Here is a 288,358-nt window from a genome sequence, read left to right as displayed (position 1 = left end):
GCAGCTACAGCGTCACTCCTGTGCCCTCTCTTAGGGCTGTCTTTCTGCCTTAGCTTCTTGCATTCGTTCACTTGTCACACACCCCTGACAAACACTGATGCTCTTCTCTGAAATGGGGCTCTGTTTGCAATACCCCCGCRTTTCTCTGAGCTAGTGGGACCAACAAGAGAGGAACCTGTAGGCACTCCTTGTGTAGTATATGCTCTAGAAAGCTCCCAGAAAGGACAGCATCTGATTGCATATGCCTGTCTACCCTGGGTTTAAACATTGGCAGTGAAGCTGTGAGAAAAATCAGAGGAAGTCTGTAGAAGTACAATCTTATATCTTAACATAGGTCAGTATGGGGTGGAGTATCAATTTTCTGTTTAATTGGTGTCAACATCAACTCTGAAATCACACCAGAAGCATCTTATTGCATGGCTATAGACATAGTCTGGGAGTGCTCCTGTCGTTCATGGAGATAGACAGGACAATATGAGCTTGACATTGTTTCTCTTGAATGCTCCTCCCTTTCTGCAGCACAAGGTAGAGGCTATAGTTTCCAGCCCATAGTCTCTAGAAGATTTCCATCTAGTTCCGCATGACTTCTTTAGTATTTTGTGCCATTAAGCCATTCATTTGTTTCTGAGTTTCATTAAACAGTTGTGCAATATGACACAAACTATGAACAGCAAACAGCTTCATTTGCTAACCATTAATTCTTTCAAGCATTGCAATAGCACCTGATTAGCTTCTCCCGCAACGCACAATTAGTGTGCCTTGTTAATATTTCAATGTCAGTTTTATTTTAGAAGTTCTGTAGAGAAATATGCATATATAGAATTCTTCCTCCTACCAGTCGTGTGGGAAACATCTATAAACCATGAAAGGCCTGCAAAAAGTAAACAGGAACCAGTTTCTTCACAGGGTTTTATTAAAGCAAAAACTGGGTGATACCAAGTGGCAGGGTCAAAACACACACAAAGAAAGTAAATATTTCTTCACACAGCATGTATCTAAGCTGAGAAGTGCCTTATTGCACTGTGAACGCTAGAGACAATGTTTGTGATGTGGACAAGGTGGGCTTTGTCCATTCGTGCAAAAGAGCAATCAAAACTTCTTTAAGCAACAGCACGAAACAGTTGTGGCCTTTCTGTAGTTGACATTTTTCTCTACAGCACACTCCACTGCATGTTTGCACTCAGAGAAAAATCTGACGTATTATTGATACTGTGCTCAAATTGAATGCAAGCTCAGTGTGCTTCTTTCTTCTGCCCAGATGAGATGAATTAGAATTCCTCCCCCTTGAGAATTTTCACATTGTCCTCTCTTGATCCAAACCCTGTCTGCTATTCCTATGGTTACAAGCTTTGATTGTGCCTCCTGCAGTACAAGTTTTCCAAAATTCCCATCCAGTAAACTTTTGCCCAACTAATAGAAACCAGAACTGAAGATCTTTTCACCTGCTATCTCAGGAAAATCTCTAAGTATTTCCACCTAATATCTTCCACTTGAACAGATCTATCTCCACTCTCAACATTTTTAGGGCTTTCATGTTTGTATTTTAACAAGAAAATTAGTCTATTTATGGTGTTATGTGGCACATGAAGAGGTTCAGACTTCATCATTATTAGCTGAAGGTCTTTTGCACAGAACAGAGGGGTAATGGAATTTGATTTGGTTTTGTTTATATTATATAAAAACTTGAAGCCATATGAAACCGGGAAAATTTCAAGCAGTGTTATTAGTCCTTGCACTTGAATGCATTTTATAGTAAGTAAAACAAGGCAATTCTTCAGGCACCTGGTACATTGTTGTTTGGCTTTTTACTTAGCCTGATTAGGACTGCCTTGTCCACTTGTTCCTGAATTACCAAGGGCTACAATGTATGGAAGGAACCAACATGGTACCATCCATACCATAAGTATCTTAGAACAGGAAACAGTTGGATCCTGGTGGGAAGGAACCTGGCTTGGCTTGTCCACTTACTTTTGGTCATGTTATATCACAGTTAACATTGTCTGCAAACAGAGAGGCAAAAAGGACAGGCTCACAGCATCAGGATGAATCAGGTACACAGGTATCCCTTGTCTGCGCTTTAAAGAACAAGGTCTTCCTGGGGTGCAGCAGTTGGGTTTCCCCCAAGCTGTCTCTAAGAGCTTTTCAGCAGTCAACTAACTACGGCTGGTCAGCAAATGTTGTCCTGATTCCACCTGGGGGTTTGCTTTTAAAATATTGGGTGGACACAGTAGGGCTGCCATGCACTGTGGGTCATTAATTTTTAGGATACTTTGGGAAAGTTTGCAATTCTATTGCCACCACAGCTGTGTGATTAGACACGTATGTAGTGCCCCATCCAGAAACAGGCAAAAAGGAACCTTTAGAAGTCCTTTTTGCTTCCCTGATCCCTCTCTGCTTTGAGATGGTAGGATTTCCGAGTCCTTTCTCAGTGCAGAGGTAGTGGTTATCCTCATTCCCCTCAAAATTCAGCTGGTCACAATCTTTGCTGTGGGCTTCTACTGGGGTTTATTCATTGACCTCACTATTCATTTGACTGAGAGAGTTTGTGGTTCTACATGAGGCATGGACCCAGGGCCAGATGCACCAGTGTGTTTGAAGGCAGGTTGAGCAGCTGCCGAGCTACCATTGCATGTTGTGACCTGGACTGCAGCACAAAGGATCATGAAAACAATGAGGAGGGCAAAGAAAGCAGGTATTATAACCTAATATTCTCCACCTGAATCCATGCCTGCCTTAATGACCTTTAAAGTGAGTTAAATTATTTCACATCATACCTTTGCCTAACTCTTTTGAAACTTCCTGAGTACCCCGTTGAGACATTATGTGACCACCATAATTCTAGCACCTTGGCAGAAATGCAGATGTCTCAGTTGTCTTCCTAGCCACAGGTGGGTATGTCTGTGGGGAAGAGGCAGTGCGTAAATCCTCGCCGCAGGAGACTGTGGTCTGCCAGGCTCCCTGACCCCAAGGAGAGCGCTCTGCAACCTGTAGGAGATTGAAAATGTCTGTTGATTCACTAGATGGAGAAAGTGGTGCTGGGACACATTATGCAGTGGAAATGTCTAACAGAGAGGGCRTAACATTTGCTCGAAAGATTCATACAAAACAACTGGCTCTGCACCAGCTGAGTTAAAAATATCCATGTGCCAATGTCAGCTTCCTTTTATTTTTGTCTTAGAACAGCAGTAATGACCTTGGCACAAAGCACTGCCTAGAGATAAATGACCAGCTGGGATTAATGGTCCTCAACTTCATTTATGCCCATCAGCGCCTCCCAGCTGGTCATTAATCCTGCTGAAATGCTCTGTGCATCGATTATTATTGATTCATTCATTGATTGTGTCCAGGATCTGAAGTTTGAAGCTTAAGTATCGAAGGCACCCTGGAGACTCCTCTGATACGATGAGTTTGCTTAATTCATAGACTATTTGAAGTACTTTAGAAAGAAGCATCATAAAAAGAGATAGAAAAGGTAAAGAGTGCTTATAGGACACAGAACACTCTGAATTCCTCTGGCTATTGAAGTTCATGGCATGTATCAAATGGATTTTAATAGGCTCAGGAATGGTCTCTAAAACAGGAACATAGAGGAGTTTGACATGTATTATCTGTGTCACCTCCCAAGGGACAGAAAGATACCAAATAAGAAAGCCCATCAGATATCGTGTGCTGGAAGGAGAGAAGGCAGGCAGAGCGTATATGTTCCACTCTCTTATTAGAAACCCTACTGTTCATTTTCTTTGCCTTCAGAAACAGGGCAATCCTCTTTATCTGCAGATATGTTTATCCTGGACATGCTTAGCTCCTTTTCCCCTTGCACTTGTTGCTGCCTGACCTCATCTGTCCTGCAGGGAGCTGCATCTGAATAATGAATGTAGCACCCTTCAGGAAATCAGACTGATTGTTTTTAATAAGAGCTTTATAGCAGCATTTTCAAATTGCAAATGAGAGCAATAATGATTTAAAAAATGGTATGATTTAATAACCTGCCACCTCCATATTTTCTCTTCACCTTGCCCTCCCAGGATTCAACCTAAAGGATAAAGTAAAGTGAACAGCAGCAGCTTTGGGTGAGTTCTTTCACCTCTTTTGATGTTCCCGTGTGCATCAAAAGGCAGGAATGTACATAAAAGGGAAAACTTGTGTTTTCCACAAAAAAGTGTTTCCAAATGCACATCACCAAAGTGCTTCTAAAGTGCTGAGGGCTGCCAAGCACCCCATGGTGATGCAAACACTATTGGACAAGTCGTCTTGCTTTTGAAGAATCCGGGGAGATTTTTCCTAACACTCACACATGTCAGGAACAGGAATTAGGGTAGTGTTAGCTGAGGAACTGCTTGTGCATTCCCAGTTTTCAAAAGATTTTAAAAAATCCAGTTATTATAAATAAGCCCCCATTTTACGCACTGCTTGAACAGCAAGAGGAAGAAGGATTGAGGGCATAAAGGGCAGCGAGCCTATCTCTGCCACTGATTTACTACTGATTTTGTGACCCTGTTCAAATCTTATAATCCCAATCTGTTTCACATACCTTACCTGTAAAACATGATTACTGCTCTCTTCTTCCACAGGAGACTTGCATACTTTAACAGTGTAGAGTACACTGAGGTCTCTTAATAGAAAAGGGCTCCTAACGTTATTGTGAATCAGTAGTAAAGGAGGTTAGTGTGATTAATTGCCCCCAAGCTATAAAATTCTAAACATATCTTTTCCTCAGAAACAATCAAATTCATATAACCACTTTCTATGTCATAAAAATACCCTACTTGTGCAGGAGAACAAAAAAGGGACCTAAGAAACTTGTGATTTCCTTGAGTCCCAGGCCAATTCTCTATAACTACATTTTTCTTTTGAAACTATGTGTCTGTAATAAAAAAGAGTGATGTCTTAGCAATATCCTGGGTACCAATATAGATATGTTCATCACAGCTTGTTATCAACATTCTCAGTCAATGGGGAGAAATAAGCACTTGCAGGGCATGATTTAGCTAATCTGTTTTATGCCTCCACCTCAGGATGGGATAAATAGCACCTAAGATCCACTGCTTAGTTCTCTATTAACTTTAAAGGAAGCTTGTGGCATCTAGGTCCCTAGCCTTGCTGTAAACATCCACACTTAGTCAGATGAATCTGATATCTAATGCGTGCCAGAAGGTCACCAAGGTATCCACAGTCTAATGATCAGGAGATTCATCAGACCAGGAGTGCAAAAAAGATGCTGGCTCCAGATGAGTGTCTAACCAGCCTGTTGGTCTTGAACCATGTTTTTCAGTCTCCTGGATGAGTTTTCTAATCAGTGGGCTATTGAGTAAAGGATGAACAACTCCATCTTCTCCAAAATTTTAGGAAAGAGGTGCCTAGTGGCTGCAGAGGTTTCCTGGGAACCTTGGTCTCTGAAACCCCAAGTTAACCACCTTTGTTTGAATGCCTGTGACACATATGATCATGTTCTCATGGCTAACTCAAAGCTAGCTTAACTCCAGCTAGCTTTTGTGGATCCCACTCTAAGATTTTTTTACTTTTTCTGAACTGCAATGACAGCCTAGATGTCTTATGGAATCGTGTGAATTCCATGAGGAGGAAGTCATCTAAAGACTGAGTGTCATCATGGCAAGCTAAGCAAAGCCTATCACTTCTGTGCGTTTAGCTTTACATGCTTCTTTCTTGATATAGAGCCAAAGCATGCCTAACTTCTTGTTGTGAACGCTTTTTCTCTGTGTGTTCAGTTAGCCTCATTTCCCCAGTGGCATGAGGGAATCCTTCAGAGCAAATACCAAAAGGGCAGAAGTTGGCTGTATTGCCACATAGTCCATCTTTTAAAATACAGAGACATCTGTGTGCAAACATTAATGAATGTGAGTCATGTTTTGTGCCCATCTACCTTCTTCCTTTCAACTGAATCTACTGAACTTTGTGTGTCTGTTTTCCTTGCTTCTGGGATACTGTCTCTGATTAATAATAACATAACTTGGCCATGCTCCGGACTCTCCACAAGAGCCTCTCTCTTCTCAGATATTCATATAGTTTGCTTTTCTCAGTACTGCTTTCCTCTTATTTCTTAGAACTGTTTGAACCATCTCTTGGAAGGATTTTATAGTCTGCACAGTCCTATACAAAGATTATCGGTGACAAAGACAAGCAAATGCTACAGCTAGTGTCATTCTGAGCAGTGAGATGCTGCATGTTACATTCATTTCCAGTGTCTGTAAATCCATAAAACTGTGAGGTTCCCAAAGTAAACAAGTGAAATTTGTTTTGGATGACAGAGTACATTGGCAGGTAAATCTTAATGATAATTGCCTCTAATTAGCACTCCCACCAAATGACAAATCTTTTAGTCACAGCAGAGTGTCACTTGAAAATGTTCAGATCTTGTTTTACTTTTGAAAACATCCAGCAAAGATCATATATATTGTTTTCATTGCACTCCCATAATTGTGCGTTAGAGGCGGGGGAAGAAATGAGAGGTGAAAAGCAGAAATGACTATGATGGAACGAGAAGTGGCTTTGGCAAAATGAGGTCTACTTTGACTGGAGGATTGTACTCGATTCTGCAGCCAGGTTCCTACTACTAAGTGGTACTGTCTCAGCCTCTTCCACTCACATCCAAAGCCTCTTATAGCCTCCCCATATTATGGACAGGTTTAATCGTGAATAGCTACTGGGAGTCATTGGGTTCATTGCACTAAGCTTTTCCTGACTGGGTATTGAACATGTCCAGTCAGGACTCTCTGTGACTAACAACTCCTTGAATAAAGTGTAAAGTGGGAGGCAACACAGGGGACATTTCATTTGGTACCCCAAAATGGGATACCATCGCTAAAATACATAGGTGGTATGTGTTCCTCCTTTTTTTTTTTCCTGCATGGAGATTAGGATGGCTTTAAAACTAGTCATTTCTATGACAATCAGTAGCCATCTGAGGCAATTTTTCACTGGGATGAATGGAGCTGGGCAGAGCTGCTGTTCTAGAATCCCATACATGCCCATATCACGGTCAGTTGACTCAACATATATTTCCATGGTTTTCTAGAAAATACAGTAGCTGGAAACATTTTTTTTTTTAAATGAGCACTAAAATTCAGAATAATAAAATAGTATCATCTGAGAGAGGCCTGTGCTGTCTGTTCCTATGTACTTGCTTCCCTGCTGCCTCTCCTTCCACAAGCACATTAAGAGATGTGGCTAACACATCTGTTCCCAAAATGAAACGTAGCCTATCTCTTCCTTGTCCTTACAGGAGAAACATGAGTTCAATACACTGTTTTTTCCACAGGTACCTGACTAATTATTGGCAAAGGTACGTGGTAGGTACTGACAAGTAAGTTTGAAGAAATCACCTTTGAATGTAGAGTAAGGATTGATGGGATTTGCCGTGATTTTTAGTTCTAGCAAGAGCTCTTTCCGGTTAGGCTAAGGACTGTTGTGCCCAAAGAGCACAGTTGCTCATCCCAGCATTTGCGGGAGTGCTCATGTGATATCTCTGCCTAACTATCTGGTATCTTGTGGAAAGATTAGGGCTATAAATATGAGACTTTGCTCTTGCCTTTACAGAGCTGTGTTCTATTTTTTTAAAGATTATTCTATCCATTTTCTGAGATCTTTTTGAATCTTTATCTTAGTCTCCAAAATGTCTGCAAACATTTTCTAGTTTGTATTATCCACTAATTCAATAAAGTCATTCTACATTTCTTCATCTAAGTCATTAACGAAAATATTTAACAGGACCAGATGGATTCTTGCAGACTGCATTCAATACCTTCTTTCAGTTTGACAGCAAACCATTGATGATTAGTTTTTGAATACAGTTCCGCACCCTTCACTTGGTCTATGTTGTACCTCAATTCTTAAACTGTAAAACAGGGATGACAGCATTCCCGTAACTCACAGGACTGTTGGGAGGGTAAATCCATCTGTGATTGTCAGAGCTAACATATTACAGTGGGTTGAAAAACAAAGATTTGGTCCATCTTCCTACGATCCAGGATGCTGAAGTGATTTCTCTCATCATGTGCAATCAAAAGCAACATGCACACATGTTTCTGCAGGTACCTCATCTACATCTTCAAAATATTAACTGGAATTCCTACATTAATTGGAATTTCTTGGTGTATGCCCAGCTGGAAGTGGTTTCCTCTGTCAGTGGACACAATTTCCCTTCTGAGAGCCTAAGAAGGGGAGCTGATTAACTATATTCTCCTATGCCAAATCATGAGGAATGACAAACAAAACAATCAAAAACCAGAAAGGTATGACCAAGGGGAGCAGCAAATAGATCAGCTTTCCCTCCTTTCCCCTGACCCAGATTCCAAAATGTTGAGTACCCATCTCCTGCTGGCTTACATGGGAGCTGAGGAATTCAGATCTGAGAATGTGTCCAGATCTGTCTAAGTCTTTTCATCCTGACCACAATCTATCCTTTGTTTCGGACTGTACAATGAAATAATTGACTATAGTGGATTATGCATTCCATCTTACATCATGGCCAAATTCGGACATAGTAAAACCCTCAACAGTAAGATCTGTTGTTTAATTACAGAAAACAAGAACTGTGAGGGTCTCAGAGAAGACAAACAGAGACCTTCTTTCGAGACAAAAGAGGAATATGTTCAACCCAATTATAAATTGCCCTCAGGTCAATTTATAGCCTCTCAGGGCTCTCTGCCCACAAATATGTCATTATTTATCTTGAGTACTCCTACTGTTACATGTCTGGTAAAAAGTTATCCACACAAAGGTTGATTGCCAACTCTTTCTAGATACATCAGGCTTTCCATCTGACATGATCCAGCATTCGGGGACCACACAGTACTTTACAGTAGTCATAGCAGCCTCCTCCTGCTCAAAGCCCAGATATGGCACACCTTTTCTGGTCCTTTTACTGTTCCAGGCTACCTCACTGATCAATGGAAATGGACAGGTATTTCCAGAAGGCAACTGAGAGTACTGGAATGTCTTTAGGAAGTACCTGCCCTTTCCATTGTCTAGAGAGGGACCTCCTGGTAACTTCAAGCTTAATTTAGATTCCTCCGTTAAATGCATTTTTTAGGCTGAGTGAATATGAGGATATCCACAGGTGCCATTATAAGATAACCAACAAACTTCAAAGCAGCCAGAAGCCTCGGCATACTCTGCGTATCTTAAAGCTGTGACAGGCCATTCTGTCCATCAAAATAGTGTTTTACATTAATTTCTATTCTTTCTGCCTGTTTTAAATCCAACTGCTGGGAGAAGGAGAACCCATTACAGCATTTAAATTAAATTCTAAACACACCGATCTAATAGTTAAAATACTCACCAATGTTATTACATTTGTACATACTTGTATATGTAGCTCATTAGAATGATACATTTTAATTGTTTTGAGGATGTCCATAAAATGGCTACATAATTTAAGAATACTGTTTTTTGAGAAATTATAAGGGTATTTGTAGGAAATTACCTTTACCACCAGTGTCTCCTGACTGCGTATTAAGGGCTTGCCAGAGTAAGTAAATTACTTACTCTGTAAGTAATTAAACTTACAGAGTTTTTCCCAAGCTCCTCTTTAATTATTCAAATTTAAATTTGCCGTTGTTACAAGTTTTGTTTGCCTTTTGCATTTCACTCATTGAAATTATCTAAACTGTAGTTACAACCCCTTTCCCACTGTAAATACCATAATCCCACAAACTGGAGCTATTAAACCTTTTCAGGGAAGGTCGAGGAGATGTAAGGGACTGTGAGTCTTTTTTTTCTTTTCTCTCCTGGCTCCCCCTATCTAGTCCAATTGCAGAGTCTGGGATTTATACCTTGGGGACTTCACCATGTGGTCAAGTCTGCAGCCCATGTGTTGATGCTAGAGATACTGGGACCACATCTCCTCTTCCCCTCACTCTACCCTGAGACATGGGACCCACTTCCTTTCCAGTGCAACCTCCTCCTCCTACTTCTCCTCCTCGGACCTATAGATCCTCCACCCCACTGATTTTTACGTTCAACAATTCCTTTCTTGCACATTGCTAGGGAGAGGCAGGACCACTCACTGATCTGGACACTGAAGGTAACCAAGTGGTTCTGCATCCTTTTCCACCTCAGTTTCATTTTCTCATGCTACTGATTATTGCTAGCACAATTGTCTAGTTCTCCATGTGCCAGCAGTTACTTTTCTATGAAACAATTTTCTTCTGTTTAAACATTTGAAAGAGGATTCATTCTGTATTTTTATATCAGGTTTTTAAATCAAAAATCAACTGACAGATCTCTCCGCATCCATAATTTCCTTGTGTCTTTTCCTAATGACAGCAAAACARCAGCTTAGGGTACCTGTTCCTTTTGCATAATGATAGGTCCCATTTTTTGCTTCTAGATTAATTATATTTTGTTAATTGGTGTTCTGTTTCTTCTAATCTTCAGAATATCTTCTCTCTTCTCCCTCTATGCTCCCCTCCTTTTTTTTTTTTTTGCCTATTTTATTCTTTCAATATCTTTGCTTTTAAATTCTTTTCAACTATTGTGGCCTTGTTCACTTCCTTTTTCTCATTATTGCTCTTTTTCACTCATGTTGCTAGAGCTGACTCAAATAGTATTTTGTCTTAATTTTGAAATATTTCATTTGCTTCTGGAAAATATATGTGTTAAAGTCAGTGGAACTTACCGAAAAAGAAAATTATATAAAGTTTTACTGCCATGTGAACCAAAGAGATTCAACATTCAACTCCAGGCAAGTCTTATTAGCTTCAGACAGCTTATTCCAAAGTTCAGTTTGATTTTATGAACTCTTCCTTGCATACCTAACGTTCTCTGGAAGTAGGCAGGGTTTTTTGTTTCTTGGGAAAATGCAACCATCAGCAGTTGCCAATATTTCAAAATACCTTTAAGAGTGACGGGATTAGGAGACCTTTAATCCTCTTGGTTTGGAATGAGCCTTTATTTATGCTTATGTGCTATACACGAGTTGTGCTTTCCCCAGTGCTTCACTCCGAATAGATAACTTCAGACTTCTGATACATACTGCTGTCTTTGAAACCTCTAGGTATTCACTCATTCTCACTTGTTTTTTAGATGGCTTTGTCTTAGATTACCTGTGAAATCCTGGCACAACTGTATTGTCTGATCCAGCTGCAATTCAGCTGAGTTTTCCTGTGGGTTGACAGAGAATCAGCTTGCTGTTCATGAACAGATGTGTCAAGCTGTTCAAAGACAGCATCTCTGGCAATGTATATTCATGTTTAGGCACTTTCTGTAGTGCTCGTTACCATAGTACCTGAGCCTCCGAAACATTAATAAAGTAGACACTGCTCCGAGATGGAGCTACATTAAGCTGGAATCAGTGGGAGCCTGAAAATAGTAGCCTGAGGTTTTATCCAGATTAAAGACTGAGGGAAGTCACCAGCGCAGCTCTGTTAAGTTCCTGCTCTGAAATTTGCCCTGGAGAAAACTTCTGCTATTTACTGGTTATACAGGGAGCCTAAATGGGCAGCATAAATATACCACCATCGTGTTGTTCACCTAAATACAGGAGAAATCAGCAGACAGGTCTATTATTTCAGAAGTCAAAGTCTGCCTTTCCAGTGAACTTGATGCCCCGAAGGAGCTCAGTCTCTCAGCTGGATCTCCCCTGCCCCATCTGCAGTCCTTCGTACATTATGTTAGCTTTGTAATGGTCCTTTCCTCCTTGTCCCACATGCTCAGACAGCCCAAAACAAGAGATGCTGAGGTTGGTCCCCCAGGGTCCCTGCAGCACCTCACCTTGGCTATCTGGTGGGCTGATGCTCTCAATCTTCCTACACAAACAGGGACTGAAATTACTCTTTCAATTTAGCCTGAACAAAAGGTGTCAGCTACATTGATTGACTTTAACCAGGCCTGCAGCTGATCTGCATTGAAAATGTGTTTGATGGCAGTCATTAAAATCTTCCAGCACAACACTATGGACAAGACTGTACTCACATGAATGTTAACAAGGTGGGAATGTCTTCAATGCAAGACCTCATTTAGAAATTGCTAAAAGTTCAGAATGGCCCAGATCCTCAAAAGCAAATTCCTTGAAACCAATAGCACCTAAGTGGAGAAATTCTTTTGGGACAGAGATAGTCTGTGTCATTGTAGGGTGCCTGGAGTAATGGAGGCTTATGTCGCTATTGACCCGCATGTTTTCCAGTTTTCCCAAGCATTATCTTTCAGTCAGTTGCTCATGATCACAAGTCCAAGCAGTCCCAGTGAGTTTTCAGTCCTCACACAGAAAGAGTTGATAGTGTTTTGTTCAGCAGCACATTGCATTGGGAGGATTTGGCTCCTCAGGATTATATTGTTCTGCAGGGAGATCTCTTAGCTTTTGCTGGCAGACTGACACACATATGTAGACTCTGGACTTTGAAGATCAGGTTGATTAAGTCAGGGAAGGAATTATTTTAAAATAAAGTACCCCAAAAATAAATAAAACAAAATGTGCCTGAAAGTTCCCTGACCAGTAAACCCCATCATTTGCAAGCCCAGTGATAGGTGAAAGAAAAGATCTGTGCTCTTCTAACTGTAATCTGATAAGTATTCTTAGAAGGCAGCTTTCTTTTGTTTTCCTCTTGCAATTTGACTGCAGCACTTTCCAAGGGCTAACTCTCTCTCCCTAGGCAAARTCAAAATCAGTGGATGAATTGTCATTTCAGGGCATGATCCCAACACCTAATCTATATGCAGACTTTCTTTGGTTGTTTGAATCATGCCTAATGTTTTTAAAGTAAACTGAGGAAAGAAACAAAAATAAATCTTGAAGACAATGTCAGACTATTTGAAATATGGGCTACTGTTCTACATGAAAGGGCAAACCACTTTCCCATCTCATCAGTATTGCTGTCTTTAGCAAAATAGGACTCACTCTTAAAACTTCTTTCGCTTTCTTTGCATTTCTCCTTCTTTCGGGGATTTTGTCATCTGGGATGTCTAACTATTGCACTCCTTTCTTTTCTAGTAGAAGATATGAATACTTGCTCACATTGACCTTGATCTTCTTTACAGCGTAATATTCTTGAAGCATTGCACTCCGCAAGCACTTTACACCCCGAATCCAAATAGTTGTATGCTTTGTTTTCTTGCCTTGGAGTCCCATATTTTATGACTAGTCATGTCCTTAGGCTTCACTGTCTAGGAGAACAAAAATAAATTATGTTCATGCCACCAAACTACAGTTCTGATGTTTTGTAGGCTGTTCTGCAACTCCCTTATGCCTTGTATTTCAGTGTCAAGTGTAATATGAAATGAAAAATAGGTATATGGGAGCTTTCTTATTTAAATTACGTACTAGGGGTGATATTCTTGTCGTGCTTCTTGGCAGCTTTTCCAAGATGCAGCATCAGGGTAAGCAGCCGCACTAAGCAAAATCTGTTTATTTATAATTTATTTTTTATAGTATCAGTATGAAATGCTTGGCACTCCATAAAGTTTAAAGCAACATCAAGCACAGTGATGCTAAGCACACCTATAAATTAAATAACTATATAAATCTTCAGGTCATATTCCACATTCAGTTCATTGTCACATCAGCCCACAAACCRTGGTGTGACCTTGGGCTAACAGCTTCAACTCTTCATGTCTTTGTTTATCCTTCCATTCTTTGTCTGTCTAATGTAAGTCAGATCTATAGGCTTTGAAGCAAGGACGTCCCCTCTTCATTTGTACCATGCCCAAGAGAACTCAGTCCTCATCTCTGATGCAACTTCCACCGCTGAAGGCAACACAAATCATGAATGGGAATTCACTAATCCATAATGACACAGCTGGCATTTATCTCACCTGGCTTAAGACATCTACAGTGTAGATACGTCCATCTGAGCTGGTCACCTTTAGCTGGAGAAACAGACACTTTTAGGGCATTCTTCCTCTTCCATGTTTAGACAACCAACTTTAATATAAGAGGAATTGTAACTTAGATGGTCTAGACGATAAAAGCTAGATCTCCACTGGACAGCCTCAAATAACTAGCTCAGACAGAAACGGCTCAAGAGAAATCATGTCACATGTTGCTTGGAGGTCATCCTCTACCTGAAAGATATCCATCCATTTGGGTAAGCCAGCTTTCTACCTGCTTTGCACCCCTGGAGCAGCACAGAGCAAACTCAGCCAGAAGGTTGCCCAATGACTCCAAGTATTGCAGGAAATCTCACAGACAGGTATGAAATCAATTCACATGGAGCTTGTCAATTTTAAAGGGGAGTGGGAAAGAAGAAATTGAAGAAGACATCATCTGCTTTTGGGTTCTGTTTACATTGACACTATATGTAGAAGGAGGAAGAGCAGTTACAAAAGAAACTCTCATGTGAAAGGAAAGACTAGTTACCCTCAATTCATGGTGAGGGCATTCCCATCACAGCAAACCCCTGAGCAGCCATGATCCTTGCATGGCCACTGAAATCATGAAGGAAGGCAGTAAGTTGCCTCGCAGTGTGTGAGTCAGTCTGGTTCCTGTCTGGGCCTTGATCAAAGTTAGAGAAACTGCTTGTTTTCTTCTGAGACTTCTTTGTGTTTTGAATGTGAGAGAGCTTAGAGATGTGCAAGCCTTGCATCAAACAGAGCCCATACAAGGATGGCTTTTCAGCTGGTGTTAACTAATGCCACTCTTTTGAAATCATGAAAATATTATGCACGAGGATTTAGCTTAGTGCCTTTTTTTCCCCTGAGTGAAGCATTTGCAAGCTGGAGGAAAGGGCAGAGGATGCCAGCAGAAGATAAATAAATAAATAAATAAATAGATAACAAAATACTGTCACTTTTCATAGCATCACCTCTATAGTTCCACAAAGACAACCAGCAGTATGTTGGAGTGTAACATTTGGATTAGAAATGTATTTTGGCAACTCCTGAATGTGTCACAGGCTCACAATATTTGAATGAGGGTTTTTTTTTCCTTTTTTTTTTTTTTCTTCAAAGCCCTATTTGCTGGAGCTATGAGCTTAAAGTCTTAACTCCTGCTGGTGGAAGAGGAAGAGCTGAAAATGTGCATGCTATCGATAAAAACCCCAGTACATGAAACTTCATGATTTTAGAGATAGCATTATGATTTTAAGAGTGTGACTCAGGATTTTTTGTAGTTTGAAAAAGATGATATCATAGAATGAAAGAAAGAATCTGAAGTGCAGAGATGCTGTTCTGTGTTATTTTGCAACTGCTTATTTGTGCAAAACTACCAACGGAGAAACCACGTGCTGATGGTCAGTGTAGTGTATTCACTGCAATGCAGACTGTGCCTTCTAATACCCTTCTAATTGCATTTTAGCTAGTTTAAATTCAACTTCAATGTTTATTTGTAAACATCAAGATGATACAGACCATATCTTTTACATGATACTGTTCCTGAAACAATAGCTATCTGTGATTACAAGATTGAATTRACAGCATCATCATCTAACTGTGTTGAAATGTATGATGATATCTCCCTTAATAACAGCTTGTATCAGTCATTTCCAGGCATTGTATCTTTATTTCTGAGATAGGAAAAAATAGTTTCCTAAAACCTTCTTTTTCCACCCCCCCCTTTTTTTTTTCACTTAAAGGATGAACAGGAAGAAAAAAAAAAAAAAACTCACTAAACAGCAGTTCTATTCAATCGGTATCTCTTAGTTCACAGGAACAGGGTAAGATTTCTCTCTGGTTCCTCTGAGAAGAAATGTCTGTTGTTATAAACTGACAGTTTGCATCCAGTCTATTTGTACATTAATACTGTTGCAACACTGTATCGATAATGTAGCAAATACCCATACCAGACCTCACAGGAGGGAAAGGTGATTTTTCTTAAAATAAAACCTGAGTCAAAACACGTCTCACTCACTTGTACATTCAGTCTCATGCTCACTAGTGGCAGACTGTGTGTGGTGTCCACCAGCTGGGCACCATGACACTTGTGTCCAGGATCCATTGCAATGAGATGGAGGACAAGTGACGCCAACTGTCAAGCCCTCCTCATGTCTCCTGAGCTCCTCCTAGCTTGGTGACCACGTGCAGGTTTCTGATATGCCTTTTTGTACCATTTTGGAGCTGACAGTGATCAGTGTCCCCATCCTGCCCCACCTGGGTGAGTCATCAGGCGTCACCACCGCTCTTTGTCTCCAGATCTGGGTGTCTCCGGAAACTGCAGGCAGATGCCCTGCAGTCTGGATGACCTGCTAATCTGGGTGCTATTAACAGGGCCCTTCTGAGCGCCCTGTCCCTGGGCGGGTGGGTGCTGCTGCTGGTGCCTCCGCACCTGGCCATTCCCATTCATTCTCCATTCACATCACTCAGCCTTTCTGTTGCAATCCTGTGCATCTGGACAAGCATAGATGTGTATGCTTGAGCTGTAATGTCATTGATACTATTAAAGCCTATTATCGGGCTTTGCTGCCTGATAATTTTTTTATCTCTCCTGGCACACTGAATTTCAGTCTAATGCAACATGCAGCCCAGGACAAAATTCTCTTTTTTGTGCATTTTTCATCTTTTTTAAAAACCATTTAGAGTTTATTTTGAATTTCTAGGCATGATATTAACTAAGGTTCATTTTAATCATCTTCAGATATCTAGAACTAAGTCTGTACCTAGCCTATGCTAACTGGTTATGGTCACTATAATAAATCATCTGTTGGATTAGCTACTGCATCCTAAAACAAATGCCTAAAACAGGTAGGCGAAATAATCCTGTGAGGGAAAGTACATTTTCCTTGTCACTGACAAGTTAGACTTTGCTTACACTAGTTAGTTGGCTTTCAGCTGATTCAAGTTGCATGAGAGGAATCTCGCCTTTCCCAGAAACACACCTGGAAATGTTTCCTGATGCTCAGCTGACCATAAAGCCCCACGGCACGCTCTAATTACCAGTACTTGTCAGACAGCCACTATTGGTTTGAGAAAGTACAGGAAATAAATGGAATGCAGACGGGCTAGGTTATAAATGAGCTGTTTAATAAGTTTGACTAGTTTGAGATTTAGAATGCTTAAAATGGCTGATCTACTAAAATGAGCTCCTTCCTGCTCGGTTGCTGTTAATCCAGAGCCAGAGTAGAGAGCCAGCTCACTTCACCCAAACACCATGGACCTCTAAGGCATGGGACAGCTCAACCACGATCTACATTGTCTACTGCCTTTGGAGTGAAAAACAAACAAACAAACAAAAAACCCAGCAACCCCAAAACCTACCCTCTCTCCTGAAATTTTAAGAAGATCAAGGTCTGAGTCTGTATCTTATACTCCTAGATAAGCTCAAGAACAATGCACCACCTCTCAGTTTCTTTGCTGGAGAACAGAAGTTGAGTAGACTATGAAGAAAACCCGGCTTTTGTTTGAGAAAAGTGAGCACAAATCAATTTTTTTTTTCAGATGCCCAAGACCCCCCCCCCAAAAAAAAAAAAAAAAACTGTGGAGATGTTACATTGTTGTGTATTGTTATTCCTTACAGTATGTTCAGCATTGGCCAAGCACAGAAGTGGGCATCAGGAATCCCAATGCTGGAAGGATCTCACTCTGTCGTTTCCTTTAAAATAAGAACACCACCAACCCAAAACAAGAATGAGTGGGATGTTCGATAAATGATGCTGATGTTGCACAGTGTATGAACTGCTATTGCCAGGAGGTGTCTGGGGACAACTGCCCTGTGCAAAGAGAGGCAGAGTTGAGATGGTCCCTTCCATAAGCACTGCACTGTTACATTTTCCTCAGTGTGATTGAAAGGAACCCCTTGGAAAGCCATTTCTGCGTTGTCTGGATGAATGGCTACATTTCATGTACAATATTTAGGGGAAACGGGTACAGCCTCTCATTTGAAACTGTGAGGTAACACAGACACCATAAAAGAGTGGTCTCCAAAACAGAAGCAAGCAGCTTTTGCAGTGATCACCACTGACTGGAGAGCATCATGGAAGAAACTGCTTCTGAATATCCCTTTAAGTCCATTGAACTTTGATCCAGCTGTTAAAAATAACAATGTTTTTCATCCTCCATAATAATCGGATATAACAGGGCAGTGCTGGAGGAGCCAGTTGCATAAAAAAAAGCTTTGGTTATATAACAGTAATGCACCATAGCTTCTCAGTCTGAACCATCCCAGGCAGGTCCGTGCAGCAGCTTCTGATCACTGCTTTACAATCCACCGTGCTGGCAATGGCAGCTGCTGAGAGACTCCGACATGCTTGCAAACAGCTGTGGAGATTTGTGACGCGCCCGGATTTGGTGTCCTCTCTGCCCTTCTGCCTTAGGGGGATCAGCGAAGGAGAATGTGCGCCTGTACCTCATCAGCTGCAGCTCACAGCTTGGCATATCGCCTTAATCCACCGGTGACACTGGCTTTGTATTAATATTCTGGAGTTTGAGCTGGGGCAGCTGAGTCACAGCGCTGCTCTGTTCTCCAGTGGGAGCAGGGAATAGAGCGAGGGCAGCCGCGTSTCCAGGGCTGCCTTCACCAGCACCCACTTGCAGAGCCCTGAGCTGCTCCGTTGCTGCCTAGACAACTGCACTCGAGTGCCAGGAACCACCTGGAGATGAGGCACTTATTTCTCCTGCGTCCCTAGGAGCCAAACTGGCAACCACCTGAGATACACTCTTGAGGTCACGCTTTCGGATCCAGGGATCAGGAGCTCCCCTGCGGCAAGGCGTGTAAGCACGAGTGCAAGCTGAAACGTTCAAGTAGTCTCTCTGGAAGTCAGTAGGATGTTTCACGCTGTTAAGTGCTTTACTGGATTGGTCTCAGAGTGAGCTTGAACTTTACCATTTTACTTACTATAAGATTAATTAAGGAGGAAGAGAAGAGTAAACAGCTGAAACTTTCTTTTTAAAGGAGCTCAAAATGAAGAAAAATATTTCCCCAAAGACTTACAAGGAGTAAAGTTGAAAAAACTGATGTGAAAAAAAAAAAAAAAGTCCTACTTCCACAGAGGTTTCCTACCTATTTTTAGCAGAGAACTTCAGCTGATATTTCTTTGTATGCTCAGAACTGCACTACGTGTTGCAGTAGGTGTTTTCAGGGTGTAAAAATCCAGAGGCAACTGGCAAAGTAATAACTGGTTTAATTAAATGAAATTAATTCAGCTGATCTTAACTGAACATGCATAGGCAGGATGGAATTTGTTCTACTATTATCTGGTGCCAAAAAACTCCAAAGAGTTGAGAAAGAAGAGACTTATCCAGTAAGACAAACTGATATGTGCATTACACCTCAGGACAGTTTTCAAACTTTGAAGTCATATTGGCTCTGTTTTGTGCAAAGTGCTGAAAAGCCTGGCATTGGTCTCAGCGGATGAGTTTCCCTCCTCTGCATACCTCCCCCTTCCCACTGCTGACCGTGACAGATGCCAGGAGAGGGGAAATGGTTTACATGAAGGGCCCAGTCCCTTTTGGCAGACACGGCATATAGAGAGCATCCAGGCATTTTGGATGCATATCCATACACCACGGGAATGTGGAAGAGTTCCCAGTTTGTAACTTACACATCAGGTCCACACCCTCTGAGCACTTCATACTATGCCAAGCAGAAGCCCTGAGATTAGTGTTAGACTGTTTATCTGTTTCCCTCAAAAAGTGGCCTGATTCTCTCTGAAATTAAGTGGTATCCACACATGGGCAGAGCCTGGAGAAGGATTTTCAAGACCTGCATTGCTGAATATGTAGTAGACAGAAAGAGCCTGCTTGAAGGAATGGGTCAATCTAGCAGGGGGCCTTCAGATGGATGAATGATTCTGGTGTCTGTCATCTGAAGAATTTGGAAGAAAGAGTCATTGGAAGCCACTCAGCTCTAGGAAATATCCAGCTGCAAATAGGAGGGGCATCTTAGGACTTGGTAAAAACACATGTGAGTTTCACTGGTTCATATATGCAGCTGGCAAGTCCACCAGGCATTCTCATTCAGATGTACATGGGGTGCTGGGCTTTGCCTGAAGCTGTGGCTTCAGCCAGACCTCTGAGAACACAACCCCACCTCAGATAAAACCTCATGGTTTTTGATCCATCAAAATCATGAGAACTTWAATTGTCGTATTTCACACAGCCCTGATATTTCCCTTCCTCCTGCCTTCACTTTTCTATCATCTAGGGTACCATTTGCTCAATTATTACAATGTGCTCTTGATCTCAGTCCCCCACTTTGCAACCTTAGTGCATTTTCTTCTCACAAAGGATCACCATATAAATCACTAGGTTGGAGAATAATGAGTCTAGAGTTTTTAAAAAGCCTCCCACACGCAGGCAGGATGTCGACTGATGATTCAGCAGGCGATAGACTGTAATAAGTGGACATTTGTCCTTTAATTGCTGTTGAAAGGGGGAAAAGGAGTAAAAGAAATATTTAGTTCACTGAGACAAGGATCCTAGGTTCATTGGGCTCTGTTGTCACTGGCATTGTCTAATAGGCCTGAGCCTAAACAGCTGGACAAAGCTAAAAAGATAAATAAACTGGTGAAAGACTCCAGTGTGACTTGCTGTTTTCAATTTGAAAACCAGATTATATATGGTTTTACCATGATATAAATTAAAAAAAAAAAAAACAGTGAGAAAGAGCTGACCTGGTGGTCTGTGAACTGAATGAGACGCAGGAATTCCTGGTTTCTAATTCTGTCTCTACCAAACCTGTTGGCCTGTGACCACAGGAGCAAATGTTCAGCGAATCACAAACACAAAGGCCAGAAGGGAGCATCGGAGTCACCTCACTGAACTCTTGCTAAGCAGAAATCAGGCAATGTTGCCCAGTAATGTCTGCACTGAGCTAGTAAATTCTTTGAGCAAGGTGAGGGTCTCTGCAGAAGAACTTGGGGCAAGCATGGCTGTAAAGGCAGTTGATTGTATTGTTTTCTTTCTCAGATTAGAAGTTAAAGATGCTAAGGTAACTTCAGTGGAAGACAGTGGAGGTTTTGCCAGGAACAAGATGCAGACAATCATCTTATCAGCAATACCCTGTGTCCGTAGGAGAGAGGGAACTCCTGATGAACTTGGTGGGAGTCGTCTCTTAACAAGATCATTCCTGAATGTGGCAGCTTGCAGGCCCAGCCCTGGCCCAGCCCTACGATGTCACCCATGCCTTGCAGGCATGCCATCTCCGGTTGTTGACCCTGGAGGAACCCAGTGGGATGTTAAGAGTCAAAGTGGCAAAGAATCTGCAGTTCTTGCAGGCAGGTTCTCTAATAATTAATTTTTTCACTGTACAAGGAAGGAGAAAGAAAGAAACAACCTTCCTTATTTCTTATCATTGATCTTATTGTCTCAGTTTTCCTGTTAAAAAAAAAAAAAAGTTAATTAATACCAAGCTGCCAAAAGGGCAGAGAAAATTCACTGAGTAGGAGGTAGGTGGATCTCAGAATTGAGTGTTCCAGAAATGAAAATGTTTTGACTGACAAACAGTAATGTGATTTACACTTTAAAGCATCCTATGCATGGATGTAAAGATGTCTGAAAGAGCAGAGTTGCCATTTTTCCAAGTGAAATTATGCTGAATCATTATAATCTGCAGTAGCTTTACTTAACATGTTATTTATTCTATATAAACCCAAGGAATTCCCCCTTGCCTTCAAATAAGCACCAGCTATACTTCAAAAAAACAAACAAAAAAAACCCCCCAAAACCCCAAACTGTTCACTTGGCACTTTACAGAAGTTGCTTTACTCCTTGAAAAAAAAAAAAATCCAAACCTAAAACACACACAACCCCCTTCATAGAAAAGTTCAACAAAACAATCAGAAATATAAGCTCCAAAAAACCAAAAAAGGTATTTTTACTGTTTGTTTCTACCCTGGCCTGCTGTTTTCCCTTCATAATTTACATTCCCTTCTACCTGCAGCTTTCTTATCTCAAGCTCATTCTCTCTTCTTTCTGACCTGAGGTCAAATGTATCATTTATTTTCTTGATATCCTTCAGCATTTTGCATTTCTCTGTGAAGTCTTGAGCCAGCTTTCTCTTCACTAAAGATTGAAGAAGGTTGTTTTTCATGCCGTTTTGAGTAACAGCAGCGTGAAAATCTGCAAATCCCTCTTGTACATTCTAACGTCAGTCACATTGTCTGTGCTCTCCTCTCTTCATTTCCAGGTGGATAAACTGTCTCCAGAACTTCTGAGTTGTTGGCCCCTTGCACACGAATGGAGACAAGTGCTTTTGCAGAATTTTCAGGCTACGTTGACATCCCAGTGACCCTGAGAAAGTTACTGATATACTTGGAGACAATAGAACAAGATGACAGATAACTTTCTTGAAATACCTGAATCACAGCCCAACACTTCTTGATCTGCAGAGAAGCTCATTTTCAGAAATTGACTCAGAATAGGCCAAATTACAATTTCCCTCCAAAGCTGAGTAAAAGAGGAAATCTGATATGAATCTTGTATCAACTGCCATGTTTCAGGACAACATCTTTCTGCATTTACAGTGTATACAGAATGATGAAGAACTCATGGATTATATTGTCATAAACACACTATATGGCTTTTAAAATAGAAGGCAAATGTTATCCCCTTAGGATACTGCATTATATACCAATTATTATATGCTAGTTACTACAGAAATAAAAGTAAATAACAAATTTAACCAGCCATGGTGGCAATACTGAGACCTCAAGTGGCATGAGGAAAACATTGTAGAGATTTCTGATGTGTGCAAAGGGATGGATTTGAAAGAGAAAATAATACTGTCTGAACTGAGGGGCAGAATTAAAAAGCACAGTTAGAAAGGAAGATGGAARGAACTGGGATTTCCAGAGATTAATTATGTTGCATTAAAAAGTACCTTGCTTTGATTTGGTTTGGTTTGAATCTGTCAACTGGTTTATTTGAAAACCCCTATTTGTCCTACTGACAGAGACAGAGAACAATTTTCCCCTCTTCACCAGCTCCTCCTCCACTCATGATTTTATAGACCTCTCTCGTATTTCCTCCTTAACTGTTTCTTCTACACTTACAACATGAAAAGTTCTAATCTCCTAAGTTGTTCCCCATACAGAAGCTGTCCATTTCCCCATATCACTTTTTTTCCTTCTCCTTGAACCTTTCCCACTTCCACTGTAGCAGCTAAGGTGAGAAGTGTGGGCAGGGGGAGAGGGCAGCTGAACCACACGCTGTTTCTAGTCATATATGTACGGTGGATTTGTGTTTTACCATAATAATGTTTGGTTTTTTTTCCTCTATTCCTTTTCCAATAATTCAGCTTTAGCTTTTTTTCTTCTTCTTTTCTTTCTTTTTTTCTTTCCTTTTTTCTTTTCTTCTTTCTTTCTTTCTTTTTGGCAACTCCTTAACATTGACCTACTGTTCCCATAGAGTTATTTACGACCAGGAGCTTGAGTAAGGCCATTAGGGAGAAAGAAGTGGAGGAAGGCGATTGTCCATGGTGAGACACTTGGATCAGACATGTTAAATGCTAAGGAGCCAGAGAAGGGACTAATGGAGAAGCAGGACATTCAGGTGACTCCAGGAGCAGCTGCCAGAGTGGAGCACAGACGGTGACCAACCCAGGTGGGAAAGAGCTGGTCAAGGCATTGGCCACTAGAACAGGAAAAGCAGGAGACAGCGTACGGCACTCGGGTCACCAAGCTTGGGTGTTGGGGACAAGGTGCTCTGCTCTCCATCTCTGTCTTTCCTTCCAGCAACTCCTTTTCTCCRCTCCTTTTCTCCAAGCAAGCTAAAGCAGCATGACAGACCATTGGCGATGGAGGGCTTATGGGAAGGGCTAATTGCTTTCTTTGCTTTGTTCAGATGTACAAACAGACCATTACTCATAATCATTACCCAGTCATCATACATCATACAGACCAGTTCTATTCTCCACGCACTAAATATGTCACAGGCACTAGTATTTGTCACTAATTGAACAATAGGCTATGCAGGCCTGCTTTAGGAGCTAGTAATTTGTTAATATAAGACATGGGACTCTGGCTTTATCTCGAATTTCCAAATGTTACAGAGGCACTTAAATTTCTTCTTTGTTTAAGAGGCACCAGAACTTCACTTTCTGTCATTTTTATGAAATCCTATATGAATAACAACAGTGCCCATGTTATGGCATTACATTCTGTTTTAATAATGATAGAATTACTGAGTGCAATTCTGAAAAAAGATAGCCGTTTCTTCCAGGCACATTAAGGTTTTCTGGCTTTACTTCTGCTCATCTTTTTGGCACCTGACCAATTTAAATTGAGTTTCAGAGTTGCTTATTTTGTCTCTTATCAGTTTATTGTGGTTTGTGTCAGCAGATGCTTAAAAAAAAAAAGAAAGAAAAATCCCTCCCCCCCAAAAAAAAAAAAAAGTTTGGAGGTCTTACTGCCACCATCAATTAAATTTAGTCAATGACAGAAAATGCAAAAGAGTTGCAGGGACACTCTGAGAACAGGAACCAGCCCTCGGTTCCTAGTGTAGACAAGGATGTACTGGAGACACTGGAGTATATCGACCAGGGGTTGTGCTGAATGTCTGTAGCGAGGATACCCTTAGCTGTTTAATTCCTTTGCTCCCAGCCTGGAGCAAATGCATGGAGGTGTGATTCAGCCCCTGCCCAGCTTTAGGCACTGTACAGACTGGGGAGATGTTCCAGCTGGGAAAATGCCTTAAAAGGCACGATTCATATTAGTTGTCTTTGTGTTCCCATGTGGAAGGTATTAGCCACACAGGCAGTTCCACTGGCCACGGTGAACATGGGACAGTATCTCTTATTTGTCTTTTTGCTTCAGGGCTATCTTAAACACTGTCCTGTAGGTTTTGGAAGGCACAGCTGTGTTGCTGTAGCATTTTAATCTGCTCATGGACTAAAACAAATTTGATAATTACCTGTGAGTAGTCAAATTAGTAGTAGAAGATTTGGACACACATGCCAATAACCAATCTGAATTCATGCACAAAAGAAAACTGACCTTATGTCAGCATCAGAAAAGTGTAGTTATCCTTGAAGCGTGAGCTTCTGCCTAGCCCAGTCTGGGTGTGAGCAGCCACTGTGCAAAGCCCTGCCTGGATCACCAGTCCCTGCATGCCTTTATAGTTCCTTGCATGTCATTAGGAGCCCCGGGGGTTGTATCCTATGGTTTGCATTAAGCGGAATTGGACATGTCCACAGTGCACAGAAAAGCCCGGTGAGAAGAGCCCTGAGACATCCCAGGAGGGCTGGGCACCCAGCGTGGTGCAGCACCATGCAGGGAGCCCAGCCATGGTGTGCAAAGTGGTGCAACCACTGAGCTGTAGTTGGGGTAATAGTTGCTGCRTCTTGGCAAGGTTAATTTGCTTGGGTGAAACTCCATGCTAAAGTGATTATAAAGCGTCTGCTTCCAAAAATAACCTGGGTGCAGTGAGCTTGGGTATTTCTGCAAGTAGCTCTCCAATGTAAACATGGAGACGTGTACATCGTGTGAGAACTTTTCCAGACATACAAAGGGAGGATACAAAGATCCTCTAGCCTAGGAGCTGGTGACTGATTTATCTTCCACTCTCATTGAGAAATATGTGAGTTGCCAGTGAGCAGAATTTAAGCATTAACTTGCAACCAAGCCAGACAGCTAGGTGGAGAGTACAGTACCTCCCTCCAATCATCATGATCTCCTTGTAAATCAAAGTGATTGCCACTCCCAGAAGTCTTTTTGTGACTAAATGGAGTAATATAGCTGCTGTTCCCTGTAGGCCATCTGGAGAGGGGTTACCCATCAGTTAACGAATTTTGATGTAAATTAAAGATTGGCTTTTCAGCCTGAAGCTATACACCCACCCTGTAAGGCTAGTAGTGATTTCAAGTCAATTGAAGTTAAAACTGTTGTCCAACTGGCCAGCCTAGATTTGCCAGAACAGATATCAGAGCCTGACCTAATTTGCTAGGCTTCTCAAACAGGATTTTCTGCCTGTGCCAAATCCAAGCTGCCACAGCCAGACTGCTATTAGTACCTAAGCTAACGTATTTAAAACTATATTATGCTGTGGTCATTGACTTGAAGGTACACAGTCAAGTCATGGCAGAGAGGAAAGGTTTAAAAATTAAAAAACAATAATAAAAAAAAGCTTTAGTAGGAGGACTAAGAAAGGTGTCTTTCCTTTTTGCTCATGATATTCTTGGAAGACCTGAAATTTTGTGGGGAGGTGCTGACTAGTGTTTTTCAGTCCTTTAGAGTTGGAAATGCTGAAAGTGCTGCTTAGGTATAGATGGAAGGAAGAAAACCCCTCAAATTGGAGCCAGGAGAGAGGATGGTATCTGCCAAATGGCACGGCTCCTGCTTTGTCACACAAGCACCCCTCCACACACACAAACACACACACTGCATGAACTAAAACATCCCTTGTCCCAGTTAAATACACTGTGAACCCACCAAGATATGACATACAAGGCAAGACCTTTAGTGCTGAGTACAGCCCCTGCTTTCCAAGTCGGTCGCTGTAGCGCAGGCAACAGTATTGGGCACCCATAGTCTAAGGAGGGAGTAATTCACGTCCCCRCCCTGGCCCATGCTTCCTAGATTACGCTGATTTTTTTCAGCCTGTTTGCTTGTGTCTGTGTATCTGTCAATCACACCGTGCTGCCAGGTACCTTTCAGAGCTGCGTGCTAGGTGGCAGGCGATCACTAGCTGAGCAAGTGCTGCCAGAGGCGTGGACTGTATTAACCCTCCTCTCCTGGCCTTCGGCAGTGTGCTGCCATGACAAATGGGAGAGATCCTCTTCTTTTGCTTTACAGATGTGATCTTTTCCATTTAACAAACTCTTTGGATAATGCTCACATTTTGCTCAATGGGGATTGTTTTCTACTGTGCCCTTCAAGGTAGGGGCAAAAAAAATACCCAAACAAACCCCACAAAAATTATAGAGGTCAGATCTTCAACAGCGTCAACAATGAAACAGAAACTGGAGACCTCAAAAGGTTATTTATTGGTGTTCTTCCTCCTTCAGAAACTTGAGAATCTCTCCCGCCTTCACCATCACCTCCCACACACAATCTCTCCAAGTTTTGCAAACCCAGTGATGCTGCTCCTCAAGAGCACTTCTGCTTTGTACCATGGGCTCTCAGGAATATTTTCGCTTGCTTCCTGATCTAAAGTGTACTTGCTGTGGAGAGAAAACCATTTTCTTCCAAATGCCAATATCGTCCTTTCTTCTCATTCCTAAGAAGACAATCACCAGGCAGTTATGGCATGGCACTGTCTCCATCAGAGCTCAGCTCCRCTCTGTATTTTCCTTATAACTCCATGTCTGGCAACTTTCAGAGAATGTGTGCTGGGGGAAAATGTGGTGGGAAAGGTCTTCACTGAACCAGTCTCCGTGTGTTGTTGCAAGACCAGCACATGGCTAACGGGATCTGCAGCCCTTCCTCATGTCACTCTGCTCCCTGGGGTCTTGTAAGGGCAAAGAAGTCAGTGCCTTGTCAGGGCTCAGACTGCACTTCAGGCACTGGATATGCCACTGCAGACAGCAGGGGCTTGATTCAGATACCCAAACACAGGCATCTAGTTTAATTTTGCCCACTTGCCTTCCAGCTGCCACTCCAGGAGGGCACAGCTTTTCCATAGGTCCTATGCCACATCTGCCAGTCCTGTGTGGATGTTTTGGATAGCCGAATAGGTCTAAAATGGCAGGTGTCTTGCAAGCGCTGATGTGGATGCACAGGTCTGGGAGTGCAGGTGGTATCTGGTCACTTAACGCAGCCCCATGGACGCAGTCACTTTGTGCGACATTCCATGGCATTTTTGTACTAACTCCTGTGTCATTCTGCATGGGAAGCAGAATAGCTCTGCTCTTTATTTTCCCAGTGCACTGTTGTCTGCCATTCCCTAGCTTTCTTTTCCATTGGACAGAAAATGCACTTGCATAGATTTGTGCTTTAAGGGAAGTTGGGATGATTAGAGCCATATTTTCTAATTGACATTTGCATTGTCCCTGTTAGTTGTCATTTGTAATATGTTATCGTCTTTAAGCGATCATAATTATAAAAAAAATAATTGGTTATGAACTTTCTGGAGTTTGCCAGCTCATTACCACTAATTAAGAAAATTGTGTGAGCCTGACAGCTGGCATACACCTAAAGGAGCATTCATTTCCCAGTGGATTGGTGGTGTTGCTGCTTAAAGTTGTGCATGGGAGACACCCACATTTTTAATTCCTTTCTTGAAGAAAGTTGTTTTCAGGCTGAAAACTCTTTCATTGTCACTGGTTCAACAAATCAGTCAAGGGGAACAGCAGGCAGACAGGAATCAGAAAAGCAAGATGATGTGGCAGGTAACTCAGCATCTGTGTAACCTTTGCTTCTCCTCCTTTTTCAGCTATGTTTTGTTCACAGACTTCTACAGCTGCTGTTTAAGCAATTCAGGCTCTCTTGCCTTAAACTGACCTGTATAAACTCAGGTTAATTAATCTTTCATTTCCTCATCTTCTTTTCCTTTTGCATGGGGAGGAGCTTTCCAAAAGCAGGTGTAGCAAGTATGCTTTATTCCTAAGCAAAGAGCTCATTTCCTTCGGAAGGACAGTGTGGTTTGCACTCCTAGCTTCTGCAGCCTTTTGAAATTTTTTTCTGAATTTACTATCTTCTGCAAACCATGTGTGTGAAGAAGATTTAATTAGCTGAAGTTTGTGAAGTACAGAGAGCTCATCAGATAAAGAACGCTATTTAATTGCAAAGCCATTATATATTATCATTTGTTGTTGTATTGTTGTTAATACTGCAATTATTCTAACAATAGTTTGTGGTTCACTCCCTCTCTCCTGGCTGTTGGTGTGTTAAAGAAACTACATTTGCTTTCCATTTGCTATTTTGCCTTGATTTCTACCTGTTGCTCATCTTCTCCCTGACTAGTAATTTCATTTAGAAATGCAGACAGATTTAGAGTGGAGGAATCTACCCAAAGCAAATGTTTCAAAGTGCAAAACAGACAAAAGAAGGAAAAGAGGCAGAGCAGTGAAATGCAGATATTGTCCTGTTGGGCTGAAAGCAGAAACTTTGCACAATTTGCTTCGCCTGTGCCACTGCAGTTCAAGGGCTTGGATCAATAGAAAGCCATTCACTGGCTTCAGTGGGCTTTTGGTCAGGTCCTATGTGAAATTCAATGCCTAACGAGCTCTCAGGAAAGACCGTGAGCTGTGCAGGCAGGACACGGAGACAGGCTCGCGCTGTCGCTCTCTCAGATAAATACAGCAAACAAAACCTTTGCAGGTTTGAATGGCCACAGGGTTCATGTGAGGACATGTTCCACACATCTGAAGCATAGGCAGCATGTGGTCTAAAAGGACTTGTACTTTTGATTTGGGCTCGAGTTTTTAAGGAAACCTAATCTCACAGTTACATACCGCTAGGGTGGCTCAAGCCCTGTTTGGAGGGTGTGCCCTGTTTAAGTGCTTGTGTCTTGTCACCCCCCAGTACACAGCACAGGAAGAGCTGAGGTGTGACACCTGTGCTCACACCAGGATTTGCAGACTTTTCCACTCTGTGAGTTGAAAGAAATGAGGAAAAGTATCCTCTGGAAACCTCTCCACTGGTTCATGCTCCTGCCCTGCCTCTGGAGAATAAATTGCATGGAAATGCCATGGAGGAGATGAATTAATACAATGACATTTAGCATCTGGAAGAGAAAAGAAGCATTAGCAGCATGGCAAGCTTTATCGCCAGCCTATCTCTAAGTCCTATTGAGGCTCAGATGCATAGTTGCGTCTGTGCTATAAGAGACAGGGCAGGCTAGAGACTCCAAGTCAGGTTGCAAGCATGCCTCTAAGCTGACTCATGTGGCTACAAGCCCCAAGCAAGTGCTTCACAAAGCTGTGGATGGACCACAAGCCACATTTTGGGGCCATCTCGATTATGGAAAAGTGCTGAATCATCTGTCAGAGGAGCAATATCAGCAGATGTGCTCCAGGCTTTACTGAGCTAGTGCAAGGCTGGATACAGCTGTGACACAAAGGGAAGGTGGAAGGACCCCCCTAATGACATGTGGTCATGAGCAGGTGGCAGCTGGGGTGGTCTTCATGGAAGAAACTTTTCCACTGATTTTTCTCTTATGTGGTAAATTGCTCTCACCTTAAACAACACAATTCTGTTAATGTTTTTATCATATTACCAGCCTACTCTGGAAGCTTGCTGGTGAGTTTATGATTCACTCTGGATTTATACTGGTGTAATGAGAGTCAGAATCTGGCTCTCAGTTGACCTCCTCTTTCACTGCTATACTCATAAAATGATGGGGTCTTTGCTAACAAGGAAGGCAGCAGGGACTTAAGTTCCCAGAGTAGCTGGTAACAAATAGTCAAGGGAGGGTTGACCTCACCTCAGGCTAAATATGGTATCATGTCTGCTCATTTATAATCTGCACTGCTTATTTATAATCTTCGGAGCGTGAATGACCTGGCAAAGCTGAACGTCTCTCCTTCGCCTCAGGCGGTGGCCTATTTTTGATGCCCAGTTCTTGTACGTGAGTGTGTCACCTCTGGGAGTTGAGCTCAGGAGAGTGCCAACGCTTGTCAGAAACTCAGAGCTCGTTAGTCAGTACTGCTGCCAATTACTGGATGACGAAATTGCACAGATCATCACTGGCAGTTGTGTATTCAAGGGTTCGTGGTGCGTGCAGTCAGATATGATTGAACACAGCTGCTCAAATCCCTGAAATATGAAATAGGCAACAGGCTTTGCACACAAAGCTAGACTGCATGTGTTCACTTCAAGAGCAAGTCAGTCTTGGAAATAGTGCAGGGCTGTAGATCTGTGCTCTGCCACCTAACAAGTTTACATAGTTTTCTGACTGTCAGGACCCATGTAGACCTGAATCAAGCCTCTTGACTAAGGCTGTGTGAGCCACAGTGGGAAGTGTAAGACAGGCAGCTGATACCCTGGTCAGAGCTGGGAATAAAGCAGTGCTCTCTCTGTCCTTCCTGGTGGTAAAAAAGAGCTGTCTACCCTCTGGCAGGAATTTGCTACTTATGAGCAACAGCTCTCCTGGCTAACTGCACCCATACCTCAATGCCAGCTGCGCTTGGGGACTGCATGTGCAATATGTGTATATGGATGTACTGAAATATAAAAGGTAGATTTTCACAGTTCTCTTGCCCYGTGTTGCTTCACAGGATAGTGTCAACCTGCAGTCATGAAGAGATATAGATGTGGTTTCGGTGGAGCTCGGAGGGTCTTACAAGGTGAATTTCCTTCCTGACCCCCTGTCACTTCTCCATCATCTTCTTTTTYCTYATTGCACTTCGGAAAGAGCCTCTGAGATTCTCATTTGCCTGACACAGCAGCGTCACTCAGGCTGTGATTACAGAGCTGCCTTCATGGAAGGGGATGAAAAGACTTTGCATGTGACCAGGTCTTCACATTGACTACGGAAAAGCTGAGCTTTCAGAAGATTGTTCATYAGTTTCTAATACAACCAGGGCAGATGGGCTACTAGGTGTTTTATCCAGACGCTAGTAAAGATCAAAGACACCGGCAATAGTTTTGAGCATGATATAGGAGGTCATTCGTCCTTACTAATCCTAACAAATGTCTTCAACCCTGGATACCACCTCTGAGATATATGGAGCATAAAAGACAGCTATATGGTGTTGATGTACCATAAGAGAACCCACCATGTCAGAGACTTCCTGCTTTCTCTTCCTCCATGCCATCTGCAGCAGCACAGGAAGGAGATGTCAGTATGTCTTCAGTAAACCAAACATCTACATGTGCCTGTGAGCTCTGGTCCTGCCCATGGAACCCAAACCTGTGATCCCACCAGCCTCTGAGCAGCTCAAATACCAGTTTTCACTGAGCCTTTGCACTGTTCTTGCTGCTCCTTTCTATTGCTGTGGTCTGAGAGGGGCAACATCTGTGAGCCACTGTGGTTAGGGATGCATCTGGTTCAAAGAAAATTGAAAATTACATCCAGAAACTACTTTCTGGGAAACCATTATGGATTACAAAGTAAATAACCCATTTTCATTATGATGATAGTTTTAATAAGACAGCATTATGGTGTCCTTATGTTCTGATGGTGCACATTTCGTACACTTATATGAGAGATTATCTTTCCTTTTTCCCCTCTCCTTGCTTCAAAATGCAAATGCTGACAAAATGTGACTGACCAAAAGTCAAGTATGATGTTCTGTGCTTTAATACCCGCAGAGCTTAAACTGGCACTATAAAACCTTTTGCACAGCTTCCAGCTGACGTGCCTTGGAGCTGATCTGGAAGGGACTTCTTTTTGATGGAAAAGAAGCCCAAATCCAAAGTGCTTTGAAATCAAAGAGGGTCTTTGATGGCTTTAATGGACTTTGAATCAGGCCTTTCCCAGGCTGAGACTGCCAGAGGGAGACTGCCACCACTGTCAAGCTGTGCTGCAGATGTTGCAAAGGTGGTCACATACTGCTAGAAATGGGACTGGGAGAGGGGCCTCATTTCATACATTTTCTAGTCCAGATGAGGCTCAGTGGGAGAGGGGGAAGATGTGACAGTGGTTCAGCCTAGGCTGGGACCTGGGATCTGGGCTTTAGTCCTCTGCTGGGCTGCAGACCTCCCCTGAGACACGAGGCCTGTTGCAGATGGTGGGTTCCACCTCACCTCCACCATCTAAAATCGCAGTGCGTAGTTTAGGTTCCTCTAGTTCAGCACTTGTCTCATCAAAAGTGGATAGACCGTCTCTCCCTTAAACAGAGAGGATGCCGAGATGAGTACTTTGGCTGATGGGAATCTTGTCTGTGGAACGAAATCCTGAAGTCTCTGGCATTTTTATCGGGGGATCCTGCGTTTCACGTTCAGGGTGAAATGGGGAGAGTACCCTTCCCTAGCTCAGAGGAGGATTGTGAGGAGAAATGAATCCAAGAGGGTGAGGAGTTCAGCAGCATGGCCCTGGGTCCTCATGAGCTCCCTTGGGACTCCATGCTGGGGACAACTAGCAAAGTCAACATCAAGCACTGAAAGGAGAATATAAAGACACATATGTTAGAACAAGCCCAAAGCCTATACACATGCCCAAATTCAGGTATCATCTAACTTTAGAGGAGCATCCACCTGAAAAAAATGATAGTGGAGTGAGCAAATGAGTGGATATATTTTAGCTATACTTTAGTAAAAGCTTGTAAGCCTGCACTTACCCTAATGCATGATTTTTTTCAGAGATGCTTGGAATGTTTTGTCCCTTTCTTTAGCCTGATGCAAAAAGTTTTTTTTTCCTGCCTCTCTTATTTCTGCTTTCTCCTTTCTTTCTCTGGCAGCAGAGGTGAAATAGGCACATTTCACTTTAACAGGCAGCCTCAGAGAGCATGGCCCATAAGGGGCATAGCCGAGAAGCCACATCGAGGGCTGGGAGAACTGCTCCCATCACCAGACACATTCCGCCAAGTTTCTCTTCCAAACGAAAAACTGAAGTGGCTTTTCTGTGCAAGGAGGATTGAAACCAGATCCCATTATTAAATTTGCTAAATGGGAATGTAACGATTTATGGGGGAGGTTGTGAACCCTCAGAAAGAATTCTGTAATAATAATACTGGGTGAACGGCAGACTGGAGCAGTTTTCAAAAGTAAATGATMTGTTAAAAAAAAAAGTCCTAACAAAGCTACTAAATACGAACCAGACAAAAATTTTAATTATTTCTAATGAGATCATCAGAGTAAACAAATGACTGAAGTGGGACTCATCTGATATAAGCAATAAGAATCACATACAATATTGTTTGAAGAGTCACGCTTGAGAGGTTCAAAGCTGTGCAACGTACTTAACCACACACCAGTACTGCTGGCAGATGTGTAACTAAACCCTAGACATTGCTTTGAAAAAAACCTCAGCCATCTCCATAACTTTTTTTATTTTTTTGGAACAAGTTTGGCTGAATTCAAAGGGTGCTGGAAGTTTTTGGTGACTACACTGAGCACTGGAGGGTCTTAGCATCTTTAAAAAGTAGGCACGTTAATACAAGTTTTAGACAGTTTGGGAAAGAAACACCCTGAATATAGTTCATCTCATAATAAAAAGGGTGAGGGCATCTGTGTGTGGATTTGTGCATGTCTAAAGCTTACTCAAGAGGAATGTATTTTTGCATATATATATATATATATATATATAAGGAATTTAAAGAAAATGCAAGGAGACATCCTGGCTTTCCACATTATCCTACAGTGTGTCCATGGCATGGTGGGATCACAGCAGTGAATGCTGCAGACCAAAGCAGAGCTGAATGAAATCAAAGACCCAGAGCTGTAAGTGAGCTGCTTGGGAGAACCCTTCCAGTCCTGGCTAATCCCTATGATTTCCCTGGAACAACAGGTAGTTCATGGGGTGACTATGGGCAGAGTTCCAGCCAGGAAAAGAAAGCCAGATGCAGAGAAAAGGGGAAATTAAAGAAAGTGATAGCTTTCCTTTGGTAACCGTGTATAATATGCACGTATATAAGCTATAATAATACATAGCAACACGTATAAAAAGCCAGATCCAGACTCTCCCTGACTCAGGGAGGTTTGCTGAGGGTGATTAGCCAGACTCACTCCAGGAGAGTGGTGGTGTCCCACCACGAATGGAAGGAAACATTTCTATGGTTATTATTTCTGCAAGGATGGCAGGATCTTTCGCCCTGCATTCCTTCGCTTCTGTGGCTTTTTCTTCACTAGACTTCTAATAATGCAGCAGGCTCACTTTTTTTTTTTTTTTTCCTTTTCCAGTTAGCTGGTTTGATTTCTCCAGCCGCTCCTCGCTACCTAATAATGTGTGTAAAAGGCAATATTTACTTTTGCAACGCTACCTGCCCCGAGAGCAGGAAGGCATCCCGTGTAACAGCTGCGGCCACTAATTCACTGCAACTGCAGCCTGTCTTCTCAGCACCGGCTACATTTCTTTTCCATATGCTAACTCCCTTTTAGCTTAATTTTCCCATTACCCGGCAGTAACATTGAGTAACTGTGTTGGGCTGTATTCAAATGCAAATTAATATCCCCTTCTGCCCATTAGCTCGGCTGTTTCTTGTCTAGCCAAAGCGACTGGAAGCAAGTGAGGAGCCTGGTTCGGCCGTCAGACAGAGGGGCCCTGTCGGGGCTGGAGCTGCTCTTCGTCCCCCAGAGGAGACACAAAGCAGCAGGCTGCGGAAAGGAGAGGTCCTCCACCGAGACGTTTCCTGTCAAACAACCCCTGAACTCCAACCATTCAGCATATGCTGCGGCTCTCCCGAACGCCAGTGTTTGACGTATATAATTCACACAATGCCTATACTGTGCTCCGGGTCGGAGACATCCGGTGCACTGACATCGAGGAACCTTTAAGGAAGACAAGGGGGAGGGGGAGCTGAGCGGAAGAGAGATATCACTGAATAAACCATATGATCTTAAAAGCTGCTAATAAGCCAGGCGGCTAAACGAAATAAGCCTTTAAGCAAAATATCCTGGCATGAAGCAAGTTCCCCAAAAGAGGAAGAAGAGGGAATATAGACTTGAATGCTGACAGATGACATGAGGGATGGGGAGGGGAAAGGAGAAGGGGAAGACAAGGAAATAAATACAAGAAGAGCATATGGTTTGTCTCACGTGTTGGAAAAGGTGGGGTCTCTTCATCCCCCACTGACACAGACGTATTCTGTCCCACGGGACCGCTCGGCACTAGAAATACTAGCATCATCTTGGGGAAAGAGTGGTGTAATTCCTCCACACCCCCACCCAGAAAAATAAGCTCCACCCATGTGAGTCACCATACCCGAAAGGGCTTATGCGTCTCTTCATGCCTATACAGCTCTCCGTGCTTCAGCTGAATTTGTTTTCCACTCTGAGGCTTAACCTGCGGTCTCCTGCTGGACTCACCTTTCCCTTTCCAGCACAGGCATGGGTGGTGTGTGCAAACAGCACCATTCCTCGCTGAGCAGATCGCCTGTTCTGCAAAAGCATCTCAGACCAATATTTTCTAATTTTGTATTTTTTTCTGCCTGCTATTAAAAAAATAGTTTAAGTTGACTGTTTCTCTTTTGAAAACCCTAAAAAAGAAGGGGATGTGGGAACCGGAATATCACTACAAGGGCTTCACTGCATGATAAGAGACAAAGTCTGGGGGGAATCTGTGATGCTTGATCCTATGCTGAGACCAGCTCGAGCTCAGCTGCCAGAAGGCATGTTGGTGTGGACAGGGTGCACTGGCTAAAAACGGTTAAGCACCACATCTCCGACTCCGCAGTTCTGACTGGCGGTGTTAGTTATAACACTCATTCAGCCAAGAAGCATCAAAGAGAGCATCCTGCCTCCCATTAGGTAATGGGTAATTTCTGCAGTACCTATCAGAAATCTCAGATTGTAAACACTTGCAATAAGTTATATGCAAAGTGGATTTTAAGCCAAAATTAAATAGGTAGAGTTATGTACCTAACAAATAAATAAGAGATATGTGTAATCTGTTTGCAAAGAGGAAGGGGGGGGGGGAGGAAGTTCTTAAATAAATTACTCACCATGAATAACTCACTCCTCCCTAGAAAACCCACACCTTAGAGTTCCTGGTAGACAAAAAGACAGTTGTTGAAGTTTTTGGCTTCTGTGTTCAGAACATTGTTTATTTTCTTATATAAGATTATCTTACACATAAGAACTCTGTTCTTCTGGTACAGAATAATAACATGTCAGCCCAGATAGCTGCTGAAATTCAGCCACCTGCAAGGTGTTGCCATGGAAAGACCCTATTGCACAGGGGTTTTTGGCCATGGAGTTGTTCTGGAGATCATACTTTTTTGGGCAGGACCTCAGTTTTTAAGGTTCCCTTTGGACTGAGTAAACTCCATGCAGATCAGTGTTGTTGTTTCTTTAACCTTACAAACACAAAGAGCAAAGACAACTCCTTCAATGAGCACGTCCGATAGCAGGGAAGGAGAGGTTTTGTTACAAGGTGATGAAAATATGTGTTCTGGACAAAGATGTGAGCAGCTAATCCGACATGGGCTGAAAGAAATCAGACAAAAGTTACATGAAACAGATCAACTTTCATCTCTGACCTACCCGCAAAGGACAAGCACAAACTAAAGGCAGGCAAAACAGCCCTTGTCCAGCTGGCCTTTCTTATCTTTTAAGAGAGGCAGCAACGGGGCTGCAAGCTTTGAAGTCAATCAGACGATGAGCCTGCTAAAACCGATTAGCGCATGCCTGCATGCTGGGACATCTACGAACAGACAGCTGGAAATGAAGCACTTGGAAATGGAAATGGTCGGAAAACTCTGAGGCTGTTGGGATTGCGGAGAGACCTGCAGATCCCCTCTGTCAGCTGCATAAAAGAGGGCGAGCAAAGCGTGGGGATGGTATTTCACGCTGCTGAATGTGCATACTGTATCTCTTGYTGCTCGCGTTTGCAGCGTTGCCCGTTCTGCAGCTCTCGAGGCCCTTGGCCCACCCCTGAGGTCCCATGGGTCCAGGGCCTGTTCTCTGGCATAGGCCGGCACCGAATGTGTCAGATGAAGTCCAGAAAAACTCACAATGAACCATAACAGAACAACAGGCCAGAAGGAAAGTTTCTCTCTAACGACCAGTGATTGGTTCAATAAAAGCGAAGCGCAGAACAACAGAAGCGGAGAGGAGACTGGCAGCAGGATTAGCCCTGCTATTACTGCAGAGCTCCAGCCACCGTGAGACCAGCAGAGAGCAGAGACTGATACCAGGGTGCTGTGCTCCCACTGCTCCTCTAAAGGTGCAAGTGGGCACACAGCAAGGGAAAAGCACATCCGGTATAAAGAGGCAGGTTAACATCCCTGGGTTTGTCAATGAAGGGAACGGAGCTTCAGACCTGTTCTTGCTTTAAACTGCCTGTATTCATTCATTCACGGACTTCCCCAATATCTGCTGTGCTAGGCCCATCCCGCAGACGCTCTCAGTTAAGGTCTCTGAGAAATGATGGCAGAAAAATGGATTTAAAATCAGACTATATCACACATATACAGGGATATTCTATTATGGAAATACAACAGGGAAAACAATGGCTCAGGTAGCTCTGGGGAGAGGCAGCTGTCAGGTGTTGAGCGTTTAGCAAGGCTCAGCTAAGATCAGATCAAGATTTGACAAAAATTTCAAAATATGGAGGATAAAATCTGTTATGAGAAAAAAGTCTTTTTTTTTTTTTTTCACTGTAGTAGAAGAAAGAAAAAAAGAAAGAAATGCTAAATGCTTCTGCTTATTTTTTGTTCTAATTAGAGAAGCAAACTTTTTCCTGGAGATATAGTTATACCAGTTATTAGTTATTTTGTCAATATCAGAGAGGATTAGGCTGAACATGATCAAGACACTCATTCCGGAAGAGCTATATCCATACATGGCTGTAGTTATTGTGGTTGCAGTAAATATTTAAAAGAAGAGAGCTGTCACAGCATAACCAGCCTCACTCCTTAACAGATCTGCTGCAAGACACAAGCAGTAGATTTTCCCTTCTCTTACTGTACCAGAAAGGCTGTTCCTTTTTTTCCTCCTCTCTGAAATCCTCATTAATTCAACAGATAAAAGCTATGTAAGAACTGCTACATTCCAAGGGAATTAGATAACAGGGAGGGAGGAAGGGAATGAGCTGCTGAAGGGTCCTGACAAAATTCAAGAGCTTTCTCTCCACGCCTTCTCCCCAGTCTCCCTGGTACAGAATTGCATCAAAATAACAAAAGTCTTGAACTCAAACAGACACAGTTACTTTGCTGCAGATCTCTGTATGGCCACCTCTGCTGCAGCTTTCATAGGAGTGGCTTGAAACCATTTAGTTAATGTCAGCTGGAGACTTTCAGGGTTTTGCATATAAAGCAAATCCCTGTGTAGAGACTCTTAAATTACTATAGCTTCACTGCACTGAAAAAATAATAAAAAAGCTCTGAAAAAAATTAAATTAAGTTAAATTAAAATTTTCCTAATCTAGAAAAAGATAAACTGCATGAAAATAATTTCTGCTCAGTCAAGAGAGTTTCTCCTGAGGTGGTTCCTTGTGAATCCTTTCCCTTAAGGTTTTGCCCTTTATCTTGGGGCAACTGTGTTCCTGTAGCCCTGAATTTATAATCAGTTTATTGCAATTTATCTTGAAAGGAAAGAATAGTGTCCCCATGGCAGACTGCATGGTTTTATTTGAGCTGGTTCCCCTGTGCATCTGGGTACCACACTGGGATATATCGGCATTAAAATGGAAGATCTGCCTGTAGTGATGTGAGCGCACCAGATGGGAGTGGATACCTCTCTGACCTAAAAGGAGATCAGTGTACCTATAACTTTGTCACCAAACTGCATGCATAACCAGCTAGTCTTAACATCCTCATCCTCTGCTGAATCTTCACCCATTCAAAGAGTAGCGTTAAAGACTTACAGCTGGGCAGCTGGAGGCTCCTTGAATGTTAGCAGGATGATTGCACCCTGATCTAGCCAGATGTGTGCACATTTGGCAAGGCATCCCTGCTGCAGTGATGTCTTCTCCTGATAGGTAAAGATGCTCCTTGCCTTTGACTTGGGACTCATTAAGTTATGTGCATAGACAAAATGTAGTTAAATGACTATAATGTGGACATTTTTGAAAAAAATTTGGAAGTATAAATGAGAATAAGGACCAGGTTTCTATCTGGGACGAATTCCATCAGGTCCGCTCAATTTCACTAAATAACACATGACTCTAAAGGCATCTACTCTCTCATCATCATCTCTCTACTTTGTAATCCAGGGGTGTGCCTCAGTCGGAAATCTGGCAGATGCAGAAACCTTGGTACTTTCAGAATCTGTAAWAATAATAGTCACAGTTTGATAAATGAGATACTTTTTCCAAACATCTAGCCACCCCACAAACGGGAAGAAATTCTTCCTTTGTTTCTTGCAGAGTACTGCAAAGTTACCGGATAATATTTGATAGTTTAGTTTAAGGGTTTTTTTTTTTTTTTTGGCTTTCTTCTTAAAAATACATATACAGTTATTTCCAGAAGACAGAAGAGAATGTTTGATGAACCCAAGGTGTATCCAGGGTATAAYGTATAAGATTGAATGTATAAGATATACCAGTGTATATATCTTACAAGTCTCTCCTTACATTCATGTGTAAGCAATTCATCATCAAGCTGAAGGGAAAGACAACTGGTCAGCTGATAGCTGTAAATCTGTCCATTCGCGGAACTGATTCTGTCCAGATGCATTTGCAGAAAGCCCAGGAGCAAACTCTGTCCTGCTTTAAATAGTACCTAAGTGTTGTTCATGTGCGCCTTATCAATCACAGAGCCTTAAAGAAAAGTCATCGATGCTGCAGATGATAGAAATAAAGAGAAGGCCAAGTACTGCTGGGACCATTGACTGTGCAGACAAGCAATTGAAGTGTTGCACTTTTTTATTCTAAAGTGCATAGTGTACAACTGCAGAGACAAACTCACTTTACTGCTACCTTCAAAGGTCAGTGTCCAATTGCTCCCGTGCAATTTTGCTCTCTGATGATGAATGCTCAGGACCTGAATAAGACCTTTGTGTTTATCTCACCTATCTTTGGCCATCTGCAAAATAGTATTTTATGCAGACCAATCCCCGCACTTTCTTCGGTAGTCACGACAGAGGCAATTGGGCTAAGTTGTGCTCTGGAGTGCCCTATCTCTGTGTATTGTTTGCGGAGGGACCACAGATTATGAATTTAAACAAAGTGCTTAAATTTTAGGGTGTTCGATGTTGTCCGATGCCTTCTTTTCTGGGTTTCAGCTACATCAGACCCACTTTTCTGACTTTCAGGGAGCCTTTGCATAACCAGCACCTGTCCTACTGCAGCTGGATGGCAGCTGGAAAGAGAGCCTGTAATTAGATCGCTGTCACTAACTGAACATGTACAGAGCAAGGAGAGGATGAAGTGGTTTAGCATATTAGTGTCTTAGTTAAGTCTGAAACATCGGATCTTCCCTGCCTTCCTTTCCACTGAAAACCAACCAGTTTGCAAAACGACCTTCCTCCTGAACTGTCCACCTCACAGTGAGATTCCAGGCCAAGATGTCACTGAGCATCCTTTCTAGGAAACATGTGTTATGTGTACCACTCATTCCCTTTTGATCTGCAAGATATATCCATCTCTTTMTGATCCTACCAGGCTGTAGGATACTCACAGGACTGAAGAAATTCTTAAAGTTACCTCTGGCAACTTGTCCCTGTATCTCCAGTTATGAGCTTGGGTAATTCCCAGGATATCCATGACACTGTTCAAGCATTTACTATTTACATTCTTCTTCTTMGACCTATCGAAATATGTCCCTTCTACCAGATCTTGCAAGAAGGAGGTGTCATCATGAAACTGCCTTTTCTAAGTTCTCTGGGATCTGCACTAGGGGAGTRAAGAAGGATAAAGGTTTCTGACTCTGTTCTCTTCACACAGCAGAAAGGAGTCAGGAGGGGTGAAGAGGAGAGAAATACCACACAATGTCATTTCAGAGTGCATTGCTGGTATTCCCTTGTTTGCTGTACGGGTCTTTCTTCTGCACCCTTGCCTTTGCAGCCCTGCAAAATTTACTCTGTGATACAACTGGATGCAAGATCCATCCTGTATTCCATCATCACTCACTTCACTCAGCACAAAATGCCAGTTTCCACCAGGTTTACTTGCTTTTCACATTCCTACCCCTGAACCTTCCCTCATGCTATCAATCCTGCATGGACTCTCTTCCTAGTCCTGGCATCCATCTTTCATAGCCCTTATTTAAACATCCCTGCTCACTTACTCCTTCTGCCTGGACCACAGCCACATTCCTGGCCAGTCAATTCACCCCTCGCCCTGCACCTTTCAAAGAAACATGAAGCCCCAAGCCTCTCTCTCTCCACCTGCATTTTGTACATTGAAACACACAATTTGGTTTTCAAATTGCTGACAACCAGTGACTGCGTTTACTCCATTTTGCGTGTCAGAATTTAGCAAATATCATGGACAAAAACCTTGCATGCCCTATTTGCATAAGTAGGAAATTCAACTGCAGTTGCCCTGTGTCTTTATGAACTCTGTGAAGTGCCAGGCGACCAGTCACTCTAATTGCTACATGAGTTTGGGAGCGTTTGATTTCTGAGGAGCAATTATGCCTGAAACAGATTGTGCCCAAAGAAAAATATCTGCATGAAAAGTGCACTTAATTATAAACTGCCACGGCCGAAATGGAATCTGACAACCCAGCTGCCCCATAGGACTGCTCCATACATCACCGAGCAGAAAAAATTGTGCGAAGAGCCAAGCTCATAAAATCCACCAGCAAGCACCAAAATAAACTCTCTGAATTTCAGAAACATTTGGTGCCCAAGAAGCTGTTGTAGACACCGGGGAAGTACTGGGCCTTACAGAGTATTTGAAAGGAGAGTTCAATAGAGTCAACATTTGCTACCATGCAGAATACGGAGTTCAATGTATGTAGAGGTATGCACACGTGTCACAAATTCAGCTGATAGAGAATGAGACTCTATGAAACAGAGCCATACCTCTTTTATCATGTGTTAAGGGATTAGATCTTTCTTTGTTCATTCCTTTATCCTGTCATGGCAGCTACTAGATGTTGAGTTCCTTGTCTTTTCCCCAAGAAATAATATTCCAGGTGCCACGAAGACCTGGTACCACCAAATCTTCCACAGCTGGGGACAGATTAAATGAGACATTTTTTTCTAAATGAGACCTGAGATACAAAAGGTAGTTCTGTATCATGAGGTAATTACGTTTAACAAGCTAGCACAACAGCATCTAAAAGCAGCAAAACAGATACCATGAAAGTATCTATATCATAAGGAATGATGGATTTCCAGACCAAAACTCCTCACAAGCATGGTAACAAGGAATGTCTACAAGGATGACCATAGAGAATAAAGGGAAGAAAATAGAGCTAAAGGTTTATTATCTCTATTGAAGGAAAAAAGGCAAGAAATAAGACAGGAGTAATGTCCAAGCCACTGGCATAGCAGATAAAGGCATCTGACAAATGCTGTGGATGCAGATGGAACAAAGTTATTGGGAGATGYTGTTTCATTGGAAGGAAGCCAACTAGCAAAAGGAATAGAGGCTAGAGTTAYAGAGCAAAGATATTAAGACATGGGGCCATTTGTGGAATTCATGATTCTAGCAGAGCAGAGCAGATCTAACCTTAGAAATATACAAGCAAATAGTACGCAAAAAAGACAATAGGCATCTGTGAGGAAGGCATCAAAATGAGGACAGCCATTGTGTAGAAGAAGAATGCAAGTACCAGAATAAAACAATGTGGCGCACATGGCAAGCAGATTAACCAAGGATGGTCCAGTGTGTACTTTACTGATAGCCCCATGAATGGCAGAAAGGAGATTCCAGGCTCATGGAGGCTGTGGGAACCTTGGGTGCAGTATTATCTTCAGCAAAACTAATTAGCCTGGGTAAGGTATTGCACTAATATAATTTAACTGTTTCTAGCACCCAATCTGATCTGTTCAGAGCTGAATGAAACATCTCCATATAGCACAATGTGGCATCATGTAAATGTCCTTTATGTCCCATCATCCAAGTACTCCAGAAAGGAAACAGGAGGATCACACAGAGTGATTGTAAAGACAGGGAGATTTCTAGAGAAGAGCAAAAGATCAGTGATGTGATTATAGCACATACTAATGGTCTCAATGCGCAGAGACTGCAGAAGGATGCCAGTCCTTCTATTGGTATACAAACATACAGACCTGCCTTATCCCATCAGACTATGGATCAGTCTTAATAAGGAACAAAATTCTACTGGAGAAATGTGGCCAAGGCATGAAGATCATAGTTAAAAGCCAAAGGGAATATACAGGCTGTCAGAAAGAAGCCCAAGAAATGAGACAAGTTATATCTTATCATTTATATTAGTTGGCATGAAGAATTATCACATACTGTTGGACACCAGGGAGCATGACACCAGAATATTCGCAGTGTGAGAAAGAAGAAGTAATAGTCTCTGCCCATAAACACATTTTTCAAAGGAATGGACATCTAAGGGTCAAACTGGAGTGATAAATAGGGCAGTGTGAGACTGCTAGAATGGCTGTACCCATTTGACCTGCTGGTGTCAATGGAAGAGGAGCTATCAGGACCACAAAGGTGAGGGAGCACCACAACCTAAGAGATGAGGGGATGAGCAAATCTGCATTGGCCTAAAGCCACTGTAGACATCAATGTTAATACAATTAATAACTATTATTGGGAAATAAGAACACCCCCAAATTAGTCAGCGTTCTCTGTTAGATGTCATCATTGCTGGTATATGCCCAAAGGGGCAAGTACTACTGGATATGTATGACAAGAAGGGTCAACCCTGTGTTGCTATGTGTTAAAACCAACAGTCAGCTTTACTGGATCTCTCAAACACCAACATTATAAATGACAACATTTATATTATAGGAGGAGGTAAAGTCACAGAGAAGAATATTGGCCCATGAAGTCACCGTGCAAGAGATCCTGAAAAGACTCCAGAAACTGTTTAAGGCTGGAAAATTTGAAAGCTCCTGCTGGACCTTTCAGGATCTATTATTAAATTCAGCAGTACCAGGGAATGTTCTTGAGCACTGGGACACATTTGTCTATGCTGTTAAATTGACAAACTGGTCTCTGGCATGGTTTTGGCCCAAGAGAATAAGTACTCTCCTGAACAACTCCCAGGCACAGTTTGATAGTTAGCACAGGCCAGGGACTATCTGTAGCAGGCAGTGTGGATGTGGCCACCCTAATTCAAGGCTAAGAGAGTTCAATGGTATGGGCATAAGATGTTCTGTGCCTGCTGGTCTCCATCCTAAGAATATTTCTAGTCATGTTACACGAGCACAGATGTAACTCTTCAGAGTCTCCAGGCTATCCAACAGAGAAGAGACCTGGATAGAGTTTTACAGACAGTGAAAATGCTCCGTAGTTGCCCATTTCTCAGCAACAAGAACCATAGGAGGCTGTGTCACTCTGCCGAGGGAGGGATAAGTAGCATGTACAAGATGGTAATGTGTTTAAATGGGACTATAAAGTCATTCCATCAGCCTTCAGAGTCAGCATAAGATGGAGMCATCCCTAGGAGTAAAGGCATTTCTCTGATTTACCAGGCACTTTTTATAATGGTAAAGGCTGAATTCTCAGTTAAGATAGGCCACATAAAACAAATGGGTGAAAGGGCCTGAGGTCATGCTGCAAAGCTGAGCGGGTCTAGCCATCCCACAACACACTGCAGGGGGCTAGACCCCACGACCCAATGGCAGAATGCAACAGTCAGGATAGTTAAATGTGGGAACTACAAACTCAAGGCAGTGGATGAGGCAAAACTGAAAAATGTTGGTGAACAGAGAGCATGTCCTGAAATGCAAGGCAAAGTCTAGATGCTAAGAATACCCAGAAGCAACATGAATGTCCCTGACACAAGTGAGAGGAACAGGGGAAACAGGTATTTGGAAAAAAACAAAACAAAACAAAATAGAGCCAACAGGTTGCCATGCAACGGAAAGAGGATAGCAACAGGGTTAAATCAAGTTCATAATCAAGATAATGCAACCAAGAAGTGGGGAAACTGGTTTGAAAACCAACTCATTTGAAAACAATATGACTTCTAAGATGTTAAAAAAAAAAAAGTAGTGGTTAAAGCCACATCTGTAGGTTCAGGAACGTGCTAATATCTACTTACATTAGCAGCAAATGATCCTGTAAAGCACACCCAACCCAAAATTACTCCAAGTAATGGTTTAACAACTCTTGGGCAACTCGAAAGGAGGAGCACAGCTTTCAGGAAAGAGTACTTTGGAGGAGTACCAACAAGTTACTCTCTCTGTACATGGTTCAATGCAGTTACAGGATCTCTGTAGAAAAATAAAACGTCCGTTCTGTGGTGCAAAAGTCTCATGCCATTATTGAGCACTGAGGACATGAAATGCCTCTTGTGTTCTTTGACTCATGCACTCCCTTCCACTTTGTGCTGTCCCACACTTCTACTGTAAACAGTCTTGATCCAGGCAAATAAGGAAAGATAAGAACTTATCAGTTGAAAGACTGTGACCATTCTGGTCCCCAAACTACTTCAGACTACTTAAACCTTTTCTATCTATTTCGGAATACAGAAAGAGCTGAAAAAGTAAGGAAGAGAGATGGATCATGTTATAGAACTCTTATGCCTTTATAAAGTCAGTTTACAACAACAGATGCAGGAGATTTCATTGTGTAGAAGCAAGGTTGGGAATTCCCCCTCTGATAAAATGTATAATTAAAAATGAAAAAAAATAGTGCTAAGGGAATACAAATGAAAAGGCAAAAAGATATTTGCTTTCTGTTCTGGGATGTTTGAATTGTGTCAGGCTTCAGCTAAGATCCTGAATGGAGAAGACAAAACCATGTCCTAACCTCTTAATCCTGTGACCTGTGCATGCCAGACGAAACTGTTTCCTGCTCTGTGGCACCACCTCCTGGCATAGGCTAACAACATAAATCCAAAAAGAAGATGAAAAGCAAATTTTTTTGTACAATTGTTTTGTTTGATCTAAGTTATTTTTAGAATTGCTTGTATGAGGGAAGCCGGGGATGACACCGTATTTTGATATCTGAATTCATATAATTGCGGGTAATTGCATTCATTAGCATTAAAGAATAAAATCACAAGTAAAACTAATAGCATATTAACACACCTCTATGTCCTGCTGCATAAGTAGTCAAGTGATCTTAGACAGCAATAAGCACATCCCATGTGCATCCATCCACCCAAGGCTTCTTTCATCTTTCAAATTCACTCTATAAACATAAAGAAAGCAAGGAACCGTTCAAGGGAAGAAATCACAAAATTCTCTTCTGTGCTATAGTAACAGGAGGCCTTGAAATAAGATCTCTGTTGCATTGGCTGTTGTGCCACTTCTGAAGCCAACAGAAAGCCATGCTGTTGAACTGTAAGAAAGATATCAGTTTTACAACGCCTGAATCACCACTGGACATTCAAGGTGAACTGCACTAATAAAAGTGGCTCACTACAAGCCATTAGGCAGGAGAAGGCTGTTTAGAATGAGAGCCTGGAGGCATTTTTCACAGGTGGTCTTTCGTCTTTGCACATCATTCTCCCTTCTCCCCAGAGAGGAACTTTGACTTCCTTTCATATTTATTTGGGTGATGATGTACGAAGGTACAATCAGGAGCATGGTCATATGGATACAGATAAAAAACTGCTTTTACCTTCTGCTGCTTTTTAATATCTGTTTATCTTTAGTCTGCACGTTAATGAAAAATCAGTGCTCATGCTTCCAGCAAGCTGCAAYGTCTATTTTCTATGCACAAGCCAATCAGCTCCAGTCTTACTCTCACGTACATATTCAAAAATCTGCCACAGCAGTCAAGCTAATTGTTTTGGGTGGAAAAGCCCAATGAATACACTGGGTACACCCTTCTCAAAGATTTAGAAGTGTGTTGGCAAAAGCTTCTTCTCAGAAAAAGTAGAAAGAATGAATTCAGGAAGAACTAAGAACAGAAAGCTCAGTAAATGAGTGGAAGGCAGAATTATATTCTATTTAACATTCCTGCATTTAGGAGAACTAATCAAGCAAGTAAGTGTACACAAAACTTGCCATTGATTTTTYGAGCTGGTATGTAAGAAAATGTTTTATGTGAGCACTGGAGAGGAGTGAAGAAGTTGCCAATCCTGTCACTTTCCAAGGACGGAGTTATGGATCTGGAACAACAGAACAGAGAGTTACAAAGCTGTAACTTGAAATCTTTATTCCGTGCAGCTGAGAAAAAAAACATATTCACCAACACAGTGAAAAAGGGAAGCTGTAGGGAAGAGGGTATTATTTAGATAAATCTTCATTTTGACCTTGTTACCAGACCTAAAAATCTTAGACGATTGCCTTTCTCGATACTGTGCTAACCTCAACCTTGGAAAGTTAGGTTCATCTCTTCGTTCTGTCCCTCTTTTAACAGTGCTTTTGTGCAAATCTCTAAACACCTCTCCACCTGGCCTGTAAGAGGAAGATAATAGTGCTTCCTATTGATGAGACTGCAGTAAATACTGGGGCTTACTGCCAGTACTTTCCGTGCATAAAAGCTCTCAGGGGTGTTTGCTAGATCTGTATCTGAATGTCATGACTGACTGAACTTTATTAGTTGGTTTTTCAGTGATTTTGTGGCCTAACAGCAATACTATTTTGTAATCAAGTGTTTCTTGTTTAATAAAACCACAGTTAAGAACATTGCAGGGGCAGCATATGGAATATTCTTGTTGCAGTTATCAGAATTTAATTATCTGGGGAGAAGGATATGAAGCTGAATTAATCTTATGATTTCAGAACCTCCCAGACATCAACATACTAAGGATCCTGAAATCCAGACACTAACTTGGGTCAATGTCTTTTTTATTGCTAATAGGACTGATTTTGTGATGACCTGCTTCTTCCAGAGCATCAGATAAATTTGGCAACAAACAAAGCAGATTTTGGAGCACTCAGATGTCAGGCAGCTTATTCAGCAATATTTATATCTTCTGTCCTAGTAACAGGAAAGGTCCCATTGTCTTTGAGAGGATAAAATTAGGTGCTAGCTCTATACATCCACTGAGCAGTCCTGCAACAGCACGTGCCAATATTCTTTAAGGTAGAGTAGCACAAGAAAGACAGCAGAAAAAGACAGAACATGATCAAGACATGGTTTTGGCAAAAGCACTCAGTAAGACATACTGGCAATGCCAAGAATGTGGAGCTCTAGGAGTTTGGGTCTTTTTCAAGTTATGGCAAAAAGGAACTGAATCAAAGTAGGTTTCAGGGCAAAGGAACGATGCTGTGTGTGTTGTCAGTCAACACTGTTTGGATCTCAATAGTATCTGAGAATTTATTAACCTTTTTTCTTTCCCTTCTGTAATACAAACCCACCTTTTTTCCCATAGGTGACTCAATTTATAAACATACTTCCTGTTCTTTCAGGCTAAAGAAATTTCTYATGCACTGTTTGCTATTTCCCTACTACTATCTTCTTCACCCCTATGCACCTCCTTGCCTTTCTTTATTCCTGGTAAAGAAAAAATGTTACACAGGTGTAAGAGGATTTCTGGGCTTATTTTGGCCAATGTTTTCACTTTGCATTCCCTGACACAATGCTTTGATGTTTAAGCACTACTCAAGACATTCACATAGATACCAAGAAAGCTTAATTCTTCCTTAGTTTGGTTTAAAAGCCAGGTACTCAGTAACATAAATAAGACATCGAAGGCAGAGGTCACCCCAGTTAATAGATACTTTCCTGAAATAGTAGTAGTAGTAGCAATAATAATAATAATAATAATAATAATAATAATAACCTATATATCACAGGGATCTGAGTCTCATCTCAAGAAGATGGAAAAATATCATGTTCTCTACAATTCTTCCTTTTTTTAACAGCAGCACTGACAGCAAAATCAAGTTGCATGTGTTAGAAATTCAGTCTTCTCTCCAGGTTATCAATGCACTCTAAGACTACATTTTAGTTRATAAATAGCGCAGCAGAGAATGAAGCCAAGAGATATAGTAAATCTCCTGTCCAAAAAGGTGTAGTCTTTTATCTCCCCAAAGAGGATGACTGCATCCAACCTGCTTGTTGGGAACAACCCCAGACTCCTGCTATCCTAAGCTGTACCCAGGCCTTGTCTGGGAGAGCATCATGAACTGTACCAGGGAGCGGGCTAGCATTAAACCATCCGAATTGGACTGTTCACCTCTGTCATGTTTGTTTTAAAAGTGCAAGTATAGCTGAAGATTCCAGAAATGTCTAAACCAGGTCAAGATGCTACCTTCAAACCCACCAAAAAATGGAATTACATTATGCATTTTATCATTTCAACAACTTGAAAATACAATTTTTTTTTTATCCTACATATCAGTGGAGACACTACCCTCTTTGCCAGTAGTACCACTGTACTGAGGCAGTGACTGTGAATATTTGGTGTGTGAATGCAAAGGAGACTATASTTAGTGCATGGTGACCAGTTAGGGCTCTGACTTGGCACAGCAGACAGGTGCTTTTCAGCTCCTAACTGCACATTGGAATTACTATAAAGTTAAAGATCTTGTGGACTTTGTTTGATCTCTTCCTAACTCTGCCTTTGCTCATATGCAGAGCGCCCGAAACAACAGAGATTCACAGTTATCCAGATCTGAGACACTCCCATGCCTGTGATGACCACTTAACTTTAAAATGGGGCAATAATATCTCTAGAATTTAACAAGAGTTCTTTGAGGCACTTGAATAACATGGTGGCAATTGCWGTAGAAATGTCTATAAATCACTGTTGCTTGCTTCTGCTGACAGTGCTCACACAAAGTGACACTTCCTACACACTAGTTTTGAGCACCACGTATCCAGTGTTTGTACATGGATCATGAAACACCTTTGGCAAATGCTTCTTAGTTAGCAATTGTTTAGTCCTTAGCCTTTTGAACCTATACCAACCAGTTTCAATAACTTATCTTAGAAATTAAGAAGTTGTTTATCTCTCTCCAACTCTGAGCTAATATTTTTCTAGCCAAAAATCTTCCTAAAAATCTCTTTTCTCTCTGGATTTCTGTTCAGTTGCTGTACTACTTGAGAATCAGTGGATGCTGTGACATCCCATTACACCATTTGTAAGTGAAGTCAGTACTTGTGGACACTTTGACACAGTCACTACCTCCTATCTGTCTATAAAGTATAGTTTCCTTYAGTCAGACTGCAAAGCTGTCCCTTAAAGGAATTTTAATGTAGTTCTCATGTGTTCCTCTTCTTTGAGACATGACACTGTCTCTATCATTCTTTTAGCCAAGGAGGACCAGACATGATTCAAAACTTGACAGTAAGGTACACTCCAGGGTATGATGGTTCTGTTGATTCTTATTATGTAGGTGTTCTGCCCATTAAGATGAATGGCATGAAGAGCCATTGCTCTTCAGAAATTAGAAAGTTCTACGAGAAGCTTGATCCCTTCTCACACATGGATTAACCACAGGTAAAAAGTCAGTGCCTAAAGGTAACTATCTGGCAGTGCCTTTCAGGGTGCTTCACATAGCAGAATATAGAAACTGTCAGTAATTGCTGTACCATTTTCCATTCCCATTCCCAAAACCTTTTTGTAGCAATGACATTACTTGATTTTCTAAAATATTGCAGAGGGGAATGATCATGGAATGGGATGGGTGAGGTTGACTCTGCTCTGTCACCACAGAAACTTGGCAGTAATTTTTCCTTGTGCACATTTTCTACCCTTCAATTCTGATGTTTGCATCTATAAATTTGATCATGACTGAAACCAAACCAAAAAAAAMCAACAACACTCAGACACATTAACTGATTTTATGTCCTTTGGAGCAATCCAGACAGGCATAAGAATAAAAAGAAACACCATCAGGAAGTTCTGTAGGAAGATGGATATAGGTGTCACTGAAAGCTTCTAAGGTAGCCAAAACCACTTTTCCCTCCTCTTGGGCTGACTGCAGAAGAAATTAGGTAGCACCTGAAAATGTTGTGCAGTTCTACAGTGTCTGACCCTGGGAAGCATTTTATGAGGAAGATTCTCCAATCTAAGATAAAAGAAGTAGTCTACACACTGGGCAGTTGATATCTTATGTGCTCTGGGAATAGTTAGGTGAAACCAGTTCCATTATATGGAGAGAGCTATCAATTAGACAAGTCATGAGGCAGACTTTGGGAACTGCAGACTCCAAGTGACTTAAGAGAAATACCACATGATAAGTACAAGGAGGAAAATATCTAGAGTGGAAAGAATGGTGCAATTAAATGCTTCTCTTAAGATGAAACTCTGGAAATGTTGAGTGCAGCTGGCGAAAGTTTGAGTAGATCTTCACTCTGTGTAAGTAATATGGTCCTGTGAAAAGGGAAATGATCTGAGGGTGATCCATCTGTCAGGTGCTCTTCATCACAAAACTGTTGGGTTCCTTCAGAGGAACAAAGAAGAAAATTATCACTGACACAAACATCAATTTAGGACCTGGGGGGAGAAATAGGGAATCCAGATGCTTGAAATAACAAGAACTTTGCTTTAGAGGAAAGAACAAGATAAGCTTGGAAAAGGCAGCATTTATTATTAAGACTTTCCTTCCAGGATGTCTTGGCAAGGGACTGACCCCAGTCCTTTTCTCAGATTGAGAGTGGCTCAGAAGGAAGCAAATCCAAAATATTTAAATATTTTTTCTTCCATTATTCATCACTCCCTTGTTTGTCCAGAGTCTTATGAGTTCAACATGTGGAGTAGGTCCACTTGTTGTCCTTAAGAGTACACTGATTGCAGCATTCCTTGGATACCCTTTGGCTACCCCAGATGAAATGATGTTGCTATAATGTTGGATCATGATGCTTTCATAGGAGTCCTTCAGTAAAACTACTGCTTTCTGCATCTTAACTTCAAGCAGTTTCAGCTCTGCTCTACACCCCAAACTTTCCTATTTGCTTTCTCACTTCTACTTTGCCATTTCAAAGCCATCAACATGTTGTTTCATCTCTGCTTGCCACTTCAGAGCTGACTCAACACCTCAGTGCTGCATGTTGCCTCAAAGCTGTGACATCGCAACTTTTCTCATCACTTTGATGCTACCTTTGCTCCATCTTAGCTCTGCTTGTTACCTGTTTGCCACCCCAAAGATGCTTCTGCATATTATTGTTCAGAGGAGGACTAATGCTATACAGACCATCAACAAAGTCTTTGTACAGTGTCAGAGTCATGGTAGCCTCTTTTGTTTCTGTTGTTATATCCAGTTTTCTTACCCTCTTAGTACTACTGTTACTGTGATCAGGTTCATCCCTCCCTAGCTACTTTTGTTATGGCCCCATCATCTATAAGATATGAGATCAAAAGATGACATATAACAGGCATGAACATAACCTTTTTAGTTAGTTTTTCTTGCTTTGATAGAGATGCTGGGAAAGAGGCCAGAAATCCACTGGGATTGTCCTTCTCTGTCCTGACCAGCAGGAATCTGCTGTGAATTCCCTTATCTGTAGAGTTTACAAAGTTGATGCTATTTCTAGCAGTCAATGATTCTAGTAGGTTGATGCTTTTGATAGTTTTCATTTAACTGGGGCATAGTAAACCTTGAGACTAAAGAGAAGGAATGTGAGGAGTGAGGCATTTCATGTTAAAAAAGTAAATGTCTACAAAATCCAAAGGAAAACACTGACAAAGAGAATCAAAACAGAGTCTGCTTTCTGAAGACATTCCTAATAGGAAGCACAGCCAGCAATGTTGAAGACAGTAGAGAATTGGCCTGCAAGCAGTGGGACAGCTATTAGTTCTAATTTGAATACACAAGCTAAGGTGGGGTCAAGAAACAGTAATGATAGCACAAACAGGACAAACAAAAGCTCTAGCAAGTAAATGGGTTAAGCTTGGGATATACAGTAGTAAACTGATTTTCTACTAAGGGAATTTGTCTAATAATCACATAGACACGTTTCTTGTCTATATGTGCTTTGTTTCATTCTCTGGAAGAACAAGGAACCACAGCATTGAAGAAGCATTCCAGGGTTAAGAAAGTTCTTGACTGAGTACAGTACTGAGCTGAAAGACCGGGTTGTCCCATCATTTAAACTCATTAGCACAGTTTTTGTCCTAAGACAGAGGCTAGCAGAGGAGTTTAACAGGTTTGTTGCCACGGGATTCATGACAATCGAAAAATAAAATCAACAACACCAGAAAACTTATTGGTCATTTGAAAACCTCTCCAAACAAACAAGTGAAAAACATCACACCTGTGGGGACACCAAAGAATTAAATAAATTTATGGGAAGGAATCAGTTTTGGCTCCCTGCCTGGGGAGAAATTCTGGGAGGGATGGCTGAAGTCAAACATTTTTCCATGCATTAGCAGAGTTCTGGCAGGTTCCCTAAGCAAAACAGAGAATACCTTTGTGCACACTATGCACTCCCTTTGGGAGACATTGATTTGGGCTGTGCTAGGTACCTGAGGTGTTTTGCAGGAAAATATATTACATTCTTAACACTATAAAAGCTTCTGAGTTTTCCTGGATGAAATTTTGAGCTGTAGAAAAATAGTAGAGAGCATATGCGAAGTCTCTGAGCAGACTGGGAAAGTGCCAGAACAGTGATGTCTATTACAAGTTCTGCATGGCCAATGTGACTTACCAGGGACTGTAATTAATACAGCAAGACTACAGGTAAATCACAATAGAGTTGAAATCCTGAGCAGCGTATCCACCCTACAGGGAGAGGATGGGCACAGAGATTAAAAGGAAGTGTTAGAGAGTTAAAATGTAGGGAAGTTAGCTGTTGAATCACTAGTATGAAAGTGCTACTGTGCAAAGTTGTCCAAAAGATATTCAGTGTAAATCCTGCTGGAGCTTGGGAACATGATGGAGTTAATTGAAGGCTTCCAGTTGGAGATCTCCTCACAGCAGACAGAAAACAAAACTTATTCAGGAATATCTCTCAGGAGATTTTTGGCAGGGTCTCCTTATAGCAGTTTGGTCAAAGCTGTAGACTGGTGGTGTATGTGCTGGGAGTGCCAACAAAAAYGACGCCAATACAGTTCAGACAGAGAAGGAGGCTTTGGCTTAAGACCATGGATGTAAAAAGTTTCATTTCTTTATTTCCCGGATAGCAGTGTTAGCTGGAACCAACCATAAACCACATTTTTTTCCTTTGCCAAAAAGGGGCTGGCAAACATCTCCTTGCAAATGTAGACATAGTTTTTGAGGTGGTTTATTCTTTCTTTCTTTCTTTCTTTCTCTTTCTTTCTTTCTTTCTTTCTTTCTTTTTTTCTTTCTTTCTTTTTTTCCCAGCTACAGACCTGTCATTTGAAAACTGGAACCTGGGAGAGCTTTGTGTTACAGACATTCTCCAGTGCACAGATCCTTATCCTTTCCTGGCCCATGATCTCTCCACGACAGGTCACACACTGCATGTACTATCTTTGCTTTCTCTCTCTGTTGCTTTCAGTTTAACCTTTACTTTTCAGCAAATGGATGAGTGGACAACAATGCTTGAGTTTGTGCCATGGCACTTTTTAATTAGTTCACTGGTGTAGGTATAGACTCAGAAACATTAGCTCACATTAGCTACATACAAAAAGTCTCCATACTACATCCAAAGAAAGGCCCATCTATCCCAGCAGTCTGTCGGGGCCRTGACCAGTAGTGGATGCTAAGTGCAGAGTAGATGAATAGGGCAAGTATACAGGGATATTCTCTCATCTTCTAATGATCGGCAGGGCAGGGTATTCCTGCACCAGAATCATTCTCTTTGTGTTTGATAGCCTTTGTCTAATCACTTTTTTAACCRAGGTTAGTTTCAGGCATCCACAGTATCCTCTGGCAATGACTTCCACAGTCTAACCATAAGCTTGTGTAGTTAGTAGGCTACTAATTTTGTGCAAGTTTGACATTTCTTGGTATGTTACTGTTGATTGCTAAGTTATTATTGTTATGTTTTGTTGGGAAAGAAGGTCTGTTTGTCCTGAACCCCTGACAATTGGTTGGATTCTATTTTATTATATCAAGACTTCCTTTCTATACTGTATAGCAGATAGCAGTCAGGTACTGAGTGAGGCAAACCTCTGGCAGGCCCCTGGGGTCTGTGTGAATGCTGAACAAGACAACCATTAACAATTTCTATGAAATTATTAATTGCAGTCAAACCTTCAAGGTGTTCCTTGGTAGAGGAATAATATCATTGAACCACTTGGAGTTAGGCCAACCATTCACAAAAGCTGTATTTTAAGTGCTAAGAGGCATAGCAAGTTAATTACTTTCTGATGCATGTGTGCACCTTAAGACTATGTTAGGAAAACAGAAGACAAGAAAGAGTAATGCTATAAATTGGATATAACCAGTGCTCTTTTTTCAAGGATTTTTTGATTTCAGAAGGCTTCTTTGCAGAGCTAGTTAACGGCAATGACAGCCWTCTTACTTCAAGCACAGATGCAAATCAGTGGCGCAAGCAAAGGCACTTGTACACCATGCATGAACAATAGGGATCAATTCTCTGTTGTTTTTGAAAGTTTGGGGGTCTCTGAGAATCCCAAAGATGATACAACTGAGACTTGTATCAAACTCAGGAAGAATAAACAGTGGGAGTACGACCCAGGGAAGAATCCCAAGAGACACAGTTCTGGGGGGACTTGTGCTGGGGAGGATTTGGGGAAAGAAATGATCATTTGTTTATTACTGTGATCTAGGAAAAGGGAAACTGTACCGTGTTTCTGTAAGTAAAGGGGGTTCCATCAAAGAGATATCTGTCTCCATCATCAGTTTTTCCTAACTGAAGAAATACAGAAGATCACACTGTTTTAGCTAACTGTTTGGGTCAAAAGGTGTGGCAAGAAATGTTCTAGCATTGCAGGATATCTATACTGAAAATCCTTGGTTATAAAACATGGATGGGTAAGAAAACCAGAAACAAATTAGATTGAYGGACTTATATGGAGAAAACTAGCTTCTTCATGTTTATTCTTCAGCAGTTATACCTCTAAATACTTTATTTCCCAGCCTTTAATTGGAGCCTTCTTTACAAATCACTGGTCTGGCCCATCTCCCAGTTATCTGTTGACTTAAAACACTTCTCTGTAAATCTTTTCTAAACTCTTCCTGTCACAGTTTCAATACATTCCCAGTCTGGTCATTTTATCTTCACTTTGTATTTGTGTGCTGCTTGTTGAAGACCAAATCTAGGGGGACTCATATTGCAGTCAATCAAATGTAACTGCTGACGTCAGAGGCATAATGGTGACTTTCCTAACCTGTGTAACTGAGAGAAAAGCAAACCCCTCAAATGGGGGAGTCTTTTTGTAGTACTAATATGATGTTTTATAGACTTTGGAAAGGTTGTTAAAGGCCATGGACCGTGTGCAAATGCAGCCACGAAAGATTGTTTCTCAGGCCTTCCTTTGGTTCTGGGTTGGACTTTGTTTAGCTTGACAGTGTGAAGAGGATATTTCTGAGCATGTCTACACCAGGCAGGCCTTTGTGCCAGCCTTGAGATGAGCTGGAAAATGTAATTTCTCCAAGGATCAGGCCATGCTGTGATGGAAACTGAAGTCTGCCAGGGGGGATGAGATGCTGTCACACAGCTTGGAGAACCTGTCTTTCATGTGCTCCCCATGCCATTTTATCTCCTTTAGCAGGTTGTGTTTTCAGAAGCTGTCAGTTTTGGAGATGCACCTCTCAGACCTGTTTAAGTCACTCACGGGGATTGACAGGCACATAACAGCAGCTCTTGGTGTCAGTCTCCCAGCTGAAATGCTGCTCATGAAGAAGAGGGGAGGCAGAAAGGCATGTTTCTTCTTCAGATCTCCCTCCCAGTGACTAGGGGCATTTCAGAGCAGGTAAAGAAGGTTTCTTTACATTTCCCTTCCTGCTGGTCCCTTTCCCTGTGGTTTTCTCATGCTCAGTCAGAGCAGGGCAGAGCTCAGCRCAGAGGAAGACGAGGCAGTCAGCACCGCTGTCTTTACAGCTCCCCTTGGCCCGTGCCCTTGTGTGAATGSTGTGGTGGGAGGCAATCAAAGGCATCAGAAGGCTTTGACAAAGTGAATGAGTAGCTTCTTGTTTTTCCTGTTGTAAAACACAAGAGCAAGGGGACGTTCAACAAAGCAAAAATACATCAAACGCAATAAAACAGTATAGTTTTTTATTCAGAATGTCTGCAGACTGTGGGAGGTTCCCAGGCCACCAACTCAGCAAGAAGTAAAAAGGAAATAGACTTATTTATAGATATTAAAGACAGAGTAGTCCAAACTAATAAAGTTTTTCAAAAGGATATTACACTGCATGTGACAAGGATGGAGACACTCTCTAACAAACTTAAATTAAATGAAAACTAATATGTGGAAGGGGAGAGTAGATAATCTCATATCAGCCTATTAGTTTCCCCCAGGAATGTAGTACTCTCAGTAAGCTGGACCAGAGGTACCTCCAGTCTGGTCCAGCTGGACAGCCCTGTGTCTGGAARCATTATAGCTTGTCTGTTGAGATATTACATTTTTAGGGAAAAGCTTTTCATGTTTGCTTTGATTTGCTGCTYGTTATTGTGTGGGAGGAGGCAGTTTAACCACAACCCAGACTGCTTGGGTGCCATTTTCATGGTAAGAAACTACCTCTTTCAGACTGCTCCTACTGACTAAAGTAGGCTGATCATAAACATAACAGGAAAAAAGAGGGGAGAATTCTCCCTGTCTTCTATAAATGTTCCTCAGTTTAGTACATGATCCCAGTCACAGGAGGATACAATTCCCCTCCTTCTCCTTCTGCTCTAAAGTAACATGCAAAAAAAATCAGCACTGTGGAGGAAACACCTCCAAACATAGACTGAGAGAGCATCAGATCAGGAAGCAGTCACATTACTCTCCCAGTAAGTAGTTTCTGCATATGGTGGCAATYGGGAGTCTGATGGAAATCCCTGCAGTTGACAAGGAGAGCGTTCATATATGTATCTGTTAGAAGAACTAAGGGCCATCAAAAGGCATTGGGAGATGGTTCAAGCAAGCAGGCAGTTTTTCTTATGAAGGGTGGTAGACCTGTGGAGCTCATGGCCAAAGGATGGTGTGGATGCAAAGAGTTTTCGTGGGTTTAAGGGGCAACAGGACAAGGACATGGAAGAGATTCTTTGGGAATTACGAACAGGCAAGCCACATCAGCCTCAACCCTCCAACTGAAATAGTCAAAGGCAGGGAGAGTATTTGGGGGAACTGTTATATGTGCTTGCTCTGTTTTCACTTTTCCTTGGGCATCTGCTTTTACACTGTTGGCCACTGCTGGCAATAGGTATGGGTTTAGGYAGACCTTTAGGGGGAATGACTGTGTATATGCTCTTATGGGGATGCCTGCTACTCCATGGCGCTCTGACTATCATTGCAAACTAATTTTATTGGAAACATTTAGGTAAGACCAACTTCTGACAATCTATATTTTTAGAGACCAAAGGGAAAGCTAAGGTCTTCCAGTCTGGTTTCCTGCCTAGTCCTTCACCCAGAAGTTCCCACTGGAAGGGGAGGGAGCACTCAAAGACAGAAACATCTTCTCATTTTGAGGTGATTCTAATATGTTGCCATAGCAGTTTTGTGGTTTTACTGGAAGTTCTCACTTCTGTTACTACAAAAAAAGTTGTTTGGCTCTGCTCAGTGCTTTCTGTGAGTGAAGTTTCTCCTTGCAACCTTTCAAAAGTGTAAAGAACATTCCTGCCCACATTTCACCACTGCAAAGAAGTTCTGAGTCAGGCTGACTCCACTTTGTGTCACCCTGCCTGTACGCTGGCTAGTTCTCCAGCTGCACACTCCACGTCTCCCCAAAGACAAACAGTGTGAGAGCTAGCAAAGACAATTATGAGCCATAGGAAGATCTCTATTCGTCATACGCTTCAGCAGCAGGTGCCTTCACATCTCCTCAGATCTCATATTTAATTTCCATTTGAAAAGATAGTGCTAGAAGGAGACTTAAAATGTTTTTTTCTAATAGCTGCAGGCTTTGACTTTGGGGTATGTTAGAAGGCCTGGGCAAGGCACGGGGGAACTTTTGCTGTTTCACTCATCTCCACAAGCTAATGCCTATTAGTACAAGTGCTTCAGGGGAAGGCGGGAGGTTGAAAGGTGATATCCCCAAAGAGTAAATGTGTTGTGTTTCTTCCACAGCAGCTTGGCAAGTTAATAACAGCTCCTGGTCAGCTTTTTTACCTGTATCATCTTCACGCCTACATTCCTGTGGTTTTGCTTGAAAGTAATACATGACATAAATCTATAGAAATGGCAAACATGCTTCCAACTGCTGAGGGGGGTATTTCTGACTCAGAGCAGCACAGAATAGCTGCACAAAACAGATCTGGAATAGACTTAGAAGAGAAGGAAAAAAAAAGCCAAACTTTCCGACATTTCCATCAAAAAAAACAGTAGATACAAGGGTGACAGTGATTCAGAGCAGACTTGYCTTTGAAAATGTAATTAAATAATATTTGCTAGATATTAATGAGTGGGACAGTTTTTCTCGGAGGATCTGCCAAGCCAGGCCTAATTCTAGAAGTGTCCAAACACCTTCAGCAATGGATCTTGAGGTTTATGAGCATCTTGCAGGAGCATGTCTGCTTCATGCCTTTACCTTGGAAAGTTAGTGCATTTGCAAATCTCTCCTGTTGGAAATAAATCACTCGTCATTTTTATTATGATATACATCTCATTAGCAAGACTGAAGCTATATTGTTTAAGGTACTGTACAAATAGTGAATTAATTTTGCATGTTATAGCACCATCTGAGATAAGGGCCTGGGTCTTTTCCATCTAAACTGTTTTAATTCATGTTGTAACAGCTTTTGCTTTCTGGAGGTCCCCAGTGTAATCCCAGCACATTGTTCACAACACATACACGTAGCTCAGTGCCCACTAACACTATGATGTGGATATAACTGACTTGTCAACATTTCATAAAGTGAAATGTTATATTAGTAATATATTTCCTATATAACTCTTCTTACGTAATTTCCTGTGACTCACATCTTCTGTTAAGATTATTCAGGAAAAGAGACTGACAAACTAGATATGAAGCTACACTTAGTACCATTGGTTTAATATTCAGGAGATTTTACATACAAAAATGGACACTAAATGAACATTAAGACTACCAAGTAAAGCACTCAGGATTTTGGTACTGTTCAAGTTAAATTTTCCTGTTTGCTTTTCATTCATCATCCTCATTTGTGTACACATGGACTCTATCATCAATGACAAATTACATGCTGTTTTTAATTTGGAGCAAATCTCTGTGGTGGCTTTATAAAGCATTGAATAAATTAACAACATCTCTTGTTTTTTTTTTTTTCCATGCTAGCCGGTTTGTGATTACATGTCCAATTTACCTTGTGCTGTTCTACGGCATTCATCACTACAATTACTGACTATTAAAAAAAAAAAAAACACCTCTTCTCAACAGCTTCATTTGAAGGTAGAGGACTGAGATTAAAATCTAAAGTATACATTCATTCTGGACACCCTTTATGAAACACTAACTAACACTTACTTTTCTGAATATACCAGTAATACAGCTTCCTATGCTTGAAGCACAGCTTGCTGTTGACTTAAGATATGACTGGAGATACTGAGCATTCCTGCAAAGTAGCTCCTAAGTGCCTGAGTTAGGTATGTAGAGAATGAAGAAAACACAGTAGTGAGAAACTTCCATTGAAATTAAATTTTGAAATGTAATGTTTCCAGCAAACTGGAAACCTTTAATTTTGGCCTGCTCTTTTACAGAAATACTTCCTTTTCCATTGGTGAGGCACGCAGGGAATGGAAAGACTAATGAGTAGAAAAGCATATGAATTAAACCAAACTTAAAAAGATGGTGGGTCCTTAGGTTCCTTCGGTGATTATATGAAAATATTTCTCTTYTGATTAATGGAAGTTCTTTCATTGACTTTAATGACAGATAGATGAAATCTCACAGGACACAGTGCCTAATTTCTATGCAAAGTTCATCCTCATTTAATTTGATAGAGACCTATATTAGAAAGCAAAATCTCTTAGAAAACTCCCCTCCCCTCATCCCTGCCATTTTTTTTTAATGAAGCTTTTCAAATCTTGCTCTTTAAAATTGCTCAGACTGAAGTGTCACTCAGCTTCACAGTGATAAATCACATTTCGCTACGATGGTTGCAGGGAGAGACATCCAAAGTGCAAGGGCAATAAATTCACAGACACAATAAGCCACCCACCATAGTGCTCTTTTACCCTCCCACTTCCCCCAGACCTGCTACTTATTAGACACCTTGACCAAAAGTTTGAGGCCTTGTAAATATCATCTCTAATGCACAGTGAATTATTTTTTCAAATCACATCTTTTAAGCAAACCACTCTCTTTTTGGAGTGTTTCATGTCTCCTTTCAAAGCCAGGATGTGTTCATTCCCTAAAGCCCTGGGGCTGCATAACTTCTGTAGTCTTAACTTGAGCAGAGTCTTGCAGTGGGTTGCAGTCTGAAATGGGCATCAGCCTTTCACYGACTTTTTTTTTAATCACAGCATCCTCCCATTCTTATATTCTCAATGTTAGCCCCCAACTGTATTTCTGATAATTCAGCTCTTTTCTCTTTTTCATTTTTGGACAAATATAATGCATATAGCCCCAAAAGTAAATGGATTTTAAACAACCAGATCTTGGAAAAGAACCTGGTATGAAAAGACCAAAGGGAGGGACAGGCTTTCCTTCTTCTTGATCCATTATCAGAGGACAAAGGAGGAAAGATCAATTGCAGAAACTGCTTTCAGCAACTTCACTGGCCCTATCTTGTGCCTAACCTTTGCAACCGCACTTTCAGCTCTTCCATCAGTTTCCAGGATCTAAATAATAGGAAACTTTTCTGCCACCCTTATTAGCGCTTTCCAGTTCTCCGCCTCAGGAACATTAGCCTGAAGAAAGCCACAGTGAGCGAGTGAGCAGGGAAATAGTTGCGTGCACATGCGCATGTGTGCGTGTGGGCTTTTGGAGACATATGCATGAGTATGTGTGAGACCAGGGATTGCTGCTGAAGTCAGCCGCAGAGCGAGGAGGAGAAGGACCACAGCAATTTGGCTAGGATGGAGACGTGAGTCAGTGTCCTCGTCTTTAATTCTTCACAGAGAAACCTATTCATCGTGTGCCTTGGATGAATCACTGAGGCCAGTCTTTACTCCAAAATTTTTCCAGTTGGCAGCAGGGAGGGAGAGCAGTAAAAGTAGACACTTGAGGTCAAAGCCAAGAGGGAATAACTTAAAAGGAAAGAATGATCAGCARCTCCCTGGAAGGGTGCAGACTCTTGTGGCATCATCTGCTTTGTACCTGGGAAAATACTCCACGCTCTCACTCCTCTATCCTGTTATTGCTGTAAGAAAAGAATACGCACTTCTGAGACAGCCTTTATCCTAGACATATTGAAGCCAAGGTTAAGTTTTTTTAAATATAATTTACACTGATCTGGGTGAATGTGCCACACAGGGTACGTATGAAACCATTCCCCCTCCAAAATTTTAGTAATTTATTAAAATATTAAATAAATATTAAAATCAGGGTTGAGTAAAAAATCTTGTCGCAGAGACCAAAGGACCAAAGTCTGAGAGGGTAGAATATATGTATTACTTATCTTGCAGTTGCAGGAGGAAGCCTGGGTTCAGGGTACCACTGTGTGAGGTAGCGTGTAGAAAAGGAACCGAGAGAAACCTCCAAGCAGGGAGCATCAAAGCTGTRTTTCAGAGAGGAAGGAAGAGGACACCTGGGAACGAGGCAGATGAAGTATCCCATGAAATTTCTGAAGCTGAATAAAAAAGCAGTAGTCACCAACTTCTGTACATAGGAATGGACAGCTCTTCTAGCAAGGATGCTCACTGGTCTGTCAGCACCAACCACTGACCCCACACCAGGCAAATCCTGGATCTAAAACAGAAGCCAGCCATAATAAAGCAAACTCAAACATATGGAAGCAATGTTTTAATGATCTGGAGACACCCAGTTTATTTTGGTTTTAACAAACACACATGTGAAAGCCATTGTGTTGGCTGGCAGGACGGGCGCGTGAACCGGAAACCTTGGGAATGAGATGAACGAGGCTGTGCTGTGAGCTCAGGCTCTGTAGCTGGGAGCTATCCCAACCCTTATGCTCTGTGGGCTGGCACAGATGGGGTGGTGTGTAACTCACCAGTGAATTATACATGCCACTAAATGAGCCGTTGAAAATCCCTGTTTTTCTGGAGTGGAATTGAAATGAACAGGAAACATGCACCCAAAATAATTAAATCCTTTGCATATGTGATTGAAGTATTTTAATCTGAATACTAAGTGTGCCCACATTCTTTCCTCAAGATTACCTGGCTGACTTTATTCCTTACAATGGCTAGAGCGTGATTCCTGTGAGGTAAGACGTATTACACTGAAAAAAAAACAACATGGAAAGGGAAGAAACAGGCCATGAACAGTGCTGCTCTGGTTTGTACAATAACCCTGCATCACACTTACAACAAGGGCTTTGTTGTCAGCACCTTCCCCAGGCAAGGGAGCTCTTTCCATACTAGCAAATGACACCRGGCCAGGTACATCCTCAGATTCTGCAGTTGAACACTTCTTCCGTTAAGTTCTTATGGTGGTCCCTGGAATGGTTTTGGACCATATTGTGTGTCACCAACCCAAACCCTGGGCACACGTCAGCAGTTAGTAGAGGCCAGGAACCATTTCCAGGACACACTTTGGATGTAGTCACCTTGCTCTAAAGGCCACAGGGACCTGATAGATGGGTTTTATGCCATTCCATGCTAGTTGGCCTCAGTGCCAGAGACTGGTCCTGGAAGTATTTAATTTATGGCTATAGATGTAGCTTAGACAACACTATTACTGAGGATTCAGTTTATTCTGTCATTGTGGTTGTAGGACCAGCCAAAGTAGGTGATCAGAGCCAAGAACGACTAATCATAGAAAAATCTATACTAACTACAGATAGAAAATAACCTTGCGCCTATCCAGTCTTTCTTTAAAGTTGAGGGATATTCAGATTCATGCATTTAGGTTAAGCCTGCCTTTGTATTTCCTTCTCTGTGTCTATATTATCCCTTACTCTCTTCTGCTTCTACGGAGGAAAAAATTAACAAAAAAATTGCTAAGACTGGAACTGAACAAAAGGTCCCTTGTTTCTGTAGGTATGGATTAGTCCTTGCAGAAAGCAGAGAGATGAAAGCTGTTGTAAGTGTTAAGAGGATTTTTTTTTGGTAATTCTTTAGAGATGTATGTACGTATGCCTTGTGAAATGGAATTTAGTGTTAAAAATAAGAACCCCCAAAAACTGAATTCTTCTATTTATCCATGGACATGGTATTGTATGGGTTTCCCATACTGCTTCACCAATGTGTCACAATCCTGAAGGGGGTTAAAAGTCCACCCACACTTTTCATTCCATTATTTTTAAAAGAAATAGATAAAACAAACATATTTCACAGCTTTATTTCTAAAGGATGTTTGCAGAACATTTTTCTTTCTCTCTAAATATTTCAGTTATTTAATAGAAAGACATTTTCTGAAACTAAAAACACTCCCAAACCTATTTTTCAGCTATTTAATGAAAGCCAGCCGTGTATAAAAACAAAAAGTAAAATGTTTTTTTGGGGAAAAATGTTTTTGTTCTTGCTTTTGCAATTTTCACAAGGAGAGATTGTCATTTGCCACTGGAATCCCAGGTGGGCCAGTTCCAGCGCTGAGAAGATTATTTGGCATTTGGTCTCTCTGCTGAACCTCTCCTCCTATTCTGCAGGGTATTGAAGACCTCCAGTTCCTATTTGGTGCTTCCTGGAGTTTCTCAGAGAGGCTGAAGGCCTTGACACCTCCCTGGAAATAGCCGGTAACTTCCATCTTCAGACCTCAATACCTGGCCTTAGCCTTGCTTTACAGTAGAGAAATCACCAGTGCTGCTCACGGTGCAGAAAGACCTGAACTGGAGCCTTTCCACATAGCATTTCTAGGGGCTTGGGAAGGGTTCAAGACCCAGACTGAGTCCTACCAGGATCCTGGCTCCTGCCAGGCCTTGTAAATACAACCTCAGACAGAATGATTTAGTGTAGACTTTCTGGGCTTATCCCAGAGCCACATTTTGCAAGTCCTTTGCATCATGTATGAGGTTTCCTCCTGAATGTAGATTTTCCATCATTTCCCCAGGAACTCTGGGATCTGGCAGGAACAGCTTACAGTTACCGAGAGCTAGGAGCCCTATACTCAAGGAAGAAGGACAGTCCTACGGGAAGGGTGCTGATACCTGAATCAGAAGACTTGTCTGCCAGTCCTTGCGTCCCCCAGACCTCCTCTCTGGGCAGGTCAGTCAGGCCCAGATCCTCAGGCAATCAGTGCCTGGGCTCCCATGAATTGCAATGAGTGTTAAGCACTTGTTACTGGTTCAGACCGTGCTYTCTGTCTGCTGCCTGCCCTTGAACCCAGCTTAGTCACTCCAGGACACTCCCTAGCAGCCCAGTTGCTCCATCTCGGGGTGCAACCCGGATTTGTTTAAACTCATGCCCTGGTTGTACTGAGAAAGAGACAAGGAGGACAGGAGCCATGGTGCCCTCCAGCCACGTCCTGCCTCGACAGTAGGGACTCAGCACACCTTGACATGGGCGTCACAGGATGACTCAGTGGGCTGGAGGCAGCACTGCGGAAGGGCAAGCTGATTCACTCCCTGCATCTCCGTACCCTATCCATAACAGTGTTTTTCCTTCTTCGCAGAGCTGTGATTCAAATTCCTGCATGAGGAACTGAGGTTAATGGGAGCCCTAGAAATACCATAGCTAGACCACTTGCTTGTTAAGTCTCGTACTGTAACACACTTGTGTGGTGTCCCTGAGAGAGATGGAAAGAGAAGTTGCTATAGCACAGAAACTACCAGCTCCACCAATGCCACCTGATAACTGCACTATCCTTTATTCAGCTGGCAGCAACCCATCTCATCTCAGCAAAAATGCTGGGATCCTAATCTGCGGGAGAGAAACGTATATAAGGACTGTGCTGACTGCCAGTCTACACAGGAAAAGAGATTTTACAAAGAGATCCCTTGGTGGCAGGAGATGCCTGATAGGCCTTTCTTATCTGCCCTTGGCGGGATACCTGATCAGGACAAAGCGATGCTGTAAATGACTTTTGCCCCTTTTCTGAATGCCTCCTGCCACCCACACTCAGCAATCCACATGGTTTGTCTTCAGTAATGGAAAAGCAATTTTCTCCAGTTGCTTATGGCAACATTTAAAGTAATTGAAAAAGGTGAAAAGACATTTTATTGTTTTATTTCTGGCAGGTCAGGCCCCTAATGTAAATTAGGCTAACTCGCAAACCTCCAGCTATTTTGATTTATGTGGAAAATCTTCTCCCAGCTTTCTGCACCATACATCATAATAACACATGACTTTGATAACTGCATTCAKACAGCAGGTGACTACAACAGCACAGGAAGGATGTGGTATTTGCAACAGTGATGAATAAAGTGTGGGTTTTTAGTCAACACGGTGGTTTGAAACTCAGCTTTACTTAAAGATTTTTAGACTTTTAGGCCAAATTCATCCCGAATGTAAACTCAATGAAATGACTAAAGTTATCCCAGGCAATACTGCCCTGAAATCATGTTCACCAAACCATGTTCACCAAAGTCATCTGAATTATCTTCCAATTGTTTAAAATATTTCTTTATCAAAATGAGTGTGCAAGAGGCATTAGATGTTCCTGCTACATGTAGTGCGGCTTTGTGTTGCAAATATAAGACATGGTTCTGCAAATGCTTATTCACAGTGAAAATCCCAGTGCAATTCCTTAAGCATTCACATGTTTGAATTAACAGTATGATCCTGTTTTATCATCTTAGTTTAAAATTTTCCATTAAACTTTCCTTTTTCAATGGATTTTCAAGATAATGAAATTTTTGATAGAGAAATGGAAAAAGATTTTTGCACAGGAAGAAAAGTTTCCATTGTCTTTAGGAGCTAAGAAGGAGGAATGGATATCACCTGACCAGTCCAGCAATTTGGTCACATTTTATCTGGATCTGGTAAGAAAAAAAAAAAAAAAATTGCTACTCTCCCTCAGTTAACAAATGTACTTTCTATTCCTAACACAATACAAGACCTCTGAAATCTGTCCAAGTACCATTAAAACTTTTTTTGTTTCCTTTTTACATGAAATCCTTTTACATTAAATTGCATGAAAAAAAAAATACAGCATTTTCTGTGTACAAGAAGTAACAGAATCCTTTTCAGCAAGAAAAGCAAAAGGAACGGTCTTTGAATAGACCCTTCATTCCTTTCCAATGGTTCATACATTCCTTCTATCTTTGTAATTTTATACTGTCTGTTCTTAAAATCATTCAGTTTGCAAGAATAAAGGTAGGAGCATCAATTTTCTGGATGAGCTTTTGAAATTCTATTAGTTTAGCTTCTTTCTGTATATCTAGAGCTAGTTTTAGTTTCCTCATGCAAGCTTTAATTTGCAATTTCAGATATGCCACTGTGTTTATTTGTACAGATCTGAATATTCCATTTATAATTTGGAAGTTCAAATAAATTATACTAAACTTGCTAATGAAACGAAGTTTATTCCAGAAGTTATAAAGCAATTAGTTATGAATTCTGCAAGGTACTTAAGCATCTTTTAGTTCCTTTAGAGTCAATTAGACTATTCCCAAGTTTACAGTTATGCCTGTGTTTAAAGCTTCTCACGGAACAAAGCCTTATTGATTTAATTGTTAAAGTTGGAACAAGAAATTAAATGTAACAAACTTACCAGAGGTTCCTAGAGATCAAAAAAATGATAAAATCACTGTGTGAGTTGACATAAACTGTAGAAAACTCAGCTATACGATAAGTGAAAGTTGAGCGTGCACACAAATCTTTTCCAAATCACTGCTGGTTATTGTCTGTAGGCCAGATGTTGTATCACTGATGGTTTGCTGGACTGTTTAAATGCTTACTGTTGCTGTTTTATCCTTTTCTCTGCCATTTGTGGGACATGTTTTGTGAGTTATTTGACAGAATCCTTACAGGAAATAAAATTATAGTCCAGGTAGCCTGAAACATATAGATGAACAAACTCATCTTGCTGTAAATACCATAAAAGCTAAGGTGTAACTGCTGTAACTGTAGACTTTGGAGTCTTCTTGCAAAACTCCACAAAGACAGAAAAGGCAGCAGACGCTGTAGTAATATCCTATAGCAGAAGGGTGATCATCAAAGTAGCAAATCAAAGGTTTCAGCCCAAGCTGAGCAAAACACATGAACCATGTGTGTGCATGTGTACGCGTGTGCACACAATTTAATTTCCAAGAAAAAAAAAGTCCACAATATTTATCCAGGAGAGATGCAAATTAATCTCTTGTAATTGGAGGTAGAAAAGTCTCCAAGGCAAAATTTAAGAATGTGAATATTGGTATATATCAAAAATCAGAGGGGATCAGACTGCTCAGCATGTTCATGACTGATCTCTTCATGTCTGTGTCAGGACTTCCCTCTGTTTTGTGTACGTACTCAGCTCAAGAGTAGGGAAAAGCCTTACATGGAACTGGGAATAAGAGAAACCAAAAAGGAAATTCAGTACAAAACCACACCCATCATAACTGGGAATCAATGGGGTGAGTCATTAGTCTTAATTCTCCACTGAACTCTGCGCAAAGCAGACTCTCATTGGGATTTACTACCATCACGTCCAATCCCTGTTATTATCCCAACAACTGACAGTTATGCACATGGTTGACCTTACTACAGTGAATCTACGGTACAACTTCTTGTAATGTGCCGTAAGCATCTGGAGGGACCTCTGTAGAGGTAGGTTTGTAGAATTCAAGCCTGCCTCTCAGTTCTGATCAGAGGCCCTGACCATTAGTCAAAGTAAAGGTGCTATCCAGAGAAATAAAATCCATATAACCCAGTGTGGCCTATAGTTGCTGGCTCTGTATCACATGAATTTTAGATATAATGGCTTGTTAGGTTGATCCACAGTGCTGGCGTCTCATGGCCTGCTGGTTCTGGGGCTACCTAGGATATACAGAAGTAAAACAAGAAATGTTAAATCCAATACCATTTCAGATATCAAAGTTCAGACGTATTGGCAATGTGCCCTCACAGCAGACCTTCATGGAGGGGAAGCAGTGGCATGCAGTGAACCAAGCAGTACAAAGTTAGCAGCAGGAAGGAGGAGCATCCTTCAGAGTGCTGGTGGGTGTGAGGCAGGTGGCTGACTAAGGCTTTCACGGGAGAATGGTATGTGAAACCAAGGCAGAGAATTTTCTGTATCTGAGCAGATTAGCATGGAAGAGAAGATGATAGGCATCCTGCAGTGATGGATAGATAGATGGATACTAGACTAGCAGGCAGGATTTCTCTGCACTATCAAAAGAACAGAACTCCTGTGGTAACATAGGGATGAGACTAGGAAATATTTCAATACAGTATTTCAAGTTACATAACATCAGCCAACACRTGTTCCCGATAACAATCCAAATTTGCAGCCTTGCTCAGTGTATCAGCAAAATAATTCATCAGCTTGAAAGCTCATGACAGGCACACTGTAGAAGGTGGTATCAACAGAAGCCTGCATGATACACAGTATAAGGGACTAGCTGAATGCAGGTAATGAGGATCTGTGGATCGTAACCTTTTGGTTACGTAACTGTTTGGTTACAGCTGGGCACCCACTGTCTGCCACGACTGGCATAAAACCAGTGGCCAGTCCCTTGTGAAGGGGAGCTGTGCGGCAGGACAAGGTGGAGAGAGGCTGATTGCTGTAGAAGGTGGCACCCTCCTGTAGCTGCTCTGTGAGCACTGCACCTTGAGGTTTCCTCCTTACCTCTCAGGAGAGGGGAGTCAGAAGAGCCTCAGGATCTCTGAAATGCCTGGAAAGCCAGCAGTCCTTGGGATGCTGGTAGTGACCAACAGGACAGCACAGTCCAGTGGAAGAGAAAGACCTGGGAAGGAAGACAGCCTAATTCCCCAATCCGCATAGTCCTCTGTCACCTAGCAACTTTGCAACCCCACCAGAGTGACATCAGCCTCACCTTTGATGCAGAAGAATGTCTCTGCTGGTGTGGCTTTCATGACAGTTATGAACCTACTTTAAGGACAGCTCTGCTCAAAAAGCCTTTGGGTTGGTGGCATAACAGCCTAATAACGATATGGTGGAGGAGTTCCCATTCACTCAGGGCATCAATGCTGTACAGGCTGAGGGAGGTCAAGAGGTGATAGCCTTGCGTGCTGCATCCTGCAATATTTGGTATCCTGGGGTCTGAAGCCAGAACATTGTAAATATTGCTCTACTTGATCCAGGCAGTGTTGATTTTACATCACTGCTGAGGGTGACAAACAGAAGGCATCCTCTTGAGAAAGCCATGGATCACCCCAGCCCATATGTTGCCTGGCTATTCACAGCAGTAATGCCAACAGAGTTAATCCCAGAGTGACATGGGAAGGTTCATCAGAATGGAAGGGAAGTGCAAGGCAGAAACAAGTATTGTCTTCATAGAAATATCTGAGAAGGCATCCAAAAGTGTATTCTAGATGAGGCTAACCAGCCCCTCCCAGAGGAGAAAGGGATGTTTGTCTACAGAGCAAAGAAAGCTTGTGGCAGGCCAGATGGACATGTCCCTGAGGCTTCACGGGCCAAAGCAAAGCAACCTCTCTCCTTCCTTCCTCTGGCCTCCTCCTCTTTCACCCTATAGAACTGGCTCTTTCCCATTGTTCTCACTCAATTCCTATTGTTCCCACCCCAGACATATCTCCGCTCTGAATGTGATGGTAAAGGGGTTTGCTTCATATGACGCAGGAGTTTATACCATTCTATCTGATACTAAGGGGAAAGGGGATATGAAAAAGCCCTCGCTTCCAGATGATGAACCTCTGCCAAATAGAGCACAAAGCTGTGAGCCTTGACAGCCATATGGGAGGGCAGGATTGAAAAACAAACCTCTGCCACCTGCACTTTGCCATGTGTTCGTTACACTACTGTCTTCCACGTCTTCACTGCAAAATCAGTCAGTCAGTAGGTTGCTCACAAAGAGTATTTTACATTTCCGGCACCCTTTCTATTCGTTATTAAGTATCCACTTCCACATATTCCTGTTTATACTAGCAGTTAACTCATTTTTTAGGATGTTAGCATTCTGAGAGCCAACGATCTAGCCTGCTGCCAAAAGAAGACGACTTCTAGATTAATTTCTTCAAGTGTTTTGTTTATGACCAGGAAATAATTTTGAAACAAAATGTCTTCTTGGAAGGTTGTAGGAAACTTCTTGAAAGGTATTTTTTTCAGTTCTTTAATCATATACAAACAGTTGCCATTTGAACAAGGAGAGGAAGGTGAATATAAAGGTTTTAAACCTCATAAAGAAAAATGTCAAGTATTAGTATATGCATCTAATCTTCTTCTTGCTGAACCCTGTTTCTTCATTGTCTTGCTCTCCATCTGGTTATTCTAAATATTGAAGAGATCCAACTCCATAGACAGCTTACATGCAGCTTCATGTATCTCTCCTCAGGGATCATAAGTGACTATAACTGAGTTTCATAGTCTCTCCTATGCTACATCCTTTGCTCCAAAGCCAAGTGGTGCAGAATAGTCCACAATGGTCAGGGCTGGTCTCCTTCTCATTACATCGCCATTCGCCCTGAGTCTCCTCTGGGTCGCATATGGTGCTCCTCTGACTCTATGAAGGCTTGATTTGAAGTTTTCTGCAGTTTAAATTTCTGTTCTGCAGCCCATCAGAGTACTATTTTTATGATAAGAAAGTCAGGATAGGTTTTGCGGGTGTAGTATGAGAACACATGGGGTTGCTTGAAAATGCAAAACCTGTTTGAAATAATATTGGAGAATGATGTAAAGCAGAAATAAACTTGGTCTTGTGCCCACTAGGAATCTAGGGTGAATTAGTTCCAGAACTACATTAAAGTTGGTTTCAGAGGGAACTGGTCAGAGAATGAATTTATGCTGCTTGTCCAGAGAGAATTTTCAGTGGATTTCTTACATGTTTCCATCTTTCTCTATTCAGAAAGGGGCATGGAAGAAGAACAAGGAATTAAAAAAACCAACCAAACAAACCTCAGTGTCAGGTTTAAAGGGCAGTGGGCAGCCAGGAAGGAGAGGCTGGCTTCCAGTCGTGTGATRTCTGTACAGGAGACACCCATATAATTGTGTCTGGACTGGTCCTAGTCACGGAAACAGGAACACTGTGGAGGGGTGCAAGTTTTACCATGTATATCATTACACGTGCACATTTGCATACAGCCCATAAGCTATTCACAAAGGACTTCCATGTCCACAGGGGCAGTTTTATTTTGACAACAGAAAGTCTTGATTTTGCTGGTGGAAATCAGACCTGAATGAGGAAATCTGTGCCAACAAAACAGCAATTTTTGCAGCTAAACTGTCTAGTGCAGCTCAGGGCCTTCATGTCCTCCCTCTCACACACACTCTCTGTCTATTTAGTCAGTAAGCTCTTGCGTGTTTGCCTAGTGCTCAGTACAAAGGGGGGGCCATGTGCTCACATTAGGCACCACACTAATAAGCATGATTAATATTCATAATTACCCCAATTTGCTTTACCTTAATGGAGTTCCTGAAAGTCCTCAGAGAGCATTGTTAGTCTCAGAAGAGCTGGTGAGGACCTTTCCTCCCATCCCTCCATGCCAGCTGGATCCCAGCCAGCTCTGATTCAAAGCAGCTGTACCCATGGTGAGACAAGCCCTACTGCGAGCAGAGAAATGCCTAATGGAGTTACACAGCCCTTGGATCGATGCTTCCTCATGTCCTGGCAGCTTCGAACGTGATGGGGGAGAGGATTGGTCTGTTTGCAACAGGCTGGGTGGACACACTGCACCCCATAAGAGAGATTACCAGCCCTTGACATGCTCAGAAAATGGTCATATTGGTAAGTGGAGGGCGAAACCGTGGGAGAAAAAGTACATCTTTCCATTAAACAAATGTAATATGTCCTCACAGTAGAACTGAGGGAAAATCCAGCCAACCATTTGTTCATCCTGTAGTTAATACTGTCTGTCACCAGGAATTGGGCAGGTCTCTSCAGAAGGCTGCTCAGGCTGTGTATGTGGCAGTGTGAGCACTGGTTGAAGTAGACCAAAATAGGCGACAAAGCCCTGCCTGTACTCAACAAAAAAGGGTTTATGACGTAAAGGGTTTATGAACATCATGTAAAGGAAAAGGCTCCTCTCCCTTCCCCTTGTGTTTTCTCAGGCTTCCTGGACCATATACACATCTTCTTCCTTCTCCAGGACCTCAGCTGCCAGAAAAGCAGCTGCCATAGTACCTCATTTTCAAAGGTATCTCATTGTCAAAGCCAGAGGACACATTCTCCACAGATGGCCATGACAGCCTTCATCAGGATCCAAGTCAGACACACCCCTCTAATGAGGCCAGACATGCCTGGTGTGTTGCATGCTCTCACATGAACCGATGGCTGCCCATGCATCCAGAAAGCATATACTTGAGAAGTTTGTCTAACCCTGGCAAAAGCATGATTTTTTTTTTTTTTTTTGAGGTTTAAGGACTTGATAGAAAACCCTTCCCACCTCCTGCAGGGCCCTTAGGATCCTCAAAGACTGAACTCCATTTTGCTGGATAAGACCAGTACTATCCTTTTTCTTAGCTCATCCTACTTCCTTGAATGTGCTGAATCTGGACTGTCTTTTCTGCCATTTCTGGGGAACTTCAAAATCATTGCAATGAAATAAAAAAGTAAAGCTGTGGGCCGCACACATAAAAGATGCCCATTGACAAGATACTCCAGGATCAGTGAGTTACTTGGTAACTACTTTCTTTATATCTCSTTGGCACTCAGAGAGCTTTTAACTCTACCCAAGCAGAGGAAGATCATTCACTGTAGTCTAAAATTGAAGCCACCAGGAAATCATCATTAACACTAGAAGCATAGGTCAAACAGCTCCTGGGTGGAAGAGATTTCCCAGCCCACATGTCTGGACTATCTGCCTTCCTAACAGGTGGGAATTTCACCCTTACGGTTTTCAGTTCATCTCTCACATTTCCAAGCTGCCCACCTATGCTTCAACTACAAACCCAAGGCATTTTTCTAAGAAAAACTGCATCATACACAGAAGCGAATGGAAACTGGTCAACTCCTGGAGTTGGCACTCCTCACCATGTACCCGGTCTCTGGCAGTTCTCACTTTCCCAGTGAGAACAGTTCATCGCAGCTTGATGTATGGCATTTTAAAGTAATTTGGAGAGAATTTAATTGCTTTTCTTCCAACAAATTCACACTACTTTTATTTAAGAGTAAAGACATGTCTTAATGCTAGCTCTTCTCTTGTGTGTTGTCTTCTCTCTGCTTAAATATTATACACTTGAAAGTTAAAAGACCAATACAGTAGAAGTTAAGCTGCTATGGCTTATGCAGTCATTATATATAAGTGTTGCCATTATGTAAAACTACAGTCATTATGTGTAATTACCAAGGAAGTTGTGTAACAAAGGAAGAGGTCTCTCTTATAAAAATAAAAATGTTATCCTGGAGATGGCTATTGACGCACAGCCTGCTGAGACCTGCGACTAGACCATGGTTCTTTCCTTTCATTTCTCTAACTAGCTCTTTCTCAGAAATCCAAGATGTAAATTAGAAACACACTTCTTCAATTAAAGGCATTCAGCATCCTCAGGGGGAAAAAAGTGGCATTTCAGTACAAAATCAAAATCAGCTTATGGGTTTCCTTCCTCCCACTGTCCCAATTCTCCAGGTGCAATGAAGATGCCATTTTCTGGCCTCCATATTCCCATTCACAATACAAGTGAAATGATAGTTATTTTCCACTGTTTTGTTAAAATGTCAAACTGTGTTGCAAGCAAACTGATTTCAGGCCAGTTCAGTYCAGTTCAGTTCAGCAGCCTGTGATGCCATCTTCTTACCTGCTGCTCCCTCTTTGAAAAGTCACAGCAAGACTATTGGGGAATTACAGACCCACTCCAATTAAAAAATAATACAGCCGTGGGCAGCAATTATAAAATGAGCCGTGGATAATACAGTGTGAGGTGAAGGGACTTGCACCCAAAACACAATCATGGCTTCAGCAAGCTCAAGACAAACCGAAGCCAGTAGGAATTTCTTCATCAAACCTGAACCTTATATGGTGCCAGTAGATCCTAACTCCCACCCTAGGTTCTGCTGGTGAAGCCTTGGATTGCCAGTCCCACAGAGAAGAAAGTTTGTTGTGTTTGTGAGCACAGCAAAACAAGACAGCCATCTCTCTTCTCCAGATGGAGCTGCCTAAATAGGACAGAAGATGACAATAAAGCTGGCATTTCAGTTCTCTCCTGAGCAGCCACTGCTAGCTCTGTTCCTACAGAGCTCCGAATAGAATCCAGAGCTGGCTCAGAAACAGATGGCATTTATCCACCTGTCTGGCACGGACACAATTAACAGGCTGTAAGGATGCTGAAACACAGACCAGCACAAGGCTCTGGGTATAAATTACCTAAGGTTGTGCTCTCCTTGTGCTTCACGATGTAGTGTGAGCCAAACATGAGAATCGTGCTGCACGTGAAGAACCCTTAATCTCTTTTAATTAGTATTTGAAGTAATGTATGTTAACACCCAATAACAACTTCAACCCTGGCTCGTTGATAAAGATATGTGCCATATGTAATAGCCCAGTGTTAAAAAAAAAAAAAAAAAAAAAAAGACTGACCCCAAACTAACACACTTTACTGCTGAAGTGTGATTCCTCCTCAGACTGCCTGAGGCTTGGCTGAAGTGCTCGGTGTCTGCCTGGGTGACACATGACTGTCATCATTTGCTCTGGACTTGGTTTCAGTGCTGTGACTCCAGGAGGCATGTGCTATCTGTTGTGGACAAAAATGAAGGTTTCTGACTTCTCTTAAAACATTGAAATGGCTCATCAGACAGAAACTAGAAAAAGCTCTCTGCTGTGAACTTCTAACTTATTAGAAATGCTTTCAGTTTAGGAATTTTGGGGAAGGAAGGACAGGCTCATAAATTTATAATGAGAGCTTTAAATCTAACTAGTATTATAGAGGGCTGTGATCTCTGTTAGGTAGGGTCCTCAAAGGTGCATGGGACACATAGGGTCCCAGTCCCACCAATAGCATGAAGCAAGTCACTTCATCTTTCTGTACCCTTTATTCTCTTTCTAACTCCTCTCTCTTGCGACACCCCTGTGACTGATGGTTTCTTACTTTGTTTTTGTCATGTGTGTAGCAGCACAGAGCACCCATTTCTGCTGGATCTTTTAGATACTACTCTGATACAGAGCGTACCATATTGGGGCATGCAACATCTTCACCACCTTTCTGGTAGCCAGTATTGTAAGATTCACACCTTATTAACTGTGCGTTTATTTTTGGTGGACAATACATTAACAAGTATAAGTCATCATTTTATGGAGAGAAACAGTCTATGTTTTTTTCACATGGCACAAATTTGTGAACCTTGTTATTTCTTTTCTCTCTCAGGCTACTGTTGCCAGGACACTTACACCTTGACATTAAAATCAACTGATGCATTTAACTGATGTTTACTTCTGTTCCTGCAACTTTGAGCAATTTTCATCTGAGTATTTAAAAGAGCTAGTTAAGACCTTGCTTAAGACTCCTGTAAAACAAACCATAGGCTCTTCCACGTCCACAATAGGAGACTCTCCAAGGTAGGAGAGAACAGGAGAAAACTTTTTTGTGGCCACCTTCTCAGCCAGGGTGGAATTGGTGTTGCAAAAATAGAACTGGATTATGAAAATGGACAGGTCTGGACAGCATCATTCCAACTCAGAGCTTGGCCACTTGAGCCCGATATCAGCAATTACCACAGCCACGTAACCGATTACATGGCTGGGAGTTGTTTGGGTTTCTTTAGGAAATTCAGTTTGTCCCAGCTGGCTTTGTTTATCATTTTGTACAGGCACCCACAAAGCAGCAAAGGCAAGTAATGCTTTTCAAATGCTGTCTGTGTATTCCCTGTGTTTAGTATGGAGCTGTGATAGATTCCTTATGAACAATTTCCTCTTCTGCCTCAGGTCTGCTGAGATGGCTCTTCAAAGTCTAGGCAAGAGGGTCTACTGACAGTGGAGACAGCGAAAGTCCCTCCAGTTATCAGCTAAGATAAAAGGTTTGCTTCTTAAAAGTAAGAAGAGAGGGATTTATATATACTTATGAGGGAAAAAGAACATGCGGAACCAACTTGGAAATAAGTGACTTGCTATCACCGAGCAAGATTAGGTTAGTTGTAGAAGTAGGCTTGTCCTACACATCTGCGTGTGTTCACTTTGGCAGCAAATGTCTACTTTCTACTAGCAAAGTTACTGCAGTTGTGACAAAAGTGAAAGAGGGGAAATTCATTTCCTAGATGATGGAGAAATACAAGGCTAGTCAGAGCAGTAATTTCTTCTCTCTCTTGCTCACCAAAGGAAATAGTTATAYGGTCCCTTTAGAGAAAAGTTTAATGAGAGGGCCTTACAGGGCTTACAAGAGATTCAGCCCAAAACAAACCAGATCAGCTTCAGTTTTTCCACCAGGTAAAGGTAAGCCAGGGATTAGTGTGCGCAGGGCAAAGAGAAAGAAAGGCACTGAAGCTATCTGAGATCTAAGAGAGAGCAAATTTCTACCTCTCAAACTGAGCTCAGACAAGTGGTTAACGAATAAAAGAAGCAATGAAAGGAATTGTACAATGGACACAATGGAAAAGAAAATCAAGCTAGGCCTCAGTTTTTTGACAGGACAGAAAAGGGCCCTGTGAGAAGAAAATACTGGTTTGGCGTGAATGCAGAAATATCATAAATGTTTTCTCCTGACTCAGTACTCACCTGATCTGAATTAGTTTACAGAGCTGGTGAGCACAATTATTCTTTTCAAGATAGGAAATTAGTCCTCTCAATTAGCAAAGTTYTCTCTCACTTTTTTTTTTTCTTAGGGTGACCTACAAGGACTTCTCTAAGAGCAGCTTCACTGTGCTTCTCAGTAACCTTGGTAGAGTTGTTCCCTCTGTCATACAGACATACACAGATATATAACATATCAAACAAAAATCAGTACCTCATTTCTTTTCTGCTTTTGGGTCCAAGTGAAACTCCTCCTTCTGTGCAGTGTGGATACCAAAAAGGTCTTAAATGCAGCCATCTGCAATCAGCCAGGTGCAGGACAAGGCCCTATTTCCGTGGTCCTTCAAGTGATGCTTCTCACTCCATTGTATCACTTGATACCATTCACGACGAGCTCCAGACATGACTAGATGGCAGCATTAAACTACAACATTTCTTTTTTTTTTTATTTTTTGTTTGCACTATATCARTTATTCTATCTACACTAATTTCTCTTGGTTTTAGATGATTAAGTTAATGGGAAATCTTGATTCAATAACTGTATGAACATAATGATTATTGACACTGTAGATGCTTGGAGGCTTCATGACAGGGAAAACTGTCATGCTTTCAGCTTTTGTTTTTACTCTGCCTCCCCAAACCTCTCCAGTTTCACTATTTAGACATTTCTTTCAACAGTGTTGGCTTTGGGGCAAAAATTTGCCAGAGGTGGTTTTCATCCAAAAGGCAACATTTTGGCAGGATAGAACTAACCCCACCCCCATGACTAAATGGAAAAAAAAGTACAGATGGGCATCTGATTTTAAAATTATCCATTAATTTTGCAAACAATCCAATAGGGTTATAGGATTACCAGAAATGCTCAATGTTCATTTAAGTCTGCTCCCATTATGTGGAGGAATGGTTAATTGAGAGCGGGCATGCTCTGATTGGGATGAGCAATCCCGTCTTCGGGGTAGAGGAAGGCATCTAGGCCAAGGCCAGCGAGCCTGCTGAAAGCGGCCTTATCTAGGCCAAGGCAAGCGAACCTGCTGAGGCCTGCTGAACGTGGCCGTATAGCGGCCTTGAGCACTACAAAAGAAGGTATTCATGAAACTGGTAAACAAGTCTGGACGGAACTAGGGTCCATGAATGTCGATGGAGCACAATCAGCAACTTTGCACCAATCATGTATCCGCTTTATACGTATGGACAGAAACTGTAACCAATCATGTAACTATTGCTAGCGCATGCGTATTGCTTGTCGATACATATACTTTGTGTAAGCTCTAATAAAGAGAGAACGACCATACTCATATTGAGACTCATCGTTACTCCGGGGTCCCCTCCCTCACTCCAACACCATTGTAATCAGGCACTTTATCAAAAATGAATATAACACTGACTTTGATGGTATTGAAGCAAGACAAAAACTGAAAATTGCACCCCCCATGGTTTTAGAGTCTACAAGGCTAGTCCTCCCTGATGCAAAGTGACTGTGATAAACTATGAATAATTACATTTTACGTATATGGCTATAAATCATGGATAATGCAGAGTTCTTGTATGGGATCATAGAGATCTAGCAGAGGATGACCCCAGCTCTTGCCTAATCCAGTCCCTATTTTATTTTCGCTCTTCCTAGAGCATCAGGCTCAGTCTCCTGCCAACAGTGCCTTTGGTATGAGGTACTCACTAAGTTGTAGTCTCACTTGCTAAGTGAGGATGGGTTTGCCTCACCTCACTTTAGAGCTCTACAGTGCAGACACCCATATCTGATATATCATCTGTTAAGGCTCCCTTGACAGGCAATGGAGACTGATTTACGCCCCCAGAAGGTGGTATATTTTACTTTCCTGTTTTTGTTGATAAATAACCCTCCCTTTCRGATGCCTGTAAGGGGAACACAATTAGTGTAAACTAAATGCCTAGTCTGATGATTAAAATTAAATGAAATGAATTTCTGCCAGGAATAWGGGAAATGCTGACTTCTACAGCTCTCCTTATAGCTAATGGAGAGACCAGACAGTACTTGAGCCTGCTTTATCTCACTGTAGGATGATCTTCTCTCCATGCTTTTTTCACTTTCTGCAGATCTTACAGAATAACAGAATGGCTGAGGTTGGAAGGGACCTCTGGAAATCATCTAGTCCAACCCCCCAATACCCCGTTGTTTACCTAAGCTGGACACTTATACMTAGTACTTCCCCAAGACAGATCTTTCTATTTCACCTGTTTCCCATGAAGCGTTCTTCAGATTAAGTTCTTTGGGTTTGTCTGTGTTTTTTTTTGTTTGTTTCCTTTTGTGTAAGAAGCTGTCAGGGATTTTTTCAGGCAAAATTTGATGTTGCTTACCTATGAACATTCCTTCTAGAGAAAGTACGCTAGAGTCAGTGCATGAGGTTGATCTTTATAGGCTCAGAAGCAAACTGAGAGTCCAATATATTTCAGGCAATGAAGCTGAACTGGTATTTCTCTCTTTCCTAGAGGAAATGTTTTGTTYTGTTCTGTTTTGTTTTGTTTTTTTCAAGGTTAAATGTGTACCCAGATGAACTATGGAGKGAATATTGACTCCATTAACTCTCACTTAGCCTACTTCCGTCARGCAGATGGTGAAGACAGCCAGTCCTGAAGAAGGTCATGAGCTCCTCATGGCTAAGAATAGCCAAGAATTCCTCCACTTGGGACTTCAGGGAATTAATATTATAGCCATGTAAGCAAGTACCCTTGGTACTAASTACTAGAAGAATCACAACATAGATAATGCAATTCCAAGGATAAGTCGCTTTCTTAGGATAAAGTCACTTTCTTCTATTTGTCTGCAGTACATTGCTTTCCCTATTAGCACTCAGTGCATGGTGTAAAYAGCTATGAGGTTTAACTTGGGATTTATCATCCACTTCCTTTCAAGGCCTGAACCTGTAATGAAAACTGGATCATGCTACAACATCTCATTTAAATATAAATGCATATTAAAAATAAGTCCATAAAGTAGAAGCAGTCTGCTGGCAATGAACTACAATCATGAAACTGTTTGTAAGTACCTTAATTGAATAGCTTACACTCTAAGAATAGCAGGTCGATTCCCATCACAGCATGTGTTGCACCAGCTGTGCAGGAAGAGATGGTGGGGTCATCTGCAAGTTAATTTACAAAGAAAAACAGTTATACATCAACATTTCCCCAACAAATAGCTTTTTCCCAAAAGTTCATCCTCTTTGAATATGCTCATGCAACACCATCYTGAAAGGTCAGCTTGGTCTCTCTCCACTGCCAAAAGGTACCAGGCAGGCAAAGCTTATGTTGTAGCAACACACCCCAATGCCCTGCCAGAGCTAAGGCCATTTATCTCGTGAGAAGCCTGACKCCGTATTCCTCACTCATGCAAAGTGCCCTGGGAGTGGTGGCATCAGATATTTTCAAAAAAGACATCCTGACCTGGCAGGACATGTTAGTGAGGGATGGACCTGTGAAGGAGAATTGGGCAGTGATTCTGTAAACATTTCCTTGCTATGGGTTTCTGTATTTCTCATAATTAACTGACTCACGAGTTGAGTCTTGCATATGCAAATCTGGCATTGACACTTCACCGTACGCCTGGACCATGGGCCCTCTCAYGGGCTTATTGCTGTGTATGAAAGTGCTTGTAAAGCCTCAGGTACATTGACCCCGGCAAAGGAAGTTCCCCATGCAGGAGTGGCGGTCAGAGGTGTGCTCTTGGGGATAATTCCCATTGCCTGCTTTGCWGAAGATTTGATATGTGACTTTTGACAAGTCGTGCTGCTGATCTTCATGCACTGAAGTCCTGCCAGTTACACAATTAACAATCACTTACCAAACTTAAAGGTTTGCCAAGGCCTAATTCAGCCATTCTTTAGATGTTTGGGTGCTAARTGTTAGAGAATTGTAAAGTCTTGATGTGTCATCTACCACAGTGTTCCCATGACTGGGGCACTTACTCCCTCTTGAGTGTTTGGGGAGCAAGTACCCCAGCATAGGGACAGTGCTATTCTCAACCACCATCTTCTAGATGTCAAGTTGTGACTGCTTGTGGCGGTTCAAGATGGTATGACAAATGTTTAACAAGATTTTTAATGGCTGTTAAGTCCAGAGTCCTGGATATATTCCAGATCAGGTAATTACGTTCAACCTGCTTACASATACTCTAACTGGATAGATCATTCTCCACAGAGATTCTCGTGTAGAGAGAATGAGAAACACACAGCCCTGCTGGCACRAAGGGGAGGGAGTTTCTGAAACATGAAAGAAGAGGTGATACTCATGGGTTTTCTGTCTTTGCGTGYGGTGGTTTAGAACAAGGTTTATTGCCTTTGACAAGGGCAATGAACTTACCCTAGATGAGCAAGGAGACTGTGCTGATTTTGTAACGAATCAAATGCCAGACCAAAAGTCAGGGAGTTGTGCTAAACTCAGCAGACAGTTCGTTTATTGCTATATTATAAACATGTATTTTAAAGGATGCCATTTCAAACACCAGACTCCAACCTAGAAAGACACAAGATGTTTTCCAAGAAAACAAGAAATCAGGCTTTACAAATGCTGTCTTCTGTTTTTAAACTCCATAGTCATTGCTGGATTGTGCTTTCATGAAAGGAGGTTTCTTCTCATGCTTTTGTGAGTGCCAGCCTTTTAAATTTGGCAAATGTGATGGCYCTGAAGGGGCCCTTATGCAGTGATCTGCTAATTCCTCTTTTCTTACAGCTGGTATGTCTTCCTCACATGATTTCATTTTCTTTTCTTACTGAGGAAATTGAGATGCACTCACAGATCTACAGCTCAAATTAATTTGCACATGCAAGAAGAGTTTGATTGATTTCACGTATTTGTTTGAAATGACCAGATATTTCTGGCCATTTAGGAAATGCCGTAGATAACATCTGTTTTGATGGAATTTTGAGATGACTGAGGATATGGAAACTTTGTGATGTTTTGCGATGTTGCTGATTTTCTATCGCTTGTAAAAATGGTTAATTTTTAATAATTGTTTCCTTGCGAGTGCTAGGCAGAGCAATYGGAGACAAAGTGCATAAAGCCAATCAATCATCCCTCTCTATTTCAGTGATCCAAGTAATTCTGTTTCTATCCGCTGTGATTACTGCTGCTGATTGGCTTTGCGCAGTGCCTATACCTGGCATGCGCACTTTCTTATGCCCTTGTGCTTGCTCTCTGCCTTATTTTCCATTGCCCATTTACTTTGCCCACCTTTTAGAGCCTGTGCTATTTTATGTAATTAGCTATTTCTTRTAGACTAAACCCTGAAACCTTCGTTTGCCTGGGCATAGTAGCTGTAATTGTATCAGAAGTGATAAATAAATTAAAGTAACAAGGAAGTTCAACTCTTTTATTAATTTTTTCAGGTTATTTTTACCTCATGCACACCGTAGACACCTTTCTTGTTCAGGGAAAGATGTTTCTAGTGTCTGAGAGAAGTTAAGAATCCCCTAGTGATACTCTTCCCACCTCTGAGAAGAGTGTCTCGGTTGAACAGGTATTGGATTTGTTGAAATCTTATAACAGCTTTATTCCCAAATCGTCATTCCATCTGGTGATAATCTTGGAGGGCTTCACACATCACAACAGATTATGATTTAGATAAAGAGGTGGCCTAGACGTGTTATATTACCCTCCACGGAAGGTGCCATCTTATTTAATCAGATGGAAGACAGGTCAGGGAGGCTATCAGTCCTGTGACCTGCTGAACACAAATTATTGCCAGATAAATAAGGAAGTCTCCTCATGGGCTTTTCTTCCAGAGGTTTCATAAATGGATTTAATCCTATTACTTACTATCTGCAGAACACTGCTCTCCCTGGGGACAGAGATGTAAATATTGTTTAAAAATGAACATATTTTACTTTGATTTTTAAAGTGGGAACCAATTCAGAATCTTCCAGAATAAAGCCATGACTTTATTCTGTGTTAACCCCTGGGGCACAATGTTCCAGTGCTGTACTGGAATTTATTTTCATATTGTTCTACTGAAGAGAAGCATCTAAAGATATATATCAGTATTGCCAAATCTCTTAGCTTCTCGGTTTTGTTTTTGTTTTTCCCACAGGCTTTGGTCCCCTGACTATTATAGTATGTTAGTTGGCTTCTAGACTCTCTTTTTCAGAGAACCAAATAACTCCTGCTGAGTGGAAAATTATGTATAGGGCTAGGGACAGYGCTCTCTAAGGATAACTACTCTTAAGCAGAGTGGAGGAGAGCTCACTACATTTACCTCCCTCTGCCCCTGGCTTTCACTAGACCCTCCATACACTCACACCATGCTCCAGGGAAATACAGYGCTCTTGGTCTCACGCTGCCAAAACCCCATTCGACTGGGCTGCCGCACAACCGTTACATTACTTTGGGTCCTTTGAACTGAAAAGCCACCACCAAAAAAAACGCTATGGCTTGACCCCRCAGTATAAGGCTCAGTGAACGCTTGCCAAAGTGCTCCCTGGCGTGGAGGTGACCAACCTAATTTCTAAAGGGCGTCAAAACCCAAACAGTGAGGGTACAGAGCTTGGCTGGGGGCAAGGGACCAGCTTTGCGGTGGTTGTTTTTTGGAAAGGACGCCCTGAAAGATAAATATTYCAGGGAGGCAGGAATGGTGTCTTGTGTATGATTTCACAGATGGTGCGTTGTGTCTCCCATGGGGATCATGAAAGACAGTGGGAAAGAAATGACAGCAGGGCATCGAAAATCCTGTTAAAGTCTCGAGCAGAGAAAATGCTACTCCCCCGCACCTCCAGCTCTCTGTTCCTTGAGTATTGCCCATCAGAGCACACACAAATGATGCATCCTACCTCTGTTATCACTGACATATAACACTGTTATTAAAAGAAGCGAAATGGGATGTTGGGAGAGCTGTAGGTTTCTTTGGTAATCTTTTTAAGTTTGAATGAAGAGTCTGAGGTTAAGAAAATAATGCTTGAGAGAGTAAGGACCTGTTCCAGGACCCAAGGAAATAAGAGTTCATTTCCTACTGCTGCTTAATCTGTATCTAAATGCTGTACCTCAGTGTCTCATCCTGTACCCCCTCCCCCTTTAAAATACAATATAACACTTCAGAGCCTTCTGAGAAGGAGGATAAGTGTGGACAGTAATCACAAGGTGTTCTGATACTATGATGGTAAATACCTAGATATATTTTTACCAGCATGACTCATAGTCACATAGGTCACAGTAAAGTTCTTTGGGGATTAGAATTAACATTTCTTAGCAATTAACATAAAAAATGATCGAATGCTATGGCTAACAACCTTAAGAATAAGAGATGGCTTAGAGGTATCTTAGAGAGACCTCATATTGAGTTTTTGAAACACTTTATCAAATAAGAGAAAGGAGAGAATCAGTTCTTGGCAAGTGGGATTTGCTCATTTCTAGGCAGTAGAGGAAGACAGGAGCATGTAACAGCTCAGCAAGTACATTCAGGACTGAAAAGATAGATCTGTCTGATTTTCACCCGTGAGATGATGATGTTTCTTCTGCTTCATGAGTCAAATAACATTACTTGGGAGAAACAGTGACTGATCCACTGYCTGGTGCTCTGCCAGCACAAGTGTGAGCTTAATTATTTCCACTACTAAGGGAAAACAAGAACTTCAGACCCTTGGCTCTGTGGCACTCCTTGAAACTTCCTTTTCCTTTCTGTCCTGGGGATTTGGCCTTCTCCTTATGACAACTTCTCCTACATGCTGCCATGGTGAGGCAATGCCATTAACTATGCACAGCAGCTCTCCATTTTCTGCCTCCCAGCTCGGAAAACACCTGAGGCAAGCAGTAATAACTCTCATTATTGCATGGTCTGAGCATGAGCAATAATAAGCTGGCTGCTCAATTAAAAYCCTATGTTCTGTAATATAAATGCAGCACATGGCTTAAAGAATTTAAGAATCTCGGGGCTTAATTAGAATCGTACGTAATTCTAGGAGCAGTGACTAATATGGAACAGCACATTGCAGCTTGGTATTAATATAAGTTAATATCTGGACCTGGAATATGATTAGAGACTTGTATGGCTGGTAGCTTTAAGAACAGGAATATATTCTCTTCTGCAAATAACGTCATGTTATTGCTRTATTCCCCTTTGTCTGTCTGCATCCATTGGGTATCTCTTGTTTTATACTGGGTTAGCTGATGCAGGAAGTGTTGTTTGGTTCTATTTTTGTATAGCRTGTTACATGTAGGGCTTTTGCGTGTGACTAGGAACCACATGCACATTCAGAGAGAGTACAGAAATTAAACTGATTTGGRGAAATTAGTTCAAATGGTACCTACACATTTAGGATCTCTAAGGTCAAGGGTAGCAAGTGCACAGGCTAAGGTCCAAATTCCCAGTGAGACTTTCATACATCACAATATTCATAAATTCAGTCTTATTTCACAGAAATAAAATACAGGAACATACGAGCATATATATTTTCTTACAGAGTTCCTTAAAAATAGTTGCTGGTAATACAGGATTTCTACTATGAACAAAGAATCATATCTTTAGTCAGTCCTTTTTTTAAAATTTAGCAAGTTTCAAATTTAATGAAATAGAGGCTATACACCCAGGGTTTCCTATAACAAAGGGGTCTCCCAGAATCCGGAAGATTATCTAATTACAATGTAAAGACACTTGCAGCTAGGATGACTGGCTGAAGAGAGAATTCTCTGAGAGAATTAGGAAAARAGTAAAAAAGAGTGTGAGACAGTGTGTGTGAGAGGGAGAGCTTCACTTTCTCCTGTGAGTAAAGTGAGGAGAATTATACTTGTCCTTAAGTTTTGAGGTGAGTGAAGTCATGGTCCCTGGTGTTGGGTCTAGACCTGCTTGCTTYCCTTCCTTTCTTTTCTTCTATTTCTCTCTCTTTCTCTGTTGCTATATGCAGATCCCATATTTRTATGAAAAAAGAGTTAGTGGATTGCCTGGGTGCACACTGGGAGCTCTGTTACAAGCATTTAATACATGGTTTGACCTCCCAAGCACTGATCAAGTTAAGCAATAAATAATCAGAATGAGATAATCCTTGAAAAACAGCAAAGTTATGAGAGGTCTAAAGGACCTAGAATAACAGGGAGACTGTTAATGTTGTCATAGGAGCCCTTTTCCCAAATTAAAAGRTCATAGGGTGGTTGGAGATAGCTGGGTAGTAAAGGTGGGCTTAGAGAAAGATTCAGTTACTCAAAGGCCGCAAGAAAGATGGAGGTATTTATTGCAGTGATCGGTCACGAGAAGGATCCTTTATAGGGTTAAACTGTCCTTGGAGAGGGAGGTGAAAGGACCAGACCGAACCAAGGGGGCTGAATTGTTTCCAGAGCAGAGACCAAAGCAGGGAGCATGGGTTTGTCTGTTACGTGGCATATTAATATCCAGGGGGTGAAAAAGAAAGCAGCTTTGCCGTAGGATCAGCACCACCCTGAGGAAGGCCCAGCCGTTACCGGAGGTTGGAGTTGGGGTAACCAAAGGTTGGGGCTAAACTGTTACCACCTCCTACTGTTCCTTTTTGCTCCCACCACAGAACTTGCAGTCCCCTCACGGTTTTGAAAACTCATGAGGATGGAAGCAGATTTAACATACATACTTTTCAAAATAATCTCTCTCTCTATCTCTTTTTCTTTTTTTGTTAAAACTCCAATGGTTTTGGGCAAGGGAGTGGCTACAGGTGTAGTCATGCCCCAAGAGAGGACACTCACCTCCAGTGCAAGAATGGTGATGAGTATCTGGAATTGGTGACTTCTGCTCCAAATCAGCTGCTGCCAGACCATTATGTCTGGCTATGTCTGAGTTCCTGCAAGCAAATGACTGGCATTTCTGCTCAACAGCTTTGTTTCATGCACTTCTACAAATTCAGTCAAGTGCATTTGATCAGACAGCTTTCAAGCCACCTCCCAGTTCTCTGAGGTAGAAGAGCTCAAGACCTTCTACCTTCATTGGTACGCCTTCATGGCAGAAATCCCTCATCAATGCAATTCACAAAATGTTGGCTCTTCCAGGTCTTTTCATTGACAGCAGGGCTGTTTTGCTTTACTTTTATGAGACATTAATGGCGTTTTCTGTTTCCCTTTTTTTCCCCCTATTTTTCTCTTTATTTTGGCACTCATCTTTCCCTTGAAAAAAAAAGTAGAAAATATTGAACAAGAAATTTTAAAATCTCATTCACCAAATTCTGTAAGAATGGAGGTTTTGGGGGAAGGTAGCTTCTTCTACTTTACTGGCAGCAGTCAAAACAGGTTCCTCTGCTCTTCCCCTCTCTAAGAAATGTGTTCCTCTTCTGAGAAAGTCAGTTGGGGAAAACAGGTTCCAAATCCCATCTCTATCACAGCTTCAGAAATGGAAGACGGGAACGAGTGAGTTCCTTCACGTGGCAAATTTGAATTACTTTTCATCAGGTCTCCCAGGGACTTGCACACTTTGTCTCTCTGTCTCTCTCTCTTTCTGGGATTGTAGTTACAGCCACAAAGCCGATTAAAGAGCTTTCCACCATGCTGGCTCCAGCTAAACATATTGCAGTGTCTGCACCTTCCACTGAGCCAATACAGTTGCTTCTGCAGCCGGGAAGTAAATCCTATCACCAGCGTGGCCAACAGAGCCCCTGTATTACGAAGCTATTGCCTGGATGTTTTGCATCAAAACCAAAGCAAGGTCTGCTCTCCTGTCAGTTAACTAACTGAAACATCATGACTGGTTCTTCACCTTCAGATCACTCACAAAGYCTTTTCTGTTCCTTCCCTTTTCTTCCACTCTGCAGAAAACATGTTACTCGTAAATTTTATTTTTATAGGGAGTGTTGCACTCCTCAGAAATGTAATGCACGTTCATATTTCTCCACCTTTAGCTGAGGTAGCTGGAAACTATTAAATCCTCAAGGCAGCTACATAAAGCTGCGACTAAGTGTTTTTCTTACCTTTTCCTGGCACCTATTGCTTGCAGATACAGAATGAATTGTTCAAATTTTCTCTGTTTGTGTCCTTTACATTCCTCAGTCTCTGGCATGGATTTTTAACTGCCCCATTATTCTAGATAATGCCTTTTATTGTGTCTTTGACAGCCTGTGTTGTTCAATAAGAGCCAAGAAATAAGGCCCCCTATCTCCAGAGAGCCTTCTTGAAGGCTCTTTAAGAACGGACTCCTTGTTTGTCCCAGCCACGGCCAGAGACCGTTTTCTGAAACACCTTCTAGATGGATCTCTGAAGTGAGGATGAGYCTAGACCTAGCTGCAAGGAACTGCTGAACAGCACAGGCTGCTACACASTAGATAGCCTTCTCTGAAAGAGAGTTATCTTAGTAGAGATAGCTGTAATGGTCCAAAATAGGCTAGGGAGTGAGCTACCAGCTAAGTGTGTGTGGTCAGGGCCCTGTGCTTGAAATGTCTCCTTGCCCCCCCGTTTTATTCAGCATTTACAGGCACCCTGGTCTGACCAGTGCTGCAGAATACGAGCCCTGAACAGCAAAGCAACAGGTTGTGGCTGTGTCTTCCCAGATCCTTTCAAAAGTACAGCCCTCCACATTGAAAATCCCTGTTGTTAATGAGGCTGGAAGGCTCCACAGGTATTTAACTACTGATACCTTTGCTGCTGTTCACAACTGTACCTTCTTGCAGCTACTCTCTTGCTATGATGCATCTGTCCCTTTTGTTGTTTCTGTGTCAGCTGATGGTGGCAATATCTTTTTGTATATTATTAAGGTTTCTTCTCAACCTAAAGTTCTGCTTCTTTCCTTTCAGAAAGAAGGGAACTGGCCTGCATGTGATCAGATGCACCCAATTTTGTCTGTTGTTAAGAAAAGTGCCGTTATAAATGGATGGTGCATGATGAAAATTGTTATGATGGATAGCTGCAGTTCACACTTCTCATCCAGTAATCCATTTTGGCTGTTCAGTGTCAGGAACTGAAATATATCCTTTTTAATGAGTTCAGATTTATTTAATAGAGATTCCGCAAAATTCAGATGGCTTTCAAATATATTTACATGATTCACAAGGTATGGGAACCACTTATGCTCCATGGAAATAAATAGGGCATGAGAAGAGAGGGCAATTGCTCTATTGCTCTGACTTCAGTAGTGGAGTTTCTGAACACAAGCGGTCCAATTTTGAGTCAGCTGCAGCTTGGCACAATTTGAGATCTGCAGAGTGTGATTCTGAATGGAGTATGGGTCATGTTTTCTTGATGAAAGGAGGATGAGAAGGCAAAAGGCATTGCAACGAGCTAATTAAAATCGATGCCAGGAGAGATCTCTGATGCCTGGATGGTGAGCAACCAGCAGGTGTCTTCATTACTTAGACTGCTGGTGACATGCTACATATAAAATTACAGGGTAGCTAGTTTAATTTCAGCTGCAAAGAAAGTCTTAGCAAGTCTCCAGAGAGAAGGAGTGGGAGGAAAGCCCAGAGAGGCTCAGTCTGACAGCTTGATATTTGGACAAGTGAGAGTGTTCCAGAAAGGAAGAGAGGGGCTCTTGTGAGCTTAAAAACTCTTTCTTTAAGAGCAAAGGGAATGGACAAAACAGGGTGAACTCAGGTTTAAGAGAAAAACAATTGACCTGGCTGGCTACTGCTGTTGCAAAGACCTAACATGCATCCCAGTGTTGAATGCTGTTGATTTCACAGTCAGTCCTATTTTCCACCCAGAGACATGGGATCCTTCCCATAGCAAGCCCAGGGGCCGAGGGATAGGAAGAGAGCAATGCTACCAGCGCTAATGGCTGCTCTGCAGTTTTCTTTTCCTTTTAAAAAAAATTGCTTGCATGGTGGAAAAATGTTTCGGCATTAGCTGTGTGCTGTTATCAGACTTGTGCAGGTTGCAGCTTTTATAGTTACAGATGCAAAGTAGGGTTCATTCAAGCGCTGTCCTCATATCAGAGCTGGGCAAAATTTGTGGACACTTTTCAATGCAAAAATCGTAGGACATTTTCACTGCTTTTTCATGTTGGTTCATACAGGTAACTTCTGTCAATGAGATTTTGATAATCTCTGCTTTGGAAGGAAAAAAGCAAGTATAGCATTAGAGTGCAAGTCCCCGTTCCAGGGGGAAGAGAAAGAAGAGGGCTGTATATTAGCAGAGTATTTTTCCATCACATAYTCCAGAGACAAGGCCTACAGCTCTTTTCTCCCTTCCTGGTGCCCTTGTAAATGTTCACTCAGCTGTGATACTGCAGGAACTGTGGGAAAAACTGTGGCGGTAACAAAACCTGCATGTTTGTGGGGTAGCAAAAAGGCAAGGAGCTGAGGAAGTATTCTTTCAGCTCTGCAATGATGACCTTTTACAAAAGTCRAACTAGTAATTGTTGTCTAGATAGTTTATTGTAAAATGGAAACAGTTTTCCATACCAARAAAACTGTTCTTGCATTACAAATAAGTCATCCAGCGAAGTGCAGTTKAAAACCATGAAGAAATGTAATTTGAAAATACCATGATATCCCCTTTTATTGACTTGCCACGGCTGGAATTCCGAATTTGGTTTACTTTAATGTTCTTGTCCCAGTTACTAGGAGTTTGAGAGATGGCTCTAATGTACTGTGATGTGTTGTGCCACAAGGAAGTGCAAAGCCTTTGATTTATTTTAAAATTATTTTGCTGACTCAGAGTAACAGTAGGATGAGACAGGAGATATAAAGCCCTGTTCTGGGTTTGCAATTACTTTTCTGTTGGTATTTTAATGGATAGCAAAAATATGTGTAGCATGGGATGGATCCTTAGCAATGAATTGAACTAATTTTGAAGGAAAAATAAATAAATGGAATTTAGCTTAGCTAAATTTTGACTAGCTGGAAACAAAGCTTGTGTTAACACCTTTAAAATATGCTTATTTGCTGTGTCATAAGTCAATGTTAAAAATTTACATTCCAGTCCTTATTTTTTTTAGAGATATATTAAAACTAAGCTCATTTTCTGAGTAATGTGATGACAGAACTGTAAAGCAAGTTGTAATAGACARTAAAAAAGAACCAATTAAGTCCTCTTGCTTTTACTATGAATAATAAGGCAGGTCTAAGATGAATGGATAATTGGATTATTATTGATTGAAGGGATGGAAAAGGGTCTGGAAACTGGAACCACAGAGGTAGTTTTCCATCCTGTTTTGACTTCTGTGAATTGCAGTGGGAGATGATAGCTTTGCAAACCTGAGACTGCTGTCAAGGCTGTATGCATGTCAACCGGGGAACAGTTACAGTCCAACAGAAGCTGGCGTTTGCCACATTGTGAGGAAGTCTGACTATTTATATTTTCACCTAGCTCACGCAGATAGTAAGAAACAGCCAACCGTCCCTGTATGCATTTTTCTCTCCACTTAAGCAAAGACGTTTTATGGTGCTTAATGGAAAACAACCAACCAACCAACCAGCCAAACAAAAAACCACAGTAACTTTGCAGATATTTTAAGGAATGCAAAGATACCAGGGAATGGAGGTGTCCTGAAAACACTGTCATAGTTGCAAGGCTGCTATCTCTCACAGACTTTCTTCCCAGGTCTCTTCCAGCTGAAACTGATAGGCCTCCCTTTTGGGAGGATAAATTGGGCAAATTATGTCATGCATTGGCAGAGAGAAAGCTGCTTATTCAATTTGCTAAGCATAAACCTGTCTCTGTTTATTAAAGCAACACCTTTTAAACAAGCAACACATCATATCATTACAAGTAAAGAGCCCTGAATAAAAAGTGAGACATCTTCAGAAGAGAGATGTGTGCCAAGCTTTGCTGTTTGAGTTATAATACCAGTGAGTTATTAACACCTCAGAAATGCAGATTAATATGTGAAAATTAAAACTGGGCAGGTGTTTCCAAAAATAAACTTCCTCAGATACCTTGATAAAGACCTGACACGGAAGCCAAGCTGTCTCTGTCCATTTGTCACATTGGCAAACTCAGGGCAATATTCATCCACCAAAAAAGTAGAAGTATAGTCAATGGAGGGAGGGGGCAATACACAGGTATGTGTAATCTGGGCACTCAAGACAGGTGAGCTGAATTGTCCCATAAAGGTGCTTGTATCTCTTCACTGAGTACAGAGGGAGCCTTGGTAGCAAACCCGGGCTGGGCTGGAGGTGGTCTGSCCGGTTATGGCTACATGGCGGCATCTGACCATGTCATCCTTGGCTTCTCTTGAGCAATGGAGAAGACTTGGTCAATGGAGTTGATGGAATTCAGCTTATCCTTAAACAGCTCATTACATTTAGTTTTATGGATAGCACCCTGAGCTCCACCAAGGTGACTCCACCAACCCGACGAGTTCCCCTTGACAGCAGTGGGGTTCTAGACTGCTAGTTCAGGTGTCAGCAATGTAGATATCTATCAATGAAGTTAGGTATGACTTACCTTTTACCAGGTAAAGTTAGGTGTGGATGAAACCAACTCAGGGAGACTGGTTGGCATGCTGGACAGTAGGGCTGCCACTCAGATGGGTCTTGAAAAGCTGAAGGAATGGGCTGACAGGACCTTTATGAAGTTCAGCAGAAACAAATGCCAAATCCTGCACCTGGGATGGAAGAACCCCATGCACCAGTACAGGCTGGGGGCTGACTGGCTAAGCAGCACTTTGCAGAAAAGGACCTGGAGGTAGTGGTGGACAAGTTGAGCATGAGCCAGAAATGTGTTTTGCGGCAGTGAGGGCCAACAACATACTGGGCATTAGCAAGACTGTAGGTCTTGGGGGGGGGGAGTAACCTTTGGCCCCTATTCAGTGCTGGTGAGGCCACCCCTGGAAAACTGTGTCCAGTCTGGASCACCCAGTCAAGATACATATTAATAAACTAGAGAGAGTCCAGATGAGGGCTAAGATAGTTAGGTGGCTGGAGCATACGATATACAAGAAGGAGGAGACTAATTTGTTTAGGCTGGAGGTGGGAAGACTAAGGGTGTATGGGGGAACTTATTTCTGTCTTCTATTATCTGATAGGGGGTTATAAAAAAGAGAAATTCAGACTCTTCTTGGAGGTGCACTGCAATAGGTCAAGAGGCAACAGACACAAATTAGCTAATTAGATATAAGGAAAATATTTTTTCATGTGAAGATGGTCAGATATTGAGACAAGGGTCCAGAGAGGTTGTAGGATCTCCATCCTTGGAGATAAGCAAAGCTTGATTGGACAAGTCCCAGAGTATCCTCAGCTAACTGGGCCTGTTTTGAGCAGGAGGTTAGAATGGGTGACTTCTAGGGGTCCCTACCATCCTGAATTTTTCTATGATGACACTGATTAAAAACAAAGTCTCTTTCCTTATGTTCTCTAAATACACCAAAGAAATGTAGCTTATTTTTTTTCAAATATATGTGTCAAAAGGACACTGAAGGAGGCTAGCAGGACTCCCACTTCAAATATCAGGTCCCTTAGAGGGTGCAGCTATACCAGTCAGAGCACGTACAAACTTGTTCTCAGCTCCAGGCAAGCTTAAGCTCTGCCTCTTCATTCGTGTCTTCTGGATGAGAAAGAGACAGAGTACCCAAAATTTAAAGGGTAGTCAGCATCCCAGGGACAGGCCAAGCTCTCATGTATGGTTTTCCTGGGTGAAGCTAAGCTCAGTCCACCAGATAAGGATGTTTCCTAAGACCAGTATTGGCACTCTGATTTCAGGACTCACTTTGTAGCATAGATGGAGAAAAAATTTCCTCTTATGTCCTGAGCATGTTTTCTGAAGGCACAGTCACAGATATTGTCTCATACCCACATTTAGCTATAGTACATCAGTTCATGACTTAACATGGCAATCAAGAATTTGTGTAATTTGAACAGGTTTATTAAATTTAATGCTTAAGAATAAGAATGCTCTTGAGTACTCTGCTAAGTTAGATCCTTAAAAGCTCATGGTTAAGCAGCAGTTATCTGAGCTCACAGGATTCAGGAGTGTCTAATACAACGTGCTGCTATTAGAATACCACCACTACAGCTATCTGTTAAGTCCCGGGGTGTCCAGGTGGCTGGTTATTACTGCATGGTTTTGCTCAGAAGCTATTAAAATTGCTAAAGGGCAGTTTTCTTCCTGCCACTGGCTCAAATATTATATCTCTATTTTTATAGTCTTCATAAAAAGAGATGGATGAAAATGCACAAACATAGTTGTCAAGTTTAATGGTGGAAAAAACAGACACCAGAATATATATCCCTTGAAGAAATTTGGTGCATACTTGATTTAATTTATTTTCCTCTAAAACTGTCTCAAAGTAATAGCTATTAATTAGTAATAGCTATTAATTAGCACTGTGATGCAGTATACAAGCAAGGTCATGTGTGGTTCATTATCTTAGTTGGTTTTTGAAAATGAAGTTTGTTGCTACATCATAAAAGAATCGCCATTTCAGCTTAAAACTTCATCTGGCAAATAGTAATAGTTGGTGCATATAAAATGTTACTGCTCTTGCAGATTGTTGAGCTGAGTTTTCAGTTACCTGATGACACTTCCATGTTACTGAAATTGTCAGTTTGCAAGATTCTTTGATAAGGCTATATATTTTGTTGGCATAAGGGAGTCATTCATTTATAGAGGAGCAAGAAGAGCTTTTTTGTTGTTGTTCCCAGAAAAACATGCTGATGACAGGTCCTGTTCATGAAAATGATTTCTGTACCATGCAACGCTGTTCATTTTCATTTTGTCTTGATTCTACTTTGCACAAGCATGGAAGTAGGAGTTACGTGGCTGCAGTTGTGAAGCTCTAAGGATGTGAGTGAGAAAAGGGTGGTAGGGTAGGGAGTAGCTTTTATTAGACCAACGTACATGCCCAAAAGCTTATTGTCTTTCTCTTTTCTTTTCTTTTCTTTTCTTTTCTTTTCTTTTCTTTTCTTTTCTTTTTTTCATCTGTATTAGACTGGCTTAATGAAAGACATTAGTTCTCCTACGTATCTTGCCTTGCTTGAGAATGGGAAGGAAAAATTACAAAACTGCAGAGTAGAGCTTCTGTAACAGCTCAGTTTCTGGAGAAGTGGAAGATATTGCTCCCCTCCCTTCCTTCCACTCCTAAATCCTTGGCATTGGCCTTCAGGGTACCCCGGGGTGCTGGGCAGGTCACCACTGATGTGGCTGGTGAGATGGGCAGTGGTTTTGGCAGGAAAGTGGGCAGCTTTCCCATGCAGAGTCAATGCAATGCCAGGGAATACAGCGGGGCTTTCAAATCCAACTGTTCACAGTACAAAACAGAAATTTCTGCAATTATCCTGAGCTCTACAAGTATCTGCTGATTAAGTCTCCCCAGACCTCTGAAGGACTTTCAGAGAAGAGACAGGAGGAATATGTGCTGGTAAAGGACATATGTGAAGCCTGTGGCAGAAGCAAAACAATCATATCTGGACAGCCAGGTATATTATTTCAACACTGTTCTTCTTTCAGTGCATCCCATGATATACTGCTTCTCAGTAACAACTTAAAAGATGAAATGTTTGCCCACTATCCCTGAAACCTGGCATTTTACAAATGAAGCCAATTTTAAAATTCTTATCTGGGCACCAAAGGCCAAGTATTTATTGTTAATGACAGATTTAAAATCTTGAACATGCACATAAAGACACTGTCCAAAAATTAGCAGGAAAGGGGATTATTTGTCTACCTCCACTGCTTTCTGAGGAAGATGCTTGAACAGAAGCGTCTAAGAGCTGGATGAGCCTGCAGACTGGTCCCATCACTGTAAAATGTTGGTTTCAGGTCTGAGCTTAGCAACAAAATTARGGATCTCCAGGAAGAAGGTTGGATTTCCTTGTTTCTTCTACCCATTTTACAGCCCAAATAGGTAATGAATTTACTTGTTATATATAACATAACAACTACAGCAGTAATGTGGGGTTTTTTGGTCGATCTTGTTTCGAAACAAAAAGTGTAAGGACTTCTGACTAGTAATGAAAAAGTTCAGCTTCTTATTTTGATATCTTGTAACTCATTATTAACTAGAGCACTGAACTCATGAAGAAATAGTATGATTGGCATGCTTTTTTTTTTTCTTTGCTACATGGGAAATTTGTTTTTTATTTGTTTTTATTTTCATTCCAGTTTGAATTAGACCTGCTTTAAAACACTGCATTTGCATTTGAAAGAATGCTAGATTTCCTTTGTCTTAAGGAGCTATCCTTAAAATATATCTTACCAGCTGTACAGGAATGTTAAAGCCAAACATAAGTATGGACAGTGCATAGAACTGATGCATCAATATGAATTTAAGTAGCAGAGAGACTTATATAGAATTTTTCCTTGGTACAAGAATCAATAATTTGTCTGTTGACAAATTTAAAATGACTATAAGTGGCAAAGAATCTAATTTTCAGTGGTCTGAAAGATGACACTTTCATTAACCTGCCAACTTATGACTCTAGGTAGTGTTAGTCATGAGTGTGTGCATGTTACAGACACCTTCAATCCCTGCTCTGAGGGACACTGACTACTGTACTTGGGGCATTTTCACAGTGTAACTCCATTTGTAAAGCATTTAGTGCGTGCTATAATGCTGGCAGTCTGTCATTCAATTCTGTATAAGGAGCCATCCTCACCAAAACCTGCTGCAGCTGCATACAAATTCACCTGATCCTTCAAATCCTGAGCTGGGATCTAATGAGACCCAAGATTATGGTAGTAGCTGTGCTAGAGTTGGCATGACATTTCTCATAAATAATGTGCTGTGTCAAGACAGGTGAGACTGAAAAGATCAACAAAGTTTTTTTTTTCATTAGAACATATTAAGGAAAAGAGTATAGTATGTTATTTTCCACTGTTCCTGGGATTATCTTGATGTCAGCCTTTACTTTACCAAATACAAAACCTTTGGAGAGTCATTTTAATTCTGAGATTGTCCTCAACCTGCTAAGTACACTGTCATAGACAAGTGGTTACTGTCTTTCTTCCAAGTAGCCTGGGTAAGATATAGAGCACAGTACCAACGTATTATATATTGCTGGAATGGAATCCAAACTATTCGAGCGTATAAATTGAAAACTCATTCTGAAGAATTGCTGTGCTTTCCTAAACCAAGTAAATGGTAAAAACAACCAAGCCATTCAAGAGACTTATCACTGGAAATGAATGCAATAATGTAATTCATGCTGTGTAAGGCAGGCTTTAGTCTTGATGGATGGTGTTTGGTTGGTATTAAACTCTGATTTGCAGAACGGGAAATTCCTTGAGGAAGGCAAAATTTCTTGCCAAAGCTGGCAATGCGAGTGCACAATGATTAACAGTGTGCCAAATCATTCACTAATAAATCAGATAGTCAGCAAACACGACCACCAGCTGGTTTAAAAACACCGTGAAAGCAATTTATGAACCCCTTCTAAATTTAAAGTGGGACTCTATATAATTGCCAGTATAATAACCACATCTTTAACTCAAGCTGTCTCTTTAAAAGGAAAAGTTGAAAACTTTCACCTAAACTCAGAAGTGCTATTCTTGTTTCTTTGCCCACCCAGGAAGAAGAATTGTCTCAGTTTTCTCTTCGCGCAGAGCAACATTATGCAAGGACTAATTACACAATCTTAACTACCTTTTCATACAGTCCCTCCTTAAGCAAATCTCCTGTTAAAATTCATTGGGAGCTTTGCTTGGATGATGAGATTTTGCTGGCAAGGAAGAAAATTTACTGCATGTTCTATTTAAGAGACATCCTGTGTCTCTGCCAACTCATCTGAGTCTTCCAGTATGAGTTAGGGGCAGACACATTTTAGGCCCATTTATCATTCCTTCGGTAGCAATGCTTTCCGTAGGAGCAAGACGTGTGACAGAGGCTTGTGCAGCCCCTGGAGTTATCTGACATTGGTTATGTCATGGGCACTTCTCTGTCCCACCTGAAAAACTGTGATGAACAGATGGTTCCTGGTCACTCTCCATCTTTGGACTTCAGGGATGTAGGCAGCTGCAATTTGGATAAAGTTTATGAAGTCCTATCCCATGCTTGATCACATGCAGCAGACAGGGTCAACACTGGCACATAAGAGAACTGTAGCTCCTCTAGATCTATCACTAGGTTAAGGTACCAACCCCCAAGAAAAGCATCTGCTTTCATGCGTTGCTTGCTCAAAACCCTTTTGGGAGAGTGTGTGGTGAAAAGGGAATGAGGTTAAGGCAGAGATGAGTGGTCAAACAGGGTAAGTAGTGGCCTCTAAAACATCTTGTCCTCTCTGCTGGTTTCTGAATGCTCTTTGGACAGCATTTCTCCTACGGCTCTTCAGGCTCACGGGGTGTGTTTTTGAAGGTGCACTGGTTATTCGACCACTACTGGTGCATAATCCTTCCTAATTCACTTTCTGCCTTCTCTAGTCCCAGAGGACCTAGCACATGCAGGCACTGTGAGCAAGTCCAGGTGGCTCAAGTGGGTTGGTAACGGGGAGTAGAGGTGACAAGGGCAAGCAAGGTGTGAATATTCATATCCAGCTTCTGCTACTACAAAGGCAAAGCCATTGCCTGAGTTGGAAGAGCAATAATGTTGCTTTCAGGATTGTTAAATAATGGGAAAGTACCTGCATCTGTGAAAATCAGTGTGGCATTTTCTGATAGTAACAAACACAAGGCAGGTTGGAACAGACAAATATATTGAAAGGATGATCCTCAGACTTGGCCCCTTTGTTATTTCAGTTTATATAAACTCCTGGAATTTATATAAGGAAACCTCACTAAGACCTGTGAGCCTGTCCTGTAGTAAATTAAGAGCTGGGCAGGAGCTGGGATCCCCCATGAATCCTAGGTTTTAAATATGAAATGGAAAGAAACCAAATAAGTTGATTTTTACCTGAAACACAAATTCAGGCATTGCCCCCCCCCCCCCCCAATTAGGGAATACTCATTGCAGTTACTCAAATGAAATATTTCTTTCTGATCTTAAAACAAAGACATTTAGCAACATTTAACATGAGTTTCATTTCCGAAACCTTGAAACATCAGAATTAAAATACTGCTATCAAAATTATTAAAATGTTAAAGGGATCTAAAGTGTTGCCATGCTAACTTAGGTTTAAACATCACAACAGTTTTAGCCACTGTGAAGGGACTAACTGGGGAAAGAAACTGCTTATGTTGTCCTCTCTGTCCCTGCAAGAGACGATCATTCCCCCGAAACACCTACCAGAGCCTCACCCAGCTGAGAGAGAAAGACTCGACAAATACCACTTTATTTTGAAGCTCAGTAATGGGCTAATAGGTCTGACTGTCAGGATATTTCCCCTGAAATCAGCACAGACTTTTCTAATTGATTCCCGTTGTTCCCATACTTGTCTCTTTTGTGTTGTGTACAATTCCTCTTTCTTCATGGACTTCACATGCTTATTGCTAGCCATGTTCCTCATTACTCATTCCCTCCAGGACTATACACAAAATGTAACCCTTAAGATTGTTCCTTCTAAATTGGCTTCCCCATCCATTTTTGGTTCTCACACCACAAAAATTAAAAGTTTAATAATATTTAAATTTGCAACTATTAATGATTTTTTTGTGTAGAAAATGTATGGGTTTTGTAGATCATTTACTTTTGGACAAGCAACCAAAATCTGAAGTTTTATTGGCATAAAAAAATCATTTGTAATTGAAGAGTTTAATTATTTTGAGGGGAGGAAATAGAAGAGAGGGGGATATAATATTCTCCAGTCACACCTAAACCTCATTTTTCCCTCTGTTCCTAATTTCTGTGAATTATGCCTCCATTACCTTTGATGTTTATGCCCATGAAAGATTTCAAGTTTTGTGATTATTTCCCCAGAAATGTGATTTCTTTGATAATTAATGATAGCATCATTGTCTTAAAATATTTAGCAAACCGTGTGAATACACACTCAACTCGTTGGCTTCTGTTGGATGTCCTTAACATCTGGATATTCAGGCTTTACCGTCATGAAGTCTCATACCTACCCCTAGTCTATAAGAGCTTCTCTTTGCAAACAAATGAGTGTCTCATGTCCTGCAGGACAGGTGGATTTGATGTACTCTCAGACTCTCCTGTTTCTCTTATTTACTTCTTTTGGCTTTCCATATTCTGCTTGTCACTGTAGGTACTCTCTGTTCTCTGTTTGTAGACAGATCTCAAGTTAATTAATGCTGCTACCTGCAAAGGATCCCACAATAAAGGGAGGTGATTTGAGTCACTGACAACTCACAGGTAGTAAAATAACCTTCTGTGGTCTTATGTGTCAGTCTGTAGAACAAATATTTAATGTTTCTTCTGTCCCCAGGGAAAGTCGTTTCTCAGGTCACCAGGAAAGCCTTCCAACTCCCTGTCTAAACTTACCCTGCTGTGATGTGATGTCTCATTACAAACACAGTGTTTGACATCCTCTTTGCAAAGGGATTATCTGGACTCATTGTACTGACCTCAGCTAGCTTGGTGAGCATGCTTCTGTGACAGCCTGCAAACAAGAGCTGTTATACCTGGAACAAAACAGGCCAACTCCTCTGAGACACAATGGAGGAAAGAAGATGCTCCTGTTCTCCAAAGAAGACACTGTTTCTTCTCTGGTGGCAAGCAGAAAAAGGTCCTTCCAGTGATCATCAGATGGAGCATAAGAAAGCACTAGTTTTCGATTGATTTCACTTGAATTCATGTAGTTCTTATTTTTCTTACTATTATTTCTAGGCAGAAGTTATAATGAGGAACGTTGATCTAGATGCAACCTGCCAAGGTAATGGAATTGATTTAAGGCCCAAATCCAACTTATGTAATTCAGGTGGGTAAAGAGCAGGGCTCTCCTCAGTTGGATAGAGAAAGCAAACTCTAGTTGCCAGAACTTTTGCCAGAAGTTGATTTACTCAGTGTGTGGAAGTTCAGACACTTAGGGTTGCATCAGCTCTCCTAGAAGCCTTGAAATCTTAGTATCAGTTAAAGTATATTGAAACTGTAAGATTTGTAGTACTGCTGCTGTGTTGCCTCAGTGTAAATAAAATCTCATTAGTTTTCAAATACAAGTAAATTCTTCCCATGTCGATGTAGTTGATCAAAATCCTGGCTAGCTATAGGCAGTAGAGGAAAGAAAAATAAGTTATTAGTGTTTAATATGAATGTTGAGGAGCTAATGGACTAAGTCGATGCTGATGTCACTATAGCATCAGGTAGTGTGACTTGCATTGGGTTTGACAGAACAGGCTTGGATTACGCCCAGGCTGATGTTGAACCTGGAAGTTGGAATTTTAGATAAATTTTTGTCAAAAGTGATGGTGTGGCCATGGACTGTTCTCTGTATTTCATTTCATGATAGTTTGACATACATATCACACATTGATACTATGATGGCAAGTACAAACCAGATTAGGCAAAAAGAGTAGATTATTGACTTTTCGGCAGAGTGAATAGAGAAATGCTAAATATCCAATATCTCAGGGATGGCTTTTCTTGTATTTCGAATTTTAGTGTTTTTCCTCTCTCCTGTTATAATACAATGCTAATACCATTCAGAAATTTGTGCTTTTACATATCTCATTTTTACAAAGGGTGCTGGTAGTCTTTCTAGGTTATCATAGCAATTAGTGTATCAATTACTGTTCCTGCCTGTCAGTGTTATTTGCCTGCTGTGTATGGACACACTCCCCTTCTAAATCATAGCTAAGTCCTGTGCAATCTTCCAGATCTTTAATTAATGTCATTGGGCAATGGTAACCCTTAATAAGGCTTCTCTCTCTGATGGTTGTAGCCCTGGTACTATTCAGCTGTGCAGTGTGTTGGAGGGCATGGTAGACTGAATGTCGAAAGTCTTGGGTTTCACTCTCCCATGGTTTGCTTGGGACCTGAGGGAGCCACACCACCATCTTGAGCTCCATTTTCCCTATTTGTTAGGGAAGCTAGAAATTAGACATAATGATGTGAACCTCCTTAACACAGCATTTTGGACAAAAGTAATCTCAGTGTTAGGTGTTCAGAAAACATTTGTCTACATCTAAGCTCCCATGATAGTCAGTAGCATTCTAGTCATTGCAGTCAATAAAGTTTAGGATATCATTCACCTGACAAAAATTAGGTTTCCACTGTAGAATGAGAAGAATCCTTCCTCTGCCCCCACCTCTAAAGGCTGCAGAAACTAGTTCTGCCAATACTATAAGTCTAAGGTGACTTGTTCAGATATAGACTTCTGCACAGTAGATCCCCACATTTAAGTAGAAAATCACGGTGTAAGTATTATATATTAATTAGTTATCATAAAATGACTAAAAACTTATGAGCTGTTTGGAGCAAAGACTATTCTTTTTATATATCTACACACCTAGCACATTGGTGCTACGAGTAGAGAACTCGTGAACTGCTGTGATATCTAATGCTGTCCTTTGTGAAGAATTACTGGATTAACTTTTTATATAGTTTGTTCTAATCACAGCTTGAAATGAACATAATTTTTCATATTTGGACAGTATAAAATCACAGAAAAAGGCTTCATTGGAAGGAACCTCTGGAGTTCATCTGATCCAATCCCCTGCTCAGACTAGTGCCAACTCCAAAATTGCATTAGGTTTCCCAGGGTCTTGTTCAGCCAAGTTTTGAATATCTCCAAGGATAGACATTGCACAATCACAGCCTCCCAGGACAACCTTTTCCAATGTTTGGCCATGCTCATTGTTATTATTATTACTATTATTTGTGTGTGTGTGTGTGTGTGTGTCCAGTCAGAATTTCCCTTGGGGCAGCTTGTGGCTATTACCTCTTCTTTCTCTGAGCACCTCTGAGAAGAGTCCGGGTCCATCTTCTCAACATCTTAACATTACGTAGTCAGTCATGCTATTATATTTACCTTCAGTCCCAGGATTAAGACAGACTGCATTTTCATTTGAGGAGCAGAGATGTTCTTAGTTAATAATATTCACATTTGCAGGGTAATGAAATAATATTGTCGTAGATTGGGAATTAACAAACAGACATTCTCCACTGACAAATATCTCTGAATAATTATCAGTGAGTGTCAGTTTTCTATTGAAAAGGTTTCTTCTATCAAGAGATTTTAAAAACTACTTGTGTCAGCTTTTACAGAAGAGCTGCTTATGGTAATCATCAGCTACGTTATTTTTCATCACGGATGCTTTTTGAAATTACTGAGCATGCCAACATTTTTGTGCTTGCTGATATTTATGAAAACTAGTGAACCACAAAATGAAGAAAGAAGTGGTAAAAAGGGTCATAGTGTCTTTTCCTGTGATCTTCAGAGCCAGGCTCAAATGAATCTAATAACAAAGGAATTGAACTCATGTAATTCTTTTTCATTATGAATTCTTAGCTGTTGCAAATGAATGAAGTAATCTAAATTACTGAGGCAAACTCTCCTGAAACCATCATTTTTATGAAATAGGGGACAGATAAAATAATATGACAAAAATCACACTTTCCTAACCACATGCAGGCATGTTATTGCATTGAAATATTTGCAAGAAAAACTTGATTATTTACCCAATCTTTTTAATTTAGGGAGGAGTTAGAGTCACTTATACTACTAAATAAAAAAAACAAGAATCTTTTTTTATGGCTAACCTTCCCCACAAAAAGCAGGTGACTGTAACCAGTCTGCCTACTGGGAATGTTCTTTGACATGTGCTGTCTTTCAAACCATGTCCAGGCATCGTCTGGGACAACGTCAGTTGACCCAGGGCAGATATGGGCCAGAGAGAGTGCTAGCAATTAAACAGTGCAATTAATCATGGGCCAATTCTTGAACCTGTATCTTAGTCCTGCGTATTTACTACTGCAGATATGCCTTTCAGTATTCAATGAGCTACCCTTGTCTTCAAACATTTTAGGAGATGTTCTTTTCATTTTGAAGGCTTTCAGTGCCTTTCATTTTGATAGACAATCCTGCTGCAATGAATCATTGGCTTTTTGTGGCTTTCACTGTCGTCACATAAATTACAGAGTTGTGGTTTAATACACATTCCCCAGTTTCGCTGATGCAGCAGACAGCAGGACTTTGAACATGCCAGACCTTCATCACTGCTTTACCATCAGATGGCTCTTTCTGTCAAGCCACCTAAGTAACGTCTGACCTAAAAGCTTTCTCTTTTCTTCCCAGAGAGTGCCCCAAGTGTTGCCTTATATGGATGAAGTTAGTCTGCTGGTTTTACGAGCCCACTTCTATGCACATTCTGGTCTTCAAACAAATCTGTCACAGTGTTGATAATATTACAGGAGCAGATGATAATCAGGTCCTCAGTTACATTAAAATGTGCATTCACACAGTGAACCTTAAACTGAGCATTGCCAGTAGCACTGCACACTTGTACAATCAGAGAAAAAAAAATGCAGTTATTGAAAATGTGTGTGTTGTGGATTGGGGCAAGAAGTACAGATCTGTTGTTGGGATCTATTATGTGGTTTTTCGCTCCCTTGAAAAAAGTTGGCAACTTATACTTCATTTCTTCTTTACCGTTTGAAAGTTTGCATTCCTCTGAGCCTTAAATGCTTCATGTAAGTGTTTCAGTAATGATTTCAGTGTGTTAGGAGTTTTCACAAGGAAAGAGTAAAATGAAGGCAGTTCCTATGAGAGGCTGGATTTTTGGCTTGGATTTATTTTTAGATTGTGAAGCCATCTCCTGAGATATTTAGTGCAAAGTTGACCTGTGTGTGACTGCCATTTATTTAAAATACCACTCTAAATGCAACCTTCTCTGCACAGTCACAGCATTGCCTTAAATTTTAAGTGTTTGCCAATAGCTTGATTATCTGTTCCAATATCTTTTCTAGAAATTCAAACTAGTCTGACTGGTATTAAATGCTCTGGCTCATTGTTTATTCTTTTTAAGTGACTGTTTGCCTGAACTAGGGAACTATGTTCCAAGTCACAGACACCAAGACATGATCACATCTGTGCTGGCTGCTCTCCTGGAGGGGTGGGAAGTGCAGTTGCAGATGGCAATAGGCATCTGTAAGAAGTGGAACAAACTCTAGAAGAACTTGGATTACAGTCCAAGCTGAGCGGACCCCTATCTCTGCAAATGATCCTGGTGTTATCTGGAGTGGTGACCTGCGCTGGGACTTGGCGCTGGCATCTTCCTGCAAAGGAACTTTTTCCAGAGAAACTAGCTCAGGATCATCTTCCTCTGACTTAACCTATGTGAATATAAAGATGTGTGACAAGACCTTCTAGCCACTGTAGAGACTCCAGTGTCAGTAGTAGCACTAAAGACCCTGTTTTGAGGCTTGGCCCACTCACCCTCAGAAAAGGTGAGCCAGCCATAAAAACAAGATTTTTAACCTTGATAATTACATGGGCTGTGGGTAAAAGAGTAAGAAGGAACGTGGAAATGCCCAAATCCTTCACTAGAGAGAAGAGCAGGCCTTTAATCCACAAGTGATCAAACACAATCTTTACTGACTTTAAGACTGCCCGAGCCAGTTCTCAAGATGACTAATGGGGATTTTGTGAGATCCTACTGATTTGAAAAAGTCTCTGCTATGTAGGCAGCCTCAAAGCTGCATTTGCATATAACCTGGATGCTTCCTCTTTGCTGGTGATATTAATGTAGTAATCATCTTTTTACAGACTTCAGGCTGGATTTATGGGTCCTTGCTGAAAACTGCCTGTCCAGAGCAGAGGTCCTCCGTCATGCAGTTGGAATCCTCAAATAATAATGATCAAGATGCAAGGAAATATCACCACCATACAGTCAATTTTTTTTTTAGAACTGTGAGTATTTATTTTGCAACTGTAAAACTTTGGAATATAAGAAATTATACTGGAACACACAACATCTTTTCTTCTAGGCCAATTTTCCACTTCCTTGTTACTTCAGTTTCTATACCTAAAGAATTGGGAGGTGGATGCTCTGTTGCCTGTGAGCTGGTGCCCAAACACAGGCAGAGTTCAAAGCACCCCAGTGTCCTAAGGTAAGAGAGTGCATTCAGATTGCAAACCACAACCTAGATATCTCACGTGTATCTATGTCTGTTATGGGCTGAATGGAAACATGGGATCAAAAGCAGGCCCAAAGCTCCACTATTATCGTTAAGATTTTGTTCAACAAAGTGCTTAATACAGCCCTGTTGTCAAATTCCTGATTAGGCGTACAAGACCAAAGGCAGCAGAAAAAGTATCACTACTTCATTTTACTCAGGTGATAAAAGCAAATGGATAATTAAGCAACTTCCCCAAAATCTGGATAACTTCAACCCACTGTTTAAAGGCAGATTTCCATGGTTCCAGCCCCTGGCTGCCCCTAGGCACTTCCAGCAGCACTGCTGTTTGGGTGGAAGGAAGGCAGGCAAGTGCAGCCAACAAGGTTGAGACAGCAATTCCCAGGAGCAAATGTGGTGCACCCAGCTTGGACGGAGGCAAAGAGGAGAGTGAGGAAGGGTTAAAGCCTCTTAGTATCCTCATTTCCCTACAATGTTAGCATCTGCTCCGCATCATCCGGGTTAAGGCATCTCTGTGGAGTCTGTGTTCCAGTCCTCTGTCACCTCCTGCAAAGGGGAAGGTTGCAGTTCGTAACAATACAACATGGGTCTGAGGCACAGGAGCCAAATTCATTCCAATTTAGCAGGCAGCGTAAGGCTCAGAAGCATGGTGAGCACTTGGAAATTCTTGCATTTTCTTTTCTCTGTACGATTCCTCATCTTTAAAACTGGGATAATGCTGACCTTCCCCACACGTGGGTTAGGAGGAGAAATCCATTAACGTTTGTGCGATGAAATGAAAGCTAGAAGGTTAAGTGGTTGTTGTCCGTGCCAATAATTCATCACATTGGGCATAAAATTAGAGCTGACAGTGACCTTTCCTTTCCTGAAGTTGTCTTTTGGGCCAGACTCAGGTCTCTGTGCTGCTGGCTTAAATCTAGAATATATACATTAACAGCAGATGAACTGTTGTAGGTTTGCAGAGGCAGAAACTAATCAGAACATTTTGCTCACTTTTTGTATAAACAGCTTTTATTATTCATTCAGACCTCAAAGTTTATGCAAATCATTTCAATGAAATAAATATTTTTTATTGCTGGCATAAAGCTGATGATAAATTCTTTGTCCCTCATTTACATTAATGTATCCAACCAGTAGCAGGTCTTTCTTAGGTAATACAACTGCCTATTAATTATTTCCCTGTCTTGCAGAAAGTGAGCACAAGAGAGAGTAGAGAATTTTACATCTACCTGAGAAATTAGTGGAGGACTTCTGTTGTACTACCTTCTCATAGGCTTCACTCAGGATTTCTGTATCAGCTAGAAATTTTCAGGATCTTAAGAATAATTCTGACTATTGGCTACAAATCTTGCAATAAATGAAACTTTATTTTATGTGCACTTTTGCAGAGCAAAGTATCACTAATCTTAAGGTCAGTGAATAGCTGAGTTAGTGAAAAGTTGGTATATACATATGTATGCACAGCTTTGCAAAATTCTCTATCCTGCAAAAGGGCTATGATATCTGATTGTGTTCTTTACATGGTAACAGGAGATATAATCCACCTACAAGGTACTGGAAAATCTGAATCTTTGGGTTTATTCATATCCAGGACCAATCATTCTTTCAGCCACTTCCAGTCTTAAAAACACCACCTTGTATCTTCATTGCAAGAAGAGGTGTGTTTCTGCCCAGAGATTCCTACCTATTTGCAAGATGTGAGTGAAGACAAGAGACTTGCAGTATTAGTTCAATATAGGTCCCCACACTTGAGGTTTATTGCAGTTAACTAAATCAATTTTAAGTTAACAATGTTTTGCCACTCATTAACTCAAATATAATGATCTTGATCAATAAGTACCTCTTTTTGCATTGAAGACAAGCCCTGAGACTCTGCAGTATAAGATGGTGATGTTGGAAGCATAGATTTTTATTTATTTATTTATTTATTTAATAATGGAAGACAATCATGGGGAAAAGGCAAGATCCTAGATCATATTTTGCCCATGGTCATAATCCCACCTCCATAAATTGCCTCCATTCACATACTTCCATTAACAACATACACTACAAGTAATTAGCAAATGTTGCCTTTCAGCTACTCTCTTCAATTTATTATTTTTAAACATTCCATTCATGAAAGGTATGACAGAAGGAAAAAAAAATAGCCTGTGTCACCTGTATAGAAGATGTCTATTTCAAAAGTGCATGTCCTGGTGACTGATTCACTTCATGTATGGATGAGCTGAAAATACCATGAGAAAACTGTCTCCATTTAGCTTGAATTGCTCTATCCCTTTCCTTTATGTCAAGTTCTGAAATTTCTTGAGTCTCTCAGCTAGCTTTAAAGTAAGATTAGACTGTAAAAATCAGCAGTTTCAACACCCTGATGTCACTTTGACCAGTATCTTTCCGCTGATGTCAGAAGAGTTATTAAGGAGTTATTCACAGGCATCAGATAATAGGAGCAACCCCTCTGGCATCAAAAAGGAGTCGTAGTCAGCATTCACCTCCCATTATAAAAGGAGGGAGGCAATTGCCTGTAGCTGGGAAGACCATTCAAGTGGACTGAGCTCTTCTGGCCCCACTAAAAAACATCAGGAGACAGCMAAAGCTCAGGATAACAGTAAAAACAGGGTGCAGCATGCTGATAGAGTCAGAACGGGGAGGAAGTCAAATAGTGACAGTTCCCCTCTCTTTTTTTCAGTAAAACCAGCTTTAGCGAACAGAGTGCTTAGAATAAGTGAAGTGTCTTCTCTTACCACCTTCCACCCACAGTGAGTTTTACTGTGCAGACACACTTTGATGCAGCCCCATTTGGGAAGGTGCCAAAACACAGAAGTTTACCCCAGCTCAGAGGTCCCAGATGGAGAAAAGGTCCCATCTACACATGTGGCTCTGCAGGGCTCAGAGGTCCCAAGAAGGAGTCTCCATGCCTGGCAGCTTTACCAGGATTATGGGCTATGCCTGTGAGCAGCTCTGGCAATTCATCTGCAGCGATGGAAAGGTGGCCATACACACCAACATGGGTACCACTGTGGGATCATTTGTATTTCTGTCTTTGGTTGTGCAACTGAGTTTTTCCGCATCACCAAAAACTATGTTTCAGTCTACCCTGAGCCCCACACACTTCTCACTGGTACTCATCAAAATCTTCCTAGACTTCATAATCCATCTGAAATCTCTGTGTGTTCCTTCTTGGGTGAGAGCATATAAATGAAATGATAAGTGGATTCCACATCTGACTATACCAGGACCAGGGCCATAGGTGGTTAACAGCATCAAAAATGGCATGCTGTCTATACAGCTTCTGTCAATGGAGAACATTTATAACCACTGGAAATTCTGACCTCTTTTCTTCTTGCCTTTGAAGCCTAAGGCTGTATATCTACTACCAAATTCAGTAGTGCCCAGGAGCATTATGAGCACTGGAAGTTATTATCTCTACTCCTAAATTGTTAGAATGGATCCCGATGTTCTTGAGATAAGGGTCACACTACACTCGCGGGGGTAATTCCCAGACACAGCCCAGGAGATAGCTAAGGCCCATTCCCAACAGGCACTTTGGATGTGGCTATCCTGTTTTAAAGGTCAAGAGAGTTCCATACTATGAATGCAGGTTCTTCCATGCTCCAGTGCCAAAGAACAAACCAGACACACATAATTTCTTAGCACAGATGTAGTTTAAATTTCCAAGGGATGAAATGGTAACAACAAAAGAGATCAAGAATTCATTTTACATATTATGTTATGTATGGTCCTAAAAGACAGTGTGTGCTTCAGTACTAGAGACTATATCTCTCAGTGTAGAAATCTCACTTTGTAACTAATGTTGCTCCCTTCTCTGTTGGGGAATATAATTTGTGGATGGAAGGGAGAAACCCTAATGAATCAATGTCACAGCTTGCAAATGCCTGAAAAACATTCTCCTTTTGCATGTCAATGACAGAAACTAGAAAGCCATAAATGATACAAGCAAGTAATCCTATCACAACCTAACAAGTCCCCGTTTATCACCAAGGTTGAGGTAACTGATGTTCAGCCCATTCTAAATGAAATAAGCCACATTTGTTTATATTCCCTTCATAGATACTGATTCACTGAAGCTTATCCCACTGCCTAGAGATTATTGTCCTGATAGAAAACCAGCATCAGTGTTAAAATAAATCATAAACATTCAAGGCAGTTTAGACTAAAATGTTTACTCTCATGACTGGTGTGATAAAAGACCCTAATTATGGTTAGTATTCTGCTAAGAAGTGGGAGATCATTAGCTATTCTGACTCTTGACAGCCATTTGTCCATCAAGAAGGAGTGATCATTCTTTGCTTCACTGCATACTTGTATTCAACCATTTAAAAGGTAAGGAGTCATGGCAAAAATTTATCACTGGCAAAGGGTATGGGCACGTAAAGAAGCTACCTCAAGGCAGTCCAATATCCTGCAGTGTGCAAACTACCCCTTTGTGACTAGTTGGGGTACTCTTTCTTGTGATAGGTGTGAGGTTGCTTAGCTGCTTCTGGGAGGTGAGAAGAGCATGCAGCACAGGAGAGGTAAGATCTTGGAGGAAGGGTGAAGGAGAGGATAAATTCTAAGCTGGTAAAATCAGCTTATTCTGATTCACTAGTTGTTTCAAGACTCGTGTAAGATGACTTCACCTGAGTTGCACACATCCACCATGGCAAAGAAGAACTGCCGAAAAGAAATGAGAGTAGTCAGGAAACTTAACAGAGCAAGTCGCCTGGCAGGTAGCCTGCTGGTTGCATTACATAACCAGGTCACTGAAGGCACCTGTCTGTTTAGTTTTGGGTAAAGGAAAAAATGTGGTTTTAGCTCAGTCCCCACTCCTGGTCAAGGTGCTGGTCCCCCCACAGAGACAGGCAAGGATGCAGGTAACATGGAGGAGAACTCTAGCATTGGCTGTAACTGTTGAACTGCAACCCTTACAAGGAAGCAATAACACTACTCTAGTCCACTTTTGTTCCAGCTCAGCTATAAAAATCTCTTGAACTGAAGCCATGCATTTTTGCACTGCTTGGAAACACACACAAAATGCTGTTTGAGAGCTTTAATTAAGGTTTGAATGCTGATTTTTTTTGAAGTTATTAACCCCCCCATCAAAACTCCTGTTCTCAAATACTCTAAAATTAAACACAGTAAAAGAGCTTGAGCTGAGCTGACCTGCTGCTTTGAAGGAATCTTTTGTTAGGAAATTAACGTACAGCAAGACTGGGCTGAAAGTTACCCAAGAGGATCAGCTTTCATTTTGAGTTAAATGTCATTGTTATAGAAAAGCAAACATAAATCTGACTGATAACATTAGCCACACTGATCTTATGGGAATTTAGGTATATAAGAAACCTGTTACTGCTAATTTGGGGGCGGAGGTTTAGGGGTTAAAGCACATACATCCAGTAGAGCTATTCTGCTGGAAAAGAAAATGAACCAACAGTCACATTTTTAGCTTGAGCCCAAATGAGGAGCCTGGGGTGTACCTGCCACTTACTAAATGTTTAGTTATCATCAGCTTGTGTTGTCTGCTAAGTAAACTGTCAGGAGCTTTGTGGATTGAGAAATGCTTTGTCATTTTAAACATGTTAAAGAAAAAGCAGTTCATTCCTTACTTGCTTTTTTCCCTTCTTTAATGTAGCACAACATGCTGAAAGCTGCTGATTTGCTGTGATGTGCACTGGCTGTTGACAAGCCCTCACATGGACATGAAGAACCTGATCTTCTACCAAGTTAAAGGCAAAACCTTCCACTATTTCCATGGGACTGACCCTCAGTTGTCACCTGCAGGTGAGAGTCCCTCAAAACTGCCAGCCCGACATAAAATGAGAATGGAAACATTGAATTCCTCTATTTCTGCTGTGAAAGCCACTGCCAGCATATAAGGCTAACAACTGGATTTTATCTGTCATTGAGAGAGAGACATTAGCATTGTTGCAGATCCAGACCCTGAAGGACTGCTCGTTAATAAAATGCCATTATGTATGGAAAATTTTGAAATGATTAAAAATCTCCTGATTTTCCTACTTTTTCTTTGAAGAAACAACCCTTTTTGTTTTCTGAAACACAACAAGAAAAAGGGTTTAATTTCTTTTCATCCAGAATTAGAAAGTTTGAAGGACAAGGTGATTTTTCAAAAAATGCTGGACTTAATGCCTTTTATCCCCATCAAATGTTCCATTAAAATGACCACACTTTAGTTTGCTGTACAATTATGTCTCTCACAGGGGAAATCTTACTTTGCTTTAATCTCATGATGCATTAAATTTATGTCCTAGAAGAACCAGCAGTGCTTTCTTGTGAGGATGAGGTTTGCTTTGGTCCAGAAGGAAGAGGTTAAGGTGTATTAGCACAGGTCATAAAGGCAGCTTCTTCCAGGAGTACGTACTAATGAGGCAGCTGCTCCAGCTTGATTAGAATTATCACCGTTACCTCACTCATTTGCCCTTGCAGAAGTGTTATTTTTAATTGGAAGCAGCACTTGTGAATCGCCTCATCCAGTTCATTATAAAAAGTCCATTGTCACAAACTAGCAGGCAGCATAATGTATTCGCGGGGCATTGTGTGCACTCCCGCTTCCTGCCAACTCAGTGCTTTCTCTCGCTGTGGAGCAGAATAGCATATTGAGCACCCTATCTGCTCAGATGAGAAGATAGGTATGTAAGCAATGAGCGCAACGACCCTTACGTGTCACGTCAAGGCTGACCCCTTGGTAGGAAAACTGATTATCCCTCTTGAAATGCTCTTGAGGAAGGTACCTGCCTCTGGCTGCTGATTCTCTATGGAAGAGGAAAGACAAAAACTAATGGGAAAGTTTAGAGTAGAGGTGATGAATATCTAGTCAAATAGGACCCAACTAGCACTCCTTCTCCTGTTGCAGATACAGAAACTGGTTGTGTTTGTACTCTCACAAAAGCGATTTCCGTCCTGTTTGAGATCCCCTCAATCCTATTTAAGTCAGTCTCGTGGTGATGACAGGTAGTGCTTTTTGTTGTGTGACTAATGCATCAGGCTGTCTTTGTGGTGTAATTTCTGTGGCTGAACAAGCAGAACCTCCACGTAAAATCACCACAGATGGTGCCCCAAAGACAGGACCTTTGTTTTGGTAACTCAGTCTGGAAAGAGATGCCTTGAACCCTGCAGAAATGTTTGTGTGCCAGTCAGTGTCCCAGAATCTGGGAGTCCAGGTCATTCATTTGCATGCTTCACACCAGAAAGAAAACACCCAACCCAGTACTGAATATACTCCAAGTACACCCGAGACTCCAGCATGCACTTGTAAGATGCCTTTTCTAGGTCTGTTTTGCACTACCCCACACTGCCTGTCTTCCTGGGTGATCCATTAAATATGTAGAGATGTCTCTCACTTTACTGATTTCAAATCTGATCTTGTTCAATCCCTGAAAAAGAGAAACGGCAGCCTCAAAGACTTTCCCAGCAAAGGCTGGTTTGCAAAGGACTGCAGCGCACACTCATACTAAAGACCAGCTCATTTGGTTACCTTATTCCTCCAGCATGCCTCCTTCTAAAAGCAGAGTATCTCAAAGAACATGTACCTCCTTCTCTGGCTGGAGGATCTACTTCAGATATTAATATAACCAAACACTTAATCATTAATACAGAAACTAAGGTCACTACTTAATACTGTTGTTTTGTAACAAAGACATTTTCTAGCACCTCCACGCCTTTAAACATTGCTTGTCTGGTTCCAAATTCATTTTCACACCTCTATTTTTGTCGTGCCCTTGGAATGACAATGCCCTTGGTCCTTACTCTTCCTTCTGGGGTTTGATCCAGAACCCACTAAGTCATTGGAAAGACCCTTGTTTAAGTTCTGGGGAATTTGAATCAAGACCTTAAAATGTTCTTGGAAGCTCATCTCTCTAGGGAGATTCCCAGCAAAAAAAAAGAAAAAAAGAAAAAAAGACCTTCGTATCTTGTATTACTTCTACCTCTTTTATAAAATCTACAGGCAGACACAATTAAACTACAAAAAATTGCATTCATCAACACTCCTGCTTTTTCCTGTTCCTCAGTTTCATATAAATGGCAAATTCAGAGCGTAAATTCAGTGGGGACATACATTATTTATTTTAAGGTTCTACAAACTGCCTATTACATTGAATGTAAACAATTAAGAAACAACCTTAGAAAAAATGGTACCTCCAGGGAACAGCTTCTTTCTCAGAAATTAGGACCTATTGAGATAGGATGAATCTCCTTGTTGGAGATTTTGGTCTTTCAGACTAAGCATGAAGAGACTATGTCTCTTTCCATAGACTTTGGTTAGACTGTGATAAATGCCTCTCTGAGATCAGGGCCTCTAAATATAGCTGCTTACATAAAAACATCTACTTGTGAGGTAGGTTTCTAAGCTCCTATTACAGACAATGGAGATCTGGGGCTAGATTCAATTGCTTGAACAAAAGCATCTCATTCCATGATAGATGTCCAATGGTGTCCTATCTGGCCTCCACCATTTAGGTAGACCCATGTACTGTCAACCCCATGAAGATGTTTTAGAGGCCTTAGGGCATTTGAAAAGGCCAACTGGAGGTGAAATGAAATACCATAAAGATCCTATAATGATACCAGGTCCTTATGCTTAGGAAAATGAATCCTGTCCTTTGACTGCAAGAGTGGCTGAGATACCTGGATCACAAGTGATAGGATTCAGCTAGTCAGTCTTTGGTTTCTAGTGCCATCTTAGGTGACTGGGATGGCTTATTTGTCCATCTGTCTCTCTAGAAATGTATAGGTCTCCCAAAGGTCCTGTGTCCCATCTGCCTGCCTCATGAGGTTATTTTGGAGACCCTCAGTCATCTAAAATAACTAGCTCAGGGCTGAATGGATTACTCAGAAGTACCTAAGCTGGTACTGAAAGGCTACATTTAAGCAAATGATCTCTCCTTGAAATTTAAGTACCCTAATTCAGAGCTGAGTCCCATCACTTGGTGGTCTCAAGCTTTTAGAAGGCTAAAGTAAAAGGAAATTAATTTCTACCGTTGTGATAGACTCCTGCTCTGAAAATATTACAGAATAGGGATCAAAATAGGAAATAATTACCTTCAGGCTGGCTTCAAGGTGACTGCAGCTTGAATCTGTGCTTGCATGCTAATTTCTGTCAGATCAGTCCTAAAAGAGGAGCCTGGACCACGACTGAGACTGTTCGTGTACCAAAATTACATGAGATGAACCCAGTCTCACAGGTCTATTAAAAAGTCATGCCTACTTAAGGAGTATCCTAATTACCACTTGGAAATATTGTGCATACACTGTGTCTAATAAAGATGCACCAGAAGAACAGAACACAAGTACTCCTTGCAGTGTAGTATTGCTGAACTATTTTAATTGCATTTGCAAGCAAATATATTGGGAAATGAATGCCTGGCAAATAATGGTGCAATTATGAGCCTAAGGTTTTGATGATATTTATAGCGTCCCAAATCAGTATTCTTTACCTAACACTTTTGCCTGATGACCTAGAATTACTTAGCAGCTTTTGAGACTCCTGGTCTTGTTAAGTGCAGTTTAAACCAGCTATTCTTTACCCAAGAGTTATTTTCTTCTAAACACTTCGTCATTTTGTGATGGCAATAAGGAAAGAGTTGTCTATTGCCAATATAGTTCTGATATGGAAGTCTCTGCCTACTGTGTGAGTCAGTTCTCACTTGTTAGTTGAAAGTAAATGCTAGAAGGGGCTCAAGGAATGAACTGAACCTTTCCATCATGGAAATACAGATGGCCAGAGACAGAGGAGGAGTACTGGAGGCATGTGTCTTCCTGAAAGTTTTCACCATTTTGATGCATTATCCTTGGATACTATCATCCTTTTTCAGAAAAGGAGCAGTAATTTGTGATCAAGAGCAAACAAGAGAAATCTAAGATCAATCAGTGCTGTTTCCCATAGCATCCTCATAGACAAGCTGACAAAGTACAGGCTAGATAAATGGACAGTGAGGTGGACTGGAAACTGGCTGAATGGCCAGGTTGAAAGGGTTGTGATCAGCAGCACAAAGTCYAGCTGCAGATCAGTCACTGGTACTCCACGGGTCGATATTGGGGCCAATACTGTTCAACTTCTTTGTTAATGACCTGGACAATGGCATTGGCAGCAAGCTTGCAGGTGATTGAAGACTGTGAGGAGTGGCTGTGCTGCCATTCAGAGGGACCTCAACAGGCTGGAGAAGTGAGCAGAGAGGAACCTTATGAAATTCAAAGGGAAATGCAGAGTCCTGCACCCAGAGCAGGGGAATACACCTATGCACCAGTACATTCTGGGGGCTGATCAGTTGGAAAGCATCTTTGCAAAGAAGGACCTGTGGGTCCTGGGGAACAAGTTGAACATGGGTCAGCAATGCACCCTCATGGCTGTCAGAGTCCAATACTCTCTGACCAGGTTCTTTTAGATATTCCGTGCATGGAGGGTGCAATGTTTAATATCAAATTTACTTATTTGAAGATATTTGACATTACACAGGATTTTGATTTAGCAGAGTGGTAGAGCAATATAGTAAAATCACAGTACAAGTATAAGTTATACTTAGCAGTGTACAGCTGAGTCGCAATACAAATGTGATTCACACTTCCAGTCTCTATAATATCTTTTCCATCACAACACTGGGCCTTCCCAGTCACTCATAAGTAATATATGGGTCAAAAACACAGCTCAAGCCTGTTGCTCTCTTCAGAATTCTTTTGTTAGCTGTTCAGTTTTTATACTGTATGTTGGGCTAAGTCACATATACACTCCCTGCCCCATGCTGCTCTGGCTAACTTGAGTAGGTCAATGCTCCATGTAACAGATGCTCCATGTAACAGTGTTCCCAGCTCCTTGTCAACTACAAGGGGAGAAAATTTACTCATCTGTTTCAAAGTTGCAGGTCTTCAGGTGGAGCAGGAACCCTCCACCTGGGTCCAGAAGTCACCAGCTTTCACCATTGTGGAAGTTTCTACTTTCTGACCCTATAGGCACTGACTCCCCCAGCCCATCTGCCACACTTAGGGGTTCATRCTCCTGAAGCTGGAAATCCTCAGAGAAGATCTTGTTGATCTCTTTCTCACTCCCTCTGGTGCTGTGCTGTCTACTGACCCCTTTCCACAGCTCCTGGACTTGGCAGCCCAGCTCCTCTGCAACTACACAGCTCCTGCAGGCAGAGACCACCAGCCCCAGCCTCTGCAAGAGGGCTCAGGCTGTCCCTGCAGACCAAGGCTTGCAGGGCCACATACTCCTCCTGAAGCTCCCTCTGCAGCTCCCTGCTCTGATGTTGCAGGGACAATTGCTCCCATGGCTGTTGGGGACTGTGCCCTGTAGCACACCACCACCACAGCTGAGGATGTGTGTGCTGGTCTGAGCAGTGTTACCAGGCCCTTCTTTGCACACTGCTGTACCTGCTGGCCATGCTCTAGGAGCTGGGCTCTGGACCTGGCTTTTGTATAGCCTCAGGCTGAAAGGGTGCTCGACTCGCCCTAACCAGTGCTCAGCTGGAACAGAATCCCCAGTCATCTGTTGATCAAGGGCAGCTGACAGAGCTTGTTAGCAGCTGCTAGAGCTTGCTAGACCTTCTCGGAAGAAGTAAAGGCCTCCTGTGGCTGTCCTTGTCTGACTCTCTTCACTTGGCAGCAGGAAGCACCCTTGAGTAACTCAGGGGATTCTCAGGAATTCCCCAACAATCTCAAAGTCCCCAAAGATGCAGAAGATCTAGAACAAAGCCTAGAAACTGCTGCACAAATGGCTGTTTCTGCTAGTTGTGCTCCAGGCGATACCTGGCTGTTTCAGTCCGGACCATCCCCAAAGGCCCGCAAGTAAGGGAGGGTGTTGTTACAATTCCAAACCTTGAACCTAAGTTCCCTTATGGAGCCCAGAATTTTTAACTGCAATGGAAATAGTAAAAGCCGGGAAGATATTTGGATTGACTGTTAGCGAGAACAAAGAAAGTAGGTCCAACTGTTTAAGGAAACTCCAAAAAAGGGGTCAAAACTGATTCTTTTAGCCAAGTACAATAGTACAATTCTTTGCCATGCTTGTTACTCTGTTCTGATATACTTCATAGGTACTGAGGTTCTTCATCAGGAAAATGGGGAATCCGACTGAATATCACATATACTATTTGCCAACCCTGAAGAATATGTTTAAACTTATATTTAAAATATAAATATATATTTTTAAAAGAAAATAAAAATTCAGCTACATAAAGTCTGGTTCTAGAAAATCAAGTAATCAAACACCAACCATGGCAATAATTTCAAAGTACTTGTATATTTGTTCCTGTTCAAACATCTTGTAATAATAGCGTCTTTTCCTTTTCTTATGCACATCTACAAGTCTGTTCTTTGGAGTTTATTACCAGGTTGCCAAGGACTTCATCAAGCTGGCAGTGCTGAGGATAAGAATTTTATGCCATCATATTTGGAAGGATTACATTGGTTGAACTACACACATAGATACAGAAAATTAAAATATATATCGGTTTTATTTTCTGGAATAATAAAAATGTACTACTTTTCAAACTACTTCTGCCCATGAAACAAATAAGAACTTTGATGCACATTTCTATCAATTGTTTTTCCACAAAAGGATGAAATGTTTTCCCTTAAACTTAAATGATGCATTTGAATTTTGTAATTGGGAAATAAACCAAAATATAACTTAAATATGAATTAGACTGTCTTTAAAAAAAAACAACAAAACTATGTACAAAAAAAAATTCAAGATAGAACTTTTTGTTTTCTTTTCCACAAGGATTACCCATAAAATAGTGTTGTGTTTTTTACTATTATTATAAACACATTCTAAGTATTAAAAATAAGTTTTATTCTAATTGTAAGCAAAGTTTCAGAAATATTAAAAAGTTTATGGAAAGATAGATGATAGTTTTCAAGGAATTTTGTTGCCAGTGGATAAAACCATGAACAGTAACTCTAGAAGTTTTTATATCCTATACTGGCGAAGCCCACACTGCAGGACTGAGCCACTCAACCTGAAAAGATGAGATGCTGCTGATTAAAACTATATGAGATGGTCATTTTCACTCAACTTTTATGGGGTTTCTTGGGGAAAGTCTTATTGTTATCATTGCTTCCAAGAAGTACATTCCTAAGACTCCTTTTCCTTTTCTTTAATTTGGTTTTATTCAAAATGATGCAAAACCCATTTGAAAATGTTGAAATACACTGTAAATCAAGAATTCAGAGCTTCTTCCAACTGTCCCCCAGATTCAACTCATCTCATTTTAGAAGTGTAAAAGTCCAATCTCTCTCAGAGGTTTGACTCACAATGTGAAGTTGCCTGTTGCTACACGTTGGCTAAAAAGGTAATTTAGAGGACTAATTTTGACTGGACACCTAACCTTAGTGGTTGAAAGCACTTAATCTATGGATTTAAAAATAATGACTAAGAAGTTTTCCAACTTTTCCACCCAACGCCATTTACATATTATCTAAATGTTAATAAACAAGTACAATATTCTGTGGAGCAATTTCTTAGTTAATTTTTGCAGAAGCAAAATATACTATCTTCACACCAGACATCTCTTTCTATATATATATATGTTTATACAGTTTCTATAAAAGAATTATCTGTTTTAAAATATCAGCAAAACCATGCATAGTTGTGAAGACTTTTTTACTTTGTTCCAGTGAATTACGGCTTCAAATTTTACCTGTTTCTTCACATAAGAAGACCACCTTGCARTAAAGACAAGTACTGTCTTTCAGTTACAGCTCTATGTAAAAATGGCAAAATATGTATTGACCAAACACACTTCTCAAGTACAAGTACACATTTCTTGAGTGCAAGTCTGGATGAGGTCAGCAGCATCTATTTTATCTCCATTGTATTGTTCAGGGAGTCAACAGACTTCCATAATCCCCCTGAACCACTCATTTCTTTCAATCGATAGGACCTTTTTTATACCATATACCCTCAACTGTGTTAGGTGCTACTTTCTTGGTAGGTGCTACTTTTTTATGCACCTTCCTCATATACCTCAGGATTGGATTTACTGGGGTAAGCCAAGTTCCTAACTGGCTTTAGCATCACTCAGTGCAACCAACTCACAACATCAAAGAGGAGTAGCCATGAAGCTGCTGAGATCTTTCCTCTGTCAGGGATGACTAATCTCTGGGGCTTGTGTTGTATTGGAACATCTGAGGACAGACTAGCCATAGTTAGGTAGCACTGCAGTAAGACAACTCAAACATAGACCCTTCTCCCTCCTTAAAATTGTCCTCTAATCATTAGTTTAACAACCTATTCTTAATACATTATGATATTCACAAGCACGGACTCTAACTCCCTGCTGACACTGTTTCTCATCACCACTACAACCAGTCCTGAGTCATTTATGGGATTTCATGGTAGAAAGTCAATGCATGAGTGCTATATATATGAGTGTGTGTGTGTGTGTGTATTTTATATATATATATTTATATGCATATGCATATATATAAATGCATGAATGTGTGTGTATATATATATATATAAATATGTATATATACATATACATATTTCAAATTTGTAAAATTTTAAATTTCAGAAAACACTGCTTTTTTAATGTTTAGATACATAATGTCATTTCTGACCAATATTACCACTTCTTAGTGGTTCTCTTAACTAATATTAAATATAACTCAAGACATGTGAACATACAAAGACCATTATCACTGTATCTGAACATCTGTTGTTTCACCAGCTTTGGGGTACAATTAATTTAACACTCTCAGACTACCAAAACATTATGTTACCTTTAGTGGCTTATCAAAATTAATAGCAATTGTTATAACTGTATCTGCACACCCAGGAGGCTAAGCACATCATGGTTTCTACAGTCATCAAGGCACGAGAGTAGTACAAATTTTTGAAGGAGAACGAGGTAGATCTGTGAATACTTGAAGAGTTCCTTTTATGTAGGAAGGAAAGCATGGAGGAAAGATGTTTTAGGTCTTTCTCCTTTGACCAGCTTGTTTAATTCATCTCCCTCTTAGGCTCTTGTATAATTTAGTTGTATTTAACAACGACAAAATAGCCTGCAATAATCTCATTTTCTTGGGTTAAACTCAGCCCCTGGGTTGTTAATGACATCTTTAAAATGTTCCATATGTAATTTGGCACAAAGCCTCACAAAGTGAAGTCCCCCTTATACGCTCATAATGGCATTGGTCTGGTGAATCTAGGTCACAATTTTTACAGCCTCCAGTGCAAAATGAAGCCTTGAACAAAGCATCCTGAGCCTGTCCCTGTAACGGTCACAGCTACCACATCCATATATATATCCATGCCACACACACGCTGCTCCAGCTCCAGACTCCTCACTGGAGCGCTCCATCTGGCTCCATTTCACCAGGCACAGCACACAGGACAGTTTTCTCAGGAGGATGCTCCAAGCAGTACAAGTATCGATTGCATTAAAGTTGCTGACAACATATGGCCTCAGTGTCATGCGATGAAATCGTGCGACATGTTAACTCTATTTCAGGAACTCTGAACTGGAAAAAAGCACAAAGAAGAATCATAATTAGGTCTCAAGACCAAAGGGGTCTCACAGGAGGTCTAGAGAAGACATGGACTGAGTGCTCTGCAGTGTGGACATGAGCCAGTCTGCACCATTCAGGACTGGGAGTCTCTCCCACGTGCCACCCACAAAATCAAAATAGACATAACCTCTGGGAAGGCATCTGATCCATGCAGGAAAAATGACAGTATTTTTCCCAGTGATCTTTAGTGGCACACTCCCCATCTGGCTTGCTAGTCTGTGTATCCACAGGATTTCTGAGAGAGGAAATTGTTTGGTGTCTATTTCTACCCTGTTCAGAGAAACAACACTCTGAGGACAGTTTTTGAAAACAAACAGATTACACTAACAAACAGATCTGACTTCTTTACTTTATTTGTCTTCTCAAAAGGAAAGAATATTTAAGGGTCCTGAAGATGGCAAACTGCTCAGGTGAAGCAGGACAACCTAAATCCTGCTTTACTATTGTCTACAGGAAATGTGCAGGGTACTTTGCTCTGAGGGGAGTCTTGTGGGATAAGACAACTTGAACACTAAATACATGGAAAGAAAATGGGCAAATGGTTTTGTTGCCTAATTTGATTTGCAGGTTTCTGACAATTCCCCCTCTTTCTCTCTGGAGGGTCTAAAAGAGAATTACCATCATTACTATTTTTCTGAATACTAGTGCCCCTAACAGCTACTATGGGAGAGAGATCTGTGAAGAAATCCTTCTCTGTGCCTATCGAGTGCTGTGCTGACTGTCAGAAAATTAGCATGTGTTGGAACTGGGCCGAGGTTTACCACTGCTAAGCCTCGATACTTCAAAGAGGACCTTGCTGCTTCTCACAACAGGAGTTTGRATTAAGTGAAAATTGGCCCCTCTTATTTTGGCAGCTGACTTTCTAGCAGTGCAAATAGTTCAAGAACTGGTGCCTTCTTGGGAGCATGGCAAGGTTTGTTAGATGCTGGGTTATCTAAGCTGTTAGGGCTCAATGGAGAAAGTTAATGAAACCCAGGGGCTGCTTTAGAAATTCTCAACAGAATTTCTTACCACTCACTTGCATTGCTCTTACCAGCCAAGCAGCACAGAAGTTTATATCAACTTAATCTTCCTCATTCCCTTCCTCCTCCCGTTCTTTCTTCTCTGAGATTTATTCACCTTGTCCCTGGAGGTGCAGTCAGCAGTAAACGTGGGAGAACAGAATTTGGCTATTTCTAATGTATGCCTGGAACATCAAACTTATGCATTTGGTTTTGTATATTTTTTTCTTTAATTCCTCAAACAGGATCATCTTTCTGTTTATCTTGTATTCAGTTGCTTATGGCTGCCTATGGGGTGGGGCTGAATGGGTTTGCCTAGAGGAAGAAAAGACTTCAAAGTTGAATGGAAATTTGTCTTTAAAGACAAATTACCATCATTTGTTTGGGTATTGTGTTCACTTAGATAGACATAAAATTCTGTGAGAGGCTTTTCCCCTTCCTCTGACATATGTGCTACAATCGTGCACACACACGTGCATGCTGCTGCCCTCAGCACTTTTTCCCCCCGGGATCACTTCCTCTTATTTGTTGGTGAAGCAACCAGGGTAATTATTTATCAAAGGTGCTTAGGCAGAATCTGAGCACCTTGCAATCCAGAATGGATTTATCTGCACAAACCTCTGTGAAACCACAGAGTGCTCTCATGTCCCCTCCTTTCTCAGTCCAGGGAAAGAAAAAGACCATCCCCCTAAAATTGGTGGCAACAACTGTCTTTGGAGCTCTTTGTCTCTCTTCTGACCAGTGAGGGAACTTAAAAAATAGTTCAAACTAGCTACCTAACTTTTAGAGAGCTAAAATAACATAAGATGAATCCCACCTGCTGTTCCTTTATAAGTGTATATAGGAAGAATATAATAACAGAACAGGTTAAACTCTGGTTTCCCACATCTCAGATTAACAGTTTAGTCACTAAATTACCTTCTTTCTGTGTTTATTCTCTGAGCATGGCTAGCATCTCTGGGTATTAGCCCATTAAGAATCAGCAAAACCTTCTTGTACATCGAAAAATCCTAAAGGGTTTTCAAAAGGTGGTTGACAAGTATTAAAATTAGGCTAACAGAAACCTACTTTACTAAGAGCAACACAGAAAGGCAAACGTCTGCCTTCAGAAGATCATAGGATCTCAGCATAACCCAGGCAGGAAAGGACCTCAGGAGGTCTCTACCCCAACCTCCTGATCAAAGCAGGGTGAGCTATGGGGTTAGACCAAGTTGCTCAGGGCTTTATCCAGCCTGGTCTTGAAAGGACAGAGACCGCACAATTCAATTCATATATTCTAACCAGTAATCTTCACCTGCTGTTTACAAGCAAAATAGGCATCTCAAAAAAGACAAAGAAGTTGTTGTTTCAGGGACAGTACAACTAACAAACTCCACTTGCATAAAGACCTGTGTTCTCTGTCCCCTAAGTCCACCCTGGTCCAACCACCTCATCTCCCCTCCCCTTTCCAAGGCCGATTAGAGATGGTCTGGTCTGAGCTGTGGCTAATGAAGTTGTAGGTATGCAGACTGGCTGTATGCATTGATTGGTCAGCCAGCTGCTTCCAAGCACTATATATCATGCCCAAGTCATTCGCCCCTCTCTCAGCGATGGCACTAATCTAAATCTTTCTATTCTACTCAGCTTCCAATTTCCGCACAGTCTTAGGAACATAATATCTTTTAGATCTCCAATGTTCTCCAAAATTTGGTTGAAATTGGCTAGTAGATTCAAAAGTTAAGGAGAAGGTGAGAAACTACCAGACAGACTCCAGGAATACATAAAGCTTCATTTCTTTAGACACAAGTCTGAAAAGCCTGTCATTGGGTGATTTCTGTACGAGGCTCCAGAACCTTGAAGCTGAGAAAAATGTAGAAAGTAGAATGCTCCCTCAAACCAAGCAGACATTCAAACTTTTTGACATTAAATTGGCATTATCTCCATTGCTGATTTGTTTCTCAGTGGTGTGGACATTACATCAGTTTCGTGTAGTATATGCTGTTATGCAAAGACATTAATCCTACTTTATATGTCTGTAGGCTTTTTAATCCAGCATCCCCTGTGTGCTTACAATAATTAAGTATGCCGTGTAATGCTCCAACGAGCAAAGAATGATTTGTGAAGAGAGGTAATATCTTTTATGAGACTAACTGATACAATTGAGGGATACATCAGACAAGCTTTCAGACACACAAGCCCTTTTTCAGGTTATTCACATTGTTTGATAATAGCTGTGTGCCTCAGACCTTTCTACAATAACTGCCTTAGCCTGAGACTGCCACATTACTGCTACAATGAAATCAGGGAGGTAATGTATATGGATCAAGAATCAGCCATTCCATCCAGGGCTCCATTAAATAACACATGGCATTGCAGAATACCTTTTGCAGACTACCTAAAGTGAAGTCTTTGAAGACTTCAGTCCACTTCATAATTAAGGATGCCAAATGATACCCATGTCGTTCCTGATTGCTCAGGACCTCTATACTTAACGTTAGGAAAAGCAGACTGAAAGGAACACAACATTAAATGTCAGAAATCCTAGAAAGAAAAGGATAAGGTAGATGCAACCCCTTCTTCTTCAGGCTTCCCACCTCTCTAAAGATGCAAAGATCTTTACTGTGTACAATATGAAATTGCTGAAAATATGTAAGATGAGTTGGAAATTACAGGCCTGTTAAAGTAATTTAATCTGTTTAAAAATAAGCCACAGGTCTTCCAGTTGAGTTGGTCAGACAAACTGTTTTTCCCAAACTGAAGATAAAAAAGGAGGGGAAGAATAATGTTAAAAATCATCTACCATAATTTAAAGAGAAAAATAGAAAATTTTGAAAATTGTGAAGATCAAAAATATCTGGACCAATACTTCATTTCAATTTTGATTGTTGTATTTTTTATCTTTATGAAGAACTTCTTTATCAAGAACTGTTTTGATTAGCTTAAATTTTAAATAACATTCTTGAACATGCTAATGAAAGGGTCCTGCCTTTCCCTTACTCCTGGCCACACAGTCCTGTCCCCATATTTCCTTTCTTTTTTGCCTGATCTGACCACCAATCCATCTCACTGAGCTTATGAATTCAGGCCACTTCATGAATGCTTATGGTGGTCTGAGGAAAGAAGGGAGACGGCATGAAGGAGAGAGGAGGCAAACACGAAGGAGGAAGAGACAAAAGGGATCTCCTCTCTTGGTGGCCCTGTCAGCTCAAGAAGATCATGGAAAGATGATGTTAGTTCTCAGCAACTTTCTTTCCCAGTGCCGTACTATCTTCATCCCCAAGCAATCAACATAAAGTAAAGAAATCTAATCTGGGCTCTCAGGTCTGGATACACTGCAATATAACCCAACCTGCAAATCCAAACTACCTCCAGACCCAGCAGTGAGAGGCCTGTGCCAGCATGGAGCTCTCTTTACTAATGAGCCTCTGAGAACATACTAAATACAGTAGCTAAATGCAGCACTGTATCTTCATACATCAACTTCCTTATAGTTGGTATGAGGATTTTGAACTTGGATAAGGCCCCTAAATCCCTTTCTCACTTATGAAATATTTATCCGACTAATTCACTGTGGTCTCTTCCAGCCTCGTTCTATAAAAATAATTGTTTTTTTGTTCTACAAAAGCAATTATTGGAAGGGCCAGCTCCAGGCAGAGCTGAGGAGCATAGGCAGAGTGTTAGCAGCTGGCAGGAGAGGTGCCTGGCTGTCTCCCTTGTGAACAGTTTGTGACATGATAGTATATGAATAGTCTCACTTTACATGCTTCACAGAATGGTTTGGATCTTACCGTGAGAAAGAAGTTAGTCTGTGTCCCATAGGAATTGCCCGGTCAGGTTTCTCATTACACAAATAAGAGGTCCTTTCTGAAAGATCCCATCATCTACACTTTTGTATGAATTAGAGCTGAATGAATAGAAAGAAAGAGCTATACGTGTTACGGTGACACAGAAAATTAACAGGTAGGTGGAGCACAAAACACCAGAAAGAAAAAGAGGACACTCTTTTTTTACTATTTCAGAGTGATTTCCTATCTCATTCAAAGATACAAGTTGTGTATAGAAATGTTTCTTTGTGCTGACAGCTTGAGAGAGCTATAACTCTCCTTTTATAAGTTTGAATGTCTTGTCACAGCAACTTGAAAATTTATTAGAGAAAATTCCACGATTGCAGCACATCTCCCAGCTTGTTTTCTGCTACAGTAAACTCCAGGCCGCAAAACTCCTGTATATCATAATGAGTCTCAGCCTTTCAGATTTTGTTTGGTTGGGCTTTTTTATTGTTTGGTTACAGAGCAGCCACATATTTCAGATGAGATTGTAATCTGAAAGGAGATATTTTAAAACGACATAATGAATTCCATGTGACTTAATGATGCTAAATTGTATTTGCTGCATTTAAAAATGAAACATGATTTTATACTTAGAAGGATACAAACTCAGCCTCATATCTGAAAGTCACCTACTCTTTGTTCTCCTTACACAAAGAGGATTTGAACAAGCTGTTCCCCGTGTCCATGGCTCATACAGGAAGAAGTGATGGGTTTGGAGACTGTGGTTGGTCATTGGCAAACACTTTCTAATAAGAGCAGGCAAGCACTCACACCGACTAACTTGAACATCTGGCAGGAATGAAGGAGGTATGGTCACCATGTAGTATGTCAGGGAAATGAGCTAAATGACCTCTTGCAGGGAGTCCCTTCTGGCCCCATTCTTTATGAGTTGTATTATTAATAATAAAGACCCTCGAGTCATAATAAAGAACTTCCTATAGTAAAGACACATAATAAAGACTCTCCAGCCAAAAGCACACCCTTTGTTGCAGCTGTCTTCAGACCGCATCCTCAGTTTCACTATTTTCTCTTTGATGGTCTGAGGGTTGAGTAACCACCTCATTTCTTGAATGAGCGATACATTTGCTGGTATCTTTACACCTCACTCTACATAACTTTCCTTCTAGAAAATATTTGTTCTCCACTTTTTCTCTGATTTTTGTTACACAGTTTGGAATATAAAGCAGCCCTCTACTCTAGGTTCCTCCCCTATTATAAACTGTCTGGCTTCCTTACATTTCAAACAGAAGGGTATTGTTCAAAAACATGGAACAATAAAGGTTTTATGGGGATCTTCCTAGAAACACAGTACCCATCCAGAGGTGCACATCAAACCCTGTGAGTTAAACACGCATTGAACTGCATGCTATGGGATTGACAGATATCCTATAGAGCAAAGCAGCGATGCTGGGGAGGGCATTTGCAGCTTCTTCAACCACTGACCTCCAGAATCCACCCCAAACGTGCTGGGTGTTAGGAATGGATGCCCTTCAGCTGCATCTTTGTGCTCCAGAGGGTCTACTTATCCCTACCTGAGATCTACTGAAACCTCTAGTCTTAAACCCATGCTCCTGTCCCTACACTCCTTAAATTTTGCTTTTTCTCCCTTTCATAATTTTTCCCACAGAGTATGGGATTTCCCACAAGGGTTTCAGTATCATGTGACTACTCACGATCAAAACACAATGGTGTATAATTTCAGGGTCTGAGTTTGTATCCAGCTCCCATGGGAAGTCATTAGAAACAGGAATACAACTATACTTTTGACCTTGGAGATTTTTTTCTTCTGTCCTGGGCCTCATAACTATATCGAAACTCACCAAGTGAATAAAGTGCAAAGGAAAAAATGTGTCTTTCTTGGAACCTGTAGGCCATCAGCATGGTATCTTATTGTCATTGCACAGCAATATGAATTAATAGGAAATGTCCCAGACTCTTTAAACATCCACTCATAATATTTGACATGACGACTCTCTGTGCAATGGATTTAACAGGCTACACTAAACTATATGAAGAGAGAGGTTTTCACATCTTTTGCATTTACCATTCTATTCATTTAATTGACTAACCCTGCGTTCATGTCATGGGACACACTACAAACCTGTCTCCCAGGAGAACCTGCAGCTCTAGCTGATATTCCAGTCACAGGCTGTTAGACTTCACCAAGAATATGGAAATACTGATGTAGCCTCTTCACACGGAATCTGACAACTGCTTTTCTTGAGACTTGCAACATATTAAACAGATTACTTTTAATTTAATTTTCTAGACCACATCCTCTCCCACTGAAATCAGTGTGAAATTTGTTGTCATCATCAATTGATAGTGCAATTAGACACCAATAATAGGAAGCAATGCATCTAAAGATTTTGTACAGACGGCAAATTGCTAGCTTTTTTATGGCCTATGCAGAAATTTAACTGACACTCCCCACTGCTGGCACTAAAATGTTGGTCATGAGTCATGATTTTCCAGTGCATTGGCCCAAAATATACTAATAGAGGGATAATAATTAAACTCCAAAACAGTTTACTGCCTACTGCTGTGGCACTAAAGTGTTGATCATGAGTCATGATTTTCCAGTACATTGGCCCAAAATTTACTGATAGAGGGATAATAATTAAACTCCAAAACAGTTTATTGCCTACTGTTGTGCAGTATGACTCTAATATGGCAAGCAAGATCCTGGCTATAAAAAAGTGTGGATTTCATATTAAAAAAAAAAATTGAGCGAATATGATATTAATATGGTATCACTTTAGCCTGAGATTTGTGTGTGGCATTTCTAAGTCATATTGGATGCTTTCAGTGATGTAGCCATTACCTTTCTATTGCAAGGGATTTACAACCCCAGATAACTTCTCGGCACCTTTCATGTTGTGCAAAATATTTGGACAGTGGCAATTAATCCACTCCAAGAAATGTTGTCAGGAAATAAGTGATGTTTAATCAGAAGGATGGCATTTTCGAGCAGAGTTTTTTTATAACTCCATTGCCAGGAATGGGTTCTTTTGGTTCCTTCCCTCTGCCCTACTTTGAAGGATTTATACTATTTATTTTCTTAAACTAAAAGTTCAAGACCATTAAGGAAGTGCAGTTCATCTTTAAGATGAATTGCAAACCAACTGTGCAGTATTTCACATTAATGATCCAGTGCATACTGAACGACATGCAGAGAAGAGTACCAGTTCTCTCTTTGCTAAACACAGCAAAATAATGCAATCGAGAATGCAATTAGCATTGAAAGCACAGTACAAAGGTTACAGCTGGCTAAACTATTAGTTATGAATAACTTTGGTCGAGAAACAAACCTTTCCAGGTTGCAAATGAATTGTACACAAATCACATCTTGAAAGCAATCATTTATTGCCTACCAGTCAGGGTTCAAAGTTACTGGTCATCTATAAACAGTTTTCGATGAACTAGTGAACATTTGAAACTTCTGTTATTTGAATTTTACAGCAGACCACATACATCACTAGGTAGTTTCCTTCTACTGGAAACGATAGCTGCTATGCTAAGAATTATTTTCACCTGTAATGAATTTCCTTTTTTTTTTTTTAATGTGTATCCAATGTGAGTCACAACATCATGTATAACAGTTGAAATCTGACTTTTAAATGATCAGTGATTATCAAATAGCTTTTAGGGTAATTAATGAAAGCTAAAGAAAGTTTCTTGTTCAATTGTTTCTTGTCCTGTATCTGGTCGTCCTGGCGGGAGGTTGCATGAAACAGGCTAGAGAGCGTACCTTCACACCAGGGACAGAACTTTGGCTGCTAAGGTCAGATGATACTGGCCAGGGATTCAAGAAACAACTTTCATAGTGTCATTCTATTGATGTTAAAATCATATTTATGTTTTTCTTCTGTTCTGTTTCCAATAAAAAAAAAAACGCAAAACAACCTATACAAAACATTAAGATAAAGCATTAGGAGAAACATCGTACAGATTAAAAAAAAATGTAAACAAGGGAAATGCATGATTTCCCCATATTTTTCTTTGAATTGAACTATTATTTCAAACAGGAAAGGCATCTGTAAAGCTTTGAATAATCCTTTGTTGTGCACATTTAGTTAGAAGGTCATATAACAATGCTGAGTTGGTAGATTGCTAAAAAGAATATGAGGAGGTAACTTCTACGAATCTGTCAGTAAGGCAATGAAAAGAGGGGAAAGCAGGATTCCTGTTAGTTGTACCATATCCTTGCATTTCTGTTTCTTGAGAGCTAAGGTGCAATGGTTTGCCAAGAATAACAGCATGATTCTCATACAAGAATATATTTTTTTAAGGCAGTAAAATGCAAGGGAGTTATTTTTGACTTTGCAGCATGATGGCTTGTTAGTACTTTTAGCGTATAGGAGACCAGGCAGATAACTAGACATTTAAGCATTCTTCCCTAGTATTAAAATTAATTTTTACCTGTTTCGAATTCTTCTTGACCATTCAGTAGGAATTATCTCCCAGAATACAGTGAGAAAAACATTGACTGTTTCAAACATGCAAGGTCATTTCTTAAGTAGAAGCTCTAACTGGGACTCGGTCAGAAACCAATCGGCTCTCACAAGGGAGAGTTTACATAGTGGCTGATATGCACTTGAGTTCCCACTACTGTCTAACCAGATCATGTATTCATAACACAGGACCGAACTCCTACAGCAAAGAGATGGTTTGGGAGAGGATGAAGGGAGCAGTGGGCACAAATTTAGACACCAAACCAGACAAAGTGGTATGTGCATCTGAAGCAAAGAGCAGTTTCCATGTGTCTAAGCACTTTGCCAGGCTAGAACAAAATTGTGCTGCTGATGGATTGTACCTTCCTCAAGCCTTTCCTGGTGGCCTCTCAGTTAAGTGGTTTTGCTCTTCAAGAAGCCTAATTGTGGTCTGTGTGAGACTTGACCCAGGTGCCCACATGCCCCACTCACAATGTAGGATGCTCTGCATGTAAGACCTGTCCCCTATACAAATCAGCCCTTGGCAGCTGAAAGTGCTAGTCCCTGTACAGAGACTGTTTTAAGGGAAAAGTAGAGCCTTTAAGTATCTTTACAGAATAATAAAAAACAAACAAACAAACAAACAAAAAAACACTTTCTTCAGAGAAGACTGCAGAGGAATATAAAATAGTTCGTGATGGCTAGATCCTGTGGAAAACATGTCTGAAACCAAATAATTGTTTCTTTACAAGTTATGTAAATCCTCTGGTGACTACATTGATTGCTGCTTTCATCACACTGCTTTAGCCTTAATAGGTTTTGCTTTTGTGTGATTAAATCTCTTAGCCCTTTCATCTGACTCCACTGAGGTGCTGTGAAGCTCATAGGTTGCTCTCCAGCAGCTCCCGTGCCTTCATTAGTGGTGGCCCCCGCCCCTCCTCCTGCAGGCCCTCTCCTCCAGCCTTTCCCTATGGATTCCTGTCCCATTGCTCTGGCTCTGACTGGGACCCCCATTTTTAAGGCCAATCCTCTTAAAACCACTCTTACCTGAAACACATGGCCTCCGTTATGCAAGAAGCTTCTGCTGACCTAGAGGCTGGGATTTACAGCCCCTTCTGGATGCAGCTCTCCTTCAGCAGAAAACACCTCAGCATTGCTGGGTCGACTGACGTACCCTGAATTCTTCCCTGAGGCAGAGAGGTCTAAGTGAAGTCCTCCAAAGAGGCATTTCAGAGCACATGCAGCAATGCAAGTGCTCCAGGAGAGCACTCCCAAATGTGCCTGCTGATATGAATATATTTATTATGCAAAATAATAAATTAATCTTTAACTCTTTCTCTTCTGACACGCACTTGGGCAGCTCCCATCCCCTCACAGCAGGATGTATGAAGGGCAGGCGTAGAACCAGAGGACACCTGAGCCTGCCCCAAAGCAGCAACAGGAGGCCTGCTCAGAGCAAGAGTCAAGTGATGATCTCCCGGATATCATCTGGGGAGCTGTCACACTCCACAAACCAAGATGATTGTAAACTACTCCTGACAGTTTTAATTCCTCCAGGTCATGTCTTTATTGGACTACCTCTCCATATCTCCTGTTGACTTTTATGAAGGACATCACACTGCTGTCTTTTTGTCATGGGGTAGGAAGCTCAGTAAGTATAATAAGGGACGAAACCAGTGAGACAAAGAAGACATGAAGATCCTTTGGTGGATGATTATGTTCTTCAATCAAAAATAAATAAAGGAAGGAAGAGGAAGGGAAAGGGGAGAGGAAAGGGGAAGGGGAAGCTCCACCAAAACCAGCCTTGAAGCAAGTGAGCAGTAAGTCACAATAGTCCCCATTTACATTTCACTATCTTTTTTGGAGTCTCTGGTCATACATTGGGGATGAAGCTGACACTCAAAATGCAAATGCTGAGACAGGGAAGATGGCAAAGGAGTTGCCCTGCAGAGCAAAGGAAGAGGAAGGTGCCAGCTCCATGAAGGTTTTGGTAATTCAGAAGGGATTGAACAGTTTAGAGCAGTTTTCAGTAATCAGTAATAAATTTTAGAGGGTTTGAAGAACATCTCCCTTCCCCAAGAAAACAAACAAACAAAAACCTGCCAAAGGAGTGTAATATATTAAAAGTTGACAGGGACGACAAGCTGAATTCTTGATATGTTTTAATTAGCTACTTAAAAAATGACAATAATTATACTCCCTCTCTCCCAGCTTTTCGTGTGCTTAATCTCTGAGGTCAGGTATTGTCTTCTTTATTGTGTTGTACTGATACATCCAGCCCTTATTTTTTCTGGGGTGTACAGGTAAGGCTGTTTTATGTGGGAAAGGTGTTAACTGAAAAAAAATATGATCATGAATCTCTGGTTTGGAAGGGAAGATTCTTCTTTCTGGAGGCAAAGGATCACCGACATATCCAGCATGCATTTACAGACCAGGGAGAGAGTAACATGAGTAGTGGAGCTCGTTTTGTATTAGTGTACTCTGTGGCTGTGCTCCTGCTAACAGCAGACTTCAGTAGGAGAGGCTGTATTTCATGAGATCCTCTTTCCAGATCATGAGCAAGTTCCTTTGTGATTTCACAGATGTTTACTCTAGAAAAGAAATATTCCAGCGAAGTAAAGTCCCAAGAAAATATTACAGATCAAATTGGGACAAGCAAATAGGACTCAGTTAAGTTTCAGTTTGACTTGACTTCCAGGAGAAGAACCACTAGAGGGAATGGAGGAAAAAATCAAAATGCAGAGACACTTTCTTCATTCTGTGAACAAAGGAGTAAACCAGAATAATCCCTAGTCGTACATTTTCTGATGAGGAAATGTGTCGGGTAGCATAAACTAGCATAAGTAATGACATAGTTAACTATATATGGAGTTATAACCTCTGAGAGTTTTTAGATGCTCCAACAGAAGAAGGGCGGGAAGGGATTAAGGATGAAACAAGCAGCAACACAGGACTGGTTGGGACACAAGTCATTACACACTGGGTATGGACTTCTCTCTCAGATTTAATCTGTTACACAGCAGAGGTGACCACTATCCTGTCATACCATATTTTCTTAACTGAATAAAACCCTTGCCATCAAGAGTCGCTGTCTGAAAATACTTACTATTCCATTTCTGGGATCATCTGCAGAACAGCAGGAGAATGCATGCTGCTGTTACTTCAAAGATGTTCCTCATGACACACACTAGAATGTGTATGTCACGAAAGTCCAGGAATCAGTCTGGAATCTGTGATCTCTGCGTAGATTGGGAATCTGCAAAAACAAGTTCACCCATTCACAGATTGTCTAGGTCTCTTTTTACAACAAACCTCTCCCTTCCCAAAGAAGTGGGAGTCCATAAAAAGTTCAGTAAAATTTCAGTAAATTCTGTAGGTAGTACATGGTGTAAGCACCATTCGCTTTGTGGCCTTGAGAATATAGTTGACTAAATGAGCCTTTAAATCTCTTACCTAAAGCTGCTGCAGTCCCTTGGAGATAGTCCATGAATTTTAGTGGATGTTGGATTGGCTCCTAAGGGACTAATTTCCAAAGGGGTAAAAGATGCAGTCTTGATCTGTGTGGGAAATGGGCTGCCCAAGTGAATGACTGCTATTACATTATATGACCAAAAGCCTCTTTACTACACCAATCCACAGTAACTAGACAGTTGTAGGAGGCAAGAAGAGGGGGCTACAACCCCTCTCACCCTACCAACATAATTATGCTCTTATAATCACAGATGAAGCTTCCCAATCTGATTTTTCTCCCTCTTTCATGATCTCTTGAGCCAAATCTTGCAATCCTTGCCGCATTAGCCTCCAGCCAGACCCCTCACTGAACTCGGAGGAAGTCCTAGCTAAGCAAAGGCAGAGTCAGGCTGGAGAGCCACTTGCCTTTTAACAATATTTTCTTACTGAAATCAACCCCGCACGTTGCTTATGTGACAGATGGCGTTTGGCACTAGTGTCAGCACACAGCAGGAAAGACAGCTGGAAGTTTGGCAAGGCGCCTTCCTGTCTTCCTCCGTCCTTCGCGCGCGGGGGCCAGATGCATTTGCAATGCAACTCCGACAGAGCCCTGTACCTAAAGCACAAGACGTGGCCCTGAGTGCAGGTTGCAGGATTTGGCCTGTCAGCTTCTTTGACTGCTTCAAAGTTTTCTGAACACATCACACGTTAGAGCTGGACAGATGGTAAATTTTACTATTTCAATTTGTCTTATATTTCATTATCCCCTTAACTTTTTAATTAGACTGCTCTAATAAAATGATCAAATTTTATGAAGCTTGTTTTTCTGTTGGGTAGGCAAACATTACAGATATCAAATGTAAAACAAAGACAAATACTCAGGATCATCAAGGCACCCTGTATCCATAGTGATTCATTTACAGTGCATTGAAGTTCTAGTGCTTTAGGCTAGTTTAGCTGTTCAAACACATTAGGTGGAGTGCTTGAGATAACTCTGTCTTGGGAACAGAGAGACGTTTCAGAAAGTGATGTGTTCTGGGAGTCTAAAAAATAAAATATATTGTCATGAACAGTTCTAAGATGTAATCTGAGATTTAGGCATCTTGGAGGCAAAGCTAATTTAGTCTTCCAACTATTTTGTCATATTTACTGCTCGAATTTCTTGGAAAAAATATAAAGAATAACTTTTTTGGGACACATTTGCTAAAGCCAGTGTTTTGCATTTTCTTACATGCAAACTAAATATCTGATGTGGGCAATGAATTAATCTTTGCCTTTATGTTCTTTGAAAATGACAGAATAAAGAAAATTGTGTTGTAATTGTTGCCTCCTTCTTTTAGTGGCAATGTTTATTAACAAGCTAGGAACTGTGATGGACCAAGCAGAGCTTAATGCTGTCTGACAAGCCATTCACAATAAAACTGTTTAATGTCACCTTTGCTTAGCTCAGGCGTTCTAACTTTGCTTGCCCCTTGGTCCACTATGTCAAAGAGATAAAAATAAATGCTCAGGAAAGAAAAAATTAGTCTTATTTCAGTGCTAAAATGGTAGGAATGAGATACCAGAAACAAACCCAGTCAGACTTCTGTATGCTACACAAAGCAGAAAGTCTTCTGTTCCCAGCAGAACTTCAAACTGGATAGATGACCTAATCTCATGGCATTTACTCCAGGAAAAACTGCCCATAGGGCTGCAGGTCCCTAATGTATAGGAAGATTCACATACAATTCACGTACAAGCCTTTTCCAGATATGAGACCCACTATGTCTGCCGCAAAGGATTCCCTGCTAGATGTGTAGGGAAACTGCAATTATAGACAGCCAAAAATATCCTGAATTAACGGTCTTAATCATGTTGTCTTTAAAAAGTAAAGGGACAAAAAGAAAAAAAAAAAGCCAGTGAATGAAGAATAAGCAATATTAACTTTGGTTTCAAATTTTTCTGGATGTCCTTGTGAGGAGAGCTTTCAAAGGATATTGCCCTACTAAAAAATAATCCATATTGTAAGAAACTGGAATATATTATAAGGTGGCAAAATTATTGTATTTAATAGCATATTAAGCCTTCCAAGTTTACCATGGATAATTTCAATATTAACATACATTAAAATTATTATTACCATCATCTGGCAAATTGAACTATTATTTAAGTCAGTTATAGCCAAAAGAAGCTATCTGATATGCTGTCTCTCACCTAAACTTAAGACTACTGTTTTTCTTTGATCAATGTTACTTATTTCCCTTTCCAGGAAAAAATAACCTAAATACATATTCTGTGATGCTTGATCAGAAATATCACTGTCTTCAATCGAAACATTTTTTTAAATTAATTATAGTAAAAACATAAATAAAATTCTTGGGCATTTTTACAATGTCTTTACAACAATACTTTTTTTTTTTTTTTTTTTTTATTTTAACTGGGAAACTTATTTCCTCTAGATTTTGGTGTGTGGTTATTTTCTTACCTATCTTACACCTGGAGTTAGACTGAGCAGGGATCTGAATCTGCAATAACGAGGTAAAATTGAGGAGGAAGAAAAGGGCACTGGCTTGGTCCATTTAGAAGTTTTTATAATCCTTTTTCCATATAGGAGGAGAGAAACTTATCTTTTGGGACTTTGCCACATTTGATATTAGTTGTTGTGACCTTCTCATTGGTAGAACACTTTCCTGACTCATCTTATTAACTGTTTTAGGTGAATTAATAGCATGTATGCATTAGAGTTGGAATCTATCTTTTGCCCCTATGACAGGAATTTCTCAGGCTATCTTTTTTAACGTAACCCACTTTTCTGAGGTATCCCTTCAGTTTTGTCAGGAATTTATGGAAGCTGAAACTCTGTTTCAAATAGGTCAAATACCTTTATTCTCTCTATAGCTATTTTTAAAGTTGCTTCTTAACGATTTTACATAAGTAGCCCTTGAAGACGATATGACCTCTTCTTTCTCTGTCGGGGGCTTTCTGTTCTGAAGCTGTGCTTATAAGCAAGGGAAGATACTCAATTAATGTCCMTGTTTACTCCTAAAGCAGTTACATGAGCAGCCCTTTATAGCATCACATGACTGTGCCATATTGCACATAAAACTTAATGACTATTCACTTAGCTAACGGGAAATGAAAATACATAACACTCTCAAGGGCGCAGCTCAGAAAAGGAGTTTCTGTCTAATTCTTAAAGTCATCAAATTTTCCATCTTTACCAGAATATATAAAGTGATGAAGGAAACCAACATCTCCCTGAAAGAACCTATCCTCATCACTTTTTCAGTGTAAAGGCTTGAACTCTTCAAAAACAGACTATTTTTAATGAGAGTGTTAAAGTGTTTACAGTGCTCCAAGAAATGAGCCTGGAAGATCACAGCTTCCACTTGGCTGCTTCCAGTACCCAAACKCACTCGGTCTGAGCCAGCTCACACAGCTGCACACTGCAGTGTAGCCTGCCCTGCAGACACTAAGAACAGAGGAGGGGAAAGGAGCAGTTTTTTGACTTGTTTTTGTAGCTACTGAAATTATCCATTATGTAGAAGTCCCCTCTGAAGCCTCCTCAGCAAAGCATGCCTGCATATTTTAATTTTCTTAGCTACGTATTTTCAAAAACACTTTTCTTTCCCCCCCCAGAAGGTAAGATAGTATCTTCTGTCTGTCTACACATGAAATTTGTTTTGTTCTTTGATAAAAAAACAGACAACAACAACAACTCCAGGTTTGCTTGCCTCGACCAAAATATATCAGGATTTATGACCTGACATTTACTGTATATTTGCAACCTTGAAACTAACAATTCCTATTAAATATTTCATATAAACCACAAATCACAAAAAATGGCTATGTGTATTTTTCAAAACATGCAGTGAAAAAATAGTAAAGAAAGTCAGCACAGTAGGATGCTCTAAAAAAATGCATTTTAGAGTCTTTCTCAACACACTTTGCTGTAATAAATATGATTTTATGACCAAACAAATGTTATCCTTCAAGTTATTCTGTTTGTTCCTGTGAGACAGTTCGCTGAAAACTTCCAGAATCTCTCAAAATTTAATGAAATAATCAACAAAACCCTATAAGCATGTAAGCTAATAAATTTTCCAAACATCATATATAAAAATATTTCTTTTTTCACAATGACTAAAGGTTCTAGTAAGACTGTAATGATCCAACAAATACTATTAGATTAGAATAATATAGATAAATATTTTTGTAGTGATAACAAGTTTGGTCCCTGAGAGATCGATCTGAAGAAACGTTTTCACTGAAATATTTCAACACAGAGTGAAACAACAGAAGGCTCAAAGGATTTTGTATCTTTGTCTTATTCTTAATGACACAAGCAGTAAGACAGGGACAATTTCATGAGGGCCATGGAAAAAAGAGGGCAACTGAGGAGCTGGACCAGGTGAGAGAATAAGATAGAACATTCTTCCAAGATTCACCAAAAAGACCCTCCATAGATGTCTACATCAGCAAGGCTCCTGCCTCAGACCCTTGTACACAAGCTCTGTGGAAGTGTTAGTGATTTAGTGGATTTACAGACTACATTCTCACCTCTTTCTGGGTCATTGCTGAGGTATCTTGAAAAGTCCAAATATCAAAGATGTTGTATTTCTGTGAGTAAAAAATAGCATCTTGTCCAGGGCTGTCAGTCTGCTGCTTTCCTTGAACATGGCATGTGATTGCTTTGGAATAAAAAAAAAAAAAAAGATAATTTGAGCCAAGTATTTTCATATTCCTCATATCACATCTTTAAACACAAAAAAACTTTTGGCTCTGTCCTTCTTCCCAGCCTTACCTCTTCTGGAGGTGTAGTCACGTGTAGTTATGCGAAAGAGTGCTATTGGGAAAACAGGATGGAGGCAGCTACCTTCTCAGAGCAGTCATGTTCAGGGTGTTTTCATGGACTTGACTTTAACAGAAGAAGCTGGATGAACTATATGTCAGTCACAGAGCAAGTAAATAAGCAGAGACAGATTAATTTATTCTACCAGCCTATTGTGTCCAATACTTCATCCTATACAGGGTGATTACACAAAAGAAAGAAAAAGGGAAATCAGGCTGACATGATCTCCCAGTGCTTGATGAGTCCAAAAAACAGATGCTATAACATAAAGAGGTCTTATTCTGTTTAGAAAAAGTTAGTTTTAGGAAGGCAAGAATTCAGCAGACCCAAATAAAAAGCAGCACCATTGTGATTTGAAGAAGCAGAGCCCAGTCTGGTGGCAGGGGGAAAGAAACATTTTAGAAGTGCCTGTAGGTGTGAATTCAAACAACTTGGCAAGATCTGCAATATTTAGGAGGTAAAAATAAACTTTGAAGGAAAGTCCAGCTGCTCTAGTTTTCATGAGATGAAGGCTGGATCCCCTAGCTAGAAGGGAAATGAAGACAGGATTTATATATTTGCTGTTGCTGATGGTAAATGTTTTGGTCGCTTGTTTTGGTCGCTGTGGTGGAAACTTAGTTTGCTGCTGCTGAACACTCTTAAGCATCAGTGCAGAACCTCTAACTCTTCTCAGGCCTGTTATGCAAAGGGGAATGTTACAGCAGTGATGAGGGACTGTCCTGCGGTGTAATAAAAATTCAGAAAGCGTAGCTGGATTTATGGCTTCAGGGCTCGATTTTTTTTAAGATGTAGCCGTCTTGCTTGGTCCCAGGCCAGACTCATCCCTGTATTGCTCCACTGACTTAAACCCGGACACGCGTTTGATTCACTGTTTTTAATGAAGTTGGCTTTCCTCTGGAAGATTTATTGTTGCAGTCCTCATCTGATTCTGAGGAGTGTGCCCAGTTTTGGGAACAGAACAGAACAGAACATGTCGGGTTCAGCCTGGATGACTCTATGTTGGCTGCTCGCTGCGTGGTCTCATGTGTTCTTGTTATTGCATTCAGAGACTTAGCCCCTTGGAAGCTGTGGCCTAAGTGGGAGTTTTAAGTGACATTGCCAGTCCCTTATGAGGTGTGAATGATCACAGCTGTCATTGCCAAAGCGGGAAGGGAARCAAGTCTAATGTTTGAGAAGTGTGATCTCATGCTTTGATTCCTTAGCTGGTAGCCTGTAGGAGCTGGGAAAGGCAAAAGATGAAGGACATGGGTTCACTAACAAATTAGCCATTGTCTACGATGCCCAGCTGGATGCTCCAGGCTCTGTTCACCAGATGTTGGATCAGGAAAAATTTTACTGTCCTGACTGGCTGGRATTCAAAATGTTTTCTCCTTCTTCTGCAGATACAGGTCCAGTTTGTTTGCTGGGATGGTGTGGGAATATCCCAGCTGCAACAACCTGCAGCAACCGCTAGTGCTGCTTGTGGTTCTGACTACTTTAATACTTTACATGCCCATGTTTCAGTAACTTAAGGCTGAAATGCTCCGGTGTAACTAGTTTGAGGCTATTCACCAAGGTTAAAGAGTTGGGGTTTAATTATTTGGACTGGACAGTCTAATGGTTGCTCCTAGTCACAAACTCCTTGAAGCAAGATGTTTGGGGTAACTCACAATCTACTGTGAAACAAAAACAGTCCAACTGGCCACCATATACATTTTTAAGAAAATTAGTCTGGTTGATTTATTTGTGAGTAGTAAAAGCTCTTTTCTTGTCTGTGATGGAGAACAGTAGGTTAAAGAAATGTGGCTAACCTACTGTTCTTGTCTTAGTGCAAATCTTGTCTATGCCATCATAAATTAATCTTATAGGTAGAAATCAATGTGAAATTATGCAAGTGGATTCTGCTCAGCTGCATCAAAGTTCATATAGAACAATGGATTTTCTTTTTGAACAATGAACCCATATTAATAAAAGTCTGTGCTATGTACTAGAGACAGCTGAAAATATTATCYTTCGTATAAAAAGTTTCCTTTCAAAATTTTATTAGCGAAAATTCAAAAAACAAGGAAAAAATAATTTGCTCTCCTCATACCCTTCCCTCTCTATTTTCCTGCTTGTCTTATAGAAAAAAAAAGAAAAGAAAAAAAAGAATATATAAAATCTTTGAAAGTACTTGTACGTAGACTGTTTAAACAGGAAACATTACTCAATTTGTTTATATGCTGAAAATAAATTTGAAACTGGGGACTCAAACATTTTTGAAAACTCAAATTTGTCTTACCTAAATTTTATAAAAAGTCCAAATGAAAGTCATGGAAAAATAATGTTTGGCAAAATACTCTTTTCTGACAAAATGTGTTTTCTTGGGAAAATGGTGAATCATCTCTAATGTTTCATAAGACATTGACCTCATCGTTGATGCTACACATACAATCAACTTTCTTTTCATTCATTTAGGAAGCCATCATTATTATTATTACTGTGATTATTGTTGATATATTGGTATTTTTTAAAGTCCAATTTCTGAAACTTTTTAGTCCTCATACTTTCAGAGCAAGTCACAAATGGCAAGGGCTCCCGAACTCGAAGGCAGGTGTTAAAAAAAAGGAAATGTTGGACAAGAGACAAGAGTAGTTTAAAGGACGTAGTTTACTGCAGGGGCTAAATGAGTTTCAGTTGCCTTCCAGTTTTGGTCCCCACAGTCAGCTTTATAACCCTCACGAATCACCAGTGAAGAGATGGAGAGCATCTGTACTGGTGTGTGCAACCTGGGTCCCTGTCCCTAGTGGAGATACTGGCTTGTCCTGACCTCTCAAGCAAACCRTGGGGGCTCAAATCACCCCTGACGTACAGAGAACAGCTTCCCTGTGGCTGATACAGCTGCTTCTGCCCTTGATTCACTTTGATGAAATATCACATTGTGCAGGACAGAGGGACTGTAGAGTCATAGCTAATTCTTGAGCATGAGTACCAAACTTCGATAGGAGACAGTAGTGATGATGGACCCCGATGCTAATGAAGGCAATGCTTAAGAGCTAGCACATCTTCTTGAATTTACAAAAACACTTAGGCACCTGAAGCTTTTATTTGACATAAGAACTCTCTTCTGTCATGAGGAAAATTCAGAAATTCCTATTTGGCTAATCAGGAGAGCTGCTGATTAATTCATCCTCTTTCCTGTACAGGAAGCCCAGAAAACATCAGTGAGTAGTGCAGAAGCTGAAAAGCCAATGGCTGATTTCAAAAAAGCATGATCTGAATAAAATACACCATCTAACTGCTAACTTCTAAAGCACTGCTAACTTTTGTTCTCCAAGGTTAGGATCACAACTTTTTAGGTTAAGCTTTTTTTCTACCTGAAGAGCTTTAACTTCTCCTCTTGCTTGAATCTCTAATTTGCATAAGGACTTTGTTTGTGAATAATATTGGGAAATCCAGGGATAAAGGCTGAGTTTAACTGAGGCACAGGCCAGTGCAATAGTCACAGGTAGACATTAGAAATGAGGGAGCTTTGCAGTTTACCACTCACAGAAACACAAGCAGGCCCTCAGTTTGAACCTGTTCCTACTGCCATCACTGGTGAAACTGGTGAAACTAGCAGGTTCTTGTGCAAGGACTGTCTCACAGGAAAACATCCTGTGATCTGCACACACTCTGAAGTTTGGGCAGACATGAAACATTTCTGCTCGATTCTGTTTGTCATTTTTATTCAGATGATGAATAGGAAGTCAACACGACGTGCTGTGCTGCAGGCTTTCTTCCTCCTAAGACTTATTTGTACTCAGAAGTGCAGATAAACTAGACCTCAATTAACCAGATCTGGTTACAATCCCTCCCAATGGGCACTTGACCTATTTAAAAAGATCTAACACTGGTAACTTGTTAATTTAGCTAAAAAATACAATAAAGCTGTCTGCTTAAGAAGACAAAGCATGGCTAATGATCTAAATGTGCTGGATTTCTGAAATTTTCTGTAGTCCCATGAGTCTTTATTGCATCAGCCCCATTCATTTTATGTTCCAGGGTTGGTATTTAGACCGAGATATTCCATATAGCCTGCAGAGGTCACAGCCAAACATCCATTTTTCTTCTAATTAGAATGATTTTACCCACTCTTGATATTTCTTGCCTTTGTGCAAGTGGATGGAAATGACTATTTCAAGTAAATACTACCTGCTTCCCAGCCTGCACTGACTTGTGTGTGTGTTGCACTCTCTATTCCCTAAGAATGTATCTATTTCTGTGGCTTATATTTTCGTTATAAAGCACAGTGGTCAGAAAAGACCTGTGTATTTCACCATGCCTTAAAAATGCACTGTAGCCTTTATAACAGCAGTGAAACAGGATAGAAATAGGATTCTGCAGGTTACACAGTGATATTTTTTATTCCCAGCATCTCTAAAGTCCCGTTTTGACCCCTGGTAATGTCCTTGCTTCCTCTGTCACTTAAAACTATCACTTCTATTAGTGTCGCAGTGGTATTACAGCCCATGGACTCACAGTACTTTAAAGTATRAGGAGAATTGTCCCCCAGTCCTAGCACAAAGCTAATGGAAAGCAACTGTGCTGTTAGTCTGTTACTCGACTGTTTCCTAGCAAGGCTTTCTAAATCTAAATTGTTTTGGAAGTAATATAAAACAGCATTATGTGTGCCAATACTTGTTAGAAGGTTGTTCAGTTTATGGCTGAAATATATGGTGTTGATAGATTTAGAAAGAATCCAAATTCTCAGTTACACAATGTTGTTCAACATAATGAATGAAGAATCTGGTCAAGTACATTACCTCCCTCTGCCAACTGTTTTCTCTAATTTTACTGTTAATTCCACCACTGTCACATATATGTATCTAAACTCTATAATAAATATCTTCTGCTTCAAATAAAAAAAATGTTTCCCAAAGTTCTCATTAAAAATCACACACCTGATGAAGTAATGCATTTCAAGTACCTGTTTGTTGTCTCAAATCAGATTTTCACTGTGAATTATAAAGCCCCAAAGAGATTTAACACTAACATCATCCCCATCAATTTGAAGTTTATTTGCCTGGAGGTTTATGATGCTTACAGCTATATCTCACTGGATACTGAGGTTTTATGGGTGATTTCTGAATTAAAAAAAAATAATCTATTTTAAGCACCAGYTGGGTTTTATTCAGACTGTCTTTTTTTTATGAGAAAATGGTGATTCTTGATTTTAAAATAGCTATCAAGGTAACTTGTGCAGCTTGGCATTTTAGAGTTACACTGCAGTAACTGTTCTTGGATGCTTCTGTGCTGTAGTTCTGGATGTTGAAGTTATTTATGAGATGATGGTAACACTATGGAGAAATAGAAAAGTTCCCAGTCTGACCCTGTTCCAACATAAATCAAAAGCAACTCCTGCTAAAGCTCATTATGAAACTGGTGAAATGGAGAGCAGATTCCGGCCCAGGAGGACTCCTCTTAAACAATATAATGTGCTAAAGTGTGGAAGCACTTTTAACAGCTTGCATAACAATTCATCTGAGCAATGTGATTCATGGCTCTGTCAGATGTRGTGTCATCCCATCCTTCCCCAAATTTATTTCTATTTTGTTATTTTTTTRTAAAGACCAATATAGCATTTTAATGGGAATTGGCTCATGAGTAACAAAGGAAAGATGTCTTCTGCAAGGATGTTTATGGGAAAGTTAGGACAAGTTCTTGTCTGAGTCAGCTTGTTCAGCCCACACGGGATACCAATGAGCATGAGAGCAGTTCTTGAGTGAAAATGAATTTACTTAAGAGCTCACATGGTCCGGAGCCTACACTCAGTTGCACCTGCCTATCTGTGGCATAATGTGCAGCACTGAGCAATAAAAAGCTTTACAGTCCAGACTTGCAATCTTTAGAATTCTCTGAAAAAAGGAGGGGTCTTCAGGAATGGCCAGAAAACAGGTCATTCAGCTAACACAGAAATGATTGGGTTGAAGTCTGTTCTGCCTTTTTCAGACTAGGAAAAGGAATTTCTCCTGATGTGAATATTGTGGAAGAATTCTGTAAGCATGAAAATCACATCTGTTCCCTGATTAATTTCTAACATGACCACAAGTCGTGTCCTGGACCAAAGGAACTTTTTTTCCAAATAGTTTCACTGCAACTGTTGCAGTCCCTGAAAGATATAGTTTTGACGTAGACACATTTTGTCTGAAAACTGCTGAGCGTGTGCACTTTGGGGTACCAGGTCAGAAACCACTAGGTGAGGGATAGTTAGATCGAGGCAAAGTTGCYGTACTGTCCTGCGCCAGGTGACAAGGGGACTTTGCACACTGTGTGCAGTCTCTGACAGCTCTACCGAGATAAAACCCCCAGAGACAGGTGTAATCTGTTATTTCCTTGCAGTAGAGCTGGGTTTGATAAGATAAACCACTCTCTCACCCTGTTCAGGTCATCAAAGCTATTGCTAAAGCTATTGCTACAGCATTGCTGACACGGTGGTGGTTTCAGCGGCGCGTGGAGGTGCACTGCACGGAATAGTCCTGACTGCTGCACGAAGGAGCACTTTTTCCCACTGCTGTACAGCCACATAGGCATTTCGCTCTGCAGCACGAGGAAGAAAAGGGAGACCTGGCAGAGTCAGGGTGAAGAGACAGGATGCATGGACACTAGCTGTTGCACTTAGAAAACTGTAGTAGCTCTTGGTTTGAAAACAGGTCCTCCAGGCAGGTACGTGGGAAGTAGACCAAATGGTGATGACCTCACATACTCCTAGTCCTAAACAGAATGACATTTGTTATTCATAAATGTATAAAGTCCACTTTCCACGTTGCTTGGCTTTTACATCTGCATTTCACTTGACAGCCTATCCACAAGTGCTCAGCCAAGTATTGATTTAATGTACTCCATGCCTAGGGTTGAGATTACGTCTATTCACTGTCCTGTTTTCCCAGTCTCCAGTTCTGCTTCCTCACTTGGCTAGAATGGCAGGATTTTGTCCTCTTTTGTATCTGCTGCAGGGACAGAATCAGCTGAAATAGGCACATGCTTTGGATTCATCTGAAAGCCTAAGTATAAATCAGATCAATAGCCTATTTTGACCTGTTTTCATCAGTGGGCAGTGATAGAAGTTTTCATCACAGCTGCTGATTCCTACAGATTCCTTTATAAGGGCAGTTCTGCATGGTCCCAGACAACAGGCTAATATGCCATTCGGTCAGGAGTAGTTGCTGCTACAAGTTACAGGATAGCTTTTCAGCAGAAGATACACAGTCAATTAAATTTACAGAAACTGAAATGAAGTTAGACAAGCTCCCCTTTCATGCAAGAACTTGCTGTTTCATCAATTTTAAATTCCATGTTAAAGAACTATCTCAAAAGAATGGGTGGATTAGAGTCTAATCCTTGCAAATATTTCTATAAACACATTATGGGTTACATCCATGGATGCTTGGGTTTGGAACTAAATAGAAAATTTCTACAGAAAGTGTCCGATTTTCTCAAAAACCTATTTTCAGCAGGAAACTAGTAATTTACTACAAGCTGTTTTGAAACTAGTAATTTATTATAAGCAATTTTTTGTTGTTGTTGTTTTGGCTTTTTTTTTTTTTTTTTTTTGTTGAGTAGATAAGTCTCCTGTTGAGGCCCTAACAAGCACCAAGTGGTCTTTTTTCTTTTTCTTTTTTCTTTTTTTTTTTGTCATTTGAATAAACAAACTGCTTAAAGTGTTGATGAAAATCATCCAAAGGAAAATACCTCTATTTTCATATCAGCTTTCTATAAAGAGCACAAATCATCTCCTGCAAATTTCAGTCATCTGGGCTAGTCGGTGACACTCTCTTGGTAGGCAGTAGAAAGAGATGATTTCCTCTACAGTTCTTCCCATTTAGAGACACCTTTAAGGATAATGGTTTGGGTCACACTCTGGACATGCCTATTTCTCCACTGATGATAGAGGGAAGTCAGGTGATTGCCGTAAACTAAAATTTTTAGATGTCTAAAAGTAGGTGAAGTAAATCCTGCTCTTAAATATGGTAGATTTAGAGTCTGGATGACATTAGTAATGCTTTAGAGACCTTTTAATGTCTTATTAACATTTATTTTCGAAGGAAAGCTAAACTGGCACAGATTATTGTAGGAAGCTGTTGTCAGTGGAACAACATCCTCCACCTTCCCTCTTTTATCTCTCTGCAAAGGAACAACAGTAAAATTTCAGCTGCAGTCATAATAGAAGCTGAAGACGTATAAATTTGGTATGACTGTGTGAACAWAAAGACTTGCAGCATTATAATGAGCGACAAGAATATACTGTTTGGTTCATGAGCTATGCAAGGTAATAATCAGTTTGCAGGTCTTCTGGTATCCTCATACAATGTAATGTCTCCATGCTTCTTGTCACTATCTGTGGAAGAGTTGGAAAATGGTTTACCCACCAGTAACAGCATGCTTTCTAGTACATTTCTGTCCTTACGTTAATGTAATACTTTTTGCCTTCTAGAGTATTATCATCTCACATCCATTGTAACTTTCAGTTCTCACCCAAAGCACACTGTTTAGTCCAGCATTATCTTCCAGGAGAGGCTCAAACAGCCCCAGGGGGGTCTTCAGTTGAAACAGCCACCAAACCTGACCTGTTCCCCTGAGAACAACTCAACCACCTGATGAGGATGAAGATGGCAAAAAAGAAGTCAGAGAGTTTAAAAGCTATATGAATATCCACTTTAAAAAAAGAAGGGCAATTTTGCATCTTTACATGATGTGAGGCAAAAAAGGTGGAAATTGCTACATCTTAAATTTTGGGCTTAGAAGAACCCCACCATCAGACTTCAAAATGAAAGGAGCCCCACACAAGGGTGCAGAGGCTTCTCCATTACATGTCCAGGGACACCAGTCTCGCTGTATATGCGGTGCAAACACATTCTCTGTGCCCTTGTCCTCCCAGATTTTTACAAGGTCTTGGGAGGGAGGGGGAGGARAAGAGAACCTGCTTGCTAATGACTGTGAAAGCAACCCGGCACACCGTGTGGATTCCTCTGTTCCCCATCTCCCTCTCTTGTCTTTTAACACCAAAGGAAGTCTGACTGTGTTAACTCAGTTATGCATATGAAATTGTCCATCATGTTCTCACATGCATTTTTGTGCAGAAAGGAACCTGTAAATAGGATGGCTCTAAGCTACCCCTGTAAACAGCCTTGTAAAATAGAGGTTGCCTGTAAAGCAGTACAGAGTGGCCTGTGCACATGTGCTCTCCTTGAAGAGTGCGGGGTTGTACTCTTGAAACAAGTGTGATCAAGCAATTCCACGTCTCCTCCACTTTCACTTCTTTATAAACACTCCCTTCTGACATATAGTCCATTTCCATGCTTATGCACTGAATGTAGTTCTGGTTTTCATTTATATATAAGCTACATTATTTCACAGGCTACACAACTTTGGCATCAACAGGTCTGCTCAAGTTGACTGCAAGCAAATAAAACCTGCATTTTTTTTAGAAATCTAGAGCTATGAGGGAAATTTAATAGGAAATAGGTTTAAAAGGGAACTCCAAGCAATCTCCTTCCATGCACTTGGAACATTATTTAATGTGATGGATATTGATGACATGTTAATTCTCTTCTTCTAAGGTTTCTTTTAAAGTACCGTCCAACATCTGGAAGTTCTTGAATTCTTTTTTTAATGCATATATTCTTTAAGCTTTTCCTTTCCTCTATCTTTATCTGACTGTTCATAACAACTCCCTCATAGTTTGTTTGGGCTTTTTATCTTTTAATTTCAGAAAACATTTTGTCAAGCTCAAATTTTGACAAAAAATGAAAATGTTAAAATGTGGGAGAACACTTTCTTTCCTAAAGCAGCTTAATTTTTTCTTTAATTGCTGAAGAAAAGTGTAGAATTCTGTGGTTCAATTTTCCTTTGCATTCAATAGAATGAGATTTTAAAAAATGCTTGTGTCTTTAAAGCAGCTACAACATCTAAAACAAAAGAGCGGTAATCCAAAAGAAATCCTCCAATATGATAAACAGTTTTATCTGGAGAAATAACTGCACAGCCAGCTTAGAAAGAGAATCCCTAATTTCTGTAACCTGTTATTTTTCTATAGAGGATTTTTCCTAGACTTTTTTTGCCTGTTTTCAAGTATTCTATCATTTTCCGTGCATGACCATTCACAGTGGTATGTCTCACTGTTGGACTTCACTGTATGATATTCAGCCGGCAATTTTCTTCATAGTTTCAATCCCAAGATTTCAATTTATAGCCTCCCATATCATGCTGAGAGAGCTTTGTCTTTACACTGTGCATATATCTATAAACTAGTACTTCYCTTGTTTTTCCGTCTTTGCCAAGCGCTATCTGTCTCTTCCAGGGTTTGCCTTTGTGTAGAACTGACACAAACCCATCAGTTAGGAGGTTGCTACGCCCAAGGAAGGCATCCAGATTTCCTTGAGCAGCAAAATCTTTCTCCGAAGTCYGTTTTCCTGCTACTCCTGACCACAGTCCTGTGAGATGGTTTGCCTCCTCTGGCTGTATTGCTACAACCATTTGTGGAGCCAACATTGGACATTTGGATAACAAAATGGAGCTGTGTAAAAAATACTTTTTGTCTGTTAAAAAAGGTGTTTTTTTTTTTTTTAATTCAAGTTTTCGGTGATGTGGTGTCCTTATAAATATCAGCACTGGCAACTGGAGGGAGTGGGAACCTGCTGCATGTGGAAAGAAAATGAGCTATTGAGGAAAGGGAGGACAGCATGAACATCTTCAGCAGCTTTACCATCAAAGAAAACCAAGACAGTGTAAGAACACCCTTAGGAGTGTGTACACATTCTCATAAGTCACTCCTCCCACTCTTTAATCACTGTCAGCACTTTATTCTGAACTCACTGTGATTTAGCARTACATTTTCTAATAACGAGAAAGCCACACTCTATATGCTTTCCCTATAGTTTTACAGAGAAAAGGATTTTTTATCTTCTTTCAACAGAAAATAGACAGATAAACAGACAGACAGACAGATAACAATATCCTTAAGTGGAAAGGTCTCTGTATGGACCAAAAAAAAAAGAAAGGCTTCTTGATTTCTTTATTTAACAGCTATGTCATGTTACAAACTCATGCTGAACTCACTGCTCTCTAAATCTCCCCTAAATCCCTTTGCAAAGGCTTGCATTGTCAGATTTTGCTCTCTGTTTAAATATTTCTTTTCTTTCTTTCTTTCTTTTTTTTTTTTTTTGGATGGACATAAGCATTTTAGAGCTGAATCTCCTCCAATTTTTCCCCCTTTTTTTGTTTTTTTTTGTTTGTTTGAGACCTTGTTCTGACCTTTCGTGGGTGTCTGTATTCTTTTGCTGGCCTCCTGGGTATTTGCAGCACTTCTCAATTCAGCACTGCCTGCAGATTTCATCAGTTTGCAGCTGTTTGCTCATGCTTCCATTTCGCTGCAGTTGTTAAAAGCACTCACACTGCATGTCCTCTCTCCTCCTGTCTCCCCAGCTCGGTGTCTTGCTGATCAATAAGATGTGTTGCTGACCCGCCCTGACATGCCAAAGTATCCAGTTTTTTTACTTAAACAGTGAGATTTCATGGATATGCTAGTTTCCCCAGATTCATCTCATTTTTGCAAATTCTGACTAAAGCCTCATATTTCCAATCTTTGGTTTTTAACTTATTGTAAACTAACAATGTAACCAGATTTTCCAAGATATATGTACATATATGTGTGTGTGTGTGTGTGTATTTATTTATGTTTATTTATTTATCCTGGAATAATATATTATAAGAGAAAAGAAGAAACAGAGGAAGGAGGAAGGAAGGCAAAAAATATGGTCTCCTCAAACACAGTAGGAACTGTTGGCTTATGATCCTTTGCTGTTRTGAAAGAGGTGGACTGAGGATTATGATGGCTTGGAAAATCTAAAAGTGATAAATTATGTTTAAACCTACACTGGAGATTTGATTCATTTGGTAATAAATGTGGTTTAGTTTAGAACTACAGAAAGTTAGAAGGCTGRCTTCCCATGTCTGGGCTCTACTTTTTGGTGCTTTTTAATCCCTTCACCTATTTTTGCATATTTTTCCTTTTTAACCTCTGGATAAAAAGGAAGAAGCTATCAAAAAGAAAAGAATGTGGGAAGGTCTGAAAATTTACAATCAGAAATTGGAAAAACAGATTTTTTTTTATTTGAAAAATATGGAAAATAAAAGATTGGAAGGAACATGTGAAAATTTTTGTGTAGAATTTACATAAGAGAAGTGCAGCTTTTTCCGAATATTCTAGTTAAACTCTCTTACATCGTACCTGGRTGTAATTGAATAACAGGATGCGCCAATAAAAAGGTTATGTATTAAATGTTAYCTTGCAAATGAAGATATAGAAATTATTTACTGCTTTTAGTACAGAGGTAAATTAGTCCAAAGTTGAAAAAACTTCTACCTTGCCTGTCCACAGAACCAAGAGTCATAAGGTCTTCCACTCTAATTATGCTTTCTTTCTTTTTGAAGTTTAAGGAGTAGTTGTCTCTCCATTAGAACTTCATCAAAGCAAAACATCTCAACATGTATTGGAAAAATCAGCATTTTTTTTAATGATCACTGCAATGATCATATATAATTGAACTTTCCGTCTTGGTGTATTTTCTTTAGAAGATGCAGTATCRTATATAGATAAGCACATCAAAGAAGTATGTTGTGCCCAGGGCAAAGCATCCATTAGCCTCCACAGCTCAGGATCCAACCTGACAGTCTGCCCTTTCTCCTGCTATAGGTCCCAGAGATCAACAGTTCAGCCGATGCCTATAGATTGCCAGCTGGTGTGAAAGGCCATGGGCTTCCCTGCAACATCCACCTCCTGAGTTTCAGGGTGTCAGTCACYCTAGAGGAGGGGAGAGAAACCCCAACCCAGCACAAAGTATAAGAGCAGGGATGAGAAAATCATGGCTTGGTCATGTGGGGGCATGTGCCCAGTTGTATGGAAGTGATGGTGAGATGTTTAATGTCCATGTAGAGCAGGAAGARCCTGTGGTGGTGGTGGAGAGGTTTTTTGTYTGATYGTTCGTTCGTTYGTTTGTTTGTTTTAACTCTTGCAAAATTGCAGATATTTCTGTCTTGGACAGGTGAAGTGTTGAGTTAATGCTGCTGGGATTTGGCCATGTGGCTGCATGAAATTTAGGGTTGAGTCTTGCTCTTTTGGCRAATATCTCTTTGTCCATGTCTTATTCATTAGATCCTCCATTTTTTCCTGATTCACAAAGAGAATGATCTCTGTTTTTCCCACGGCTGGCAAGCCAAAGGTATAATATAGCCCAGACATTTGCTGTAGGCATCTTTTAGTTATTTCCTACCTTTAAAAATAGAAAACCAAATGCTATAATGACCATATTCTGACAGAAGGCAATAAGATAAACACTCTACTTTGAAAGGAACCTCCTGGCTGRGGTTCTGATCCCCCAACAGATAGCATTAGATAGTGTGCCGTATTTTGCTAATACATCCATCAAGCTTCTGGATCTTGATGACTCTCATCTGAACATTTCAGAATACGGACAGAGGAAGGTTTGATCTTGTCCACTGGTCCTCTGGATCCATAGTTCATATGTCACCCTCACAGTTAGGGAAGTTTCAGTTGCTTCAGCAGCCCTTGCTTGTTCTTTTTTTGCTTGTTTGTTTGTTTGTTTTGAAAAGTTTCAGTTTATTTCATGCAAGAATGAACTTAGTCTTATGATCAAAACAAGTAATGTACTGTAGTATAACATAAATTGTCATGACTTAAAAAGATTTAGACTTGACAGACTGTATAGTATCCAAGTCATTCAAGTATAAAAGCAATGAATGGCATTATGCCCATCATAACATGTAAGGCTGTCAACTRCAGCCGCTTGTGTAGCATTCTGGAAACAAGGACAATCCAAATCTTCAAATCGCTAAGGATATRCTTCTGTGTTGCTTTTGCTTGTTGAGTGTTTCCCACAGAACTTTTTTATAACTAGCTTTTTTGATGTATTTTGTAACATTTTGGTCAATTGACAATACAATCAGGAATATAATATATATAACTATATAATTAGAATTTCTTTTACATAGTGTTCAGTCTTTGGAAAAAATTCCTCATGATATCACGGCAGAATAAGCTGGTAGAAGGAGAGGCATTAGCAGTCAGCAGGAGTAACAAGAAGGATTAGAAAGCCTTYAAGCATTTCACATTTCTGCCTATAAACCCATGCCAAAATTCCATTCATGGGAGYGGCTTGTGTGATAGTGGGCTTACAGTGCACCTCTTGCTGTATATTCTTAAAATTGCAATAGGTACCCACAATTTTGAGTGAAATGTCRTTTACTGGAAATAGCGTTAGCAGTCACAGATGAGGGACCCAATGAAATGGAGATTAACCTATGGCAGAAGCGAGGATACTAGTGTCCTTTTACAACTGTTGTGAACATAGGAGAAGCCAACATGTAGACCATGAGAAGTTTCTCTGATGTAGGAGTTTCTGACCAGAGAAGACAAGAGAAAAGCCAGAGAACTGGACACTGTTCAAAGTACTGTTGTACACCAGTTGTACACCAGACCTTACTTTAAACAGTGTCCTTTGCTTTAAAACCCAAATAACACCATACAGCTGTGTCCTTGGCCTGCAGGCCAGCTCTTTGCTCAATCTGAGTAGCGCTTGGAGAAGGGATTGGCTTCACTAATGTCTTCTGACTGCACCTAAGCTGCACCTTAAGTAATTTAAATCGTTCTGAATGGACTATACTGAGTCTATTGATAGCTGAGGCTGATTCCTGACAATGAGAGCAGAGGTGGAGCCTCACTCCAGAAGTGTTGTAGGCCGTGGGGAGAATGGCTGTGGCATTGGGTGTGCTCCGAATGCCACAAAGTCCAAAGTCTTCCCCACTTCAGTTTGTTATGTTTAATTTTAGCACAGATTTTATTTCATGTTTGGCAATGAATGCTATTYCTTTGAGCAAGGAATTGCCTGAGAAATAAATTCTGATGGAAGAAGAGGAACTCTTCTAATTGTGCCAGCAACAGCTAACATTTATGCCTAGGCAGCTAATAAGAGACCTGGGGACACTTTGAAATAAAGCCTGATTTGAACCWGAAATAGAACTTAGACTCGGGTGCTGACCTTCTGTATGGCAGCTACGTGAAATTTCACCACCAGCATTAGCTAAGACATAATCCACTGAGAACTGTGAGATGGCTTCTTCTCTCTGTCCTGATGTTAACTTTTCTGGCACAGTATCCAACAATGTCTCTCTCTCTGTGGCCTTGTGCAAAATGCTCGGTGTGTATCAGCTCTAGCTGAAGGCAATGGAAGTCTGTGCTGCRAAGCAATTATGTATGCCATTCCTCAAACTTGGGCATATGTTGCATCTTGGATAACATTGTGTTTTCTTCTTCAACAGGCCATTTACCAGGCAGTAGCCTTCCCCCCCACCCACCCAAGGAACAATCTCTATCCTCTCAATGTGATTACAGTCCATTTCATTCCATAATAGGTTTCTTTTATTATTCCCTCAGGCATGCAAATCAAATTTTACTCAGTACCAAAATCTTTGTTCTACAAAGAATGCTGGCATCGAGCGCAAAGAAAAAAATAGCTTTACTATTGAATATGGTCTATGTTAATAGAACTCCACTATCTTTTTTTCACTTGGAAAGTAAACATCTGTCAAAGTTTATTTGCTCCATCGGAAAGGCAGGAGTGTCTTAAGGGAAAGCACACGATAAAAGCAGATAGATTATTCTGCAATTATACCTTTCTCTGTCTAAACGTTTAATTAGATAAGCTGCCACAGAGACAGAGATTACTTTGGCTTCCATCTGTCCTATTTATTGATGTTACAAATACAATGGAAGTCTTGGCAAATTTGATTAGAACAGCCACAGCGAAAGTGAGGAGCTGGCAATCTCAAACTAGACCAATTTTGAACAACTTTTCAGCCCAGCTGGTAGGCTCTTTTTGGTAGGACAGCTGTCAGTGACTGATCTTGTGTTATCAGAGTCTGAGACAGACTGACCTGAGGGCAAACGTCTATATAGTATTTCCAGCCACAGCATCTCTCGCCCTCCTCCCAGGTTATTTCTCTGCAATGTGGTTTTATGTGCGATTCCAATGGCTGCTATATAGTCATATGTGTCCATCACTATATTACCTTGACTGTAGAGATTTTAAATGTAGTGGTAATAGAGGTTTCTATTTGCAGGCCTTAATGCACACTGGACTCTGAAGAAGCATGGAAGAGAGGACAGTTTCTACCACAGATCCTGCAAGCTCAGGGGCAGTGCATAGCACATGAAGGAAGGGAAAAAGAGAATGAGGCAAAGAAACTTGCCAAAATTATAGATATATGAGGAGTTTCCTCACTTGAGATGCAAGTCCATGTCAAGGCCAAGAAGTAGCAGCAATATCCAGACACTGGACAGGAAAGATTTTGGCTTCTGAATAACACAACTGTCCAGTTCTGTGGCTACCAAGGGGTTTGCTGTGCACAAAGATAAGCAATGTTTTGTACAGATACTGTATTTTCTAGAATTTCAGTGAATAAATATTTAATCTTAAAGGCTCCATTATCTTTATACCTCAACAGATTAAGTGCTTTTGTTTTCATTTTCATTTGGTATTTTCTGCATTTTATGGATGGTATTATGTCCAAGTGCAGCCCAACTAGCATGCTTGAGATATAGTGTTAAAGTCAGTAATGCCAGGTGGGATTGATGTGACAACTGAGATTCAGTTCCAAATCAAGAAGCATAACTTCAGATGTCCATATGAAAGTCTAAGCTTCCAGTAACAGTACAGTCAATGCAGATCAAGTCCATCCAGACCAGGAGAGATTCAGAAGTCTACAACTGATCAACTGAATCATGTCCTAGATATGGGCATCTGAGACCTTACAAGACACACTAATTATTCTTCCTGGCCTCCACCTTCAAAAAAGCTCACTTTTGGCATAGTCCTATCTACCAGCCTAAAATGGATATCTCAGACACTTGGGGCACCGCAAATCAGGAAATAGGAACTTCTGGTTTGTGACTGATTTCCTTTGTTTTTGAAAAGGTCGGTAGGATTCAAGTGGTTAACATTTATCACTCTATGCCTAAATCTCAAAGTTAATGAAAGCAACAGTGTAGGAAGAACAGAAAATCCTAGCTCTTACACGCTTATTTTTCATAGGAGATTTTCCCCCTACACTATTCTGTGGAGTTATTATTATTCATTGTTGTATTATCTGGAGACTTCTCTGAGTTTTGAAAATATATTAAACTGAGTATGTCAATTGTTTTTACAAGAGGTAAGAAATTATGAAAAGTAATAGACACATTTCACCCTCAGCTAAGAGAGAAAAGACTTTGACAGAGTAATGAGCTACATTTTAACAAGGACCTGAAGTCTCATAATCCATTCTTTGCCTGGTTTACCAGTTTTATATTTTTATATAATTGTTTTTAGTAATGCTTTGGAAGTCAGATCCTTTATTTTTGGATGCTATTTTGAAGCCTTTGGTGAAATGTGTTTTGTATGGGAAAAATAAAGTAAAATATATTCACAGTGAAAAAAAAAAAAAAGAAATACAACTGTTTTCAGATTTGGCTGCAGATTTAAATTCAGGCCATGAGCACTGATATATTTGCTGATGAATCTCATCCAGTTTCTGTGGTGTTTCAAAACCACACTCATTTGTGTCTTACAGTAATTTTTCTTTAATTTTACTTTGGGATCCATTTTGAACCAAAAACTAGGATATGCAGCTTGTGTGTTATCTTTATTTGCTTAACCTGTCAAATTGGATGATGTTGTGCTTCTGCCGTCCCATAATCTTTATCTGTATGCCTACAGACACTGAATATGTGTTTTAAAAAAATATAATCCTTTTCTTAAACTAACCATCACAGCTATATTTCTTCATGCCATCACAGGGCAAAACTACTTATTTTTTAAATCAGAGGGATGGAGAGATTAATGTTTCTGTATCATCTGTTTTTGCAGATGTTACTGAAACACTTTAAAAAAGGCAAATGTCATTGTAAATCAATATTTGTAATTGCAGGGCAGAATGATCTGTTTCCAGTGGCTCAGGAGCCGCTGAATTCGAGCACAATTACAAAACCATAATATAGCAGACAAGCAAACCTGCCCTCTGAAATGAGTATATTACTTGCCACAGATTCAATTTCTGTACTGTAAGAAGAACACTGTTGAAGTACAGTATTAGTTTGGGAATTTCTCTTTACATTCTCTCTCTCTCTATAGACACTCTGCCACACTCACCTGCTTAAACCATATCATCCTCTTTTAGACACCCATGTTGAATTCACAAAATATCCCAAATGTGATTTTTGTGTGTGTGTGCTTCTGTTCTTGACCTCGTTTTTCCTCCRCCAATTTTTTCATCACGTTATTTGTGACTTCCTTTCCCCTTGCCACAAAACATGAATGTTGCAATTTCAATTACTGCAATTCTGTTGTATGAATATTCAAGTGGGACAGAAAGAGAGTTCATAAGCCTTAAGACTTGAACGTCACAAGACAAACTATAAAGTCTGTATCTCTAACAGGYCCAAGACATTCTGGTTCCAGTTACTGTACTGGTTGCTATAACAATACTATATACATGTTCACATAGCCAAATTCTACAGAATTTTTTGTTCAAAAATACTAAGTGGTYGTAAGCAGTAACATCCATAAGAGCAGCAAAGCATTTCAGAGTCAACCATCAGGTTCAATGAAATACTTAATACAAGCCAGAAGGACATTAAAAAATAAAAAATTAAAAAATTAATATTCTGTTTTCCTGTATTGGGCAACTGAAGGCAAGGATTTCAAACAAGGCAAAATATTTGCTTTCATCTGGATCCACTTGAAGAATCATTTTTAAGAAGCTGTTTGAAAAAGAATGCTTTTTCAAGAAGAGAAACTTGTTGGCCAAAATGTTACTTTAGTGTCAAAATGTTGTGATTTTTTTCCATGAGCTTATTCAAAATGATCACTGTACTTTAAAATGATTCAAACTGAATTTATGTGTTTTGATATCAATTATGGCCAATTGCTACTGTGTTGTTACTGCTGTTGTGGCCCAGGAATTTCCAAATCCTATAAAAAGTAAAAGAAGGAAAAGCATCTGTTTCAAGCTTACTCAGATCAAATCAAACTGAGAATATTTTATTTTAAATTATTTTTGGGAAAAAACAAAATAATCTTTTAATTTGAAGTGTTTGTCAAATGTCAGGAGAATGGCTTTGCCTCTTTTCTGTGGTAAATGCCAATGGTTTAACAGTGTTTGCTTGTTTGTTTGTTTTCTTTCATGGAAACAATTAGTTACATTCCCTGTAAAATTAAATTAAAAATTCTTTAAGTCAGTGCATTTAGGTTGAATTTTAGCTTTATTTTTTATTTTGACTAGTGTTATATCATTTTTTAAATAAATTGTTGTAAATGTATTATATGATACTAAATCTATTTTAGGCAATAAATATATAAAAGATGTTCATTGTTTCGTCATTGCTACTCAGACTATAATGGGTTATCAGCTTCTGAACCAGTAACTGGCATTGAAATTGCTATATTATTGAAATTACAGTGTAGAATACAAATGAAATGATAAAAAATATATAACTTTTGAAGTGAATTGCATTTAAAACCTAAAAAAGGAGATGATGTACTTATGAGTTTTTAACATACTTTTGTCAAAATCGAGTCCAATGCTGTGACTCAACTGTTAGAGCTGTTATCAAACTTCTGAACTCTCTTAATTCTTACTGAGGTGAGTGGAGGCTGGCACAGTATTCTGGGAAAGAATCACTCTATTTTTGAAATGTTCCTATGACTTTTCCTTATATCTTCTGTGGGTACCTGCTGTTAGCAGCTGCAGGAGGCAGGATGCCGGGGAAAATGGACCTTCAGTTTTACCTGATGTGGTTTCTCTCACATCCTTAAGTTAGCTAGGAGCAGCAGGTACCATGGAGATTTAGCAATTTGACCCATGATAAGAGATCATTAAGAAGGAAAGACCCAATTTCTTATTAGTTCCTCTGTGATATTCGTAGCAGACTCTGAGCAGAGCATCATATTGTATCTATCTCAATGAAGAAATTCTCATTTTCTTTTAGGGTCCATTTGCTTTGCTGACTGGAAATACACTCTTTTACGTGGTCAGCTGCGTGCAGGCTGCTTCAGTCGGGTTTGTGAGTTGTGTGAAGTCTTGGGTCAGCTCGACATGTGACAAGTCTCTGCTGCATGCTCTTAGTGCAGCAGAAGCATATCCATGTACACACACACACACACACACACACACACACACACACCCTGTTTGGAAACATGGGCTGCGTCTACACTAATAAATACAATGAGCCACAGCCTGCTCTTTGGCCCTATAGGTGAGGGCACAACACGGGTCATGCCCAAGGAGTTAAGCCCTGTCCTTCTCCAAACTGAGGCACCTTGTCGCTTGATCTGTGGCACCTCCCATCTCTCCTGAACCAGGGCCTGGGAGACGGTTAGCCTGGAACGAGTCAAAAGTGTCCTCAGAGTGTGCTAACAGTTAAACGATATGGACCATCACAGGGCAGTGGTCGGCAGGGCGTGGACACGGCCCTGAGATCCAAATATTTGTTTCCTGAGTTTTGCATTTGTCTTTATCCGGCAAAAATCTCAGGTGGTAGAGGGTAAAGGAACACAAAGAGAGGAACTAGYCCCTCTCCAGGGTTAGCTGTCCCTCACTTTCCCCCCCAGAGAACTTCTTGCCTAAACTTCAGGACCTCCTCAGAGACACTGCTCTTATATCCCTGAAGAGCAGCCATCTGATCCACCTTTTCTGGCCACCTAGATATGCCAGCGTAGTAGCTCCACACCCCCTCAAAGGACTCAAATCTGACACAGAGGGCTGGTTTAGTGACTTAAACACCTAGTGTCTCTGAAGAAAATTTAGGTTTCTGAGACAGTTTCACGGGGATAACAGATGAGCAACTAGCAGCCTTCCAAGGCAGCAGCTATCAGGTAGGCTATCTCAAACACCCAAGGGCAGAGCAAAACTCAATAGCTGTTCCTGCTGCTTTAATGCTCTCATGCCTTGTGCTCTTCTCATTGGGAACATCTCCTCTGACTTTTTTGCTATGCTCATACCYGGTCTTGCAGAACACTTAAACAAGTGCTTCTGTTTAGTCAGGCATCTGACTAATCCTATAGACTACTCCAAGCCGTAGGAGAGGAAGAGAAGGGTCAGTTTTTCTCTGTGCCACTCCTCCAGAGTGATTCAGGAATCTGGTGTGTGAAGTTAAGCACATTCTGTATTTGCAGAATCAAAGCTTTAGACCAAATTCTCCTGGGAAAGGGAGGAGGACAGGAATTTCAAAAGTGCTGTTAAACTTGTGTTCCAATGTTAAAGGGATACAGTAAGCAGCTGTCAGCCAAGTTTCGCCTTCTCATATTGTAATGCTAYTATGACAAGAGAAAAAGGTGACTTTTGCTGATGTCTCAGATCTCTTTGGGAGAAATTACAATAAAATTTTGTGTGGAACCCCAGCTGGTAGGGCTAAAACTAATTACCTGCATGGAAGGAAAGCAGATGATTTGCAACAAGGTTGCACGAATGTCAGGATACACATATCAAGATGCAGCAGTCCAAAGAAAGTCTTTGCTTCCATAAATGCCTGCGCTTCTAGAGACTCATGGACTAGGCTTAGTCAGTGAAAAATTCTTCACTATTCCTACTGGATTCAGTAATACAGTTCAGTGAAATGGAGTTTCACTTGAAATCTGAACAAAGCAGTGTTTAAGGGAGGGAGGAAATGTTTAGTCTATGTTGGACTGCCTGTTAAATATCTCAAAAAACAGGATTTTCCTTTGTCTATCTCATCATAGTCTTATTATCTGAATAGCTGTCTGAAAGGCTGGACATCACCTTCCAGCTGCCCAGAAGGAAGTAAACTCACACAAGCTGCACCAGATAAAGTGGAAATCTTTGCAAACACACAAAGGTCTCACATTCCTCTACTAAGTTGTAATAGCATTCTTAAATGGGTCAGTGAGCCCAGTAAAGTTCAAGGCTTTCACAACACTTCACACAGCGATCTCRAAGAGTTTTATAGAAATACATTTCCACAGCTCCCACTCCTAAACTGGAAAAAGTTGGTATCAGAGAACTGATGTGATTTCTATGGGGACCTATAAGGACACAGTAAGAAAACAGAAGAAATGGATTCATCATGTAGTTGGCTACCAACTGAACTAATGACTTCTATGGACTGGTTTATACCATTTTTTAGAATACCTGACAGACAGATAGACAGACAGAAAAGGAAGGAAAAGAAATAGAGAAGGAGAGAAAGAAAGAGGGAGCATGAAAGAAAGAAAGAAGGAAGGAGAGAAAGAAGAAACAAAGGAAAAAAATAATCTTCTTAAAGAAATAGTTATTTACATAAAAGGGAAAACTATATGATTCTAGCTTCAAAATCTAATCTTTTAGAAAATGAAAACTAACCTTCCTAAGGAAATTCATTCTCTTTCTGAATGCGTATAACAATAAAAATGTCATGATTATCTCTTTATTCAAACATAGCATGTTTCCTCTGCAGAGGAAAGCCGGTAGCATTTTTGGCAGAGGACACCCTTGCTAAGGACAGAGATGGTCTGACTCCCTGTGAGAGCAGAGGAGCTTGGCATTTTGAATGAGAATCTCTCCATACAAAGGTCTCCAGCAAGAGAAGGTAATTTGTTAGCCACTTCCAGAGAGGAAATGTTCAAATGTAGACAAGAAAGGTCAAAAATTGGCCATTAATCCCCTTAGAAATACATTTCTCAACAACTCCCTGTCTCAATAAGTCTATTCAGCAAAGAAGCCAAGAAAGGGAACTCTCCAGGATGCTGGACAAAGAAATACTACGGTAAAGAGGAAGATGCTGATGAGAAGGGAGGTGGAAGGGTAAATGTGAGGTGGGGAATGGAAGGGAGAGAAGACTCTCTGTGTCTGGTGTTTTGACAAGCTCCCCATCGAGCAGGAGTTAGGGAAATTGACAGGAACTAGTTTTAAGAGTAAAACAGACCTGTATCAGCTTTTCCAGAACACGGTAACAGCCTGAGCATATTTGCAAACCCAGTCTCCAAAGTCAAGCTTAAGCTCACAAAGATGCAAAGGCAGTACTCCATACTTTGAAATTTTGTATATCTTTTGTGACGATGTTTCTTTATGTTTGTGAAAAAGGCAATGTGTCTTTAGATTTCTTCTTCTGGGGTCTCTTTTTATATTGCTCATGTATAAAAGTTTAACTATTAAAAAATAAAATAAACCTCTAAGTTAAAAATGGCATTAAATTGGAATGAAGTTTGGGAGTACACTTTAGCAAGTAAAAACATTCTGGGAGAATTGTAACTAGCCAATAAATAAGCATTGAAAAACAAGGGAATTCAGAGTCTTAACTCTAACTATAAGAAATGCAGTTTAGACATAGAAATATATGGTTTAGATATCTCAATATTAATTCTGCCCTCACATAGTACTTCGAAGAGGCAGTGTAAAAACTTCAGTGATCCTGGGGCCAAGAAAGTCGTCATGTATTGTTATATTCAGGCCACTCTAATAGGCTTAATCATCTTGTTCCGACACCTGCCATGAGATTRGAGAGAAAGATTGTCTGAGACCTGTTATGGATGTCCAAAAGGCCACCACAGCTAAATGTCCCCCCAAGACACTGCTGYTGTGCTCCTTAGGGAACACAGACCTGGTGCAGGTCTTCTCCCTCTGAAGCCATGCTGAGGTGCCTCAGCTATTTTTTTCCTAGAGACACTGCCAGAGCAGAGTGATGCATAAACTGGCTGAAACAAGTCCCTGGTCCAGTTCCAGAAAGAAACTGATATAAAGTCCTTTTATCAAGCGTGTATCCAAAATAAAGGATGGGAATAATCTGTTGCTGTTGCTCACATGGCCAATAATATTACGGCTGTTTCAGTTTTTGCATTCCCCTCCAGAGACAGCTCAAGTTCTTGGCTCTGCAGAAACACCAACACAGCATTCTTGTAAGCATTAGAAGAGGTTTTGTGTAAAATGTGTGTATGTGAATGCATAATTACAGACTATTTGCACAAAGAAGCCAAGGCAAGGCAACCTGAACTGTAGCCTCTCTTAACTTCTGAGTGCTTGGCTTAGCAGCATTCAAAATGCTCTTTTAACATAGCAGTTATTTGCATGTATCCATACAGAACATTGCTGGGGATTAGCATTTTTCTCTTAGTGGAAGCAAGGTACTTAAGTTATTTTATTGTAATTTTTTTGTTGATGAGTATTTCAGCTGGCTTTTAAGCACTCTGCGTGTGTGTTATTATTTCTATAGTTATGTTTAAAGGAACTATATGACACAAGAATTGTGTTTTGCTAGAGTAACAAGACTGTAGGTTTGTCATGAAATTGTGGGAGGGGTACGAGGTGGGAATAAAAGGGAATGAAGTACAGGGTCAAAGGTGGGACTGGTTCAGAAGCCTTACGCTTCTCACCTGATGACAGGCGCCACACAGGCAAGCGTGGGACTCTGGATGGTACGGTCTGTAGAAGAGGGGTTTTCTCTGGGGTGCTCCCCAAGAGTTAAAGAACCCCGGGYGCACCGTAGCCAGAGCCACCACACCGTGGGGTTGCTGTGGCTTGGGGGAGCACCCTCCGAAGACCCCATGATTGACAAGTYCAGACAAAAGAGCTGTGACACCACAGACCCACACCATAGACATCTCTGTGCTGTGGAGCCATTCCCCACAGAACGACCTGCTAATGGGCACCTTGGTACCCACTGAGCAGTGTTTGGGCTGAGCACGAAGTCACCTGCTGATGTTCATGCAGTTATTGACCGGAGCCATGTGGCCTCGGTATGGCTGTGGGCTGGTATTGCTCTGACTGGGTATAAAAGAGAGTAAGCCACATACGCTTGTGTGGATTCGGACCCACGCCAGCTGGCCTGTGGACCTGAGAACCCACCCGGCAGAGGGGACGCCCCTAATGTCAACAGCGTGGTGAGGAGAAACCGGGAAAATTAGAATGGAAGGGTGGCCCAGAAGAGGCAAGAGCAGTCGCTGTATCGTGCACCTGTTGCTTGAGAAACCGGGGAAAACTATACCGGAAAGGTGGCCTTTAAGGAAAGGGTGAGAGTGGTCACTATACCATGCACCCGTTGTTGGAGAAACCGGGTAGAACTATACTGGAGGGGTGGCCCATAAAGGGTGAGAGCAGTTGTTGTATTGTGCACTCGTGATTTAACTGTAGAGCTCTGATATGTATATATATTTTCAGTACTGTTAAATTTCTAGCTTTGCTATACTTTTAGCTTTGTTATAACCTCTTAACTCTAATAAATTCTCATACTTGACAAATGACAATCTCTTGAGTTCAGTGCAGCTGATACTGTAATCAGAAAGAATCCTCGATGCCCCTCTGGTGGCACGTCACACCTGAGACTCTGTTCTTTAAACCATAGTGTCTGAAGGTCAGTTTCACAAAATCACAGAATATGTGGGGTTGGGAGGGGCCTCTGGAGATCCTCTGGTCCAGTTCTCAGAAATGATATTGCAAAAGAAAGGAATAGAAAAGAAAAATGGGGAAAAACAAGAGAAGTTAATTTCTCCAGTGAACAGCTAGAAAAAAATAAAATTTTTCACAAAAAGAAATTTGTTAATATTTCTTTGTGGACTGTACTTACCACTATACTTAGGAATAGTAAGACAGCTTTTATAATTAGCTGAGTGGCAGGTCATTAATATCTTTGCTATTGGTGAATGGCTTCCAGGTAAGATAGCCGTCATCGTTGCYGACACAAAGACGCAGGCAGCTGCGGTTTGAATGGGGGGGGGACAAGGCCCGTGGTCTGACAGAGCTGTCTCCTTGGGGGACTGGACCACCCAGCTGCACTACTGTGCACACTCAGTGAAAGCAGTCATGTAGGGCAGCAGAAATGGAGGGTGGCGGAAGCTGAAGAGATAGCAGCCAAGTAAGACAAGCCTGGTAAGATGAGAAAAGAACTTTTTTTTTTTTTTTTCCCCCTGTGGACAGTGAAAAGTCTTGCCCTTAAACTGTAACACAAAGCCAGGTGGGTTCTTTAGCCGAGATTAAGTGCAGAACCATGGTGGGACTTTGTGGATTTCTAAAGGCAGCTGTTCCCTTGTCTTTGCTGCCACTGCGATGATTTGAGATCATGAACAGAAGGAAGGTAGTGTGCATAATGATAGGGGAGGCATCCACGAAAACGTGCATTTATCAAGATGTATCCGTGGCTGAAAGGAAAAATAAGTTTAAGGGTTGTTGAGCTGTGGCTGYCTAGTTCCTGTCAGAACAGTATAGGCAGAAGGAAAGGCCAATTTATTTTGACAGGAAAAACTAAGGTTAAAATATAAACTGTCTCTTTGGTCTCTTGGTAGCTCTTCTTTACATTTCTGCTTGTTAGACACAAGTAGATTCTCTTCAAGTTCTTGATTCTTCAGTGTTTTCAGAGCCCACAAGACCCTCTGGCTGGAGGCCCTGGATGCAATCTGAGATTCAGAGTGTACCTTGTACAAATGCCTTTGATGAGATCAGATATTTGGCAAGCCACTTGAAAAATATCTTAAGGACTCCAGCGAGCTTAACACTCTGCTTCCCTCTAGAAATTCTGCTAACACAGGGGCCGGAAGGTAATACAGCTGCAGAAGTTATATGAATTATATGAAAACAAGGTTAAATCAGACAGCTTTCACTTTTCTGGGAAGTTTCCCTAAATCTCCCAGCTTCCACAGGGGTTCAGCAGAACCACAATGTACAGTATCAGCCGGCCCAGAACAACCACTCTGTGTATGCTGAATTTAAACTTATTGTGGCTATTGAGCCAGCAAAAAGACTTAAGAGAAGTTCCTCGTGCCCCCATAATGTCAAGGCTGCTGGAGACCACCCTCCTGAGCCTGTGGAGTCCCAGGCTGTCCCCCCTGAGTTTGCAGTGGCGTGGACCCCTCCCAGCCTGTAGTGCCATGCCATCAGCTTTGTCCTCAACACAACTTGTTCCCATAAAGGGCAATTCAACACCAAGTGCTCTGCAGAGGGTGGGAACAAGTTTCCCCTGCTATTAGCACCTCTCACACACATCTCTCGTAAGAGGGAGGACTTTTTTCTACCTGTGGGATACGGAGAATACAGTGCAGCAATGGCTAATGTCAGTGGCTCAGGCTGTGTCCCTGGGAGTTGCCATGATCCTGACACGACTAAGCCAGAGGTCCACATTTAAGTGGTTTGAGCAACCACAAAATATCTTTTGGGGTCCCTGAACCTTTAGCCATGAGCCATCTTGGCTGCCCTGGGGCCTCAGTCTTGGAGCAGTCACTCCATATACTTTGCTGAAATAACCTCCAAATCTCATGCTGACTTCTCTTTGGAGCACATTACCAGCTGTCCCTCTGTCACTAGAGAACATTGCAGCATCTGCGCTTGCATGCTGCAGTGTTACTCATGTGTGAAAGGGAAATATTAACAGTGAAACCTTGAACTCAAGCCCACAAAGTTGATATCACAGTGATTTGGAGGCTAGACCGTCATTGTTGTTACCTCTTTCATAAAAAGTTCTGAGATCAATAGGTGAAAATAAAGGTTGAAAATTGCAATTAAGGGGATGAAAGAGATTGCTGTTCTTTTCTTGAAGAGCATTGACTAGATGCCACCAATAAAACACTATATATATATTGGGGGTGAAAACACAGACAAGAATGGTTATCGTGAAGACTTTTCAATAGCAGGACTCTTTCTAATCTTATACAGTGTGAAACAATAGCTCTTTAAGAGGCAACCTAAAACCTGGACCTAGAACATTTCAGGGAGCGGTGCTTCACCAGCTGAATGTTGTAAAGGAAAGACATAAGTGAGAGGGAGTAAAATTTTAAAAACTTTTAGGAGCCCAAATTCCATTTTCAGCAGGGGCAGAAACTTAGAAGTCAGGTGCCTGGGAAACTCTCCGTTCTGAAAATGGGATCTCAGTTTCCAAGTCAGTTAGGTGATGTGTTGAAAATATTGACTAAAAGTCTTGACTAAGGGTCTGGACTTGAATCAATTCAAGACTCTAGCATATGGAGGGAGAAAAGATACTTTGTTCCCTTTCTTATGCAAACAGAGAAAAGACAAATTTACTCTTGTTACCATGAAGGCAAAGCTTTCTGCATTGGCCCAATTCTGGACCACATGACTAGGCATTGATTTTCTTCTCTGCTTTCCCACGTACACCCCACTGCTATTCTTTAACCTTAACCAAGCTACATTTTATATAGAAGTGAGGGGGAGGAAATAGGTACTCCTCTCCAGAATTACTGATTTCCACAGCAGCGATATCCTGGGAAATCAAATAAAAGCACTTCAGTAATATCAAAGGCAGTAACTAACAAAATAACTCCCTGTATATTCCCTGTGTCTGGAAATTCATTGGGCACAGGGCAAAATGCAGTCACTACTATCAAAGTGTATTGTCTACTCTGGGAACAGAATCTTGGATCTGAACCAAAACTTTTTTGAGGAAGATGTGCTTGTTATTCAGACAGTAAAATATGATGATTAACACCTGATGGGGCATTAAGGCACCATACAAATTCTGTTACCTGGAAAAGATTGCTTAGAGGGAGGCTGCWGCTTGTACTTTGGTAAGCAAGTGTGCAGCAGGTGAGCTTCATGTCTCAGCTTTCAGTGCAGTAGTGGATTTACATAGTCACTCTGTGGGACACAAAAAGCAACTGCCCCATTCAACTGCAGACACAAATACACAGATTCTTCTTCRGCTCACAGTGGAATGAGCCAGTCTAGAGTAACTCTGCGCACACACCCCTGCCCCCCCGGATAGTAAGGACAAAAGAAATTAAGTGGGAATCAAGTATGATTTATGTTCACAGCTTGTCAAGCATAGACTTTTGTAAATTCACCTTTTTCTTTCATCTTGCTAACAGGAATGACTTGTTACCCCTGCTAGCAAGGGCACCGCTCTCCATTTACCCCAGTGTACTGCCGTCTATCTTGCTGTATTATTTTTGAATTCTGGCCAAGGCTGGGGCTCCGTTATGTGAATCGCTGCTGCAAAAGGATTCTCATATGGTGGCCAAACTGTGGGGTTGGGACACACCGTGATGCCTCTCCTCTAGGCCTGACCTTCACAGCCATCCTTACCAGGGAGTGTCCTGGAGCACTGGTTGCAGGAGTCTGGTGCCGCAGGGAGCTGTGTGCTTGGGTTTCCTGAGAATGGACACGAGGACGTGCAAGGCGAAGGTGCACACCCAGATCTCAACCCAACATGCATCAGGAACTCCTGCTGGGAGGCAGCACGAGGGAAAGTAGCTGCAACAAGTCCGTGCATGACCTGGAAGGCCTGTGCTGTTCATCAAGGAGCTGCCAGAGCTGTGCTGGTTCAAGGAACCCTTGTCTTTCTGCCAGTTCACATGTTGCAATGCCACTGGGAGCCTAACAGCAGCAGTGGATTTTAGATCTGATGTTTCCCATTGACATGCCTGAGAAGTATTTCCCTCTTCCATCGCTGAGAGGGGAAGACAGAGAACTGCACAGGATTGCACCAATTTCTCACACTTTATATGTATACAGGATGTGCCTGGAGGTGACCCCAGACTACCTGACTGGAGATGGGTCCTGGTCACCCAGGCTCTCATGCAGGTCCTCTGTGGATATTGTGACCTCTAGCCTGGTGGGACATCTAGATTTGGGCTTTCGGCCTCACAAACACTAATGCTCCTTGAAGTTCTCACTTTAGCCTAAAATGGCAGATGTTCCATTAGGGAATTATTAGGTGAAATAAAAAGGAGTGTTGAGGGATGCTAACCGTAACAGACTATGCTGACCATCAGTTCCTGAGCAATGGGCTTACATTTTTCAAAGTGAATAATAATGCTGAGCAATGCTGAGTTACCATTTCTGGGTGTCTGAAAAATCTTTAAATATTTTTAAGAGGACCAGGTAGACTTTTTCTATTTTTTTCTATTTTTTTCTTTTGAAAACAGGCTTCAGATGAGAATGAAAATTGTTAACCAGCTCTGAAAAATCTAGGACATTGCTCCTGAAGTGAAATTAACATGGAGTTACAATTTTGCTCAGGTGCATACACCCCTGTGTCAAGCTGAACCCAAATTTAGACTCATATTTACAACCTGGACTGATTTGACACAGTCCTCTCCTTAGTACAATGAAATGACACCTTTACAAAGTGAGATCAAGTGCCCACCACTCTGCTCTGAAAAGAAGGGTGATTAAGGTAGTGGATTAAGATGGATGATTGGGTTCAGCATTCTGCCTTTTCCAGAGRATAACTCTGCGTATGTGATAATGGGCAGGAATCATAGACACTTCTCAGGAAATCAAAGCCCTACTGCTCTGTGCCTCTGATCCCTATCTGTCAATAAAATGGATAATACTGCCTTTCACAACCCCTGTTTACATGGTAAACTATTCACAGCAGTGCAGAGCCTGGGTCTTGTTATACATAACTAATGTAATGGTTTCCAGACTCATTTGGGACCTCCAGGCAGAGCGGTAATCCAAATAATGCTAAATTGCTTTGCACGGAGGTGAATGATCAGACAGCATAGGAGGCTGAGACAAATCAGCCTCCATGTAAGAGCTTCAGGGCAAACATTAAGCAATGAGGTCCTGGCACCTCTACATGTTCTTTAACTGTCCGGTGTTGACTTCCATCAAAAGGGCAAGTTTGCCCATGCACTTCACTAATATCTTCTTTAATTTCCATGTTTTCTGGTTGACATTTTGGGCGATTTCATGCTTCTCTAATCTCATTTGGCTAACTTTATGTGGCATGAGTATGTGCACACATAAAAAAGCCATATTTTTGTGGAATGCCAGTTTCATTCTAAATAGCATAGCAGCCTAATGTACATGGGCTGGAGAAAAAATGGGATTTAAAATGAAAGTGAAGTGTGTGACTACATTTAGATATCCAAGCCCTAGGTAACTCTATTATGATGATGAAGGAGAAGAACGGAGAGGAAAGGAACTGAGACATCATATCTACAAGTAAATGGAGACCGCTTTTAGGTTATCAAACTGAACATCCCCTGTTCTGGTGATATGGAAATATCACATGGTGATATGGAAAGCTCACTGCCTTATATAAAATTATTTCCCTTGTTCTATAGTGGAAGTACCTATCTGCCAAATGGGCGAAGAATAGCAACACAAAACGGTGGCAGGTGAATATGTTTGTGTTAGAGGAGAAGCTGTGATAACAATTAGAGATAAAGACTAAAATGGCTCCTGATCCAAATTCTTTCTATTGAATCTCTACTGCTGTTGAATCTGCAGACAGAACTGCATGGTCCAGCTTGTGGAAGCTATCAAAATACTCTTTACTGTATAAAATAGTGAAAAATAAAAGAAAGAAAAAAGGAAAAATAAACAATTCTCTCACTTACAGTGGCAGACACATAGAGGCTACATGGGYTTGACTTGCAAGTCCAATATCAGAGATTAAAGTTAACTGAGTAAGGAGATCCAAAATTGAGAAACTAGAGGATTAGAAACTGGGACAAGCTAAACAAGGATTAGGAGACTTGGCCAAGTAATCAAGATGGGAAAAAAAAGATTAGGCCAGAAACGAGTAGGAAGAGAGAGGACAGAACGGCTCAAGCCTGAAAGGACCAYGCCTATTAGAATATCATCCTTCTCAAAGACAGTACTAGAGCCAAGATTACCGAATATTGCTTCTCTTTTGCTATCAGCAAACTATCTCTGAAATCCCTTAACACCACTGGGCATAGTTTTGTCCTGTGCCAACTACTACTGCCCAGACAATTCTGTGCATAGTCTGGTGGCTAGCCAAAGCCAAGGATGTTTGGGCACCTTGGATAAAATCACCCTGCTGTTTGGAGGTGGAAGAAAGGAAAATATAGCTTTATAGAAATGAACCATAGTGGTCTGTTTGGTTTCAGGGACACTCCACTGTTTCCCACCCATTTTAATTTTTGGTATTGCAGTAACCATTGTGTGTGATTCTCCTCTGAGTCTGAAAGTGCCTATCCAGCTCTTGGAAGGCTTTGAGTGAGTTTGAGATAGTTTGAAACAAAGTAAGGAAGGAGTTGCAGTAAAGTGCACAAGGTTAGAAGAGTGGAACCATCACTGGAACTGTAGGTTCAAGARTTAGGCATGGTGCTTAAAGCTAGAAAATAATGACCAAGTGTGTGCCGGGGAAAGATCCCCAAAGGAGAGCTACTATGATTAAGTAAGGAAAGTAACCTTTGCAATGGTACATCTGTGCATTGAGTTACAAGAAATGACAAGTATCTTGGCAAAGAAAATGCCTGTCCAGTGCAACTTAATATACATTGCTTGGTTTGGGGTTATTTTGTTTTTGATTTTGGTTTTGGTTTTGTCGTTTTTACAACTCAGTGCAGTTCCATGCAATTGACCCACTTCCCTAGCTGATAATATCYCAGGAAGCAACCACCTACATTATTAGTCACTCTGCTTTCAAAGACCTTAAGAACAAAACRTCTTGGTTTAAAATGGGCAATATGTATTCTATATTCTTACCTCCTTTTTGTCTGATTCAGGGATGCACACATCTTGGTTCTGCTGAATGTAAGCAGGGAAAGCTCAGAGATGTATTTCTGCAGCGATGTTACATGATATGTTGTATATGCTAAGTGCCCATAAAAGCCCCCGCACTTCATCCAAAGTAAATCTGCACGTGGCCCAAGGGTGGGTCTGAGAGCCAGAAGCGMTTGCACTGTGATCCTGTCTCTTCAGATGGTTTGGGTGAGTCACAAAATCTGCTTATATACCCATCTGTATAAGGGGAAAATAATCCTTGCCTCACTGATTTTTAGCTAATTTCTGACTATAGAATTAGTAACTGGGTCTTAGGTACTTCACTTGGCCTTGCGTATTAGAATAGAATAGCTATGGGTATGGTAGAGTCATGAACAAAAAAACCTGTTTGCTCTGACAGCTCAATTTGTGTTTTTTTTTTTTAATTATTATTTTTATTACAGTTAATTGTATATCTAGCCAACTGGCATTTCTTAAAGATTAATTTGGACCTGTTTTCCAGGGCCTACAACTCTCAAACTCTCATTTCAGAGACACATTTGAAACAAGAATATACTGACATTTTTTCTTTCAAATCAAATGCATGCTTTTGAGACTGTTCCCTGCTTGTTTTCCAGTCCACGGTGTAATGTTTGAAAAGGAGACACATAAGGCAGAGCCAAGGACTGTACCTTCTGTTAGTCTCAAATTTTCTTGTGAACTCCTTGGACGTTCCAGGGATCTGGATGTGTTTTTAAAGCTAAGCCAGCCTTGCAGGTGTTAACCAAGCAGGGACCTACTGGCTACCTTACAAATCGGGCCCATAAATAGTATTAGAAAAGTATGAGCCAGCACAGGGATATGACTATATGCACATATGGAGGTTTTTTTTTCAGTTTCACATAAATCACTTGTATTACAGCTTGTGTGTCTGTCCTCCTCTGTGCTTATTTGTCATCAGTGCATTGGGGGGCCTGATAGTTGTCAGTCAGATAAATCAAAAGCTGCACTGAAGCTTTTGCAGCGCAGTATTTTCCACCATTGCCTCTGAGGTTAGGTATAATCAGTACTAAATTTCCAAGTATATTTACAGYATCAAAGCAGTGGTGTATTTTTTAAGTTGTCTGATATTTTCCAGCTGTTTTTAATACGTGCATCTTTTGAAGGGCTCYGTATGAGTCACCAGCTCAGTGCTCACTGCTTACTTYTCATTGTTAACCTCTCATAATTCACCTCAGTCAGTGCCTGCTGCACTTCTCAAACCGAGGTGACACTAGCAAGTCCATTATGTTAAGAGATGATGTAATACTTTGCTACTGGAAGATATTGGTTTGGAATTATGTTTATTTTACACTGTTCCACTTATTCTTCCATTTGGAGAGATGGCTATGCTTATTAGAGCAAACACTTGACAGCCACTGCCATAGTGAAGGTCACAGCAGGAGACTGGCAATATTATTCAGAACATATAGACAGCAGCCATGGGTCAAATCCCTTAACTCAGGCATGTCCACTGTATCAGCTTGGAGGCTGGATCCAKACACCTTCCTGCCTTCTCCTTTTCCCCTGACTCTTTCCAGCAGCTGTCTCAAAACAAGCGGTTCTTCCYCCAGGCATGCACCCCACAGCATGGGGCTACTTGCTATCCCCACAGGTAGAAGCAGTCAGAGGGGCTAAATCACAGGAAAGTCGAGATTAGAAGACACCTCTGGAGATCATTTRGACCAACCTTCTATTGAAAGCCAGTCCTTAGATTAGGTTATCCAGGGCCCATCAAACCAGGCCTTGAATATTTCCCCCATTTTTCTAGACAATCTTTTCCAGTGTTAAATTATTCTCACAGTAAAAGATTTTTTTTCTACATCCAGACAGAATTTCCCCTAAGGCAACTTGTGCCTGCTGCCCCTTGTCCTTTCACCATGCATCCTTGTGAAGAGGGTACCTCCACTTCGCTATAACTACCCTTCATGTACTGGAAGACTGTGATTAGATTCCCCCTGGCCTTTTCTTCTGTAGGCTGAACAAAACCAATTCCTTCAGCCCTTCTTCATGTGCCAAATTCTCCAGCCCTYTAATCATTTTGGTGGTCCTCCACTGGACCCTCTCCAATTTTAAAGGTCTCTCTTGAACTGAAGGGACCCAAATTTGACACAAAGCTCCAGGTGTGGCCTGGTGCATGCTGAGTAGAGTGGGATATCACTTCCGAGCTGCCTACGCTCGTGCCGGTGCAGCCCAGGACATGGATTGCCAGGGCATCATGTTGCCTTGTGTTCAGCTTGCTGCCCACMAGGATGCCAGGTCCTTTTCTGCAGGAGATAGAAGGGTCCTGCTGGACAAATTCAGTGCAAGGACTGCCAGATGATCAATGCTGGTGGCCGTGCTGTTGGTGCCAATGATCGGATGCTGCCCCCAGTATGCAACATTTAGGACTTTGTTTGTGAAATGTTTAATACAAATATCACTGCACCACATTGAAACTCTCTGACATTAAACAGCAAGTAGGTTTTGAACTACCCTTACAAGCGTGGTTCTGTCCCTGCATGGGTCCATCTCCTCCCTGCTTGAGACAGGGGTCCTGTGCAAAAATAGGCKGTGGCCATATAATTAAAGACTAAGAATATTAAGTATGTATACCTCATGCTTGGCATACGATTAACATTTGTACTGCCTAGCTAATCCTTGAGCTTCTTTTTACATTCCAGTAAGCTGCTGGAACCTGGTGAAATGTTGTGACAATATGTTTCAGGTTAATTATGCATTATTCAGGTTTTCTTTTGTAAGCTTTGAATCATTGCCTTTTAGGCTAATAAAAAGCCCCCATGTTGTATGACTGACCTTTTTACTATTCATTGTTTTATAAAAGCCTCCCACTGTCTGCCTCCCTTCCACACTAAGTGGGCTCAGCCTTTCAGATCTCCCTCCCTGGAATCTCTATTTTGAAGTTTTTTACAGYGGCGAATGTTAGACTACCTGCCTGAATCTCTCTTTTCTGGATCTTCTGTGTTACTCCCTGCTCTGCTTCTAGTTCAGCTAAACAGCATCTTTGTTTTCCTCTCTGCAGTCAAGTTTTCTGCAATTATCAGCTGTCCACAATGACACTCTTGACTTTCTCTTAAGTATTTAAAATGAATTTGAAYGTTATCATTAAGAATAGCATTTAAAGGCTATCGATGTGGATGGATATTTCAGCATATATCAACTCTCACTATATTTGTCTTTGAGTGAAAATGACTTTCACCTTCATTTCCAAAACTGGCTTTGAATGATTGAGGAAGCTTTGCTTCCCCACTGCAATAGAAGGGACATTTTGATATCAAGRAGGGAACTGAATGGTGGTGAAAAAAAGAGGAATAATGCCACACTGGAAATAAAACTGACACTTGCTGTTTTTCCTTGTCACCAACATCAGCTTCCAATGCAGACTGGAGGTGGAACTAGGATACAGATATTTAGTGTAAGGAGCAACACTACTGCTAACCCCATAATTTTTCACCAGGCTGTTTAAATATTCTTGCCAATACTAAGAGCATCCACAAATCCATGCATCTCCCAAGCTATTTATATTGCCAGGGAGAGACTAGAGACACATACTGTGATCTACCAKAAGTAAAGCTTAAAATGTTAATTTGATCTGGTTATTAGCACATTGCTGATATGAAATTGCAATGCATTTCTGGCTATAAAAAATACAATCTCTAGTCTAATCCCAAATAAAGGTTTTAGGATTAGTTATCTTAGAGTACCATGAATTCATAATAATGAAACATCAGACTGTGCTGAAAGAGGCTGTTGAGAATTCAAGTGCAGTGCTTGTAATTTCATAAGATAATTATTTCTCTGATAAGATCTTCCATGTAAGAGACTTCRTATATTTTGTGTGTTCATTTCTTGTACAGATAAATTGTTTTCATTTTATTTTCTAATTATAGAGTAATGTAACTTGCAATATTGCTGTATTTTAGCATACATTTCATGTACTCCCAAATACTACATGGTTAAATAATTCAGGTGCAGAGTAAATAATAGCAAAAGCAAACTGGTGAAATGAAAAGAAGTTTCTAGATGCTTGCAGATCGATATATTCCCTGGATTCAGCCAGACAAATGGGGTCTGGAGACCTCCTGGAACATAAAGGGCTACCTGCAAAAAGAAAACATTGCCAGCAAATGATTCTGTGAAGTCACAAAAAATTTCATGTGGGAAGGCAACTAGAAGTTGCGGTAGGTTCATTTGTACACAAAGAGACAGCTGAAGCTAAGGAGTCCAGCAGATGGCAAAATATTCCCCATCAGTTGTTACTGTCCTATTTGTACAGCCCCTGGGGTCTGAAACTAAGAAAAGCAGGAACTCTTTGCCACCATCTACTGATGAACTGGAAGAAGAGACATAGTTGATTTCCACAGATGATACTCGTGACAGATTGGTATTTCTGAGGCTTTGTTTACAATTCGTKCAAGGATAGGAGTAGAAGGAACGCGAACTGCCGTTATCTTCTCAGCAGTTCTAAAAGCAAAGAAGTAGCTCTTGTATCACTGGATTATGTAGGATGGGAATTCTGGCATGGGAAACAAACAAATAAAAGGGCTTGTTTTTCAGCCTATTCCTTCTATGTTGCAATGAACTGAACTCCTCAAAGTTAGACTGGAGAATGAAACTGTCCTGGATGTGGAGAGACAATAAAGAGATGTAAAGATACCCTCATTCCGTGCCAAAGGAGCTATAATTACTGCAGGAGAGTTAAAATCCTGGACATCCAGACCTAAATGTGACTGAAGCATGAGCAAGAGCGAGGGGCAGCCACATGCGGAGAGATGAAAGAGAAGGGAGCAATGGTACAGAGAGGGCACTGTCCCAAAAAGAGACAACAGCACAGGGCCAGAGAAAGGGGCAACCCAGCAAGAGACAGCAGGAGGGTGTCCAGAGACCTCTTTTCCTCCATGGCTGGAGTTGACCTAGCTGAAGCACACCCCTCCACTCCGAGACTTTGCCAGGCACAGGGAAGGCAAGTATTCTTCTTGAGGTCATCCAGGGAAATTATTTCATTTCCTTAGGTTTGTGGGGAGTATCTGAAGCATGTGTTTGCTAATTTTAAATTGAATCTTGGTATTCCACTTGGAGTCTGGCTTTTTTTTGATGCCAGCAATTGCTTACAGAAAAGGCCACTTCTTAAAATACATCTTTACCATCTTTATTGAGGTGTCCAAAATATAATACTGGATTGTAAAGAGAGGGGGCAGTCCCTCAGGAAAAAGAAACATGTATTCATCTTGTAACATCCAGGAAAGTATTTCTAGGAAAGGTGCAACTTCTCCTCTGAAGGTACGTCTCACTTCCTCAGGGACAAGGAAGCAGGAGGTGGTTGTTGGGACCAAGGAAATGGTCTCTAAGCAGTCTTTTGTAAGTAAATGTGAAGGTATCATGTATATCCTCCAAGCTGTCCAGAAACATGTGAACATCACTGGGGCTGAGTAAATAAATCCCATCTTTCAATGCAGATCCTTGCCAGCTTGAAATATAAGCTCATGACTGCCTGCCAAAGAAGAGAGAGACAAGGCAACTCAGATGCAAACAACAAGGGAAAATGTGTTTTAGGACCAATTGGGGCTCTTTTGGATTATCCTACTGCTTTTTTGTGCATTCTTCTCGAGAAAAAAAAAAAAMCACAAAAACAGGGAATACTTATTTTTATTCAGGGAATATACCTGGGTTTAATACAGAAGTCTTAAAGGACTGGCTTCTATCAGCCCCTTTCTTTGTCCCTTTATCAAAGACCAGAAGTCATGAGAGAAGTGCCAGAGCCTAAGGTGCTCCAAATGCACCCCAGAAAGCAGCTTTGGTCATTTCTCAATGCAAAGGGAATTCCTCCTACACAGGTGGATCTCAGCTTCCCCAAACACATCCTACCYGAGTCCAGGGAATACTCCGCACTTCATGTTTTCATCTCACTCATCACATCTGCCTTCTGTCTCCAGCACTGAAATGATGCAGAAGTAAAACTAGCCATGACTCATAAATGTTTTCCTAAGGCAAGATGCTCTCTCTTCTGCYCACTTGACAACACAGGCATCTGTAAACAAATCTCACCCTCATTCACACTATATCAAAACATGCTGTCAAGCGTTGTCCTGTTCTCTGCATCCTCAGCTTCTAGTCAGGAGGACAGAATTAAGATGGACAGTCCTTGCTATCTTTCCTTTCTTTGAGATTTCAGCACTTTTTATTGTTCCAGACAGTGGAAATTCCTTAACAATAATGCAAGCAGCTAGAAGTCTGAAAGAGATCCGAAAGTAAAATAATAAAAGAAAACTAATTAACAGAACTTTCTGAATCTCCGTATTATGGTGCTCATGGGTTGAAGTTTTGGAAGAGAACTGGAACAGGCTTGTGGTTTTATTCACATTAACCTTGCCTGTTCCCTTTCAGTTGAAATTTGAAGGCTCTTGAAATTATTTTGCTCATCCAAAGGTCAAGCTTTTATGGAAAATAGAAGCAGAAAATGCAAAGTATGTGAACCAATATTCAGTAGCTGAGTGATATTTCCACCAACCTTCCCTGCACCTACTCCGGCTAGTATTTTCAGACTGTCTCACACCTCCCCTATTCATACAGTTTTCCCATTTCACTTTTCCCTCTGCCAGAAAGTGAGTTAATGCCTGTTGGTGTTCCAGGGCAGGAAGTGAAAAGTAAGTCAGCTCTGCATGCCCAAATTATTTGATGAGCACATTTTATTTTCAGCTGCCCTCTTCTACATTGCCTGTCCCCACGAAGAAAATACAGAACAGAGATGCCATTCAGCTCAACCAAGGGGCCTCCTAGCAATCCTGAACTGTACAGACTAATACTTAAGCATAAAGATAAATCCTCTTAGCTGAAGTCTCCTGTCTGAAACCTCCAACAGGGAGATCCATAGGTTGTGTTAGGGCTGGTGTAGCCCCATACCACATGCAGGAGTATATTGAACAAAATCCTGGTCCTATGGAAAGCAGGGAATAATTTGCCCTTTCTGCAGGTAAGTTTTATGTCATATACCTTCCCCAGTTATTTGGACTGCTCAGATATGGTTAGCTTGGACCATCACTGCTGATTAGATGTTCATTAGAACTTGCTGTCAGCCAAAACTAAGCAGCTGAAAATTTTCACATGATGAATTAATCAATTTAATTTAGTATGCTCTATTTGTATGCCATAATGACTTCCTAAAAGACTTGCCTGGTGGCATAAGAAATCTCAGAGGGAGTAAAACTGTACAGAAGCAAGGAGAGCATTTCTAATTAACAAAAGAACTTTCTAAATACYATTTTCCTAACTCAGCACTCTCGTAACTGATACATGGGAACAGTACATATAATTTGCAGTATCCTTGTTAACTTTTTTCTTTTCTCGTAGACAACTATATGGATTTTTCCCCCCAAAAGGCACACATTATGACTTGACTTTTCTTTGATACCTAAAAAGAAGCAAATTTGAACAAAGTAAGAATATTTTATAGCTTCCCACTTTCATTCCCACTAAATGCATCATTAAGTGTAAATTAATTGTGGCAGAGAGTGCATTAATTGTGAGTGTAATACAGAGAAAGCCCTGATTTCCTGCTGACACCATACCACTTTCAGGGTGACTGCAATATTGTCACCTTTAAATTTTCATTGCTTTGTTTTTGGAAGGGCCCATGCCATCTCCGAGATCCTTCTGTAGAGTGTTTTCTTCTACTCTGCTCTCTCTGTCTGCCTGTGCTTTACAGCAAGCAGATTTAGATGAAGACTTGGCAACCAACACATCCTCTCCCAACATAGGTTGTGGCAATGCAGACGTATCCAAGCTYGCTTTTAGCCAGTATATTCTAGTGCTACAAGAAGTGGAGCTGTGACCACTTGGAATACAACAYATGCTGGAAACTCTCTCTCCCTCCCATCTCTACACCCCTACTTATCCAAATTATTGAGTGGGTTTTCCAGCCCACCCTGAACTCTGTGCTGCTGTCACACTGGACAGATTCCTAGATAGGATATCTCACAAGGCAATGGCCTCCTGCACTGCAGAGTCATTCCAACATTTCTTGGGCATGTTCCAGGCAGCAGCGTTCCCAAAAGTCATTCCATTTGCTCCAGTCCCAGACAGCAGCAGTARCAGGACCCATGACCAGGTGGGCCGTGCCTTGCATATCACCACAGCTCAGTCCAGGCAGTGGCTCCCAAGCTTTTCCATGTGTGATTTTGTGTGATCCCACAGGCCAACACAAGCATGGGCTGCAGCTGCATTTCTGCCAGGCCCCTGAACACACCCACAAGGGCTGAAGACCCTGTGGTGCAACTGCTGAGTGTAGGTGTGTTATTTCCAAGGATGGGCAGGAGGCAGCTGGTGTGCACTCTGCTGAGGAGCACAGGGCTCCTGGCGCCAGCCAGAAGTGTGATGAGAAGGATGAAGAAAAGGGAATCCAGGCTGCTGGAGGCCAGCCTGTTAAATCCCACATCTTGAAGAAAAAAAGAAACATGATTATTGTCTTGCCCCCCTTAGAACAGGAAGAAGAACTAAAGGAGCAGTGATAGACCAGCCTGCAGTAACAAAATACCTCCCTTCTTAAGAAGACTTTTAAGTTCCAGGTAGAGTCAGAAAATACCCCAGTATGTTTCTCCACCAGACTGCTCTCAGTTACTTCCAGATCTGATGTGATGTTTGCTTTAYACATAAAACCAAACAGGTTCCCAGTCAGCCTGAGATGAAGAGTATCATTCCCTCCCTTGTTGTGGTCTGCAGTAAAAGCTTGCTATCAGGACTTAGCTGTTGATTGCCGATGTACACTTGTGGGAAGAATAGACTAGCGACAGCCAGGTTGCTTTTAGAGATAACTCTTTGTCAGAAACCTGTTGTGTTGTTAATACCATAAAAGAGATGACTCGAGCATCAGGAGGAGATATATTTAATCCTATTTACTAAGGTAAATAAGTGCAATTTCAACTCAGTTTCTGACTTTAGAGAACATACACGGCTAAGCCCTAGTCCAATATTGTATCTGCCAGTAAATACAGCTGGGAAGGCCTCCCCAGAGTCAACTCTAACATTTTCCGTGATCATGAACTGAACCCTCCACTCATTTTTTTCCCTTTGACAGTAGACTTTTACCGCTCAGAGTGACATTTGGAATCACTCAATCCACAGTGTTTGGAACGGCGATGCTAGCACAAACCAGTGATTCTGCTGTTGTCCAGACAACAACACATCACTGTGTAACATTTCATCTCTCCGGGATTAGCCACATAACTTCAGACCTTTTCAACAGTTTTTTTCTCGTGAGAGCTGAGCTGTCTGAGCCAAAGGTGTTTGTGCAGTGTAGAAAGGAGTGTCAGGGCATTTGTTTGTGCAAAGGGTGTTTGTGCACACGTGTCCTTTTATAATTTCCTAAAATAGGATAGATTAAACAAAGTTCGTAAAACTTTTTCATTAAATAGTGAATATCTCTATGTCTTCYTTCAGGTTGGGCTATTATAGAGACCCTATCATGGAGGTATTTTAACTTCTTTAAATTTTAGATTGGTATGATATACATTATATTGAAGCATGAAAATCTTAACATTCTCCCCCAAAGCACAGAAATAAATTAAACTAGCAATGAAGACCTGGAATAGAATAGATATTGGAAAGAATAAATAAATGCAATAAGCTAGTTATAAAAACTAACTTTACTACATAGATCTAGTTCTTCTGTGAGATCAGCGTTTTGCCTTCTTGCTTTGAAAGACAAAGAGCATTTCATCAGAGGCCTTGGTATTGTGCTAACCCTCTGGTGGACTGGTTGGAAGGCTCTGTTGTAATGTAATGTTCTGTGTGAATAGCGAAAACACAGAAGCCTTTTTGGTGGGTATGCGGAAATCTATCATTTCTGTTTTCCACACAGAGAATCTTATATGGAAAACTATGGTTTTACAAAAGATATTTTTCCATTGAAAAATCATTCTCAGAGATAATACTTGACCTGCYCTAAAAGTGATACTACATTTGTAATGTCCTTTGAAATCTTTTTGCATCAAATCATAAGTCCTTCTGCTTTATTACATTAGACATAAGGTTCTGAATTTTGGGGACAGGTAATTTTATTGCATCTATTGCTAACAACAGATGTTAGCTAATGGAATCCAAATTACTGGGGAAGCAAAACAGTTATATAATTTTCAGTGGGTTCTGTTAAAAACTGAGTGTTTAGGAGGCTCAGAGAATAAGGGAAATTATCTCTTTTTTTTTTCTTAAATAGGAGAGAAAGGTATTTCCTCACTTTCTTTTATTCTTATATGAAACTTTTTCCCTAAAATCTTTCTTKAACAGACCCTTTTCTCTTTTCTGATACTAGCTATGATGTCAATAACAACCTTTTTTTTTTCTCAAGCACTTTAGCACATTCAGCAAAAACATGCAGAGGTTTTCATAGTTCTCATCTGATCATTTTTCTTCCTATTRCAGAAAAAAAAAAGAGGGGGACAGAAAAAGTCTTCATGTGTAAGTACTTTGCAATTACCAATGCTTTTTTGTTGAGAGAGCGATCTAGAAAGGATTGACCATAGATCAAAATAGATTTTTGTCTCTGTTCCCTTTACTGCTAGGCTGCAATACATTTCTAACCTGTTCGGGGAATGAACTCCTTCAGTGTGAACTTTCTTCCAAAGCCACGACTCACTCATAGATTAGCGTATACTATGTCTCTTGTTGTTGACTCCACCATTACTGCTAATCAGGACTTCCCTCCTCCAAGTTTTGAGGGAAAACCAAAGTTTTGCTTCTACCATCAGTTTTGCACTGATATGAAATAACATTAAAAGCAGGTTCGTGTTGCTCTGCACATGCTCTGGGAATGCTCAAGCCCTGACTACAAGGACAGTTCAGCTGATCTCTRGGTCTTTTTTTGCAGAGATGGAGTCTAGATGAAACATAAAATTTAAACCAAGGTCCAATTTCTCCTTCACAGGYGGACTGGGGCATGCTTAGTTCTGTAGCACTTCTCCAAAGTTTGGTCCTTAGAAAAAGTGTGGATGCATCTAGTTCAGGTACTRCCAAGGTGGCAACCAGAAGTTTAGATGGGAGCTGTGGCTTAGTGTTTAGAGAGCTTAAGTCCACTTCTTAAGTCCTTCCTCCCCTTCATGGGGCAGACATAGCAAAGGAAGTATGGGGATGAGTAACCTTCTTGCTCCAGATTTTCTAGCTCTTYCCCACATTTACCAAAATGTGTTGGTTTAAGTTACTTATACTCCTGAATTGTTTTGCTACTCCTTACCAGACATTTCTGCCCTCTCCTTACCCTCCACATGAGTCAGGAGAACATCCCTTTCCTCAGCTGCTCTAAGCTGTGAGAYGGCCAATTGCTTCTAGAAATCTAAGCGAGATAGTTTGTGGTGGTATCYCCTCTGAGTACAACATCGAATTGCCCAGGGCTCAGCTGTCATAGAAAGTGCAATGCTTACCCCCTGCCCTTGACATGGCGTTAGGAGATGAGCGTCGTGGTTTCAGTGATCTGCTGCCCACCTGCTTGCAGTACACACTGCAGGAGACCCAGAAGGAGCTGGTTGAATGCGGGTGTCTCTACAGTGCAGACACCCATGAGTGAATCACCCAGGGTTCCCCCTGCAAGCAGTGGAGAGCTGGTCARTGGAGTCAGTGGAGCATACGGAGCTATTCAATCTTGAGCTGGTTGCCTAAACATCTAAACACCATTTAAGACTCCCTGAACCAGGAGCCAAAGTTCAAGTGGAGACACCAGGACTGAGGACACTGTGGGTAGATCCTGTTTGAAATTAAGACACCTAAATATAAATATCTAGCTGTAGCTATGTGAAAAACCCTAGGGATGCTMTTTGGTTACTCAGACTTAGCTGTCTAGTGATGCCCTACTGTATCAAAGATATTGATGCAGGGCTGGCTGATAAGACATAGTCTTGTGGGAGAACCCAGCTCTTCACGAGAGGCATGCAGATGCCCGGAAGGATGTCCTACAATGCCCAAAATCCACCTAGGTGTGGGCTACAGCCTTCTGTCCTGGGTGTCTATGCAGTGTGATAGTCAGTGAGGATCTAAYTGGTATGTTCAGTGGACTCTAGAGGAAAATTCAGCTAATAAGTATCTGCTTTAGTGTGAACTAAAGTTTCCCAGAGTTACAAACAGTAAATCCTACCCCAAACTAAAGAGTCAAAAAGGCCTAGGAAGGAGATGAGGGGATTTGCTCCTCATTACTCCCCTCCCAGTGTGGCCATTTAAAAGCTACTTAATAGCAGCCTCCRCTATCAGGTTTTCAAGTATATCCATGTCTTTTCTTTTTTTTGGGGGGAGGGGTGTGTTTTTTTCCCATAGTATTAAAAAAAATTTAAAGGCTCTGTGCAGACTCTCTACCCACTTGTAATCTGCCTGTGGTACAAGAAATTGAGGGCAACATTGTTCCTAACTCTGCAGTTCAGGGATCTCTGCTTTTTCAGATCCCAAGAGAGAAATATGCTGCAAATTATACCCTGTGATGGCTGGGAAGAGCACACAGTCATATAATCAGCCACAATATGACAGTAGGAAGGCATTGGACTGCGTCTAACTTTTATTGAAACACCAAAGTCGTCTAAAGCCTCATATTGCCAGGGGTATCTTTCAGACAAAATACATACTGCAGCCTGTAAAAATTAAGCTAGTCATTATAAACTTAATCTGCAGTCTGAACGGCAAAATTGAAAAGCACTCAAGCATTCAACTGCACTTCTTAAAGGTAAAATAATAAAGCAATATGGGTGATATATAAATTGCTATAAAGATTGCTGGGAGCAGGAGAGCAGGGCTGAGCATTTCRGTAGAAATTGGAATTTATTATGACTCTCAGTAATCTTGAACGTCATCGGTATGCTGTTTTTTGCCAATAACCAGTTTGCAGCCATTCTTGGCCTTGTGGAGAATCCTATGCACCCTTTCTGTTTTTGTTTTTAGGAAAATTGGATAGCTTTGCCAATTTGAAGTGCTACTTGGRAACAATTTATCAGCTCATCATTAAAACACTGTAACCTGCTTGACTGCAAAGTTAATTAATGTTTGATAGTAATCTTTCCTCTGTTCATCAATCAAAGATYTTTATTTTATTATGTTAAGTCCGTTCTAAGTGCATTCTCTTTATGAAGGTGACCTCAGCTACAAGGTTYATAAACAGCCAAAGTATGCAATGAGGACAACAGAAATAAACATATGTGTACTCTTACACAATCCTAAAGTCTGGCAAGATACAATAACCCAGCTAGGTTAAACTCTGCATTGTACCACTATATGTTTGCAGCACAGCTCCATTACTTAATGACAAATCTCCAAGTTCTTGTTGTCATATTTGATAAAACCCTTAATGTAACATTAGAACTTCCAATATACGAAAAGACTCCATCACGTGATTATTATTTTTTTTTTTTGGTGGGACCATTGCCATGGGGACTCCTGTTTTGTGCTGAACTGTGCTTAAATGCTTAAATGGGGACAGTCTGAGAGAGGAGCTGCTGTGCTGGCTATAGGCTGGACCCTGGTATATTTACTCAGTTGAAATCCTAATTCACCCCATGTGAGGCTCCATTGATTTCAATCAGTGGGACCACTCATTTACTGGAGGTAGTTTGCAGAATGAATTAGCTGTGTGTATTGTTTTTTGAGATGTCTGTTTGGGTCCCTAATCACCACTGCATTTGTGGCCCCATTTAACCACATGGTTAAATTATCATTATTCTGCAAACTGTTCTACCATATGCATGAGATCAACATCAAAGTACACTGCTGAATAAGGATGAGATAAAAAAAAAATCAAAATCTGGCTGTTGCCATTTATCTCAGTGAAGAGGCACGGTAATCATTTGCATTTACACAGTATGGCTGTACTTTATCCCAAGCACTTTACAGTGGAGAAAATGCATCAGATGAGGAAACTGAAATACGATAAACTGAGTAGCTGAGTGAGATCATAAAAAGGCGACCACATAGCTGGGATTCAAACCTACGTCTTCTCCGACCCAGCGGTATACCGRTCAGACAAGACGTGTGTTCTGAGAGAGAAAGCAACACAGAAGAAAGATGAYACCGGTTTGTGTTAGGAGGAGGCTGAATCCACTAGCCCGATAGGGCAAGGCCGCATCTCCAGGCACTCGGGTCCTACCACTAGCAAGGCTGAGCATGTATTCCTAGTAGGCACATGCACAAAGACACGTATACAACACATACACTCAGCTGGCTGCACAGAGAGACACACTCAGCAATCACACAAACACAGACAGTACCAGTGGCCTCATCCTGTTCACCTCTTTGGCTGGTCAGGGGGAAGGCCCACTAGTGAGACATATGTATACAAATATATATATACACACATACGTATAATGAGGATCAGATGGCATTTGTTCCTCCTCAAATCACCTAGATCCCTCCCTTTCTCTGCCTTTGGTTTCTCACCTAAACATCCCATAATAAGTTTTATGCAATCCTAAAACGCCCTTCCCCTGCATCCCATAATGTGTCYCATACCCCTAGGCAGTAAAGTTCTTCAGTCCAAAAGGTGCTCCGGAGAGCTGCTACAGCTAACCCTTCTTGCAGGGTTTCACACCTGGGCCRTGGTGCTGATGCTCTCCTGTGACAGCCCTGGGAGGAGCCGGACAGGGTGCCCATTTCTCTGAGCAAGTAATTTGGGGTCCCCACCGTGCCGTTGTGCCTCTGCGCTCTTCTGCGCCTGCTGCAATGAGCCCTCCACGTGCTGGGTGCTCTCCTGTGATGGACCTGGGAGTGGTCGGGGCAGGGTGCTATTTGGGTTCCCCCACTGTCTCTCTGTGCCCCTTTGGGTGCAGAAGAGCTCTTTATCACATAACCCAATAGCCTGTGCTTCTCCACATTAGGAAATGGTTTTCCATCACAACCCTTTGATTTTATAAATAGCATTGTTTCATTGTATGTGCACATGGTGCTGAATATGTCTACAGAGACGCAAAGGGCTGAATAATTGCAGTATAAGCATTAGCCAGCAAACCTGCACTAACTGACTGTGTGCCTTTGCATGTTCTGTTGCAAATGGCATTCAAAGGTATTTGAATCGACTCTGCGTAAAGTGGGCAAGGAGAAAATCTATGGATAAAAGCAGCTCAGCTGAGAAGCAGCAGCTTATACCTTAAGAAACAAAGATCTTTCTTCTCCTGATATCCACATTTTACTTTCAGGGGGGCAGAGCAATCAATTCTGATGTTGGAGTTGTTTCTGCAGCTCTGGCTACTCAGTCTAGCTACGATCAGTGTAAAACAGGTGAATGCTTTCACAGAAGTACATTTCAGGGACATGACAGCTGAAATGTGCAGTTGAAACTCAGCTAGCCTGAACTTGAACTGAAAGGTCCAGATTGTTTACCTTTTTCATCTTAATTTTGACTAGATTTGCACCTTCCCAATAAGCTTTATGTTGAAACAAACCCAAAAATCTCAACATGAAGCTCTATCACTTTCCAAGCTTAATCTCCTAACATATCTAATCATGTGCAATTATGGATAGGGCTGTTGGTTCATTATGATGTAAAATCCAGACCAGGTTTCCCTACACAGCTTGTTATCCTCAGTCAGCTCTTCTAAATCTATTCTGAACTTGGAGTTTTAACAAAAAATCCCAAATTGGGCAAAGTTGCATGTTATTTGGGTGTTTAACAACAACATTCTTTTATACTCTACTTTTTTGTTAGCCACAGACATTTTCCCCCATAAATTCCCCTGGAATTTATGCTAATTCTAACCTAATTAAGCAGTGGTCATTAGCTGTTCACCATCATTAGGTTCAATTGATTCCATGGGAGGTGGAATGATAAACCACTCATCCCAATTAAGCAGAGTTCAAGGTGATATATTCCCTATGAATGAGGGACTGTTTTGCATGCCAGGACACATTTTCCAAAGTGTTACTGAAAACCGCTTCATCTTTTTTTTTTTTTTTTTTTTTTTTTCCAAAATAGAGACATTATAGCTTTCTTCTTCCATCTTCCATAGTGGTTCTGGCTCTACTATTTATGAGACAACAGCCATTGAGACCAGACTGACACTCTCCTAGGGTTGTGCTCTGTCTTCTAGGCCTCTGAGAAGGGGCTGTTCCTTTGAAGAGGAAGGGGACACCAAGACTTATGAAGTCTGACAGGCAAGCAAATCCTGGATGAGATGACACCACTGAAGGCTGACATATGAAGAGAAAAATCAGATGAAGTCAGAAAGTATTTCTGCAAAAAGACCTTGTTAGTCTGTGGTAGACTCTGGTCTATTGTATTTTAAGGCTGAAGTCCACAAAGGCTTGGACAACAACATTCCCTTAAAATTCTCTTTAAAATGCCTTAGTAGGTTTGTCTCTCTGAGTTCAAGTCCAATTCCAACCATTTTAGGAGACCAAAACCACAGACAAGTTCAACAGGATCCTAATAGGAGCTGAGGCCTGCATGCCCTGCATAAATGTTTATATATAAAACCATGACCATTCAGTGCCTTGCAGTCCTTTCGGTCTTAACGATTGACTATAGACATTTGATGGGTGACACAGATGACAGAACATCTTCCTCAGACTTAACAAATAAATCAAGCAGGCCTGGTGAAAATTGGAAGAGGAACCATGGGAAGAAAGTAAAGTGTTGACCACAGCCTCACATTGAATATAGAATCATAGAATAATTAATGTCTAGGGACTTTTCTGCTTCACGATTAACTGACTAGGCATCAACTTGTAGGTTACTGTGAAGGTTCAGCTACATCCAGCTTACTCAGTCCACACTGGTTTTAGCAAATTCGGATACATAGGAGACCCTGGGAAGAACTCAAACAGTGAGAGAGAGGGAGAGAGAGAAAAGAAATTAAGAGGGGAAATTATGCCCAGAGCAAGACAAGGCACAGCAGTGCATGTTTTCCATTCCTGATGGGAACAAGGGACAGTGGCATTCAAACACTGCAGTTCAGAGGAATCTGCTTTATCTACTGGCTGTGGTCTCATCCTCAACAATGTATTGCTGGTATATAAAGAGCCACAGGAGAGCAATGCCGGAATTGGAGCTGACCCTCAAAGCATCAGTGAGTCAAGACAGAGTGTATTTGTGCAACATCCAGAGTATGCACTCACACCCAGAACTGATCTATATGTCAGGAGCTGGCAGAGTATTATTTGCCACCAAATCCATCCTGGTTCAGAGTCACCTTTTTACTGGGAACATTATCGATTTTCCAGAAAGTCTGTGCTCTCTTGCTGTCACTAGGGACTAGTGTACTAAGCCAAGCCTATTGCTGCTTCCCAGCTATGGGTGTTGCACTCATAAAATCCAGAATCCTTTTGGGTGAATAGGATTTTTATTTGAAGAAAATTAGTTTGGAAGACTGAAGTTTACAACATGTTATCAGACTTGTGCTGTTTACTCTTCTCTCCTTTTTTTTTGTTTTCCTTCCACAAAAGGAGATCCTAATGAGTCGTCTCTTTTTGCACAACATAATGTAGAAAGAAACATGGGGCTCTCAGTGTTTTGCTTCCCCCATTCAACATTACAGTTTCTGTGGTACCCCATTCCAACATGAAGGAAGCATGCTCTGGGTCCCCACAGAAGTTGATTAATTAACAAACAACTAATGCACAGATCGAAAAAAAAAAAACTTTGTGAATTACAGGCATGCCTACAGACAGGACTGTATTACTTCCTTTTCTTAAAGATGTCTTCCTACTTCCTTTACTTCCTTCCTTTACTTAAAGCTCCGATGGACTTGGTTTGGTTCCGAATTGAAGAAGACACTGACTTGTGGACGTTTTGCAAATCAAGGAGAGATGTTCCAAAAATACCAAGACTTGCTGTGTGACCTTCAGCAAACCATGTTAGCTTCTCTCTGCCTCAGTCCTATAAAATGGGGGTGATTTCCCTGCCTTTCTCCTTTGAGTCTCCCTTCTCTTTAGATTTTCAGTTCAGAGGCTGTTTCTTGTTCTGTAATTGTGCAATACCCAGAAAAACTGTGCCCTGAGCTCAGTTCATTCTATCAAATAAATAACAGCCATCATTTTTGATCTAGCCATTAATAAACAGCATTAGAGTTTCCTGTCTTTCCTCCTTATTAACTGGATGTCCTTTTCTCTCACTTAGGAACCCTTTTATTCATCTTTCTGCTGCAACAGTTTGCACAGAATGTAGTTCTGATTTTTTTTTCCCTTCCAAAATGGATAAGCAAAGAAAGACAAACTTGTTACCATCTCTCAGCATGACTCCATTTAAGAACTCAGTGATACAAACAAACCAGAAGGATGAATGTAAATGGAGTTCCAATTAAGTGGAACCCAGGATGTCTCCATGGGTACATTATAGGAAGCAGCGGTGGTTGTAATGCCGAAGAGGTAGCTAGGAATAGCCTCCAGCATTAAAAATTTAAGCCTGCAACTCATTCACAGCTGTGACTGTGCATGCACTGGGAGAGGAATGGCACAATTGAAAACAGAATCGGCATATGTATGCCAAACTGGTCCCGAAGAAGAGGAAATTTAACCCCTGTGTTCCTTGTAAGAGTGAGAATTTGCGCAAAGAACTGTTTAATGCTAAAACAAGATATAGCAGAAGTTGGCACAGAAGAAGGGATAACTACCACTCAGTGTGGTGTAGCATGGATGAACATTAAAGTGTGGCCTGCCTGGACGCCAGGATAGTCCTGTAAACTGCAGGTGACGGTGAGACATACTTGTGCATAGCCACTTGTGGATGGCAGTCTGTTGAAGGCCTTCCTGGAAAAAAAAGATTTGTGGTTTCACAGACTAATATCAGGAAGGTCCTTCTGAGAGTAAGGACTGAAATAAAACTGAGAGCTGGGTAAATGGGTGGCCAGGCTTGATTTCGTTAGGAGAGAATGGCAGAGGGAATCATGATCCCCGCTTTAGCCACAGATGTGGAAACTAATCACTTGCAAAATGTCACACAAGAATTCATCCAAGTCACCTACCTCCTTGCCTCGTGTTCTGCTAGGTGAACCTACTTTCTTTTGAGAGAGCAAAGTTGTTCCTGATTTCATCCATAGTTATCCATAGTTTCATACCTAGTTTTTGATGTATGTGCCATTTACTCTTAATGATCTTTTTTTATTTGGTCTTAATTTGTATGATAAAGATGGCCACATCCTTCAGGTTACTATTCTACTCTATAATTTGCAGGTAGAACATTTATCCTACTGTATGAATTTATCCTACTGAGTGAATATCAGAGCTATCTAGTCTATGTTTGTAGCCCAGTTTCGGATTATTTCTTGACAGGAAAAAGTGGCCAACAGGTGCAACCATTCCTGTGGTCAGATTGGACACATCTAGTTCTAAAACGAAGACAGGAAATAGCTGGAAATTCTGTGTGAAGGGAAGAGGAAATGGCACAGACTCATCTCTGTCTCCTGTTAAGGCCACAGTCCTCAATGGTGACTGGTACAATCAAGGTAAATGTTGTCTGTAGGATTTTGCAGTCTACAGAGATATAAATACTTCAAGACACATGTCAGCAACCTGTTTTGTGGGGTAACAGGAAACCCTACTGGGCAAGATGCTCTTGAAATATGCAGCATGCCCACAGTGTTGGATAAGGGTGGTCTTGTCCTCCTCAGAAGGGCAGAGAAGAAAAAAACTGTGCCTACAGGCTCGATAGGTGATGTGTTACTCATCTGGGGAAGAAGGACCCCAGCACCGAGAAGGGAAGACAGACCCTATTGAGGGAATGTGCGACCTCTTTAGAGAGACAAGCCTATAGGTGTAGCAGCCTGGGCAACTACAGAGAGAGGAAAACAGTGGGTCAGTATTTGGGTGTGTGGGAGACAAACTGGGCCTGGCTCCAAAGACTGGTTGTTGAACTGGCACTTTATGGAGTATCCTGAGACTCATCTTTGTGTAGAACCCTCTTAAAGGAGATATATTAATTTATGGTTTTTGCCTTCCCCTGGGCTCTGTTTACACATATGTTTCAGAAGGAGGAAACAATATTACTGGTGAACCTTGTGTTTGCAGTGGGTGCATCGTATTTTTCCGTTTATGATATTGTAACGTCCGGCTCTCAATGGAGCTCTCGGATGAGCTACCCTCATTACATTGTTATCCCTACTCTTTTGTCTTTGGATCTCTTTTGTGTATTGCAGCTCATGTGAACGTTTCAATAAAATACCAGCTCATGCAGGCAAATGCATTGAGCTATCAATTTTGTCATGAGCAGGATGTACTTACCTCAACAAAGCAGTCACTCATCTGAGGAAATAAATGACAACCAGGGGAGGTAGAGGGAAGTGTTCAAAGCATCTGAACGCACATGGGAAGCAACCCTGGCCTATTGTACCCTGCCACCAGAAACTACCTGAAATAGCATAGCAATAGAAACTTCACAGAGCTGTTGCCTTTGTTTGCCGAATCAATGGGACTGCAAAACTGTACAGAGAGATTGTTCAGGTAGCCCTATGGACTTCACACCCAATTCTGAAGTAAGTGTATTTATCGGATGAACTATCTGGATTAACAGAGCACTGTACCTACCCAGAACATCCCTTCTTTATAGAAGTTCAAATCAGAAATTCTTCCGCTGAAGTTAAAGAATCAAGCAAGTTTAAATAAAGTAGGAGTCAGACCTTGTGCTCTTTAATTGAATTTGTTGCACATGGTGCAGAAGGTGAATCAAAGATATCCGAATCATGGCTAGACACAACTCAAACTGGAATGGGGACATGTCTTCATGTTTCCAGTGTCTATCTCATGATGCAATAGTAGTGGGTAACTTTCTAAAGCCAGTGTTAGAAGATTGCTTCCAAGCCTGGTCCTGCAACCTGCTCAGGACAGCCAGCCCCCCCTCAATTCTGCCCAGAGCTACATGAGCAAAAACATTTGAGGCCTTAACATGTTCTGTACTTCCCCAGGCCAGTCCTTGCAGAGACTGTCATTTTAGTGTTTTTATTGTTCACAGATTATTAAATACCATCAAAATCAAAGACTGAGGCCATTTCACAAGGCTGCGTAGGTGACTGGATATTTATTCAGTTCCTTTTAGCTTTACAAGAGAGCTGAGCCCTGACTATTCAAAGGTCTTAGTCACTGCAGTAGGTCCCTGTTCCTGCCGTCCCATAGCAAATACCTCCCCATACATTCTGAGAAGAGATTAGGAAAGCAATGAGTTATCAGCAGGGCTAACAAAGCCATAAATGCCCCCTGGCAGCCTCCCACCCACACTAAGGCTTCAAGGACCACCCCATTTCGGTACATAGGAGAGAGTTGTCCACAGTTCAGAGATGAAGGAAGCAGCTTGAGCAACAAGTCAAATTTGACAAAAGATGTTGGCCTGTACAAGCAGACTGGCAAAGCTACGACTGCTTTTGCTTTAACTGGGCCTTCAGATCCCTTGGTTCAGGGTCTGAGTTACAGACCTTTGCCTGGAGTCAGGTACCTAAGTTCTATGTATGAAAAATATGGAGAAAAATCATGTCTTTGAGTGCAAGATGGCTCAAAGTGCAGCTAGGATTCTTATTTTAAATTTATACTCAATATAATGCTAAGCAGTGACTTGAATCCAGCTCTCATTGGACTGCTTGGCTGCAGGGATGGGTATCTGAATGTCTCATCTCTGATGGTTCATTTCATGTAGATGTTTTGGAGAAGGGAATTAAGTCTCAGCATCCCTTCTGACTGGCGATATCCTATAAAATTAGTTGAGAGAGTGACCAGCTGAGGATCTTTAAATTAGCAGTAGTGGAAAGGGTACCCTAGAAGAAGACTGGATAAAAAAAAGGAAGGACAGAAGCAATAGCTGTGAGAGGAAAGAGGGAAGCTGTCTATTTTTGAGTATGAGTCAAACAAATCTCTGAAACTTTCATATGGGACACAAGCCTGAAAGAAGTTTAAAGTAGTTCATGTTCTAAAGCCCACATAAAGCTCTGAAAAGTTTTAAATTTAGTTGCACAGAAATCTTATAACTTTCGCAGGCGAGGTTCAAATTCAGATATTTGATACCTCTCACACCATTGCACCCTCCAAAATTAACAAAGGGAATGAAGAGTCTCTCTGCCTTTGCAGCCAGCAGTTCTGCACAGCTCACAGGCATATTCTATGCCCTTAGTGCAAATACTGGCAGTATTTTAAATGAAATGCTATTATCTGTAAATAAATCTTTATTAACATGTATGGGCACATTCAAACCAGTAAAGACATAAAAGGCAGCTAATGCCCTTTAGCCAGCTACTATTACAAAGCGCCAGGGAAGGACTTTGACTTCAGTTTGGTTATTTTTGGATGTATAGCACTGAATTTCAAAGAAAAATTGGGATGAAAATAACTCTTTTTAACATGGCAAAGTGGCCCGGATCCATTTGTCCAATACTTCGCCAGGTGGGAGCACTTCTAATCTTTTGTACGAAGCCTCATGAGATTTTAGCTTTCTTCACTAGAGATACCCCTGACTTTGAAGAAAACGAGACCAGAATTAGGTCCATAATGTTCTCCAGACTAGAAATGCTCCACATTACTATGAATGGTTTGTTCCTGATTCACAAAGTTTACTCCCTTAACTGGTCTTTACTTTGACATTGCTTTGTTTGACCAGTTATCTGGTTAACATTACTTTGCCTTCTTCCTTAATTCAGATAGCATTTCTACAGTGGATTTCTGAGCTTGTATACTAAGAAAATTTTCACAAAAAACTTCACAATTTATTAGAGGAAACCTGCTGTTGGGGACGCAGAAGTAACAGCTTCAGTATTTGTTCCTTAGTGTGTTGCATTTTTAAACAAACGAAGAAAACAAAACAAAAACCTTTGAGATCCTTGAAGATGAAAAGGTCTCAAATGCGCAGTGCATAAATTGTCTTACCCATCAGGGCCAAAGCCCCACTTCTGAGGGTTTAGCTGAGGTGCTGCACTGGTTTTTTGATGGCATACTACACAAGGCTGCTCTTCATTCAAGGATATCATTACTTACAATGCTCATGGCTCTACACATGTTCATCACAGTGAGACAGAATATCCTTCTTTTTGAATTAGGGGCCTGAATGTCCTTTTCCTGCATGATCAGAGGTGTTCTTGTTACTGCAAAGGTTTCTGAGTGTATGTGGATTGACTATTTGTTCCTTGGATGACTGCTGGGGTGGTCACATTCCCAGCACTGCTGACAGTCCAGTTTGAGATTTGCCGTTCCATCAGTCACGAGAGCCTTCCTACTGCCACAATCAATAGCTTGTCAGCATTGTGCATTTTTTTCCCCAAAATTACTTAGCTGTTCAAAATCCAGACTGTATAATGCTGATACATCCTAAATCTGAACACCCTTTTCTTCCAGATAGCTAAGTAGGAACACGGACTCTGAGTCAGAGTTAAGAGGATAGATGATAAATCATAGTCTGTTTGCTGAGCTTAACAGTCCAAGAAAGAGAGAGGAAAATCATATGCAACATCACATTTAATACATCAAAGTAATTTATGTCAGAGCCATCCTATTTGCTTTAATACAGATGTAATTTCAAACAAAATCAATCTTTTTAGCCTGAAAAGGCAATTTCTTTTCAAAAGTTATTTGTGCAACTTTTTTGGTTGTTTCCTTCTGTGCTTTACGGTACTTGCAGAACCGCCTGGAAATACTGGCATTTTAGTCTGTAGAAACATCCTTCAGGAAATGAGATGGACCATTGAACTTCTTGCACTTGACTGATCAAAACAATGAAGTAGAAATAAAATGCAGATAAAACAAAATATACTTTACCCAGAACAATGAATGTCATCTGGACTCAAAGTTACTCTACTAAGAGAGGATTACAGCTATATAATTAAATGACCAAACACCACAATAGCAGTTAAACGTGTTTCCATTTCTAGATAGGACTGTGACGAGCATGTCAAAATAGATGCTCCCAGGCCTGAAGAGCATCTGTCTAAACAGGAAAGGAACTGGAGATCTGAAGTGATTTGCTCAGCAGATGACTGGAAAATCCTAGATCTGAGCCCTCACTTTCCCAGTCATCCTCTGGTGATCCACTTCCTGGAGAATGCGGTGGGTGATGGACAGCTCTGAGAAGTGTAACGCTCTGGTGAGGAAAGTAGCAACAACCCAGTTTTATGGATGATAACTTTGAGGCTGAAGTATCAAAGTCGATATTTGTTTGGCAAGAGGGATTTCTTGTACTACTTTAGGTTACAGTCTCTTTTGAGCTGGACTATGTGTTCTTTCAGTTCTGGGAGAAATCTGGTAGACTTTGGGGATTAGGGAGAAAACAAATCAGAAGCCTATTCAAAAATTGACTGTAGCAGTGTTATGAACCTGACAATAACAATTCAGTCACTGTGCTCATGCAGTACAGACTCATCTGTGGATAGGTTTTAAATTGTTACTGTTTTAATTCTAAAGAAGCACCATTCCTTTAAAATCTATTCAGCTTTGAAAGAAAAAGGATAATTGAAGTGGCTGCAAGAATTGAAGTAGGGGTGTCCTTGACCCTTTTAACAGCTCCATAATGATAATTTCTCCATAATTCCCTTCTGGGGTGAGGGGAATGGTTCCCCTTACTCACCTTGCCCCACTTTCTTTGAGCCCTAGGGCTGAAAATTCTTGTCTTTCAGGATTTGAAGCAGCCCTTGAGTCTAGAATGAGGCATCCAGGTATGGAAATTGCCCCACCTAAAGAGCCTGCCATTTTCTATGAAGCATTCCTCTGAACAGGTGCTGGCCTGTTTTAGTAACAAGCAACTGGAGTAAAGAGTCCAGGACCCAAGGCCAGTATTGCAGTTCCTCTATCCCACACCAGTAAGAGGGAACATGGATTAATTGGCTCTAAGGGGAGCCAGCTAAGCACAGAGTCATTCACCTGGCACTGAGTGAAGTTAATGGGAACATTTCTATGACTTTGTTGACTGTTTGGCTGAACCCAAAGTGCTGTGAAATATATTTCAGGCATCATTCTGCAAGTATAAATAGTAAATTTTCTACTGACTTTCTCTTCAGAGTGAAAATAGGTAGGACTCATTCCTACCAATAAGCTGACAAAACGCTGCAGATTCATTTACCACTGTAAATTAAATGTGATCATGACTGTTCTCTGGAGCTGAGGCAGTTGGTGTGGAATGGTTCACATCTGAAACTCTTTTATCCCCCAGGAACCAACATGTTTACGGGGAGAAACATCCAGATTACATACCAGAAATTGTCCTTGGCTTGTGCTTGGCCCAAGGATTGTCTGGGATACTGCTGGCTGTTTTGGGCCAAAATTGTTCTAGGAACTATTCCAGCAAAATGTGGACGATTGAACTCAAGTGCTTGTGAATGTTCCCTGGCACATTTTTACTGCATGCAGGCTATAGAAGTGGAGATTTTTGTCTCTGAGTAGACAGATAGGGTTGAGTTCTTGGTGTGCCCAGTTTAATAGCTGGGATGAGATATAAACAAGCTCCTCCATACTGGAAAGTATCAGCTAGAATGGCCTCTGTATGAGTTCTCTGTGCACCACAGAGGACAGGCAGGTGTCACCCTGAGGCCCAGCACAGATATGTAGAGCACAGGGGGTATATTTATTCTGTAATGGAGATTATTCATGGTCATATGCCTCAAATGCACTGCAGCATCTTGTGATTCCCTTTGTGTGGCTATGTGATCACAGAGAAATTAGATTCTCTGAGGCGGGTTCATTTCCTTTTAACAAGGAAAACACATTGCACAATCGATATCTCAGTCCCTTTGYTTGTCACAGTGGCTTTTCGCACTGTTTAATTGCTCTCCGAACTTAATAATGCTGCAGGTGGCTCTTTGCAGATGTCTGTAACAGTGACAGATTAGGAGCTTTTTCACTGTTTTGATATCAAATGAGCCTTGCATATGCCTCCTGTTAAACATGAACCTGAACAGCAGGATTAATAAGAGTAGTGACTGGGACACTCGTCTCTGTATGATTTCATTTCAGTCACGATCACATTAGAGTTGAAATGAATGAGCGGTGTCTGTTAAGATCAGCTTAAAATCAGGTAGTTTATTTAGTAAGTAAATATAGATTTCTGAATCCCAATTTTGAGTCCATCCCTAAGGAAACTGTAGGCATATACAATAGGTAGCAGGCAAAATTTATGTGCATAAATCTAAACCTCTTCCACTCAAGACTATTTTACTCTTGGGTTTCACCATTCAGGTACCTCAGCTGTATTTCTGAACTTCACTCTGTGTAGGACTGAGCAGATCCACAGATCATGCACCACCTTGTCTATCTACCCTGGAGCATCTCAGAAGACTCCTTCCCTGAAAGTCCATCATCAGGCTTTCCATGGGTTTAGCTGCAACATCCAGTTTCTGTCCTCTTCATGAATCTACACTACTCTGCAGAAAGGAAACAGATGAGTGGGCCACCAGAATGGCTCAGGTAAATGTGAAGATTGCTGGCTAGCAGTTGGTGTCTTCACCTGGGAAGGGAGAGAGGCAGGTCTTACACACTTCAATATGTTATGGACATTGGAGAAAATATATGAAAAACTCTTGGGATAAGGGCAGAAAAGTCTTTCTCAGTGAGGGCTGCAATGGTTAGACTACAAGGAAACTCTCACGTATTCTTTGTTGTGAAGTAGTTTCATTGTAATTTTAGAATCATAGACTCCCACAATAATTTAGTCTGGAAGGGATGTCGGAGGTCATCTAGTCCAATCCTCTGCTCAAAGCAGGGCTGACCTCAAAGCTAGGTCAGGTTGCTCAGGGCCTTGCCCAGTTGAGTTTTTAATGCCTCCAAGCACAGAGATTACACAATTTCTTTGGGTTTTTCCCCGCAAGAGAGAATAGCTTCAGCAGGAAAAAAACAGAAAGCTCTCTCTTCCCCACACCCAGATTTGCTCTTGAAGGTAGCTTTTAATCACTCTAGGAAACTCTGGGACTGATACCAGTTCTCCCACATGGAACTCTCAGCTGTGAAATAGCATGTAAAGAAAGGTGTGCCACCAAAAATGCCTTCTGCTAAAAGATCAGAAGAGCATGTGATTTTGTGAAGATAGACTAGAGACCTTCAGCTGAAGGTGAATGCTGCTTGGACAAACAAGTCTTGGGGAGAGGCAGTATTTAATACGTGTCCTTCTCTTCAGTGTTTTGCTCTCCCTAGAGGACTCCTCAGTCAACATGAATGCTGTTCATGTTGACTGGTGCCTGGCTCCCCTCATGATGCTATATGGAGAGACCGGGCACTTGTCCCTGGGGTCTGGATTGCAGTCTAGTAGCCAAGTCCTGCAAAGAGAAGTCTCTGTAGTTTTTGGTCCTTTGGACCTAATCCTAAGAGACTGACTCAAGCCTGTGCAGTAAATTGATTGCAGGACTAGGAATAAAATGCAGAAGCCCTGGCTCTTCAGTGCCAAGCACTGAACCGTTACTCCTCTGGGTCAGGCAATGAACAAGCTAGAAAAGCCTTTGAGACTCTGAGCATGAATAATAGACCTAAAGCTCCAGCTCGGAGCCAGATGGAGAAAATACATGTTCCTGCTCTTCTTTGTTTGCGTACTCATACGTGCTGCTTTCAAGGGGTTTGTCAGCCTCCTGCTTTCAAAGAGCTGACAGTCCTACTGCAACACTGTTTGACTAAGTGTGCAAACATAAAGTGGAGATTAACCAAGATAACCTTTTAATAACACCATCACTGGAATGATCAGGCTGACTGACAGCAGGGACTGGGCTGGGTTAAATATGTATGCAAAGAGAATTATTAAAACATCCTTTGTATGTACTTGCATTCACATAAAGGCATCCAGGTGTGCCCTGTGATACCCAATCACACTTTTCCGTCACCAGTCTGACTGCCTATCATGCACCAGGCATGAATTCCTGGCAGTAGATTAACAGCTTGTGCCAACCCGCTCACAATTTACTGCATGATCATTTGATTTACTGCATTTCTAAACCTATATCTCATCTGATTTGTCAGGCCTGTCCTGATGAATCCTGTACCAGACTGAGCCATACTTGAATGGATTCTACATGTTCTCTAATAGGCAGAGGCTCTTCAGTACTTTCTGCTAAATTACAGGGCTGTGCATTTTAACTCTCCATGGCCTTGACAGCTCTTACTAGACACATTATGGGCAAATACAAGGCAGCTTGTCAGACTAACAAGGCCCTGGCAAGTTTTGAGTAATATAAACTCTTTTGTGAACACCAGCAGCAGCGAGAGCTGACAGAAGAGACAAATACGTTGTTCTGGCAGATGTTTGAGACAAATTAATAAATAGAAGAAAGTGTCTTTGATCAAATGAAACAATTAGGTAAAATGTTCCCTAGTTTCTTTATTAAAACRAAGTACAAAATCTAAAGTGTTGCTGAAACAGGGGAAAATACTTGAATGAATGTAATAGGATGTGATATTCCTCTCCCTCAGGTAAATGCAATTCATTGTTCTGTTCTTAACAGCAGTACAATTATTTCTTTGTGCTGCTAAATAACTACTTCTCTGCAGCCCCAAATGAGATAATGAGCTGTACGTAGGTGTGTCAGAAAGGATGATTCGATGGCCAGAACTATGCCCCCCTTGCTAGGGACACCTGACAGCCAATCTCAGCTCTGCCAATAGCCTGCTGTGTGACTTTGGGAAAAACTTCAGCTCTCTCACCTGTTTATTCCCTGTCTTCAGCTACGAATCCGAGTGACATAAAGACCTTCCTGTGATTCTGCAAGATTTCTTGCTGTGTGCCCATATGGGACTCAGCAGCTCTGCCATGCTCTCAGTTGCACCTCTGAATGCTGCTGTTAAAAGAAAAAAGGTGATAAGGCACTCAATGAAAAGTGTCAGCACGCTTTGGGATCCCTTGGAATAAAGCGATATATGGAAATATATGACAGTTTCTAGCAGAGGATGATTTCACCGCTGTAATTGCAGAATCGGTTGCTTGGCCTATTTTCACAGGTTGCCTTTTGTTTAGGTCAAGTACTTTCAAAAGACATTGCAAATAATTTTTTGTATAGAATTAGCTTGCTGTCTTATCTTTTCTTCTTTACCTTCAAGGATGAAACTTGATGCCCTTGCTCATATGAAGCTCCCACTGAAGTCAAGAGGAAGGTCAAGGTAAGGTGTTCAGGAGAGGCTGGACTTCCATCATAACCATCAGGGTCCTGCTTTTGAAATTGCTGCAGTCTCACTAAACTGGGGTCATATCCTGGTTGGATCCCTCTCCTACAATGCAAGGAGAGTGTTTCTTCATCCAGTTCTCTCTCTCTTCTCTTTCTTTTTTAGCTAGATCGAATCCTAAAACAGTTGGGCTGAGATGACAGTGTTGAGTGTACATGAAATATAAACAGCAATCCTGGTGGTATATGTATGTATGCATATATGTATATATGCATATAAGTATTTAGCCAATGGGGAAAGGAAAAAGGGGGAGAGAATGACATGCCAGGAACTCACAAAAGTGAAGCAAAATACTTCCAATATTTTCCTTTAACTTTTTATTTATCTATTACACTTTACTCAGAGAAGAAATTGAATTTCCTGGAAATCTCTAAAAGGAAAGCTTTGTTTTTTATCTATGAGGTTTTCTTCTTTGTCAGGATACTTCCTGACAGATACCAGATTTGTGTTGCCATTTACACTGTGGTATATTACGTCTGCTCACTGGTGGTTCTTCCCCTCCCCTCAGTTTGCTGCCAGGGAAGTTTTGCCATCTCATGCAAAGAAATAACTGTGACTGGAGGTCTGGTGTTTCTGTGGGGCTATGTGCAGAGCCAAAGTCAGCTCCTGAGGAAGTGGAAAGAAATGGATCAGGCATGAGCACAGCATGGCCAAGACAACAGGAGGAGAGCCAACCTTCTGCGCTCTGTGTCGAAAGTCTCCTAATCTGGCTTCCAGCTGCCAGGCCAGGAGAACATGAATGTCCCATAAATCCCATGTGATATCTGCCAATGACACCCCCAGACATCTCATGTCTATTTGTGAGCACCTGAATCGAGCCCAACAGAGCTAGTGCATGTAGGGAATGAGTCATTTGACTAAACCTGTCCTGCTTAGAAGGAGAAGAGTGGCTCCCTAGACTCCCTGCACAGTTCTCCATTGACTGTAAGGGAAGCTTAGTCACTTTCTCAAATATAAACACTTTGTAGTCAGACGAATCCCACCCTATGCAGGCTAGGACACCAACCACAGTGAAAATCAGTCTGTCAAGCTTACAGGCAGAGAGTAATGACTTATGTACCATCGCACTGAAAGGGGTCTAGATTGGCCTGATTCCTTTCTCCCTGATTCCTGCTACTCTCTTTGCCTAGCCAACCTCACAGAATTACAGGCTGCAGTTTTGCAGTCAAGCTTTCTAAACACTCAGCCTGCAAGGATGTCTGTGAAGTTCTTCCTCTTCACAGCCAGTTGGAATTACAGACTTTGAGAACCATAAACACACAGCAATGCCCTTCCAGAGCTTGGTGGGACACACTGAACTGCCAAAGAGCTCCCACTGACAACTTCTTCTCACAAGCTCAACTGAAAGCAAGAACCAATGAAACCACTTTGACAACTGTGAATATGAAGTGCCCTGGAAAAAGTCTGGAAAAGCAGATAGCCCAGTGGTGAACTGAACCCAAGTTTCCATTACACATCCCATAGGTCTGTGAGCATGTCCATTAGCTTTATTTTGCCTCAGTTCGCTTTCTGCTATGGGGTTAGTTTTCTTGAGCCTGTTAGATTGTTGGACCTGCAGTGTCAGGGCCATAAACAAACTTAAATGTGGCCCTTTCATCTACGTAAGACATATGATGGAGTTGGGCCACACTAACAGACTTCAATGGCTGTGACTTGTAGTCTGGGCTGGGACCACCGCTCCAGTGACATTCAGCCCCAGCATCAGCCCCAGCCATAAACAGAGACTGCAGCTTCCCCCTCCAGCCACTGCGACTCACAGTGCTGGCATCAGCCTCATTCCTGGTGAGGAACCACAGTTGGTGCTAACTGAACCACTATGTATCAGGAGATGGAAGCCAATGGAAGGACATTAAAAGCCCCCTTGGCTGTCCCTTTTCCTCCCACTATATCCCTGCCTACCACCTTCCAGGGAAAAAAGGAAAATTAATTTGGTGTTCAAGCATCTGGAGAGCAGTCATTGAAAGGTGCTCCAAAAGAGCATATTATTACAGATGTTCTTCTTCTTACTGCTACAGCAAGTCAAGAAGAAAACATACTGCATAGACTGTGATGTGTCTGAAATCTAGTGCAAACTGTTCCCTTTCAAGCAAGCTATAAAACTCTGGAAGTTCAAACTATGTCCTGCAGGCAGCAGAGGAGGAGAAATGTTCTCTTTTTTTATGCTTTTTGATTATTATTGTATTATTAAAGATAAAATTGTGCTGGGGGGTGTTCAAACAATGTGGTGCTGAGGAACGTGTGTGAAGCAGATAACACCACTAGGAGGGAAATATATATAATAACAGGAAATTTATTCATTAACCTTGGAGAAAATGATGATTACAATATTAGTGAGTCTGAAAGATATGAAATACCTTCTGCCATCGGATAAAGGATAGCCCAGCCAAGGCTAGGACCAGACTTTGAAAGTACCTCCTAGAAGAAATAGCAGGTGGAGGTGGGAGTAAGAAGGGAGAAGGGGCGGGGGGAAGCAATTCCCTCATGGTAACACTTTAATTTTTAATTTGGAAAAGTTAATATTATTTCAAGTTTTATACCCTGAAGAAGAAACCACTTGAGGCAGTGCCATGTTCTTGGCTGCTTTGTGGATTAAATAAACCCATAGCTAATATGCTTTTTATTTATTTAAGGGACAGATTGTGCCTTGGACAGAATGTCTGCCCAGATCATAGAGTCATACTCATCCCCTTAGGCTGCCACTTTGATCTGTTTTGTGCCTGATAATCTCCCATGCCCTTCATTTGTAGCTGTGCAGGGAACGGGCAGAGGTGCCCCACATTCCCACAACGTGGCAGCTGGCAGGAATTGGCCAGAGTGGGCGTATCATGGTAGCATTTTGCAATAATTTTACCTTCTAAAGCAAAGCTCTCCTTGGATGAAAGATGGAGGGAAACAAGACTGGGCTGCACCTTACCCAGGTTTCAGAGGAGAATCAATCCTGTCTGTACCACCAGTTCTGCTACCGTTATGGCTGGAGTCAGAACACTGTGCGAAAGTTGCATTGCAATATGTTGGATTCATTACACATTACTGTGTGCAATTTCTTCCTTCAGTTCATATTGGACCCTCAAGTTATTACTCAAGCTTCACCCTCTGCTTCTATTTTTCAGGCTAAAAGGAGTAATGTGTTGGTTGGGATAGCATTCAGTCTGAGAAGAGGGAAAGGCTGGAAAGGAAGAGGAAAGCTTCCTGGGGGCACTGGCTATTTCTGTTGCGCAGAGTTGTGACGGGTGGCCTCCCTAGGTTTCCTGCCTGTCGTAAGGAATAGTGCTGCTGCCTGTGAATCCAGACAGATCCTAAGCCAAGATGCAGCTGCAATAGGCACTGGGATGCCGGCTGTTCCCCAGACGGGGAAGTCCTGCCACTACATGTGACACTTGAGCTAAGTTGTTGCTCTGCCTGTTACTGATCAAAACGGCTCTAAACAAAACAAATGAAGTCTTTTTGAAACAGATTTTCTGGATAGGTTAGCTGGAGGGGTCCATGGCCTCTGTGAAAGCCCCCAAGGGCACATCCAGGGACCTTCTCTGACCACCACCCTTTGAGCAGTGCTTTAGAACACCTTTCCCACAGGGCCCAGCGGCTAGTGCTGAAGATTTGGAGACGGGGAGAGGGATGCAATAGCACTATAGGTAAGCGTCTGAGCAAGTCTGCAGGACAGGTCCCAGCTTAGATCCACCTAGRAACCAAATATAACTTTCAAACCTGAGATTGGAACGTTTATAGCCATATTATCCACTAGACCAGAGTGAACAAAATCTGTCCCACTTCCCAGGCCACCAGAAATAACAGTCTCGTGATAAACCCACTCTTTTTTCTTTGGTCACAGGGCACTAGCATTTTAAATCTTCCTGAGCTGAGATGGGAGAAGGGAATATTACTTTGGATTAATTTAGTGTTTACCAACATAAGGTGCTTGATCTGTAAGCCAGAGCTTCTCAAACTGGGGGGCAATGATTAATAAAGCAATGGAAAAGATAATCTGGGAGTAGACAGTAGCCTGCCTTAATTTAGGAGTTTTGGTTTCCTTAGTTTGCTCTGTGGAAGGCATCGTTGGAACTGTACAGCACTTTAGTAGGACAAACAACCTTGATCGAGTAAGATATTTTGATGTGTGCTTATTTTTAAACATACAAAAGGTCCCGCTGAAGTTAGTAGGACTTATATCCTTACCTGGATTGAACCCCCAGTTCCTGTGCCTCCATTTCCTCGGTTACTGCATGGGCTCAGTAAATCTTACTCAGCACTGGGGAGTCTCATAGGCACTACATGAATGCCAGTGCAACATGAACAAGTCTCCTGCTTCCATATTACTTATCTCTGCATCCTAACTGAGTTGTGCATTTTGTTGTCCCTTTGGAAGTCAAATGACATGAGGACTAAGTCTATAGTTTTCTGTCTTATACAGACCATCCACCCTGAAAAAGAACTTTTTTTTTTTTTCAGATGGAGAAACAAAAGTGGATATCAAGGACTGAGTAAGAGGGCTGGAATCCTCTATTCCACCTGGGCCAAAAGCAAGCCACACCTGTTCTCCACTGAGTCGCTTCAGCTCCCCTGAAAATTTCAGCAGAACAAGGGAGAGCAGTTCCTTTGCCAAGATGATTTTCCTCTGCTGTGTTACTTCCAGGCTGCAGTCTGGTGGCAGCATTTCTATGACCAATCTATTGTGCAGATTTTAATTTTACAGGATATTCCTCCTCTGTGCAGTACTTTATGTAAGTTGAATGCTCCATAAGGGCATGGGAACTCTTCTTAGCCCTTGAACTGTATTAGAACCAAATCCCTTTTTTGAGATTTAAAGGCTCAAATCCAATGTTTATTTTATTAAAATCCCAGCTGAGATGGTGAAACCTTTCCCTCCATATCAACAACCCCATCTCCCTCTCTCTCACAAAAGAAAAATCACAGGCTGTTTCATTTTTACAGAGCTCTATGAGACTGCACTTCTGTGCTGACACTGCTTTGCTCTGTGACCCTGGAGCAGAGGACATATGGCACACTGGCCTCCCCATGCCTGAGTCCCACGTGTTGGGTCCCAGCAGCAGGAACAGCTGTACGTTGGGAACTCCGGACTGGAAAGGATTTTCAAAGTCACCAAATCCAACCCACCACTGTTGCAGAGAAGCCCTGTCATAAAATTGATCAAGCTCCCTCTTAAACTGCAGCAGCTTATTTTCGCCTCTGCAGTGCCAAGGCTTCACTATTTCAACGATCCATTAGAAGGTTTCCATTATCCAAGGTTAACTTATACCCATCCAAGGTTAACGTATACCCAGGTGTTCTGGTGCCAACAAAGACTTCTAGCCAAAACAGTTTCCTCTCTTCCTGGTGTTTATAACTCTGTGTAAGCTACCAAATGTTCTTGTCCTCCAGGCGGATTCGTACTGGGCAACATTCTATTTCTGTGACATTAGGGTTGGAACCTTAATCATTATTAATAAATCACTCCATTATGACCTGTGTCCAGTGATACAACAGCTAGCGCAAGGAATGGGGCATCACATCAAGGGAAAGTTTTTATTTATGATACCATAGAAATGCCATCTGTGGTTCACTGTGTGGAGTTGTCCCTGAAGAGGATACAAAAACACAGTGCATAGAAAATGGTGATAAACAGCAAGCTGAAAAATGTTCCTTATTATTTTAGAATAACTTGTTTTTTTTTCCATTATCCTGCTCCCTAACCTTTCTTTTCCAAAAATAGGTTTTGGTGAATCATAACCATATCTTAATGAGTTCAAGGAAATATCAGTTTATGTAAGATCTAATGAAGTAACAGGAAACATCATATTAAGTATAAATTAAATATACTTTGTTCCACAACAAAAGGAACAAATATGTTTTTCAGATGGGAGTAAAACGCAGTGTATAAACATGTAAAACTCAGGAAGAGACAAAATTTCTACTATCAGTCTCTGCAGTCTCAAGAAGCCGATTCAAACTACCTATGCCAACAGTTTCTCCACTGACACTGCTGAGAATATAATTCCTAAACAATCATCTACATTAAATGTCTAAAGCTAGGCAGAGAGGCACCTTCCTTTCCAGAAAATCTGAAAACACAAAATGCTTCTTTTCCAAAATAGGCCTTCCTGTAGCATTTGCCCAGAACTCTGAAATATAGCCACAGGTCCTACCATTTTAAAATGTCAGTATGTTTGTGCTCCTGCAACTCCACATGGGGATGGTGAGTCATAAATTTTAGGCCAAGAAAGACTATTATTATCATCTTGTATGCCTTCATAATTGACACAGGTATAGAATTTAAGCCAGTATTTCTTCCATTAGATCAGAACTTGTGCGTGAGCTACAGGATTTCTTTTGCAAAGACATCTGATTTTCACTCATATGAATTCTTACCTTTCTTGTAGCATGGCTTTGAGACTTAAGACATGTTTGCGAAGTGCTTTGAGAGCCTCCTTTGGGATGCACTGTAGAGAGTTTTCAGGCAAACAAATAAAAGGTCAACTTCTATCTAGTTACTCTACTTCCATGTTGCTTTTATTTAAAGACTTTACTCTTAATACAGCTGGAATTCAAATAGGCGATCACCAAATCATAGTGCATGTAATACGTCAGAGCAACATGATACTCTCTTTCTTTCAAAAAAAAACAATTTACACAGGGTCAAATTCTGTCACGTATTACGCCAGAATGAAACCAGAGCAAACATTTCTTTAGGTCAACAAAGTTATTCTGGATTAATGCATACGCAAGAAGGATTTCCAAGCCTACTATGAACTCATTCAAAGATTTTTAATCTTCAGGGTTATGTGTATCAATGTTTCCGTAATGTACTTGGAAAATCATACAGCTGCTTAACAGCAGTGCCTCCTGCGTRAGATGCAATTGAGTTGGAAAGAAAAGGTGCTTATTCACAGGTTAGGAAAATATAAGCAATACAAAGAGCTACATATCTGACCAAGATCCTGTTCAAGAGCAATGACAGCTCCATTTACAGATAGTGCTGCATGGCGATATATACCTAAACACAAGTGTATCTGTTAAGGACACAAGTGAGCTAACTCATTTGGAAACCTCTGTTATATTTTCACAGGACTTCTGACTGCAGGTCTTCTTTAGGGTCAGTAGAAATCTCCTCAGTCTAGTCCGGGAAGCAGAATTCATCCCATCCCAGAGGAGAGAGTTCAGATTATGTTCAGATAAAGAAAGTTAAGATAACCTTCTGGTACCCACAGTGCCAACTTTGTTAAAACTACAGGAAAACTCACTGTTCCACCCTTGCTTGAGAATGAGTATGACTCATTGAGTATGACAGCATGGCTAATTCCCCACCTCCCAGGTGGGCATCTCAAACATTTCACCAACAATTCTGTGAGTCAGGACACCGGTCTTGCCCAGGAGTGATGGGAAACACCTGCAAGTTAAATGATCTATATATAAAAAAGAAAAGCAATCAAAGGAAATTGGGGCTGTTTCATCTAGAAAACTGCCATTTAAAGAGACATTCTGATAAGCATCTGCAGGTACATCCTCCATGCCCAATGAGATGAACAAGAGTTTCCTTAAATTGCACTGAAGAAGGAATCCATTAGCCACTAGGAAACCCTATCTAAGGGTGGTGAAAGCTAAACACTGGCACAGGATACCTATGGGGTGGGGAGTGTAGAACCTCCTACCAGCTGCAAACAGTGGCTTGGGTATAGCTGACCCCATAGTGAGCATGGAACGGGTGGCTTCCCGTGGTCCCTCCCAGCCCTGTTTTCCATGATTCTGAATGGTCTGTGCCTTGCTCTAGAATGAGGCAATGTCAGAGGCAGAGGAAAAAACAGTTTCCTAGCACCCTGTTCTGTTACTAAACAAATTGCTTCCCATTGGAAGTAAAAACATTTTCAAATGCTTGCAGTGATCAGCAGGGTAAGTCATGGTCCCTTTTGCACTGCCCATAAATTCTCTTTGCTGTCTTATTTGTGGATATAATTATTCTTTTTTCTTAAACATTTTTTGTGCCATATAATTTCCCTTCAACTTCATGATGGTCTGAGGTTAGCATTATTGCTTTTCTTCCAGTCCTATTTTGAGGTCACAGATGACACATATATCAGTATTGACATAATGGAACAGACTATCCAAAGAGCTTCTCAGGAGAAGATCCTGATTTAACCAGTTAACAAGCAGTAGGAGAGAAGAAATTTGCCTGAAATTACTTGGAAAATCAGAGATAGAAGCAAAACTAATACTTAGAGGCCCCGAATCTTTGTGTCCCATCACCAGAACCAAGGCTGCCTCAAAGACTGCTGCTGAGGCTGCTATGCAATATTCTTCATAGACATGACCGTGAATTAGAATTAGAGTGAAGATCTTGGATGTAATATTAACACGGAGGAAGGCCTAGTAGAAACGTGCCACTGCCTATCCCATCTTATGTAAGATGTAAAGACTAGTCAACCTATTATTAATTCCAGCTCAGTTTTCAAGCTGAGCAGTTGATATGATTCTCATGCTTCAACTGCATAGCAATGACAGTGGGATGAAATATTTGAATCCTAACTAATAAGGAGACAATATACCTTCCATCTGCATGCTTGACACATTGTGCTGCCCCCTCTTGCCTCCACCCTCTACGACAATCTTGTTTTATGCGTGTGCTCCTGTGATGTATAAGTCACAGCGTTGTGCAGCCCTGCCCTTCTCCCACCTTCCATTCATATCAGTTTCCAAATGCTGTGACTCCAGGCTCCAAAGTTTTAGACATGCTTGAAGGAACTGAGGCAGGGCTGTAAGCTGAAAATATTGTGCAGCAGCCTAGTTCAGTGGCTAATCGATACCTGAGCTGTCATCTCTGCAGATCGAGGAGTTAACAAAATCATTTTGCAGTAAATGAAATGAGCTTTTTGGGGAGAAAACTAAAAGCTGCTAACAAGATGATTTCTTAGTTTTTATGAAAAAAAAGCATAAAGGAAGGAACTCAAATATTAACATTTGAATCTTTTGGTACTTTTCATTGTGCTAGGTGAAACTGGTTTGGGGGAATTATGATGGCAAATTTACAACTGACGGGTACTCACCATAGCTTGATAATGGGGAAGAAACAAGGATGACCCTGATGTTAGACCTCCATCATCGCCCTACAACCGTGAATGTTTTCTAGCCCCAGCATAATCTAGAATATTTTGAAAACTGCTCTTCCACATACCCACTGTAGGGAGGATCTGATAAAAGAAAATTGAAAAGTACTCATAAACCTTTTTCTGTTCTCCCTTGAATCAAAGTGTGACCTTTTTTAATGTCAAAAAATAATAACGCTGCCTTTTTCATTTCAAATTGCCAAAATAAAAGTAAGACTGGAGAAGTCAAAAAGTATCAAGAGCTGATTCTGGCAGCTGTCAGTTGCCAAACACTCTCTGTTTCACAGCCATATCTCCTACCCCTGCAATACTACCCAAAAAGAGGGCAATTAGTTAGTCAGGTGCAAAGGATTTTTCTTCTGTATGAACATTGCCATAAATGAGTGGTGCTTTGCACAGCTCTACAACCTGTGGGGAAGAGAACTTCACTAGAACTGACTGCCCTGCTGCGTCCCTGCAAAATTCACTTCCTAGCTTTGTGTTGCAGTGTCGTCATCTGTAAAAAGTAATCGCTTTTGTGATCCAACTGCAACAAGCTCCACGGGGTATTACTGTTATTGTTAGCCTTGGTACCTTGTGTGGGGAACATCTTGTGATACCTATCACAAACTGAGTGAAGACAGTCTCTGAGTCTTCCCAATCAATGAAAGCCACTACAGAGAGGAACCTCTGCCCCCATTTGCTGGTGTACAAGCAGAATTGATTAAATACTCCAGACCTCATCTACATGTCTATAACTTGATGATCTGAGACATTTTTGTTGAAGTACTGTGAAGTTTTGATGTTGAAGTGAATAAAACACCATTTTTAATGTCTGATAATGTGTGGAAATGAGAGCTGTGTCTAGCTGTGCCTGGCATAAGGGTTCATCCTAAGCTTTGGTGCAGCCTGTGGTGATGAGGAAGCCTGGGCAATGAGGAAAGAGACTGTATTGAGTAGCAATTATCTGTGGGAAAGACTTATACATGCCTGCGTAGGGCAATGTCCCGAACCTCTGCAAGGATTGTATGAAGGTGACTGACACACCACAGCTATAGAAGCTGAGACAATTAGAGCTTAAACTACTATAAATAGGGATGAGGGTCCTGGGAAGAGGTGCTCTTCCTAAACAACAATATCAGGGTGAAAATACTACTTGAATAGTTTGGCAAGAGCCCCTAGATATATATATATATATTTTTTTTTTCCCTGGTAAAAAGGTCATTTAACACTATACCATAACTGGTATTTCCTCTTATCCGAACAGACCACTAACAGAAATACATGTTCTACAGACCACTTTGTCCTGATATATTGAATAAAATATAGTGTGAGCAAGGCAATATTTATATCATCTTTACTAAGCAGAGAAAGGGTTGAAACTATATACAATTTCTTCAGAATCAGACCAGAAAAATCTGGAGTGTCTGCATCTTGTTTTCAGGTTTACTCAGATAATGGATGGAGAGTAAAGGGTGACTTTGGCAGACAGAGACAATCTCAAACAATTCTCTGCAGCTCAGTTGATGGCATAGCCTGGGGGATGCTGTTTGCAAGTGTAAAAGGCAAAAGGCCCATCACAGGAGCCCAGTGTGTGATATTAAACTTTCCGTAAAAGGCCATCCTCAAATGAGGCCCATTATCCCTGACACACAATCTCCACATAAGTGAAATATTTAGAGCTAAGAGTTTATGGCATTTCCCTAGGCGAAGCTGTATGCGGTTCACAGAGTTTTTGCTTGCAGAGTGTAGCTTGGCAGCCTTTCTCCGCCAGTTTGGCCAGGACCATGAAAAAAAGTGCTGTGCCTACAGTCTCCATGCAGCATCAGAGCATTAGCCCGCAGGGTGACAAAGTTCCCGAGAAAATCCACCCTGGACAAAAAATCCACCCTCCACAGCTTTGGCGTGCACCTGGTCGCTGGCCCAGAAGGACGGTGGAACATCTCCCTAGCAAGCATGCCCCAGTGCTGGGCAGGAGGAGAGTCACAACAGCCTCATGCTAAGGCCATAATAACCTCTATAGTGAGCTGTCCCCTGACATCATCAGCGATGGTATCACCACAGCGAGGGAGGGTCTCCTGGCTGCAGAGCAGAGCAAGGAGGGAGAGGCACCAGGAGTGCTCCCTGACAGGGTGTCAGGTCTCCCTGAAAGGCATTGCCAAAAGCAGCTCCCACAACAGAGGAATTGCTTAGGCCAGTTGGGATTGAGTTTGAGTCTGGTTTCAGCCTACCCACCGGTACATAAGAAGGCTCCTGCAAAATTTACAGCAAACTTATTTCCTTGAAGTTGGTGCCTGGAGTGGCTTTACTAGCCCTATCAAGGTTGAACTTACAGGCTCCAAGATCTGCTGCTTTACGTAATATATGCATACACGTTGAGAGAGATGCCACCCCAAAGACCCTTCTGCATGGAGAAAAAGAAAGAAAATCAAGGTAAGAGGTGAAGAATGGTGCACTTTAAATAAAACCTGCTTATTTCAGGCACTTTGGGATAGTCGGGAAAGACAAGACCAGACGTGTTGGAAGTCCAATTTCAGGAGAATGCTGACTGTAGTGGGCCAGTCCAGCACATCTGTGGTGATGTGTGGTGACGACAGCTTTCATGATGGAATTACCAGCCTGTTCCCCTTGCACAGGGAAAGCAAATGATGGTGTTTCCACAGTTACAGAGACAAACATATCCACCTGTGCAAAACAGGGCCCTTTGGCTCTTTCAGGGTTGCTGTGTGTTTTGGGGACTGGAGTAGGGAACCAAGCAGGAAACACGAGGCATGCTGTGCCTTCACCGTCTTGGGACATCATTCCAAGGTGCACTAAAACACTACTCCATGGATAAATCAAGCTGTAGAAAGTAATTTTATTTTATGAGTTTTCATTTAATAGATTTCAAAGGCAGTCATGATTTTTTTCCCCTGTTTTATCCAGTTTATAAAAGAGGCACCCATTTTTTGCCAGTTTGGGGTTTTATTTATGTCTGCCTATTAATGTAGCGGCAGATGGTACAGGCAGGTATGTGTTAAGGTACACGTACAGATGGCTCACTCTGTCTTGCGGTGCCTCTGACAAGATAATGACGTGAGGAACTGCAGGCTGCTACAGATTACAAAGGGAAGTAATGTATATGCAGATGGCCCATGCTGACTTGTGGTGCCACTAACAAGACAGCAAGATGAGTAACGGCAGGACACTATAGATAACAAAAAGGGTAATAGCTTGACAAAATTGCTGTCAAAGTTAGAAATCACCAGGACAACCATAGCATAAATACCAACTAAGGGTGTAAAATCAGCAAAACCAGGGCTGATGGGGAATGCGTACACAAGATTGGGCAAGCTGCTTTTCTAGGAGGAGGTGAGAGTGGTAAAGGGGAAGAGCTTACAGGGGGAGAAGGGAATATGAGGTGAACTATGTGTTCTCGGCGCCCCATCAAGCAGCTCTGAGCTTGATCAACACAGCTTGGAACAGGACACTAAACCTGTTGTTATTCCAACTGTGCTGGCATCTGACTGACTTCTGTGCTCAGGAGGAACCTGGATGCTTTCTCTACTTCTGGGAGGGAGCACCTGGAGGACATCCTAATTTCCTAATGATATGCAAATCAGAATGTAGATGATCCAGGATGGTTTTAAAGACAATTTTGCTGATGTATCCTTTGGGAGTTGTTTTGATGCTGTATATACCACGTCTGTTTTTGAATCCAAAACTGAATTTTGCTTCATTTAAAGAATCCCAAGCCCCATCCTGCCTATTTTCAGATCCTTTTGGTATTATTATGTACAGACCACAAGTGCCCAGAGGTGGAAGAACAACACAAAAAGTAAAAGGCAATGCCWTGGACAATGAGTTTAGGAATAAAAATAGAAATTAATGGTGACAAGGCAATCAGTGGTACTATCCCTACTTTGCACCTGAAAATCTAAGAAATAAAGGGTATATCTGAGTTTGTCCTCAGAGGCCTCCTTGAGGTTGCTTTCATGATCAGACTTGCAGGCCACTGTTAGTCCTACAAGAAGGGATCTAGTAGTTACAAAGGGGTTTGGCAGGGCTAGAGCTTACTATACCCAAAAGTTCGGTAATTGCAGCATATTTCAGTACAGGGGACATACTGCCAAGAAAAGGGGGTCCTGAAGAGCAGTAGAAGGGTTAGAGCTGGCTGTGCCAGCTCTGTCCTCTGGTTCAGGTGTGATTGCCTCCACCACATGGCTCCTGCCAGTTCCTACTGTTGGGAGGCTGTGCTTTGTCCAAGCTCACTGGCCACAGGGCTCTTTCCCCACAGCGATGTAGCACTAGAAGGGAACAGCCCAGCCCTCTGCAGTCGAAGGCAGAAAAATCCACAGAGCATACACGCCATGTCTCCCCTGGTCTTATCAAAGGCTACAAAACCTTCCTGATTGTTCTGTAACAATTTCTTGATGCAAAGAACCCACAAGAAATAAGCAGGAAAGATTAAGGAATCAATGACATCCTGATTCTCCACCCCACGAGGGGAGGTGGTGGGAGACCGTATGCCAGAAGATGACACCCAGGCTACATTTCAAGGGATGTGTCACAGAAAAGCTCTCATAAGTGTTCCTGCTGCCTCAAAACTACTCTTGCACCTCCAGTATGTCAATGCACATTTATCTCAACATTTGTTTGTTGCACAGTTCAGTGCTTCAAAGGCCAGTGATTCTGCAGGTAGTAATTATTTACTTTGCATTTGCAAAACATTGTTTTAGTTCAGCAAACAAATTGAGACTGGCTTGTCTTTAAAGGATTTCCTTATTCTGTCCCGCCTCCCGTCATCAGTGTCGGATTGCTGGTTTCTGTGCTGCTCCCCTGTCCATGCTGCTCCCTTGGCAAAACAGACTGATTTCGTGATGTAACTCTAGTGAGAACAGCTATACTCTTAAACTGTACCGAGTGGTCTAAGACAGCAGATGTCTTAGTGTTCAGCATGTAGTACTAGGACCTTCCTGGCAAAGATTCAATGCTCCTCAGAAGACAAGACCCTAAGAAAGTTGTAAAGACAACTGTATAGTGAATTTGTTGAGGACAAAACAGTTTTCACTTGGGAAATTTTTACTTAATGTAATTTATTGCAATTTATAACTTTTGATAAATTGAGAAAAAAAAGACAATATGAACAACAAACAACCGCTTAAGTAAACACTTTCCCCCCGCCCTTCCCCAGGCTCAGATTAAGCTGAAAACCTATCAATCACCCCTGTTCCTGGTCTCAGCTTCCTTATTTTCATCATGGATTACACTCTGTCTGTCCCAGTTCTTTCAGTGAGACAACAGACAGCAGAAGTTGGGGTCACATGTGGTGTCAAAGCTGGCTGGAAGCATCTGTGACCAGCACAGGACAGTTCATGGCCTCTTCCCACACAACCACCACTGCAGCCCCATGACTTAAACTCTGAGATTTATGCCAAAAACAGACTTATACTTGATTTTATCTATAACAGAAAGCATACCAAAGTGCTGTACCCCACAAGCAATCCTGATGGCATCAGGTACAGTAGGAAGCGTCCTGTGCACACTTTGGTGTGACACACAGACCACCTCTGATATATAGCTGCCTACATATGATATGGAAGACAGCAGCTGGTGGGAAAGTCAAGAATTGTGACACGGAGACATTTCAATTGTGAAGTAAAAGCTCTTGTCATTCAGTAGCATCTCCAGGGAGAGCGTGGGCCTCTGTACCCCAGCCAGCGTTAGGCAGGCCTTCTCATATTGCCACTTGAATTCCTCAATAGAAAGGAGTTGCCCTTCGTTAGCTGGGCCCTGGTGGGCTGCATATTGCCTAAATGACATGAATCAGTTATCGCAGTGTGCCTCCCAGCGACCGTCACCTTTTCAGGAGGCTGATGCTTTGATCTCCACATGCCCATTGACTTTAGTGCAGGCAAATAGACTTACACTATTCATCTAAATGCAGGAAGGAAAAGGTGCAAAAGGCAGACACCCAGGTATATTCTGTACCCTTCAAGACTACCTGCTCTCTCACACGCAGACATAAAAGCACATAAAAGCATACCTGAGTTTTTCTGTCATTGGTAGTTTTAATGGAAGGGAGAGGTGTTTGTGTTTCCCTACAGTGGTTCTCCAAAACCAAGGGGAAATAAAAGAAGGCAAAGGAATTGTCAGCACAAAAAGAGAGACTGGTATTTTATGAAGGGAATATTTGGGTAGCCCCACGATGCAGGAGATGGCTTCTGGTGACACTTTGCTCATTTGCTGTGTCCTAGACTAGAGGGTTTCCTAGTAGCATATTGGGAAACGCACTAGCAATGGGATCCCCAAGCACAGAATTTGCCTGCCGTTGTACTTTGCCTTCCTTGCAGGCTTTAATGTGTGACAGCAACACGGCCACCCATTCTGGCATCCTGTTTTTTAGATAATACCATCTCTTTTCTTTTTTTTCTTTCTGTTTTTTATCTCTTTGTTCACTTCAGAAAAAAAGCTGACTGTTGACACAGAGGTGAAAAGAAGCTAACAAGTATTAATTAAATCTAGGGGCAGGAGATGGCTTCAGAGCTCTGCATCTGAGGCTTAGGAGATGTCTTTTGCTTCTGTATTTTGCAGGAATTTCCAGCAGCACTAAATAATTAGCTGTTGTACCAGCCACAGCACCACAGCTCATCTTCACAGCTGTAATTACTGCATGCTTCTGACACCATAGATATTACCATTAACCCTGCATGTGAATCATCATTTAATTTACTGTCTGAGCTGAAAGCAATTGTGTCTTTCCAGATCAAAATTTTCAGCGATGCTTTGTCATGTTAATCTTCAGGTTATGATCTCTCCTCCATATGTATGTGTTGCCTTTCCAGATGGAGGCTTATAGAAGCACCTCCTGCTGTCAGCCCTGACGTGCAATTTGGGTTTTTTTCCTAAGAGCGCAAGCAATCCTTATTTCCATGTATAATGAAGAGGTTCATTTAGCAGGCCCAGATATCTACAACAGAGAGAGAAGGAGATTCTGAGAGACTTAAGATGATGAAAAGGCTAGTTATTACAACCTCTACAAAATATGAGGTCTGTGTAATGTCCTATGCTGTACTGCACAGTTGACACCTGTCCATGATGCTGACCTGCAATGGTGAATTTGCAAGAGGCCTGTAACACCATCTCAGGCTCTCAACTCTGCAGAAAGATGCCAGTCTGTGCCACTTAATAATACCATGGGGAGCAATTCTAGAAATAGTTAAACATAGGCTGAGTTTTAAGCACTGTTACTTGATTAATTATTTCTACAGGAAATTTTTACAAAGTTTGCAATAAAAAATATAAGCTTTACTAAATTGTTTTTTAAAGGAAATGGTTAGTTATCAAATTAATTTAGTTTCAACTGGAGAGAAATATTTAGTGCCAGTTTCCTCTGGTATAAATTCATTTATCCAGTTGAAACAAAATGTTTTGTTACAAGGAAGGAAAATTGAGGTGTCTCATGACCTTTCTAATCTTCCAYGTGGGACTCTTTGGGTGAGTTATGCCTTCTATGATGCTTCGTAGGCTCTGTTTGCACTGGTAAAGTAGACAGGACCAGGAAAGATTTCCAGGTAGTAAAGCTGAAACATCTTTCAAGTGGTACTGTTTGCAACATTAAATTGTTAGACGGATCCCTGTTCCTGGTCCAGGTTCACTAACTCTCTCCCAGAGAATTCCCAAGAGTCGGATGAAGTTAGAATGGTCCAGGGACTGTTTCCTAGCAGGTGGCTTGGATGTAATCATCAGATTTGGGAGGTTAACAGAGTTTAATAATAACACAGGTGCAGGTTGTTCCTTTCAGTTCAATCCTGAACTTCCCACAGAAGTCGAGTCATGGAGATTCAAAGAGACTTTGCTGCTGTCTTTTCAGAAGTGCTCATAATTTTTAACACTTTCACCCTCACGTTTCGCTGGTGATAGAAATGAGTGACATCTCAGGTCATTCAGGAAATCTGTGACACAGTTCAGAACTGAATCTTGTCCCAGGCAAGTCTTCTAGGTTAGGGTCATTCCACCTCTCCAAGTCTGTCACCTTTACAGCTGCAGGAGCAGAAATAGGCAGCCAGCAAGGCCTTTTGATAACATCACCATATCTGATTACATCCTGTATTTTTATTTTAGACACAGCTGAACTTTCTGATTCACCAAACACTGATCTAGCAAATAATAATCCACTTTTAACTGGAAAGAAATTGTAGTATTGAACTACACCAACATATCTTTCATTTCTCAGGCTCATCTGCTAGTTGAGCTTGAATGAAAGTTAATTCAAGTGAAAAGTACTATGGCTTTTTGTCAGATTCCATTTGACACCTCCACCCCTACTGCAGATCAAATCACAAAGGCATCTCTATTTATGCAGCTGAGCATGTCCTCCTGGAATTCATGCTTTTCACCTCTGTTTCTGAACATTGTTCTGACATGGAAAAAACGACTCAAGAATCATATAACAACAAAAGAATAATGTTTGGCACTGAGGGAAGCCATTTCTTCTAGTCATCCTGAATTCATTAACTGGTATTAATGTATGGGGTGTAGTGTATGGGGTAGATTTCCTTCGGCCCTCCCAAAAGAAGGCCTAAGGAGCCTGTTCTTCATGGCCTTTCTCCATCACGCCCACACCCTTCCATGTGGACTCTCCAGAGAGTATTCAGGAGGCAGATATGCTTACACTCAGGGCTGCGGAAATGTCTTRTCTGATGGCTAGCATCATGGCCAGTCCAGTACTGGATATACTCTATGGTTTGACACACCATGTGCTTGTCAACAGTCATTTTGCAGTAACTATCATATATGCCAAAGTAATGGTCCACCTTTCGAATAAAACTAAGCAAGATGCTGGGGCCAGCAGGAAGATCTGCCTTTGGCACAAGTCCGCTAGGACTTTATAGCAAGCAACAGAAGGGAAATACCAAAATAGCTTTCTTGGAAATGTTTTTATGTCCTCCAAGCGTGATGAACAGAGAAAGTCTGATCAGATGGTGGTTAGGAAGTGATATAATGGTAAAAGCTGTACTGGGATAGGTGCTTAGTAGAATATCAGGCAACTGTTCTAGAGAAAAGAGATGTCCTTATGGTGGACATAAAGATAGTACTTGCTGATATAAAAATTAACAGCATGAATCAAAGCTGGTTGCACTTCCATTGTGCAAACAGAATATGGTGCCTACCAGATGTTCATAAACACAGATTTTGAGAAAGGAACAGTTTCCAAAAGATTAATGCAATTATTGGCACAATTCACTAAGAATATTTTAAGTGTAAGATGTTAATGAAGATTGTTCCTAGGCATCCTACCCAATGCCCCAGAATGACACTTCCCACAAGCAAGCACTCCTGGGCAAAATTCATCTAGGGTTACAACACTATCAAAACACTTAAAAATATAGATGAGGTGAGAAATGGGAACACACAGGGCAGTGAATATCAGCTACAAATTAAATCTGTCAGTAACTTGACTCTCTTGTCAGAGAGGCAAATGAGTCCACAATAATATGGTTAAAGAAAGTGACAAGGTGTTAAAAGGAAAAAAAAAAAAAAACTCCTGGGAAAAATGAACTGATAGAAACTAGAAGTACAGAAGAAGTACAGATGTAACTACAAATAGTGAATAAGTATCCATGATATAAAATAGTAAGGATGGAACAGAATGTTTATCCTCAGAAATAAAACAAAAAATAAGGCATAGGCTCTTTAAATTAAATATTTTCAAAAAAGTAGATTCAGGTAACTTACATCTCAGAAAATTTCAAAGATCTAGTTAATGATGTTTAATCACTGAGTTTATTTGAAGACATTTTGAGAAATAGGGTAATTTTCACAGTCTGGAGGAGTATATGTCCAGTACAGTATTTGAGAGAGCCAGAGATCTGGTAGTCAGATGTAAGTCTCTAGCAAAATAAAGCCAGAAGTAATCAGCAACGCTATTTTTTTTTTCTTCTCTATCTTTTTTGATATCAGTTATTATCACTTTCAACAGGCTTGATCAAACAAACTTTCTCTTTCTCTTTTTTTTAATAAAATTATTGGTGTGATTCATAAAGGAGACTGGTGTGAGTAGGTCTTCCTGTACCATTTGAATCGGCTCCAGCTGCGTTTTGATTTAAAAATAACTTTCTTAGTGAGAACAAAAAAGGGACATATTAGATATTAAACACTGAGCACAGAAAGATCAAAATCTAGGTTTTAAAAGGAAAATATCCAGGGCACTTCTATCTAGGTCTCCCAGGGATTATTAGATGGCCCAATATTTGAAAGAGAAAAGTGATAGTAATGACTGATTGATTGATTGATTTTGCTTGAAAAATTTGCAAGCGTGAGAAAGATTGTGAGAGCAGCAAATTGCAAGAGGAAATGTTGCTGTTCCAGTCTGACCCAGAGTGCCTGAAGAAATGGCTGAAAGTCCACAAAACACATTTTATTACAGACTCTGAGAGGTTCTGTACATCACAGACACTGCGTCAAGAGGATGGGAGCTTTGCGACAAAGTCACTGCGGCCCGAGACATTTAAAATTAAGCACCCTGTTAAAGATAGTCATATGGATCACTGGTGACTGAGAGGTATTTGCAGAGGGTGGTTTATTCCTGTCACCCAGTCTTAGATGCCTGATTAAAGATGAATGAATTACCTTCTGTGGGAACCTTTCTCTTTGACTGGAGAGGGCATGATGTGGGTGTTTAGACTAGACACCAATGGCTAATGCCAGGGGAGATGAATCCCACCTTTTGCTTTAGTTACTGGAAGAAGTTCTTATGGGTTACTGTAGGTAATCACCTAATCACAGGCTTTCAACCAATGTTTTAACAAAAAAGGCTGAAGTCATCCTTTGATACTTAAAATAAGCTACGTAGGGAAGTAATTTGAGCTCACTCTTCAGCATTGTTGCTAGAAATGTGTGATCAGCTTTTCTGTTTGCATTACCATTTATATTCACTTTTTATGGTGAACTGTGCTTTAACTTCTTGAAATTTGAAATGTTTTAGTTTAGCCAAGTTGATGGTCTTAATAAATGTATGCCTTGGTGAAATGAGGGTAGGTTTCAGCGCAGGACTGAGATACCTCCATTCGGGTCCATGTATTCATGTCTGCAGACAGTCCCTGTGCCTGAGCTCATGCTGTGGTCAGTAGAGAGCCTGTAACACTGACAGTGGAGCCTAAAGAGCAGCACTGGCCTCTTGGACAATGTCCAGAGTGAACTGAAATGTCCTCTGGCTCCTCTGGCTAAGTGTGGGACTCAGTTGCCTAAACACGGGCACTGGCTTCATTTCAGCATCTTCCTCAGCCTCCAGCTGAAAGGAGCCCCAGACAGCCTGTGATGTCCAGGAAGTCAAATCAACACGTGAATAGCCTTTTCTGGTTTTAACCTCCATGGAACTCTGAAAATCCAGTGCAATGAAACCTTGTGAGCCAGGCCACACTGCAGGGAAAGGAAGAATCCTCTGCATCTCCTCATTRTATTATTGAAAGGCCTCCCTGTCCTCTGCCTTGCTATTGGTCTCCTACATTAATCCGGGCTACACATGTTTATTYCTATTCCTCTTGCACAGATAGTTGGCCTTATGCTTTTGCAAGTTCCTCTCAACCATCCCAGAGAGTCCTCTCTCTTAGGCATGTGTATTTTTGGTGCTGGCATCCATTTGGGTTAAGAAAAAAAAAAAAAGTTTTCTAAAAAGTGATACAGTTCTTCTTGGACACATTTCAAATAAATGAATAAATATTGATTTCATGTATTTTCCCCATTTTTGGAGGAAAATTGCCTCTTATGAAGTTAGAGCATTTATAAATAAAGTTGATTAGACCATTGTACAAAATCTTAATTACAGAGGAATTACAAGCTAAGACATACACACACACACAAACACACACACACACACACACACACACACACGCATTTTTTCATTTAAAAAGAAATAGTTTTGTATGTTTCTAAATAGAGTCTATCAAACAATTCTGCAAGGTCTGCAAATACCAAGGAAAAATATAAAAGTGGAGTTATTTGCATTGTATACAATATCTTCCAGAAATGTCCTAGAAAATTGAAGACAGAGAGAGAAAAGAAAAAATGCCTTACTTCATACAGAAAAAATGACTATTCTTCTGGGGTCTTACAGTAAGCAGTTTTTCCTTATATCAGCCAATTAGAAGGGTATTTTTTAACCTTGTGATACTTGGCAGATTCATGTATCATTAAAATATTAAATTTATTTTTTTCCTGAGCTAATAGAAAGGTTTAAGTAACAGAGTGGCCTTTTGTGGAACTATGCGTAGTGGAAAATTAAAAGCAAAATACTGTGCAAGCACTCATGTGGATTTCTCTAAAATTTATTGAGTATTCTACACTCTGTAAATTTAGCAAATAACCATTGGACTAATTTTAATTCTTTTTAGTCCTATCCCAGCCCAAACTATCCTATAGAAAAATCTGACCTTCACTAAAAGAGAATTCTCCTTAAGTGTTGAAATGCTATTAGGTCTGTGGAAAAAAAAAAACAACCCCCCCCCACCAAAAAAACTACCCCCTCCCTTCTAACAGTATCTATTGGCATTACTCAGCAGTATAGTACTGGTAACAAATTCATCAGACCGAATTCTTCTTCTAATAGGGCCCTCACTGAAGCCAACTAAACTCACGGCATCCAGGTTACAATCTGCAGAATCTGATCATTAGCTGAATAGATAAAAGAAAACAAAAAAAAGTAATGTATTTTTCACAAAGTAGGATACAGATTCTTTTTTAAATTCATGTTTTAAAGAGTCTAGAAAATTAAGTCCTTTATTGAACCAAACCAATTCCATATCTCATATTTATCTGAATTATCTTAACTTTCTCTTTCCAAAAATTATTTTTAATCAAATTACATCTGTCATGATCAGATACTCTTCTAGTCTCCAGGGCAGATTATTCTTTCAGTGATGCCAGTGTAATTCAGCATAACTCAATTGAAATCATCAGTATTGTGCTGTATCGATGCTAATCCAGCCAAGAAATCTCGAATCTAAACTTTGCCATTTTAAAAGGACTACACTAAGAATAATTTCACAGATTTCAGTTAATAACTCTAATTTGATGTCTTTCAGTCACACACTAAAGATGCTTTTGTTAAGCAGAGATGTAAAGACTGATGCTCACAGACTGATTTGAAAGCTGTTGATTTACCTCATCTCTGGGCAAGAAAAAGTGTCAAACTCTGCTATTATGAGAGATAGTTCCTAGGTCATCCTGGTTTTGAAAAAGAAGGGTCAAACATTTGGCACTTTTTGTTTAGATTTTTCTCATCTGCTTTTGCATCAGCCTTACATGGCTGTGCTCAAGGAAGATGGTAGCATGATTTGTACGTATAAGGCAGGCTTTGACTTTTTGCTTTTATACAGTCAGACTCCAAGACAATTCCCGGGGAATAAAAACTGCTTTTAGGGTAAATAACAGCAAACCAACCTTGTACTGGCCTGTGAAGACTTACTTCAAGCCTGAAGGAGGCCTTGTCTACCCCAAAGTTTGTCTCGTTTTCCAGCAGTATCAGTTGGTCTAACAAAATGGATTACATGGCCCTATAAACCTTGTTCTACTCGTGTCCTTAGACCATCATGACTATAGCAAAATACCTAAAAACTTTTCCTGAAATTTCTCTGATCGTGTCACTATGTAAGAGGTCTAGGAAAATGGGAATGGAGGCAAGCTGTTACTGTCTCAGGGTCTCATAAAAGATGGTCAGATTCCTCTTCCATTCTCCTCCTCTTAGGCAGTTTTGTCCACTCAAGTATATATAACTCAACAAGGCTAAAAAGGGCTTTTGCCTATACTTTGGATACTTCCTTATTGTACTTACCTTAAGAGCACCTATGGCTTTTGTGCCCACAAGCTTTCAATTCATCACAAGTCCTTGGCCAGCAATATGAAGAGGCAAAGATACCAAGTCTCTGCTTTATGCCAAAATCCTCTCACATGTTTTATTTCCCCCGACTCTATAGTGATTCAAGTCAGACATATAGGTTCAGGCCTCCAAATGTTTGGGGTATTAGCAGAAGTTAGAGAAACAAAAATGTGAATATTTATATGGGTTCCAAAAAAATGTTCCTTATTGTAAAATTCAGGGATGTTCAGCTTGGGGCTGGATTTGGGCTTCTCTCTGTTTTAACCACAGTGGAAGAGGACATCCCACACTGCTTTCCCCCTACTATGTAAAATAGTGCCACACACCTAGCTTCGGCATCATCATTACTGCTTCCTTGTCAACATAATCCCTGGCATGTTTTTGCCCCATGTCAAAAAGTATTCTTATTGGCAATGCCACATTTCAGAGACCCACCCCAATCGGTAACACTGGCATGGTTGGTGGCACCCATCCCTCCACCTTATATACTTCTTCAATCCTGACACATAGGCTACGCCCCCTGAAGTACACCAGGTAAGCAAGACATACCGTAGTTTTATATTATGAAACCACCATTCTGACAGGACAGAAAGACATTTTTCCAGACACTTTGAACTGGGGGGGGGGGGGGGGGGGGGGGGGGGGAAGCAGTGTGATGGTTTAGGGGCACCGTGTAGTGCTTCAAAGTAATCTAAGCCTGAGGGATATGCAGAGCCGATGCGGCCGATACATGCCACTTGGCCTCAAGGCCCAAAAACCATTCTTGGCCCTTTGTCATTTACCTGCATAGATATAGTTTATGACAATAGGAGCCTACAAGAACCACAGTTAATGTTGATTCTTTTCACATGAACAACCCAGAATATAGGTGTGAAGGCCTGACACTATTGCTGTCAATGTCAAAAGTTGCACTGATTTAAGTGAATCATTTCGCCTTGGATATTAATCCAAACCTTTTGTGTGTCACTAAGCTGGCTAGAGAGCTCAAGGGTACAAATTTTCTTTCTTGCAAGGTAGAGAATTTGTCTAATGGAGATAGAAATATATCTTTGCTGCACAGGGACACTGTGAGGATTGATTAGTTAATATCTTGAAAGCACTTTGGAAGTGAATAGCGCTATGCTATATAAATGCTAAGTATTGTTATTTTTTTTTCCTTACAGAAATACTTCAGGAATATCTGACAGGTTCACAGTTAAGCTCTCAAACATAAATACTGAGATATGTCCATTTTGGGTTTGTAACATTATACATGGCACTTGGAAGAATATTATGATAGTATTATCTGAGATTGCATGTTATATCTGGTGAGGTAACAACATATTGAAAGGAAATGAGATCTGGTGAAGTGTTTTCAGTGGATCATTTTTAAAGTATAACCCTTGCTTGTTCCTCACCCCACCTTTTTTTCTTCTTTTACAGAAAGGCTGTGTGGAATGAGCATCTAGTAGAGTAGAGAGACCAGAGGGAGATAGGGCAATGCCTTCTACCCTGTCCTCAACACAGCATTGCTTCATCAAACTGTTTGTTTGTGCAGTTCTGCTCTACGACAGTTACTCTTCCTCTTCATGACTTTGAGGAAGCTGGTGTATGTGGAAGAAGAGGAAGGGGGTAATTCCTCTCATCTGCTTCAGGCACCTTGCTCAGCTGCGTTCAGAGGAGCATAGCAGGATGACAAAGCTCCCTATGCAGCTGAAAGAAATAAGGAAGCACCTACAAAAGACTAATGCAAGTTAGATGCCTAAAATAGACTTTTTGAATACACCCTTCTCACCAGGGTGGGAGGTCTCTTCCAGCATGCCGGACACTGCTATGAGGACCATATGCCTAAGGGTTGAGCTTTGCCAGCCACAACACCTGATGGTCAGAATTCTTAAGGGAAGATCTGTAAGATTCCAGAAAGCACAGAAATCCCTGTGCTATGCAGAGATGCATATGTGGATGAGTTTTGGATTCATCTTATTCCATAGATTTACTTATCAAAGGAGCCAAAAGGTGTTAGACTCCTGTAATGTACCTGGGAAGGACATCTCCTCCTTCCCATGATAGATGCTGCCACTTCTTGGAAGAGAGCTGAACAGCTCCTGAATCAGCTGTGGAAATGCTGCAGTCTGTAACTCAGCGTATTAAACAGAACAGGGCTGGTTTATTTTCATATGCTAGAATATAAACTATGTAGTTCAAGAACTTCTTAGCAGGTCATAAAGCTGTTGCCTGCTGTGAGCCTGTGCACCTCTGTCAGAAGAGCGCAGGAGACAGCTGTGACCTAAATCCTCTTCAGCTGCCCCAGTACAACCCACCACCAAATACAAGTCAGTGTGAGAAAAAATACTCCAGAAAGAGCATCAGACAGTCTTCAATCTACATCTCAATCCATATTTCCAATCAACTACAGAGGAAATCTAAAAAAAAAAAAACCTTTGTTTTTAACTTAGGATGTATTTGGAATGAATCCATACCTAAATTACTTAAGCTAGTCATACTCTAGAGCAAAACCTAGAGATTTTAACTCTCCACCTTCAGTTTAAACCCAAAAACAAGACTCCCAGTCTACTGACTGTAGATATTATTCCAATTTCTATGCTACACTGAGAAACATGCCTTAATGACCCTCACTCTCTTCTCCTATACTTTTATACGCTCTGGCTGTAAAAAGTTCTGGCAAATAAGCAAATTCCTGGCAGTCATTTCAATATTTTTCATTTTCCTGTCTTGTTTCTCAGATATTGCGTAGAATATTATATTCTTCCTGAAAACAGTTATGATTCCCTGGTGTGTGATATTAAACAACCATGCTTTAATCAATGCTACTAAATGTGAAGCATCTCTTGTGCCTCCTGGTATTGATTTTGATCTGTTCACCTATTTCAATTCTGAAAAACACTGCCGTATTTTCTGCACATGAGATCAGTACTGAGGCTCAGATCTCTCTGATTACCACCTCCATTCAGATCACCCAGACAATCAGAAAAGACCTAGTCTAGTGGAATATTCTTAACTCTCTTCCCATGCTGATGAGAGAGATCTGGGGCTGTAGAAAGTCCATCAAATCTCACCACCCACCAGCACCCCAAAATGTTTTGTGGCCAATATTTACATTGTTACTCCAGCATATAACTCAGTTCCCAGGAATTATTCGTCTGATGTCCTTGAGACTGGCATTCAGCTTGCAATACTCTAATCATGTACTCGGTTCAGCCACGTACTCGGTTACTCTCTGGTGTGGTTATTTTCTGGAACAATGTCTGACATGATAGAAATTCTGCTTCCTGGGACCTGTGCTTAACTCCTGACCGCAGTGGCCACATTGCTGGCACTGCCAACCCAGGTAATCTAAAGCTGGACTCCACAGCAAACACGTCAGGTTGAATGTAACCTCAGACACATTTGCAGCTTCTGGGGAAGTGGCTGAGTCAGAGCACTGAGTGGTGAAGATCGCAGCTATTGGGAAGACCAGTATCATGGGATGGCACCTGCAAAGTCACTTGTGCCACTGTGGCTGTTACCTTGCAGGTGAATGCCTGCACTAGCGGTGCAGCCAGGAAGAACAGTAAATAGGTGGATAACAGTCTGATTAGTGCAAATGCAACCTCAAGTGTGCCGTAACACGGGTGGGGATATCAGCATAGCGATGAGAAGCTCTGAAGCATCGTGTGCTAGTGCGATGGGGTATTGCTGAGAAAGAGTGTTTTCAATGTTAGTATTGCTTTGTACAAATAACACCATGCTGGAACAAGCTTCAAAAACTGTGGAAATGCAAAGCAACAGCTCAGTGACAGTGTGACATGTAAGACGGGCCAGGGACCTTGACAATAACAGGAAAAAAAAGTGGGCAAGATCACATAAGTATCTCTAAGTTAAAATTCTCTGATAATCTGTGGTGAGACAAGCCATACAACTATAATTTTTCATTAAGGCAGAAGTGGCAAAGACAGATAGCAAGGTAGTTTATTATAGTGTTGCACATAAACAGACAGATGCCTTTCAGCAGAAAGAGACTGTGGTCCAGTCCAGATCTGCACAGAGCTGAATTAACAGAGTACTTAAAATATTAGATAGGTTTGCTGAGCATTTAAGAATCAAATATGGGTCCTCYGCCTGGAGAAGAGAGGTTCCTGAATTGAGGGAAGCTTTCTGTATGGGCTGTGGAACACAGATAGAGTAGAGCCCAACCATGCTGACATTTTCAGGAACATGCTGTTTGGGTCAGATATATCTCGTACATATATTTAAGGTAGTAGGAGCCTAAGATGTCTCTTCCTTAACCTGTATATATGTAGACATATAAATTATTTTTAACATTTGTAACACAAATGAAGATCCAATTATATTGTAGAGAAATCTGTAATGGTTTAATATTTTTGGATTAAAGTAGTTTATCTTCATTAGCAATGGTTTTTTCTCTTTGTAATTTGAAAATATGCTTCCTCGAAAGAATGTGAATTTTAAATCATACTGTTTTCTGTGATTAAATCTCACCTTTTATTTTAATTAAGGATATTTAAAGAAAATCTATAAGGAAGGAAATTCAGGCTTTATTAAATACTTTCCTATGTTAGTAATGTGCTCTTGTACTCTGGTTTTACTCAAAAAGTGATTATGAGTTAAACAAAATCTGCTTTAAATACAAAACTTTAACATATCAATTATTAAGCTCTTAGAATAATTTAATCACAGAGTTATTATTCCCTGTGGAAAGTTTTATAATGCATATAAAGTCATTTGTTTTAAATTATAAAAGCACAATGTACATTTACAAAAATTCTAAAAATGACTTGTAGGTATAGAATAACACAATCTGATTGACCATTCAAAGCAGGAACTCAGTGTTTGGCCCCTATGCTGAGGAKGTGAATTAAAGAGGCTTGTCAGAGCATGTGTATTCCTGTTTGTATGTGTTAGTACTTGATGTTGTTCAGGAATTTGGCAAGATAATTTGATGGTGAGCAGATGTAAATTGTTTTTCGAATACAGTGAGGTTATCTAAAATTTCACATAAATAATGCAAAAAGTGATAGAACAACATGAAAAATGAAAGATTAAGAAGCCAATGCAGAGGCAGCCTTTGAGAGGTGGCGGAAATGATTGCTTATGTGGTGTAACATATGCTGCAAGTGAAAATCGAAATAGTATCTTCAGTTCCTGCACTCGTTGCTCAAGAAGACTGAGAGTCATGTTCTTTGGATCCATCCCATTCTCATTATTGAAGGCAATGTTACCCTGACCAATGTTGTACATGTGTCTGAAATTAGGAGAGGAAAGAGAAGCGGTTTGAGCTGTTCTTTGTTCTCAGAGCTCATTAAGTATTTCAACTTCTAATTTGGCCTCCTATATGATCCAGTCAAAAATCGTAGCCAGCAATAGTTCAGTTRATACAGCCGATAGTGCAATACCACTTGGTTAATCCTCCATTAGCACGCAAGGTCAGCTACTCAAAAAGGTATCTCTGTTCTTGTGTGTAAAGGTCTGAGGMCATAGGATTAATGATTTCAAGCCGACCTAGTAGGTATTTCTTTGGTAGCGACCAATGAAAACAATTAAATGAAAACAAATTCATGAAGTTGCTTGCTCTGGCACTGCCTTCTGTCTTGAGTGGACCTTCGCTCTGAATAGTCACTTTGCAAACCATGTCAGGGAATGTATTATTCACCAAACAGCAGTACAAACAGAAGAAAAAAGCTGTCCGTCAGCAACATGCTGTTGTGAGGAAGAAGTTTTCTTTTTCCTCCTTCCAGGACATCATCTGGTGCCGTGAAGCCTGATGATTCTTATTGCTGATTTTAGTCTAGGACATGCACTGGGAAACTCTGTCACCAACCAAGAAAAAAAAAAAATCAGGCTTAATCTGGTATTAATGGAAGGCACTTGATGGAAATATTAAATTGTCTCTCTCAATCCCAAGAACAGGCACTTGGAGGAGAGGCATGAAAGCCTAACTGGCTCCACATAAACCTCTGGAGACCTGCTACCAGGAGATGCACAGGTTAATTAGCACCCAGGCTCCTCGTCATTTGTACTGAGGTTTGTTACAAAGGGTGCAGACACGACTGGACAGGAGGATTTAACAAGCCTGTTTAATAACTAGGCTGCAGCATTAAACTCAGAGGCCTCCTCTAGATGCTGTGGCCACCGGCTATAGCCCTATTTCTCTGTTCACTATATGTTCCCTCGTCCTTTCACTTGATTTGACCATTCACACTCCTATATCACAGGACAGAGGAAGGATAGCAGGAAGGAAGGAAAGAAGGGAGGAAGAGTGAAAGGGTGGAAGGAARGAAGAAAGGATGGAAGGAAGGAAGGACAGAARGAAGTAAGGAAGGAAGGRAGGAAGRAAGTTCAAAGTTTTCATTGCAYTTCCAATTTCAAGGACCTCAGGAAAGTTTCCATTCACTCTTTTTCTGACCTTTTGCTGCTTCTTTCTGTTATCTTAAACTTTTTCACTGGGTGACCAGTCATTAATAATTGCATCCAATGAAAAAGTAGATTTTTATCTGCAAATATATTTTCCCACAGCAGCTTATCCCACTTTTAGCAAGGTCATAATGTTTTTACCATTGACYTCAGTGGGATTGTGATGAAGCCCTTCATCGCTGAAAAACAGTATCTGCTTTCCAGAGAGTGTTTTTGCTTTTAATTCCACAGAAATGCAGTTTGGTGCATGTTTTGCCAAAGTATGTTCATGTAAGTATATTAAAGAGTGAGAAAGAAAAGTTGCATTCCAATGTAGATGCCTTGAAACTTATGGCATTCTCAAGATTTTTATTTATTCTTCAATTTTTTCTGTATTGAAAAATAATGATAATAATAATGGCTGTTTTCCTCGAGAAAAACTTACTAAATATATAATTTCAGCATTTCCCAATTAAATGTATTTTAAAGTTGCTGGCTAGAATGCCCCCTTATTCCCATTTGTGGATCTATTACTACATGAAATGAAATAACACTCCATTAAAAATGTACCCAGTTCTGTTATCCAGCTCATAACTTCATAACACTTTTTGCTTCCAAGAATAACTCTGGTAACTACCAACAATAAATGTTTGCCACTTCATTTTTCTTCCCCAGAAGCAAAGCTTGTGAGGAAAAAAAAAAAAAAAAACACCTTAAACAATGACATCTGCAGCACAATCTGTCGTGCAATTCTTTTTGGAGTCAACAAATGGCAGATTTTTCATTATCCAGACTGATTCATCATGCTAGATAAGGAGCAGCTTGCACCCAAGCACTCCTTTCTGCATATTGCTCAGCTACTAATCCTCTTTCATTTGGACCCTCTTACTTTGCCGTCTATTTTGGGTCTGTGTCTTTTGCCTTCYGTTTGCCATACCTTCCTGCTAATCTCTGATAATTCCTTGCAGACAACTTCTTGTTAGCTGAGGAACGATTAGGGTGGCTGAAGCCCTCTTGGGGTCCTTTGGAGTGGGACTGTGCTGGCGTAATGTCTAAACAGACAACTCCTCAAGTGGTCCATTGACTCCACGATTGAAGGCAAGGATGTTTCTGTGGGAGAGGAACTAGGACAGTTGCTGCTGCCCCAGGAAACATGGTGATGGTGAAGAGTTATTAGACAAAATTAGGTAGCACTGGRCATTCAGTGCTCCATGTTTTAGTCCCTGTCTGGGGTCTCCGCAGATCTCAAATTGCTTCTGCTATGCAAGCCGGAAACCACAGAGGGATGTTCTGGAACTGAAAGCATTTCATGAGCAGAATAGCCCAAACCATCTTCATCTTCTGCACAGAGGGTACCYCTTACCTCAGGACATGGACCAGCCTGAAGCAGTGGGCTGAGGTTTTGTGTGGGACTAGCAAGAGGATGGTCAGAGCTGGTATTTGAGCAAGAAGAAAAAAACACTCCCTTCCCTTCCTGGCACAGCTCAATTGCTCTCTAAAGGCCAGTAGCAGGGAGTTTTGAGCCAGGCATTTCTGAACACAAGAACTATTAAYTTTGATTGACTGAGCTAAAAAGCTTGCTTGTACTCAACACGGATCCATATTCTATATGCGCTTTGGTCAGTAGACAGGAACAGGTTGTCACACTATGTGTGTGGGGGCTAGACTCCCAGAAAAGTCCCTTGACTCTTTAAGGAACACAAACGTTACACTTTTATTTTCTGTTTTGCTGTTTTTGTTTTGTGCCTCATTCATATGACAGTTCTTCCAGAAACACATTGTAAGCTGGCATTGCACAAATCCCTGAAGGGCATCCCAGGACCTCCRAAGTCTTTGCAAGACTTTGATTTCCCTGGCCTCGCATCAGGCCTCGAATCCTGCACACACTTTCCTTTGGCCCCCCAAACTTTCCCTTGAGGGCATGGGATCTATGTATTAGTCAGGTTTAACATGCCGACCTTGAGAAAAGTGAGGTAGTCATTTTCCTTTGTGTGGCATGCAGCAAAGCCTGGGTGAGGTAGAGGCTTTTACTCAAAACTGGTTTCTTGGGGCAGACTTAGTGAACCATTTCACTTCAAGATCTGATAACATCTACCCACTTTATTTTTATGCTCAATTGCTCACCATAGACTTTTAAGAATTTAGAGCGGTCATGGTCATCGGGGCAATTAAGAGACTAAGTCTTGCTGACATGATTACGTAGGTCCAGCCCCCAAAAGAATTTATGCAGCTGCTTCTGCTCGATTTAATGGGAGAGTCATGCTCCTAAATACCTTTAAAGTGTCTGAATTCTTTCAAGAATCTGGAGCTTGGTGCCACAGGACTCAGATTTTATAGAAATTGAGACTGAAAGATACTTGGAAAGGTGGGAGTTCCCAGACCTCAGTGGGGAACCTAGACACCATCCCAATACACTGGGACGTACAGGGGAAGCTGGGACCCCAGAGGAGGAGTCCATAGTCACACTGCTGAGCAGAGAAGGGCCTGRGTCAAAGGACTTAGCACAGAGCTGCCTTGAGGGAGCCCTGAGGAAATGCTGAGCGTGGTGGGAAAATGCAAGTCTTGTCCCTCAAGCACACACACACAGTCCCAAGCYTTCTCCCATAAGTGGGCACTTTTGCCCTTTCTTCTTAGCCATACGTCCAGATTGTTCTTTCCTTTTAAAACCTCTTCCTTGCCATATAGACACAGGGCTATTTTACTTCCTACTTAAAACAGAGTGTGGGACCATGRATGTCGCTTCACACATCTCTTCCAGTTCTTCTCCCCAGGTAACAGTAAGCAACACATTTATCTTAAAAAAGCATATAGCCAATATTGCAGGCTGCCAATGATTTATAAATTGGGTATAGCAGCCACACTTTTGGTTTAATGTCTTCAGCTTCAAAACAGTTATTTCACTCAAAAAAATTATCTGTTTACACACTTGTCACTCATAATGTTTACATGCCAGTTGCAATTTAACATGATCATTCTTATCAATTATAATTAAAAAGTAGCTACTGTCTTATGGCATCTTAATTGGCATTCATGTTATACAAAAATTATAGCTGCTCATCCCAGTTTAGCAGGAGCTCTCCTGGCATTCTAAAATACCTGTCCTATAACTTGCTGGAGTAACAAATCCAGAAGTATTATCAAAGTATTTCTCCTCAATCTGTCTGAAAATATTTCTATTTGTAATCTTGGTTTTGCAGTGTGGTCCTTCTATTATGCTCTGGACAGAGGCCATTAATTGTAGATAAGGCAGTGAAAAAGAATCAAATAACAATTGCAATTTTTTGAATCAGTCTGAACAAGATCTTGCTAGAACCAGTATCTTGCCTTCCTTTCCAGTAATTAATATATTGAAATTCAGCACTGGCAAATTAAAGAGTCATGCAATGGGATTGTATTCTACAAATATTTCATTTAATGAAAGCTAGAGTATTTAGCTGAGGCTTTACCAAGTCTCAAATTACTTCAGCAAGATGGAAATCACCTTTAACCCCACTGAGGTGCCTGCAGAAGGAGTATGCACTATTTAAATCTGAAAATACGACCTCTGTACAACTGAAATAATGCATAGACTTTTTGCTACCCCTCCWAATGCTGCAAGAACTTCATCAAATTAAATTCATTAAGGCCTCAGTGATTTTCCAAACTATTGCCATTTACTTATTTTCTCAAATTAACAAGTACACAAACAAGCACAATAAAAAAGTAATGCTGCCACATTTCTGATGCTCATTTATTGTGACAATTGTTAGCTAGTAATTAGAAGTGATATACTCAGTTGTACCAGTTCTTCAAAGGGCATTTTTAATTATAGATGTATTTGCAAAAATAAAGAGAGAAAATGACCTAATTAATGCAGCAAGAAACAGTCATTTGGGGAGGTTTCTAAATGGCATACATTAGTGACAAGGACATCAGCCTGGCTGTGCTGCTGTGTTGTATTTATCTCTATAAATATCTTTGCATTTAAACCCCATTCATGATGATGAAAACCTATTTTTTTAAACTTAAGAAAACCAATGAAATGTAACATCTATTTGCTTTAGATCTTCCCAGCAGCAAATATTGATTTAGTTATTCTTTCACCACTTCTTTCTTCCTTTTTCCCTGTCTTCCTTTTTCCCCTCTAATTCTGCTTCCTGGGGAACCTGATAAAATGGGAAAACAAAATGAAATGACTAAAACTGTCACGGAGAAGATGATCTGCCCACCAGCTAGTACCGTGGATTAAAAAGAGAGAGCAAGAAAAGGGAGGCTAGGATGGCTGAGGATACGCACAGATGTTACAGAGCAAATGAATCAAGCTGCTGCAGTATTGAAGCAGAAGTGGGGCATTTCTACCCTGGATCTGGAAATGAGTGTGGGATCTTTGATGGACATTGTTTTGCAGGATATGTGTTTTGTAGGAGGCTTGCTGAGATAAAGAGGCTGAGGATTATGTAGGATTGTGGGTATCTGGAACTTAAAGAGGATATATTGTCAGGTAAGTGGAAAGAAAAATAAGGATTTCAACAGCATTTGACTCAAGGCAATGCCAACTTTTTGCAGGTGTGGAAAAGGGCATTTGAAATTTGAAACAAAAGAAGGGATCTGGAGGAGGTAATTTGTATTATATTAGCTCTGGCATCATAAACAATGAGGATCAGAGTCATTCTGAACACACAGAAGCAGATGGCAAAAGCCAGTGTTTGCCCCCAAAGAGGAGTTTGCCATCACAAAAAGCATAAAGACAGAAAGGACAGAGGAAGGACAAACAATAATCTAGCATTTTTTTCACAGAATCACAGAATGGTTTTCACATAAGGGCAGTATGGACTGTGTGTCTGTCTGTCCTGTTCCTGTTGTGAAAAAAGCCATCTGTCTGACACATGGAAATAGTGGCACACTGGGACAAAGCACGTGTTTCTGTGGCTAAGATCATACTGTGAGGACTCAAAGGGATGGTGGTTCTGGGCACCAGAAGATCTCAGCAGTTCAGAATCGTATCTGCCCATAAAAGCAGAAAGTTATGGCCCAGGAGTGCATATAAACTCCTGTGCTTTTAAAGAGAAGTTTACTCTTAATTTCCTCTGGGCTGTGAACTGCTCACAAWGAAAAACTGGTAGCTAAGCTCAAGACAAGTAAAATACACAAAACTACATATACTTCCTCAGTGAAATAACATACACTTGAATTATGTTTCACTGTCCTGATTTTATGTAGAGAATACACTTTCTCCATTTATAAAGAATACTTAGAGACTAAAAGAAACTGCTGAAGTAAATAAGAGTTACAGGCTTAAGTGCTTACAGTTCCTAAAGAACTGTTCTTCTGAAGAACGGCTAGCAAATTGGAAAGTATCCCCTCTCTTTAGAAATATTCCTTGTGCTTTGGAGATAGTTTGAAATGACTCCCCAAACTCCTAAGACTTTTTCCTCRCTTTGTGCTGTTTTCCAAAGTGTCTCTAACTAACTAATACATGCTGCAGGACATGTTTCTCGCCTGTGAGTCTCTACTTCAGTTTACTCTAGCCCAGTGTGCATGGAGATATTTGACATTTAGCTGTTGCTGAAGCACCCAAACCAGTCAGTGCTCTTGGAAGATGTGCCACACAGTAGTGGAAAGGATCAGGTCACAAAAAGCAGAACTCTATCCGGAGATAGTGATCCTCTTGTGGTTTTTGTTGGCCCATCATCCACATTTTTGGTCTCGATGCAATTCCCCACGGCTGAAGCCCTGCCAATGTCAGTAACAGCAGGAAGGAGCATGCAGGAGACACAAAGCAGAGGCCAAGTGGTAGTGTTGAGCATGGCCATTTCTGTCACGTACACCAGAGTAATCACGAGTGGTGCATGAGATAGGTAGGTCAGAATGGTGAACGTCCTAGGTAGGCTTCCTCATTGAGACACACAAGATGGTGGGCTAGCTCCGTCCAGTCACAGCGTGGGCATGGCCTGCCTGCTCCAAAAGACCTGCAGCGTAGCCAGTGTGGAGAGGAAAGGGCCTGTGCCATTCGGCCTGGGTGTGCAAGAAGTTTTCCAGCCTGATTACCAAAGGCCGGATACATATTGGAAAATGCAGCATTTGTGTTTTCTTTGAAGCACACATTTGCTGTAAATGAAATAAGTATAAAAGAAAAGTTTATATAATTATAACAAATATAAATGAGTAATAATGATATAATAATATAATAAAAAGTGTATAATAAGCATAAAAGAAAGACAACTCCCCACAATTATTAACTACAGTTATCATTTGAAATCTTCCTTAGCTACTTTAGTCTATCAGCTTACTTAGGAAGCTAGCACCTAAATTTCCCTTCCTACCCAGGGATGACAATTCTTAGCACTTTTTTGTCTTTGTGTCCCTCTCTATCACGCAGTATGGCTGCCACTTCCCCTTCCCTGCATACCTTGTCTATTCTAGCCCACACCTCAGTCACAGCTTTTCATGTACTTTCACCTTATCTCCATCTTGCCCTATGTCTGCAGTCACTGGGCTCTGGGGAATCACATCATCCTCCAAGGGGTTCAATTGTTGCCTCTCTTTCTACCTCCTCCTCTTTAATATTTCTTTGTAAATTAAAATTTCTCTTCCTGCCTGCCTGACTTCTCCCATTAATCTTTTTTGGATTACAGTGATAAAATTTCTATATTATAAATTACAGACTATAAGAAAYGATCATTTTTCAATTAAATTCATTACTTCTCAGAAGAGTTGCCGTGAAGTTCGAACAAACACTGCATCTTATGCAAGAAAAGGCGAAATTAGAATCAGAGTGTAGAGGCTGAGTTATGCACCCCAAATACACTGCTTTAAGAGGGCCCCTTTGGGGAACCTTCCCAAGTGGATTAGCCTAGTTCCCGGCTTCAGGAAGAGCCTCAGTTTTATCTCCCACTCACCAAAACTCTTTGAAGTCATCTGGTAGTCTTCTTTGAGCACAAATACTTTCATGTTGTGTTGGGTTAAYGAAGGCACCTAGACACAGCTTCTCTCTGTGACCAGACAGTTATGTACAGAGGTGAACATCATCCCCTAGATGTGGAGGAGGCCTTTCCCTATCCCCATTGCTCCCCAGGACATGACAGTCAGGAGGAAACAGACACGGGCTATCAGACAAAAAGTCCGGCATGTGGAGACTTGTGTGCTGTTAGCCTGCAACCATAGTTTCACCTGGAGCTGCCCATGCCCTCGAGACCATGCACATCCCCGCATATAGCACTGTTAACACCATYCCGCAGGATTGCCTAGGCAGCTCTCATGGTTTCATCACGGCTGCCATAGGTACAGAAATGCAGTGAAGCAAACAGAGCTGTTTTCAGGCTGTTCTTACAGGACAGCAGAGTCCTCTGGCTGTCAGTCTTAACTGCACTGGATCATTATGTAACTCCAGCCCTCACTGGAGGTCTGGTATTCAGGATACTAAAGAAATTACACTTTAAAAGAGAAATCAACAGGTAAAATTTATTTTGTTGACTATGCATCATTTCATCACGTAGTCTAGCAATCTAGTGAAATGTAGTCCTAAGTTTCCCAAGAAGGCTTTTCAGGGAATGGATCTCCACCGCAGTAAAACAGCTGTGTCTTTACAACAGAAAGATCTTGGCATGTACAAGAAAGGGAAGCATTCAGATCCTAACAAGTGCTTCCTTAAGTGGCTGGCTTTTTTATTACTCTGAAAGATCAAAGAGTATGATCTCAAAACGGCATTTTGCTCCTCCTTAAATGAGCCTTTACAGGAAGTATTATTATATTTCACATYTGCTAGAAAGACGCCTCCAAATAGCTGTTCTAACCAAAGAAGTTTTAATTTGTTTATTCAGCTTTCTTCAAGGAGCATATGTGCCTTCAGTACAAGGACACATCTTCACAATTCTTAATTATATTGACTCCCAAGATATAATCAGGAAATGTCCCTCTGTTAATTAAGCATCACTATCTAAACCTAGGGGCCCTGAGATCCCAGAGCAGAGTCCTCCTGCATCTTGCAGCAGTTTTGCTAGACAGCCTTTAGGTTGCCATTCACATGTTGGTCATGCAAGCTTAGCCTGTGCCATTTCTTAAATTTTAGCAGCGTTCTTTCACACCTGATTGCCAGCAAAAATGGAAACAAATATTTAATCTATGTCATACTGGACACTCGTATTTAAAGGGTGATCCTGGTTTCTACACTAGAAGTATGTTGCTATGGAAATGCCAGTGAAATAGAGCTGTGGATTTTTTGCAAGAATAGAAGTCTGTATCCATGTTTACTTAATATTTGGTCAAATAATGACAGCAGATTGCACCCAAATGGAGACAAATGTTTCATCTAGAGCAGAAATAATGATTGCTATCCACCAGTTGTGGTTTATTTCATTAGGCGGTAGAGCTATTTGATTTCTCCTTCTTTAGAAACTCAGATCACTATGTTGGGTTGCAAAGACCTGAGCTCTTTGTCTCCAAACCTGTCATTGGTGTTCTTAAAACATCATTGTCATTTATTAAATAAAGAAAGMACAGAGCAGTACACATCATTTCAAAAACAACAAATGCCCTGACTTTCATACTTCTCCTTCAAGTTCAGTCTTTCCCTGAGGCCTATATTCCTGTACACTGAGTTTCTTTCCTTCATCAGGCTCTTATTACACGTTGCTTCATCTTAAGGGCATGAAAACCTTCCTCCTACCTCCCTTTGTAAAATATTTTCTTCCTCCTTATATGACTTTTCAGCCATCTCTCTGAGACTTCCTGATTGTCTCAGAATTATCACAGGCCCCTACAGCTGACAAACCATCTTTCCAGGAAAGCAGCTTTAAATCTTTTCTTAGCCCTTTGTTACAAGTGTTCAAAGTTGCAGTCTAACATCACTGAAAAAGAAGGAGAAGTGGAGTAAAGCAAAGCAAAGCAAAGAGAAGAGAAAAGAGAAAGAGATATTCGTATCTGAAACAGAGAGAGCAGTCTTAAACAGATACTCTCTGATACCAGACTTCATAAGCAGTAGATAGTCAATACAGTCTGAAGCTTCCTTTGCCGTGCTCAGCAGCAGGAAAAATTATTATGTTTTTCCCTCCACAGGCCATAATTCAAGGAAATAGATATGGGAGATCCTGGCTAGAGGGGTTACCTTCTCTAGATTATTCCCTGCAATCAGTGACTGGCAGGTCTGGCACAGCCTCCAAACTGCAAACATGATGACTTTTCTGCTATAAAAGGTCTGGGGATATTTATTAAAGAAAAAACACTGTAGATAAGTATAGCCAGAAGTCTACGCCTTGCACACATTCTGATGTTCAGTGGTGTCTTTTCTCTCCAAGCCCTGAACCAGGCTATGCTGTCAACTCCCGATATCTTCAGGTCTCCAACAAGTTTCTACAAGGTTCAGCGGAAATGTCACCCTTGGACAAATTCAGCTGGGCACAGAACGTCTTTCATAAAGGAGTTATTACACACATTGGTAGCTACAAAAGCTGTTTGAAGGGACAAGTCTAGGAGAGATGACAAGCATAATATGCTTTTGCCCTTTCCGTTTCCAGTCTTCTCCCACAGGATGAAGACACGAGGGTCCTTGATGCTCCCTATATGYCCCTCCCAAGACTAGAAACCTACGTGATATAAGACTGCTAAATACAGGTTCCTCTTCTCTCCCTTTTCTCCACTCAAAGAAACTGCTTGGCTGGGTCCAGATTGCAGTAGTCAAATTTAGTCAAGACAGAAGTAAAGGGAGATCCTACTACAGGAGACCAGAGGAGCTACAGAGGTAGACGTTCCCCTTCAGAGCTCCTCAGAAGGGCTGCCAGTACTGATCCCTGCCTGGCCCGTTCTTGCCTGAGTGTTTCACCTTGTTCCACGGACTCCACCTCCCAGCAGGAGCTCTATTGGAGCTCTCCATGCAGCTCTATTTCCAGTCTGAGTTAGTCTTTAATGGACTTTCCGCCTTTATTGTGGACTCTGAAGTCTGTAGGACTTATGTTTATGGAGTTTATGGAGTGGGAGACTCACAGCTGTTTCTGCTTCCACCAGGTTTGTGATGGGCTGACCCTAAGAGCTTCTTTATACCTTTAGTCTTTATTTCACAATTTATGTTCTTTAATAAAAAAGCTATAACAAGCAGACATTATATGTCAAATATAGGTCTGGCGAACTGTGGGAAGACATCACAGTATAGCTCTAAATCACTCCTATAATACACCATARCAAAAACCAAACCCCCCTGAAGCACTGAATGGCTCTGACCTTCCGTAGACTTCGCCACTTTGAAGGATTAGGCCCAGAATGGGAACGTAGCCATATATCACTCATTCACCATTACTTATGATCTGAGCTGATGGCAAGTTGGGACAACAGGCCCTGTTTGCTTGCAACCATACAGTGGAAAACTCTGTGACAGCTCCAAAGAGTGTGCAGTTTAAGTTTCACATAGTAATTGCACATCATAACTTTGCAGCTCGCTAGCACGAACATTGTTCTTTCAAAGTTCATTGTATTGTTCTTTTTCATGGCACTGTGATACACAATGTCATGGAGAAAATGGAAACTAAGACATGGTGTAGTTACATAGGGCCACCCAATATAGAAAGGGTTTTTTTCTTTTTGAATGTTATGTCTATAATTAAGCCATCAAGCCACCTAAGAGAAATAAAACTGAGCCTTTTAATTAGCTTCTTGAATAGGAATAAATGCTTCATTATTCTTAACCATATCAAGCTGAGAACATTATTAAAGTCTGAAAGAATAATGAACGGCATGACAGGAAACACATTAGAGCACATGCAGGAATGCATTTGCCTATTAAGTGATCTGCATAAATATGCCTATCATTGCTATCTAGGAAGACAAAAATACCAGAATAAAGARTGAAAAAAAAAAAGGACAGTATAGGCAAAACCATAAAGAAAACAATCTGAAGTCRGAGGTAGGGAACATATTTCTTGGCATTCAGCACTGCTGAGCACTTAAGAGTCCAGCTGCTCTGCCAAAACTAGTCTAAGCTGCCTGAGCAGCTTGGCCTGTGTTTTCTCTGAGTGCCTTTTTCTTTTTTTTTAACTTCATTGTGTCGGCTCCTAGGTTTTGCCTCTGAGGTWTTTAAAGGGAGAGCATGCTCCTCCAGAAGCCATAGAACAAAACAACTTAGAGTGGACTTTTGGATGAATTTCTCTGCTCTGGGTCTGTGGAGAGGGTGAGCAATCTTAACAGGCTTTTAGAAATCCCTTGGCAAAGGGGAAGTGTTATTCTGTCTCTTTAGAAATAACACCAGGAGCATAGAGACGCTTTCACAGCAGGGAAAACTGAAGGTAGATATCTGATCATTCATAGCTGGATGTGTTATCCTGCAGTCCCAAACAAAGAATGCCCTGAAACTCAAAACCAGCAAAGCCCATATTCCTGTGCTTGAATTAAAGCCTTTTTTTCTTTTTTTAATTAAAGAAATTTTTACTTAGCAAAGCTCATTAATTTCAACTGCATTCAAGCACACGCTTAGAGGGCTGGAGTGCTGCACTGCCACGGACTTAAGCACCTGCTAAGAGTGTTTTGCTGGCTCTTAGGCTTGCCRTGAGATCCAGGCTCCAAGGACTGGACTATATGGCTGGCAAATGTAGACTTTAGGAATTTTCCATAGCTTTCCTGGTTCTGAAGCTTCTCTGAAGCTGCTGTATCGTAACAACAGCTGGATCCTCTGTCCGAAAGGTGARGACAAAAGGACAGTGGATTCCCATTTCCACACCCTGTTCCTCTCCCCTCCTCTCCATCCTGTTCTTTGCAAAACTCCTTCTCAGCAGTGCTCTGTGCCGTTCATGTGGACCAGAAGTCATCCCCATATGTCCAGCTCCACTCCAGTACCATATCTGCACAAGTGCCAGGGCACCTCCGCACTAGCAGAAGCAGAGGCAGGGAGAGGAAGTATTAATTTGTCTCTCAAAGAAGTGTCTCAAGCAACAAACTCCTGCTTGTAAGGGAGAAGGTGCAGTATTTTGAAACTGAAAGGACTGAGAGCTAAAAACTTTTATAGATATAAACTTTTATAGATATAGAGAAAGAAGAAGGAGAGCTGTCCTATTTTCCACTCACATAGTTATCAAAGTCTGGCAARAATTCAAGTATTCATAATACTTATGATTTGAAAGACAATGACTTCAAGAACAGATTCTTTCCTGGATGTATCAGTATTTTCAGATATCTAGTGTTTGCTATGCTTTTTGTTCCTTATGCCAGAACCCATTTAGTCTGAGAACATATAGGATATCCTATCTTAACCTCTTGCTCTGTAATGGCTGCCTCTGTCTCCTCAGTATTAGAGTTGGGTTTKGGGKTTTTTTTTGTTTTTTTGTTTGTTTGTTTTTAGAAAAATAGCTCCAAAGATAAATCCCTGTGTTCCACATATGGATTCRTCTGGATATGGTCTGGGATCCTTCAGATCTGTGCAAGCTTTGTTATTAGTTTAATTAAGAGTGAAAGTGGGTGACCCTCTCCTCACCTGTCATTTAGAGAAGCAAGCTGATGTGCTCCAAGGCCTAGACTTGTGTATCCTCTTCACTAAATAGATCCAAATTGCCAGAGACGTCCTCAGACTAAGTCATCAAAGCTGGTAGACACTGTGCCATGCATGGTTCGGGCTCCGTGTACCCTGGAAAGCTCCCTACTGCCCTGACCTCAGTTGCATCTGTCTGMAAGGACCACATGTCCACTTTTGTGGGCAGCCCTCAAGGTGCAATGTGGACAACCTCTCAGGATGCAGTCGTACCCCAACGTAAACACTAGGAGTTTTGGAAKAGATATTGTGCATAACCCATCTAAGTCAACGGGAAGACTTCCACCGAATGCAGTAAATTTTGCATTGTTGGCTAAATTGTGGCTGAGTTTCCAAAGGGAAGTGATGAAAAATGTGCCCAGGATGGGTGAAAATGTCTTTAAAAGCTGCAATATATTATCTGGGAACCTGTTTTTGAAGTTATCCTAAAATGCTGATGAGGAATCTGAATTAAACATTTCCAAAAACTTTACACCAAGCCTTCTAAAAACAACTACCAGCAGAAACTCGATCAAAAATTGACTCCTCAGTGTASTGGTTGTCAAACCCTTGCTCTGGGTTTCACACTACTCCTAATCGAACCAATAGCACACCCTGCCTTCTAACYATAATAAACGACGTGTACTTTCAAGCTGAAAAGGGGAACGTTTTGATATTTACTTTTGGCACTTTTGCCTATGAGACAGAGATGATTGGAGACAATAACTCTAGGGTAATCATGTGTGGTTCAGCCATGATAGTTTGATTTCTAGCTTTTGCTGAAGTCCTTTTTTCTACCTATTTATTTTTGAGGAGCTCTGTAATTGTATATATTTAAAATGCAGTGATTTCAATAAATGCTTCATGAGGTTCAAGCAATTTCTCAAAACATGATCTTCATCCCTAATTAATGTAATGGGATAGAACAGCTAATRTATCAAATTTCATGTGTTTGTTCCCAAAGGGGATCAGGAGATAAGGAGCTCCTGAAACAAAGACATGATTCATTATGTGAAGCAGAAAATGGAAATAATCAGATTCATGGAAATGAATTGTGAAGAAGATATATGCTGAAAAAACAAATAAGATGGGATGAAAAGCTTTAAATGTGCCTCTAATTAGCAAAGAGGAGGAGCTGAAGCCTGGAAAAATATACATCTAGTTTTATTTATTAGCCTTCAGCAACTGCTATCCTGAGATCTGATAAGAAACTGGAAAAGAAAAATRCTCAACTAGCAATTACAATTAAAATGAACTAGAAAACACTTCTGATACTCTTATTTTAATATTCAATCTTCTTTTTTTCCTTAAACTTGAAATTCACTGTCTTTCTCTTTTCCCCATCCTAAGATGAAACAAGCAGCCATCTTTTTATGCCCTGCAGAAGAAATTTTCCGTAAGGAAATGAATCTCATCTGCATTCCTGGAACTCCCTGTCTGTCACCTTTTACCACTGACTTTGCTGCATTTTCTCTTCTGCCATATGCTGAACCAACTTAAGCATCTCTAGCTGAACTACCTCATTTCTTACACAGTCTGTGTTTACAGGTCCTTTACTTGCTGCTGTTCTACCCTTTGTTTTCCCTTTCCTTAGCATTCATTGTTTCTTGCCTTTCTTTAACTGTTGTGTAACAAATCTCAGGGTAGGAAGTCTACCTTTCTTGTGGGATGTGGACAATAGTGTGGAATTTCTTGAATACCAAAACACACAGGCAGTGAGTTTTCCACTTTTCCTGGCAAGATTTCCTAGCTAAGCTTTTCAAGATGACTAATGATTTTAAGGACACAAATGGGATGCATTTAAGAGAAGAAGGGAGAGAGTGATTTCTGAAAAAAAAACATTGCATTTGCCTTCCTTGAGTGTGGAGTAGTCAAGGCATCTAAAACTGGGCATCAAAGATGGATGGCCTTGGAAATCATGGCAATGAATCTTAACTGTTCAGATCTCTTTCTCACAGAGGCTCTCCCAAGCTTTTTACCCAACTGTGACAGACAAGTGAGGTCAATAGGGTGCCTGCACAAAACAGATTTTTACCACTGCAGTCTTTTTGCTGMCAGAATGACAATCCTGCATCATTTCTGGACAGGGCACTGACAAAGGATTTAGGGTTAAACTCCAGTTTCTCATATTTCCTTTCTCCTTCTCCCTCAACCCTAGTGAAGCGAGACTTGGTAACTAACTCCTTTACATAAAATGGATAAACATCATCTTACAAATGCAGTTTGGCTTTGCCTCATTGCTTCTTCAGGAAATTTGTCCCACAGCTCTGTTCTGATACTAGAAGGCTTTCCTCCCCGGATATTCATGGCCTGTTTGTGAGCAGTTGTTACAGTGCCAGCACTGGTCTTTAGCTTAAATAGCTCATCTCCTTCCCTGGTGTTTATCTCCTGATGCATTTATAGTCAGCAATATGATCTCCTCTCAGCTTTTGTTTCTGAAACACTCAAGTTCACTTGTTTCCTGCCTTGAGCCAGGCTTCCCACTTCCCTGATTGACCCARGAATGYTCTCTGCATCACTTCCAGGTTGAATTTGCCTTTTTTGACCTGAACGGTACATAATATTTCATGTTTCATCAGGCCCTTCTACAATAGAGTTATTAATGTCCTCTTTCTAATAGAAGTATCTCACCTCAGATCTTATTCTCTTTTCTGYGTCAGCCTCACCAAATGATCACTCAGTTCATGATCCACAGCTATTTTCTGCTATCAGCTTTTCAGTAAGGTCTTTGCTACATATCAAAASTGAGTCTGAAATGTCCTCTGGTTCCATGAATAATGGTGAAAAAATAATGCTGGCTATTGCACCAAGAAATATCCAGATAACAGTGTTATTAGTAATATTTGTTCTCCAACCTACARTTGAGAAGGAGATCCCTCTAGAGGCCTGATTTCTCTCTCCACTAACATTACAGAAAACTCYGCAACTCCATACATAGTCTTGATAGTATCTCTTTAAAAAAATACTTCTCCAGGTTGATTTTGAACTGAATTTAATTGAATAACTATGGCATAATGTCCCTTGTTTTACAGTATAAATTTGAATGTCCAAACTTGTGGTTAGGAGTCATTCTCACATGGAAATACTTAAAACTCTAGTCCATTCTGTGTCAGGTAGCTAGAACTGTCTCCATCAATTGTGTTAATTGTGTATAAATGTCACCCATGGACAGGGTAAGGACCCCACATTGTGGTGTCACTTGATGGTCCTGTGAGCATAAGCAACACACATGCCCAGCGTGGTGACCCCTTGCTGTGGGAAGGGGCGACAGCCCCACAGGTCACACACCAGATGCACTACCAGCTAGATGCGCTTGGCAGGTGAGAAGCTATGGACCTGCTGGGAAGGACAGCAGGAAGTCACCTCTCCAAAAGGCTCACCCAGCTGCACCCCCCTCACTGTTCATGGTGAATGGAAGAGAGGGAAAGATGGAGTGCACTAAACTCACACCAAGGGTCAGGCACTTTGGCTTGCATCATCAGTAAAATACTAATAATCCCACCATTTAATTTAAACTCGTACTTCTTCTGGATAGCTCATGACCTTCAATATCTGCAGTCCAGATTTAATTTCTGCATCATGCTCACTCTGTTACCACAGACATGCTTTTACACAATGCCACCATTAAATCAAGATCTTTTATGGCCTGAGCTTTATATACAGACCTCTCATTTGCTTCACTCTCTCTTCACCATTGCTCGACTAGGCACTGTTTCTTTCACTAACTCTGTCACTTTTTAATGACTGCTCATATCAATATTAGTGTTTTCTTTCTTCTTGCAGTCCATCCACCTGACAATGCTTGTTCACTGCTATATCCTTGTTCAACTGAATTTCCTCTTCCTTATGCCTTACAGCAAGGTATGAAGATTACATGAACTTCACAGTCTTCTTCATTGATTTCTTACTCTGAAAATCTTTGATTTCAAGTGATTTCATCCTTCAAACTCAGTCCTCCTAGCCTCCATCTCAGAAAACTAGTTTCCCTGTTCCTCTGGAGGACTCCATCATCTGAGAAAACTTTTTTTCTGTAAGTGCCTCCCTATGCTCAGACATCTTGAACTTCAATATAACTCTAACCTTGGAGACAACTTCATTATCTTAATATACCTTTGTTCTTCTCTGGGAGCCGGTGGAAACCCACTGAACAACAGGGGAACCTGCACTCTTTGACAACCTTCCCCAGACAGACACAGAAATCTTTATTCCTTTTCAATAGGTATTCAGTGGTAACATGTGTCCTAATATTCCTGAATTGCTTCCAGTGCATGGGAATATTTTTCTGCCTCAGGTCCCCATCTCATATTCTTGGTTTGACAAATTATGAATACCAGCCTCATCTGTGAACTGTGTTATATTCCCCCTCTGTTGTGTTTTTCAGAGATACAGCAATGCAGAAAAAAATAAGTCATAAGTAAAAAGTTCTCTAACACAGCCAGAGAAATTACTTTTTTTTTCTGTAAGAGCCAATGGACTAATATATGAATTAACACTGTAAAGAAACATGAGTTAAAGGATCAGGCAGCAAGATGGAAACATTATGTTCAAACACTTTTTGAATTATAATTGCACTTTATCAGTCTGAAAGTAGCTGTGCAGTGTAGCAAGATGTGTTATCTGTTAGAAAAGAGAGCAATCAGAGATTACTTGAGTCAGCACTGCATCCACCAGCAATTCTATGTTTCTGTCACTGATTTTTTTAAAAACCCAACACATTATGAAAAATGAGGGGAAAGGACTTTTGATGTTTGGTTTGGAGAGGGAAATGTAATAGTCAGTATGTACTCGAAATATGTAAGCTGTTTTATAACTTGAACTACTATGCAGTGTCCAGAGATTTAGATTTCTGGAGAAGGTTGTGTGTGTTGAGGGGGGGAGGACCCTACACATTGTCTGGATATGTTCTTTTTAGGCTATTAAAATTTGACACTTCTGTGCATCTTTTCAATCCTTTACGATAATGAGTTAAATATAAATTGTCCTATCCTCATACTAAAAGCTCTGCTCTTCTAGACTTTCAGAAATAAGTACTGCAGCAAATCTCATGTGAAATGTTCTTATTCATTAATTATTAGGGTGACTGCTAGGAGCTCTCATTGTGCTAGGTGCCGCTGATAGTTCACAGCTCCCTTGCGGGACCAATATAATTTTGAAGTGTCTTATGTTCTCACACTGAATAGTGGTAACTATTAGTATGTCTGAATGGTACTTTGCAAGAACATTTATGATGCCATTTTCTATACTTTGAGCTAGGCAGAAGTTGTGTGAATATAATTACTTCATCCCTGGGCCAGCCTCATACATCTCATCTTTCTCCCAACAAAGCAAGAATTATTAATTTGGGACCTATTACTGCCAGTAGTGGTACTGGTAATAGTAAAATTCAGAAAACAAGCAAACAAACAAACAAACAAAAAACAGTTGACTTCTGATTTAGTGAGCTAGGACATATTCCAGTACTGGGAGACGCTGCATTAAAGGCTTTGAGGACTGAAAGCAAAAAAAATTCTCAAATTTCTTTACGTAGATTTGAGGGGCACAGTTGGACAATGGTCTAAATACAACAAGTCATGGATTTACCAACACAGAAAATCAGGGCAAACATGGAGAACAACAAGTCTCCTGTATTATCCCTAGAAGTATAATGTTTTATACTTTTTATTCAGCTTCAAACAGGAGATTTATGCTCATAATTATGGCCTTAATGAAACTGTTACATATTTTCACCGAAAAGGACAAATTCTATTCTCAGTGGTATCAATGTAAATCTTCCAGAATCTCATGAAATTCCACAGACTTGTCAGGGTTTATAGATAGATAATACATAGAAGAACCTTGTACTTTCCTCTAGAGGAAGAAGTGTTTCAGAAAATTCTTTACAGAAAAGAATGTTATCTCTTAGATAACTAAAAGCAGATGAAAAATTAAAACCCTGATGTGATCTTCTCCTCAGGAAAAAATATATTGGAGAGTCCCTGCATTTTATTGCCATAGATGTGTGATTTACTATAGAACAAGCCCTGTGTGCCATCTTTGCATTCAGCTCCACTGATCAAGAAAATAAATTAGATTCCAGAATCTTTGTGCCCATGATAATGGTTTAGTGTAAGGAGTCATTAATGCAGTAAATTATACTTGCAGCTGTTAGCAGCATGTAAGTATCTTGTTTTCCCTCTTTTGGTTCAGATGAACGTCAATTAGTTCAGTGATATTTACACTAATATCTTATTTATTGGGTGCAATTGTCCATCTGTTACACTAAGTGTGGAATTTACAATGACTCTGCCAGAAATGAAGGAATTAGACTTACTCATCGTTAACCTTTCCCAGGAGATAAGAGCAGCATGTTTACAATTTTCCCACATACAGGAGATAGTAGAAARGGAATGTGGCAGCTATGAGAGGTTTGAGAAATAATTCTAAGCAAGGAAGAAAAAAAAATCATATATTTAACATGTGAAGATGCTAGCTGAAAATAGCTATAAAAATAATAACAAAAAAGTCCATGATAAAATGAGCAGCATTACAGTTGAACTAAGTGCACTGGGTAGCTCGGACTGAGCTCAGTATTGTGGCATCTAGGGCAAAGAAAGAGAGAAAACTTCATTTTAACTTAGATCACCTACACAGGACATTTCCTCCTGTCATCCTGCTGAATTTAAATGTAATTTGGGCTGCCTCACTCTTCTCTTGTTGACAATCCATCAACGTCCCATGATCCCAGAGGTCAATTCTGACACTTCCCTCTTTGCCTCATACTGGTATACATATCTATGCCTATGTTTTTTTATGTCACCTCCTTTCTAGTTGTTTTCTCTGCTTATATCTTTGCTACTAACATAGCCTGGTAAAAACATCACCTTATTTTGAAGATTTTCTTCCATTCTGATACATTTAGAAGTTTTTCAAGTCAATGTTATCTGATGTTTATGTTCTGTTCAGTTTAATCACAGGCATTCAGTTGCACCTAATGGTAACCTTCAGACGCACATGGTCTTCTAGTTCTCTTTGTCTTCCCTCTCTACRTTGCAAGCTGTTGGTGAAATCCTCACACATATCACTAAGCCATGAACTTCTTGACTCCAGGTGAACATTTCTGAAGTCTGAGGAAAAACTGGATCCAGAGTTAAGGTTAAGGATGTTCCATTTCAAGTTAGAGATTTGTGGTTAGCCCCACATCACTTAATATTTTGAAGGTTTTATATACAGGATTTCTATTTTAACAGGGAAAGCATATATATTAAAGGAAGACTGATATGTGCCCATCAGCTTGTTACAAAATACACATTTTCCCTTTTACAGTTGCTTTTTGGGTTCTAGTCTTAAGGGTTGTGGAAAATACAAACTGTCACACAGTCTGAGAGAGATTTGCACATAGTGTTCTGGTAAAGATCTCTCTAATTAAGAAGATTTAAAGTATGTGATCCCTCTGACGGTTTTAGTGTCGACTGACTGAAATTGATGAGGTGCTCATGTTTGGCTACTTCTTCAGGAGCTATAAACTAACTGAATGGCAATTAATTATGAGTAAATCATTTTTAAGTGCATCTTATTAGTAAGAGATACAATACAGACGATCATGAGAAACTGGAAATGTTTTCATGTGATTTCTTCTTCATGGATCAGAGTTCAAGCATAGTTGATCTACACTCTCCTATGGATGTGTCGTTTACTGTTAGGCTAACATTATGCATTTTCTTTTCATGCAACTGCATTGATGAGGAAAATAAATTGGGTCCCAGAGTTACAGGTTTTGTTCTCCCTTAATGGCTCACTATGGGAAATTATTAATGTAGTAAATCATAGCCAGATATGATGACACCATGAAGGCATCTTATGTGCTTCTTTTTGATGCAACTGAGCATCAATTAGTCCAGTGATATTTGCATAAATATCTCTATTTTGTGGGTGGAACTGTCCATCYGTTTCCCTAAGAACTTAATTACAATGATTTTTTTTCTGGGAAAGGAGAAATTAATCTTTCTGAATGTTAACCTTTTCTACAAGACAAAGAAGTCATGTTCGTGAGATAACAGCAGCTGGAAAGGATCTGATGAAATATTTTTCCTTGGAAAATAAGATGTTTATTACTGAAAATGAAAGCTATTTCCAAAATATAACAAAGTATCAGCAGCAGATTTTTAGGCCATAATTCTCATTAAATGGACTATTACAGCTTGGTATAGATGCCTTCTTTTTTAGGAGTAATGCCAATTGTTTGTTTGTTTGTTTGTGTGTGTGTTTTGTTTTGTTTTGTTTTGTTTAAAGCACATTTGGTGCTAACAGGTATCTTGCTGCACATCTCAGGAGAGAACAAGGACAGCAGCAAGAGCTGGTCAGTCATCCCTAAGAGCAGCTCCACCACCACATCTGAGTTCAGACCTGCTGATATGGTGATAGCCTGCTCTGCCCTTGTTTAGTATGGATTCTGTTAAAACATCACAGAAATAGCTGTTTCCRCAAGTTTTCTCACGATATTCCAAGGTCAGCTTTCTATCCTCCGTCTTACTTTCAGGATCATTCGTGATTTCTGCCTTTCATATGAAAGTTACTCAAAAAAACTGAGGAAACTTATTTTTCAAACTGATCCCTAGCCAATTTGTTGCTGTAAAATATTAGCTCTGGAGGTATGAGCATCCACCTTCTAGTAACTGACCTACAGTAATGAGAAGAGACCAATTGCCAAGAATACTTATAAGATATGTCCTTTTATCCAGGAGACAAAGACCATTGTTCCTGGAACTGACAAGTCAGAGTTACAGTTTCCTTTCCTTGTGTCATCCATTTTGTAATTGTGAAGCGTTTGGCTTTAACACATGGGTTTATTCCATCTCAAACCAAGCTTTGATCCATAATTTACCCCTAGAGTTTGAGTTGCTTCTTGCTTCCAGAACTGTTAAATCAAGAGTAACTTTGTTAAAGACAGTGGAKAGTCAGTGCAGTTGTTTCAGTGTAAAATAAGTGTAAGTGAAGAAGAGAGCAAGACATGTAATCTAGACCCAGTTTTGAAAAAACACATCCTTGAGCTTTCTAGCTAAATTTTTGCATAAAAAAATCATTTTGTCATTGTGCAGAACATTTGAAAGTTGAGTGCTTTCACAGTCACCTTTTCCATATATTCTACACGTGAAAACCTTTCCATATCTACAAAAATACATGGCTAAATTAAGCAGTCTTTTCTCTTTTCCTCTACTCAATACAGTGAGATATTTTAATGCCATGATTTTGGTGGTGGTCCTGTCTCTGGTCCAAATCCTCACTGGCAAAATGTATTCAGCCTGAAAAACTTTTTTATCTACATTGCACATGCCAAAATAAAGGGTGTTTCCATATGACACTATGTTGGGAAAGGGAATGTCAAAAGCTAAAGATGATAGATGCAGAACACTTGTCCATAAAGTAGCAGAAAGTCTTTAAGTTCCTCTCACATGTAATTGATACCAAGAACAAATGTATTCATGAAAAATAAAACAATAAAACCTCACGACATTTTCCACTTGCAAGGTCCTTTTCCTAGATGCAAGTGCAAACACAGGAGATTAATGGAGGTGGAGATTACTATACTAAAGAAAGGATGGGAGAAAAATTAGAGAATAACAAAAGCTCGTACCAGACATGATTGATTTTTCAGTGTAACTTATTGGCACTGCTGCAGATAAATGTTTGTTCTGGTTTCCATTCTAATGTGTTTCCTAATATAATTCAGCTGTGAAAAGAGAGCACATATAAATGTTGTAAATGTTGCCAGAAGGCCACAACTGGGACACCCTCTAAGAAATTCTGAGTTTCACCAGTGTAAATCTGGCCCTATGGGCCTACTGGGCTCTTCTTGTTTTACATCAGAGTAAGCAAAAACAGAATTCCTCTCTCTGATTTGAAATTGAATTGATTCCTCAGTGTGGTAGCATAGGTCCCTATCCCAGTTTTTCTGCAACTAATACACACAGAGTTCAAAATCAGCATCTTCAGATGAAATCAGGGAAGGACGGGACTGTTTCCAAAAGTCCCTGGATGCCCTGACTGCAACCAAGCACACTGTTAGGCCTTTTGTACAACCTTCTCTCTTTGCTTGGAAAAATGCTTCTCTTCTCAGAAACCACAATTCTTCAAAATTATTCTGTGCTAAAGATTTTATATTTACAGAATTGTCTTTTTGCTCTYTCTTCCTGGTGTTTTACTGCTCGTATCCTGCCTTAATGCAGCTATTTCCGCATGTGGTAGCCCCACGTACTTTTAGCATTAGCTCAATCTACAAAAGTGCTTCAAAAACAAACCAAAACAGGTGTCATATGTCTTAGTTTCACAGCTCTGGAAATTTTAGCATTTAACATACCTCTCCATATTTTGCAATATATTTGATTCTGCTGTCTTCGGAGTGCCYTGTCACCTGCCCCACGAAGAGCACAGCCTGCATTCCTCGCCAAACAGAGCGCTAAGAGGCAGTTAGTTAGCGTTCACATAGGTCAGGCTCTTTTATATTTCTGGTTCCAGAAAGGTTTCTCTATGTTGAGTTGAGATTTAATAGCGTTTTTCTCAGCCTTAAGCAAAAGACATTAAAATGGCTCGTAATATCAGTATGCCATTAGGCACTGAATTGATTAATTGGCTAGTGATGGTAAAGCACTATGAAAATGTAAAGTGCTATACACTTGGTGCTACTGTGATAATTAAGACTGATTCTTTTCAAATTCTTTTCTCAGGACTTAGGCCCACTGTTAAATTAGCTCAATTTAACAAGTTACCAAGCATTAGTACAGCTGCAGTAGCTGTCCTTATGTATACTCTTATCTCTTAGCAAGTCTGATAATTACATTTCACATAGCCTGCAGTAAAAAAAGTTTCAGCTAAGTCTGCTGTTTGGTTGATACTGCAAGACAACATCAAGTGACACCGAGAAAGCAGAGTCCTTCCGTCTCCCCATTCCCGTTCTGCCTCCGCACCCTCGTCTTTTTACCAGCTGAAGYACCTATACAACTGTGTGGTAAAGGAAATAGGGGAACTGATCCGTCTGAAAAACTTTTTTTTTTCTTTTTTTGATGAAGACTGGTAAGTTTTCAGCTGGATCAGCTCTCCAACCTCGTGTGAGGATTGGGTATGAACAGCCATGGAAAAGATRGGATAGCTTCTTTTGGTACCAGTGGCAGCTTATTCCATTCTAAAACATATTGAACTGCACTGTGACTCACTTTAACCTGATTTCGCTGTAGACCAGGTGAATATCAAGTTAAGTACAGGACAGGTACTTTCTTGCAGCTTGCTAGGCTTAGTCACTTAATGGTGATGCTGAGCCCTCATCATTCATGACATTTTGGAGAGAGCTGAACATAAGGGCTCTTATTTTATGCCATCCTTTAACTGTCAGCTGAGAGCTCAGGAACACAAAATTTTGCACTGATTTTATTTAAAAATTCCAACTCATGCAGACAGAGTTCTATTCTGTTTATCTTATGTCATTTAGGAATTGATTAAGTCAAGGCAAAAAAGGATTTACATGGAAACAGTGCAACTTTTTATTGGAGATAAAGCTGCTTTTTTGTTTATCTTTAATCTTTTTGAATTAAGTTTTAACTAACACAAAATAACCCCAGTTAAAATACAAATAAGAGTTCTCTGTATAAACTTTTTGTATCTGTCTGACTCAATTAAAATCAGAATGCAGCTCCTCATACAAAAAAGCCTGTTGTCATAGGCTTTGTATCTTGTACATGACTATGGATGATTTAAGCCACAGAGGTTGGAATTATATTTGTGCTTTGCTTGCAAAAATACCAGAGAATTTTTAAAAGTTGAAATCCACTTTGGGGCTCTTTTCATTGATTTCAGAGATAGGTCTTGAACCCTTGAACACTAGTGTCTGACTTAGAACAGAATGAATTGACAGAGACCAAGGTAGCAGTAGATATTATACTCTTAAAGAATATTTATCTTTGAAATGCTTGTGTGTTTTTTCCCAGTCTCCAGCTTGGTTATTATGAGTCACTATGCCAAAATTTGGATTTGTTTTAACAAAACACATCACAGTTTAGCCCAGATTCATCTGAAACCAAACTAGGCTTTATCCAACAAACTTTTTTAGCTCTTACACCAAATATGCCTTTCTGCTATACTGTGTGCTCAGTTTTCAGTGCTGCTAGTCACRAAAGTCCCACCATCATCCTGGTGGACTGAATTTAAAGTATCCAATGAAGCCACAAAGCAATCAGAATCTATCTGGTTTTGTTGTAACTGCTATGGTTCCTTCCTGCGAATGCATGACAGAAATAACTAATAATGAGTTTTTTATAACCAAAAAGCAATGCTGGTGCAAAAATATAGGTAGAAGCTATAGGTAAGCTTACTTTGGGCTTTAGAAGAAAGAAGGAGGCTCATAAACAGCCTCCCTATAGAAACATTAGGGACAGCAATCTAAAGCTTTAARAGATCCTTCTTAGTGCTAGGTTTCAACAGGTAGATTACTGGTAGATTATTGAGCACGGTGCGACCAGGACTCGACCAGCTATATGCATGCCTGCTGGCAGAAACGTACATGATTACATTACTTTTACTGGTGGGCGCTTAAGCGCATGAAGAATGTGGGTTCCTCCGCAATCAAGCAGCGATGGAAGGAGTTTTGAGTACTTCAGTTTTGGACATATGCCCCAAAGCAGCAGGAATAAATCCCTTTGTGAATATGCCTCCTCTGTGTGCTCATTTTCTGCTACTTGAAGGCCATTTTGAAACAAATCTCTGGACACAGGTGAGTTGTTCTTGATTATGTCTGCAAGACGGCTAAACATTTTAAAGATTTCTTATCACTTTGCTTTGCATAGTGCTTTTTTTGTCATGAGTTCACCAATTTCTTTTTTTTTTCTTATGGGCTATTGACAACGGAAATGGCTTTATGCTTGTAAAGTGCTGTGAGCTAGTGCGTGTGAACAGCATGCTATAATTCTGCAGTGCTGAAGTGTGTAATGTCTTCACTGTCGGGATCTTGTGGGGAAAAAAAGCATTTTCTCATTCAAAGCTAGATATACTGGACTTTTAAAGGTCATATCTTCCCATAAAGTAGCATTATTCTGCAAAAACTAATAGATCTGTACCAGCTTATGCTAGCCAGGGATCTGATTCTAGGTGTGGAGACTTCATTAATATACACGGTTTTCAGCTCTTTCTTTGTCACAACCTTGATTCTGTTTTTCCTCTTTCACCTCACCAGTGCCTGTGCTTTAAACCTTCTTGAGTGGGTATGATCTAGCTCCTTCCTCTGCATTTTTAAGCTTATCCTCAGAGATCTGAGAACAAGACCAACTTTGTAGGTCATGATTCACATCGGCTCCCTCCTCTCCTCATTCCAACATGGATCCAGAAGCAACAGCCGTATGTGTCTGGACAGTATGTGCAGTTAAGTCCCAAACTTTTCCAAAAAGGTTGGATTTCCTTTGAAGGGACTTGAACTGCCAAAGCACCTGTGCAAAGGGCTGATACATTCTTAAGCAGTATATGCACTGTATAGCTAGTGCAAATGTATATTGGACAGTCAGTAAAATCCAGCCAGTGATGTCGGGGCTCTATGGTATCCAAACCATCCCCCCAGGGTTAACAAGTACAACACAGGACACATGGTAGACCCTTGCCTTTTCAGAAGTGCAGCTGGACCCCAGGTGGGACATACCTGAAGGCCTCTCAAATAGCACTRGATGCCTATGAACAGACAACAGAAATGAGCTTTAGATGTGGAAGTCAGGGGATCCAGGAGAATGGTTCAGCTCAGCCTGCAGGAGGTACCCTCTGGATGGTCAGCTGAATAGCTTGTTAGGTGCCATTGCTTGTGTGGACCAGGGACTCAGTTCATTTGCCCACATGTACACATCTGAGAGGACCTACACCATCTGGCCTCCAGACAGACTGGAGAAAGGTGCAGGTATCCCATTGCTTCTGCATCATGTCTGCCAGCCCTTGGGGATGTCCTGGATACACTAAGATATCTCTAACAGTAGACATCTATGTTTAGTGATCATGTGAAGATAGCTGGAACGTAAACACAAGCATCTTTTATACGATTTTTGGTGGGTGAGCCCAATCAGTTTTCTCAGGTGTTTAAAGTCATTATTTTCTTTGCATGATTCACAGCTTAATTACTAAATCATCCAAGGAAGAATCCTGTAGCCAACTCAGGTATCCACTGAATTAGTCAGGTAGATCTTATCATTTCTCCCCAATAGACCCGCCTGAACTGAATATAAGATGTTGTTCTTCTCATTACTTGCCATTCATACAGTAAAAGGAAATTACAGCTGGGTCATATGAAATTAATAGACTGAATACAAACAAATCATAAAATGCACACAGACTATCCAGTTATCCAAAAATGTGTCAGTATAATCCTGGAAAAGGTGCAGGAAATTCAGTTATACACCTTGACAACAAGATATGAATTTGAAGTTTCCTGAGGCCAAGGCAGGTCCTACRTCTAACATGCCCCAGGGCTTTTTTTTGCCCTTTTAGTTTCCTCTTGCCTGTCACAGGTGATTGTCAAAGGGGCTAAAGAGATGAAAATTAATGCAAAACCTAAGATGGAAAAAATATTTTTTATGCCCTAAAATTTATTGTAAAGTACCACAACTTCCCTTAGTTATCGCTCAGCCAAGGTAAAATATATGCCCATATTTAGTTCCTTTGATATAGTTTTTCAGTGACTCTTTATAAACTCTAAATGACTTTCTGTGGTTCTTTACTAAATTCTGAGCCTTGTAATTGCCTCTTTCTAGTATCACAGCACTCAGGAATGGGATAGTGGGCCTGGGTAGGCAGAACAATGCCAAATAGCCCTGGAGTTCAGTCTATACTACCAAACAAAGAAAACCTTAGGAATAAGGTTAAGTACATGAAGCCCCATGTACGGTGCACTTTCCATCTGCCTTGCTGGCTATTGCATCTTTGCAGCTCAGCATGAAAACWTCCAGAGTCTGCTTAAGAAATGTTGAATTCAAAGATGGGCTTCTGGACTCAAACTTTCCTGCTGCAGGTCATTCAGGAGCTCAAAGTCTGGGTTAGCGCATGGGATTGTGAGGGTGTGATAGATGAGTCAGGACTTAAGGACTGTTCTGAATCTTGGATATATGTTCGCATAACCTGAGGAACGTGTACAGATCAGCTCGGCTTCTCTGTGTCTGAGATCATACTCATGAGACCCTACCAAATAGCATCAGTAGACAGGCCTAGTCCAATAAAGCTGTGTGCACATATGTAGCATATAGACACACCTAGATATATGTCTTATATACAGCAACATTTGGTCTAGAGAAAATGATACAGCCCTAACCCTGAGGGCCTGATTCACCTGTCATTTATGCCAGAGTAGGTTGACTGTTTTCAGTAAACTTTACTCAAAACTGAGGAATGAATCAGACCCTCATTATCTCCCTGTAACCAGTAAATCTGTCAGTTGGACAGCTACTGAATAGTTAGAAGCAGGAACAGGAGCATGTGACAGTGTTAATATAAATTTATAATCTATTCTTTGTAGTGTTAGTGGATGTCCATGCTTTTTATGCAATGTTATTACCTTTACACATCCTAACACCTAAATCAGGGAAACTACATAATTATGAGGCTTTTATATGCATTACCTTTATCTAAAGATAACCAGCCATGCATTATCAAAATTACCATTCTAAGACCTTCTTTGGAAAACTGAATATCTTAGGCAAACAGACACAGTGAAGGGGGGAAAGAAGCTATTTTGCTGTAGTTTATTATTATACCCAGGTTTGGTGCCATTTGAAAGAGCTCATTCAGATAAGAAAATGACACAAAATTGATATGGTAAAGCAAAAAGTCTGGTATAATCAGAAGTATTTGCACTTCCAGCATTTTCTTTCATCTTGCATGAATTCCAACCATATGGAGGGACCTCAAGCACCAGGCTGTGACAAGCCTCTCAGATGTTCCTTGCTGGGCAAGCGAGTAACTGCTTACACGTGCTGACTTTTGACTTTGATAAGGAGCAGTGCATACCACCAAGGCAGGTGGAGRGAAGTAGCAATTCAGCATCTCTGTTCTTTTCAGAAAGTTGTGGGACAGCGTAGCAGCTCCTGTTTCCTCCAGAACTTCTTGTTATCTTCATTCCATCACCCCATACCCACCTGAGAGCCTTCTGCAGGAGAGCCTTCACCATCCAGTCCAGCTCATGTGCATATGCCACAGCAGAGAGAGATCTGCTTTTACATACAGCATGTTTCCCTAAATCATTCACTGTGACAGCACCACTCACAAATGACAGAGATGAAGCCAAACCATGTCACCAGGCCAGCTGTCCCGCTGAAGTAACCGATAAAATGTGTAACCTCACCTGTGTCTCATCTCCAAAAATATCAGCTTCAATTTGCTCTGTGACAGTTTGTGGGGGCACAACGCTCATTTGCTGAATTATGCCTGTCTAAACCTTCCCTGTATCAGCATTAGAGATTGAAATCCACCGTGAAATAAGGTGGCTGAAGGAACTGGAAAAATTTGACTGACTGCTCTGACACATGATCCCAAAGAGAGTAGGTGGCAAGGATGGGACCCCCTTTCAACTGCAGCGAAACCTTAGATTAGCTTAAAGTGACCATGATCCACTGCTAGAAAMCAATTTCAAATGCTTTCACCTCTAAGTGACAGCAGTGTGGGGAGAGGGGAACTGAGGAYGGGAGATGAAGGTTAGCGAGTCATTCTCAAAAAGGTTTGCCATCAATTCGCAGCTATGTTTTGCTGTGACGGTAAGTATGCAGTGCAAAGCCTTGCTTAAATTTCTGCTGAGCTTTCAAGATCAGGCATTTGATTAAAGCCACTGTGGGGGACTACACGCTTTGTGCGGAAAAGTCTGAAGACCTCCTGCAGGAACCAACCTTCACTCAGCTCCTCCTGGTAGCCCAGCATGACAATTATTCCACTGTTGTGCTCTCTATAGAAGACAAATATTTAATGACTTTTGATAGACACTTCAGATTGTATCTCTTTGATGCGTATTTGTGATTCAGACTTGCTTTCTGCCTTTCATACTTCATTACTAAAGGGGAAAATCGCTTCCTGTCAGGTTTGCAGGTTCTAATAAGCTTCTCAATTCCCTCACGCCAGAACTCATGGCAATAACAGCAAAAATGATTGTTCTTTCTGATTTTTTTTTTTTTAATTTCTTTTTTAGTACTTCTGGCCCATCTAAGCGGGGGCTTCATGGGCAATTCAGGACAGCTGGAAGTCTTTATAAACAAAAGTATGGAAGAACAAACAAATGCAAAAAGCACTTTCAATTGCATCTTTTTTTACTTTCCTGTTTCCATCCGTCTCTTTTCACATGCAAAACAACCTTATTACCCCCCGGGTTCCTCGGAGGAAAATAAACATCCTGTCACTGACTCTCTTCACTTGTAGGTCTGCTGCCATCAGATATTATCTCATATCACCTTCTAGACTGGAAGAGAGAGTTCAGTCCTGTGCACCTACCTCGCAGGGGCCGGTGGGTGGGCGAAAAGCCGTGCAGGGGGTGAGAGGGAGCACGGTCTCGGCTGAGGGGGATGCGAGCATGCTGGGGGCAAAGCTGCTAAGCGTCTTCTCGTGGCTGGCCTGCAGGCATGCAGCAATTCCTTCTCGCTGCCCAGCGAGTGGCCAGGGATTAGAGCTGACATGCACTGGATCAGTGGTTTTTGGCTGTGCAGCACGTTCAGTACAATTTGCCATGATAAATCTGTAGCTGCTCATGGCAATGAGATGCAGTGCCTGGGTTTTGTCAGCGCGAAAGTATTTGAAATGCACACAGCCACCTCCTCGTATTATATATTCCGTTAAGCAAGTATAAAATTTATGTGCTTGCTGGCATAGCCAGATGTGGAAATATGATTGATATTACTTATCTGAAAAGAAATGCACTGGAACTAGAGATACAGCTGTATTAGTAATCATTTTAACAGCTCTAAGCCCTGGATCATTTTTCAGATAAGGCTGGAGATTTTTTTATTATTTTCCCTTGAGGAACAAGTTTCCATTTAATTAGTCAGTCCCTTCTTTTGAATTTACCATCTCATTTCTTGCAGTGTTCAAGTTGAAGCAGGGTGCCCTGTGTGCCGTGGTGGGTTGGCATCCAAGAGCCTTGACTCTGCTCTTGGCTTAGCCCTGCCTGTCTCAGGCAGACAACTTAGGCTTTGCTCCTCCAGGTTACATGGGTATCTAATCCCCGGTGAAATCTAGAGAAATAAGACACAACCACTACTTAGGATCCACATCTTGCAGCCTCAGGAGGTCACGCTGTGTCTACTCCAAACCATGGAGCACAGCAGAGGCAGTCAACTGCTGACTGAACCGAACGCAGTACCATGGCAGCACACCACATCAGCCCTGGGGGAACATGTAGTTTCCAGACCAGTACTGCATTATGCTGAGGGGGTGATGCTGTCTTCCGACCCAACCTACATAATTTCATATGGCACTGCCTCGTGCCACATTGGCATGGGCATAGTGAGCTGGAGTTAGCCAGTCCCCAGCAAAACACATTCCCAGTTGTTCATGCGTAATAGGAGTGAGGAYGGCAATGCCACCCCAGTTTACAGTTATAAAATTCCTCCATGACTGGGGCATATTTGGACCCTTCAGTAATGATGGTATTTTGAACCATCCAGGTCACGTCCTTTAAGATCTGGAGCTGAGGTGCAAAATCTAGATCTGGATATGCAGAATGTCCTCTCTCAGGCATACCTAGGTCAAGCATGGGTTTGACATGTCTTCTTTGCCATGAAAGAGCTTGTCTTCACAGTCCAGACCTGGTCCCATTCAGACTATAAAACCCCTTTCACTGCCGTCTTCAGACCTTCCAGCAACTCACCTGAACAGACTGGAGAGACTGGGATTAAATGTTGAGTAAAATCACTGCTCCCAGTCTCCAAACAAACAAGTGAGAAGAATTTTAATGYTGACCACATTTAATCAGAGTTGCAATTAGGTACATTGGCCTTAGAGGTGCCTTCCAAGAAAAGGCAGGACATTCAGTGAGCAGTAGCTCTTTTTTTGCTAATAATATTTCTTTCCCTGTTAGGGCTCAGAGACAAATACCAGCTCAGCAGCTCTGAAGGCCGCCTTAGAGACTCGCAAAGCAAAGGCAGCAGTAATTTAACCATGCACACCATGACTGTGTGCAAGCCACAACTCTTCAGCAAGGCAGCAAATCATACCTCCACCACACCCTGGGGAGCAGCTGATCCAAGTGCTCAGAGCAAAGGGACTTTCTGTACCATACTTCAGCACAGCTCCAGCCAGAAGAAGGTGGTTTTCCCCTGCAGCCTGTGCCTTGCCTGGCATCCCTGGCCCTGCTCCCTCCCTGCCTCAGCTCGTTGGTCCAGGCTCTTTGCCTCCCAGCTCCCAGCCTAAGCTGAGACACTGTGCCTGAATGCCTGCTTTCTTTTTAGGCAGAAAGCCTACAAAATCCTTGTTTCGTGCTATAGCTGTGTCTCACCTGGGTTATTGTATTCCATTCTCAGGACTCTAATTTCCTCCTCTTTGGCCTTTCAGTTTTTAGCATCTACAACACAATCTTTTCCCACTGCCCTGACTGCACCATGAGTCCCTTCCTYGGCTCCTTGTCCCATCCGCATGAGGTCCCTGCTCCTCAGTCTCTCCTCTGCTGCTATGTTCAGCTCTCCCCTCTCTCATCTATCCCCTCTAACTTCTCTGCCTTTCTTCTCTGTCTCTCTCTCTCCTGCTGCTTTTTTCACTGCTCCCTTGCACTGGAATAGCAGCATCATTTCAAACATCACTATTCTCCTCTTTCAGGCCTTCTCCCACATCCTCACCCCTTCYTCCACCTCCTCATTTTCAGCCTTACACTAACTATTCCTCTCCTCCTTGACACTGTCTCAGCTAAAAATCGCAGCGTTCCTTTTCAGGAAATGCTCTCCTCTGAAAATATGGAGGAAAAATGTTTTATTGTCTTTTGTTTTGCTTTTTCTTTTAATCTACAACATTCTGGAGRATTTTGTGATGCACCTTCATTCTCATGAACCCTTCTCTTTGGTGTTGAAAATCAGAAGCATTTCAGTGATCTGACAGCAAATACTTGGATTGCCATGGCTTTTAAGGAGTGGGAAAATATGATAGCAGGTTTGTGATTGAAGAAACCCTACAAAAAGTCATCTGAACTGTATGTTTGTCATAAAAATTTGTTTGAATAAAACACACACACATGTAGAGATATATGTATAAATGTTGGTAGAGTGTATGCACACACTATGTAGAGAATTCAGATGAACACCTCAAAAAACACCTCCTTTGGGCTGTTAGTACAAATATGGCTCGTTTTGGCTACAGTATAGCCCAAGTTAATTTCATGTGGTTTATCACCCCCTTCCGTAGTTCCTCATTGTTTGTCAGCTTCTGACTGTATTTGTCCCATTTAGACTGTGACACTGCAGGAGCATGGGCTGTCTTTCTCAGTTTTTGTATATTGAAAGATCGAATTTTGATGCCAAAGAATATATGATGTTAAGTATGTGTTTGTCATGCTATATATGTTTATATTAATGATGAAGAAGTTGTTTCTGTCTGTAAGTGACTCATCTTCTCCAGAACGTCCATAAGAGGCCAGAAAGTTCAGATCCCACTTGCTTCGAAGCCCTCTGGTGAAACCTTGCACTTGAATTAATATTATGAGAAGTACAGTGGCAGTAAGGGCATATAAAATGTGCTGGAAGTGCTTAATTTCTTTCCTGAAATATGATCTCAATTCAAAAACAGCAGACTAGAGGTGGAAAGCACAGTAACCTCTATTCATGCTCCTTAACGATGTTGTTTTAAAAAGAGTGCCCAAGGAGGGAAAAAAAAAGTTATTAGGAGATCTATGTTTTTTCACAGCTACWTGGTGAGCAAAGTGTGTGGAATTTGAAAATGTGTGACTGGGTTTGCAAGAAATGATTAGGCAAAGCAATAACGAGCTGCTCAAATGGATTAGGCACAGGCAACACGTATATCTGTATATCTGTGGTGGACATGATGAAAACAACATATCTGAGAAAAGCACATCAAATATGTTTTTCAGTTGGCTGCTGAAGTTTTTCTTTAGCCTCCGGTGATTTATACAATAACAAGCTGTTGGATTCAGCAAATAAAAGATGAATATAAAATGTCTCAAGAAAGGTCAGATGATCACTAAACAGCAGACCTCATATGGTGCCAAAGTTACTTGGCTGGAGGCAAATACACTGATCTATGGTTTCATTTTCTGGATTCCCAAGAGGTGTGACCTATCTTTTCCTCCTCATCCTAATGATGTGCACTCGGGTTAATTTGTCAAAGTTCTGCCTCGTTTGATTCTCCAGGAACAAGCTCTGCATTTAAAAAAAGTGGCTTCTCCTTTCTCAAAGTCCTGAGCCACTGCATCAAAGGAAAAACAAACTTCAGCTTTCTGTGCTTTGTTAAATAATTGTTTAAGAGCTGGACCARAAGGGACCTGGGCAAGGATTTTGTAAACTACTTAGGAATGAAATCATTTGATAAAGGCAGGTTCAGTTGTATACAATTCAGTGTACTCAAAGTATAGATTGTGTAAAGTGGTAAAAAAAAGGTTTTCAAAACACAGAGATTATGTTTTGAATGTCCATTTAAATSTCCATTTACACAGTCGTTTAGAAATAGCACAGCCCAGCACAGAGCTGGAAGCTGCCACTCYAGCTGAGATCTGCAATTATTGCTGCTGATGACATCTGGCAACAGGAGTTTGTAACTCTCTGGTTTTGGAAATGATACCACGGCCTTGAGGAAAAAGGACAGAAATGTGCTTCTGCTGCCATTGCCGTTGGCTGGGCTGGTGATTGGACCCATTGGCTTACACGGAACTATTGAGCTGTGTCATTCCCAGTAATCCCATGCCTCGGTCCTCCTGCTGCTAAYAGACCTGGAAGGATCCTGTTCATAGTCAAGTGAAATAACCAGGCTGTCCTCCTTGGACCTTCCCTGTCTGTTATAAATAAGATTGATGAAGGGACAAAGAAGGCAGTGGAAGGGAAGAAGGACAAAAAGCAAGGAAGAGAAAAGCAAAAAATGGAGAAAGTACATGAGTACAAAGAACTGTGGCATCTTAGCATCTAAAAGTCTACCTAAAAATGAGATAAGAATGAGAATATGTATCAGATACCTAAGGGCTAGACAAAACCATTCTAAGGCATTTTTCCAAAACCCAGATATACAGAATGCAGAATTATCTCACTGAAGATAAATCCAAACATGCCTAATAAAACATCTGAGCAATGTTAATCACATGCTGTAGAGCTACATCTTTAGGAGTATGACTTAAGCTTTCCACATTAAGCTGTTTAGTACCCTTTAAGACATTTATTTTTCTTGTGCTTCTCTCTCATTCCTTGGTCCTAACAGAAAGGAGGCAAAACTTTTTAATAATCTCCTGAAAAAATACTAAGAAACAAAAGAGAAGGCAAAAKAAAGAAGTGACTCTTGTCAATATAAACTTTGTGGGTTTTTTTGGTTTTTTTTTTTTTTGCTAGTTGCTTTGTGAAACCGTATGAACAAAATGGGTCATGGGCTGCAGGCTGTCAGGGGCTATGTCCCAGTGAATGGGAATAACATTGCAGYGTGATACATTGAGAAGACTTCCTATTATCAGCCCAGCAGTGTTAATAGACTGAYGTGAGAGATGGTTCATTTAAATTTGTTGATATGAGAATGTATAAAGAGAAAATCTTTTGATCATAAACCGGCAAACATTTGGTCTGAGTGCAAAGAGAATTTTTAACTGAAGTACATGCTCTGCACTGTGGTAATTGTGTATGTGAGGAGAAAAAATATATTTTTTTGTTATAAAATAATCAACTGGAGGATGAAAGCACAGGTTGTTACGGGTGTGATCKGTGACTAATGCCTGTTAGGCTATTCCTACACCATAAGTTCGTTTGCTCACTGAAGCAAACCACCGGCTGAAACAGCAGCTGCCAACCTGCCTGCATCTCCCCACAGAGTACCTGAGATATGTTATTCAGCCTGAAAAGCTGCAGAACGAGAACCACCCGCCTTGGTCGTGTCCTGATAGCACAAAAGCGATCTGCAGCCTTCTGTGCCTATACACAACCCTGACCTCCAGCTGGTACCAGACCCCAGCTGCCTCCTCCTGCAGGTAACATCACAAGGCAGATAACAGTCCCGGCCCTGCTGGAGCRTTAATTAGTATGTAGACTTATACAATATCCTCAAAAGCGTTAATCAAAGTAGGCCTTAGAGAAGCGGTGTCCAATAAACGAACTCTCTACACATACAACGTGATTGCAAGGCCAGGAGACTGGTACRAAATGGACAGTCTTGCAAATTAAGAGGAGGAAAAAAGGAGTTGGGGAGACATATTTATTAAGCATAACATTATTATTTGAATAATAGTAACGGTATAATATACTAACACCATGTTTGAACATCCAGAAAGAGGCAAGTGCAATTTACTAGACTATCATTTTGCACGCTGTTTAAAAGGAGACTCCGAAACTGTGTAGACTTTTTATTGATTTACTGGATGCAACGTACTAGTGCCTTGTCAGCAGCACACATGTATTAACACCTTATCAGAGCTAGTGTTAGGGCCATCCCTCTAAGACAATAAATCTATCTGAATCTTTTAGACCAAACTGAAGCTTTATGAGACAAGGGTTGGACAGAAGATGTGTTTGCACTGTCATCTCTCGGATTATAAAACTGACAGCACCCACCCACAGACAGCAAGCAGCTAACAAGGACAACACTGGTGACCCTAAGCAACAGTAACTGCTATAGAGTAAGGGCAATGCCAGACAATTACCATCCTCGTTTTCTTTTTTCTTTTTTTTCCTGGCATTTAGATTTGGACAGAATTGGACAGAACTGATTTTTTCCAACTTTTCTGGCACGCAGAGGCAGGCTGGACCCTCTGCTAAAGCTGCAGAATTGCCATATCTGTCAGTATTATTGACAAGAAATGCAGCAGGGCTGGCAAGACAGTTAGTTTCTGTGGCGTTTCAGGGTTTTCCAGGGTCCCCTTCCCTCCAGCCAGAAGACTCCCCAGCAGGCAGCCTGAAGACCAGTTCTTTGCAGCTTCTTGAATTCAGCTCTGGTACAATCGCACCAAAATCCACTTGGGATTCCTTCCTCGGAATCAGCAAACAGTCCTTGGGGCTTGAGGTTTTTTAATGAAACTTTTCAGACTCTCAACCTGTTCTRTTTTGGTTTGTAGGGAAACTTGAATTCTTACAAAATCTGTAGTGATGTCTATTCCTGTTTTTTCGTAGGAACAATGCAATTTGGTGTTGTTCATTACAGCAGTCCTTAACTCCTGTAGAAGGTTTTCTTGTGAAAGTTGTAATATGATGTATATAACAGTTGGAGGAGGCTTGGGTGGAAATTTTCCAGTACGGCTTCTTTTTATTTGGACACGTGTATTTAATAAAACACCTTTTAAAAGGTACCAGCCGAATGAAACTTCCATTGACGGAATTTTCCTGACTTAATAGGGAATTTTTGGTCAAAACGATGACTGTCTGTCCCAAGGCAGCATGCACATTGCATGCAAGCAATCCCCTCTCACACACTTGCTCACCAGACTACTGGCTGCTCTGGGATATATTTCTTTCTGGTTTTCATTAAGCTTCTAAAGTTTCCTCCAAAAGCAGTATGGTTAGATTTCCAAAGCAAAGACTTGTATAGGGATCAGCTGTTTCTAGTCCAGTTTTATTCAGCCCAGCCATTATATACTTTTTTCCTATGAAGGAGAAGATGCTTGATCCCAGACTGTTACAACTGCAAGCAAATGACTGGGCTGCTGATTAGGCCTGAGACTGAGCTAACTGAACAGGCCATGAGAAACTCCAGACTTGACAAAAGTAATTGCTGAAAGCGACTGACACCAGCATGAGAAGCTGACAAAAGTTCAGACAGTGCCCTGAGGGATGCYTGGGCTTCACTGGTTGTTAAAGGGAGAAATGGCCAAACTCCACAGATAATTTAGGAAAGTATTGGAGGCTTTTTGGAGAGTGAATCTGGCAAGGCCAACAGCACCAAGATAACCATAGCAGTAATGCCATATAAGGCTGATATTACTTAGGTAATGGTGTCAGAAATACCGGATTTGGGTAGGGATGTATCAAAACAGGAAAAAGGCATTAGGGGAAGATTGTTTACCTGCGAGATGACTGGGGTGTAGAAAGGCAGGCACAAGGGCAGAAAAAAGAAAGGTCAAGAAATAGAAAGAGAGATACTAAGGCATGCAAATCATGAGTTAGGGATGTCTGGGGTCCATGTTGCCCTTCACCTGATTGCTGCAGTTTTTAGTGGGACAATAAACCCGCTGTTTCCACCGTACTTGTGTCTGCCCTGCTTCCACAGTCAGGAGGGGCCTGGCGTGTCTTCCCCGGCGTTGGTAGGGGGAAGCCCAGGAGCTCCCCGACACCAGCGGGGAAGGCCTGGAGGGTGCCCTTAATGCACGATCCCTCCCCAGCCTCCTGCAACGCAGATCAAGAGCTGCATTTCCAGTTTGCCTTTGTGGGAGCACTAGAGGTAAGCACAACAGCCATAACCCAGGATACAGGTGCTTTTCAGCTTGCTACAGATGTATGGTGGATGGAGACTACAGCTTCGAGGGTGCAGTGCTCTATCAGGTTTGAGAGGCTTCCCCTGTGGTTCAAGCAGAACAGGGTGTGCAAGAAATTGCAATCTCCGTGATGGAACTTTTCTAAAATAACAGTGAGAGACCATCATACAGCTCCCTTGATCCCTTATACTGAAGGGAATATTCTTGCAACGTCCTGTGCAGGGAACAGCAGCTCTCCCACATGCAGTGAACTCCTTCTGCTCTCTTTGGACGTGCTCTTGAGAARGCAAGGCCATGACATTTGTAACTCTGCATAGGTGCCCTATTAGATTACTTGTCGATGAGGTACATTACACTGAGAAAACACTGCTTTTTTTTTTTTTTTCATCTTCTCCTTGAAGCTGTACGCAACCTGTGATTACACTTAAAAAACATATTTAAGTTGATTGCCACCATTCCTTGCCCCCCGCCCCCTAATTTCACTCTATTTTTCTCTGATTGTAAGTTTTCAGGTCATCTGTGGGAACCCGCAGTCTTTGAGGATGGTGTTTTTCTTCCTAGCTGRTTGATAAATATTTCTCAGGGTCCTCTGACAGCTCAATCCCCTTGCTTTGGTGAAATCTGATTAACAGAGCACCAAGTCTCCCCTAAAATTAAATCAGCAACACMCAGTGTGAAAGCTGTTTTCTCTCTGCATCTGCATAAGTTAAGCCCAAGCTGTCAGTTTACTCCAGGGTTTGCTCATTTATTCCTTTTTGTTTATTTTTTCCTGTGCTAGTGACTTTAAAATGATAAATCAACTTCCCCCTTCTCCTCCCACAGATTTTTTCTTATCTTCTTGGCCTTTTGGAAGTGTAACGGCATGCACTTTCTTTATCACTGTGTGGGGCCAAATCTCTTGTCACATAATTTACATTCTTCAGGAGACAGCACTGGAAATATTGTAATAGTTTATCACCAGGCTGATAGTTAACTGCTCTGGCTTTCTTGTCATAATAAGCTTTTTTTGCCTCTATTGTGCCTTTTCTTCGGTTTCCTCTTGTCTATTTGCTTGCCTTATTAAATGCAGAGYGCTCAATTTCTGTAATGTGTTATATTTTCTTCTGAAGAAATCTTTGCCTCCTACTGCTTTTTCTTCAGTATATGCTCAATCCTCTTCAATTGTTCTCCCAATTACTACCTCAAATATAGAACGACCTGAAATGTCTCAGGGTACTTCCTCACCAGAAAATATCGTAGGAAAGAAAAACAGCCAGTGCACTTACTTCACCTTTAATAAATACACATATCTCTCTTTACAAGCGTACTTGTCAGGCTGAATGCCTTAGCAAATCCTTCCYTTCTGTTATCGTTGGTAGAGGCACCAGCCCAACCATCCACCCATCCAACTTGTGCAGGGTTCTTTAACTAACCCTAGGAATGCTGAACTTATCCTGAAAAACTCACCTTTTAATGAACCAAATGGACAAAGGGAAGAAGAGGAAACAAAGGCAGGGGAAAAAAAAATCTGAAGATCCCAGTTTAATGTTAGAACCAGGAGTAGAATCTGTCCACCAGATCAGGCAGTAGGGGTGGCTTCAAATGAGCTCAGGGTTGCACCCTGCCCTTAATACTCCTGSACTCTGCAGACTCAGTGTGCTGACCTGCATGAGAAAAACCTTTCTGGGTTTTACAATGGATGCCAGAATCACGGAATAACTTAGCTTGGAAAGGACCCTGGAGATCATTTGGCCCAAACCCCTGCTCAAAGCAGCTCAGGTTAGAGCAGGTTGCTCAGAGTCTTGTCAGACAAGGTTTGCATATCTCCAAGGACGCAAACTATTCCAGTGTTTGACAACCCTCAAGGTTTTTTCCCCCCTTTATATCTGATGGTAATTTTCCATGTCACAATTTGTTCTCAAGTTGCAACTCGTGTCCTTTGCTTCTTGTCCTATCCCTGTGCACCTCCAAGAGGAGTCCGTCTCTACCTTCTCTTCATCCTCCTGCCAGGCAGTTGAAGACAGCCATAAGGTTTCCCCTTAGCCTTCTCCTCTTAAGGCTGACCAGGCCCGTGTCTCAACCTCTCCTCAAACATCCTGTGTTCCAATCCTCTGACCATCTTGGTGACCCTCCCTTTGACTCGCTGCCATATCGTAATGTTTTTCTTGTACCAGATATCCCACAACTGGACACAGAATTCCAGATGTGATCTCAAAATTGCTGAAAAGAGAGGAATAATTACCTCCCTTGACATRCTGGCTAAACTCATGCCAGAAGAGCTCAGGATGTAGTTTGCTTTGTTTTGTGTGAGGCCATGCTGGTGACTCCTGTTCTTCTTGTCGTCCACAGCCCTGGGCAACCTGCTCTAGCTGACCCTGCTTGAGCAGGGGATTTGGACTAGATGATCTCTGGAGGTCACTGCCAGCCAGTTGTCTGAAGAAGGTCTCATTTATTTCTTCTTCCTGATCAGTAGTCTATAGCAGATATCCACTACAATGTCACCCGTGTTGGTCTCCCAACAAATCCTTCCCCATAATGTCTCAGCTGGTCCCTCCCCTGTCCCTAGCCAGGGCTTCAAGCAGTCTCCTCAGGTGGTCACTGGACACCAGCTGAGAAGTCCAGTGGAGTTGGACTGAGCCTACTCAGCACGAGAAGTAGTGAAATTATAATTGATGTGTTTTTCCCTTTTACTGAGGCCTATCTTCTCTCTGTCTGTTTATCTTGTGAATAATCACCTTGGGCTGATTGACTAGGCACACCCTATATTACAGTGTTTCTTAAAYGGAAAACCGTGTCTGAATCTTATGTTTAATATTCCTTTCCAAAATTGGTTTCCATTGTAATTACTACTCAAACCACACAAATCAACTGAATATAACAGAAAACATCCATAACTAGGAATGTTACTTATCTGAGTTCTTCTCTTAATCATCTCTGCATCACTTTACTGAGTACAGCCAGTAATGTTCTTATTATATTTTATGTTCCTTTGCATGTCCTAAAGCAAAGAATTTACAATTTTTACTTCATGTTAAACCAATGATGTTGCTTTTTGAGCAGCTGGGATTTTKAGTTATATTTTGTTTTGTTTCTCAAGAAAAGATATTTTGTTGCATGGTAGCAACAGTAAATGCTGTCAAGTATAACAACAGGCCAGTCAGGTATGGATTCTGAAAACAGCGAAATTTAGCCTTCCCCAAGTGCAAGGCAGTTGAGTATATGCACGACATCAGTGTGAAATATAAGCATCACAGGGATGGAAGATGTGAATGACAGTGATGAGAGGTACACCATGGTGAGAAGGCACACGTTAGAGTAGGAGACACACATTTGTTAATATAAGCACTATGGGATCTTAAATGTTCTAAAAGAAAGTATTCTTTTCTAAGTGGTCTCTTAAACTCTGTTGCATATAGTAGAAATACCATATATTTCTAGTGRTCCTAATGTAAAGTTACATCTATTATGCTTTAGTGTGATGAGTTCACAGCTGCTTGAGATAACTGTCTAGTCTAAGTCTAGTGTTTCCTCTACCCTGCTGGGTACTGCACTGCTGCTGGCTAAGCAGCTGGCTGGAGGAGATCTCCACACCTGTGGGAGATACAAAAGCAGAGCTCATTGCTAGAACAKCTACGTGGGGATGTCTCACAAGCTCACGGACCAGGTGAGGGCTWGTATAGCGTTCAGTAAGGCCAAGCCAGCCCTGGACTGGAGGTCCAGTGTGGTGTCCGATGGGCTTGTGGTGTGATGTGAGCAGGGTGCTCCAGCCCAGCAATCCTCTCTGGGGCATCCCTTGGGAGTTACCTAGCAGAGCAGCACAGACTTGGCCAAACACTCAGACTTGCGTCTTCAAGGCTGTGAACAATCACACTCAGCAATGGGAAACTTCCTTTTAGTATTCAGAGAAGGAATTCCATCAATTGCTCAGAGAAAAGTTTCTCAGGGTCATTTAAACTCTCATGTTCAATAGCTTTTTTTTTTTTTTTTTTTTKKKKGGGGGGGGRGAAGGAGAGRAAAACACTTAAATAAGGCAACAGTAGCTTTRCCAGAACCATGCATTAGTAGTTCCAAACAAGCATTTGATATATTCACCAGTTCATTGTGAGCTTTCTGTAAGGGAAAACTGCACTTTTACTTCATGACGAAATGACTTCATGGAGTGGCAGAGGGTGGTTTTTCAATTGACAGGGAGTATGACAGCTAATTGGTGCAGAAATAGTCAGCAGAAGCTACGTTTCCATGTAATTTGGGATCACTTTTAAACTTAATTAATATGTATTGCTCTTCCTACAGTGCCTGAGTTGTATGCATCACATGCTTGGTCTTTACCATGAGATTTTTTTCTGAGTGAATCTAATGTCATCAGCCTTATAAATAAAAATAAGCCAATGCCTGAAGGTTATAAATAAGGTATATTGGTATATGCATAAAATTTTATATTAAAAAGGCAGAYAGGGGAAAATAAGATATGCCCAGAATAGAATGAGAGTCTGAATTTGAACTTCATATAGAAGGGTACAAGAACAATTCATCCTTGCAGAAAGATATTACGTATGTAGCACTACAAAAGACAGAGAGACTGTCAAATTCGGCTGCAAACAGTTACATGAAACTCCAACTGAGAATAAAGCTTAAATGAAATTTTGAAGGCCAATGGATCATCCCAACATTTTTGCTTAGGGCCTGTTTCCCTGTTGATTTCAGCTGCATTTGGATCACGTATTTAGAGAAGAARAAAGGAAATTCAACTTCCTCAAGTCAAAACATAGACCTTTAAATATGTGATCTGGATTCTAGCCCTGCCACAGAGGTAGTGTTCTCCGCATTTATTTTCCTTTTAATTTTAGGCAAGTTACATAACAGTCCTATCAAATGGGGATCTTGGTGTATCCTCCTGAAAAAAATGTATGATGTAAGGCTTTTCTCATTAGCAGCTGCAGGGGACTTTGAGCCCTTCTGTTAGGTAGCAAGTGGAACAGGGTACAGTATTCATGGAAGGTACACTGGCATTGCACCGCTGATATTCACCGCACAGAGGGGTTTTTGCCACATGGTTATTTCCAAATGRTGCAGCAGCTCTTCCCTCCCCCGCACCCCCAGGTATTTCCTTGATTTTGGGGGGTCACACGCAGAGATTTTGTCACCACTCCGTGATGGTAAAGCAAGGCCTTGCCAGCAATACCAGCTGGAAGTCCCATCCATTCAGACAGCCATGAGTGGACTCTCTCCTGGAAAAACAGATCAGCCTTGGATAATACTCTCCTTATCCAAACAGCTCCACTGGAGACCTACTGGGATCTAATATCCCAGGGTGACATCATCATAACTCTGGATCCACACCACAGATCTTCAGAGAAGACTCAGTTTATTCAGAAAGGAGACCACCACGCAGCTTGCAGAGTGGTTATTTTTCCACGAGGAAAGAGGGCATCTGCGCACCAAAGTCCTACCCCACGTGTCAGTCCGCCAGAGAGAGATCAGCCCTCCCTGTTAGGCAGGATGTGAACTGCTCCTGCTCGGCTGGACCAGCGGCTCAGCAGGATGTGTCACGGGGAGGTTCTCCTCCAACTCTTCCTTCCCCAGGGATGTGCGACCTGCACAGCACCACAACCTCACACACTGCGCTGTGACCACTCCTGGTCCCTCACAGCTTCTCTGCCTCACCRCCGCCCGAGTGGGTCAAAAAGATATCTCGTCTCTTCTTGCTGCTGGGCTCCACCTCGCTTCTGGGTAACACCAGCAGCTCCCTTTGCTTCCTTATGTGTTTTCAGTTCGGTTTTTGAACTCCTCAGGGCAACGTTTGAAAAACAACAAGGTCTGGATTTCAGGGGCCTCAGTATGTCCCTGCTAATAATCAAGAAGAGCTTTAGCAGTGCATATATGATACATATAACTCTTCCTCCAAAGACTTTAAATCATTTAAGCTAATCTAATTATTTCACTGAGTAGTGGGCTTGTCTCTATGCAAAACCCCCCAAACACTTTAAAGACTCCAAGTTATCTGGCCACCTTCCAGTTAATTAACTTAACACTGAAGGAAGTACTGAAAAACAAAATTAAAAGCCATCTAATTTCCAGCCATCCCAATTTCTCACAAAAAAAATAATGGCATTACATCTGTCTTCACTCAGAATATGAAAGCTACTTTCATATGACCCTACCCCCCCCTTTTTATTCTGAGTTCTTAATCACTACTTGATTAAAAAGAAAAAAAAATGCTATCAGTCATAGACAGAGAAATAATGCAGGCATTTAATTTTCTGAAAATCAAAGAAAATCGTCTGGCCCAGCAGATTCTATTGATGAAGCTCTCAGACAATGTAGAGTTCCTGAGCTCCCAAATGAAAGGTATGATCAGAAAAACAAGATGAGCATGTTTCTGGAGTGGTCACCCACACACTTGAATTCTTGTTGGATGCAGGAACACAGGGAGTAAGGGGACAGGGCAGGCACCTGGCAGCCCTTTCCCTCATGACTGCAAGGCAATCAGGCATGGTCTGGCGGGGGCCAGGTGTAGCCCTTGTAGCCCCCAGTAAACCCATGCCTGTTTGCACCTTGGTCCCACTTCTATACATGAGTTGCTGGCAGTGGGGCTGGTCGCACGCGTAAAATTAATAATGCATAGAAATCTTTGCAAGACGGCTGTCTCAGTTAGCTTTGATCATTTATGCCTGATGAGACTGCTAAACCTCATTTCTCAAACTATCCCTCTATCATATCCTGTTTAGCAGTATTTTCTTTTTTTTCAGGGTCAGGTTTAACAAGCATGAGTTTTGGACAGATAACTTGAGAATATCATGTCTGAGCTGCCAGCATTATTTCTCCCACTGCACCACAGAGGTGGGAGAAAATAGGCATGTCAAAGAGCAAAAAGAGTTATACCTGCTCAAACTGGTACCCTGGCATCCCCACAGATATACTTAATGAAAAGAAGGGGAATGAAAACTAGGCATTGACCAAGAAGGGGAGACTGTAACCAGGTGCTGAATCCTCTACCCACCAATGGACTCTGGACCTTGCTCTATCCAAATTACAGGGAGAGAGATCTGTAGTTAAAATAATTTGATCAGATAAAGAAGGAAGAAATTTAGATGGAAAGTCTTTCTTAGGCTCCTTCTCTATAGCCATGAACTGTCTCAGAACATCTGAGCACCCTTGCTCTTGCATATATTGAGTTCTTTAAGCTGTCCCTGCATCATCCAGTCACCCTTGTTGAATCCTGTGAAATTACACAATAATGTCCAGTGTTTCCAAAAAATATCTGCACATTGAGGCACTTGGAATAAGTAAGATGTATTGAAGCACTTCAGGCTATTTGCAGAGAGTCATCATTCCAGTTTTCTTCATTCTTACTCTGTCCAAAGGCCGTCCAATGAAGGCAACTGGACAAGTTCAAATTTTAAAGACAGTTTGAACTTCCTCTTGTTTTTAGTGATATCTGCTCCTTCCTGTCCTACCCACATCCTCAAAGCAAAGCAGGATTTCAGTCTTGATAGAAACCCCTGTGCTTTGGATCCAGCTCTGCCACCAGTTTGCTCCATAGCAACTTACGCTACATGTATGCCGTTACACCGTCCTCAATCTGTAAAATGTACACAGACTTTCCCTCTCTCCCTTAAAGCTTAAAGACTGAAAATGGAAATATTTGTGCAGCCTCAGGGAGAGCTGAAATGTTATGTTGGGTACAACCACTCCTGTGAGCATGGTGCTGCTCTAAGACTAGCAACATTTCTCTGCAGCCCCATGCTATACACACAGTAGTGTGGGGGACAGTAAAGAGTTAATGCCAGTCAACCGAAAACTCCATTTTCCATCGTACTTGCTAATCTTAGGAGAGCTCACAAACAGTGAAACTCACATAAGAAAAATCAATATTACATTAAATGACGTATGTAAAGAGCTCTCCAAAGTCAACATCATGCCAGGCTAATGAGCTACAAGACAGTCTTCCTGCACTGTTTGATGCAATCTGAAATGTTATTCTGTACTACAGGTCAAGAATATGATGTCTTTTCAGTATTTCTTTTATGTTTTTAATTTAAATCCTCCTCACTTGTTCCCTTTTGCACTTGAGGCCATTCTCTTCTGCAGGAAAAATACGAACATCTTTGGCTGTCCTTTCACATCTCCTCAAGGAGATAGGATATAAGGATGTGATCTTGCACCACTGAAGTCAGGGGACTGCTGCTGTTGAATGAATGCGCAGGCACATCAAGCTTATGCTGCAGAAAGATTTATGTGCATTTACCTCTCAGTGCTCTTTGAGCTCAATACCCTGAGGCATTCAACAACTCCGTTCTCCCCAACATCAGCTAGAGTTGAAGGAAAGGGGTTTTTCACAGGACATTCTTCAACCAGCCACGAAACTGCAGACATATGTTTGGTTCAGGATATAGCCTCTTCCATTTTCATGCAGTGCATGATAGAAAGCAGCTGGATCCACAGAGGATTTTGCCCTCAGAAGTATTTCAACAACTGAATTCCTACCCATTTGAAAGGAGTTGCATCTCTAAATCCCTTTGGAAAACCTGTGACCTGGACAGGACTTAGATCACTGCCACTTTATGTACCAYAACCAAATATAGATTCACCAGATCTCTCTTTTGCTCCTGTTTAACTTTGGGAATACCTGAAACCCATTAGGTGCCTATGGCTATTACATTAATAGATTCTAAAGATACCCTTTGAATATGTCCAGAAATGCCTTTCAATTAAAGCATCAAAGAKCCATCTCTCACCTAAACCCTTCAGGCTTCCCAAAATGTTCCTACGCTTCTCTCAACTCTAGGACTCAGCCTGGAAGGTACTCTTACAGAAAGTTTATTACCTCAGTCATTATGACAGACTGTCATGATGTCTTTTTACAGTTTGGTACTTAAAGCCTTCACCAGAACATGAGATCCACGTTCTAGTCCTCTTTCTTCTCCTTAAACCCACTTTTCCCATCTCTTTAAACRCACATTTCTTTACTCACCACAATATAGAGTATCCAAGGTCTGGAGACTCTTTACCTCCCATACAGAAGCCATTCTAGCTTGCACCAACTAACCAAATCTCCCTGGGCTGGGGATGGTGGCCAGGCTTATGCATGGTGTGRGGATTTATGTATGATCCCAAAAGGAAGATCAGCCTGGACATGAATGGGGGAAATCAGAGCAGTCAGATTTAGTGGGCACCTAGTAAAGAGGATCCTGATGTGAGAATCTGCATGCATTTCTGGAAATAACATGAAAAGTCTGAAGAAGTCAGCTTAGACTGGACTTAAATCAATGTCTAGGCTTCCCTTAGCACATTGGTGATTTTGTGTACTTAGCCTTGATGAAAATGGCATGAACTGGAAGCTATCCTGAACTTCAGGAGTCTCTGGGCAGCCTCCAAGAGACAAGATGTCGGAGGAGCTGAGCAAGGTAGACAGTGTTAACTCATTTGTTTTGCACTGATTCCTACAGGGTAATATTTAGCCACTGCTGAAACAGGCTCCCAGGGCTCCACATATCAGTTTTGCCTAAGGAAAAAACTGCCTCCACAGCAGATGAGCTATTACTCTACAGTGTGGTACCAGGCCTAAAATGATTAAGGGTTGACTATCCCACTAAAAAAATAAAATCAATGTTTAACGACCAGTTCAATGTTCCATCAGAGGAAGCTGGGTTCATTCTATATGTAGCAGCTCATATGATGACTCCAGGGTGAAATCAGTGTCTGGCTTAGTATTRTTATCATAGCTCCCAGTGCCAAGAATCTTTCAGTTTAGCTCATCTCTGTCTTTTCTCAGGAACTGTCTTAATGTCAGAGCATAAGGATATGACAACCCTAGGGAATTCTGTGGGGCACACATGCATTTCAAAGGAAAGCTTTGTGGGTCCTGGAGGGAAATATTTCTGTTTATTCTCTTTCTGTTCATGAAAGAATCTCTCTCTTGCCACTGCCCATATAACATTTCCTTTTATTCAGCATCACTGCAGAAAATCATCTAGGGAACAWCAGCATCATTTCTTTACCAGTTCTGTAGAAATGTCCTCAGAGGCGGGTGGTTTTGTAATGGTATCCATTTCTGCTAAAATGGCCCACAGCCGTATCCAGGGAGGCACCTTTCGTGGTAGATAAAATGAACATTAATACGGAATTGCACTCATACAATGGCAGACTGCTAGGATTACACCATGCTCCTCATGGCACGCTATAACTTTCCAGTGCTTTTAAAGGATGATTTGCAGCTCGGATAATAGTGAGATGAYGGGGTAGAGCACTTTTACAACACAGCTAACTGTTTTTCTGCTGGTATAATCATCTTTCAGTTGCAGTTTCACCAGATTGCATCGATTCCTAGGAAACGCCAATTAACACCCATTTGTACAGAAAAAGCCACAAATTTAAAAATGCATTTACAGGCAACTGCTATAAAATACAAGCATGCTTTTCATATTCATTTCCAAAATGTAAGATATGTCCTTATGGGATGGAAAGATGGAAAGTCCTCAGTATTATCTCATAATCCTTGGTGCTTGAATAGAAACAATAATGGGGACTTAAAGAAGCTGAACCAGCTCCTTTGACTCCTTAGGGTGCCGTCTCTACCTGCATGAGAGGGTGTAAAATGCCGCAACCAGGGAGACTGAACAGTGAGTTCTGATCTGATGGTCTTGAGCACAGCAGAGGTGCSGAGCAGAAAGGGTCAACACGTGCAGTGTCTTTCTCCCTGTTTGCCGTTGTGAATCAGGCTGATATTAGCTCTAAAATATGTGCTCCATTTACAGAGATAAGAAATGCTGACAGAAAAACCCAAAGAAGAGATTGTCTGTTGGTACAAACCCCAGTGAGCCCCAATAATTTACATCATCTGAWAATATAACTCCCAAATTTTCTGTAATCTGTTGAGATTTCTGTTTATTCCCCGTTTTGTGAGCAGAAGGGAGAAATAAAGCAGTGGAGGTGGAGGGAGAAGAGCAGAAAAAAAACAGCCTGTTATTTCCAATAAATAGACAAGGGCCTGAATGTTTCAGYTTCTCCACAAGTGTGACCATAATGCATTGGGCATAAATGCATCACAGACGCGTAAAAAATCAAGATCAGCTGATCTGGTGACATATTATGAACAACCACAAGAAGGAAAGAATACATGAGGTCAGGAGAGCTAAGCAAAGTTTCCTGGTTCTCTGTAGACATCCAGGGATTGCAGACAAAGTGCATGGTGCTTTATGCAGGGGAGATGAAGTGAAATGAAAGCCGATGTAAAAAAGTCATGCAGAGTGATTTAACCACTGTGCTGTTCATTGTGATTTAGATGCTTCTTTGTTCATGGCAACTTTGGCAAAAAGAAAAAGAAAAGGAAAAGGAAARGAAAAAAGTAAAAGTAATAGAAAGAGGAGAAAGGAGAAGGAGAAAGGAGAAAGGGAAAAGGAGAAAGGGAAAGAGAGGGAAAGGGAAAAGGAAAAAGAAAAGGAAAAAGAAAAAGAAACAGAAGCAGAAATGGAAACGGAAACAGAAATGGAAATGGAAAAGGACAGGGAAAGGGAAAAGGAAAAGGAAAGGGAAAAGGGAAAAGGAAAAGAGGAAAGGGAAGGGGAAGGGAAAGGGAAAGGGGAAGGGAAAGGGAAAGGGGAAGGGAAAACAAAGGAAAAGGAAAAGAAAAAGAAGAAAAAGAAAAAGAAAAAAGAAAAAGAAAAAGAAAAAGAAAAAGAAAAAGAAAAAGAAAAAAAAGAAAAAAGAGATTTGTTTGGTGTTTCTTTCCAGCTGGCCTCATAAATTGTCTCTGACTATTACCAGTGAATTTACAGATGGTTTTCATGTTTGCAATATGTTGCATGCTAAAAACGAAACAAAGGACCCAAAGTGTGGAAAGTACATTCTTTTCGCTGGAGCAAACATCCCTTTTTAATGCACAACTGACATTTCACAGCAACTGGGTGRAAAAAAAAAAACAACCCCCCCCCCACCCCTATCCGCAGCAACATTAAAAAGGGATAACGCAAGGAGAGGTGCTGAACTACTTGCAACTTTGGCACTTGGCAGCCCCGCRGCCTCAGGGAGCCTGTCTGTGGCTAGTGTGAGATTTCCCAGGTGCGGCAGCGACTGGTGCAGAGAGAGAGAGGAAGGCACAGCATGGAAAAAAAAAATCTGTAACAGCAAACTGGGGTGGGTTTTTAGGTATGTCCGCTGCTGTAGTAAGATTCCAGTATAAGCTGGTAGCAGGTACTGGGTATTGTTTGGGATCCAAGGAGCTGTGGAATTTATTGCTCTTTTAATTATTGGTATATAAGTATGTATGTACTTGATTGCTATTTTTTGTGAAACTGGAAATTCTACCTTGTAAACAATTTATTATCATATTTGTTACTCCTTGAGACTGAGGGTTCTGTCAACAAATTTTAATATAAAAAAGAAACATCCCTATTCCATTCTGTTAAAATATTCCCACATCCACAGAGCTGGAGATGGCAGGGAGAGAGAGTATTTTTACAGCATCCTTGTTTTGTTCACAGGTTTGGGGTTTTTTTTCCCTCTTGAACATAGTCTTCAAAATTAACACACACCTGTGTATACTTTCCCCAGTGTCAGTACTGTAATGCTCAATGGATAGCCATTTAGTGAGTTCCTGCTTTTCTCACAAACTAACTCTGCTAAAACAAGATATAAGCATGATTATTGCCCTCATTTTCTTCTACGCCGCTGTTCACATAAGGACTAATGGATTACAATAGCCATGAGAGATTCCCGCTATCAAACCATTCTTTCCTGGGGATGGAGCCATCCTTATGTGCTTTATTAYCACTATATATCTCTAAAGGTAAAAGGTCCCCTGTGCTAGAATCCAGTGACTCAGGTAAGTGGACCATCTCTATAGAAATAGTTAACTTCAGTAGAGTTTTGTGGGGACTGTTATACTTAAATGTACTTTAAAAAATTATAAAATTAAGCAATACWTTGACATACTTAATTTAGTAGTGATGCATGGGGAAAATAAATTAGGAACTGACATTTCTCCTTGCCTTCAACTCCTCATATGTTTTATATTTGCATTTTATTAAAGAAAGAGGATTTCCTCTGCTATTTTGCTGCTAAAATGGTTGAGGTCAGAGATGTTCTTTGCCCAGAAACCTATCTCTTGGCATCACTATTTAAAAAAAAAAAATCCTTTCAAGCCTCAAAAGAGCAGCGTATAAATGAATGGTACTTACAGCTTGCTCAATTCATTTTTTAATCTCTTACAGCAGACTTCTATAATACATATGAGTCAAGTCTGCATATTGATTTTTTGGGTATATCAGGTTCCATAGAAAGTGCTAACAAAACCAAACAGTCTGATAAGCTTGGTGGTTCTCGGCTTTCTTTTAATCAGACGCATGCGATAAGYGAAAAGTAAATAATAGCACGAGAGAAGGGAGAAGAAGGTAAACTCCATAACTGTTGAGAGATTAAATCCAGCTAGTCTCCCCCAGCTGTTCAAGAGAACTGTATCTGAAAGGACATTTATCAGTCACGCAGAGGAGCTCAACAACTGTTATTCGTCATAGAAGCTGCCCCAGACTGGCCCGTGATGCTTCTCCTGTCCGGCACCGACAGCCCAGCCCTGTCTCCAGCGCAGGGCGAGAGCCCGTGGGAACGCTCTCTGCCCGCGGAAGCTCAGGCACCACGGCTTGTTTCGCACAGTAGCTGCAGTTAATGCGGAAAAGCTGTTTCTGGAGTGTGTGGTAGCCTAGCAAGTCTCCACGGAAAACCGTCAGCTACTGTCCCCCTCACTGACCCTCTTCTCAAACCCACATTTCAAACCGTATCTTAACAGGGAGAGGAAAACAACAACAAATAAACAGATGAAGTGCAGATGTTGCRCCTGCAATTAATGATATGCAGACTAAGCTATAAATCAGAGAAATAATTCCATAGCTACAAATTCAAGAGCCAAGTTCTCAGTGATGCCAGAATTAGGCTTTTCTAGGAACCTTTATCAGGAAATAAACTTGGTCTAAATATCCAAAGTTACTGTGGCTTCAGGGGTGTTTTTGCCATTAYGCACGCCTTCAGCAAAATCAATTTGTACATTGTACATATTTTAATTTAAAATTGTTATTGTACTCTAATTGCTTTGAAATTCTTTTTGCGTGGAGACAAGGAACGTATGACAAATGTTTTTCTTTTGCTTTGAAATGCAGCAAATGTTTTCTGTAATATTTCCCTCCATCTTTAGGAAGACCTTAATGCAGAAAAGAAACAGGAAACAAAGAAATGAAAAATCTCTAACTGAAGTTGCAGAATCAAGATGTTGCACCCATTCCTCACTCAGATGCCTCTGTATTAATTGAGCCCTGAAAAGGTTGGCTTTATAGATATGATCGTGGCCTGCCACTGAGATAAATATAGAACAATTCCTGGCTGTGCTACAGACATGACGTGAAATCTCAGGCATGTCTCTTGTTATCAGTGCAACTATCTGTTCAGTGATGGAAGATAGGACTTCCCTTTTACCGTTCTCATTTCTGTATGTTGTAAATTCCTCATACAAAGGCATGACACTGACTGTGTGCAGAGCACATGGATAGATGCAACATTGCTCTCATTGGAGGTTTAGTTGCTACAGAAGATAGAAAAAYAAAAAGATGAGATTTTTCTGGAGTCAGTGGTGGTCAGTTGCTGTGTCCCAGGGGATACCTGTGTCCATGCAAGTCAGTAACGCAACACCATGGTCTTGTAAGGGACAGTGTTGCTGTAGCTGTTGTAGTTCACGTATACCAGTGAGCAAAGATTTGCAGGGACATGTATAAAACCATACAGYTGGAAAAAAATACCTGTTTTTTTCAAACATTTTAGGCCTTTCTCAGGTGTGCAACAGAAGCTGTGGTCTTCAAAACTAATTACAGGTTATGAACTTTGGGTTTTTTTGTTATTAAAATGATCGTTTAAAAGGAAAGAGTTTTATTATACAGAGTAGCTGATCCCAGGTGTATGTGCTGCTCTTCCCAGCCTCTTGGAAACACAGTCTCTAGATAAAATTCTCCCTTTCTGGGCTACAAACATTGTTTTAATAGTAAAGAATGATTTCTGGCCTGACCTCTTGACTCACAGATTTTTTCATCCTGCTCTGCATAGTGTACTAAGCAATTTACCCTCCTTTAGCAGTTCACTTGTCACTGACATTTCAAAATATCAATAAAAGTGCATAAAAAACACGCTGAAAACATAGTCATAACCAGATTTTGGACTGAACTCTGATGTACCCTGAACCAATAGCATTTTAGGATCCAGGGTCCCCTCACTCAAGAAAGTCAATGTGTTCTTCATGCCATGGAGCATGACAGAGATACCTAAGCCAGCATTGACCAACCAGACTTTGAAAGTAGACAACGCAAAGCCATGTCAGGGCAGCTGTGACTTTGTCTAGCCAAGTCTTGAAAATCTTCAGGGAGAGAGATTTCACATCTCTGGGCAACCTGTTTCCATGCCACGCTACCCCCCTAGYGAAGAAGCTGTCTTTTTCTAATGTCCGATCTGAACTTCTCAAGCTGCTATTTGTGTTTATTGTCCCTGGTTATAACATCTGCAACTAGCACAAACAGCTTGTCTCGATCATCTTCAATTCCCCTTCCAGTAGCTGATGGCTGTTGCCAGGCTGCCTTTTAGCCTCTTCTTTGCCAGACCAAGCAAGCCCAGYTCCCTCATCATCTTGCAGCTCATGTGCTCTAGGCCCCTGACCATACAATGGRCCCTTTCCCGTTTCTTGACAGCTCTTCTGAATTTTGGAGGAGGAGAGGGGTCGTGGAAGTGTACACAAGTCCAGGYGAGACCTCACCCGAGCTGAGCAGAGAAGAATGATGACCTCCCCCGTCTGCTGGCCRTGATTCTCCCAAGATAGTCCAGTATGCAGTTTGCCTTATTTGCAATGAGGGTGCGTAGGTAGAGAGCTGAGTGCTTTTSTATTTGCTCACTTGGACAGAGTAGGCATATCCCAATCCTGCACTGCAAGTGTTTGACATAAAGAACTCAAAGATCATATGCGGTATGACGTTCAGGCTGGGCTCAAAGATGCAAAGCTCCCATTGTGACTATCACTGTCACTATTTAATGTGTGGTTTATGTGCAGCTGTACCGTGTGTGCAAGATAAAAAGTCAGTTTCTTTTTCAGAAAGGATACAAGAATCAATTTGGACTTCTTGTAATCTGTTGTACAAAGTATAGTAATGAATGCCACACAAATCTGCTGATTATGGATATATATAAAATTAATATACATTTTACTTAGTTCTGATGAATTATTGACTAGATACGAAAATCTTTACCAATTAGGCTAAGAGGAAGTACTGTTTACAGTGACATTTCTGATCTCAGGAAGAGCGGATCTTAGAAATGCTTAAGTGAGGACTACTTTCTTTTAAAATGCTCTCTCATAACAAATACCTCCTTAGCATGCTAAATAGTCATTATTCAGTCCTCATCCGGTGTTCAAGTGGTTGAAGACAATTTCTTAGCAGAAATGATCAGTGCAGAAAAGTGCTGATAATTTCAAGGTAATGTTAAAGTTCGATAGAGGGTTTATGACTGGATTAAATGTGCAAACTTTTCCTAAAATAATAGAAGCTATTTCTGTTTTTTTATTTTAATGTGATGCTTAGAGTTATAGAGGATGCTGCCTGTTTTGGCCTGGACTTTTTCTGACCTTTGGCAGGCTGATTAGAGTTGGAAAACAAACAGTCTTTGGGAGCCCAACATGAGGTTTACATGATGTTTGAATGTCAGACTCCAAAACTGTGGTCAAAGGTGCATGCCCAAACCTGCGTAAACTTCATAGGCACCTAAACTTCTGCTAATTAGGTTCTATACGGCAGAAACCCCTTCCCTGCATCCTTTGAGTAGCCATTTCAGTGATGTGCTTGGAGCATGCTTAATATACACCGATGAAGCTATTCCCAAAGTACTTCAGTCTACTCCCCCCMAAAAAATTGCAGAAAGAGGCTCTTTAATGTCAAAAGCCTTGAGGAACTGACAGCATCTGCATGCCATGAGGCTAAGTGTGTGGAAACTGCACTTTCTTTTTTTTATGCAACTAAATTTCACCAGAAGGTTTCGGCTGTGAAAGGGGAGTTTAGCTTTCTGAACCATACCCAGTAATTTTGTCAGCTTGAAGGAATCCTGCCCAGATAAAACCTCTGTATTAAGACTTCTCTAAAGTTAAAAAGGAAAAAAAAAAGTATTTTCAATGTAGCAAATGGGTCCCATCTGGGTGTTCTCTCTAGTTCTCTACAGGGAAATACATCATTGCCAAGATCTGAGTAGTATAATCTAATGATCATCTTGAGTTATTATGCGTTCATCAGGCGAGAAAGAAAGATACTGCAGGGTGGAGGGATAATTTTTTCCTAAGGCTGTATTTTATATTTATGGAAAAAGAAGTCTTTACTGTAAAAGAGATGGCATTTGATAACTGACTCCATCAAACACAAGCAAATCTCAGAGAAAATAAGAACTGCTTCTGTTATTTCATGTCTGGGGACATCTGACTAGCAGAAAATCATTCAGTAAAGCAATTAACTCTGAACTTGATTACTGATAGGATCTGAATATTTACTTCTCTCAGGTATAAGTAGGATGTACATCATTGTCCAGTTGTTAAGTCACAGGAGTTTAGACTAACTAGTTTATAACTGGACCAAAGTGGATATTGCTTTTGGCATATCTGAATTAAGGCATTAAGCTTTGCTTTTTGACTTTGTTTTCATTGTTCTATTTATCTAGGATGTGTTGCTATAGAAAGGTTTCCCCAAACAAGTCAGTCTGCAAAAGGATCTAAACTGAGCTGGCTAGTTCACATCATGCTTGCTAAAGAGAGTCATAGATTTGGCCTCGCCGCTTGGGGTCCTTCCTCTGGGTCCCACGAGCATCTCTCTAGGCTGTGGCAGGTCCACCTCCTTTGACGAGATTCCTTGCCTCTCTGTATCACAGTGATGAGGATCTCCAAGGGATGACTCTATCCTTACCTAATGAGCACCTTTAAGATGATTCAYGTATTGGATCCAGGCTAGATCTCAGTCAGCACTTAGAGGCATGCGTGGACCACGGTAATGAGACTGTGGGTCTAATAGTCAGGTCCTGCACGTTCAGTGGGTGCACATCCACTGTCAGCATCGCTCTTCCCACGTGTAATCGTAAACTCTCGCATAACGTGAACTTAGTGAGTGACAGTTCCTGCRGGCTTCGGTTACATCTTTCATGAACCTGTATCGAGCCCATTCAATGAAGAATAAATTTTATGTTGTGGCTTCTCTATAATAGTTCTTAGAGGAAAACAGAGATCAGAGAATACAGACAATAGATTACAAGGGGGCTTTTTTGTTATTTTATATACGTGTTTTTTTCTGGCAGGTTTTCATTGTGAAACCCTGAACCCTACATTTTTTCTTGTTCTCAGAGGTCAGGGTGCATAAGATAACAGCGTTTTTGTTTGTTACATAACAGAAAACTTAAACAGAATATGTTTACATGGAAAGAAGATGCTAAAGAGAGAGAAAACGCCGTCATGAGCAATATGATTTTCTTTGACTCTTTTCCATCTCTAAGGGTCATAAGATACACATTGGACTCAAATGAGAAAACAAAAAAGCTTTTTAAAGGTTGGAGAAAAGCAGTAGTTCAAAATTTGAGTTGGCTTCTCACAGACTGTTTAACCCACAAGAGAGCCATAGCTTCAAGAGGAACAGCTGGTTCAAGCTTAGTTCAACTAAGACGGAGAAGAGAGTGACAACAAAGGACAAAAATTTCAACAAGATTTATGGGGATAATGTGGCCGATTCTTCTACAATGTTTTGACATCTTGCTTTCATACAGTCCTTCCTCATAAGTGCAGAAATCCCATCTTTTTTTAAATTACAGGGTAATCCTTTTGCAAGGAGTTACACTGATGTCAGTAAGATCCTGTCAGTACATGAAGGTTGCAGGGATAAGAACCTGACTTTTAATGTTCTGTTGTTCTTGAAATAGACATTCAAGTATGGCTTCTCCTCCCCCTCCCCCCCCCCCCCTTTCAGTTTTCCTCTTTTTCTTGCTTCATTGCCAAGTATCACATGACCCACAACTAATGTATGATCCACTTTGAGGAGAGGGCATTTCTGCCAAGATACAATGCAGTTTGATGATCAAGACCCATTTTTGACTCTATACAGACCTAAAAATCTAATGTCCTGAAGTCATAGCAGCTTGGCTGCAATTTTAACTGAAGTAAATAAATGTGTGTGTGTGTCAATGTCCAAATTTCATACATCAGAATGAAATAGCTGAAGTACTGCAGTACTTTTGCCTTTGCATTTTAATATCAAAAAACCCACAAAACTTCTGGGGCACTGGAAAATATGGATAAGGGAGATGATGCCACGGAAACATGGAAACTGTTCCTCACATATGGTCCCACAAATGGAACTACCCAGCTGTGCCAGAGCTCCGTGGAACCAGATGCTTGTCTTTTCTTAAGCTTAAATAGTTGAACAGCTGCTTTGAAAGCCAAATGTAGATGTTACAAATAGGAACAAGCAATGATTACTCATTTCTCATACTTTCCATACATGCACACACGCTCACAAGTGCCTTTGCATTTTACTCAGAATACGTGGTATTCTGTAATACCATTGGAGATCAAAAAAACCCCAATCTTTTACTTATATACGATCACT

Source organism: Apteryx rowi, unplaced genomic scaffold, assembly GCF_003343035.1.
Source record: "Apteryx rowi isolate R43461 unplaced genomic scaffold, aptRow1 scaffold_136, whole genome shotgun sequence".
NCBI lineage: Eukaryota > Metazoa > Chordata > Aves > Apterygiformes > Apterygidae > Apteryx > Apteryx rowi.
This window is presented reverse-complemented; position numbering follows the sequence as displayed.